General features: G+C 38.2%; 7 protein-coding genes across 22 annotated transcripts; 3 read left to right on the top strand and 4 right to left on the bottom strand.

Annotated features, from left to right (window-relative positions):
* Positions 1-14,245: 14,245 nt before the first annotated feature.
* Positions 14,246-40,274, top strand: ATP1B3 (ATPase Na+/K+ transporting subunit beta 3). 2 transcript variants are annotated; one of them, XM_068406613.1, is made up of 8 exons: positions 14,246-14,550; positions 22,761-22,889; positions 27,551-27,658; positions 29,228-29,415; positions 30,157-30,207; positions 30,791-30,817; positions 35,937-36,023; positions 39,350-40,274. In XM_068406613.1, the coding sequence occupies exons 1-8, from the start codon at positions 14,442-14,444 to the stop codon at positions 39,518-39,520; spliced, it is 870 nt and encodes a 289-aa protein (XP_068262714.1). In that variant the 5' UTR covers positions 14,246-14,441; the 3' UTR covers positions 39,521-40,274. The 2 variants fall into 2 exon arrangements, with proteins under 2 accessions (XP_068262714.1, XP_068262715.1); XM_068406614.1 differs by lacking the exon at positions 30,791-30,817.
* Positions 40,275-57,767: 17,493 nt separating this feature from the next.
* Positions 57,768-116,195, bottom strand: TFDP2 (transcription factor Dp-2). Of its 8 annotated transcripts, none has more exons than XM_068407016.1 (13): positions 116,145-116,195; positions 105,347-105,440; positions 99,583-99,649; positions 86,276-86,379; positions 82,265-82,386; positions 79,690-79,737; positions 78,188-78,350; positions 77,494-77,640; positions 74,976-75,044; positions 73,168-73,319; positions 68,124-68,290; positions 62,767-62,872; positions 57,768-61,832 (listed from the first exon to the last, which is right to left on the bottom strand). In XM_068407016.1, exons 2-13 carry the CDS (start codon positions 105,359-105,361, stop codon positions 61,649-61,651), a joined length of 1,344 nt encoding a protein of 447 aa, XP_068263117.1. In that variant the 5' UTR covers positions 105,362-105,440; positions 116,145-116,195; the 3' UTR covers positions 57,768-61,648. The 8 variants fall into 8 exon arrangements, with proteins under 8 accessions (XP_068263117.1, XP_068263115.1, XP_068263118.1 ...); XM_068407014.1 differs by lacking the exon at positions 116,145-116,195 and adding an exon at positions 115,823-115,995; XM_068407017.1 differs by lacking the exon at positions 116,145-116,195 and adding an exon at positions 115,823-115,995 and having other exon boundaries at positions 77,494-77,637.
* LOC137666506 (sterile alpha motif domain-containing protein 1-like) lies at positions 115,773-116,938 on the top strand. Its single transcript, XM_068406574.1, has 2 exons — positions 115,773-116,452; positions 116,590-116,938. Exons 1-2 carry the CDS (start codon positions 115,773-115,775, stop codon positions 116,936-116,938), a joined length of 1,029 nt encoding a protein of 342 aa, XP_068262675.1.
* Positions 116,939-121,438: 4,500 nt separating this feature from the next.
* Positions 121,439-152,137, bottom strand: GK5 (glycerol kinase 5). Of its 7 annotated transcripts, none has more exons than XM_068405756.1 (16): positions 152,011-152,137; positions 149,226-149,377; positions 145,452-145,545; positions 142,295-142,370; positions 140,682-140,813; positions 139,980-140,055; positions 139,251-139,312; positions 139,089-139,162; positions 138,701-138,761; positions 137,498-137,624; positions 134,093-134,197; positions 131,218-131,303; positions 127,139-127,242; positions 125,738-125,797; positions 123,771-123,904; positions 121,439-122,435 (listed from the first exon to the last, which is right to left on the bottom strand). In XM_068405756.1, the coding sequence occupies exons 3-16, from the start codon at positions 145,490-145,492 to the stop codon at positions 122,299-122,301; spliced, it is 1,275 nt and encodes a 424-aa protein (XP_068261857.1). In that variant the 5' UTR covers positions 145,493-145,545; positions 149,226-149,377; positions 152,011-152,137; the 3' UTR covers positions 121,439-122,298. The 7 variants fall into 7 exon arrangements, with proteins under 7 accessions (XP_068261857.1, XP_068261851.1, XP_068261858.1 ...); XM_068405750.1 differs by lacking the exons at positions 149,226-149,377; positions 152,011-152,137 and adding exons at positions 141,766-141,859; positions 146,702-146,852; XM_068405753.1 differs by lacking the exons at positions 121,439-122,435; positions 149,226-149,377; positions 152,011-152,137 and adding exons at positions 124,001-124,079; positions 141,766-141,859; positions 146,702-146,852 and having other exon boundaries at positions 123,853-123,904.
* A 1,520-nt stretch (positions 152,138-153,657) lies between these two features.
* On the bottom strand, positions 153,658-190,291 carry XRN1 (5'-3' exoribonuclease 1). Its single transcript, XM_068405758.1, has 43 exons — positions 190,167-190,291; positions 186,917-187,149; positions 185,469-185,566; positions 185,000-185,109; positions 184,800-184,914; positions 184,486-184,566; positions 182,220-182,305; positions 181,924-182,092; positions 181,641-181,708; positions 180,504-180,638; positions 179,058-179,121; positions 178,159-178,264; positions 177,700-177,789; positions 177,388-177,544; positions 176,920-177,039; positions 175,743-175,912; positions 174,877-174,997; positions 174,681-174,779; positions 172,869-172,972; positions 172,219-172,350; positions 171,330-171,492; positions 170,748-170,861; positions 170,196-170,294; positions 169,916-170,031; positions 168,898-169,044; positions 168,439-168,528; positions 167,299-167,434; positions 166,512-166,568; positions 165,701-165,833; positions 164,494-164,563; positions 163,120-163,345; positions 162,357-162,458; positions 161,555-161,650; positions 161,219-161,333; positions 160,631-160,695; positions 160,121-160,231; positions 159,623-159,748; positions 159,129-159,280; positions 158,627-158,810; positions 158,302-158,415; positions 158,097-158,220; positions 156,941-157,092; positions 153,658-156,736 (listed from the first exon to the last, which is right to left on the bottom strand). The coding sequence occupies exons 1-43, from the start codon at positions 190,239-190,241 to the stop codon at positions 156,446-156,448; spliced, it is 5,316 nt and encodes a 1,771-aa protein (XP_068261859.1). The 5' UTR covers positions 190,242-190,291; the 3' UTR covers positions 153,658-156,445.
* A 1,301-nt stretch (positions 190,292-191,592) lies between these two features.
* Positions 191,593-233,681, bottom strand: ATR (ATR serine/threonine kinase). Of its 2 annotated transcripts, none has more exons than XM_068406067.1 (47): positions 233,599-233,681; positions 232,632-232,723; positions 231,098-231,241; positions 229,641-230,530; positions 228,437-228,624; positions 226,973-227,167; positions 226,533-226,759; positions 225,560-225,712; positions 225,213-225,411; positions 224,339-224,598; positions 223,736-223,926; positions 223,525-223,625; positions 223,030-223,201; positions 222,192-222,359; positions 221,118-221,312; positions 220,583-220,768; positions 220,046-220,138; positions 218,433-218,563; positions 218,094-218,237; positions 216,760-216,853; positions 215,895-216,020; positions 214,197-214,403; positions 213,870-213,983; positions 212,992-213,107; positions 211,995-212,115; positions 210,932-211,069; positions 209,571-209,778; positions 208,925-209,103; positions 207,876-208,040; positions 206,570-206,661; positions 205,888-205,979; positions 205,307-205,484; positions 203,914-204,090; positions 203,358-203,517; positions 202,643-202,822; positions 201,176-201,318; positions 200,655-200,752; positions 199,307-199,539; positions 198,392-198,526; positions 197,604-197,804; positions 197,157-197,300; positions 196,263-196,413; positions 195,235-195,391; positions 194,950-195,103; positions 193,935-194,086; positions 193,578-193,683; positions 191,593-192,179 (listed from the first exon to the last, which is right to left on the bottom strand). In XM_068406067.1, exons 1-47 carry the CDS (start codon positions 233,655-233,657, stop codon positions 192,006-192,008), a joined length of 7,983 nt encoding a protein of 2,660 aa, XP_068262168.1. In that variant the 5' UTR covers positions 233,658-233,681; the 3' UTR covers positions 191,593-192,005. The 2 variants fall into 2 exon arrangements, with proteins under 2 accessions (XP_068262168.1, XP_068262169.1); XM_068406068.1 differs by having other exon boundaries at positions 226,973-227,161.
* Positions 233,682-256,981: 23,300 nt separating this feature from the next.
* On the top strand, positions 256,982-288,106 carry PLS1 (plastin 1). The gene is made up of 16 exons (XM_068406390.1): positions 256,982-257,068; positions 267,640-267,803; positions 269,062-269,191; positions 270,869-271,001; positions 271,907-271,988; positions 273,282-273,447; positions 273,543-273,685; positions 275,147-275,242; positions 276,771-276,966; positions 278,670-278,690; positions 281,940-282,018; positions 283,166-283,280; positions 284,028-284,161; positions 285,084-285,207; positions 287,368-287,492; positions 287,971-288,106. The coding sequence occupies exons 1-16, from the start codon at positions 256,999-257,001 to the stop codon at positions 288,104-288,106; spliced, it is 1,914 nt and encodes a 637-aa protein (XP_068262491.1). The 5' UTR covers positions 256,982-256,998.
* The last annotated feature ends 252 nt before the right edge of the window (positions 288,107-288,358 follow it).

Below are 288,358 nucleotides of genomic sequence, written 5' to 3'. Positions count from 1 at the left end.
AATGTGCTCCGTACTAAATGGTAAGGCTACTTTGTATGCTGCTTAAAATAATCTGATAATGAAACATTGTCTGATACAACCTAAGAATCAGTAGTTTCTCATGCTTTCATCTTAGTATAAGACGTCCCATAAGGAGAATTCTTCTCTGTTAAATCAAGCAATGGAGAAATACTCAAATACTGGTTTTCCTGAATTCCCCCCAAGGTGATTTTTCTCATTTCTGCAGCTCTGTGGTGAACACATTTTTGCTTCTCTCCCCATCTTTCTGTGCCAATACTGAATCAAAATGCTATATTCTTTTTGATGTGACTGAAAATGTGGTGACAGATGCTGGATGAAAAATCCTCTAATTCATTAAATCAGCATCCTAATCCAGGATCTACTACCCATGAGAACTAAAACTGAATATGTACTCTTACATTCAGTCCTTCTAAAGACTCTTACGTTACACTGGTTCCAGGCAGGGAAAGGAATAAAGAAATGGATAATCTCTTCAGAATTTTTTGTGTGCCTTGTACAGAGAATAGTGGATTTAGTGTTTTAAACAAAGGAAGGAAGGAAACTTTGATTTCTTGCCAAGAGATTGAAACCTCCTGATCTCTTACCAAGCTAGTTTATTTTGCTGCCAACAAACAGTTTCCTCACCTTAAACAGCTCCTTTTCATCTGTGAAACTAACAGCAGTGGGGGAAACAGAATGCAACGCTGTAAGAATCTGCTCTAGTTAACGAAGGGACTGATTCACATTCAACTTTAGGTATGGACCAGAAAACGCACACAGTTCCAGGTGTGGGGTGTCCTCCCATGGTTCATAAGCAAATTTTACTTTTCTTTCTCTTAAGTTCATGAAAGTTGCTGTTTTTGCGAATGTTGATCTCCCACTGCACAAAAATTATTTAGCTGCTTTTGCTATTGAATAAAATATGACCCTGATTTTCAGGATTCTATAAATTCTGTTCTTTTAAAAAATGTTGAGATTTACAGAATTTAAGAAACTGAACTCCTTTGAAGTGAACTGTATGCATCAGTTCTGAAACTTCGCCTCCCTCAAAACTGGTGAGTTAGTTATGATGCAGTTTACACCGTATCCTTAGTGTTTATAGTAATGATTTCAGAGCAGTCTCTAAGCAGATGTGGAGCACAAGTTCTTAGATATTTTGCATACCTTTTCCAGTGAGAAGGAGAAGATGAACGTTTGGTAAAGTCTGAAGTCCAAGGCTGGCCGTGGGTACCATACAACAAGGTTTTTAGTTTTATTATGCTAATAAACCCAAGAGCAGACATGTGTGATGAAATTCTCTTCTCTGTAGCAATAGAGCATAAGTCCTGTGTGTGCCTTTTGTCCTAATTATATTTATGCAAGGCTAATTAATTGAGGGTTTAATCATCTACAGGTATCTGTTTAGTCATTAGTTTAGAACTAAAATAGAGGGAAAGTTTTAAATTTGAGGATTATAAATTAAAACAATAATGGAAATCATTACTTTTGCAGGGAGGAAGTTGTAATTAGTGAGCTGTATTAGCAAACATCTTGCAGTTTTTGTCTGGATGGACACAGGAATAATTTATTATTCTGAGATCCGTGGAACAGCCACTGCTCCAGACTATAAACTGTTGTTCTGAAATGACCACGATCTTGACATTACCTGAAAAATAAACATTTAAAAATCAGTTTAAGACAGGATATACAAGACTTTAACTCTTCATTTTAATCAGGAATGGCAGCAAATGCATTAATTGTGTTTTGTTCCTGCAGTCTTCCGGTAAGGAAAAAAATAGATTCATTCTGTAAAAGCTATTATTTTAAATGAACAATGATTTTTTTTTTTGCAGTAGTAAGAGAGGAAATGTTGTTTGAATCTTTTTTTTCCTTGCAAATACATTCTGATTTGTAGTAAACCAAGTGAACAATCCTCTAATAATTTGTTTTTTCCTTTATATAGCTAGCAGACTGCAATTAATGCTTCTACCAGCAGACCTGATAAATAAGAGAATGAAGAAATAATGTTTCAGACTTGGATGTATATCTTTGGGTCACACAGATGATATGAAAATATTTGGACTGTTTAGAATAAATTAATTTCTTTCCAACAGTAAGTGAAAAACACTTATGTAGCCTACAACCGTAAAGGTAGAACTATGCCATCGAACTGAACCGTGCACACTACGCTAACTGCAATGAAGTTTTGCGTATTTGTCTCTAGAGGGATGGTTTACCTACCGATTTCCCAGTTGTTCTATGTACAATTTAAAGATTATTACATAGCCCTTTGTATAGTTTTCTGTTTCTAGTGAAAACACAAATGTTTTTGTCAACTTAAAGGGCTCTTATTTCAAAGCAATGGGGAGGGAGACACACAAGGAGACACTTGAATGGCTTGAGAGCACAGTATAGGTGCTCAGTAGAACTCAATTAAAAAATCATTTTATTACAAGAGTCTCTGTGGTCACAGATGCTGGTCTGTGTAATTCTAAGTGATACCCGAAGGATTTTTTTAAGACTGTTCTACTGCTTCAAATTCAGACAGCAGCATTTTTATTTACTTTGTGCTTAATGTTAACCCTTTTTACAGCAGGCGAAAGTCTTATGAAAGTTAGAAAAAATATTTTTAACTGTACAGTAGGAAATGTCTTTAGGGTTGCATTTACCCTTATGAAGAAACATAGTCCCTATACTTCATATTTCCAGATGCCAAAAAGATTTATTCTGAAATAAGTTGTTTAAAAACAACACAAGAAGTGTATTGAACCCAGCACTACTTGACTCAAACTGCACACAAACTTGAAAAGTGAGTAATATGAAAAAAGGAATTTTTTAATTAATAGGAATCTTAATCAGCTAGTTGTCTCTAGAAGTGGATTTATTATGTGTGATTTGACCCAAAAGAAGTGAAAGTCGTATGTCTAGGACACAGCAGAGTATGTATGTCACAATGGGATTTTATCTTTGTTGGTGTTATAGATACCAAGTTAGAAAATAAGATATTCTAATTTTTTTCAGAGTTTACAATTCTAGCATTAAAAACAGGGAAGGTTTCTGTATGATTAACAATGGAGATTGTATTTGACTATTCAAGACATCTGTTGTCGGGAATTTGTGTCCTGGGTTTAGATTTTAAATGAGCCTTGCTGCATTGTTCCTGCCACTAAACTATGCTGTTGAAGAACAACTCAAATAACAGAGGACATACTAAAATAGAAACAGAAAAACTGCAGCTGAAGAATTACAGTTAAATTAATTTTGGGAATTAAATTTTCTCTTGTTAGGAATATATATCATCATACACCTCATCTATCATTTTTAGCTGATTGTTATATTTACATATTCATATATATAATTTTCATATAATGTATCTCATATATGTTTATAGCTTTTAGCTGACAGACCCCTGAGTCACCAGAGGCTTTAAAGTGGACCTACTCAGTTTTCTTTTGAAGTGAACCTGCTGAAAGGAACCAAAAGCTTCCTCTGTCTAAAGTGAGATGGTATTAGCACACAAAATAGCAATCAAGAGCAAGAGACTTCTTCACAGAGAAAGCTGAGGCTTATCAATGGAGTCTGATTTAAAAGTCTGCAAATAACCTCCTGCCCAGTGTGCCTTGCAGGATGAATCCTGCTACTCAGTTTTGCCTTCCATTTGGGCAACTTTCAGCAGCTCCCTTATCTGTACGTAATTTACACAGCTCCCCATTAGGTTCCTGTAGAAACACGCTTGTTTCTAGGTCTGTGTCTGAGCCTTTTCTCTGCTGTAAGCAAACACTTTTGTTTGTTTCAGCTTTCCTGCCTGCTATTCCCTGCTTGCTGTGCCTCTGCCTGCCCTCCCCACCCTCTGCTCCAGAGCTGCTTCTCCAGAAAGGTCAGTGCTTCTCCAGGCAGCTCCCCTCTCCTCAGAAGGCTGCAACCAGAATAAGGGAAAAGGTAGTCCACCACCCTACTCTCTATATCATTTAGATAATATATACATGTAGTATCTATGCATAAGCCCGAAGCAAATTACTGAAAGAAATACAATCTGTGTCTCATCATTAACTCTTCAGTGTCATTTTTCCACCTGCGTGTTAATCACAGGATAAGAAATCCGCCCCAAATGTAATTAAAATGGAAAGGTGATGATGATAAAAATAGAATACTCACAGCTTTGTAAATAAATGCAATGCAGGAAATTCAAATTAAATTATGATTTTTGCACAAAGATACAAACTTTTTCAAAGTTAACGGCTGAGGATCGCAAATGAGGTTTTGTGTCTTTCCAGGATAGAAATGGCACTGATGGCAAAACCTGAGTCCCCACTGGCTTCCCCTAAATCCAGAATTTCTTAGGTCTGTGTTCAAGAACACTGTTTAACAATAATTATTGACAGTTCCTTATGCCACATAAACAATTCCTTCTCCCATCTAAATACAGAGTTTCCAATTTGTGGCTTATTTGTCTCCCAGTTTACTTAAGGGTATGTGTATGTCGATCAGCATATGTAGATAAGATGAACTGGGTTTGTATCTTGGTAATTTGAATTCGTAATGATTAAGTGAAGAGGCCTAATTTAATATAAAAATTTGAAATTAAGCCTCCTCCTAAGAATATTTTAAAATACAGAATGCATATTTACAAGACATATATTATAGCTGCCCTATCTAGACTTCACTGTGGGTATTGATGTAATGACTTAGGATGCTAACAAAAAAATCTGCTCTCCTTGAGATCATCTCAACCACTTGACAATTACCAAAGGGAAAGGAACAGATATAATTGTATTTCATGATCAAACTTAAGGCAGATGTTTAGTATTTCCTGATGTAGTATTTATTTGAACACTGTTTTGGGCAATATAGAATGGATTTGAGAAATCTGCTGTATAGCATACATTGTGGTAAGAATATGAATTCATTGCCTGCTGTCCTCCAAAATAGCCTATGCAAATAACCCATTTCCTCTTCAGTGACTTCAGTGTTTTAAATGTGATTAACTCTGTATTTTTCTGCTGTAGTTACACAGGGCAACAGCAGTCATTCCTCTCAAGTATTGGTTAATAACCTTTAACAACCTTGTTAATAATGTTTTTCTGTGTGCCAAATTTCAGTAGTCCAACTTGACATGAAGTGCAAGGCTAGTAGCTTTACAGCAGCCTTCACTGCTGTAGGTGTGTTCAATGCAGTGACCGACTATGCTTACTATGTGTTTAAATTCTGTGATTCTGTGAAATGCTACGAACACAGCACTAGTCTTTGTAGCACATATGAAGTGCAGTTCCTTCATTAGCTTCATAAATCATCTTCCATACAGGGAAACCGCACTGTGATTTCTACCAGAAATCACAACCAGATTTGCTCCTTAGGTGACTGTAAGTACTTTGTTTTATTCGTATTATGAAATTATTAAAAAAAAACAATTTCCATCGTCCCAAATTTGTTAACTAACAGATCTCTTCGATATAATCAATATGTCTTCAGACTGAATGTTAGAATGTGCAATTATGTTTGCACAAATCTACTCAGACCGGCTTTTTTTATAAATGATCTTCTCTTTCTTCTGTTAGCAAACAGTTTAGCAAATAAATAAAAAATGAGGATTGATGGTATTATAACAACAAAGTACCCATTACAATTACAGCAGCAGAGAACTGCAATAAAAAGGATGTAGAACATGCATTTTTTAATACTCAGGGTTGTTTTGTAGTTTAAGATTTTATTTTCTCATAGGCTCTGTCATTATAACAGACCACATTTTGACAGGGTTTTCTTTCACTTTTTCAGTGGACTAAATCCTGCTCCTCCTGCTCAAATACTTCCATTCCTGTATGGGAAGTATCCCATTCCTGTATGAGTAGTATTTCTCCCTGCACAGGGGAACAGCGTGGGGAGAAGACACAGCAGTTTTACTTACTATGTGAGCACTTGAGTGTGGATTTTTATTGGTTTTCTCTGCAGTATGAATCTGAAAAAAACTTCCCCTGAGCCACTATGTATTAAAAAAATTATATTTTACCATCATCTGGTAGTAACCACTGTTGCCTTTAAAGTATATAGAGATCAGTTAAATATACTGGTTTAAGTATAGTTTTCTTTCAAAGAATTGCATCTGGCAGTAGGAGGTGGAGTGAACATTTTTAGATTGTATTATGATTAGGGAGGAATGGAAAGGGAGTCCTGTTGTATGTGCTTGTTCAAATGTGAGAGAAATTGGAAAATACAATTTAAAAAGAATGGAAAACCTTTATTGGTGGCACTTTTGGGAAAATCCAGTAGCATTTACTGGGAATTAAACCTGCAGGAGCCTGCAGAATCAAAAGAAATGGGCATATGGATCCTGTTAGCTCTGATCCTCTTTTATATTACTCCTATAGTATTTGTTTATAAAACTATATTTTAGACCACAAAGTCTATCTACTGCTCTTTCAAAACTACAGATAGTTAAAAATCAACAAAAATCAGTTTGAAAGAGGTTATAATTTTGTTTAAAATTAATAACAAATTTGCTGTAAGGGTAGTATAATCTTACAAAAAATGCTGTAAAAAAGTCAGACCAAAAATAGAGTAATGATGGAATTCCCACACATTCAGACTAGAAAAAAAAAAGCTGACTGTCATTTTCCATTTTGAAAAGTTCTCTGTTTTCCAGCTTCCTCTTTCGAAGTCATATAAGTAAAGAGATTGTCTGCATAACATAAAAAGTTGACATTATCTCGATTTGTAAGCCTCGTGACTTTGTGGGGGCATTCCACAATGGTACTTACTATAGGGATACTCCCTACGAATGGATCTATCAAGAACAGATGGATGTAGGACTTTAGCATCTTCAGTCTCATTTGTGGCTAATGAGAGATGGAGGTGGTTAGCCTTTTAACAAACCTAGCTCTCATGGAGTGGCAGAAATATTCACAAAAAGTGAATGACCTCAGATGAATATATGAGTCAAGTGCAGTTCCTGTATACCAGCTGGTTAAATATTTTTGTAACTTCAGTTTGATGCCACCATCACTAAGGTGTATGTATACAATACACACTTTGGATCAGGAAGTAAAATGAAACATACCCAAAACAAGTAGGTTACAATATATTTTTTAACAATTAAAGGAGAACTACATGGCAATGGTTTATATAATACAGTGAACTTTCTGTTAAATGGTACATAAAAGCTAGCTTGCTGTAATTTTTTTTTAGCTAATGTATGCTCAGAAGGACTAATAATAGGCCTTATGAGTCACAAGCATTCATTAAGTAAGCCACCAGAGTTTTGAAAACATAACAATTGAGATCTAGTCTGTTTGAAGTGAACAAGTAAATTAATATGTTTTAAAAAACAGTGACTCTTTCAAAAACACTATGATAATATGCTTCTCAATATTTAAGATCCTTTATTCCATGCAAATCCAGCATGTTAATTACTGGATTGGCAAAAATGTCTTTCAAGACCAAATTTGAACCCATCTTCTGGGTTTTGAAATGCATTTGGAATGCTTGACTGCCTCACAATGGTCCCAAGAGAAAAGGGGTTAGTCTCACCCGTGTTTGTTTGCTCAAGAAGGCACAGTTTAGGTTGGTTTTCAATGAAGAACTGCTTTTTACTTAGTTATCCAGCTGTCTTGATACGGGTACAATTAAATGATTTGTTCAAAATCACTGAGGGAAATCAGTGACTTGACTGGGAGAAGAAAGTTGGACTGGGAAAACTGAAAATACTAGTTCCCATCACACAGCAATTTCTCAGTAGCATTTAAGTAAATTAGAGGGGCAACCTATTGTATTTCACAGTCATCTGCGCAAACTACCAGCATTGTACAGACTAAGTTTACATCAGTAAGGGAAATGTAGACGCAGAAGGAAAACTGAATGAAAAAAAAGTTAACACTTTCATGTGATAGATATCTAAACAGACATACCAAATAAAGAACAGGACAAGTTACATGAAAAATTCTCTTCCAAAGCTATTTGGTTTTGTAGGTATCACTTTTAGGGGATAAGTTTGGCTGTATAATGAGTCTTTCCTGCTTGCCTTTAGTCATTTATTAACCAACCTATATGAACTGTAATTGTAGGATTTTTCTAACTTACAAGTGTTCACAGTTCCTCTGTAATTTTTTTTTTGCTTAATTATCTTTTCCTCTTCCCATTTTTAACAACCTAGAGACATGTCAGTGCTATCATGAGACCATTGTGTTGGTATGAAACCACCACTTCTATCAATAAGATTAAATTACTGCAGAAGACTGTTGCCTGTTGCATGCATTGATTACCGATAAGAGTAATAAGTTGTCACCTTCTGTGATAACAGGAGGCAATGAAACATGCCTATTTGGCTCATTGTTGGCATCACAAAATTTGGTGGTAAAGGAATAGTGAAACAGCATTTTCTAATGTAGTTTCGGCGGCAGGACATGGTGCTCCAGCAAGGACAAACACTCCTGCAATTGCTTTCTACACTCTCCTTCCTTCCAAATCGTACCTCACTTCTCCAGACCTTCCCTTCCCTCCAACATCAATTTTTCAATAGTTTTCTGTCTTTATAGGCTCTTCGTTTCAGCCTCAGTCTCCTGGCTTAGCCAGTGCTGGCTTTCTCCTTGGCTTGCTGCCTGAGTTCCCTGCTGAACTCAGGATGTGGTTCTGCCAATCTAATTGTGGGCTGCTACTGAAAGGGGTAGTCCCATTCCTCCTGCTGTCTGCCCTGGTCTCCCTTGTGAGCCGAGTCAGGGAACTAAACTTGCATGATTTCTTTTCTTTCAGTTCAGCTCTCTGAGTCAGGTCATCATGGGGTAAGATCATAGAATCATACAATCATTTAGGTTGGAAAAGACCTTTAAGATCATTGAGTCCAACCATAATGAACATCAATGCTAAAAATCACAACCAGGGTGGAAGGGACAGTGGAGTAGGGAGAGGAGGGACCATCTCTTTCAGCAGCACTTCACAATTAACGTGAGTTTCATCACTAAACTTCATTTTCGGCCCCAAACTCCTCACCCTGCCTTTCCTGTTCTTCATCTTCCCTCTTTAGCCCCTCTTCCTACTGGCTTCCCATTTGCCTCTGCTCTCTCTGCTGCTGTCCCAGAGTTACCCATCAGCTAATGCCAGCCATCTTGCCCAGCTCCTTTTTCTGCCTCAGTCCTTGTACTTCACTGGTCTCCCATAGACAGACCTTGTCAGTAACAGTGGCTGTGGTCTCTCATTCAAGTGCTGTTTACAAAGTATTAGCTCAAAATGGGAGAAAACTGCTTCAGCAATTAAGACAGATACCTTATTTTTATAAACTCTTCTCAAAATAGCTTTAATTAAGAAGCTCTTTTACTTGTCCATCAAAAAATTCTGAAACTTAACTCTGACTGCATGTGTTATAAAACGGATAAACCCCCTAATAGTTATAAAGTAAAATTCCTACAAATTGAGCTTTCCTCACTTCGAGCCCTTTGTATTAAAAATAAGCAGTGAAATAGTTTTCAACAATAGTTAGAGGCTCGTTTTCCTACTGTAAACAAATGCTGAATATCTGGGCAAAAGTCCCCTCTTGTGTAATGCAAGTCAACTCCCATTGACTTAACAGGAGTTGCTGTGCTATATGTGAGAGCAGAATCTTGTCTCTGTGAATAAAGGAGTTTTTTCAAGAGTGAGGGGGCTCTGCACAATGAATGCATTTTACCAGCCCTTTCTGATTTGTTGGCAAGCTACCAAACACAAGAACTGTTTCTGTAGTCTTTCTACTCTCACAATGACAGACATTTTCTTTTTCATTTTTAGTGGGAAGTCTTCTGTATTTTTTTTTCTCATGAAAATGTGTGTCTTACGTTTCTTGGTATTTTGTACAATGAAGTAGAAAGTGTTTCTCAGTCGTAATATTTTTGAAGTTGATCCTTCCTGAGTTTATCATGTATCTTTTAGTTCCAGTTTAAAATTTAGCTGAGGATAAAGAAGCAGATTTGGGTCTAACTTAGGCATACGTCTCTTGCAATTCAAAAGCTGCTTTGAAACTAGAGTGGGCAGACCCTGTGGAAGTTACAGCAGCCCCAGGGAGCTATCCAAGTGGTGCCAAAATTGTGTCTTGCTGTGGTCCACCCTAGACCCAAACTAGAAACGAAGGGGGTGGCCTTCTAGTCATCAGGAATCCTCCAATGGGCCAAAGTGAAGTTCCCTTTAGCAACACAAAGGAAATGTAGCTTGTGCTAAAGAACTGCCCTCTGTAGAGTGTCTGTACTGTTAACTACAGCAATCTTTCTTCCCATCGTATTTTATTTTCTTCACAGAGTTGTGTCTGACTTTTTAAGAAGAACTTAGCAGGTATCTTTATACAATTAATATTTTAATAGTTTGGAATTTTTTATATGGTTTACATTTTTATCATCGTCATCGTACATTATTTTCTTGATAGTGAGTCAAGGTGGTTTTCTTCCTGTTGGGCTTTGGAAAACACATATTACCAATTACACCATTACAAAGATCAGCCGTGCAGATAAAACTGCCTTCCAGAGAAACGGGAAATTGTAAACTGAGGATCATTCCTAGTGCTGAGTGGTCTGTGAGGTGATGAGCCCAAACCTGACAATCATCAGACATCAGTATTCACAACCACCAGTGTCACTCGATCATTTCTTTTTGTGAAACCCAACCAAATTATTTTGGTAATGACCAAACATGGGCAAAATCCCTGTGGACAGCAGAGACAATTGGTCTTGCTTTCTGGACGGTGTCTGCAGAGGATACCACTTCTGACCTAGAACATCACATTGCAATGTTATTTGATGGTAAGCAAAGTTGTGCTGCCTATCTGCACACAACTGGATTTCTTCCAAAGCTGAATTAAAACCTGTCTGTAAAAAGTATATCTAATCTCATGTTTAAAACCCAAGCAAAGGTGTACCCGCTATCTCCCCTGATATAAACTATGTAAATATTGAATTGCCCTCGCAGTCAGGAAATGTCAACATTAGGGTTGTCTAGCTACAATTTCCAGCAAATGGATACCATTGCCTGTGTTGGCGAGGTTGAAAAGGTCATACTGTCAAGATATCTTTTCTATATTTAAGTACCTATTCAAAGTAATCCAGTCTCTTGTCAGGTTTTTTCTTTCATAAGCGTGAATAAGCTGAAATGCGGAAGCTTTGTATTTTAAGTTAGCTTTTTTTCTGCTCCCTGGATCATTTTTCAGTACTCTTTGAACTATCACTAATATTTCCATTTTCCTGCTAGTGTAAATATCAGAAGTGGGTGCAAGTTTTTTTGTAGCGTTTCTTCACCAACGTGCGTGCAGAGATCTTCTTTCTAGAAGACAAGTTTTTGTGCACACTAGATTGCATTAGTTCTTTTTGCCACAAGACTGCCTGTGCTTTGCTGAACAAATGAACACACCGATCTTTCTATCCTTTCTAAACATTATCACCAAAGACTTTATACAACCACCTAGACTGCTAACGCAAAATACCTTCATCTTAGGAATCAGCATCCTGAAGGATGCTGCTGGAAACACATCAACTCGTTGATATCTTGCCATTGACAATTACATTTTTAAATGTCAGTGAGCCAGCTTTTAGTCCAGTTATTTCTATATAAATCAGGTGTTCTGAATCAAAATGTCTTGTGGCACTAAATCAATAGCTTGGAGAAATCCAAGTTTAAAATGGAAGTGCAATTAGTTTTATCAGCTGAACGTTTAATTATTTTAAAAAATAAGATTATTTTTAAAAATACTCATCAGGGCCCTGAGTGCACTAATAGGCCTTAATTGCCCTGACCAGTCTGACTTGACCCTCGCCCCCATGGCCCTGGAGCCCCATTTCACTTGACCCGGCGCCGCCAGAGGTGGCTGGTCTGATGCCCCGGCTGTGCCGTCGCCTGGCCATGGGCCGTGCCCATCTGGACCCCGACTCCAGGGCCAATGTCAGGCCTGGGCTCTTGTCTGCCTCTCCGCTGCCCCCCATACCTGCCCCATTGCCTGGCGGGGGGCAGTGGGACGGGCCCTGGCTGCAAGGCCGTGTCCTGCTGCACCCACCCCGTGGGGTCCCCTGTGGCTCCCGGCCCTGGGGAGCTGCTGGCCTGCACTGCGCCCTGACACTGTCTGGCATGAAAGATAATGTAGGTCTGGCAGGGATGTGGGCTGTCAAACACTGCACTGCGATTGCAGCTAATTGTATAGCAGGCAGATCATGCTGTCGCCATTCATTGCTTTTTATTAACAAAGACTGGAGTATGGGTGGACCTTTCCATTATTCCTGGGATCAGTGTCTCACTAATGGGTTTGTATGTCCATGAGTCAAAATATTTACCCTCTTGCATCTCAGAAACAGTTTGATTTTCAGTGGGGATGAGGATCCACCCCTCCATCCAAGTCAGGCTGGGCTGCATGAGACTGCCGATTTTGAAAATGAGTATAATAGTTATTATAGTCAAACTGAGCCTCTGGATTCACTGGAGCAGAGCACAAAAAGATTCCTATGTTTTATGATGAGCAGTCTGAAGTTTCAGTGGTTGCTGGATAATACTAGTTCCTCTAATACATTTTCTTTAATGTTTTTAAAATATGAATATATTCCAATATTGTGATTTCATTGCATGATTGAAGGCATGGTCGTTCCTTAGAGGCAATCTGATTTTTTAATCTGTATTAACTCCCCCAGTCTTTGTATCTAGTAAATTTTAATGTTACTGAATCAATACGGTGCCCTATCCAAAAAGGTGGCTATAGGCACATTTTGCTGACATATTATTCCTTAAGAGTGCAGGATACCTATTTGAATAAACTGGGAAAAATAATTCAGCCAAGCAGTTGTTAGAATGGAATGGCATTTAGTCTTTTGCTGGGTGACATTTAGAAGAAAAAAGAAAAATGGAAATGGCTTATTTTTGGCCTGGAATGGAATATATTAGCTGATCAGTGTGACACAGAGTGATATGTTATTTTCTGTTGTTGTTTTAGAGCAAATAGAATGATTTAGATGATGTACTGTAACAGAAGAAAAGAGACTATTGGAATCAGACATTCAGGAGGCAAATGGGTTTATTGTACTTTATGCTTCGCATTTATTGCTTTCTGGCATGGATAATACTGCAACCGTCATAAAGATTTAAACTAACCATGCTGATAAACACTGAATTCCCCGTTTAAGAGATCTCTTATATTGTTGCTCTTACATTTTTAAGATGTAGTCTGTCTTGGCTTTTTCATTCAGGTTTGGTCTCTGGCATATTGACTGACTATTTTAAGAACTGCTTTGATGTGGTAGCTCTCCTGTTAACACCTGAGTTTTGCGAAGTCCCTAATTCATGGTCCATTATTTACTTGGCTGAGCAATATATGAGGGAGAATACATTAGAGCTGACCCGCAAGGCTGAGCGATGGGGCTGGTGGTGTGCAGTGGCACTGCTCTGTTTAGTAACGGGGAAAGAGGGAATTTAAGGGGGTGAGCTCTTGATCCATGACAGAGAGTAAATGGAGTCTCTTCCTCTGCTGTCAACTGAGAGATGGAGAATGATTTTTTGTGCTATTCTTACTTTGACCTTTAGGAGTGTGACAGCAAATGAGTTTTTGAGGTCTTACGCTCAAAGAAGTCATATTATCAATACCCCTTCTATAGCATTGTTACACATATGTGTTCTTTTACAAGGGTTTCAAGATGGTGGCACAATTAAAGGAAGTTCCAAGACAGGAACTACACTTGTGAACCTTTCTGTCTTCTGATATTTTTCTAATATAGTTGTGCTTCAGTAACAGCTCCTGCAGAGCAGCATCTCATCCCGCGCCGACCCTCCCGTACCGCCACGTATCCTCCAACGCTGTAGAAACACCACGGTGTCACAGAGCAATTGATGACGGGGAGCGGGCGGGATCGCTTCAGCGTTTGAAGGCTGCCCGGCGGCAGCACGGGGCTCGGCAGGCAGCTGCGCCGCAGGGCGCTGTCCCCACGCGTGGCCGGCAGTCGGCTGAGGCCAGGGGGCCGGGCCGCGGGCAGGCAGCGGGGCGGGGGCGCCGCAGGTGCCATTTAGGGCGCGATCGGCGCCGCGGCACATCTCCCTCTCCAGAGATGGCGGCGTCTCGCTGCCGCCGGCCCGCAGCACCTCAGGGCCGCCGCCGAGGCGCCAGAGCCGCCCCCCCCCACCCCCAGCCCCCCGGCGGGTGCCCGCAGCCGCCGCGCGCGGAGCCGCAGCGGGCGCGAGGCAGGTCCGCGTGACAAGGGAGCACCCGGGTCCCGGCGCCCCAGGCGCGCGGCCGCTGGCCGCCAGGGGGCAGGCGCGCGGCGGGCGGGGATTGGCTGGCGCGGGCGGAACGCTGTGGCGGCGGGTCCCGCCTCGCCGCGGAGGTGGGGAGGGAAGGTCCGTGCGTGACGGGGCCCCCGCCCGCTCTCCCGCCGGGCGCCGCGGCCGCAGTTACTTAGCGGTTGGGAGCGGGCGCTCGCTGCGGCTTTCTCTGCTGGGGAGGCTCTGCCGCCGGGGTGCGCGACGCAGCCGCCGCTTCTCGCCTCGCCATGTCCAAGGAAGCGAAGAAGCCCTTCCGCGAGAGCATGGCCGAGTGGCGGCAGTTCGTCTACAACCCCAACAGCGGCGAGTTCCTGGGGCGTACGGCTAAGAGCTGGGGTAAGGGCTGCCGCGGTGTTGGGGGCGCGGGCGAGACGCCCCGGGCCGCCGGGGAGGGCGAGGGGCGGCGGGGGACGAGGCCGAGCGCGGCGGGGGGCGGCAGCGGGAGGGCCCCTGCGGTGATGCGGCGGCGCAGAGCGGGATGCGGGGGCCGCGGCGGCCAGGTGAGGCGGCCCGCGAGGCCGCGGCGCACGCGCCCCGGTAACCGTTACAACCGCCGCCGCCCGCTGGTCTAAAAATAGCTCCGGCCGTGACAGCGGGGGGCGGGCGGGGGCTGGCGGAGCAGGTGGGGGTCGGGGAGGAAGAGGAGTTTCTGGGAGCCCGTCCCGAGCTGACTCACCCGCCCGCCTCAGTACGCAAATGCAGCAAACGGGGCCCGCAGGCTCCTCCTCCGCCTGATCCGCGGAGGGACGGGGGGAGAGCGGGGGGACTCCGGGGGCCGCCGCGGTGCGGCTGTGACGGGCTTCCGCCGCGGAGGTGCGGGGCCGGCTCCCGCCCCGCGCCTGGCTCTCCCGGTTGGCGGCAGCCGGCGTGCAGGTCCGTGCAGCCGCTCCTCTCCATCCCTTCCCCACCGCCCCCCCGTTCTCCAGCACCGCAGGAAAGGGGGAATGAATGAGCGCGAATTGCCTTTGTACTTCTAGACGTTAGCTGCGGGTCAGAGAGGGGAAAAAACCCCCAAAACGTTTATGAACCCCGATTCCAGCTAGCCTACAGAAGAATGATCGTGGTGTGTCTTTGTGCGTCAGTGTGCTAAACTTGTTCCAACATAGGGCTTCTGGGCCTTTGATATTTCTTAAACGAAGCTTTAAATGAAGGTTCTCCAGTAAAGCTTGTGAAGGCAGTGTTTGTTTTCCTACTTTCAGGTAGTCTTCCCATTGCTTTCCTCTGAGCTGGAAAGCATGTTATCATAATCTTGTTGCTTCCAATAAAAATATTTGGATTTTCTGAGGATGTTTTCTCATATTAAACACTTGTATAAATGCTTAATATTAGGATGTTTCTTCAGTCCTCATGGGACATATTTACTGACTTCAGAAAATGCTGCGTCTCCTTCCAAAACTTGGATGTAGTTGGTATACTTAATAGTTGTGCTTACAAAACCAACAAGAATCTCAGCGTGGCGTAAAGGAATAGGCCAATACATCCTTGGCCTTGACACAATCTCAATGAATACTAATGTTGAAATAGCGAGGAGGAGCCTTCAGACTATGCATGGGGTGTGCTTTCTTTGCGGTGCCAATGTCTCCTGTCTTGTCAAGAGAGGGCCCTATCTCTGACATGAGTTCTCCTCCATTCAGATGGAAATAAGAGCTTGCGAGCAACTCTGCCAGTGGAATAGCAAAGGAGAGGAAATTTCCACTATGCTGTTGTCTGGTGATCTTTCTGTACAGGCAGGTTTCCTGAACTGCGTGGGCTGGATGAATGGGTGTATGGATTGCAGAAGTCTGTGTCATGAATCTGACAAGTGCAAAGACTGTAGGCACGTTAGAAATAGCTTGTAACTTCTCAAAGAAAGTGAAATTGAAACAACCTTCTCTGTTTAAACCTATCTAGTAGGATAAGTCACTTACGATGTTACTGTTCTGTGCTAGTCCAAGGCCAATAGATAACAGTTGAAATTGGTACGACTTAGTTGGTTAATTGAGTTTCTACAGTCAGCTCCCTTGATAAAACATGTTTTTCCAAGTTGAGAAAGTATTTATAGGCTTAGATAGCACTTGGAATGATTTTGCTTCATTAATACGTTTTCTTAAGTGGTTTAAGTCATTGGTATGTGGTTAGTACTATATACGTTTTCCTTAGCCTAGACATTAAGAGGTGACTATTCAGCAACACTATACATTGTCAGTGTATTTTTTGATCAGTATTTTTTTTTGTCCTGGCATTTTGTGATTAATGTATTGTGCTTATTTAATTTAGTTATATATATTAAGTAAATTATAGTCTTTGACTGTTCTGGGGGGTGGTGTGTTGCTTCTTGGTTTGTTGGTTGTTTTTTTTTTTAAATTGCAGAATACTAATGGCGTGGCGCTGTTGGCACAGAAGAATATGCAGCATTTGGTCTCACTTCTGCCCTTGCATTACTGATGTGAGCTTAGAGCAGTCTTACTGACTATTGTTTCTTTTCTGTTGCCGCTCTCGCCTCTGTAAGGCGGGGAGGTAGGAGAAGAGAGCTCTGGTTGCCAGTCCACTGAGCTGTGGTGTCTCCAGGGGCAGCATGATAAGAATTCAGTTGGCTCTGATTCTTCTGTGCATATTTCTCTTGTCTCAAGACAGCTTCCTCATAGAAATAAGACAGAAGCAGTAGAGAAACTGTTAAATAATTATTCACAGTATGTGCATGTTTTGCCCTAGTCTGAGAGAGTCCTGGAGGCTTGTGTAATTTGTAACTGCAAGGCAGTGATTTTCTGTGAATCTCAGTGCTATGGCATTGGAGTACTCATCTTTATCTGCCATTTCTACACCAGGATTTGTAAAAAGATCAAACACAGGCAGCTCCTGACACTTATTTGTCATATAACAGAGGTATGTTGCCTTTCAGAGTTTGGTAAAGAGTGGCCTTTTACAGTTTGGTAAAAACCCTGTACTAAGTGTCCTCTTGCTGTAAAAAATTAAGAGATTTTTACTTTGCTTTTTGCAGACTTGAGGGATAATTCAGTTTGAATCTTTCGCAAATCAGTATCCAAATCTAACACCCCCCCCCCCCCCCAAAAAAAAACCCTTACACTTTTAATTATCTGGCATAATATTTTGTCATATTAAAGAGACAGAAAATACTGAAAAAAAATGTTGATGAGTTGTTGGTGTTCTCAGCAACAAGGCATGAGGGGCACTGATAGTCCTTGTAGAGATGATGGGAAGGAAGGTCAGTCGTGGGGTTCCTCACAGGGTGTAATCAGGTAGGGCAAAGAGAGGAGAACTTGGAAGACTTCCATGTGAGGCCTTCCTGTAAATAAAGGGAAGATTAGCATCTGGCTCTGCCTGTGATGGCAAGGTGCTGTGCCTGCCTGGAATTATAGCAAGAACAGAGTGAGATCATCATGAAAGTATTGTAATGGGATGCTCACTGTGCCCTCAGATCTGTGCATAATCTTACACTATAGAGAGTAAATGCTTTTTACACAAGGTTACAGAAGAATAACTTGTGCCAAAAAAAAAAGGCAATATAGACTCTAGCAATGCTTCATTTATGGTCGTACTAGATGTCATGTCAAGCCTATTTAAGCCTTTCTGTAAAGCTAGTTGTGTCAAGGTGTTCAAGGTAGAGGTGGCATTGTCTTGAGGTACATAGAAATTTGGACCTACTGAATACACTTTTGAATGCTTAGCTGTATCCTTCAGTGCACAAATATGTGCTTGAAATTAAAAAACAAACAAAAAAACACAAAAAACCCCACCAACAAACCCCAACACCTTATTTTTAGGAAAGCTTTCCACCATGTCAATGGATATACAGTTTTGTCAGTCACCCTAACAAAAGATCCAGTTCTGCTTCTGTTTAGTCTTCCCTGAGTTCTTGCTGGGACATGCAGTGCTGTCAAAGTTTTAACTTTTCTGACTTTTCTGACTTGATTCTTTGGTGTTCTTTATCAGTGTTTTGAGCAGGGTTTTGTTGTGATTTAGCTTTCTTCACAGGTAGTGTAATATGAAACATTCTGGCATCACTGTCTGCCATTGCAGTAGAAGCACTTACACGTCCAAGCTGTGGAGAGAGACGCAGTGCCCTTTTTTTGTATTGCAGCAGATGGACAGTTCATGTAAAAATTCCTGCACAGCCAGGAATACGACTGCAGTCAAAATCTTACTAAACTTTTCCATGATACAGCCTATCGTAAGAAACTAATAGTTGAGAAATCAGAATATTTTATTTTCCATGACACAGGTTGCTCTGAAGAAAAAAGGCTTGCCTTCTCTTGTTGCAGGTATCAGTAAGCTCTGTTGGTACAGTGAGGGTATTTTGGGGGTTTGGAGGGTTTTTTTGTGTTATAAATGCTTAATCATGACATTAAGCACTGGCTTTTGTGATTCTTTTAATTGTTGCACTTGACAATTTTTATTGTCTCCTGAAGTGTTTAGCCATGTTATATGGGGATGCTTGGCTTATTGTGAAATAAACTGTAGCACAGGACCGAGGTTTTGTTTTTCCCTGAAGTCTTCCTTCCCTCTTTCTCCCTCTCCTTCCTTCTACCATCCCCAAAATTTGGAAAACAATAATTCTCAAGTGTCTAGGGAATAAAATTGAAACATAACGAGTGCTTATCTAATATGTGTAGTTATGTTAGTTTACGGCAAGGAAATGCATCTGCAGGTGGACCAGAAGTCCTTCTTGCTGTTGCTGGCAGTGGTGGTAGTCACTAGTAACATTACTGAGGTATTTAAACCCCACTAGTTAAAGATACTGAAGAATGATCATTCAGGTGATGGGATCAATGCAGCATGGGATCCAAGAAACCATAAAGACAGCGTTTCATCTTCATTGTTGCAGATAATGTTGAATAGTTGCTTCTATGTCTGTTGTGAGAGTGTTTATATTGATACCTGTATATATCTACCTATGTATTACATACAGCTTGATCTGCCAGTCTGGTTTATGACAAATTGACATGATTTTTATCACTTTTGCCATGTAAAGTTTGGAAAGCTTGCATTCATCATGGAAATGATGGCCAGGTACGTGATACCTTGCATTCCCCAGAGTCAGAAATTCTAATTTTCATAGTGGAGAAGTGTTTTGATCCCTGCAAATGAACTCCAACTAGTGATGGCACCAACATGTTGGTTCAGAAATAGCAGCTTTCCAGATTTGACTGTTGCTTATCCATGTGATTAGGATATGAAGGGGTTTTTGTACTGTGATGCCCTGCAAAAAGAAAAGAAAAGAAAACAAAAAACCCAGCTAGGTAAACTGTAATGCAGAATTTTGGTTTTGACAGTTTTCCTTGTGTGATAGTTCTAGTGTCAAAGACTGACACACTCGAAGGGTTTGGTGTAGCAAGATTTTTTGCAACAACTGAATTGAGTTGCATGTTAGATGTGGTAGCTGTACTTTCCTGGGAGTAAACGTGGAGGATAGCTTTCCACTGTGACCTGGGTACATCTTGTTTCCTGACAAGAAATCCAGTCTTATGTGAAGTTATTTTGGCAGAGCTTCTTGACAGGTTATGGCTTGTTCACTGTGATTAGCTTAGCATAATTAATACTAATAGGCTCACAAAGAGCAGCTTACTCAGTTTGGGGCTGTTGGAAGCTGCGGAGGGGTTTTTTGTTGTTTGTTTTCTCCCTTTTTTTTTAATGTGGCAGAGTAGCATAAATGGGGCAGTTCAATCTGGTGGTCAGTGTTCTGCAGTGCATGTACAAGCTATATTAAAGATTAAAAATAATCTGTGTGTGTGCGTGTGCACGCACGCTTCCCCCGACTGTGGGAGGTTAGGGGAGTTTCAGGGCTGTGAATAGAAACAATCTTTTTAGCCTTGTTACTGCTGCATCCCCGGTGGATAAGATGTTGCTGGGAGGGACAAGGACTCTGTAAGGGACTGTTCACACTGCAGTCTCCACCACAGAGTCGATCACTGTGTTTTAGACATTGGGGTCCCTTTCGTTTTCCCCAGTACTGATGCTCCCTCTTTGGGCGTGAGGGCTCCCCAGGGACTGCCTACCCGTAGGAGGTCTGCCCCGCTGCAGCTCGTGGCAGGGCAGGGGGACCCCAGCAGCTGCCTTCCCCGCTGCAGCAGTGAGGCTGTGTAGGCACCATTGCCTCGGCTGAGGGAGCAAAGGAAGAGAGCTGCAGCAGGCTTGGATCAGCTCTTCAGGGTGCTTCAAGATGGGGTCCAAGGCCAGTGTTGCAGATGTTATGGTAGTGTTGGCCCAAAGCAGTACTGTACTTAGGGCCGTGTTTGCTTACAAGTGCACCACCGTGGGGCTGTTATGCCCATCAGTAATAAACAAACAGGCAGGGATTTTTTTTTTAATTTGTTTCTTACTCAGTGAATTTAGGCATCATCTTTTGGAAATTAAAATACAGATGTATTCTGAAATAGCACAATGAAAAAGATTTCCCTGACTTTCTTGCTTTTATGCTAATTACCACAGAAGGTGCTTGTCTTAAATGTCAAACTTTTTTCTGTTCTATTGGAACTGATCGATGAATGACTTGGTCACTTGATGGAAAGTGTACTTTTTAGGCAGCTTGATGAAAGTGTATTCAAGAATTGACTAACTTGTAGGGATCAAAATGAGAGGTGGCCAAAGGTTTTGTAAGGGCATTTGTTGGACACTGGATTCTTCCAGAAGTAACACAGGTACTTGTGTCTTTAGCAGTCATAAATTACGGGGGGTAGTGTAGTACAGTACACTAGAAAATACTTCACTGCAAAATGCCAGCATGGTTTCTGGGATAGGAGCCAGGCGTTAGGCTTCCTTCTGTCATCTTCCGGTGGACAGTACTCATCACTGGGGTACAGTCATTTTTGCTTTTGATTTTTCCTTTTCTATGGAAGGGTGAAAAATACTGCACTTGATTCTCTCATATAATCAAGTGTTAGTGGTAGGATGTTGCATAATGGTTTTGATGTGCTTTTCTTGACCTGAGTTATACCTCTGTGGCTTCCTGATAGCAGCCTTATAGCTAGAATATTTCATAAAAATCGAATTTGCATCATTGTTTGGTTATGTTTTTGAATTAGAAAGGTTTTGAAGATGGCTCTCTGTGCAAGCATCTGAATTTCTCAATACTTGTACAGCTCCCAGTCTTTTTGACAATGTCTGTGCCCGTGTCCTGAAGTCTCAAGTGTTCAAGCTTAAAGCAGAATCACACACACTTTTTAGGTTAGTTTTGTATACTTGATTAGTAAAACACTTTCTGTTGGATTTTAAATATATTTTAGTAAGTCTTCCATCTCTATAGTATACGTGCTTCATCTTTAGTTGGGAACTATCTCCAGGTAAATGTAAATTTTGAAAGGTAACCTAATAGTAATCATCAATAGGTATTCTCAGAACTTCGGAAAGCAAAACCAAGGAAATGTAGCAAACAGTATGCTGTTATTTTGTTGCTTTAATGCGACACGCTAACATGTCTCCGCCAGGGTCAAAAAACAAACAAGGCAAGAATACAAAACCTTGTTTGAAAACTTAGTTACTAAAATAATTGAGCTGTCCCAAATTTTAAAAGGCTTTTAAATGAGGGTTATGCATCATACCTCTGAGGAAAAGGGCAGAAAGTTCTTTGAAAATCTCTGCAGCTGATCTGAGTCCCTGCCATCTCTACGGTAAGATTGTACCTTTGGCCTGTCTGTTACATTGTCTTGCCAGCAAACAGCTGATCTGTGTGCCCCGAGTGTGTGTCTGTGCGTGCATCATGAAAAACCGGGGGGGGAAGAACAGGCAACACTTAGCGATTTGTGGCAGTGAAGTGGTGGAGAGGTACTGCGTCGAAGTAGGCTGTTTCCTCAAGGCTGTTTCCTCAGGTTTTGAGGAGCTGTTCCCTAAGCAACTGTCGAGTTGAAGCTTGTAACATCCATGTAATTGGTGAATTCCAGGAACATTCCCGGGTCCCCGGCGTAGATTGGTAAAGCAGGTGGATTTGTTAGGCAAAGATTTTTTGTAAGTCTGAGTAGAAGGCTTGGTTTGTTTTCAAAAATACGCAGCAGAAAGCACGTTCACCTTGAGAAGCCTCTTGTAACAGGGCATACGTGTGAATGAAAGCTCTGTGTGGAGTTCTCTCAAATATCAAGTATGTTATTAAAGCACCAATTGCTTCCTACCTGTTCCAGACCCAGTGTAATAGTTTTATCTTTTCACTCGGTTCTTTCATCTTCCCTACTACCCCTTCCTTTCCAGATACAAAACTATAATTCCCTTGAACAAGTGAAACTATTTTTTTTTCTAGTGGACTGCTTTACCAGCTTTCCTATGTAGCCCAAAGAGTGGTTTGTAATGATTCGCTCTTAGAAATAGAAATACCAAAATGCCCTGTAAATTTTAAGAGCCAGAAAGTAAGAAGAAAACTCTTTTGCATGCATTATTCTGCACTGTGCAATACGTACATATGCTAAAAGCATACTGATTTATAACTACAGTTAGCTGTGGCAAGGGATTGTGGGGGAGCAACCAAAGCCAAATGTTGTATTGATTATTTCCCATTTTGATTTTCAAAATAGGTAATGGAATTAGCTGAAACGAAAATAGTAATTTTAGCTTTTTCTTTACAGGTTTGATCTTACTATTCTATCTGGTATTTTATGGCTTCCTAGCAGCACTCTTCACATTCACAATGTGGGTTATGCTTCAGACACTGAGCAGTGATATACCAAAATATCGCGACCGGATTTCCAGTCCAGGTAACAGTGTATTTATTTTTTCATAAACCTCTGTGTGGTTTAACAGCTAAGTTTCATTTGAGAGTTTGTTTGAAGTATGAACTGCCAATGGGAAAGTGTGATTATTATTCAATTACTTACAGGTTTCAAAGGTAAAACGTGGTGTGACGCAAGTTATATAAGTTTATAGCATAAATTCAGTCAGTAGCTTTTTGTACGTATGGGCTAACTTTTGCTGTTTTTTCTCTAAGTTCTTTTCAGTTGAATTTGTCATTTACGTAGACTGCAATTTTACCTGCATATCCATACAACATGCTGTTGTAGAAGTGGGATTATCATTTAATCAAACTGCTTTAAAGATGCTATAAACCAGTTCTCTTGGATCAGGTGGAAGGCCACCAGTGATTAGTATTTGATACTTTGAAGAAAGTACAGGAAGGCTGTGCTATGGGGGTGATCTGCTCAAGAGTGTGTAAGGACTATGATGCAAAGGCATTTCCAGAGTTTTCATTGTAGTATTAGATAGCCTTCATCGACATGGAGTGTCCGTGGATTCCGGGGGTTGTTGACCTATTATGTAGGGATTCACTGAAGAGAGAGGGTCCTGTTTTATGATGAAGATAAGTCCACATAACATGTAGCTGCCACTAAAAGTGGTGTCTTGCTTCCTGGAACTACTTCCTTTGTGTACATGCCCATCCAGTCCCACTGTTGGCTGCTTCAAGGAGCTGTATGTGATAGAAAAATAAAACCTGCACAAATAAAAAAGAATAATAAGGTGGTTGTCTTTTTTCTTTTTTCTTTTTATTTTTTATTTTCCTTATTTTTTTACTTTTATTTTTTTTTTTAAGATTGTTTTAAATATATCACAAAAATCTGTCATTATAGGCTCTATTTTGGTGTATCTCCATATTGGAAAAAAATTAAGGATTTTCACTCTGAAAGATTTAAAAGATGCTTCTGCATACTTTAACTACACCAAAGAGATTAGTGTTTTCTAGTTACTGTTTCTGGAGAATGTAAGTATTTGACTTGTATATGCAACTTAAATGATTGGGCCACCTGAAAATTTGATAAGATATCTCAAATTTTATAACAGCTTGGCTTAGGGACCAAATTTATGTTTAAAACACAACAAAACTAAATGGCTATGCAATATTAATATGTTGTCGTAAGTTAGACAACATTATTTTTTAAAACACTTTTTCCTTTTTTTGAACTCCAAACCCTTAAAATTAACCAGCATCTTGCAGCTGCATCAACACTTATGTTGATACAGTGATCTTTGTGTGAGCCAGTTGCAATTGGGCCAACGTGATAAATGTCTCTGGATTCTGAACAGAATTTATTTTGATGTAGTGTTCAGGCCTTCTCTAATGAGTATCCTCTTCTTATAAGAGATCCTTGAGGATTTGTGCTGTTTTTTTCAAGCTAAGAATGGGCTAAATGCTGGAAAGAATAATAGTAATAGTAATAAAAATAATAAAAAAGACCTGCTTAGTTTTTTTTAAAAAAAAAAGAAAAAAAAAAAGAAAAAAAAAAATAAAAAAAAAAGAAAAAAGGTGACTTAGTTGACCATTTCTCCCCATTTCGTTTGTGGTAGTCAGAACCTTGGTAGTGGATGGAGCTGTGGGTAGCTGTGACTTAATACTGGACTTGAGTGACTTTTTTTTTTTCTGTTGTGCCTCTCGTAGTTCAGGGTATTAATTTTCCTTTGTTTTGAAATAAGTGATAAGGGATGTTTGTAAGTATGTATGCCACAATTAGTTTTTAACTTAAGAATTCCTATAACATTTCTGAATTAAATTTTATTAACAATGTCTTTAATTACTCATACATAGAAGTTAATAAAATTGCTTATTTCTGTTTTAATGTTTCTCTTTAACTGTCATTTTTCACTTGCAGTGAAACATGTCATGGTCCTGGCTGTAAAACTTTAAATTATAAAAAATTCTTCACACAAAACCTGGATGACGTAGGTCAAAGGTTTTACTCTTGTGTTAAACAGACTTGGAAATCTCACAGTTGATTTATTTTATAATTGATATCTGACTTGCATTGTACAACTGGGATATAATAGTATCAATCAAATCCATATGATTTAAAAACCTTTCTTTAAATCCCTCTTGGAATTGTAGAATAATGTAATATCTCTTTCAATCCTAGATGTGATCCTATGCTGAGACTGCTAATTCTGTTCCTCTAAAAGAGCCCAAATCCTGCATCTCTCACAGTCAATGCATCAGTCCTTCAGATAGCTTTTTCTGTGGAATTTACACCATAGTCTCTAGGCAGACTGTGATCCACTGGAAGTGGAGCAGTCCCTTCCTCTTAGGATGTTTTTGAAGTTCCCCTGAAGCAATAAATCTCTTCAAATTATTGTTTCATTCATTGATGACTAGTTTAGTTACTTTGTCATATTCACTTTGAAAAACACCATCTAAGTCCTTCGTTTACAGTGTAATTCTATAGATAATAACAATCTCTTCTCCCCCAAAACCCCCTAGCATGTAAAACCCCTTCAACAATTTTTCAGCCTTGTTAATAATTATCTTGTATTTTATTGAATCCCAGTTCAGGAGGCCAGAAGATGACTGTAGTGGTGCAAAGTAATTTGCAGTCAAAAATGGTATTTGTAGTTTTGTATGGACTGTCAGTCATTAAGGCATTTAGTTGTGGCTTGCCTGAAAATAAGCTAACCGCTGCTAATGCAGAAAGGAGAATTTATGCTTTACTGGAAATCGTACAAAAAAGAGTAAAAAAGCATTAAATTATATCTGGGGGTTTTTTTTATAATCTAAAAGATGTTTGTCTATGATAAATTTCTAGTATATACCTTTATTATTTCCCAATTTAAAGTATTTGTAATAATTCCTGCCTTCAGATAAGAAGCTTGGTCATTTCTATAGGTAAATCCTTAATAGACCTGGGCTGCTTAATTGCACTTTCCTATATGCTTTCCAAAGCTTACTGTGATTGATTAACTACAGTAATGTATTAAGAATCCAACATGAAGACAACTTATCTGACTTTACCTTCCCACTGTAGTCTTATCTTCTTAAATGTTTATTTTGTATAAAGAAGGCCTGATTTTATTTTTACTTTTTACTTTTGGGAGATGAATTTTGTTTCTGCCTTAAATTTTATTCATCTGGGAATCTAGTTTTATTTGGTTTTGCCAGAGGATAGGAAACTACGTGGCATCCTAAGCTGATACAATTAGTTGCTGCTGTAATTGCACTTCTTCCCTTATGCCAAATTTGGTGTTGATCAAACAAATTTAATATTCTAACTTAGAAGAAAACTAATCTTATAAAAAATATGTTGGTTTTTTTTTTCTTTTGTGGAACTGCAATGTCAGTTCTCAGCCATACTTGAAGAGACAGATGCATGGACACTCATCTATTAATCACAACTGTAGGGTTTTTGTCCATTCTAATTATTTATGTCAAATAAGAGTTACCTTAAGGTAGTGTGAATAAAGCAATCAAACATACACCTTTTTTGAACAGATTTAATCTCTTCTCAATATCTGGTGGTGTAGTGCTATTTCTTGTGCTACTGAAGCTGTGTTGAATAATAGTAGCATTAGGTATCCGTGTTAGTGACAGCTCCTGGTGGTACGGGGCTGTATGTATTGGCAGAGAGTGTGCCTTTTGCTTTCATCTGCTACAAAAAATCCCTAAGATTTAACTCCGTACGTTTCTTTACCTACATCCTGGGAAGAAGGACAGTTCGCCTCTATGAAGGGCCCACACTCCATGTCAGTGTCTGCCTTTTTCATCCTTCAGCACAAAGCTGGACTTAAGCATTTGGTAATCTGTGTCCTTGTTTTTCCTGCCGGTCCTGGCTCCCTGGCCGCAGATCGCCCCTGTTGCAGTACCCTCAGCCAGCAGCTGCATGAAGCCAGCCGTTGGCCCCCACTGCAGCAGACGGGGGGACCCTGGCTGCTGCAGTGTCCGGTGCTAGCAGCCTGGGAGGCAGCTCAAGGGTGTTCGTAGTTACCACAGCCTAAGTCGTGCCCCTTCAAGTGACACACATGCAGTGGTTTGATAAAGTTTCTTGAATTCTCCATGAAACAGGTGACATCTAAACTTTCTGTTTTAGGAGAGGAGGAAAGGACTAACAACTAACTTGGCTTGTCTGTTTTGATGTGAAATCTTTCAAGCCATCTTTATGCTTTATAAAGTTTTTAAAAATACTTTGTTTCTTGTGGGTTTCTATTAGATCAGTACAATCATAGCTTCACTCTATGTTGCCTAAAGCTTTGAAGCATAGCTTTAAATGGAGGTTTTTCTGGGTGTGGTTTTGGGTATTTTTTCAATTATTTTTTTAAGTTTAATTTGCTGAATATGGAAAGTGGAAAGTGAATCAGTAAAATTCTTTGATTGAAAGTGATTAAGTTGGCTGATTTTGCTATTCCTAATCAGTTGGGTTTGGTTTGTGAATTGCACATTGGATTGAATTATACATTGGATTGAATTTAAGTATGAATTCATGTAATGTTGATTTTGATAACTAACTTCAAACACGAACTACTTTCCAGTACTGCGGAATATAGGGGTAACGTTGATGTTTCTTTACAGATAGATAGGTATTTTTGGATATGATTTTTGAGTAGGTTAGAGTGGTGTAGAGAAGAGATGTTGTTTAGTCCTTTACTTGCATTTTTTCTTTTTAAGGACTTATGATTTCACCAAAGCCAGATACTGCACTGGAATTTTACTTTAACAAGAGTGACGCCCAGTCATATGCAGAATATGTTTCTACGCTTAGAAAATTTCTTGAATGTAAGTAAGTTACTTAAAACTGCCCAAGTAATTCAGGGGTCTTAATTTTGAGTACATTAGTTTCCTTTTTTGCTTGTAGTTACCTTGCTAATGAAAACTGATGCAAGTTCAGGCTTACTCTAGACGTGTGTTATTGAGTATATACTTTACAGGAAAAGGTGAGTATCAATACCTATATTGGACAGGGAGCCTGAGCATGAGGAGTAGTGGAGTACGTAATGGAGAGTTTTGGGTCCTAGTCCAGTGTTTTGGTGGCATAGTTGTTTAAATATTACAAGATGTAGAAATTACATATGCCCAAAGAATTCAGTGTAAAATTACATAGGTCATGTATTTGCAGGCAAAGTTTATCAAGCCTTAACTGATCAGTCTTCATCTAAATGGTTTGGTAACTGAGTGAGAATCCTTTAGTATTAGGAACTTGAGTGTTTGTCTGTTTAAAAAATGAGGGACACAAAGATTAAATTAATTGCAATTTATTCATTTTCACCCTGATACACAGTATTTACAGGCAGAAATATTAAAACATTGAATTTAGAACATAGAAAAAAGGTAACACAGGACAAGACTGAAGGATGGCAAAATCACTAGTTCAAGTCAAACATGATTTTATATAAGTGCCTGTATTTACACTTAATCTAGAAACATAGACATCAATTTAAAATATTGGAAAGTTTAACCCCTCAAAAGTGGTAAGTCAGAGTTGAGGAGGTGCTGTAAAATCTCACCTGTGTGCATGAGTTGCTTTGTTAGCTACCCAAATTATAACTTGAATCTATCTGGATTTGCAGTTTTGGTGCCTGCTAAAAGCTTCTATGAGTAGGCTTTTCTTTTGGAGCTCTGCCAAGGGTCCCTGGGAGGAATGCTACTTTTCATGATTACCTGCCTCTCCTGCAGTTCAGGGAGTTTTGGACTTGCACATTGAGGATGAACTTACATTACTCTTTTCCCATTTTACTTGTTTATGCTTAGCTGGGGGTGGGGTGCAAGGGAGGGGGGAACAAAACCACAAAACATGTTAAATGTGAATAGATGAGCATTTGTGACAACGTGATCTGGGTACTTGTGAAACACAAGAAAGTGAGAAACAACTTGGGATGTTAGTATAACATCAGTTATACGACCTGATGTAAATGTAGAGGCAATTTAATATTAGTCACTGAAATACTTGAAGTTTTCCAGTGTGTTTACAAAAGAAACATGTGCAAAGGGAAAACTGGTTTAGTTGCGAGGTAAAAACTTGATAGTTTTTTTTTTTTAATACATTATTAACTTAGAATACATAATTAGTTTATGTACAGAAATTAATGAAGTTGTGATTATTGATACGATTAGAAAAGCAAGACAGTGTTATTCTTTCATTCAAGTACAGTGCTACTTCTTGACAGGCTTTGAAAAAGTAAGTGGTTGTTAAGATGGGTATAAGAGACATAGCGCTCTGAAAATAATCCTTTGAGACAACTCCTAGACAACTAACAACTACAAATTAGAAGTTTATATAGGCTTCTGCAGTTTTTGGCTACTTGTATGCTTTATACCATTGATTTACAAACTATTTGTGTTTCATAGCATATGATGATTCAAAGCAATCCCAAAACATAAACTGTACACCAGGAAGGATTTTTGATCAGAATGATGTTGCTGTTAAAAAGGCATGTCGATTTAACCTCTCTGAGCTTGGACAATGCTCTGGAAAGGAAGATAAGACCTTTGGCTATTCTAAAGGAACTCCCTGCGTGCTTGTGAAAATGAACAGAGTAAGTGCCTACTTGTTTTTTAATTCTTGGCATAAGTGCTCCCAACTACCACTTTATGAAAAACAGCTGTAGAAAAGGACTGAAATACGTGTTCAGTTTGCTTCTCAAAACATTTGCACTTCTGGAATAAGTGTAATTTACCGAAACGTCTAGCAATTCGTGTGTTTCAGAGAGTAAAATGAAATGAGCTTTTTGAGCATTCTGATACTTACATGTACTGGCTTTGATTACTTGCATCGAAATATCTGAAAACCCTGTTTTAAGGAGTGCAGTGCTCTTTGGTTTTGCTTACTGTTCTATGTAACAGATTCTAAAACACTGTGCAGGTAAAGTGTGTTTTACTTCATGTCTGCATTCTAGAAACGTAATTAGAATGTCACACATTCTGTAACTCCTAAACTGTGTAAGGTGATGAAAACTTTACTGAGTGAGTAAGTATTTGACTTTTCAGTGATGTTATACATTACTTGAACTGCTAACTGGTTTGAGGGATTAACGCTACATGTTGAACGTAAAATAAGAAAATAGTCTTTTCTGTGGCCACTGTAACTGCTTGAGCTTTAACTTAACAATGCTTTAAATCTTAGTCGTAGTCTAAAATTGTGCTTCGTATAAAAATGACACTAGATAGATTTGCTGCTGTTATGAACTCTGTTGTATTAAGTGGGGGAAAAGTTCAAATTCAGTCTGTAAAACTGGAAAGGGAAGAAACTATAAATATTTTAACTTTCTCTCCTTTAGATAATTGGATTAAAGCCTGAAGGAGAACCACATATACACTGTGCATCTAAGGTCAGTTCTGAATGTAAGAAATAAGTGTGTAGTTAGTTTTCATTGTGATTAGCATGAAAAGTGAAGTAATATACTGTGTCAAAACATATATTTCACTCTTCCTTTCTTGTTAGACTTTGTACTTTTTTTTTCCTTGTTTTCATCTACTGCACATCTAGTTTAGTTTTAGTGTATTTAATTTCTTCAGTGTACTTATACTTTTTTGTTGTTTTTTGTTCTTTCATCTTTAGATGTATTTGAGCTACCTGACTTGCTTTCGAGTCGAGGAAAATGCATACATGTAATTTGTGGTCATGTTTATTTATTTATTTATTGTGAGTTGTGTTTTGTTTTCTCATTTCATAACCTATATTTTTTATTTTTTCTCCATGCTGCAAGTGCACCTTAGACAATTTTATAAATTATGGGTAAGACACAGTGTGGAAACTGATGTTAATGTGCAAGTAAAAGTTGCCTTCAAATCGAGTATAAACTACTTATAATAACAGCTAATCTATGCATATTTGTTATGTACCAATGGATTTACACAGAATGTTTTATGGCAACTATAGTGATTACTTTGACTTCTGCATATTTTTCCTAGACTGCTGGGGGAGCAGTGAAAGCCTTGGTAAGTTAAGTAGCTTAAGCAAGGGATGGAGTCATGGCTTTTAGCTTGAGGTGACTGATAAAAGTGTAGGCTGGGAAATTTCAGTAATTAATGAGACAAATACTGTAAGAGTTCATGCCTTCATCCTAGGTACCTGTGGTAGGTATAAATTTTAGTACTTGATTTTTGTGGAGTCTTTGAAAGTTTTGATCTCCCCATGACAGTCTGTTGCAAGTAAAGGTGATTCCTTCTCTTATTTGAGACTCATTTCTTTGTGTCCATGCTTAAAAAATTTTGTTCTGTTGGAGGAATTATTTGTTTCTTTATAATAAAGAAATTAAATTCCTTCTCCTTTTACTAGTATTCTTTCTTCTTTGACTTCTCTAGTTTATAATTTTTCGTAATGTGGTATCCCAAACTGTGCAGAAGTTTGCCTCTAGCTGAGGTATCGTTAACTTTTCCCTCTGTCATCACATTGGACGTAATAAAGTGTCTCGAAGTGAATTTGCCGTTTGTAATACATTGAGTCTTTATTTTAATCGTTTTACTACTTAGATCTTTCTTTTGGTTGTTCACCAGTCTGTATTTGTGTATGTGATTTCTTGAAGTTCAGAGCTTTGAATTTCATGTTGCTGTTTTTGGCCCCCCCTCTGTAATTTTTTGTCATCATTTTAAGGGGAACGAGTTCTCTGAAGTGTTTTGAACTACTTACGGCTTGGTGCCATCAATGAATGAACTTTCTTTTATATCTCATGAGTCCTTACTGAAAACACTGAATAGGATCCAGTCATCTTCAGTTCCACCTGAAATGCCTTGTGAGGTGTTGAGAACTAATGTTCAAGTGATTTATGAAATATTGTTGGTAATCCTATTTTATGATGATTGTATTTCTTTGAGACAGTGGTAAAAGCTATACTAAGCAAATCACAGATGATGCTTTTTCTTATCCTCTTAGCTGATTTCACTAGCAAAAGAATAAGTTTGAATAAGTTTGATAACAACTTAGTTATTGGTGGGGTATTTTTGCTATTTTTTTACCCTTTGCGATACTTAAATTGTATTGTATGTTATGGTATGTATTTTCTTGCATCCTCTTTCTTTAAGTACAAAGTACTGCTTTTTGCCATATGCATTTAGAATTTCTCTGATCTACACAAGTGTGGTGTTCTTAAATTTTAAGATTATGAATCTTGTTAGTTCTTCAGTGACTTCTTCAGACTTTCACTTCAGTGACTTGAATGCATCTATTTTATCTTAAATTAACCTATTCTTGCCCTAGCTCATCATGATTTACCTGCTTAGGAAAGCTTAAGTATAGGTTACAATTCATTCTTCTCTGTAGACAACAAAGCAGCATCAACAACTTTCATTTTCTGCTTTTGCCTATGCTTCAGTTTTACAGAACTTCTCATTTCTGTTATGCCCTTTGCTTATTGAAACTCTTCAAATGTAAAGGATTACGCTGTTCTTTGCATCAGCTTGTGAGGCCTTGTTTCCAATTCCATTTTTATTTCTTTGGCACTTCAGGATATGAGTGCTGTGTAATGGTCTCTTCCTCTTCTGTAGTGGATAAGGCGAACGCTAACCTGGAATTAATATCTTGTGGCTCTTACGGATCCTGTTGATATGAGGATGTGAACTGTGACCCTCTGGTGTGCACACTGGAAGGGTGCAGAAGGATAGCCAATAGGCTTTTGTGCATTTTGCAGATGACTTTAAAGTTGCATTACACCTGCCACTGTGTTTGAACGTTCCCTAAATACTGGCTCATAACAGAAGGTGAAGTGTAGTGGTCATTTGTACTTCTCTATTGCTTCTCCTATTCAGGGTGTTTGCTTAGTCTTTAAGTAACTGATGTGTTCTGTTGTGGTGTTTTGTTTTTTTTTTTTCCTTTTGTGTTGCTGTCGGCAAATGTGAATTAAAAGAATTCAGGATGTATTGCAAAGTTTAATCCAGGTGACACGCATTACTGAACATAAACCCCACACTAGGTATTAGCTTCATAGAATATGTGAGCATGTTTGTGCAGTTCATAGCACAAATGTAACTTACTAGGAATTTTTCTGAGTGACAAAGATGAATTTTGTTTAAAAGGTGATTTAATTGAGCAAAGCGGAAATCCTACTATCATGTTCCCTTCATTGTAGAGCAGACTTTTTTTTTTTTTAAAACCTGTAGATTTGCTGTTTACCAATTTTCGTTTCCCCTTTGTCTGTGTTTTTAAATGTTTCTTGTTCTTTACAGTTAGAGTTTTACATATATTGAGAGCAATTTGGAGAAGCATCTGCCTGGACTTAACACAATCTGACTTTCAAATAGAAAATTTTTTTTTTTTTAATTAAGAGGACAAGTCTCTCAAATACAAAATAAGGTTCATTACTTCTGTCTGCACATCCTGCCAGTCTTTGCCACCTGAAACGTCATCTAAGTTTTGAGTTTGAAGTTTATGTTCTTCAAGCATTCTCCTGTGAGGCAATTCTTTTCTTCTCCCTACATTTTTCCTGTGGGATTTTTTAAAAATAGAAACATTTTAGATAGATCTGTGATTTGAGTCAGCACACTTGATAGCAGGGGATGCTTCCCCTTTTGCCCCACATAGTGGTAGCTGTCATCACTGTAATTTCTGTAGATGAGGGAAGTGAGTGTTTGCAGTGTCAGACAGTAATTACAGCTGATTCTTCCTCCTGCACCCTGGAGAAACTGACCTGCTGTAGTATAGAGGATCTCCAAAAAGACAAACAAGCCAAAAAAGGATTGTGTTTCCAAGAAGTTTGAAGATCAGCATTTTAGGTCTTTAGTTTGGGGCTGGAGGTGCGCACTTTCACGTGCACTGGAACATCTTGCAGCAGTACTCCTTCCAGTTAAAACTACCTTTACTGGAAACTGGTAGATTTGATGCATGATTTTTTTTTTAACTACAGAAAAGAAAAATAGCCTTAATTCCAAAATATATATATTTCTGCTATTTAGTGACCGTCTTGAGTTTGTATTAGGTATCACTTTCTAGTTTACAAGAGTGAAGAATGGCTGTATGAATGACACAACATGCCTCGCTATTGTCAACATATTCATCTGAGTTACCTTGCTTTTTGTGACAGAAATCTCAGATGTTTTACAGTTTCTACTAATGGACACTGCTCTTTATCTTGTGCAGTGATACCATTTCTTCTACTCAAATGATTACGGACCAGTCTTGCCCAAGTTCTTTCCTTGGGTCTTTGTACGTTATTTTAACATCTGCAAAATTATTCTTTCTAAGACACAGTCTTAATAAAGACCCAGTAAGTGAGGGGGAAGTCTGTCTGTCCAGATAAGTGGTCTGATTTTTAGATTTGCTGCCTGCCTGCAACTCTTTGTGGAAATTGTAACTGGTAAGCAGAAAAAGTGACACTCACTAATGGGATGATTCTTGAAGCTCTTCAACAAATGCAGGTTGTTTAGGTGTAGGGTTTTTTTTTTAAATTGTGTAGGGATATTTATTAGGATTAATTAATTATTAAAGAAAACCCCAAACCCCACAGCAGTTGCATGAGACAGGCAGTTGCACGTCCCAGAACCTCTCTGCTATTGCATTGATAGCCTAATGCATATATATTTATGACTGCATGCATGCCTTCTGTTTAGCTGCTCCCGAAAGCTCTACTCCTTTCTTATGTTATTCTGTATTCTGATTTTTTAACCATTATTTCATAAATATATTTGAAAAATGAGTATTTTCAGCTGCATGAGCTTTAAATAAAATAAAAAATAATGGTGAAAAGCAACACATTTCTACTTAGTAATTAAATTTTCTAGTTCAAGATCCAAAATACTTAATAAACATACATTGAAGAATTGCAATAATTTAGACTGGAAAGGAACAAGAATGTGGCCATATCCTAAACAACATATTGTTTGTTCTTTTGAGGGGGCGAGGAGAAGGTATTCTTGAGCTGTGGTTTATTCTTTACTATTTTTTGATCGTTGTGTTCCTCTTTTGCTTAGTTCTATTGCTGCATTTGTCTTCTGAGCTTTGTAGTGTATCTTTTAAAAATTGCAGCTGTTGTGTATGGTAGTATAGAAAAAACAATGAAAGTTACTAATGCACTTGGAACTTGTGAATGACACTGAACAAGCAGTGATGTTCTGAAGATACATTTAGCATTTGGGGGTGTTGTTTTAGTGGCATTTCCCTATATTGTGGTAATATGCTTATTACCTTATTATAGAAGGTCACATTAGATGTGGGCATTTCCTAGTGGTTTAAACTTGCAGTAGTTTGACATCCTGCCAGGATACATGGTCCTGAGGAATATTGTATGTAGGGAGATGTGTCTGTGTATCGCTATACTGATAGCCTGTGTCTGGGACAGCTTGATCATATATACATATTTTGTATATCTTACAGATTGGGTGACTCCTTAGTCAGAAATTAGGCAGCAACTTTGTAGGCAGATGCTTCTTATTACAAGATTTGGGATTGCAGGGGAAAGTCTAGTGATAAGGCATACGTATGCATATTGTTTCTCTAAGGTGGTGATGACACCCAGAAACTCTAGTAACATCCCCATTTTAAACTTGGGTTTCCTTTTAGGTAGCCCGTATTCCAAAGCTAGCTGAACAAATGTTAGGGATAGGACACCATTGCAGGGAGGGGGCTATAGTTCTTTGTGAAGGGTTATATTGGTCCAGATCTGAGAGGCTTAAAAACCCAGCTTTAAACAGAAATTAATCTTTAACTTTAATTTAAATACAGATGTGCTGTTGCTTCACCAAAATATACAGGCTTGCTTGTGGATACTTGGGATTTTCACTTACATGTGGGCTTTTTTTTGGTGATTGTTAAATTATTCATTGCAATGAATATCCTCTTCCCCTCTCCCCTTTTCTTTGACTCATGAGGGAAACATGAAGGCAAGCTGTTTTGGCTTGATTACTAATTTAAATACTACTGTTAATAATCCTTACTGTAGCAGATGTGTGCAGCATGTAACTGTTTGCCAAAAAGAATAACTTCCAAAATAGATTTATAAGACTTTGGAGCTCAGTTGCCTTTTTTTAGGAATCTTGCACTTTATCATTGGGTTATAATTCTAATTGTGTATTCATTTTTATGCAAGCAGATGTTAACTTTTAATTTTGTTGCTATCTCCAATCACAGGAAGAAGGCATGGTTGAGATAAATTATTTTCCTCCTGAAGGCTTGATTGACTTAATGTACTTCCCATACTATGGGAAAAGCTTGCATGTAAGTATGCCTTAATGATGGTCTTCATTTTGTAAATGTTTTGTTTCTGTTTACATTTATAATTACTAATATCAGATTGTTTCTGAAGTTTGAACTTTGTCATGAGGTACTCATAAGGAATATTACATATGCAGAAATTTCACAGTGCTTGGTGAGATTAGAGATATGCTTTGGCAGACATAAGGAAATAAACTGGGCATTGTCCTAATGAAGAAGAGGCTGTATATTAGCAGTAGTAAGGGCACCTGCTGCTTTTTGGTCACTGATGTCTTTTGGAATCTTTTTGAATGCAGGGAAAAGCAGGAAAAGAGAACTGGTTCTTCAGATTACAATACAGTTTCTAATAGCTAATCCTTTGAGTTTATGTATAGGATATTAAGTTTATAATTCATTATGGTATTGTTGATTATATTCCTTTGTGGCTCTGGGATCACGTTTTCTATTTGCTCTGTTTTATGAAGAAGCACTTCAAGGCAGCAGATTTTTTTTTTAATTATTACTTTCTTATCTTTGTTTTTCTTTGCGTCCTCCATCTACCCTCATTGTATTCTGACATCAATTTTATTTATCTAATTAAAGAACACTTAAGTTTTAAAAAACCCCAAAGCTTACTACTTTATAGTGACTGAATACGTAGCGTTAAAACTCCAATTTCTTTTCAAACTTGAATTTAGTTTTTTTTTATTTTTCTTTCATCAACTTTAATAACTACATACAGAAAATCTGTACCTTCTATCAAATATAAAATTATATTGCCTGTTATTGACCAAGTTATTTAGTCTAATAAACATCTTCACTGTTCACTGTTGAAGACAAAAGTACTTTTTAAACATAAATCTATTAGATCCATAGTATACTATAGTGGTTGATTGTAATTTCCCCAAATTGATTTTTGTACTAAATTATTCCTTTATCAGTTATTTTTCCAGTGTACTCTGTACTTACTTAGAGCAGTTAACATAAGCTTTTTTAATCCTCCCATGGCTTTTACTAATGAGGAAGGAGTTTGTTTTTCAACATTTGCTTTCATGTTACTATGGGCAGTTCTGTGTTTTCCATGTTGTTGCCAGACTTTTTGAATTTGTAAACCATCCGTTTTCTTAGACATACAAGATTAGAGAAAGACTGTCAACCTGTGCTTCCAACTGACAGAGTTAGTACATACTCTGTCCCCTTCTTGGAATGAAAGACTAGGGAAAGAGAGCACTACTTCTCTAAGAAACACAAAAATACAGCATCAGTAGACCTTGAGATGTCAGGAGGTAGTTTGTACCAAAGATAGGATGAAGAACTTTCCTGACAGAATTCCTGTCTTGCTGCTATACTGATGGAAAAGGGAAGATTATGAAAGGGCAGTAATGAAGTCAGGCAAAACTCAATGCTATTCCTTGCTTGACTTAGGTGATTAAGAAAAAGCTTTAATTTTTTTAAAATCAATTTAAAGTTTGTTTTGTTCTGGTTTTGTTTTTTTTTTAGTTTTTGGTTCAATGTCCTTTCATGTTCACTTTGTCATGTGGGATAGGGGCTATGGTTTGAGGGATTCTTGCTTAAGTGAGGCTCAGTTCTTGTAACAGTAGTATATTGTGAAAAAGAAGAGGCAGTAAGAAGAGCTGTGAGAGGCTGAGGTATTTGACTAGGTTTCAAGAGACTGGATTGATTTCTTGGCTCTACAACAGAATTTTTATATTAGTGAGGAATTGTTGAATTACTGTATTTTGTAAAGGAGTTAAGAGGACTCAACTAATATTGCTGCTCTTGTGCTAAGGTAGGAGCCATAAAAGTACTAATATCTACAGTTTCATGGTCCAGAATGGTTAATTGCCTTTTGCTGCCCAGCACAATGATCCCAACCCCGTGACGTTAGGGAAAGTTACCTTTTTTAGATGATATGTAGTGCTTAATGAGGATGCTGATTCTCTTCCCCCCTCCCCTCCAAATTTTATGTTGAGTAAAAGTCCATTCTAGTATCATCTGTCTTCAAAACATCATAAAAATTTGTGTATCTATTTGAAAAATCTTGGGAATGAGAAGACTTCTCTGAGGAAATACAGGAATTTTATTTCTGATTTTTAGAAAACTCATCACCCTTACAACCGGAGAATTTTGAGCTGCATTTCCCCCTCCCAGTCTGAAGTTTGTAGGAGCACAGGAAAACTTCTGAGCTAGTAAAATCACTATCCAAGGAAAGTAGTTATTTCAGTCTACTTCTTCCTAGGACTTCACATTAAAGATTTTAGGACATCAGCTTCCATGCCATCATTCTTTGTAAATGAGGCTTCAAGTATTCTGTAGTGCTTTCTTTGGTAGACAAGTAGAGAAGATAGCCTAAAAATAACAGAAATGTATTAAGGAGTCTCTTAGGTTAATGAAGAAAAAAAAAAACTAACCCAAAATTTTGTTCAATTAAAATTTAAGGCTTATGCTTGTATAATACTGTAGTGTCATATTTAGTCCACTGGCTTTTATGAATTTTTACCAAGAAAATAATTTTGCTTAATCAGCAGTCAGCAGTATTGACCTAAAAACTATAAATAAATTACAGAAATACTTTATGAATATTGGATGAAATGCTGCTTTAACAGGGTATAATAAATAAGCTCTTATTTAATTCATAGGCACTTTACAAGAGAATTCACATTGTCCTAATTGAATGGGACTTGAGAAATAATATTGCATTGACAAAAGAAAAATTAATTCTGCATTCATTCTTAAATTTTAATTTTTATTATAGGGAATGGAGTCAACAATTGTAATTGTTCCGCCAGATATGATTGACCAGGATACTGTCAGAATGTTCAAGGAAAGGTTTCTGTGTAAAGCTATCAAACAGATAACACATTGTAGAATGCATTGTTGCTGAACAAGTAAATGGGATAGGGTGGAAGGAAAGCTAGTTTACTAGTATTTGTTGAATCATGCTTTTGGCAAAAACCACTTAAATTAGCAGATTTAAAAAAAAAAAAACCAAAACAAACAGAAGAGACAATGGAATGGATAGGAAGGAAGAATATAATTTCAGAGGCTGTTTCAAGTAGAGGTTTCTAGAAAAATTGGACCCAATGTAATAGAAAGGAGTAAAGTGATATGCCTCTTAAAGATACTGTCTGTGACTTAAATTATGTTGAATGTATTAGGTAAGAAATAGTAAAAAGAATATATACCTGACTATCTAACTTGGAAAAAAGTCTCACCTGAGTCGGACTGGGCTTTGAAAGGTTGGGTTCTTAATTAGCTTTTTTCTTAACTGTTCTGATGGATTAAATGTTAATTTAAATGCTAACTTACTCTGTTATCTCAAATATTTTCCCCGTCTTTCTGTTTACTAGGCTCACTATTTACAGCCTCTAGTGGCTGTTCAACTAGCAATTAACTCCAACAGTACCAAAGAAGAAATAACAATTGAGTGTAAGATCCTGGGCTCACCTAATTTAAAAAATGAAGATGATCGTGACAAGTTTCTGGGACGAATTGCCTTCAAAGTTCAGATGACTGAATAGCAGGAGTAAAAAATTCTCCACAAAGTAAACATTGTGTTGTCTGTTTTGTATCAGCTGGACATGCCATTCTAGGATACGAGACCACCTTGGAGAATGTTAAGGTGGTTTATGGCGTTCAGGGTAGCATAATAATATGCTTCCAAATTGTATGTTTAAAATCCCTCAAAATAAATGCCTATCCTGCTTCTGCCTGCCCCGTGGAACAGTGTACAGATTATAGTTATGTCATAGGGACCTGTAAATAGCTGTTTTCAAACACATAATAATGGTGACCTTTGTCCTGTTCTAAAATGTGGTTTTATCCCCCAAGTGAGTGTCTCAAGCTTAATGTGCTGTGCTATGTAAATATTGTATTGATTTAACACTGGTTTAACTGTCATATCTCAATGCTGACACAGTTATAGGGATAAATAATAAATGGTACCTGACTGACATAGTGATTTTTTTGTAAAAGTAAACACCTCCAACGTGAATTGTGTGTATGGGAGTGGGTGGGTGGATGGATGGCTGTGTGGAGATGCCTTAAATTGTAGACTGGGTGGCATGAGAGAATTGAAATGGATTTTAAGAGTTGGTATGGATTTCTGAAAGTAAGTGCTCAACTAGTACTTTCTTGTGCTTGTCACTGTGCAAGTATTGTGTACATGTAATACTTGGTATAGAGTTTGGTATTCTAGCTGAGGAACTGAATCTTTGTGTTGTTAATTGCTTGCGATATGTGGAGCACAAATAAAATCTATATAATATTTTAAAACTTTTTAGTTCAGAAATATCAATATACAACAATTTAAATTGTTTAGGGTCCTGGTAACAGTTGTGCAACAGAGCTGCTTGAAAGAAACGGCCTCTCTATTGTGGGAATAGGCTTTTGTTTTCCAGTTAAAAAAATTCCTGAAGAACCTCTGTTTAAAAAAAAAAAAAAAAAAGGATTGTCTTGATTAAACATTCCTGTTTAATTTATATACTCTGTTTCGTTGCATCATTTTAACATGCTTCATGTCTTCGTCTGCTCTTTCATCTTGGATTTTCTGTGTATTTCCTCACCATCCATTTAGAAAATTGGTGTCATCAGCTGCTTTATAGAAATATCCTATTGACTTGGAGTGGTTTACTTGCAGTTTAATTTAAATATTTTTATTAATCCAGTTGCTAAAATTACTACAGACTGGTTTATTTGTGACTACTCCTCACATTAAACCAAGTTGACCCATTATATGGGATTATAACTTCTGCAGTTGTGCTGACACGGGATTTATATTGCTCTTCCCCAGGGTTTTCATTTGTTTGTTTTGGTCTTGGTTTTTTTGAGCACATGGTCCACATTCTGATGTCTTCTCAATAGTAAAGACCATAGTAAATCCGCATTTGTGTAAATACCTCTATGTTCTGCTAGTTAGGCCTGCGTTTGTTACTGAACATGCTTTTATGCCTAATTCTTATAGTGGTTTTTAATATTTTATTTAAACAAATTAAATGAATGATTACTAAAATTTAAGATCCAGTCTTAATGCCCTGCTTTGAAAATGCCTGAGGCCAGTCTAAGCCACGTTAGTGCACAACTTTAACATCTGTGCAAGCTTACACTGGTGCACAGTTGGAGGAAGCTGCTCTTAATGGGACTTGAACAGTGTCCTGAACCTCATTAAAAGTAGATTTATACCGATCTGATACCATTCAGCATGCTTTTTTGTTGTCTACAAAAGAAAAATTGTTGTTCCTACTATATGCAATGGGTACTTTTGTAATAATAGCATGCATTAATACTGAATAAGAATGTTCTTTCAAAATATTCCATTACTAATGTTTTAAATCATGCACTTTTAGAGCTGGGATACCTGGGTTCTTGAAGATATGACTAATTGCTTCTTTGTACATTAATACTGCCTGAAAGTATTTTAATAGTTTTGAGGGAACTTAAAGTGTAGATGTTGCATCTGAAAATGAAAAGGACTAGCTTCATGTAAACAAATTTTCACATTTGTGTTCACTTAGGAACGGTAAGAAGTTCTGGAGAATCAGTTTTCAAATGAGCTGATTTTTGCAACAGTTTCTCTTTCGACTTACCTCTACAGACAAAGCATGAAATAGCAACTCTTCACCAGCACTTTTCAGACAGGTAGAACTCAATAAACTGTTCTCCCTAGATTTTGTAGAAGTGTGTTTTGTTGTTTTTTTTTTTTTTAATTTAATCACATAAGGATTATCAGTTGGGGGTGGGGGGAGGAGAAGAAACTTTTGAAAGGGTTCAGCTATCAAAATTGACGTGAAATATATGTAGGTAATAAGTCTAGTGTTAAACTATTTAATTAAACTGAACTATTTCCTCATTTTTATTTCTGTCTTAAGAATTTGAGTAAGTAAATGATCTAGCAGTTATTTATAAACAGATGTATTGACTATTAGGACATAATAAAGTTACTGATTTTCTTCGTGTGAAATTTACAGTAAAGGTTTCTTGGACTTAATTTTAAATTATGATTGAAGATTTAAATTTATTACCTTTTACCACAAACCTAAAATGTTTAACTTTTATACTGGTAAATACTTATTTGTCTTATTGGGTAACTTGTATTGCCTTCGAGTCTGGAACAAGGACTTTTAAACATTGTGAAATTGCCAGTTCTTGCAGGTGCTGTTTCATACTGCCATGAAAACCTACTCCTGTCCAATTCAGTTGAGGTACCTTCTTCTCTTTGCCATGCCCCACTCCCACTCTTCCTGCCACCCCACACATGAGCACACATGCAGGGTTAAAGGGGAAGCTGAAGAGAAGATTGTTAAGAGACAAAATTAGCTGAAGGTTTTACTTACGCTGATCGAGCAGTAGATAAGATGATCCCTTGAGGACAGATGACATTTAGCACTGACCGGCAATTACTTCCTGCTAGGGATGATGCTGCTTCTAAGACACTGGTAATAAAAAGAAAGACACCCTTTCCTTTTGTAGAAAAATGTCGTCTTTAGTAGTTCCCAAGCAGTAGAGGGAAAAAGAAAAAATCTGGATGCAAATGTAGGGTAGAAGGAAGAGTTGTAGACTAAAGGAGTTGTGAATCTGTGCATCTGACGAGTTGGGGGATGATGTTTTTTTTTGTTTTTTAATCCCCTGCACCCTGCCTCTCTCTCAGTAGGAGGTGTGGAAAGGAAAAACACATTTCACTGCACCAAGCCCTGCTGACTGATTTCCTACAATGTTTTAAATGCAATGGTCTCAGGAACCTGGCACTGAACCTGAATTTTCATAATTCATGATTTTTTCTACCTCTCTGTGAAGCTCATTCATTGTAACTTCTGATGATATGAGGCAAATAGAGCTTGAAGCTGAACGAGAAGTTTTGCATACTTAAACATTCAGAGAGTACACTTTGGTCATCTTAGAAAATGAGATGGGTCTCTTGTGATGGAGAAAAATGTCTTAATTGTATAATTTAAGGATCAACTGAAAAATACCGGATTTAGATACTAAGAGTATGTCGGCAGCTCTGAGCATGGATTTCCAAACCTCAGAATGCTTCAATCTTCAATCTTAGGTTTTATCTTTTTGCAATTACTTAGAGCTTTAGCTTCCCTGCTAGTGAAACATTCCTTTTCTTGCTAGTTAGGCACATTGTTAACATACGTCAGCATTCATGCTAAATCTACTGTCAAATTACTGAAGCCTTTTAATGAATTTATGTTAATATGTTTGTACTCAGGATACCTGAAAACGAGTACTTTTTCTCTTATAGAATAAATCATTATGTTAATACCATCTACCATGAAAAAATCTTTTAGATGATTTTTTTGGCATTGTGTTAATAGAATATTCAAGGCATAAGTGTGTTCAGAAACAACTGTTCAGTTTTGCCCATGGATCAGATCTAGCTCTGTACCTGTTGAGAGTAGAAGAAACTTAACCTACAACAGGCAGAACTGGTCTCCCTTTGCTACAAGCTGTTGCAAACTTGGAAATGGTCTGAGGCCACCGTGCTGTCTACCTGTGCTGTACACTGGGGGAATATAACGATTTTATTTAGTTCAGCCCACCCTCTACAGCAGTACTGAATTGTTTTTCTGTTTTTTGTTTGGTTGTTTTTTTTTTTTTTCTTTGAGGTAAGAATAAAGAATACATGTGGGGTTTCCTTCCAGTTTACTTTTGAAGTATATCCCTTCTGTATTGGAAGCTTTACTTGTATTAGCTATGTTGGGGGGATAAATAGTTGAAGTAACTTTTAACCTCAGCTGTTTCACATCATGAATCTTTGTCCTGATGCTTGTTTGGTTACAGGTGTTGGGCTACACACCAAAAATGTGACTCCTCTTTTACCTGAGAAGTTACCTGACTATGAAGTCAGTGTTGCTGTAGACAAAGATTCCATCACAGAGGCTTAATTTTACAGTAGACTTAGTTGCCCTTCAGTTAAAATACATAGAGTAACTGTCATTGTCTGGTTAGAAGAAGCATTTTAATACAAAAGATCAGAGTGAGTTTGTCTATAGGATACTTCCCACAGTTTTTCTTCCTGTCTGAATGAGAGGGAAGAAAATCAGAGAAAAGCTAAACCAAAAATTCAGGTTATTGCAGTTTGAAGTCTGTTAATTAGTGACTGTGATTTTTAATGTAAAATCAGTGCAACACGAGGGTTATCAGAAGCTTGCATGTCACTGTGTAGTTTGTTTGGATCAAATAGCTCTAATAATTCATGACTAAAAGTAAGACTTTTTATCTCTTTAAATCTCAGGCAAGCACCTAAAGAAGCCAATAAAGGAAGTTTCAAAGTTATGTTCACTAGCATGTACTTAAATCTTTTTATGTGATGCAACTCTGAACAGTGAGTATTGCATGTAGCTGTGTTTGTGCATTAACTGAACAGAATTGCAAAGAGTTTAATCTGGATTTGGCAACAATTCCTTAAAAGGCCCGATAGGTATCAATGTATTTGAAACAAAAAATGTAATGCCATATTTTATTTTAGAAAGCATACTTAGCTGTGTATATTTTGTGTTAGAGGGGATTATAATCTTTTGACTTTGCTTTACAGTCATATGGAATAAAAATGTGTCCTTCCAGTACCCAAATATTTTGTGACTTGTGAGCATATTAATGCTATTTCTATTTTTCTGTCACAAGAGAGCCCCTACAGTGGTAACTCCTCCAGGGTTTGTTGTTCTTAACAAGGTCTCTTAAACCTGCTGTGGCTGTAGATCCTAACTTCAGGAACTGCCACTTCACTCCTAATTACAAATGGGACATATGCACTTGCTTAACACTTTAAATATTTTAATGGCTATTACTTAGTACCAAGTTGTCTGAATGTTTTAAGTGTTCTTGTGAACGAGAAAAAGCATAATGCATCAGAGCTTGAGTGAGTTTTGGTGTAAGGAATGGTATTTGGTTAACTCCTGACTTCTTTTTGTTCCTTTTGTCTTTTAAGTTTAGGGAGAGGTTAGCATAGAATTTGCACAGCATCTGTAATTCTGAAAGTTTTTCTCAAAATTTGTTTGGGTTTCAAAATTTAAACACAACTTACAAGTGGTGGTAAATTTCCGCCCAATTGGTTTAAATTTTAGTTTAAAACAAATCCATAGGTAAGGTAAAACTGGTTACAAATCTTAATCTATTCTTAAGAAAAGTTGCACGAGTGGATCTGCCGCCTTTTGAGGTGGCAGGTATAGTAGCAGCTCATTATTTTGTCCTGTTGTTCCCCTACTAAATCATAATTCATTGAGCTATTCACTTGAGGCCAACTATAGCCCCAAGTGTAAAGTTAGGACCTTTCTGAGACTTTTCCCCTGGTCCCCCACCCTCTGTGTTTCCAGTGACTAAAGCCGAGCATAGTGAGCCAATAAAGTACAGAGAAGTTTAGCTGCTAAAGAAAGTGAAATGGGATTCTTGATCTGAATCTGATTCTTGACTTTGTAAGAAAACAAGAGAAAATAAATCCACCTCTGAAAAAGTAAAGCTGAATTCAGATAAATTTCTCCAGGTGGTTGGGAGAATCTTCGTTAGTTCACTTGATATTTTATATATATGTCCTGTCAGTGGATGGTGCATGGATGTACACTTATATGCTGAGAGCAAGTACTGTCGCCTGAGGCCAGCCATACAGTTTGAACTGGAGGAGTTTGCAGTTACATTGACGAGACTTGCAGGTTCATCATAGTGCAGTCTCATCTTCAGGCTTACAACCCTTGTGCTGCAGAAGAGGAAGTTGTGTGGCAGGAGGATGTAAGTTTTGAAAGAGGGGAAATGTTCCTATAGGTAGTTCCCTTAGTCTAGATTGACAGCTCTGTACTCTTGTGGATTGAGGAAACTTTTTTTCCCAAAGGTAGCACAATAGCTGTTAGGAAAAGGAGGATGTCATGTGGACTGGTTGGGAACTGGGGAGCTGTCAGGCATGGGACAGGGAAGGTTTGTAGTGCTTCTGTGGATTGTAACTATACTTCCTTGTTGGGTGTAAGGAAGCTTCTTGAAGCTGTTAAGAGATTGTTGGGAAGGTCTGAAGTGAATTATATGCAAACCAACAGCATTATGGATAGGAGAAAAGTTAAGGAGATAAAATGTAATCTGTGGGATTTTTTTTTTTTGAGAGCTATATGATCAAATATTAGCTCTTTTAGTAGCCTTCTTGTGAAATGTATCACATAGTTTAGAAAATGATAGGAAAAAAAGAGGTTAAATTTAGGAAAACTGGGGACAACTTACAGGACAAAAGGAATATATTTTTCCAGTGTAAATTCCAGCTAGAACAGAACAGGTCTAGACTTCTATCACTTAAACAATTTTCGAATGAGAGATGAGAGTGAAGTTGATAGGCATAGAAAGGTTTGCACTGAGGTTCAAGGTGATGCATTAACCTACAGGTGAAGTCTGCAACACCTCTTAATTGCATTACCTTAAAGGACACAAAAGCAGAACACAGTGAAGAACCTCCTTCATTACATAAAACCCCTTTAATACGACACAGAAGTAATCGACCTCAAATCTAGTGTATACTTCCCCTCCTGTTCAAAGATTAGTTCTGATGAATAGTGAGAATACTTCCATTTGCCATCTTTCCTTTAGTAGTGATGTTTACCTCCCCAGCTGTTCACATTTGTGAGTGGAATGGATAATAGAAGAGTATCAAAGATGCTCTTTGCTAAGACCTTTGTTTCCTCAAAGACCTTCAGTTTATTGCTAGAGTTTGGGAGGATGTCTAGAAGATGACAGCTTTCTTCTCCAACATAGCTGTTGTGTGGGGCAAAAGAAAAGATCTATGTATCGCTAACCCTGTAGTGTTTTATCATAACACGTAGAAGCCCTGATTTGAGGTGTTAGTGGTGGTCTTCATGAAACTGCAGCCTAGAGAGGTTGAGAAGGAGCACACAGGTCAGTGTGTATGTCACAGCTTACTGATTTTTGACTGTTTGATATTGTTGAAATAATGTGTACAGTCTCTACCTGAAAATAATAGGTATGATTGATCTGGATGCTCCTAATGGTTTGACAGAGACCTTGAAAATTAGAGTCTGTTTTTCTTTGTCACCTGTATTTTATTGGAGCAATGTATTTGTCTAAAGACTTGCTTCCTGCTGCAGTGTAACACAGTCAAGCAAAACGCTACTGCAGTGGATGTCGTGTTTCCAAGTGCCCCAATGCGTTAAAGTAGGTCAAGAATTGCATAAGATGCCATTACTGGAAACTGCTGTAGGCTGACTTGCATATAAAAACTCAGCAGTGCAACTAGCAAATGCACTCTGACAAACAGAAATGCAGCCATGACTTAAAACATGACAAGAGAGCTCTCTGAAATCTCGCTAGGACATGAATGGCTGTGGGAATTGTGAGATGTCTTTGCCCCTTGAGTTCACGTTCCTGCTGTCTGCTGAGCCGGAGTCTCCTGCCTGGCTTGTCAGAGGTTTCACATTGTTCTTGTCTGCAGGGAGCTCAGGCACAAGGCTCCTTAACTCGTTCTGGATCGCAAAAGATGTATTCTGTATTTTCCTGCTTACCAAGCTCCTGTTAAGAACAAACATACATAGCACGGTGAAAATCATGTAAAGTTAAGAATCTATAATAGCTCTACCACTGACTGAACGGTTGCTGGTGATTAGTAATGCCCGACGGGTGTTTGTGGGGATAAGTGCAAAAGTCTCTGCAGTTTCTGCACGCAGGAGCAGCGACTGCTTTTCAGTTTAACACTGATGTGCCCTGTGGAGCACTGAGCAGAGCACAGTGCTTGCGTTTTCCCTCTTTTGAAGCACTGTTTCATAGCTTCAGCACGGAGGGAGAATACATGCCTAGGTATCCAATTTATGTAGTATTTTACCTTCTTTATAGAGTTACAAAAACCTGTAAATGGAGAAGGAGAAAAATAATTCTGGAAACACGTAGTATCACCTCCAAAAGCTCGTCAGTGTGCATTCTTTCTCTGGTGCATGTGCATCCTGTACCCATGAAACCAGATTCGTGTGGTTAGCAATGTCTGTTGGCCCACTCTGATTCTGTGCCCTTGTACCTCTTCACTACGTTGGTTAGCACTGAGCACAGCGCATGGGCCGCTTACCTTCAGGTTTTTTATGTTTTCGGAGTCTGACCACTGGTGAGGGCAGTCTTCTGTGTTTGTTTTTCTTCTTGCTACTGATATTTTCATATCGTCTTTTTCTAACACAAGTTTAACCAGTTGAATAGAAACAACAAAAAACCTCTCAGTTTGAGGGATTATACCCATTGGCAATCAGTGGGGTACATTTGGCTGTAATTATCTTTTAATGCAGTATATTTGTTTTAATTGTGAATGGTTTATTAGTCATAAAATATACCATTTGATGGATGCATTTTTCCAAAGGTTTGAAATAGGGGTACTCCTCTATGAAATGAATTAATGAGACCTAGGTCTGAGTCTCGCAAGAGTTCTTTGGACTCTGCAGTTATTTATGAAAAATCTTCGGCAACCAGTACTGCTTTATTTCCCGGAATTGCTGCGTCCCTGGTGATATACCCATTTGTTATCGTGCCAGTCACACATTTCCTGTATTTAGATGGCTCAATACCAGTCATCTCGGGAACACATGCAATCATACAGTCACAGAGGCTGGAAGGGTCCTCAGTTAATGTACAAACGTGATCAGGTCTCTGCCAGTGCAAAAGCTTCTGCCCCTCATTTGCTGCTCAAGGGCCAATAAATACTGATCTGATAAATGCTCTGATATAGTTGATGCAGTCATTTGGCAATGGACCCTAGACAGAATAGACCTATCACATTCAATCTTAATAGTCTTAATGTATTGCCTGATGTCAGACAACTGTAGGTAGAAGCTTGGCAGAACATGAATAAAGTTTGTTAGCCTGGAATGTTTCTAACTTGGCTTTAGTCATGCTAATGAGATGATGAGAAAATATCAAAGGTCAGAATGGCTTGCCTCACTGCAAGCAGCCAAAAGCTGTATTCATTTACATCTCATACAAAGTTCTTATTAGTAATAGGTATAGCAGCTTCTTCTACAATTTGGTTAATTTACTATTAATAATACTTTGTTATGGTAATGTGAAAATGTTATCTTAGTGTTAAGATGATTAAAAAAAAAGAGGCCTTCCTCAAAGGGTGTTTTGCAAGCACTGGATCTTTTTCCATCTTGAAGTTTTTGTTGGCAGATGCTCCAGAGCTGTTTGTATTTTTTAATTCTCCAATGTATTTAAAATAGTTAAGGTTTTTCACCTTCAGAAGTTTGCCACCCCTTAGATCTGTTTAGTTGAATTGCTTATTTTTTCCCCAATTAATACCATAGGGATTTCACACACTTCATAGGAATGTATTCTCCCTGTCATGATTATTCTATATTACTGTTGATTGCATGTTCAGAATTTTGAAGCAACAGTCTTTCTTCCTCATGGTGAGAGGCCACTCTCTATGGGAGAGGCTCCCTGAATTTCATAAATCCATTCAGGGAGTCCCTACAAGGACTAATAGTTGGAGAAGTCCCAGGCACTGCTGTGGAAGGCTTTAAAAGGAGAACAGGTTAAAGCATCTATGAGAAACTGTTGGGTTTTGGCCACTTTTTCCTAATTATTTTTTAATAAAAATAGACTATCCAATTCTAGCAGCTGAACACTGCAGACCTACAGCATGCTTCAAACTCTGGAATTTCCTATAAGAGTCCTAAAATAATTCTAATGGAGCCTTGTGCCGGGGCTCCCCGGACAGCCGCGCCGGGGCTCAAGGGGACAGGAGGCCGCACTGCAGCCTCCTCCACTACTCATTTGTGTTGACTTTTAATAGAAATTAAACTGGACTTCAAAAGATGTAAAAAATGTGTATCAAAAACGCCGTTCCCTGCGCAGGCCGCTGGCCGGGCGGCCCCGGCGCTCCCCCCGCGCCGCACCTGCGCGCCCCCGGCCGGGCGGCGGGAGGGCGGCGCCGGCGCGCGCAGCGGCCGTTACCCCCTGAGGGAGGGGGCGACGGGCTGTGGCGAGGGGCCGCCGGCCCGCCGCCGCCTCTCCGCGGGACGGGCGGAGGTAGCGCAGGTAACGGGGCGGCGGGCGAAGGGGAAAGGGACGGCTGCCCTCGCCGGGCCGGCGCCTCACAGAGGGTGGGGGGCAGCGGCGGAGCGGCCGCAGAGCTGCAGCCCCGCGGGCAGCGCGGAGTGCCGGGCGGTAACGGAGCTGAGCGCCGCCTCGGCCTGGCCGGGCCCGGGGAACGAGAGGCCTCGGAGACCCCCGAGGGGCCGAGCCGGTGAAAGCCTGTGTGTGTCCGGTAGGGCTGCAAGGGGAGGCGGTGGTCAGTCGGTGGTTCCAGGCGGTGCGGTGCGTTTCGACCTTCCTCTCCGCAGGTGCGGGGCAGCTGCGCACAAGCAGTACCGGGCGGTACCGCGGGCGCGGGAACTCGAAATGCGACTTTGCTTTCTGGGAAATGAGCACAAGGCCGACGGTGGGAGCGTTCAGAGAGCGGCAGGCGGCATTACATTGCACCGTGTGTTTGGAGCGCGATGTGGCTGCCCTGCCTGCCTTAGGTCAATGCCTGTTACGCCTTTGTGTTTCTTTATTGTCACAGCAAGGCTGCGCGGAGCTCTGCTGCGGAGCGCTGTGCTGGGCCTCGCTCGGTGAGGAGGGTGGAGGTGCGCAGGAGCGCGGTCATCCCCTTGCTGTTTCAGAGCAGACTGAGCCGGTGAGCGTGTATTCCTGTATCACTGAAAGAGGAACAAAACAGACAGAGGCAAATGTGGGAACTTGGCAGATACAGGATATGTCCTAAAGAGAGGGATATAGTTTTTTGGAAAGGAGAATAATACAGCTGTTCTGGTCATAGCTTGCCATTCTGCAACAGTAGATTTAAAGCACAAGAACTGTCTCTTTACAAAATACATAAACATGCAAACACTGCTGCTTCTGATGCTTAACTAAGATGTGGCCTTAAAACATGCCAGCAACTGTGGAAACTCCACTTTCCCCCCCCCCCGCCTTAAAAAAAAAAAAAAATCTTACCTTTACCCCAGAGAAGCTTTCTGTGGGGTGCAACATGGGCAATTACAGTGTGGGAGCTTTCTGTGGGGAGTTCACACCCTTCCTTACCTTGCAGTAACTTGTTCTTGTCCATGCCCTCAACCTAGTCCTGTTACTGAGAGCTCTGAATGCTGTTTAATTTCATTCTGAAAAGCCGGAGGCTTAAATTGTACACGGGTAAATGCTAGGACATTTTCCCATCACCCATGTGGTTTACTCATTTGAAATGTTTTTTAACTTCTAAATGTGCCAAGAAATTCATGTCTTTGTGGTGCTTATTTATTAAAAATAAGTATCTTGTTTATGCCAGCAGCTGCTGTAAAAATGTAGTCTATGGTATTAAGCAGGATTTTTGTTATTTAATGTTCAACTAATGGTGATAGATTAAATGTAATATTTGTGTATTGTCATTGCTGCATAACCTGGACTTTAATGTTAAGATGATGAAGACTTGGGTTAGCACAGATCATTTGAACCAAAGGAGTATTGGTTTCATGTATTCTGAAACAAAGGTGCTTAGATAACTGCCATTTTGTAACTGTTTGGCGCATTATGCTAGAAGAACACGAACCCTTCTATTTGCCAGTGCTTCTTCCTTTTGATGTCATCTCATTGTTGCAGGCTTTTTCATCACTTCCTGCTCAGCCACGTCTGGGACAATGGTTTTCAGTTACGGTTTGTGGCTCTGTGAGTTCTCTGAATGACTGGTGAGGGATTCTCGAAAGGTAACAAAATGGAGCCTGCCATTGGTTGTCTAGGTGGCAGCTGTAAGAACCAATAGGCAGGAACGCAAATCCTTCAGCAGCTGGTGTTTTTTCAGTATGACAGGCTTGTTTTAGCCATTGTGACAGGTGAGAAGTACTGTTTATCCTGTGAAATACACAGGAACAGTTTCTTGTGTTTTGTTACCCTTGGACAGTGGTTTCAGGAGGGGGATGATCCTGCTGACGTTAGGTTTTTGAGCCTTTTAAATGATCTCCAGTAGGAGCATCAGAGTAGGAATTCACTATTAAGTGGGACCCCAAGAGCAAAGATGCATTGTTCTTCAGGCAGACGAAGGACAGGCGCACTGCAGTAAAGCTGAACTGGGTTCAGGAGCAACCTACATGAATCACACGCAGTCAGGGGCGTTACTCGTGACAGCGGGCTTCCACAATGAAGTATTGTTCAAATTGGTCTCCTGTCCTACACTTGGGGTTGAGACAAAGTTTAATGAATAATAAACCTACACAAATGTGGTGGTTTTCTTTTTTTGGTTTCCCTGAATGTTTTGAGATCTTTTTGCTTTCTAACAGAATGTGTGTAATTCAGCAAAATACAATTTTAAAGACTATTTTTTTTTAAACCAAGGAAAAGATTTGTTGTTGTCTTAATGTTTCAGTTGTTATTGTTAGCACAGAGCACCTTAATGCTGCAGCAGTTACCATTGCTTGATTCCTTTTTTTTTTTTAGAAAACATACAGATTTATGTGAAGTAAAATAGAAACAGTTTGTATGATGCTATCTTAGACAGTCAAAGAAATTCTAACCAAAAGCATTTGTAATTTCAGAGAGAGCTATTTGCAGACTTCTCCATTCTCAGAGAACCATGCTGAGTACTTCTTAGAAGAATAAAAGGGCTTTTATGCTTTAACATTTTCTCAGTCTCTATTTTGGGTTCTTGTGGGGGAGATCCCCAGGTGAAAACGCAGTAGAAAGAAATAAAGCAGCTTACAACAAAAACCTGTCCTTTTAGATTCTTTAGGGGAGAGTATTTCTTCCAACTAGCTTCACTGTTTTTCAGTGTTCCAGAATCCTTCTGGTAGTAGCCCATTGACACAACAGGAGGTACAGTTTTTTAGACCTTTTTTTTTTTTTTTAAATAAAATAAGCAGTATCTTTGTTACTGAGATAAAGACTGTACCCTCTCGTTTCTTCAATTGTGTTTCTTGCCCATAAAAAACATGTAACCAGTGTTTTTAGCTGGTTATTTGGGGCTAACTGGAGTCTGCCAAATCTGTTCATGAAAATGCCTTCCCAAATATGCCACCGCATTTTAAATGAAAGGGGTCTGTGCTAGAGTTTCTATTTAGTACACGAGAATGAATTTACAGTTTTGCAAGTCTTTTCCTATTGTCTTTTAACCTTTACTTTCAGCTGGTTTGAGCTTAAAAATATTGAGTCATGGGTCTTCTGTGCATGTGGGGAAAAACAAGTACTGTGAAGGTACTCGGTGTTTTTGTATTTGGAGTTGGCAAACCAACACAGATGGTGAAGAGGGACTGTGTTTAATGCTCCTAAATTCTTATCGTTTGGATTCTTGCTAACAAAATATGGGGAAGGGGGCTGGAAGGATGTATGTTCAGCGCCTGTAGACGTTTGAAGGGTGTCCACAGGATAAAGAGAGGATTTAGCGTGAGACACAAGGGTAGCACAGAGAGTACTGGACTACAGCGTGCTGAGGCGAACGCTGCGAATTCCTTCCTCACAGACTTGACTGTTAAGTAGAAAGACCTAACACTTTTAAGAAAACAGAATGAAAAAGCCTGTGTGAAATGTGCATTCCATTTGACGTGGAAATTGGGTAGCTGTTTCTGAGGCCTTCTCTTAGGCATAGATTTGGTGCATGTCTTAAAGTAGGGAGAATAATATTCCTGAACATATGGTGAGTTACTTTGTCAAAATGTAACAATTTCAGAAGTCTGCCATCTTTCCCTGGATAATGACATACTAAGTTTCTCTAAATGGTAAACTAACCAATGAGGCTGCAATTGCTAGATTTTTGTATTTATTTTCAAAACACCAAAGGATGCAATATTTCCTGGACATTAAATTGTAAAGTAGGGCGGTTCCTTTTTTTTGTTTTTGAAATAAGGTACACATGCTGTCACCGTTAACCTTGAGCAACTTTTTTTCTACAGTTTTTCTCAAAAACAAGTCCAATCCTGTTGCCTTGCAATTCTTTTATTCGGTTCTTCTACAGTTAAGCCTTGCGTTCCTGTTCTCAGACAACGGGATTTTTTTCTCCAAAGCTTACATAGTTTTCACTCCAGTCAGACTTGTCTGCTCCCCACCCCCACTTTGCAATGTACAATTCCCACTTGCAGCATTTTCAGTAAACAAGGGATCAATTGAGTATACAGAAATAGCTTCTTCTATAAAAGTTCCATTAAAAAAATAACAAGTTTTTATTTACAAGTGTTTGCTGCTACAAAGTAATATTTCCTATTGGTTCAAATATACTATTTGCTAATGCCAGTGTTCCTATTAGGAAAGTAAAACTTTGTATATGCATTTTTCTTTATATCTTTGTCAGTGTTTAAAGCACTTATAATACTACCACATTCCTTCTTACACTACTCCTAGCCATGTACAATGTGGTAGTAGAAATTAACAGTATTTGATCAGGACAAAAAATCAGTATAGCTTAAATGCAGTCTTTCTTTCTGCAAAAATAAAACTTTCATTTATAATTTAAAGGTATTTGGAAAGAAAGAAATCTATGGAGAATTCAAAGATACACAGCAAATTGTTTAAAAGATGAATGGGCAACTTGTACTTTCCTGAAAACACAGGAGTTTAGCACAAGAAAAGGGAAAAAAAATTTCTGCCAAAGTGTTTGTGTGACACTTTATGCCAATACATCTGTTGGGGGAGGGGGAGAGCAAGAGGAATGGATTAAAAAATTAATTAAAACTTCAAATCCCATATAGTTAGCATTCTCCTAAACTGGATTTGTCAGTGCTGCTTTCCTTCCCACCCACCATGTTTACAAACCTGCCTTTGAGTTCGGCATTGAAAGAGGTCATAAAATAGCTTTGCCCATGACTGGCGTTGTTCTTTAAAAAAAAAAAAAAAAAAAAAAAAAAGGCAAGAAGGAAAAAAAAAAGGTCTTATTTCATTTAAAAGTTAATGGACTTTAAAGCGGTTTCTGCATTTTGAACATTAAAAGGAGATGTCTCTACAACTTACTTACTTCCATGTAGCATATAAAAGTGCTACTGTAATGGGACAGATGGACCTGCCTTTTTTTAATCACATCCTGCATGTTGCAGCAGCTCTGTAACATTGGTTGATGTGTACATCAGCATTCACTCATTGCCAAGGGACTGATCTATTGCCAGATCATCTAAGCAGTGCCTACAGCCATGTACGGCTGTAAAACCTGTGCCTGTACTTGCTGGCTAGTTACTCCTGATGCCGTGTCGGATATGCAAATCCAAAGGTTGGTGCCTTGGTCCCAGGGCATTATTTGCAGTCAAGACCTGGGGAACAAGGAGGAACTCATATCCTTGTTCTTCCAGGTTTGTTCAAAGTAGGATTAATTTTTTTCACAGTAGGTGCTTGTGAGATACAGTGTCATAGCATTTGCATCTACTTCTCTGAAGTATTTTTCATACATACAGCCTGGCTTCGGAGACAAGGGACTGTGCCAGCAACTTGTGTGATGGGTTGTGGCTCCGCTGGTGCTTTCCTAGGGAAATTCTGGGAGATCCGCTGAATCCCTGCATTAGAGCAACCAAATCTACTAATCGTTAAAGTTACATTAGAGATTTAACAAATCACCAAAAAAAGCGGAGACCGATTTTGTGGACTTCACCTTTTCTGGTCAATGTTAACTTTTGTGGCCATTTAGAATAATTATATGTGACCTAAAAATGTCAATGGGCAGGGCTATGGATATGTGGTGGTTTTCTCCTCTTTTGACTGTCTTGGTCTTACGGGTGTGCCTCTGCTGCTTCACGGAAGGCACAAGAACCAGGTAGTGCCAGGGAATGATTTCTCTGTTTCACTCAACCTGGATAATGAGAATAGGCTAAAACCAAGTCACTGTTAAAGACTCCTTCTGTCTTGGAAAAAGCTTCCTATATGCTGCATAGATGAGTTTGATTTACATCTACAACTGGATTTAAATTTTACATAGCTGTATCCTGCTATCCCATGGTGTTCACGTAGCTAAAGTGCCTATGCCTGGAGAGCGTTAAGTATTTAAGAATGGCATTTAGAGAAATCAGAAGATTAAGTGGTTGCCACTTATTCCAGCCAATACAGAATACTAAGAAGAGATGCTACTGGGAGGTTTCTGTATCTGCCTGGAATTATCGTGGCCCTCCTACAGATACAGCTCAGCCTCCTTTTCTTATTGGAGGAAGGAAAAATTAAGTTATTAATTTGCTCCATATTGTTCCTAAGTGGGAGACTTTCTCCTGGGATTTGCATGATTAGATCTCAGATGTTTCTTCTGCCCAACTCTGAGCAAGGATTTTTGGTGTCCTGCAGCTTAGGATATCCTAAATGTTGGATTCTTGGGTACTGCCATAAAGATGTAAGCAGAAAGAAAACATTCTGGGTTTGGCTGATCTTTGGGGTAGGCGAGACAAGGCCGGAGTATTAAAGATGTAGAATGAATCTGCACTCTCTAAGCAGCTGCGACAAACAGCCCCTTCAGTTACTGTCGGACTGCTTGTGCGAGCATTCCCTCACCCGGCTGTCAGCACCAGCTGGGTTTGGTGCCCATGGATGCCAACGCAGGCAATTAGACTGAACGAGCTAGGAAGTACTTGTGTGCGCAGCTCTACAGTGACTTGAAAGGCTGGTAATCCTTAGTAGAGGGAATGAACAACTGGGAGCAACGCTGGTTATGGAGATTTTTTTTTTTTTGGCAATATACCTGGGTCCAGGAAAAAACAGTTGTTCACAGCCTCTTAAACTAACAGCTAAATAGGACAGGGATAATCTGATTTGGGAACTTGGTTAAGTCTAAGGAATGAGAGTTTCAGGCAGTTTCATGGTATCAGGATTTGGTCATGTGAACACCTGCCAGCAGAAAATTAAGTATTTAGAGCTGTTAGCATGCTTGCAAGGGTGCGGTTATCAGAAATTACGACTGATTTATTGGCATATTACTTCTAGACATAGGTCAGAATTCAAGAAGTGGCAGATTTCAAAGAACAAAAAGTCAATAACCTGACCAAGGGCCCTTAGCCTCTTCCTTGTTCATCAGTAAAGCTGCAACAGGCACTGTTTCCCAGTGCCGAAGGTTGAGATTCCTTCAGCTGTAAAATATTCCAGGCCTTGAAGTTGCAGCATTTCTTTCTTTAAAGTTAATTAAACTTGCAGCAAGCAGAAGGAGGTCACCTCAAAGTGTGACTATTACTAGATTTTTTTAAATCATAAATTTAAAAAGCTCATATAGTCTTTTCCCAGCTTCATTATATCTGGTTATTTAAAATACTTACGTTCCTGAGGGACTCTTGTAATGAAAAGAGATAAATTAAGTGGGTCAGTCAGAACATAACTTGTTTTGGTTTGTTTACTATATAGTATACCCCGCGGTTACCAGCTTTGTTTTTAAATGAATCCAAAACCCAAACGTCTTTAACTCATGAAAAGGAAAGTCTTCCTGATAAACTGCCGGGATTATTTTCAGCTGAAAAGAGCCAGTCAATTATAAAAATGAGTATTGCCCAGTGTTCAAATGTGATTAAGTTTCAGCCATGCTCTTGAATTAAAATGGTGGATGTGGTCAGAAGAAAGAGCACTTGTCACTTAAAACCTTAACTGTGGAATTTAAATTGAAGTATCATTTTATGTATGAACTTGAGGGTTTTGTGTTTTTTTTTTAAAAAAAAAGGATTACAATTTGGTTATTAGGCCTTTTTACATCATGTTACTTAGTTGATCAGCACAAGCTCTTCTGTGGGTATTTTGTATACTTGGCAATTTCCAGCTGCTCAAAAGGATTAGGAGTATTTGCAAGCTACAGTTCAAAAAAAACTAAACAAAAACCTGAACGAAAATGGAAGTATCTACAGTGTGGCTCATAGTAGGTTTAATGAAGTTAGTTACAATCATACCTTCAGTTAAACTGGTATCATGTGCTTTAGTCTTTACTTAAATATACACACGTTCTTAGGTTAGGAGGATTGCTGCTATTAATTCCAGTGTTGAAATGGCACACTTTAATAGAATTCTAAAAACCAAAATCCACAAACATTATGTCAGATTTCCGCATAACAGAAAAATGCTGTCTCCCACTCATTATTTTCCACCTAGTTTGTGGTGCTGACAAGTTTTTCTAAGTCAAATTTAGATTTTTTTCAAGCACCATAAAGTAAGTCCAGAAATAAAGCTGTTTTCTGCAATATACGTAACATCATTTACACAAAGCATTATACTGCTTGCAGCCGAGTGCCTTTTGAAGGTATAATCAAGAAATAATGTTCCAAGACACAGAAACATGTCTCTTAAATTTAGCTTAAATAGAATTTGCATGAAAATGTAGATGTTAACTTTGTCTTATAAGAAATACCTGCTAGTACCAGTTGCTACTTGTTTCATATCAATGAATGTCAAGGGTATTGCAGAAGGCAGGAGAGGATGAGGGGAATGGAATAGAAAATGGGAAAACCTGGCTTGCTAATGACCATTTTATTCTGGAAAGTATCGGCTGTTGGCTTTCAGAGGGAGGGAGGGAGGGCAGGCCAGGCCAGGCCAGGCCAGGCCTGCATGTTGAAGCAACTGAGCACAACTACGGCCATTAGCTTAGTGGGAACTGTGTGGTTGCTTAATACTCTCAACCCCCTTCTTACTCATAATTGCTCAGAGATAATTCAGATGCAACAGATGCATTTTGTGAGGTCCTGCATTTACCTGTTTTGTTTTGTTTTGTTTTTGTGTGTGGTGTTTGTTTTTTTTTTTTTTAAATTTGTCAGCTAAGATCAACATGAATGATTGAAAGGCTTGCCTGAGATCATACCCGAGTGACTGTGGCTGGATAAGGCCCAAAATTCTCCTAGTTCCCAGACTTTAGTGCAACCACAAGACCGCAGTGCTTTAGTTGAACTTCATCCTCAACTGGAACTTGGCACAAAGAAAGAATTTCCTTTTGAAGTCTCTTCTAAATGTTCTAACTTGTTTTGTCCTTTGTATTCAACTAGTTCAGGAAAAGTAACTTTTAAAGTCTGGGTTCAACTGCCTAAATAAATGTTATGTGCTCCTACATTTTTTAATTTAAATTTTTTAAAAAGTTGATAGCTTGAAGTTTGCCAGAAAGCAAGTAGTTGTGCAGTCTGCTGCTTTGATGGACGTGAACATCAATGGAAGGAAGATATCACTGAAGATCTTCCTCCTGTAAAGCAAGACAGCACACTGACTGCTAACAAAATACATTCCATTTCTGGGCAGGAAGCCTTTTTTTGCCAGGTTCTTCTAGTTCAAAGTACTCCTCTTTACTAATTGTTTAGTGTTTTGCTGGTTTTTCTTTTTACATAGATCTTGAGTGGGAAATGTGAAGAAAGTGTAAAGTTAACTGTGCCCCACATGTATTGGAGAGGGGGGGAATAATAACTTTGGAAAATATTCTCTGTAAGAGTTCCTTAGGATCCTGCATATATCAGGGATCTTTGATCCACCCTCGCCCATGAAAGCTGACTGACAGGAGAGTTTTTTAAAAAAATAATGGGTTTTTAAGAATAAACAAAATTATCTGTTTAAATTAAATGTCATTCACGAAGCTGACAATTCCGCAGTAATATGCCTGGAGTATCTGTTACCTTCTCCTCCTCTTATTTCAAAAGTGAGCCACTTCAGTCAAGTGCATTGACTGTCTCAGCGAGAGTATTATTTTGTATTTGTAAAGCTTTTCTTCTTATAGAGGTAGTGTGACCGATTTGGTTGAAGTGAGGTGGTATAAATCCCTCAGTCTGCTGTTGCGTGTGAGCCATGAGCACAGGACAGTCTTTAACAGTCTTGCCCAGAAGGTGAATAACATGGTAGGCATGTAAGAATTCTTTTCATTTGTGCATTTGCAAATCACTTGTATAAGCTAGATAGCTCTACTTGCTCAGTCAGGAGCTATACCTAAATAGTGGTGCCACCCTAACTGTACCTCAAATGCAGGAGTTCAGACTGTGAAAAGTTTCTATCTGGATGCTTTGATTTTTAATGCAAACATGCAGGTGTGCTTGTGTGCTCCTCAGTTTTACCTGTCCTGTATGTAGCTAGTCGTGTGCTAACTCCTGTGCAACAGCCGGGTAGCTCCGTTTATCTATCTCAGTAGCTCAGGGTTGGTGCTTTTGGATCTTGTTGGCTTGAGTGCAGGTTTGTCTGTGAAAGATGATGTGGGCACACCCCAGGCTGTGCAGAGCCATGGGCACAGCACTCAGGATACAGTTTGCTGCCACTGCTCGAGCACACACCACGATTACAGGCTGCCTCATCTCGTCACTAAGGAACAGAGCCACGGTCAGTGAGCTCTGACAGCTAATACACTGGTACATAGAAACAGGTCAACTATTTACATACAGTATAAAAACTAAAAAGAGTAACACTATTTTAAACTAGATTTACCTAATTAAAAATAGTTAACTTTGAGACTAGTTAAAATACTGGATGTTAGAACACCATGGGAAGGGTACATCTACAGTGGCTTCTGCTCTGCTATTCAAGTGTTTTTTCAAAAGGTCTTTATGATGGGATGTGATGTTAGCTATGGAACATAGAGCCTCCTGTTGCAAGTCTAATTTAACAGTTCAAATGGGATTTTTGTTGTGTGACTTTAGCCACAAATTATTTTAAAAGTGGTTCGCTACTACTATTTTTCAAAGGCGCATCAAGGTGAGTGCAACAGAAGTTATCATAATCCAAGCTGACTAGAATGCAAACATGAAATGATGTATTGTTGAAATTTAATTTTTTTCCTAAGAACGACACCTATGACTTTACAAGTTATGTGACCTGCTCACCCTGAACTTGAAAATACTGGCTTGAAAACATGCTGCCTGAGATCCTTAACATAGAGGCCCTTTTTTTTAAAAAAAAAGACATGCTATAAAATCAAAGGGATTATATAAAATCAAAGGGATTATAAAGTTAAAACAGTAAAGGAGAAGCCATACTGGATACACTATAATCTAGAAATACAATTTTTAAACTTCTTTTTCTTGAAAAAAGCTGGTGCAGAGAATACTGCTGTTTTTATCCTGACTGTTTAATAACTGCTAAGAATAATCACTTACTTATAATAAATTAGGTCTGCAGTATAAATGAACATTTGAACCTTTCAAGAGAGACACACTAATGTTACTTCTAGAGTATCTAAAATGGATTTAAACTATTTCAAGATTCATTTAATCACTTGCAATTTATATTACTTTAAGAATCTTCTATACAGCAAGTTGAACAGAAAAAAGCAAACATTCTAAGAGCCCCTTTTGCCTAGAACAATTTTCGGATAAGACAGTTTTAAATAGCTCTTTAGCACATTCACCTGTGCTCTCTCCCCCACTTTTTCTAAAGGTAGCACAGCCCAAAGACAATGCAGGAATTGGCATTTGTTGACTCTGTTTTCTTCTCCATCTCGTAAAGATAAGGGGAAGACAGAGTCTTGGGACAGAATGTCCCAAAATGGAAACTGTGAACTTGACGTTTACTTTGCCAAATCTCCAGGGACTTTGTTCTTTTCCTTGGTTATAGTTGATAAAACCCCCTTCGCTCTGTGTCTGCATGTCACTCTGTGTTCAGTCACAGACAGTTTTCAGTTTCAGCTGTGGATGAATTTGTTTTGAAGCTTCCGTTTTGCTTCACTGAACGCTGTGCAAACCAAGGCAAGAAACTTAAGTAAAATCCAAACAGGAGCTCCCGTTAAGAATATCTGAGCAGCATTTTGTATATTCTGTTTTCCACTGTCCTTATTCTGGGGAGGAAGAATCCTCATCTTCATCCTCTTCATCTTCATCATTGAATGAGCATGGAGTTTCTCCCCGTGACTCAGAGTAGCGTGATGTTGCACTGCTGGACTGTTGACTGCTAGGGGCAAGAAGCTGCCCAGTCGCTAAGGCCACTTCAGCATCCAAACACAACCCTGGATTCTCACTATCAAAACAACAGAAATGTCGAAGTTTAGAGGATTTCTCATGAAGTTTTAAGCTTTCTTTTTGGCCTCAGCTTTTCCTTTAGTTAAAGAAATCCTACCAACAAGGAAAAATCCAAAAGCTTTATATTAAACACAGCTAATAGTTATGAAAACTGCTAAAATATTGGAAAGTTGCATAAAAAAATTACTGGGTGGCTTTTTTTTTTCCATAACCAACCAGTAGCATTGCTGAAGCTGAAAAAAGCTTAAAGAAGAATAAATCCATCACAGTTTTGTCAATACACAGAAATGTTTGCAATATGAAATTAAGCTGTTAAATACCATGAGGAAGAACCTGTTCCAGAATAATCTTTCCTTCCATTTTTTTTTAAGGTACAGGTCACCTCCAAGCAAAGTATGGTTGTTGAAGTGTTCTTTTGGATTGGGTTTTTGTTGCTGCTGTTGGTGGTTGTTTTTTGGTTGGTTGGTTTTTAATGTAAAATTATGATTGGACTGTGTGGACTAAACTTCTTTCATGAGAGCTGAAGCAGTGGTGCATTTAGACACCAAACATTCTTTTAGATTCTTCAGAAGTATTATCAGGCTTTTTTCCACATGTAATTACCTATTTGTAGTCCATGCCCAGGCAGGAATTTAAGGTTAATCAGGAAAACTCTGTCCTTATTTAATAAGGGCTTGGAAGTAATTCTATTCTTTTGAAACGGATACAAAATAGCTAGTGTGTTCAAAATTTAAAGTATGTTGATTTGACCTTTCAAATATAATTATCAAGGAAGACAGAATAAGAGACTTTTTCACAATCAAAAATCAATCATACTAGAAAACATCTCATTTCCTGCATGTAAATGGTATGAAATAGTGAGGTTACTGGAAGTGCCACAAGCATATATCCTTGAATAAAACTATCCTTGAATAAAAAATGATTTTATGTACCTTGATTTAGCATCAGAAGTGCCTCCTGCTACCTCTAAATGTGAAACTGCTCGTGCTGAACTTGAAAGTAACCCTTGGTTTATCCATGAAAATCCTGCAGACATATCTAGAAGAAAGCATAATTGTATTTACGATAGTTACTTAAATTTTTTCTTCCTTTTACAATCTTAAACTTTGCATTCCCTTTGCAGTTAAGATTCCTTAGTTTAGTTTAGAAGAGAAGGTACCAATAGCTTGAGTTCATTTTATACTGTAGTTGTGTCCTGCTTAATCAATATGAAATTATGATGTATCTCTATATATATCCCCCGGTGTTTGTGGGTGCACTCAAGCCTTGCACTCCTCCACACTCAGAATTGTGGTTACTTCTATGAAACTTTTCGCTCTGTCTGAAGAGAATTTACACTGCAGATGACCCTGGTGAGTAGCTGTATGCAATCACAGGCACCTGAAACAGTTTTGGAGTCCTTCATGGAAACTTACTGCTACAGATCGATCCTATCAAATGCCCTGACAGCTCTAAGCGCCTTTGCTGTTGCGTTTGGTGAAGCAACGATCAGCTGTGGATGTGAACAGACCACGTCAAAGGTCTTGTGCCAAGAGTATGGAAGAGAGAGCCTGTTGTACACGGCACGCGTGATGTGTAAGTCAGTCTCCTCCCTAGGGATAAGAAACTTTAGGGTTAAAATGGTCTTGCAATAATGCTGAGTTCCTTGAGGTAATTTGTTAACAGCCCTCTGAGGGACCTGAACAGGTTACTTGCAACCCCCGTAGTACTTGTTTTCAAATTCCGTAACAAATAATGCCTGTCAGTTATTTCCAGTTACGCACATTTCTGCCAAGAGAGTCAGCAAAAGAAGTCCATTAACCCAATTACACTTATGGGATTTTTTTTTTTTTGGGGGGGGGGGGAAAGTTGTTTTTTATTTGTTTCTTAGATAAGGTGTTTCTATTGACCTACCCAAATTCCATCTCATCACAAAGTTAAAATCAAGTTATCAGGACTGTCTACTTCTTTTTCATGGTGCTTGCATGTGGTTCCAGCTGGATCCATTAAACCAGGAGTTAAAAGTCCTTACTATTATTTTCTATGCCTAAGCAAAGCTCTGTTCTGTAGAGCCTGATGGCATAAAATGGGATTGTACTATTCGTATTTTATCTAGAACTGTTCTGTAATAGCAGATAAGAGGACTAATGAAATGTGTTTGTTGCATATGCTTTCTCATTTGTCCTTCTCTGTTCTTGTTAAGCTTTGACTCCTTGAGATTTGACAGCGTACTGCCTAGCACAGGGACTGTTTTAAGCAGGTTGTCACAGCCACGTAAATTGGCTCACCATCCACTGGGATCCACAGGCTACCTTGTTTTGTGCTGCAGAGACTTGTTAGCAGCAAGGTACTTAAATGACACGTTCCAAAGCAATTGGAACATGACAGAAAACATTAGTAAGTGGCAGCTTTACGGTGATCCCTACGGTGTGAGGAGGGAATAGATGAGAATAGTTGAATATAGACATAGCTGGATGGCTTTCATTAAGATTGCCCTAAACACAGGTTTGCTTTTACAGAGAACATGTTCTGACGGTCTTGTCCTGTCTTTGCGAGAGGTGGCTGAACCATTTGGAATGACTGTGTGGTATTTAGATTAATAGTGCGTTAGAGCTCTATCACAGTGGTGTTTCCTGGATTTTTGAAGGGAAGGGGTGTGCCTGTGTGTACATGCTTAATATTGCAGAAGAATAACAAGTCATTGCTAGTAATCTTGTGTTTTATTAACATTTTGGGCTAATAGCTAGCTGCCTTTTCTTTTTGAAGCACAAGGTGAAGGAAAGTATGGATTTTACACATAAGGCAGAAAGAAGGTTCATAGATGCATATCCCTGCCTTGTACTTTCATTGCCTTATATTTCTAAATTTTATGCTCCAGTTGGCTCTGAGGAGCCAGGGAAAAGAGGAAGTTTGTGAAAGATGGAGAGTTTAAGAAGCCATTTCCTGTCTGGAAAGGACTGTCACAATAAATGTCTGCCTACAATGAAAAGACTTACTGCTTCCAGCAGAGCAGATAAATTACTAATAGCTACACTTATGAACCAGGGAAAGCAGCTTGGAAAAACCTTCCCAACATGATACAGTCCAATCTAAGAGTGGCATCCTTATTATGAACAAGGCATATCTTGCAGGAGATACACTTGGTAGGAATTTGTACTTCACGCAAGGCTCTAAAGGAATACCCTCATTGGCCTTTTGTAGTTAATGTGAAAGTAAAAGTGCTGCATAGGATTATTGTTGATAGCTCATTCATTCAGGGGGTACTCTTATCAGTTCCAGCTCCAGTCTGTTTTCCAGTCAAGGCTTGTAATGCAGATAGACAGCAGAGCACTTCTTCATGGAGGGAAGAATGAAGTAGTGTTGTGATCTAGAGGTCTTAAACTGCACCACTTTGCTCACTGCCTTAGTGGGATACATACAAGTGGGATGTTGTTACCACAACTATTAGTGCCTCGGAATTTTTATTTCTTGCTTTTTTTATCTGTAGTCTCATTTCTAGGAGGACTCAACTGACAAAGGCAGGACTTGGTGTTGCATTAACTGCCTGTAGTATATGCATGGCTTAAAAGGCACGAGATGGTACTCTGGATATAGTTCTACAAGAGTTTGTGATTGTCTCAATCAGTGGCATATTTCCGTTCATCCAGCAATCTCACTCCCTCCTTTACACTTGAACTGTTCTGGTGTGAGTCCTTGAACTGTTCTGATGTGAGCCCTTAGCTAGATAGTTCTACATGCTGAATTGTCAGAAACTCCTCTGCCAGATAAAAAGCCCACAGTTTAGTACCCTGAACCAGCTTAGGAAGAGGGCAGAGTAAAGTAACTGTGTCAACATGAAGAAATAATAGGCAGGAGTGTGTAATTAGGCTTGTGACCCTGGGATGCCATCTTAAGCTGGTGCAAATGTCATGTTAGAAACAACATTGCTCCTTCCATAGTAGGAAGCTGGCAAGTATTGTGGTTGTAGTGCAGTCTGTTGTATGTCCATCACTTTTTCTGGATTGCCTCCTTAGCTAAAGCAACACTTTAACGTTAACTTGTACTGTAAGTTATGGTTAAGCTGCTGTATCCTCTACTCTTGCTCCCTTTTGGGAAACAAGTAAAAGGAAGGTCAAATCATGCCAGTTTTAGAAGTCTGCATCCATTATGACCATGGAGCAACAGAAAAATGTGTTACAAACATCATTTAAGATATATAGAATATTTTTTATATGGTGTTAATATGCTTTAGCTTCTGCTGATTTCAGTGGCAGTCAGACACCTGAGGATCATATCAACATAGTACTTAAAATACTTATTAAAAAAACCCCAACACTTTCTTGCTAAAACATCATGAAACCTGTAGAAGACCTAGAAGACACGACTTTTATCAAATGAGGGCACTTGGAAGAATGGCTAAAACACATAATCCTCCACAAAAGAAAATACACTAATAAGGTTTTGATGCACATATCAGTTCAGCAGTTCCATGCAAACTATTTGGCATGTTTAATGCAAATAGAGGTTACTTTTTTTTTTTAAAGCTGAGATGGTCCAAATTTTTTTTGTCACTTTTAGATTTTTTTCATTGAACTGGCTTAGGCTTGGATTCTTCCAACTGCTTCTCCAGTCCTATTAGCAAGCACTACAATACAAACTGTTGTGTTTGGAAGTCACTAATTACCTGAAAAAAAGATGACCAGGCTAAGGTCAAACAAACATTGTACAGGAAACAACTTTCCTACTTAGACATACTAGAACAGGACTGGTTTCTACAGCAGTTGAGTTCATGGAATCAGCTCGTGTGGGAGAACTTTAATCTTGATTGTAATAAATTTACTCAGCGAAGAAATAAGAGACCTTGATTTGCTTTTCTTGTATAGTAGTAATTGAAGCCAGTGTGCTTAAAAGTGCCAATGCAGGACAGCTATGGAAATGACTTGTGAATTCCAGAAACCAGTGGTGAGCCTTCCATTTCACTAGTCTTCCAGTGTAAGAAACAATGTCTAAAGACTGCCAAGGTCAAAATGGGAAGCTAACTGAAAATACGTAATCAGGCAAATGCTGGCTTTTCAAGTATTGTGCAAAGCGTTTAAATCTCTTTCCCTTATTTGTCATTCAGTTACTGCCATTAAAAAACTCTACTATGCAATTCATACTCTTAACTGTAGACTTGTGTAATTAAGTAGCAAGCAATAGATAGAAGAAACCTTTAAAATGAATACACATACTCTAGTAACAACACTTCTGGACTAATTTTTTCCAAGGCTGAAAAACCGTTGAATGTTTCCAACCTCCCTGTGTGAAAGACACAGTTTTATACTGCTGTAATTTAAACAAGACCAAAGCCTGGTTAGTAGAGAAGTCACGGCAATAGCTTTGTTCCCACTTTCCTCAAAAATGAAGGTCTGTATACAGTAGCTCATTGGGTAACGCTTCCTTTACAGATGAAGTCCCTCCAGAAACTTGAGAAAATGCTGGGCTAAGTTTAAGCTCTGGGTAGAGCGAGAATAATGCAGTCTGACAATAGCTACGGGAAGTGATTACAAACTTCAGCAGCTCTAGTCCGATGATGCAACACTGAAGGAGATCTAGGTTTGAGTCTATTTAAATGTGACCTGTTCAAACACTATGAGTAGGGGAGGTAAAAGCCTCTGCGCGGGACACCTGTCCTGGAGCCCTCTGGAGCCTCTTGCTTTAGAGAAGCTCAGTTCTCAGATGGCACCTGCTGGCCATGTGTTTTATCTGAGTACCGCTGTTTTATGTGTTAAGTGTGGAAATGACTGGATGCAGGAGAGCCTACCATCCATGCACTGAGAGTACACTGAGCACGTGCACACGGACGAACAGAGATACAGAGAATTCTTAGCAGCGCTCACCTACCTCAGGCAAAGTGCGAATGCAGCTGGGTCACATGGATTACACTCAACCAGTTCAAGGTGGTCTTTTTCTTTCTTTTTCCTCCTCAACTTGGGAAGAGCTGCCTGCTTCCAGTTTACTCCTCCACCACACATCCACAGTTATTCAAAACGAATACTAACCCATGAAAATCTGTTCTTGGTGTCAGTTCAGTTATTTAAGAAATAATTTCTTCATATTGCAGCTCACTCAAAAGTTTGTTGTTATAAATTGGTGTGAATGTTTATAGGACAACTATGATAAACCTTCCAAAATTAACTGTAAAACAACTCATTTATGTACCAACCCTACTAGCTGCCATATAACTTCAAATGTTACATACCTATGTAGGTTAATATCATTAAATTTGCTTCAGTTAACTAATGTTATGAATTTGATCAGGAACGGTATTTAAAAGTCTTGTCTAACTTACCTGTGATGTAGCCTTCTAAAGCTTTTGGCACCAATGATTTTGCAGTTCTCAGGTCCTCAGCTGAGCATTTGCCTGCCTCAAGCCCAAAGGACATTCCCATTCTCTTCAGCACCTCGCTGTCATCATGAATCTCAAAAGTGTTATCGAAATTAAAGAGGTATTCAAATCTGCATGTAAAAAGTCAAGGCGAGATGGTTTTGAAAAGAGTACAGCTATGCTTTTTTTGCCTATTTTTCCTTTTTTTTTTTTTTTGGTATGCAGTGAGGGTAAGTGTCTAGATTCTTCATTATCTGTAAAGGGTCCTTAAGGAAAAAAAAAAAGTGCAGCAAATGCTTTTTCTTTTCTGCTTCTGTGACTGGCATGCCTACAGGGTTTAAAGTGGCACTTTCTCAATTAGTGTGTAGCTTCACCCCTCCAGGAAGAAAGTCTAAAATTTTCTACCTCATTAAACAGATTCAAAGGGTAAGAGGGAGGCCTTACTAAACATGAACCTTCACTTGTACTAAATCAAATACTTTTAAAGGTCACCTGCAGCCCCATCACGAAAATAACTATTTTGTTTTTGCTTCTTTTACATTTCACTTTCTGTTCTAATGTGCAACACTCCTCCTGTGAACTGACCTATTTCCCTTGGTATAACTTTGCTTTGTTGGATGCATTTGGATGCAGCTAGCAACGCAGTCTGTTCAGAGTCCTGTATGTTCACAACTTACTGTTTCTGACACAGGACTCTCAAAATGTTCTTCATTGCATGTAAAAAGTGGAAATAGTGATACAAACTTAATGTAGCATTAAGAAAAGCAGGGACATCTTGACTGGCCTTATGCTACAATCACACGCTACTGAAAGCCTGGACGGCACTGGTCGAGGGATTACAGTACAAGGCTAGTTCCCAGTACCTTATTTGCTGCTGAAAAAATCTTCATCCCTGGAAAAGCAACCCACCCATGAGATATGATCTTTAAAAAATAAGTCACTGGTGGGTCTTCCATTAGCTCTCCAAGCTGCTGTCCCATGTGGATTGTCTTGATAGTTTTTTTTTATACTCCTTTTCTTATACCTCATCCAGTAAGTTTGGAAAAGTTACGTCTTTTGTGCCTATACACAAAATTTTCATCTAGAAATCTACATGCTTTGTGCTAGGTTTAATTGTCAGTTACAGGCATCATTTCTTTTGTGACTTATCCAGTATTATTACACAACTATATTTATTTAAGCTTAACCACATTAGAAGGGAAAATAAGATGTGTCACTATACCTTTAATTGGTACACTTATATTCCTGCTACCTAGACTGGTGCAGCTAAAGTCACATAACTATGTTTACACAAACAGGGGATGGGAGACGAGTGTCACACCAAGTTACTACCAGCAAGCTGTGCACTAAGTAAGTAGTAACTGCATTTAGCTTTTATGGCACAGGATTACTGTCTGTGTTTATGGATAGCTCTGCATTTCTCCTCCCATGTGTTATGGTCAAATACTGGATGTTAGAAAGAAGCGTAACTCCTTTTCCCCCTCCACAAACTTCCAAACAAAGTTAAAGAAATGTATCTCCAGTATAGTTTCTAGCAACCTGCAGCCTCTGACGCAGGAAGTCCTTACCTTTGCTGTTAATAGCTGTGTCCTGGTTTCATTGGGATTTGGTTTCAGTCTGTGGCCAGCCATGGTGATCAAGGCCCTTAGCAGTTAAATCCAGGGCAGCTGACCCAGGCTGGCCCACAGGTGTATTCTGTATCATTGACATCAAGCTCACTATAAAAGGGAGGGCTGGCTGGGGAGAGGGGGGCTCTTCCTGCTCTCCTCCCTTCTCCTTCTTTGTCATTGTGATTCCTGGAGCAACTTGCTAGTGATCTGTGGATAAGTATACTTTTGTCTATTTTGTGTTGTCGTTTATATTGATTTCTTCATTTCATTATATCTGGTTAACTTCAGTGTACAGGTCTCCCTCCTTTTCCCAGTTCCCTTCCTCATTTGGGGAAGGGATACCGGGTGAGAGAAAAACTGCTATTGTTTAGCCCCGGGTGTGGGCTAAATGGAGACAAGCTGTTTGAGGGTTTTCTTTCAGGGACATGACGTGACCCCTTCTTGACAAGCACAACAAGTGCTATGATATGCATAGACTAATCGTTACAAAACCACTTATATTCTTTTTGTCTACAACCTGTCACCTGGTATCTTCTCGTAATGTCTCTTAATTTTAACTTTAATAAGCAACTGTGTACAGCTTTTCTCTATGGACATTCTCCATGTCATCTGTGATTTTACAGACACCTGTGAATCCACTGTCCTCCCTTTTCTAGGCCAAAGACTCCATCTGTTCCTTCTGTGAAAGCCTGTTCAGAGTTTCAGTCATTCTTGCTGCCCTCCTGTGTCTCTCTTCTGCTTACGCTATACTTTTTCCAAGAACAAGACAGCATAGAGTATTCCAGATATCAAAGCACTAAACGCATCTAGTTTTACACTGTATTCCTTACTGGTTTTCGTAATAATTCCCAGCATTATTTTGGCTGCCATTGAGAAATTGGCTTTTGTTCTCATAGAATGATCTATGGGGCCGCCATCTTATTATTCAGTGCTAACAGCCAGGTCCAGAGGCCAGTACTGGATGTGCAAAGTTTGGGTACAGTTCCTGTCCCTTTCCCATGGTAAGTGCAAATTTGAGCAACAATGAATTTAATCTGCATTTTCTGCTCTTGTAGGCAATTCTTTCTCTAAGGGTACAAAAGCCTACTTCATAGAGCCTGCCTGCCTTCCTTCCTCTAATGTATAGCATTGTATCTTCAATGGCAAAATCTGCTGCATTTCCTATTAGAACAGAGATGTTCTACTTTGCCAAGTTTCTGATACAATAGCTGTATCATTGTAATTGTATTGTATTATTAACAAATACCTTGTTTAAAACTAGGTATTCTGGTTCCTTTTTCTTTTTCCTAAGACCTACATTATTTATATAGAAGCACCCTATACACTAAATACATTTTTCCCGTTTAAATGGGATTTACTTGTTCAGGTGCCTCATCTTTCCAACATAATTTTTAAATTCTTTTTATCTGAAGACACCGCTTTGCTTTTCTTTACTCCAACTTCAGAAATGTCATTCCCTGTATGCTCCCTGGCACCTGTCTGCCTTCTCAAACTCTAAACAAAACTTGCCCAATAACCTCTTTGTTTTATGTGTGAGAAATTTCATTCTCTTTTGGCTAGATAAAGCCTGTTCTTGCATAGGAAAAAACTTAAAAGACACAAACCTATGTTCCTCATGATGCTAAATCCCCCTTATATCTACCATTTTTCAATTATTTTCTTCTGGAAGATCCTCTGTAAATACAATTTTGAATAGCTAATGCTGTGACCTTATCTGTTCATTAGACTTCCTAACATCACCTGCTGGTGCATCATAAATATGGACCAACCAATGCTTTATATAAATGTTATTTGGGAGAAGAAAGGGAAATGGAAGCCCTTTAAACAGTGGGTTATTAACTGAGGCTGAAACCAAGTGAAGGGCAAGCACTCAAGGAGATCAGTAATGGGGTTAGGCAGCACAAATACTCTCCAATAAACTACAGAATTTGAATTCTCCAAACAGAGCGACCACTTTTGCCAACCGCCTTATTTAGCAGCTCTGTGTAACAGTGGTTTAAACACTAGCGGTTTCTGGCACTGTTTATCTACATACTCCTGCTGCCACTAATCAGTTGCACAAATAATAACCACAGGGGAAAGCTTGTTTAATTTGCGTTGTACACTTAATGATCTCCAGATGACAGTAATATTGAAGCCGGGTTATATAAACTGAAATATCAACAACTTAAATAATTCTGGCGTGCTCATTTTTAGTAGTAGTGTTTTCTTACAGTTTGAGATTGCAGAAGCATGTTACACTTCTCTAGATCCCAAAGGCCAGTTTAATCTCTGACACCTTGAAAGCAGCAGTTCTGAAGTTTCAGTATGAAATCGCTCACCTTTTGAATGACTTCAAACCTAAATATAGAGCACTGTTTAAAACTGCACTAAGAACTGTATGGCATGCCTATAAAAGAAGGGTATAGTTAAGCTAAATCAATACTGATCCTAAAATTGCCAGCTTGCTGAACTGCAGTGCTGATGGGAGTATTCCAGAAGTTTTGTCACAGAATGGATTGGACTTCAGTCCAAGTTTCTACAAAAATCCAACTTTTAATAGTATTGGGTTTTTGCATGTTGGTGCTTAGGTTACTAGAGACTGTCTAATTTTGCTGTATGTTAATTGACTTGAAGTTCAATAGGGGATTTGTATACCACAGAGTGAAACCTGTAATCTACAGTATTAAAGCCAAGCCAGCTATTTTCAGCTAATAAACTAGTTGTGATCTGATTAACAGTTAACATAACAGTACCTCATACTTTCAGCCATATTTTCACAGGATGAAGAGCATAAGCACCCAGAAGCACATAAGTGGAAGATTTTCAGATTAATATAAGAGTGCAACTATAGCATTTTGCTTACAAAGACAGTATTTCAAATTTCTATATAACTTCCTTCCTTTTTTTCCTTCAGAGAGCTAGGTGCAACCTTTTTGCTATAAAAGACACTGTCAAAGTTGGTTTTATCACCTTTAGGGTGTTCCTTTTGTGTTACATGGATCACCTTGTGTTTCTGACTAAATACATTTATGGCATATTAGGAATAAGAATTCAGAAGCACTGCCACATGGCTTCATTAAAAGCTAGTGCTGTCCTAGTACATAATTTCATTCAGTTATTTCTCCTGTGCAGTGAATGCTCGTTGAAATGTCATGTCTGAAGTGCCATTCACAACAGTGAAAGTCAGCTGGTTTTAACTAGTGCTTGTAAAGCAATGTTGATAAATTTATTCCTATTACTACTGCGGTTGCATTAAATATTAAAAAAAACCAAAACAAACCACCCCCCTGAAGTGACAGTAGCAAATTTAAATACATAATTGCTTTTAGTAACCTAGAAAAATTTCTCATTTGTTCAAAGAAAAATTCCAGTCTGCAAAAATAAAATTCTAAAAAATTGATTTTACAAACACTCACTTGTCACTTGATATGCTGCAGTCAATAACTGTTCTTTTGCTAGTGTTGACTATTAAGAAAGGCAGCTGTATGGTTGAGTTCAAAGCTGGAGGGCCTTGATTTTGTTGTTCATTTTGCTGATTTCTTTGTACCAAGTTTTTGAAGGCTATTTGCTGTAGAAAGAAAAAAAGAAAAAATGATCACTGACAATAAGAGCAGACATCAGTGCTTCCACAGCTCTTAAGTTACCAACGTTCAATACTGCCAGTAATTTTGTGTCAAAAAGTAAGTGTGGCCTGACTTCCTCTTTGCACTAGTGAAGCTCACCAGGAACAGAAGTTAAGTTAAACACAATTTTTTTCCCCACGTACCCTAATGGCTATGCCCCCTCACAATCCCTGGGGAAGAAACAAGAAAGGAGCAATAAAACTTGGTGAAGAATGGTTCACCATTCCTTTTGAAAAGGCACTGGCATCAGAGGTCCTCTCTGTTATTTTATAGGCATAATTACCTCAGACTAGGAGCTAGTTACACTGAAACAAAAGTTAACAGAAATTACAGCATTCCCCCACTTCCCATGATCTATATCATCCATCACCCTCTTTTCTGTCTCAAAAGAGTTAGTTTTGAAATTGTCCTCTGAAAGTTTTTCAACAGGTGCTGTTTGTGACACCCCTCGCTCTATACTGAATTCTTTTACCTGACTGCACATGCATGAAAATGTGTGTTTTTAGGAAATGTTATTTGAGGGATGGGAAGTCAGTGTACTTACTTACCCACTCTGAGGCACCACTTATTCTACTTAAGGAGAAGATGGATAGACAGAATCCCAAAGGACTGGTAAACCATTTGACAATGATAAACTTAATGAAGGCAATAATGACAGTTGTAGATAGCAAGGGAGTGCAACTTTGTAATTTTCAGACTAATAGTTAAGAGGGCCTGAGTTGCCTTATTTTCACCAGGATAATGTAATGTTGCTCTTAGAGAAGCTGCTAATTTATTAGGTGAGACAGATAGAATCAGAATTGTGCCCTGAATAAAGAAACAGTTTTTGGTGATAAAAAAAAGGAGAAGCACCAGATATGTAAAAGTTTTAGTGCATCTCTAATTACATGAAAATTGTATCAATGTAGTTGCACCAGGAAAAAAATAGAGCCTTATTGCCTGTAACCTCATAAAGTTTGATTGCATTTCTGCAATCTGCAGACTGAAAGTCTGCACAGACCAAAACACTTAAGAATGCTCATAACTGTATTTATAAAATGTGACTTTATAAGCAAAGATGCATTTGAAATATATTTCTGCAATCGAAGCCCAAATTAAAGTCATCTCAAAGGTGCATGTGAGAATGTAAAAGAGCTGGATTTGCCGGCCTTCCACTCTTAGGATCCAGAAATGTCTCTCCGCCTAAACAACTCCGTACACATTTACACAAGTTCAGTTGTAAATTTCATAGCTTAGAATCAGACAGAAATTTTCCAGTAAGAACTGCTCAGAGAAGGTAACTCAGGGGGTCCTTGGAGTCAACAAAGGGGACTCGTGAGTTGTTCCCCTTCCCACTAATGCTGACAAAGCTTCAGCAGAATGCTTACAAAAGCCTGTAGCACACAGGTGCAGCACCCTGCTTTACAATAGGTAAAAATGAACCAGAAAGTGAGGGTAAGAGGTCCCCCAGCTGGAATCCAGAAAGGTCACAAGCGTGAAACTTTTCTCCCTAGTATATCATAGCAGCTAAATAAATCTAGATGGAACGTCAGAAGTTCTAACGTGTCGGATTTGCACTTGATAATTTCATTTACAGAAAAAATATTTTAAATCAAATATACCTGCAGCAGCAGTTCTTGTAGTTGGGCTCGCTTCTGTTTTATCCTTTCAATCCGCTTCTGTTTTTCTATCTTAAAATATAAATGGAAATGCGTCAAGATATTTACTTAGTTACCTTGTCTGTTCCATTGTGCCAAACTGAACAGGCTTTAGAGCTACATCCGTGTGTTAGCACCACTACAAAAATCCATACTTTCTTTGTCAATGGTGGAGAATTCCATGGCACGGTAAGTAAACTGAACAAGGCGTTTCAGCCCTACCCATTTGCCTTATTTTTTTTTTTTTTTTTCAAACAGACTAACAGCATAATCATGTGAATTTCTCCAGACAACAGGTATAACTGTAATTTCTTTCTTTGTCAACAATTTTAACTCCAGTAAAGAATCAATTATTACAAGAGACTGTATTATTTCCCCACCCATTCATCCTCTTTTGTACTGTGCACTCAATGCCAATTAGCACCAAATTAAACACTTGCTTGAGCGGGTACTTTGGGTTTTGGTGGTTTTTTGTGGTTTGGTTTTGTTTTGTTTTGTTTTCTCCCCTCCTGCCCTCCACTCTTGGAATTGTGCACATCCCTTCTGCTGTTTTCCTAGCTGCAAGCTGCTAGACTAAATGTGCGGAAACTGGGCTCTCAGGATCATCACCTGCCTTTCCAGTGACTTCCACTTGTGTGGACTACTCATTTGGGACTTGATTACCGGCAAGATTTCAGCAACAAAAAGGGAGCAGAGGTAACATTTTCTGCGTGAGCACAGAATCCATTTCTTGCAACAGTTTTGTTAATGACAGTTTATGCGGCAAAGCTATCTTCAACCTAAAGATGCAGCGTTTGGGACAGCAGTAACACTGGATGCCTGTTGACACTGCAGACAACCAACGGTATTTTACATAGTGCTCTGAGGCAACACTAAAGAATTGGACAGTAGTCATCATGTTTAAAAGGTGTTTTTCCTCATCATCCTGCTGTTGCCAGCACTGTATCACTGCTCCCAAAAATATTGAACTCTCAAATTACCTTTTCATTCAACCAGTGACACTAAATTATGCAGTCTTTTAAAACTTAGCTGCTCTAAATCCCCCTATTTTATTTACAACATTGCTTTGTGGTGGTTGCCCACACACACACACACTTAATGTTTAAAATGCTTCCTTCAGAGCACAATATATGACTTTCTTTGCTGGGACAAATATATAACTCTTAAAACCAATAAACAGCACAGATGATATAATTTAGACATGGTTTCTATATAACAAGCTTTTTTGTACTGATTTCTCACTTTTGAACTGGTAATCTTATTACGGAATTACGCTGTAAGAAGAGCTGGCACTTTATACAGCTTTAAAAGCAAAATTAATTCTGATTTTCACACCATGAAAATGCACCTTTGTTTTCTGTTCTTTTCCATTATGTCATAGGAAGCAACATTTTAAGAAAATATGCCTGGCTTCCATGTTGGGCATATGTAATTAGAGCCTGAAACAGGGAATAGCATGTGATCATTGTAGATGACACAATGAAATTCAAGTTCCGTATTTGTAACAATAACCTCTACTGAAAAGAATGCATTCACCTGAATGCATGTAAAATGTAGATTTATCCATCTTTTTTTAAAAAAAAAAAAAGAATCCTGGAGTATAGTGATTGAGCATATGCATACTCCTTGGGTGGGTGGTATTTTCCAAGTTGCTGTAATGGACAAGGATAGAAAGCACTTTTTTCTTACCACATCTAGAAAAACAATTGATGTAAATGAACCTGCACAAAAAAATGGTTCTGTACAGGAGAGGCACCCCACCCACCTTTGAAGATGTTTAATGTCACAGCTATCACAAATGTAATACATATTAAGATGTATTTACAGACAGTCATTACAGTGCTCTGCACTAAATACAGTAACTTGCGCATTTTATTTATAGAGCATTTGGCCTGAAGCACAAGCAACATTTGTGCATATAAATTCTGGCATCCCTGCAAAAGCATGGTAACTCTTAGCCTGCTGGAAAAATAATGGAAATAACCAATAAGTAAAACCTAATTTTTTTCCTCTGCCAGTTCATAACTAGTATTTGACATCCTAGCAGGAATTATTTTTCTGCTTAATTTCTTTTGAATGGAATTTCCAAGTACAGACATTAATAGAAAATTGGTCTCATTTTAAATGTATACCATTTTGTAAGCATAACTGCATCATAAAATCTTTTGACTTTTTTCTGGTTACTTCAGGCTACTGGAGACTTTAATCTTAAAAGTAATCCCTGATTTAATCAATGTCCATTTTTGTAAGATAAACATTTTTTTTTTTAAACTTCATGTAACGCCCGCTAAATAAAACTGAACTAAGCGCAGATAAACGCATCCTTTCAGTTTGTTCAAATATCAAAAGCTGTATTTTCATGGTGTGCAAGAATCAAAACCAAACAGGTTCAAACTGAGAAAAAACCCCTTCTTCTAAAGTAAAGCACCTCCCTTATCACAACCTGTGAACTATACAGAATTTCCCATCTACCTCACTTTACCTCCAGATTCTGACATTCCTGAGCCGAGTTTGTAGGAAGGCCGATCCACCTGATTTCCTTCTTCTCCTTTGAAATTATGTTCATTGCCATCAGGACATTAAGGGCGTCATAAACTCTCCGTCTAATATTTTTCTGGTCATAAGCCTGCTAAGAAAACAATGCAGCATTAATTGCAACAAAAGAACTGAAAAAGGAAAAAAAAGATTGAACACATCCCTTGTAGATATGTAGAAGATAAAAAGCCAAAATGGCAGCTCAAGTCAGAGTGGCATTAAAGCCTGATGCCTTCATCTGTGCTACTATCTGGACACCACATCAGCGTGTTTGGTTGCAAATGGAAGCTTCGGGCCTGCTTGAAGCCTTTGTGCAGCAACTTCCCATCATGGCAAGTCTGTTACAGTTGAAAAGCCTGACAACAGCCCATATGGTGGGTACAAGAGAAGCCTTTTTTAAAAGATAATCCTTTTGGCATTCTTCTCTATTTTGTTTATAATTTAGAAAGAGTTCAATTCTTCATTTTAACTGTATATTTTGAAATTTCAAGCAAGTAAGTCTTTGTATTTGGGAAGTCGTTAAGTAAGTGAAGGAACGTATGGAGTGTGGCAGGACAGCGCAGAAACACAAGGGACAGAATTCCATGACAAACCAGACACTTCTGTAATGGTATCACAAACGTCAGTACGTATTTGCTTACCGACTCTGCAGCTAGGTGGCTGTTAGAATTTGTGAATTCTGAAACCAGCTCATCAGCGACCTCATTGTATGAAGTTGTTCCTTTACGTTGAACTTTTTCACATACTTTCATTGAAAAATGCCTTAGACCCTTCCCGTTTTTATCTCCTTTTTTGCTTCTCTTACTGGAAGGAGAAAAGTAATTATTTTAATTCATTGAATGTTAATAAGCTGCTTTGTTACACAGCAAAAGGTCTACCTTTTGCAACAGGAATCAGGACTCATGACATTATGTACTACCTAAATGAAAATCACACTGTTCTGCTTTGTTTTGAATCAGTTTCTTACAAGTTGGCAAAAAAGTACACTGGAGCCCTTTCCCCTTTCTTGGCAATTTCTACATTGATGGTAGATGAACACATGCTGCTGGGCGGATGCTTAAAAAACTGGATTTGTAATTCATCTCCAGGTAGTTTCACAAAAGAACAACCAAAAAAAAGGGCGAAAACCTCACAGAGTGTCTAATGTGTCTGGGAGCCAGATTTGCAGAGAACTCTCATGTTTGTGCTAAAAATAGAAAGGCTCAGACATCCCTATTTACAATACAGCAGAAGATACCTCAGCTCTCCTAACGACCAAGTTTATTATCTGTGCCATCATAGTTAAGACTGAGATACAAGAGTCTCTTTCGTGGAGAGAACATATTCATTGGTCTTTATGGTGCCAAATCAATAACTGGCAACTGTCAGGTTTATTTTCCATACACTTTCTTTCTCCACAAAAGCAAGAGCTTAGATAACGGTAATGGAAAAAAAACAGGAGCAATTGGTTATATCACACAAGCTAGATTTGGATGCCTGTTTCAACAGAAGCCTTTAAAAAGCTTAGCTGTGTTGGTTTTTCTTTTAATTACAGCTTTACAAGTAGGTTTGATGATATGTTTCAGAGAGATCTATTATTTTACAGAAAAAGCCCTAGTTCTGTCAACAGTAACAAGCTAAAGAAAACATCAAAATACAAGAATGCTTTTCAAAGTTTTGAATGTATTTAAGAAAACAGAACACTGGAAAGAAGGACAGAAGAAAAGGAAGAGTGGAAAGGAACACCAGAAGATTTAAAAAACCCCAACGCTCCTAATCCCTATGCAGATACTCAATTTGAGTAACCCCTGATGGGTAAACAAATGAAACCACCTTGAATGCATTCAAAGTTTGGGAAGCAAAGGAAAAGATCATCTGTTTGCAAGTGTCACATTGAAAACTAGAACAATCCTGTTTCTGAAGATGTGGTGTTTTTCACAACTCCCAGTATCATCTGTAACAGCAAATGTATTCATCAGAAAGTGATAAAGCAAAGAAAGAGTAATGAATTATAACTACAAGGAGTAACATACAACATAAACATAGCTTTTATGTGGAGGAGTGAAAACTGCTGAAAGTGGGAACTGGACACCCATCTCTCTGAAGGGCAGATCTGAAGAAGTAAAACAGGTATGACCATACACGTATGTTCAATAATACTCACCTTTCTGAAAAATCTGATTCTATAAATTCTCGAGTCCGCTTTCTGTCCCTGAGAAAAGACAGTTCAAAAAGATGAAAACAACATTATATATTTAGACCAGTAAAATCAATGTATTTGCGACCTAGCTGAGTACTAATGTTTGCTGTTATATGTTTATTGAAAGGGGAAAATAGCACACGGAGCTTGACAAAATTTGAGAGAAGGTGATTAGGACTTTGGAGGTTGTCTGAGCTCACCGCTAGACACGTTCTGCTCCCAATCTTACCATGCTTTGCCCATATGATTTTAGGGAAGTCACTTCATCTGAAACTATAGGAAGTGCTAATGTGAGCTAGGTAGCCCAATCCCTTCAAAAAGGAGAAGCTGGACTCCTTTAAGAATTCCTATTTAACATTCCTCCACGTGGAAGAAAAATGCCTTTAAACAGTGCATAAGAGATATCCTGTATTTTCAGAACATTGAATGTTTTGGTATCTTTAAACAAAAAACAAGGTAAAACACGAAACACTTCCATACTAGAGCTGATGCATACAGAGCTGAAGAGAGGAACTCTGAACTAGTTGACATATTTTGCACAGGAGTAGCAATCACCAACAATAGCTGGTTTCCTTATTGTTCTCTTTGTTAGCTACAGCAAGCAGACTTCAGAAGTTGCATTCCAAACTTGTCTTTTATTCTTGCAGCTGACACAATGCACACGGCTTGAGAACTATCAGTAAATTATTTCACATTGTTACCCTGCAGTTTCCAGACCTGGGCTCACAGCAGATACTTACGCAGCTAAAAACCTGACAATGTTGTGAACTGAACAAAAATGATGGATGTGAAGATCTGTGCCCCGAAAGCCTGCATATATTTGGTTGTGCGATCCAGAACCCATCAGCAGGCGTCCTCCACAGCAGCAACAGCAGGATTTTGGTCTTGGGCAGTCCCTGTCCGTGGTGCTTAACCGCGCATGCAGCACGACTCGGGGTCTGGACGCAGCAGAGTTGGGGGAGGGCGCTGCAGTGTTTCCTTGGACAACAGGGACCTGGAACGGCAGGGAATGGCAAGCTGTCCCCTGGTCTGTACGCCAGGCTGCTGGAGGTTGCACGGAGCCCCGAGAATGAATATGCTCTTGTCTCATTGGCTTTTCGAAACAACTTGGAATCTGTGAAGACGAGTAAACAACGGGTAAAGCAAGGTGTCTGGACTTGCAGTCCCTCTGGAACTCTTCAGCAAGGGCTCACCACTTAGGTTCGGCAGTACCACAGGCCCTTCCTCACTTCTGTTCTTCAGATGAAAGTATGATCTATTGTATGGACTTCTGCAGGGATCAATATTGATTGGCCAGTCTGGAGAATATCTTGCTCCTTTTTATGGATGAAACAATAGTTAGGCTCATTGGAAATACCGTGTCTAGATTTTTGACAGTGTACAAACAGAAGGATGGTGCTGCTTCTTGGTGGTGGTAGTTGATGCACTGCAACTAGGCTTCTCTCTTGGAATCTCCATCACTGGGTTTGGAAGAAGCTTAAGCAAGCTAGTGGGTGTTGAGTCTCCAGTTTAGCAAGCTGTGAACGGACACTATAGCTTTTCTCTCCTCTGGGTACTGAAAGAACTTCTGCCTGGCCTCCACATTTCACACCATTTGCAGAAACAAGGTAATCTTTGACAGCTCCTTTTTCAAATAAAATCAGAACTAAGTGGATTCAAAAGGTATTTCAGGAAATAAACACATACTCAGCAAAAAAATCAAGCTTAAAAACTGCTCAGCCGGGCACGCAGTTTATTGACTTTGTGGTGGGACTATAGCAATTGAGAAGTACAAGCCTATGACAGTCCTTGCTTGTAGCAGAGAATGAAGAAAGTCAAGGTACAAACATTATATTCTTATTTCTGCCATTTCCCAGATGCTCCATTTTCCCACCTCTAAAGCTGGAGAAGTACTACTGACATTCATCACTGATTAGAAAAATTAACCTAGATGTGGAAATAAACTACTTTTTCAGAGGCAAAGCACTACATCTGTCTTGAGACAGAGAAGCTCAGCAGTACTGGTATTAAAAAAAAAAAATTACCATGAAATACTGTAAAGACCTGATTTCTTTAGAAGAGTGAAAGTTAGTCGTGTTACTCTGGAGTACCTCAGAACCCCATGAAAACTTGTTGCTAATGTAAAATAGTAATAAGAAATACAACACTGATTACATTCAAAATTTTCCACTAGAGTTTATTCCTAAATGCCTCTTGAAGGGTTTTTTGACAGTCTCTCCCCCTGTTGGCACCCACTGATATGCTCAACAGCAAAGCTACTTGGCTATATCATGAATTTATGAAAAGAAATAAAAGCTTGTTTTAATAGAACTCATGAATTTCTGACTCTCCATTTTCACAAAGAAAAAAACAGACAGTGAAGTGACCGGTGCTCGTACTGCCGTGTTCACATGCTCCAGACATCAGAAGTGCATAGCAGGCTGAAGAGCATACTCCTTTTAGTTGTGCAAGAACTACCAATGTACAGATACAACAGTACAAATAAAGACAAAGATCAGAACAGATCCTCAAACATCTTTAAATAAAACAAAAATCTTACCCTGGGACCCAGCCGGAAGCTTCCGTTATGTGTGTCTGTGTGACCATTGTTGGAGCTGGATTATATGGACTCCCAATCAGAACACTCCCTGAATTGGTCAGTCTTTGTGATGTGCTTATGATCTATGAAATTTAGAAATAAAAAACACAGCTCTCTTAAGAAAACAGAGGTTACCACAGTCTAAAATTCATACTGAGCGTGGTACTAAGAAAAAAAAAATAATGATACTGTACCAGATGCAAGCTGCAGTCACAATATACAGAAGAGATGTCATCAGAAGATCTTCATACATGAAAGTAATTACAATGCTGTTGTTTCCTACTAATTGTACCATATTACTGTATTATTCATATGGACAAGAACTAGACAAACAGAAGTAATTACTAGGTATGGCAGGTAGGATCTGTACATATATACATCTAATTGTTTCTTTGAGAGTACATCTAGGCAACTTCTTGGTCCCTGTAATCAATACAGCCTCCTTTCCAATGGATTTATCTCTTATAATTGTCTTTGGTACCAAAGACAATCCCAAAGACAATCTGAGCTGCAAGCAGAGTATTCCCTGCAGTTGCTAGCATTCGCAAGATCTCAAGCCTTCCGGCAAGCTAATAATACAACATTGTACCTACGGAATTAAATGTAAAGTCTGTACAGTATAGATAGATTTATATTTATTCAAACCTGAAATTGTATGTACAAGGGTTGTTAACACTAAGACACTTGGTCTCAACTTTTAAATCACATCTGAGTTCATTCTTTAAAGTAGGTCACCAGAAGAATTTAGATAGTATTTAAAAATGAAACAGTATTAATTAGTTAATCTTTAAAATAAAACACGTTAAATTATTTTGATTCCAGTATGTAAGATTCATACCAAAGCTTCACAGACAATTCCTTTTTCTTATATACCTTATTTCACTTTTTTAAACTTTTATTTTACTTTACTCCATTTGTTAGTGACATTCTGACTACCAACTGTATTAAACTGTTTCTTTTACTACTTAACTTACCCAACACCCATGTAAGTATAAGGCAGATACTTTGTTTGGTATTCATCAATATTGTTTAAACAAGTAGAAAAAATGGCATCTGAAGAATTTCCCATTTCCTTAGGTCATTGAGCATTTCTTCACGTCCCTCCTGACACCACATCGTGATTACATATATATATATATATTTCATCTTAAAGACATAAATTTATCTTATGTATCTTTGCAAGCGTATAGCTTGCTAGAAACAAGTGAAAACAGAAATTTAGGAAAACGAAAACACAGGTACAAGTTAGATATTTACTGCTTGATACTGGAGAACAAAAGATCCCCGGCTGGCTGCTTCACACACTGCATGCAGGCACAGGAAAGGTATCAGCTGTTACCAACTTACTGCTACACTGGCTTGAAGACAAACATTTTGTGATAGAATGGTTAATTTTTAAAAGCTTGCTTAAGTTCAGCACTGGTGTAACACCAGAACGTAAGTGAGAATCAGTAATGCAATATTTCAATTAAACATCGATCAAATCCAGTAACTTTTTGTATCAATTTCTTGCAACACTATAAATAATGTTTATTTGCAGTAAGCATATGGTTCTGCTAGCATACGGCAGACATATGCCGGAGAGAAAAGATTTTAAATATACTGCATACTGAATTGCATTTCACCACATTCCACCCTCTCTGAGGTTTCACATTGCTCTACTGATGTCTTGTAAATCACTGATAAAATATGTCATAAAATAATATTTTATGTCCAATTTCCTCATAATTTCCTTGTGACAACCACTACAATAAACCGAGGTGGCAAAATCATGTTCGGATGTTTCCAAGACCGACCTGTCCCGTATCTGTCTGTCCCTTGGTGCCATCTCGTGGAGACGGACACCAGCAGCACGCTCTTCCTGGAGACCCTTCCCATGCAGCCACGCCGCTCGGGTAGCGCCCTGTTCCATGGGCACTTACAGGTGGTAGTTGCACAAGCACAAAAATCCACCTGTCTACAGCTTATTGTTAAAGCTGCAAGTTCTTGGATGCAGGGACACAGATGTCACAGATATACCAATCGGTGTTATTTCAGTGTCACTTTTAATTTTACTATTACAGAATGGTTGGGGTTGGAAGGGACCTCTGGAGATCATCTAGTCCAACCCCCTGCCAAAGCAGGTTCACCTACAGCATTCACCTATTGAATGTTTGCTTTCACAAAAAATGCTACACTGTGTATTTTCAGAGGACTAATTCCATCTTAACAGCAAACATTTTTCCAGTGTGCCTGAAGTAATCACTTAAATTCACTGCGTAGCATAAACCAGAAAAAAAAAAAACCCTCACCCTAATTTAGCAAATAGAGCATCTGTAGGATGTGTTAAATCCCTGTAATTAAGCACTAACATTTTATCAGTAATATTTATACTGTTAAATTTACACCTACAGACTGAATTTAAAGAAACTGTAACAAACACTCCTAGATGAGAACCCAGCCCGCAAACTGTGATTGCGCTGTTTGCACAGCCCTACCCCAGCGGGTTCAGACCAGCGGTCACCGTCCAGCCAACAGCCCACGCCACTGATCCTGGGGGCCGTGTGCTGGTGTGAAGGACCTGGAGCAGGCACAAGGGCTGTAACCTACAGCAGTTAAATACAGGCAAAAACGCCTCGCGTCAGCAGGATGTTGCTAACACAGGTGAGATGCCAAAGGGGCGCCAACATTCTCAAGAACTTGCGAACATTCTCTTTTAAATGGTCTGGCACATAACACAGCCGTACACTGGATGTCTTAGGAGGCCTGTGTAATGGCTATTTAATAAGAAAATGTTTCTTGAATATAGATCTATCCTTGCAAAGCAGCAGAATAAAGTAATAAAAAAATTAAATAATTAAAAATAAAATAAAATAAAATGTGTGTATCACACCATGCAGTAGCTTTTGCAACTTCTACCTGCTACAGAACCTAAACTGTAACTAGGGTTCATTTAAACCAAAAGCAGGGCCTTGAGAAGTCACTCATAAGAGTAGGAACTGCATTAACTGACTGCTCTCTCCTGTTCTTGGCTATTATTTATTGCACTCACAAAATACATCTTTTGTAGTACAACTATTCCAGTGAAATGCTACAGGGCACGTGCTCTAGCAATACTTGCATCAGTACAGATGCACTGAGGAACACTATTCTCTTGTAGACAGCCTGTGGCTAGTACTCCAGATGGAGAGCTCTGCACAGTGGAGAATGCAGCTCGGGGGTCCTGGCTGTAATGCTTGTGCCCATCTGTCCAACTGGGATAAAAGCCATGGAAGAACAGTAATAACTGCTGATGTGAAAAAGACCCACCACAATTATTTATAAAGCACATCAAATGGTTCTTGTACTCAAGCTAAGCGCTTGGCAAGTAGGCATCAGGTTACTAGAAACAGTTCACTGTATTGCCCATTTAGTTCTCTGGCCACCAGAAACCCGAGAATTTTTCTCAAAACCAGGGATTTTCCCAAATCCCTGAAACAGCAATATATGCTCATATAGTTATCCTTGACAGGAAAAGACAGTTTTAAGAAGAGTAGTTTCAACAAGTTAAATCTCTACTGACACATCTGAGACATTTACTCTTTGGCAATGCTGGAGATTTACTGGTGAGAACATGACTCATAATATTCAGAGAGTATCAATAACATTCTTAATGAGATGGGTTTTTATTCTTAATACACTCTTGAGTTATAGGTAAAATGTCAACTGGTAAAGTTGGTTCAATTTCCATTCAAAGCCAGGAAGACAGGTGTCCCCCAAGGCCACGCACAAGATCATTGTTGGAGTGGCAATTCTGGCATGCCAAGCTTGCTGTACCCGCACGTCATCACCTTTCCATCCAGGCAGGGCATGTCAGCAGCCGCTGCAGCTGAGGCAGGAAGCAGCAGGTTCCTAGCGCTGTTCAGGTCTTTGTTTTTCACGTTTCCATGTTACATCAACAGAAGTCACCCAGCCAGTTACACAAGTCAGCACTACCAGAGTTGCAAAACTTACCATTTGGGGTCCAACATTCACATTGATTGGTCCTAAGGTTTTTGGCAAAATCTTAGTTGGGGAGTTGGTGCCGGAAACTGGTAATGTGATTATTGAAATATTACCTAAAAAGAGCAATAAAAAGAGAGTCTTAAATTACTTCCTTAGTAACCTTGGCAAATTCTCACATCATTTTAACGTTCCGGAATCAGATCAGCTTTTTTGTCTTGTACACTGCAAATACACCCTCACATAACAGCCTCCAGACCTTTTAGCAGATGTCACAAGGACACCTCACAAGACTACACCTTCAATATTTCACCTTTAAAATTAAGTGTTAGTATTTTATTTCTAGAAACAATTTCTTCTTGCCTGAGACAAAGCCTGTCATATCTCAGCATTAAAAGTTACAATTAGTGAGTATACTTCTAGAAGTCGGCATACTATTTATAATCACAAGCACACGTACGAAATATGTATCCATGTATCTTCACAGCCTTAACCATTCCTCATCTGACTATACTACCTGTATTCTATAAACATCAGTGAAGTAAGCCTATCTCACAGCCTATCACTGTACAGATGGAGTAAACGATGCCTTTACGACTTACCTAAAGTAACAGAGCAGGCAGCTGGATGTCAAGATAAAGCCAGCCATGCCATCCCTAACACAGTGTGTTCTCATCCGAGATGTTTATCATCTTTGCGATCCCAAACTGCTTATGGATCTAACTCACCCTCCTTCACACAGAGGAGCGCAGCTCTATGCTGAGAGCCTCACCAATGCTGCTGCTCCTCCTCTATTCCAAATTGTATCTTGTAATCTTGATTATTCAGAGTTAATGTCTTAATCAAAACTGTCATGCAGCACTACCATTAGCCCGTGAGTGTTCAAACTGCTGTACACAAGCCACTCAAAGCGGTGAACTCATTTATCTATGGACGTTGTGGCAGCAGCAGCTCCTGCCTCTATGACAGTTTCAAAGCAAGACAGCTGGGAATCTATCAATCAAATGCTCCCCCCCATTTTTATGCACAGCCTTATTCAGCATGGGGAATGACAGTGGTGGGTCTGGAGGCAGAATCAAATGTAAGGAAGAGCTGCCACTGCCTCGTAATCCAGAGTCAGCTTGGGTCTAGCTGGGGCCATGAGCCGTAAGGACAAGGGTTGGCTCCTGAAGAGCTACTTACACGCTCTGGCATTAGCAGACAGAAAGTGAAGGCACGTGAGGCGACAGGTTCCTTCAGAACAGTGCAGACACCAGCCCTCACCCCTGCCCTGCCCTCCTTCCACAGGAGCTGGCCAACGTTCAGCTTAGCCCAGGTGGTCCCAAGCTGGCTCAGTGGTGTCAGCCATCTCTCTTCCCCGGTCTTTCCTCATATAACTTGTTCTCCTCCACTGCTTGCTTTTCTCTTCCCACTTGTGCCTGAACTATGGCCCTTTTTTTTTTTTAGCGCACCTATGTTCTATGATGAGGTAACTGGAAAATGATAAATTCAACAGTGTAACTTCTCTGTAATATGAAGCAGAAGCAACACAACCAAGGGAAAAAGAATACTTAAAAAAAGAATCTTCTGTAGCTACAGCACAGAAGTAGAAAAGATGTAGGCATACGCAAAGTCTCACCTTTATAAAAAATGAGAAATATTAGAAATATTTACAACTTGAGACAAGGATGTTCTAATGTTCTGTGTAAATTCCTTTGGTATCTGGAGTAACACTACTACTTAATATTAATTTTCCAAAAGGCAGTTCTGTATCCGAGAACATCTTCAGAAGCAGCTTGCTTCTTCTCTATTCAATAAATGGAATAATTCATTCAGTCACCTAACTCACCTAGGAAAAAAAAAACCTTGTAAAACCCATACACGTGCAAACCCACCCCCACACTAAATCCTTGCTCTATTATGAAACACCTTTTGTGAGGTAGTGCCAGAGTGCACAAGACAACAGTCATTCATGATTTACATACATTTTGAGCTCAAAATAGTTTCTCTAAACTGGCCAGTTACTTGTCAATTTTACTTTTGCTGCAGGATTTTGCCCAGGATTTGCTAAGCTGTGCTAGCATATTCTCATCAAAACCTAGTCTGCCCTCTCATTGCAGGCTGTCATCATCAGTGACGTGCCTGTCACTTCCCAGTACTGCTGTAAAAATTCCCCTCTTTGCTGCAGCTGAAACTTTTGACCCTTTTTTTCTCCAAGATCAGCTCTCATCTTACTTCTCCTCGTCCCTTTCCCTACCAGGGAGAATAAATAAATTACTTTCTCTGGTGCCAACAACACAAGGTCCCATGGCAAAGTGCAGTGAAATTCTGAAATGTCAGTGTTTGGCTTGCAGCTCTCTGAGCACAGGGCTACGTGACGGAGTCATCTCCAGTGTCACCTCCCGGCCTGCCTGAGGCACTGTAACGTCACGTTTCGCAGTGCAAGGCCCAGACGTGTCACACTGACTGTACCATACAATTAGCACCGCTGGTGTACAGTCAAACGTACGCGTTTACCCACTGTCCCGCATCAATCGCTGCGCACGCCGTTTGTTTCTTTCTCAACACGTGGCACGTAGATTGTGATCTATTTGCACTGGCAATAGTTTTTAAGATACGTGTATGTACCTCCCCTTGCGTGCACACACACGCAGACTCTCTGAAAACTGTAGCTTAAAAATACAATACCCATGGCCAAAGCCACACACAACCACCAGATTTACTGTAGCAGCCCTGGAAAAAACACTAATTAAGAGCTACTGCTGCACTGTGCCTTCCTTTAGAAGGGTACCCAGATAAATGTATACAGTCACCATTAGGGCAACTTTAGTAAATACAAGGGTCATTCAAATTACTTGACCTTGATTTTAAAAAGACAGTCGCTTACATATGATGTATGTTTAAAAGTCTTTTTGGCTAGAGTTACTGTCAGTAGGAAAGACCTCATTCTTCTAATCCCTACACAAATCCCCCATTTGGCAGCAGCAGTGTCAAAATGATCTTAAGAGTTGATCAAGTTTTCAAAGAAACATTTCCCTGCCCTTGTCCTTCCTTTTAAACTTCTTTATGGGTAAATATAAATACATGAATGTGTAGACCTTTAAACACAGCTAGGACAGAAAGTGACCAGTTTTTTTTTTATGAGTGAGGTTTTTCATCCACCATGGACAGAAGGAAATAGCAACCAAATCTTTCACAGTAAGAGGTCTGTGTGTTTGTCAGCAGGTGAAAAAATGCTAAACAAAATTTTTTATCACTTACGAACAAAATATTCCCTCCCTCCTGTTTTATTTTTTTCAAAAATAGTGTCATAGTCCAGATACTCATGTGACCTCAACTGCTCCAAGTATTTAAAGGTGGAAACACCACCTTCCCATCTCTCTTCACAGCAAACATGACAGTCGGTTCAGTTAGTTGCTGCAAAAAGTTAATGCATTTCCAAATAGATCACATCAGCACCCCAACCTGAAGAGACAGATTTTGCAGTCCATACCACCAGCGTCACTACTCTTCTCTAAACAAAGAGAAATCCAGCTTCCAAGAGCATCCTGTCCTGGCCACGGCCCTCGTGCAGCCGCAGCCCAGGTCTGTGGGACACAGCTGTCACCGAAAGACCTGGAGCTGTCCAGGACTGGTCCCAGAGCAATAAAAACATCACTACAAGCTGGAAACTGCCAACACCAGTATAACCAGCTCAGAGAGCAGGCACTTGCTTGCTAAGATAACTAGCTGTATTTTACACCAAATTTTCGAGGTTAATGCACCTCTGCTTGCTGAAGAGCTGGCGATTTCTGAAGTTTTTGAAGACAAGGTAATATTACAAAACAGCAAGCATCAACAGGAACAATCTCTTCAAGTCTTATTTATAAAACAGCTTAGAAAAAGTAGAAGGGGGAAGCAGGTGTCACACTGTTTGTAAATCTTCTAAAAAATATTCAACGGATTTCTGTATTCAACTTAAAGCAGAAATATCACTAAACTAATTATATATACTTTATCAATAGCAACTGTAAAGGCTCTAAACATGATCAAATTCCAAATAAATGCCAAGTGTTAATAACGCCCATCACTTGGGGACAAAAAAGATTACACTGATTTATGTTCCACTGAAAAACAGCAGTGCGTACAGTGATAAGCTGAACACAATGAGACCCATCAGCCTCCTAGTCACGGTAGTCTTACTGCATGGATGAAAAAGGTCAGCAGAGATGGATCAAACTAGAATGATTTGTATAATAATACTCAATTCTTACATAATGTTTCTCGGCAGTACTTTCAAAGCACAAAGGAGGTCAGTGTCATTATTCCCATTTTACCTATGGAAACCCGAGCACATGGGAAAGAAACCCACTTACAGCTCTCATAGAGAGGCTCTAACTGCAGTATATACAAAACCACCACAAACTGAGCCTCCTCGTCACTGACGCAAGTTCAAAATAAAAATCTGTCAGTGGACATATGCATGTTCCTCTTAGAACAAAAGCACTTTGCTTCCACATTAATTATTTTTCCATCCCTCAGTCACCACTATTGTTGTTCCTCATGGAGAAAAACCAGTGTTGCTATTCTTTCATATTTAGAAAAACATGATCACTACATAAATATTATTATTCCTGGCATTTGCAAAATATTTTTACTTGCATGCACAAGAAAAATTCCATTTAAATGATCTTCAGCTTCAAAGAGTCACAGAACAAAGTTATTCATGTTTATGTACATGTATGCTCACATGCACACACTAACTTACCATCCCACAAGACTAACTTCAAATAGTTATGTAGCATCCTAAATAGCTTAATTTCACATAAACAGCATGGATGCCTATACAAATATGAAGCTAAAGAGGTTTTAGTGATTTTTTTCCTGTATGACTAAATCTGTTAGGTCTGCAGCTTAGTTGCAAAGATAATCAGAAACAATGTCAACCGGAGAATCTATAGAATCTGTCACAGCCAGTTTGAAGGAAACCATAGCTGATGGGAAGCACAGACCAACCAGCTGGGGTCACACACAATGAGTACATCAACAAAAAAAGTCTTTGAATTTTTAAACAAAACACCAGGGAAGTGTTGGTAATTTGGATTTCATATTCAGAGCTCTGAAACAAACATCCATATTTTTTCAAGTGTATCAATGAACAGACATTTTAAATAATAACAGCCTATGGCTTGATGGTGATGGCAAAAAAAACCTGTTCAGAGTTGTGAAATATCGGAAGTCCATTAGGATATTTTGCAATAACATGTGACGTGTCCTCGGCTCCTCTATTACACTAAAACATAAATTGATCTCCAAGATCGGGATACAGTATTATAAAATCATATAGAAAAACTGAATTATTAACATGCTATTAGTATGCATGTATTTTCTTGGAACAATTCTTCATTTATTTACTGCACAAACTTGCTAGGCTATAAACCTAACTTTGAAAATTCCGTAGTCTGTAGAAGCACATACATGTCTAGAAATATATGAAATCAAAGAGAGCTGTAGAAAAGAAAAAACAAAATGGGGCAGACGATATTTCAGTGTACTTCGGGCTTACACTGACCAGTCTTTTACTGTTCAATTTAAGACAAATTTATAGGAGTTAACAGTTGTGTGAATCTCAAAGTACCACGTGTAGGCCTATTGATAACCGATTCTGTTGTCTTGGTCATTTTAGCAGATCTCTTCAAACACACAATGAGCTCCCAGCACTCTTCTGGCCTCAAGCTGGAACCCCCTAAGGCCCTGGTCAGATACTCAGCACACTGCCACTAAAATCCATTTATGCAGACCTCATCACCAATCTTCATTCCTGCCTGCAAGCCAGCACAGCCACGGTATAGCTATGGAGTGACCTTGCCTTTTCCTTTGCCAAGGGGGAACAATGGGTATTTTTTGGTTGAATCTGTGCAGGGAACTGCTCAGCCACCTACACAGCTATGCTGGCACTAAGCAAAGGAAAATGTTTAAAAGCAGCTGTGAGGTGACCAGAGCCAACTTAACTGGCACTGTTGCCAAAGAAGATGTCTAACAAAGCAAGAAAAAGATTACATCACAAGGAAAGGCAGAAAATGGTAAATATGTTAATTTAAAAAAAGAAAAGAGACACAGGCCTTAGTGCTTCTGTGACAGTAGCATAGGCATATGGCAGTCCTGTGCATTGAGAAGTTTCTAAAATGCCAGCCCTATCAGGACTTAGTAAAAATTAGGTACTGCATAAAAAAAGACTTATTGAAACAAAGTTCATTGTGAAGTCGTATTAAAAGTTAAGATTCCCACCCAAAGCAATCTGGATTGCAATTTGATCTGATTAAGGGATCCTTCCTCATGGAGCCTGTTGCAAGACTGGTGGTCTAGAGCTGGACTCCGTTTTCCCTCCACAGCAATAAATAGAGAACACCAAGTAAATTCATAGAATTTAACAATATTGTAACAAGAAGTATTAACCAAGGACAGTATGACTTAGCAAAACTATTGTGTTAGTCTACATTATACATTTTAAGATGAGAATATGTCACTCATAGTCAACCAGTTGAAAACTTGCTTCTTTCTTCCACACCCTATTAACTGTCAACTCACTGTTCATAGACAAAAGTGGATCAGTACCCAGTGTCTCCACTAAGATGCAGACACACTGGGTCAGCCAACGGAACGGTTAATCTGTGAAATAAACTGATTTTTTTTACGTGCAAGAGTATTCCCCATGAAAGATAACAAAATATGGTTTCAGTAACTTCTGCAATTTCTTTTACAAGCACTTAAAAATTTAGAGTTCTTCAAATTTTCAGGTCATTATCTATTGAAAATTTAGCTTGTGCTCCGGGTGACTTCTCTGTGTATTTAATTGATCTGATTTACTTTTGGGAATATCCCTTACTTGCAGGTCATGTATGTCAAGCACTTTTAAAATAAGCTAAAAGCATGCCAAAACAAGACCTTGTAAACAGCATAATTAAAAATGCAACCTATCAAGTACAAGTTAATCCTTACTAGACTTTTTTCCATTTATATCAGATGTATTACCTCTTCACTCCTAACAGCAGCTATGAGTTTTGAATGGAACAACCTTGTTACAGGAGACATGCTGTTTTTTTTCAGAAACAAATTCTCATTGGGAGTTTTCCAGCTCAAAGTCTGGTAAGCATTTTTTTCCCCAACACCAAGCCTTCCTGACAATTTCTACTGATTTTGCTGTTGTTTTTCTTGTAACTGTAATAATTCTGATCAAACCCCAACTTCTCAAGTTTATGAAAAACATTAACTCATATCTAACCCCTCCCCCAAACCTGAACTAACTATTATTGGTAAAATATGCACTTAACCAGCAAAGTTACAAGAAACTGCAGACAGAATCACAGAATGGTTGGGAGGGACCTCTGGAGGTCAACTTGTCCAACCCCCCTGCTCAAGCAGGGTCTGGCTGCCCAAGACTATGTCCAGATGGCTTCTGAATATCTCCAAGGACAGAGACTCCAGAACCTCTGTGGGCAACCTGTGCCAGCGGTTGGTCACCCTCACAGTAGAAAGTGTTTCCTGATGATCAGAGAAAACCTCCTGTGTTTCAGCCTGTGCCCACGCCTCTGGTCCTGCCACTGAGCATCACTGAAAAGACCCTGGCTCCATCCTCTGTGCACCCTCCCTTCAGGTATTTACACACCTTGGTAAGTTCCCCCTGAGCCTTCTCTTCTCCAGACTGCTGTCCCAGCTCTCTCAGCCTTTCCTCATATGAGAGATGTTCCAGTCTCATCATGATCTTAATGGCCCTTGGCTGGACTCTCTCCACTATGCCTGTGTCTCACTGGGGAGCCCCACAGCTGGACCCAGCACTCCAGGAGTGGCCCCACCAGGGCTGACTGGAGGGGAAGGGTCACCTCCCTCGCCCTGCTGTCAACACACCTCCCCAGGCAGCCCAGGATACCCTTCGCCCTCCTCGTGGCAAGGGCCCATTGCTGGCTCGTGGTCAACTAGCCCTCAGCCAGCACCCCCGGGTCCCTTTCTGCCGCCCAGCCAGTCGGGCCCAGCCTGTGCTGGTGCAGGGGCCCTTCCCCCCTGCCATGACCTTCTCCGGCCTGTCAGGGTTCCCCGGGCTGGCAGCGCACCCCTCTGCCGTACCACGCACGGCCCGGGAATTTCAGGCGCACGCTCCCCAGAGCGCTGTGAACACCCCGCTCCTGCCGCCCGCCTTCAGGCAGGAGCTTCTGCGCTTCCCTCCCCGCCTCAGGCGGCGACGCCGGGCGGCCCCGGCACTGCCGCTCCCCTTCAAAGCGCAAACACCGCTGTGCCCCGCGACGTGCCACCGTGTTAAGCTTAAACCAGGCTCGCCAGAGAGCGGGGCCCACGGCAGCGCGGCGGGCCCGGCCTTAGGCGATGGCGGCCCCCGCCCGCGCGCGCCTTTTGTTACCCGGAGGCATCGCGCGGCGGGGCCAGGCGGGAGCAATCGCGCGCCGAGCACGGCCCGGCGGAGCCCGCGGCGGGGGCAGCCGGTGCGGGACCCGCATGAGCGGAGCGGGCGGCACAGTCTCAGAGCTGCCCCAACAAAGCCTCTCCTTCTCCCCACGTGCAGTTGTAAATATTGCCGTTCACGCTGATATTCCTAAATTTAACCAGACACTTGTAACGCGGCCGGTCCCGGGCTGCGGCACGGCCAAGCCAGCAGCGCCTGGAGATGGAAAGAGTTGAAAAAGATTTTGCTCAGGCAAGACACGCCAGGACCTCGTGGGAGCACAGCAGAGACATAAAACCCCACAGCAGTCAGCCCCGCGCTGTGCTGCGGCCAGGGTGCTGCGCAGCGCCGGGGCAGCGGGAGGGCCCGCTCTGCCCCCCCGGCGGCGGCCGGCACGGCGGGCAGCAACGCCTCGGCCCCAGCCCACGCACCACCGCTTGCTCTGCACAGCTGCACGGACCAAGCAGAAATCTTTTAAATCTGCAGCTGCTTTCAATTTTGGAGTTCTCTGCATATCTAGTTTTGTTCAAAGGACTCTTCAGGACACGCTGTCCCTTCACCTGTCGCTGCAGCAGGTAACACATTAACTCATCTCAGGTGTGTTGAATTAGAGTGCTCACCTGATGGCACCACATCTCACTGAATTTACAGCTGAGAAGCAGCAACTTCTTTGACTACTGAAATGATTTTGCAAGTAATATCTGATTGCAAACCTTGATTGTATACCTAGGCAACTCCAACACTCAGCAGATGGGGTAGCCTTGGGACTACTTACACCAGAATGGAGCCCTCAAAGCCACAGACATCCATGTGGATGCACAGAGGGCAGGCGAGGAGGCTTTACAGGACAAACGACCAAGTGGTAATACAGACGTGCCCTCTGCTTGGAATCAATGGGAAAAGACTTGTTTTTCTATTTTTGTAATGGAAACAGGATTACAAAACTGGAAGTGTTTACCTTATTGACTGGGAATGTGTCCCAAACAGATTAAATTTTAAACTCTCCTGGTTACACCTGCAACTCTTTAACATGAACTCTACAGTATGTCTGATTTAATTCATTCACAGCTTGAAACAATCACCCCAAAACCACAACTGAAATGTCACTATCCAACTCATTCACAAACCTAATTATACCCGTTTAAGAACTAACTTGAACTATTACACTTAAAAATTTTAACAGAATGGGCCAACTCCACAAAGACATCTTGCCACTTAAACCAGGATTTTGCCTAAATGATGGAGTACCTTAGTTGTTGTCAATTAACTTTATTACACACCAAAGTCCTGTCTACACTCAGGAGTGTGTCAGATTTATTAGCATGGAGCATACCAGGAGCTTCTCCCAATGGGCACAATCCATGGTAGAACACTGGAAGGATACCTAACACGTATGTACAGATCTATCCCCAAGGCTAAGAACAGCAACCATCATCTCTGTTCTCCAAAACATGACAGGAAGCACCCCTTTTGCATTCAGTAACCCAAGAGTATTCATCCACTAAAGAATGAGAACCAGGGCCAATTTTTTTCTGTCTGGGAGAATTAAAATGCAGGTCTCCGACGGGAATAATTTTAATCACTAGTCTGCCAGGTACTTTCAGATAAGGAAAGGAAGCACAGTCAGCCCAGCTTGCCAAAGCTGAACAATTTTGACTGTAAAAATAAGAATCTACTACGTCAAAGAATGAGGGAAAATGTGAGTAAAAACGACTTTCAGAAAGGAGATAGCCAGACTGTGCTGTGTGGACTACTTAAAATATTACCCAATGGCCGTTCTAGCTCCAAGCGGTCCCTGGCATTAGGCGAGTACCCTGGCCATTAGTCAAGAGCCATCTGCATGTGGCATTCCCTCTCAGATCCACTGAGTATTCATTTCAAGCAAAGGAAACAAGCTCCAAATGGAGATCCTTCAGCCAAAAGAGGCTGTTGCCTACGAGTTAAAGGCAACACATGTAGGAAAGTAAATTGTCTGTTGAAGGGGAATTGTTCATTAAACAAAGTGAAAAACATTCGGAGTTAATGCTCTGCTGAGCACTGTGGTATTTCTTCTAGGCACACCTAGAAAGAAAAATCTAGTTCCCTTCAGAATTAGGCAGTAAGTCTTTTTATGAGGATTACAAATTTGGATGTTTGTGCTTTGATTCTGCAATCACCACATTTAAAACGTCAAATTCCTTAGTAAATCTGTATTGCATTAAGATACACTGGGTACTAGAAATGCTTCTTTTTCCCAGGCATCATCTATACAAGCAATAAAAAAATACTGAAAGTATTATAAAAAGCCTGAACCAAAAAAAAAAGCTGTAGCAAGAAGACCACAGTATTCACTAACAAGCACAGGAAACAAGCAAGTAATAAGAAAACTGAACCCCCAAATAAACCAAACAACCTGTCAACCTATTTAGGAACAGTAATTCACATTTAAAAATCAGCAGAAGTGACACAGCAGTACTTTAAGACTTACAGATTAGATTGCAATACCGAAGCAGTCCGTTAGCATTAACTTCTGTAGCAAAATAAACCTGGAAAATATCCAGAGGTTGTGCATGGACACTACGGGTCATGGTGGGAAAGATAAACGAAGCCTGATCAAACACGCACTGGAAGTGCAGCAACAGGGTAACTGCTTCAGATGGTTCAGGGGAAAAAACTCAGGGAGAAGAGAGATTTTCAAAGTTAAGCCTGTGAATGGGAAAAAAGCTGAGAAAGTAATTTTAGAGTGCAAGGGTCAAGTGATTAGCTATTTTGATTACGCATTTTTAGTGTGAAAAAGCCAGAAAATTTCCCCTAGATAACTACATCCAGTGGTGCTAATGCTACAGAACAAGACTGCAGCTGTATGAGTACAGAAAGAGCAACAGCTGATTTGGTAAGGGTTTCAAGACATTCTCCTGCAGTTTGAAACAGCATCCTCAAAGATCCAGCCTGCAGTCTACTGTTATTAGGCAAGTGGCAGAGCAGCACGCTTACCTAGAACAGTCCAGCATTTTTCAAAATTAAACCCAGTGAAAACAGGATTACACAATAGATTTCATAGTATAATAAAAGATCAGAGTTCATTAAAAAAAAGGAAGACAAATAAAATTTGCAAGGAATTTTCTATGTGCACATGGCTCGTCACTGGAATCTGAAGTGTCCTTTAATTCCATATTGGTACTAAATTAGCTTGTTTGTGCTAGAGGCAAATAAAAAATAAATACACACTGCAAATAATTATCTTTTTGAAAAGAAAAAAATTAAATGCAACTTTTTTAAACAAAAACTTCTAGCACTTGAAGGCTGCTGCTTTCAAGGATATCCTTATTTGAGCAAATGGCCTCTCTCTTTTGCTCTTGAACACATCATAAATCCACCATGCTTCAGTCTAAGAACACTGTGAAGGCACATTATGAACAGGCCCACATATGTAGCATAAATTGCCTTTATTTTTACTACAGAAAATAAGTTAACTTAAATAATGGATAAAACAATAAAATCTGTATTAATTACGAAGTTCACAAAGCCCTGTTAAGAGATAATGGGTCTGAACGCCTGTTCGGAGTTTCTTCCCCCCTCCTTAATTTCTAGAGTTCAACAGTGGACATGACAGAAGTAAGTAAAGGATACTTCAGATTGAAAGTAAGAGACAGCTTAGATACTGGCATGCAAGTTTTTCCAGCTTTTATGGAATATTTGATTCCCCAAGAAGAATTATCCAGCGTGAAGAAGATGTTATATCTCAGTAGAGATGTCACTGATTTTTAATTATACTTTAACGTTAAAAAAAAAATCATTAGAGCGTAACATTTTAGAAAATATAGAAGAAAGGAGGCAAATAATGCATCCATCATCCCAGAAGCAAAATATAATATAGACCGGGATAAGGATCACTGAGATATTACTACTAACAGTAATGTCCTAATAAAGTTATGCAATTCAGTTATTCTCTGAAAAAATCAATTGCTTGTCTCACAGAAATTATTTGAAAATGTTGCACTTTAGTCTTCTTCCCTAGTGTCATGACACAATAATCACAAAATAATGAAACACAAAGGGCAATTATCTCATCAGTGTGCAATAAATTAATTCTCTAAGGCCTAAAACGAGTCTGTGATGTTCTGCGTAGCTTAGAAAACTAGGAAGATACTGTAGCTCTAGTCATTTTCTGTTTAGACTCTCATTTTTTTCAGACTCTGAAGTCTGCTGCACCTAAACTGTTGTGACAAGCCAAAAATCATTCTTCCAGCTAGTACATGCATTTGCTTATTGCAGTGGATAACAACAAACCAGTATTTACTTAGAAAGGTTGATCAAAGCATTTCCTGAATTGTAAATCCTCAAGCTTTCTAATATTGATAAGTTTTATTTTACTGGAATCCTATAGCTGATCTGATTGCCAACACACTGTTTTAGGGTCAAAAGTGATTAATCTGAAAGTGCTAAGATGAAACACGATAGGACAAAATATAATTATTATTGTAAATTGTCCAGCGTACTTACAGAAGTACCACAAGGTATCACTGACCATGAAGTCATGCTTAACCTTCTGTCTCATCTGGACTACAACAGAGTCTGGGAACTTTAAGGGTGGGGTGGAAATCAGGAAACTCAGTGTATTATTCACCATCAAGGAAAGGAAAAAAAGGGCCTACTTTATCCTCTAATTATTTTTACTACACTCTTTTTTCCCCCTCTGAAAACCTTAAGATATTCTAATCTTTGTTTGACACTTGCATGTCAGTAATAAAACATCTACCAGTGTGGATGTATGAAATACACTTTGAGCATTTAAATTCAGAGTCTCCCGAAACTGAACCAAACCATCATATGCAGTGAAATCAGCAATAATACTAATTTAGTAAACATAAGAGAGAAGTAAGTCTTAAAGTATGCTTTTTTCCTATGTATACAAATAGAATTCTCTTACCTTTTGTTGGACTCTGGTTCTGATCTATAAATCCTTTCAAGTCTCCATTTGTGGAAGTCACACCAACCTGAACAAAACATTTTTGAAGTCTTAAAATATGATAAACCTTTCTATGTTTTCTAGTATGCAACTAACACTATTATGAAAGTAATCTGTTCTGCATTTCTGAAACTTTAACCCTATGGATAGTAGAGTCTAACAAGAGCAGGAGATTCAAAGCCAAGGATCCAAGACATTTACGGTGTATATATGGAGACAAACTCTAATTTTAACTAAGTTCTTACCTAAAAAAAAAAACCCTAAATGCTCTTGATACTGTACTACACATGACCCAAGCAGCACATTCTGGCTATTATGGTGTAAGTCACTGTCCCCTCCAAGTCAAACAGAGCAGCTGCCACCAATAACACAGCAGAAATCTGCCTGGTGTCCAGTATTCTCAGTACCAAGCTGCATGGTCTACAGGTCTGAGGAGATGTGACTATTGATGCATTTTAAATACATTCCCTAGTCTTCAGAGATAAACTGATTTACCCTGAGGGTAAATTACCAGAGACATGGAGAACTTAAATCATATACAGAATGGTGCATCTCAGATTTTGGCATGTACACAAAGCACAGAAAGGTGGAGTTGGTATAGAAAAATGCAAGATCACTGTTCCTGGATGAGGGAGGGAAGAGATGGAAAGTCCCTCAGATCCCAGCTAACAAGGGATGGGCCCAGCGACAGCAAATAATGGTACGGCATTCTGCAGTTTCAGAGCATTATACTTGCACCACCTTAGCAACCTCTGTTCAACAAAGCATTTCATTTTGCTTCCAAGACGGAAGCTGTGATAAGCACTGAGGGACTGAGCTCCGTTGGAGCAGTAGGCAATTAAACTAAATACTACAAAATCTCTTTTTAAAATATTATAAAATTTGGCTACTTCTGTAAATAATTGGGACAAAGGGTTCAGGCATCCAAGTTAAGAAAAACCAATCATACAATCAAGGATCAAATATTTGCTTTATTTTGCAGATGTATGTAGTAATAATGGAACATATGCTAGGGCCGCTCATAGAATTTTAATCATATCAAATTAGAGAATCATTTAATTGCAGAGAAATTAAACAGTAGTAACATAACACTAGAAAAAACTACACAAGAATAAAAAATACTACTACTAGCATTCAATCGCTCAGTTCCGCTAGAGAACTTGCATTTGGCAAGTAATTTTTGAAGGGGAAAATCTGCACACACCATTGTGACAGACTCTTTTGAAACTAATTCTATTAGATTTTTCACCATCAGGAGCAACATACGAATATTAACTGTTGCTGCACTACCCTGATAGTAACATACTGCCTAAATGAGCCGAGTTCCGTGCTTCCGTGAACAAGCCCTTGGAGATGCTCAATATAGTTCATCAATTTATCTCAAACGTTGTATCAGACTTCGTCTTTCCTGTCACACCCAACTAGACGGTCATACACTATTTCCAGCGGGAAACCAAGTGCTTTGGTTGTTGCAGACTATGGTATCACCAGAAGTTGTTTTTGGAACAGCAAGCCTGTCTCATTTGTTCCTCTCCGTTTTCCCTTTTGTGTCCTGCCCGCTGGCAGAGGTGCAGAGGCACTGCAGCAGGGCTGGGGAGGACCTGAACAGGAACGCCTGGATTTGAGCAGGGGAAAGAGGAGGGAAGACATGAAAACAAACGCAAAACATCTCCTATCACGTTTTGGTAGCACACCCATACGGAAAACAGCAGCATTCTAGTATTCTTCCCCCCGGGTGCTTGGGCAGCAAGGAAAGCTCATGTGGTAAGAGGTCACTGTGATTCCTTACACTGAAACTGTATTCTTGAGGAGATCTTCAAAATAGCGGTTGGAAAGGTTAGTAAATTGCATAGCATATAGCACTGAAAGGGCATTACGACTGCAAAGCCAACATGAAAAGCCAACACTCTTGGATCACACTACTGCTGCCTTTGCACAATAACAGTATCACCTTCTCCCTAGGACCCCTGCCTCTGCAAGAAATAGAAGAATACAAATAGAAGAAAATTTCAATTCAGAGAAGGAACAGGGGAACCACAGGGATAAATACGAAGTGTTAGATATAAGGGCCTTAACCCGTTCCAAGACAAAGGATAAGAATTACGATTCCCATAAACATCTTCAAAGACAGCACTGCAATTTGTTCACAACTGAACCTTCATCTCTACATTTGCTGTCTACATTGCTGTCTACAAGTACCTGAAAGGAGGCTGTAGCGAGGTGAGTGTTGGTCTCTTCTCCCAGGTAACAAGCGGCAAGAGGAAATGGCCTCTAGTTGTGCCAGGGGAGGTTTAGATTGGATATCAGGAAAAATTTCTTCACAGAAAGGGTTATCAAGCATTGGAACAGGCTGCCCAGGGAAGTGGTGGAGTCACCATCCCTGGAGGCATTTAAAAGATGTGTAGATGTGGTGCTTAGGGACATGGTTTAGTGGTGGACTTGGCAGTGTTAGGTTAATGGTTGGACTCGATGATCGTGAAGGTCCTTTCCATCCAAAACGATTCTATGATTCTATAATTTACAACTGTACATTTCCCTATTGATTCATATCGGTGCTTCAATTAAACACTGAAGATGATATACTGTCAGCCCAAGATGACTCTCCAGCCGTTAAGAAAATTCAAATATGTACATTTAATTCTCTGAAATATTTAATTATTTAACTGATTCAATATGTAAGGAAATGTGACAAAGTACTCGAGTTCTTCTTTTTGTGTATCTTGTACTTCAGTGATCCAAATGATACAAAATTACAGCAGAATTTTAGTTTGCATAGAAATACATATTTTCATGATGATGGTCCTAGTAACACCTTTACAAAGAGCATCCAATGAACAGGAGCACCTTATCTCAATTTTATAATCTTTGTATCTAAGTTTACAAGAGCTTGCAAACAAACTTGAATTTCATGAGAAGTTAAATGAGAAGTGGGGCAGATCTAAAGGGATTTTTCTTACAGAAGAATTATCGTAACTAAGCCCTCAGAAGAAGCAAAGTGTGATGTAATATTACAATACTGCAGCAGAACGAGAACTTTATAGTATTCTATTTTGATGGCGGACAAGTCCCAGGCCATGTTGTTATCCGCAGACTGTGCCACCCGCTGCTTTTGGGAATCTTGTCATTTAACCACTCCTAAGCTGAAACCAGCAAACAATCCAACGCTTACACAGGTATCATTTATTACTTTTTGTATGGCTCGTGCGATATTTCTGCTTTATAACACTGCCCCAGAGTGCCTGGATTACTGGGTATGGCAGGTGCTAGACTCGTGCTTCTGTCCACCTGCAGCAAGATGAATCCAGCCATGAAATAAGACGAAGCAAGCTCTTGGCAGGCCTTTGCGTCCTATTAAATATTTTCATCAAGTTTTTTCCCCTTTCCTAGTAGGTGACTAGGAAGTTTCCAAACGGGGCGAGGGGAAAGAAAAAAAAAATCACAACTAGAGTCTTGGATGGGGCAAACCGTCATGAGCTGCTCTTGTAGCTTATCAGCCTTCTCCACTGCTTGACATACTGTTCAGGTAGCAAGTCTCTGCCCTGCAATCCTTCCCATTCCTTACAGAAATTAACTTTCCCATTAACCTGAAAAGCTTTTGCTCTCTCTGCCCTAGCATTAATTCAGATTATAACACATAGCAGTTGTAAATGGGTAGGGAATCCATTAACTGTCTGTTTTCTTATACCTGTAAGCCCTAACAGACTCATCTGTAGACATACTGTAGTAGTATCACGTACAGAAACAACTCAGGTAGGACCTAAAAAGGGTGCTCTCATCATAAACTAAAAGAAACCTGCATGGACTACCAGTGCAGAATAGCTATTGTCCTGTATATTGTTTTTGAAGAGTTTCCTGTGTAAAACAGGTGTGAAGGCTTGTTTAAGGCCCTCTTGACCAACTTCAGCAGCTAAACTAACTTGTTTTCTTCCATACTGACACGTGAAAGGAGAACTATTATAGCCGTTCAACTGACCTCGTTTATGACAAGACAACCACCCTCTGAGAAGCAGTGACAACTTTACAAGCACATGTAATCTCCAGGTGACCACCCTTGTTTTTACACTGTTATATTTATTTTGAAAATCCTTTGAACACATATACTTAACAAACATGAAAACATGAGTTCTACTTTCATCTGCACCACAGTAACTGATTTTTTAAAAATAAACCCATAAACATTAGCTAAATAACTAAGTTTGCATGGTTTAATATGCACAATTTCAAAGCACACATACCAATACAATTTATTCTATAAAATAACTATAGCCTTGCGTTAAACAACAAAAACGTATTTCTATATTCAGCAGAAGAGCAGGTTGCTCAGACTGAATGTCATATGTCTGTCCTCAGAGGTTTTCAAGACCCAAAACCCTGAGCAGCCCTGAATAAAGAAAGCACCAAGCAACTGGGTTCTGAATTCAGGTGTCAAAGAGCTTTACGCAAAGCAGCAGAGTAGATGGCCTCCTGAGATCCCTTCCAACTTATATCACTCTGACTCCATCGCAGAACACTCCATGTGTTTTATTTGCATTGGTATTTATCCCTTGACTGCACTGAACAAAAGGTCAAACCCACAAATGCTTTGGATTTGTGCAGCTGTTCCACATACATCAGTGGAATTACCTATCTATACTACAGTTGAATACGAAGTAAGCCAACGGGCTTTGCATATACACATCAATTTGTTTTCTGGCTTGGTCAGCTTGAATCAAACAGTCAGACAACATAAGACACGTGAAAGCCTTACCTGGAAGTACATACTAAATGAAACCATTAATAAAGACAACAGAAAAGAAATTTCTGAGACTTGAGAATTAATTTAACCAAAGTATGTTCTTGGCATCAATCTAACCAAACATGACAAAAGCTTTTGCAGTTACTGAACAGAGACCCATCCTAGGGTTACCTGCACTTTTATTGCGGGGTACTTCATTAGTCATATTGGTTCCTAAACCTGTTCAGATTTAGACTGCAGGCCCAGGGCCCAAAGTCATACTCAACTCACTGACCACCAAGCTTAATCAGAACTGTTCTCTATACAAATTGTGTACCTCAGGAAGCACAGCTGATTAGGCAGAAAAGTAAGGTCAGGATGTTAGACATTTCATAAGCTTCCTCAGAACTCAGGATAGGGGAGTCAAATATAGAGCCTCTAGACACCACACTACAGGCTTGTTAATGCAGCAAATGAAGAAACAGGAAGGCCCTCAGTCTTCTAGAAACCAAGAGTGTACCAACATTAGTAAAGAAATATGCCATCTTTCTGTTCTTTCTTGAGTTTTGAGACTCAGTAGAAGGATTTTACTCTGGTGCAAAGCTGAGATGCTTCAACAAAATGAGCAGCGCTCTGATAAGTCTGGAGCAATGTTAGAGGAATCACAGAATCACAGAATATCTCAAGTTGGAAGGGACCCATAAGGATCAATGAGGAAACAGCATAAAGCATTGCCCCAGTTATCAATCTGACCTATAGCTGAGTAACTCCACATCCTTAAAGAGCTTCTAGCCAGTTTAAATGTATCAAAATACTGCAGAACAGGATGGGGCACACATTTGTGGTATACAAAAATCAGACAAGATTTTTGAATTTGAAGGTCTTTGTGTTTGATTTCTTGTATAGACAAATACAAGAAATCAAACACAAAGACCTTCATATTCTGAAAGCCAGAAGTGATTGGCAGCATGTCAATATAAAAAGTGATACATGTTGTAGAATTATACTTACATTTTTTGCCGTCATGTCAGACAATATTGCTTTATATTCTGTAAAACCATAAGATATCCCTTTTCATCTTCACAGAATCTTTAAAATGAACATCCTGTAAGAAAGTTAATAAAATATCTTAGTTAAAATATATTTTCAGTTACCTCTCTAGCTGAAACCCTGCATCTCCGAGGACAGATTTTTTTTTAAAAACTTTTTGATAAAATCAATCACCACAATAGTCAGGTTCTGCACGGATACTAGAAGCGTGCACTGCTTGGAATAGGCGGAGATGTAATCTTATACATAAAGGCCCAACTTACACAGAGGCCTAACTATATTAATGTGCTAGCCAAGCACGTCATACCATTACTAAAGTCTTGTAATTAAAACCATGCAATCATTTGCATCTAATGCAGATTGATTCTAAAAACTGGAAGTGAATTAATTCTCTCCATCGTGTCTTTAGCCTCCAATAACAGAGAAAGCTTCTAATTCCATCACTGCAGACATCCAAAGATCTTGATAAAAGTAGGAAATACCACAAAATGCATATACACAGCAAACATTAAGCATTTTTAGGAAACATCCAAGAAAAAAACATTCCAGTTCAAACTCATCTTTTTAATATTTTCAGGCTTTTTAAATTAACCCTATGTAATTAGAATTATAATATTAGAATTCCAGGAAAAGACAAACATTTTAGTATACCAAAAAATACTTAAAGTGACTTCTTTTTTAAATCAAAGCTTCTAGAAGTCTTACAGAAAACAGAAGAAAACAAGTTACAAATCAATGCTGGCAGCACAAACCATTTTAAAGATAGAATTAACTTGACAAAGCGTTTAAGTACTTCAAAAGTACTTCATAAGCACTACTTGGTGTTAAAAAATGGACTACAAAAGACATCCAAATTGCACTTGGATGTATAAGAGAGGGCGATCTGTTCATGCTTTCAAATGTGGAATCAATTCAGCAAAATCTTTTGGAAGACACCTAAACCAGTTACCAAATATGAGTCAAGACCATTTACAGCAGAACTCACCAGCTACAAAAGCAGGGTGCAAATCATGCTATTTCCTCTGTATTTTAACCTACACAAAGTTTGGGAACAGCTAGTGTCTTCACCTCCCTTCTAGAAAAGTGCTAAAAATTGTTTCAGTTGTGTGTGTAGCTAATGGGGAACTCTACCATCACTGCATTAGTCGTTTTGGACAATCCAGAAGAATTTTAAATTCTGGGATGTTTCTATAGATTTCTTGGTTTATTCAGACATCATATCAATTGAACTGTTATTGGAGTTAGTGGAAAAGCATTTTATTCAACTTAGAGGTGTTCTCCATTTCCTGTTGAATGAGTTGTATTTATCTTCCTTAGTCCCTCAATTTATTGCAGCCATAATTAAGCAGTTACTCCAGCATGTGAACACCACACAATTCTGTCTACTAAGACATTCTCCCATGAAAATTTGTAAGATTTAGTTTCACAACAAAACATCCAAGAAAATAAGAAGCATTTTTCTCTGCCTTCAGAGAGGACACTACAGAGAGATATCGGTTCACACGCTGGGGAAAGGGGCTACTGGATCCATGTAGCAATCCTGAAACCTGAAGGAGAGCCACAGAAAAGCCATAAAGCTACAGTTGTCATGGCAAAGAGCAAATACTGAATGCTTGCCTTGCGTCTGAAAATTACGATCTATGAGCCTTTCCTTTTTCCACCTTCCTCCTCCTTCCACACAAACTCTCCAAATACATCATCTGGAGCTCTGGCCAAAATTCATGATGCAGTTTGACCTCCCTCTCTTGCTTTAAGAGGCTTTACAACTAATTTACTCAAATAAAACATAGTTAGGAACACAACTGCTAAGCAGTTTTTACCCATTTACAGATAAGCAAACTAGTTTAATCTTTGACAAATTATTTGCTGTCAAGCTTAGTGATCCAGAAGGTATTGTCCATAAACTATTACAGTCCTTTGCCACAATGCTCTTCAGCCAGTACAAACAGTTGGTATTCTTCCAGCTTTATGAACACATTTTCTCAAGCTCGAGAAGCCAGACTTTGTGACCCCACCATCTGCCATGACCTCTTGTCAGGTTCAGACAAAAGAACCTACACAGATGGCCTCAAAATGGAGATTCTCTTCATTCCCAATTGCTGTTTGACAGCTTGCACCACACAGATAGAGAAACATGAAACTCAACCTTTTTGTTCTTTAGCTGGTTTCTACTGAAATGAAGCTGCATAAAGACAGGTTTAGAGTGCAAAGCACATGAGACACAAAGATTGCTTTATTTGAACTAAGGTTGTCCCTTCATAATCTAAACCTTGGTTTATAATCCACTCCCATAATTTCGCCTTTTGGTCAAATATTGTACAGTGAGCCAACCAAGCTGTCTGACTTTGTAAACTTTGAGCTGTAGTTTCTTCTAGAACATATGTTGCCTAATCACTTATGCCAAAGACATTAAAAAGCCAGTTTGGGCATTAAATTTACAAAAAGCCCAGATAATCAAGCTCTAGTTACAATAAAACAGTACAAGAGTGTTTATCTGTACCTATTCTCATTACAAGTTAATAGCCAGATCTATTCTGCCTACAGGAAAGCTGGAGAGGGACTTTTTACAAGTGCAGGTAGTGATAGGACGAGGCGGAATGGTTTTAAACTGAAAGTGGGTAGATTTAGATTAGCTATTAGGAAGAAATTCTTGACTGTGAGGGTGGTGAGACACTGGCACAGGCTGCCCAGAGAAGCTGTGGGTGCCCCTTCCCTGGAAGTGTTCAAGGCCAGGCTGGATGGGGCTTGGAGCAACCTGGTCTAATGGAAAGTGTCCCTGCCTGCGGCAGGGAGTTGGAACTAGATGATCTTTTAAGGTCCCTTCCAACCGAAACCATTCTGTGATTCTATGATTCTATTCTGAAGTTTCAGTGATACTGAAGCTGAATCCAAGTACAAGAAGCAATGCAAAACAGAAAAGTTATCTGCAGAAAAAGATTATATTCCTTCATAGGTTTATTTTCTATGGTCCAAAGTCTTATTTTTAATTTATCCCTTTAAAATACACATACTGGCTAAAACGTAATAGTAGAAAAGAATCAATCCCCGTAGCATAACAGCCTATTTTCTGCCCCTGAAAATTAAGCTTTACCAAACTTATCCTGGTTTTCTTTAGCTTTCTCAAATTCTTATCAGTACTTCACATATCACACCTTCACATAGACAAGCACCACACAAAGACGCTCCCCAGTCCCAGAGGCCACTTCCACTTCACAACAAAAAGTGTCATTTATGTAAGTATTACATCAGTATTAAACATCTACAAATTAAGACAACTATTGGACAGTTACCAAAATTCTTATGATGAAAAGTCTTCATGGAACACAGAAAAAATTGTAGAGATATTTCAGTATACTAGAATGATTTTTATCATCACCAAGGTTTTTTTCATTTACTTGATCAAGAGTATTGCGAAGTGAAAATTATTCCAGGTAAGTGGGTCAGCTAAGAGGAAGGGAAGTGTCACCACTTTCAAGAAAAAGAAACCTCTGTAACACCAGCCTTTCCACTAGAAATTAGTTTATATTCTTCACACTCCTCTCCATAGTACTAACTTTCAAGCTATGGTACTACAAGGCTGATTTCAGAAGACAGCAGTAACAAAAAAAATTCCTTATTAATCAGCACAAACTCAGTTTTAAACCCCTAATTTATGCACAGCATCTACATGGATTAGACCACCTGTTACACATATGTTGCTTCGTTGTGTCTCAGTTTGCAGACCAGTAAAATTTCAAAATTATGAAGTACTTATCAGAAATCTATCTGCTCCCAGGAAGCGTTTCCCCATCTTGTTCCTAAAAAACATTTCAATATCCAACTCTTTTTTTAAGCAATTGAGATAAAAAAGGATCAATTTTAGTTAAAATGTCTGTATGCACTAGTTAGATGAATTTCTTGGTACCCCAAGAAACAGAAATACAACTTTGTTATCAAATTTCCAAAATTTAAATTACAGATTTTGCACTTCTATAAGAAGATTCCTTATTTGTCAACTTTTTTCCCCTCGAGTCCTCTTCAGATTACTTAGTTCCAATTTTATCCTTTATTTATGTATGCAAGAAATAAACTTGGCCTACAAACTGCAGAAGACAGGAATACCCATGTCCATACAGCATCCAGCTTGTCACTTAATGAAGAACTTCAGAAAGCCAACCAAGGCGTGTATTTAACAAGTCGCCCACACAGAGTGGGAAATAAGTCACCATCTTCAGTTATCACACTGTAATTTTTATTTTGAAAATAATATTAGAAAGTAGCTCTTAGGAAACATTTAAAAGGAACTCCCACCATGATGTGCATGATGAAGGTCTTGCAGGTACTACAACGTATTTTTCCAGCTTTTGCTGTGAGGAACTGTATGCCTTCAAAAAAGCCTTAGCAGATAACAGACAAGGTGATTAGAGAGACTCAGCAAAGGAAATCTAAGTGACTTGACTGCTAAATGATATTAGGAGTTTTAACAAAATAATGTAACTTGAGAAGAGTAGTGAGTTTAAAAGCTTCATGGTTTAATCACTTTTACGTGACTTAAAAGACTGCAACCTATGAATCCAAAGTACAGAAGTTTTTCACTGCTACATGACACAAAAACGAAATGAGCATGACTGCTTTAAACCAAGATATAACTACCTGAACCTAATTTGAAAGCGAAGATCTGGTCTTGTAGTTTGGGGGAACCAGCTGACACACAAGAAATCGGAAGGAACAAACCCAAGTAAGTACCTACAACTGACCAGCTTCTCCTAAGTTGCTGTGATTGAGCAAAATGCCAATGTATCACCAGAACAAGTTAACCGACACCTCCTGACAACAGCAGTAATTATGACACAAGTTTACACAGTACAAAGAACTCGGAAAAACAGACAAGGCCTATGTGCAAGTTCAATTAGTATAAACTGTAGCGCTTAAGCTAAACAACCAACATCTAGTGTGGTTTGCTAAAAGCATCTCAGGGGAAATGTCCCTTTAAGAACCTCAGGCAACATATATTGAGGCAACAAATGAATCAGATCCCTTCCAATACTCTTGGACTTGATCCCAAACACTACATTCCCATTACTCCCACTGCTCGCTATATTTACTCTCACTGTTGTACATATTATAACATGACTAGCAAAAGCACTGTTGATGAAGGCTACTGAATACCTGAATCCCGGGATGAAACAGGCCTGAGTGGATGTACAAGTGACAAGAACACACAAGACAGGAATAAAATCCAAAGCTGTAATCAAACTCTCCCCTAGATGAAAGTGCCCAAAGTCTCCACGCGCTTAACCGCACTGCTGAGCCTCGAGTTCTGCTGCTTGTCCAGTCCTGACAGTGCTGAGACCCAAATCCCATCAACCTGGAACCAGATATTCCTTCCCTCAATGGACTCAGCTTCTTAGGCATGCTCTTAGACATGCCCAATGTCGTGCAAGTACTAGCAGTAAACTATGTGTCTAAGAATAGGAGCAGCACTCATGGCTTATTTCAAAATCAATGAGGTGAAGCATGTCCCTTACTGCTCAAATAAGGAGGACGTTGCATTAAACATGTGGAATAATTCCCAACTACTTGAACCTTTAAAGGCTCTTTTAATTCCCCAAACCAGCATACTGTCATTCAAAATAAAGTACGTAGGGCTTGACATCAGAACAGTGGATAACATTCATGCAGCACTTAGAAAAGTAAAACGATCTAAAATTTCTTTTTGAGTTTTATAGACAACTTACTTTTATCAGCACAGATACATTTGGAATTAACATAAATCTAGCTGCAGTTCTTTTAAGTAGACAATCTATTCTATAAGCTCATCTCTTCCTCTTTAACTGGGTTTCTCTCCCAGGGTTTTTTCCATAGCTGACGACTATACAGGGCACAACACTTGGGAGTCTACTGCATCAGTGGAAAGAGGCAGGTACAACTTCCTTTCAGAGTAAAGAGCACACTGTATTTTCACAAACATATTTTTGCCTTAAGAAATTTCATTTTAGCAATGGATTGACATCTGAAAAAAAATTAGTGATCTATATGAATGACTGTAAAATATCTTGGTAAGACATCCTTTGTGCATTGCCAGTAATACATTACTCCTCTTTCAATTAAGCTCAGCTGAAAAGAACATCTTTTTGACTACTGAGACTTCAAATAAGCTTCTTGCTACCACCAGTTCATATACTGTATGACACATCAGAGAATGCTCTAAATATTAATCTGGTCTTGTAATGAGTTTTAATTTTGAGATTTTAAAATTTCCAGAGTTATCAGTACATTGACAAATACATGGAACAGTTTAACCATCCTGTTGAGATACATTTTTGTCTACACCCCGCAGCTGGAAGGATCTTAGCATCCAACGAGCTGAAGATAATTTTACATTTACATTTAATTAAAGATCACCAAGTTACATAGGGATAAAGAACTTGATGATGAAGAGAGACTTAGTAACTCTATCCTGCATTTTCCTCATAATTTGCTAGAAGCTTTGTTCTAGTTTAAAGCCATTATGAACTACACTTGCATGGACTGAAGATTATGGCAGTGTTCACTGAAGGGTAAAGGTTACAAAAAATTTCATACTTCTTCAGTTATAATTCAGTACAAAGGCAAAAAGGGATTTTTCTAGTGATGCACAAGCTCTCAAATACTGATCACAGCACACAAAATTACCTAAAGGGTACAATTCCATGAAACAAGTTGCACTGATGTAAGATCCTACCCCTGTTATCATTGCTAAAAGGGATCTTCCACATTTCCCTACTTCTTCCACTTCCCATTCCTTCCCCACGCTACATGCTCTCAACAAGGCCCATTTCTGCCTGACCCCCTCAGTGAGCCAATTTAGTTCTAATACTGTCAGAATAGCAACGATGGGGCTAAAAGGGGGAAGAAGTAAGTTTTCCATATGCAGCAACCCACGGACAGCTCAGATGACCACCTGGGCCCATGCCCAGGACAGGACTAACCCTTCAGTTAGTTGTTAGTTAGCTGTTTGATCAGTTCAGTCTGGTGTGCAGAACCACATCATGACTCCATTTCTGGAAAAAAGCATTTATGATCCCTGAAAATTTACTTATGGGTTGAAATGTGACAAAAGGTTGGATATGGTTTGTTTGTATGAAGACTACTCCATGCTTTTGAAGAGTTCATTGGAGTGTGTGCATGCTTCAAAAATCCATTAGGAAGAAATGGGATGTTTTGTCTTCCGATCATAGCTTTCCCGATTTCTTATACAGCAAGAAGCAGGATGAATAATTTGCTTTTGACAGACAGCAGAAGCCTGCTGTTATACAGAATCAATACATAGCTCGAAATTTTATCAGTTGTATGTATCAAGTTATTGATTTAAAAAAATTGTTTAAATGTATTTGCAATCGTAAGTTGAATTTTAAATAAACTGAAGCTTACGACAATTGGATTGCACATTTAAGAGAACGTAAATATACTTCTCAAGTTTTAAGGTCAAGTTTATAATGAAGGGAAAAGTTACCTAACTCTTTCCTTACAATAAATGGAGAGCCCATGCACGCAAAGGTTTTTTATTTCACTCTGGGGACATAAGCTCACTTTCACTTGCAGTTCCTAGTCTCATTCACAATTATTGATCATGTTACCACCATAATTTCTATTACAGGTCAATTGCAGTTATTCTGGTAATTACAACTACTGCTCATATGGGAAACGTTTACTACTTGGATGACCATTATGGTTTACAAGTGACTTTTAATATGTTAATGCATTGGCATTCACAAGCAAATACTGATACATTTACTTTAAGACTTTAATTCCCACAAATATCATTACAACAGCTGCTACCAAGTTGAAGAATTCATCTACACTTCATTAAAAGTTCATAGCCTTAAAGACATTGTGTACCTGTAGGAATCCACCTATTTCATTCTGAACATATGATGATAGTCACCCAACTGAGGTTAGTACAGGACTCTGTTAAACAAAAGAACTAAAGAAGTTGTAAGACAGAACTGAATCATTTGCTATTTCCACCCAAACTGAGACAAACCTGGCAGCAACAGGAACCTGACGAAACAGGAGAAACCTGACTTGCCAAACAGAGGAGCATGCCCCAACTTCCACAGGAAAAAAATAAACTAACTCCCCTAACTGTATCAGGTTGCCATTCTTCTATTGCTTTTAGATTTGCACTAGAAGTTTCCTGCAGGCACAGTGAAGAGGTCCGCACACTGAAACCAAATAACATTATAAATTCTTCAAGGGGATGGAAAGCTGGAATTTTGGTTCCTATTTTTTCACTAAACCTGTAACAACACTTTTAGCCAAACCCACTGAAAGATCTTCACTGTGAGGGTGTTCACAACTGTCCAGGAAGTACGTCCAGATGCATACGAGGCCCCTACAGTAGTGTCCAATATGTACAAGAGCAGACGAAGATAAAGAACGCTCCTGTAGTATTGACATCCCTTTGAAAACAGCACTGTGCTTTTTGCCCAACTGAATTGTTTGGCCTACCCCCTTTGCACTCGATAGCTGCTGTCAGGATGCTGTATTGAAAGCTGTACCTTATCAACTTGTAAAGTGAGGTTGCCAGTCAGAACCCTCTGCAGCAATAAGGAGCATTCCTGTCGGTGGTGTATGTTTTCTGTAAAGTTAATTACATCAACATAGTACAAGTCAAATAGTTGTTTTGTTGTTTTACAACAGTGACTTCTGTACAAACAGGAAGTGGTTAAAAGAAAGCTCAATAATTTGACAGTAAAATAAGATCACTCTTAAATTCACCCATGAGACAATCTTACTAATATTTAATCATTTTCATTTTTTTCCTTAGTATAGAACTAAATCATTTGACCTATTACTCTTTCTTCTTCTAGAGGCACTAGACTTATTTCACAACAAGCAAGTTTTCAGAGGAGAAGAATTTGTCCTTTTTTTCCTCTTACGACCACCTCTCCTGCCAAGTCTTGTCTTTTCTATAATGCAAACTTCTCCTTACTCTTTCACATTTCTTCAAAGTGCTGTAGTTGGCACCCTATATGCTATTTTGAACAGAAGTTCCTGAAATTCAGTACTTCACTACGTACAAAACATCTTTGAGTACACGTAGCCTTGGCACAACTATGGGCCACGAAATACAGTTCTGCATTTGTTCTGTGCACTGGTCGTCTGTCATGAGTCTTTGCTCCATGTATACAAATCATACATTTTTTGTATAAGACAGGGTATAATATAATGAAATGAAGTTAATTTGGGAAGGGTAAAGAAAAGGAAAAAAATCTATTAATTTCTCTTTTAACAGCATCAATTTATACTAGCATAAAATTATGTTTTTAATCAAAGATTATATCAAGTTGCAATTAGTTACAACTTCACACAACCTCCAATGTTTTGATCTGTTTTCTGTCAGCATAATTAAGCTACATCAGTGATAGAGTTGAAAAAAATCTATCAGCTGTTAAAAGTATTAAGGAATAGTCATGAAAATAATTGATCTCCAAATTATGAAAACTGACCAAGTAACAATTTTAATTTTTACACAGTGTATTAAATTATATCAATTTAAACTACTCACTTTCTCTGTCAATTCAAAAATGGATGGAGAAAATGAAAACCAAAGTCCTTTCTACAGAGGAAAACAGCACAAGGTCTGATATATAGCCCAGCATCATCCCTTTCCTCCATGAGGGACCGCGCTCTCAGATGCGGTTTTTTTCTACATTTCAAGGAAGTTTGCTTATTCCGTATTTTCCTCTTATTGTTTATACTCTCAATTCCGAAAGACGATATTTACATTTTGATTCGCCTCTGCCATTAAACCCCTTACGGCTGAAAGTCGGGGAAGGCCTGTAACTCACAGGGCGCAGGAAGAGGCATTCAATTAAGTTTTGTTGTTGTCGCTGTGGGACTAACCCTCCCCCGATAAAATCCGTGAGTCAAAACAACCACGCTACGAAGTCCAAGCTACACTTTGCACGGCCACGAGCTTCCCCGGTGCCTTTTTGAGCTGTAACCCGCCGGGAGGTCCGCTCACGGCCCCAGCCCCCCGCCCCACCACGGCCGCCAGCCGGGGCCGCCCCGCTCGCCCCGCGGCCGCGCACACACGCCGCGGCGCCGGCCCAGGCCCGCCGCCCTCAGCGCGCTCCCCACAATGGAGGAGAGGGTGACCCGGCAGCGCGCAGGGCGGCTGTCACCCGCCAGCCGGGCACGCCGCCGCCCCGCGGCCGCCCTCAGGTGTCAGGCACCGGCTCACCTCCCTCCCGGGGCGCGTGAGGTGCCCGCCCCGCGTGCGGCACGGCGAGGGCGGGGGGCGGCGACGGGACCGAGCCGCCAGACGGCGCGGGGTGGGGGTGGCGGCGGCCGTTAAGCGCCGCGGGGCGGGGAAAGCGGCGCCCCGGCCCGCCGGGAAGAAAGGCGCTGCTCCTCCCTCATGGCCCCGCGGCCCTCGTCCCCCCCCTCCCACCCCGTCTCCCCGCTCACCCGCAGGCCCGGCAGCAGCGAGGGAAGAGGGGAAAGGCCGGCGGCAGCGCGGGCCGGGCCTAGACAGCAGCGCTGGGGCGACGAGACGGCGACGGTCCCTCAGCAGCCGCCGCGGCAGGGAGTCAGTCGCTCCGCCCGGCCCCGCGCGCCGACGACGCCTCTCGGCCGGGCAGGCGCCGCGCACCCGCCGCCCGCGAGGAGGCCCCGGAGACGGGAGCCCACCAGGGCCAGTCCGCGAGCCCCGGCGCGTGGCGGCGCGAGCGCTCGCAGGGCCTCCAGCCCGGCCGCCGCCGCCGCCCCCCCCCCCCGCGCCCGGCCTCACTCGCCGCCTCGCTCCGCCGCCGCGCCGTGCTCTGCCCGGGTCCTTCTCCCCCGCACAAGCTTGGCGGCGTCTGGCAACCGGGCGCGCCCATTGGCCGCCGCACCGCGTGAGGTCAGGCGCCCTCCCCGCGCTATTGGCTTGATCCCGTGTGTGTACACACGCCACCCACCAATCGACGAGGCGACGGCGAGGAGGGCGGGGCGGAAGGGCGTGGCCGGCCGAGACCGGGGTCGCTGCCGTCGGCTCTCGGGCAGTGGGCGGCGCGGCGCGCTCCGGCTGCCGTCAGTGGGGCGGGCGGCGGCTGCCCGGTGCGGGCTGGGAGCGCGGCCGCGCTCGCTGACAGCTCCAGCCGGCCGTACCTGCCCTCCCGGCGCGCAGGTGCAGGCGCTGCCCCGCTAAGGCGGGGCGCTGCGGGGCTGCATAAAGCACGTGTCTGTATTTATAGACACCGAACGGCGCCGCAGCGTCTGCGGACACGGGCCGGGCCGGGCCCCGTCCCGCTTATCGGAGAGGAGCTGGCGTGGCTGCGTCCTGCAGATGCAAAGTTCAGCCCCGGCGCGGGCTCGGCCGCTTCAAGTGAACGAACATCCCCCGCCCTGGCGCGGGGAGCGCGGCTGCGGGAACGCGCCGAGGGGCAGCGGCGTGGCGGCGGTCACCGGGACAGTCTTCGGCGAATGGTTGCCTTTTCTATCGAGCCCCGCCACAGCTCCGTAACTTCCTTCCTGGGAGACAAAGGAGCTCTTGGCAAACAAAGAGATGATGTTCCTGGTGCGCGGTTACCGCGCCCGCGGTAACTGCTGAGCAGCCGCGCCCCGGGGAGTGGGGGGTGCTGGGCACAGCCCCGAGAAACGGCTCCTGGCTGGATGTGTGGGGCCCCTTGTTAAAAAGCTTTAAAAAGTATTTGGTTTCAACATTTCCTTATATTTTTCAAAAACTGATTTCAATAAAGCAAAATTAAGTATTCTGATAGAGACATTGTGAATAGAAAACACACCTGGGAGTAAAAAAAATAAAATCGGCACTAGTTCCATTCAAAGCAACGATGCAACATTTGTTAAAAGTCTCCTGTACAGCAGTAACCCATTTTTCAAAACACAAATTCACCTTAATGCCACTGAGCAAAACAAGGTTTATGTGGATGCAGAAACACTACCTGTTTCAGAAACCTCTAGACCATACACAGAGTAGACCAAACATGTTAAACTTGTGTTTTTCTTGCTTTACAAACATTAAATGCTCTAGAAAGACATATTTGATCCTATCCCCTTTACTAAAAAAGGAAGAAACATCAAAAAACAGGTGTTCAGCCTGTAAAATAAGAGTTCTTAAAGGAAAGACATGAGCAAACAAGAACAGTATGTTTACTTCAGTGGGATAGTTCACAACTGAAAATTTAGAATGTGCCCAGGAATTTGCTGGCTTTGTGGTTTTAGTTCTTTTCATCCTCTATAAAATACTTTCATCACATGCCACAAGACCTTTATCAATATTTGCACCGTTATGCAAGATACCTTCATGAAAGCATTAAAAAAAAGATGCAGACTATTGTGTGTTCTCTTGGAGACCCCTCTAACAGGTACAATCGCAACAGCTAACATGCAGGCACCTGAAGCATGCCCTGACAGAAGCGCAGGAGGCATGCGCTGCCTCGGAAAAGGAAGCAAACCAGAAGCAAACCAGCTTGTCTGGTTTACTGCACTATTCAGTAAGTTACCTGAGCTAAACAAGTACTTGAACTCAAACGCAGCCTCAATAAAGACACTTATGCTTCAAATATCTCTTTTTAGTTCATTGGTTTATTTATTTTTCTGCAAGAAACACCGATGAACTGGTCAGATACTATAACTGATTATGAACATGAAAAATAGGCATTTTAACCATTCAGGAAAGGAGAGAAACAGAATGGTCACTGCTGTAGTTTGCATTTGCTTTCAGCAGCAAACTGCAGCGTGAGATGACTATATATACACACTATTGAGTCTGAAGCTGCTGAAACAATGCTCAGTTTGCACGAGGGCAAGTATGCTACTGCTGTAACATTCTAAACCAATACATAGTCTTTCAGAACTTACACAAATCCCAAACTTTATACTGGAATGAGGGCTGCATTGAAAATCATCTTGGCATTGTCTTTTCAGACATGCTAAGGAATGGGTTTAGCGGCTACTTACAGTAAAACCTGCACTGCGGGAAGTTCTCACGTCTCCCTCCAGAAATGTCAGTGGTCTCCCAGCCTTAGGAACAACACCTTGCTCCCTCTGGCTGGTCAGACCCTTTCAGATCCTCTGCCTTCTGCTTTCATAACACATCACTTTTCAACATTTGCTAGTTTCATTGCTTTCTCACCAGCCCACAACCCTTGCTGGAATAACCTATACAAACACTAACCCAAAAGAGCACCCCCACCTATTTTCTCCCACTGAACTTGCCCCCACTCCCTGTAAAACCTTAAACGAAAATGCTGCCCACTTCTGAGTCAGAGCACTACCATATTCCCCGGCTCAGCCTGCAGTACTGACATACCTGTTTGGTTGAAGAGGGGATCACAACTTTGTATTTTTTGGCTTGGACCAGTAAGAGCACAAAACTCCCTGTATTCTATGGCCCACTGACTGGCAAGGAACGGTCCTTGCCTTTTTCCACAAGGCTGCTGTTCAACTGGTGCATTTCTGTGCTGTGCCCTGATCCTGGCAATAGCGGGACTCACTGAAGGACCTTGCTACAGAGATTATACCAAAAAGAAGTTAGCAAGCTGAAACAGCAACTCTGTATTTTCCTTTTTTACTTTAGTCTGGCAGGAAAGCAAGTATAAATGCTCTTGTCAAAAACAGATATGAGCAACTGAATTAATTTTACATAAAATTAGCTGTTAGAGAAGAAAACACTGCTTAAAAGAAAACTACTCAACAATCTTGGCAAAGTTCATTACATTGAGATTTTAAACATATCTGACTTGATTCTTAGCTATGTAAGAAAACTCATATGACGTCTGCCCAGTATTTTCAACTATCTGAAGACTATTTTATCTGCCCTTTCTTTTGCCATGCAATAATTAATCCAATAGTAGTGAGATCCCTCCGACATTAGAGGGATTTTTCATGCCAATATAATAGGACTATATGTCATTATGAATGATAGAACTGCCAAACTGGGATGAAGTTACCTACCATCAGCACCATGTGTATCTGTGAAGGCAGGATGCCCAGAGATTATTAACACATCTCTCAACTGAATTTCCAACATTCACATGCCTGATGAGATACATTACTACCCAATCCTAAGTAAAACATTCAGTCTCAACATGGTTTATCTCTTAAAATGATAAAACTATGAACTAGTTAATATTTATAATTTTTGTATTGTTACCCTTACTATCAAGCTCAGCTGACAGCAAATGTAAAATTGCATGTACTTTCCAGACTCATGAAAACCACCCCTGAGGTAGAATCTAAATAGAAGTAAAAAGGCAGCAGTAAAAGCTGTCATATTTTAAATAATAGTATGAGTGAGGTTCTATAATAGTCTTAATGCCCTTCTGTGTAGCAAAAATTGAGACAGCAAACCACCTGTAAAAGTATATCTAATTGCTTAAAGCTCATTTCAAATTCATTATCAATTAACAGGTAGAACTTTAAGAAATCAGCACATTAAAAATGTCCTGGGAAGCTAAAATCAATTTTTCTTGTAACAGATAAGCAAAAGAGGCTTAGTGCTCAGTAACCAAATTTCTTCAAGATGTCTGTTAGTCTGTTCAGTCTTTGGGCAACTACGCATCACAAGCTGTGGCAGATGCTCCGACCTCCAAAGGCCGCTCCATTTTGGTAGACTTAAAAGACACCCCCCATTTGTTTCAGAGACTTACTCAGTACTTTGAACCTCTGCACAACAGAACACACAACTTTGCAGATCATTTGAAAGGCTCGGGTGGTGAATACAGTAAGGCCTTTTTGCATCCTTAATTTGCAGTGAAGTTTCTCTCCTGCAGATTTGAGGCTAGTGAGAGAAAAACAGGTTAAATTTCCTGCTTCGAATTGACCAGTGACAGTGGTGAACAGTTATCCAGAACAGGTTCTCTAGGACACTATCCAGAGCAAGAGGACTATGTAATGCCTTGGGTGTCCTCTTTCTTCCTAGCTGTGCTACAGCCAGGATGAAAACCACCACCGTGTAAAGGTGCAGTATGAGGCACATGGCTAGCTGAGTTACCTTCAGCAAAGTGATTTGAACAGAATCAGATGCAGCTCCCATTAGAGCTCCATCTGGGAACACCACGGGAACCCTAATCAAGCCCAGCAAAATCACAAAACTAAGTGAACGTAAGTCAAGGAGCCTTCATCAAGAGGGTAATAGGTGCACATTATCCCTAGGCAGACTTTGATGAAACTGAACTCCTTCAGTTAGAATGAAGTGTAGAATAGCAGCAACTGAGGCACAAACTTCTGCTCAAAATGCCTGCCTGAAAGCCTTTCTGTTTGGCCTAGTAGAACCTTCTTGCCAATAAGCATTTTCCTTAGCAGTGAGGTTGAGATGACAGAGAAAACCACAAGCTGAACACAGGGTGTTGAAGCAAAGCAAGTGTTCCACATATCCTGTAACTACAGGTTCTTACCTTACAGCAGCAGCAGGAGTGGAGGGAACCTCATACATTGGAGTCCTGGCACCTGGACAGCCACATTTTATGGTCCAGAAAGAAAAAAAAATTAAGTATCTATAGAGCTATCAACCATATAGATCATATAGTCTGCTGCATTACTAGAAATCAGCAAACAGACCTGTTTCTGGACTTCAGTTCAGGATTCCCATTGAAGTAGGTTCAGCAGAGAATGGTCTCTTGCAACTGAAGGATACCAGGAAAAAAAAAAACAAGCCAAGATGTAGCACAGGCTGAAGGACAGAAAGTTAACAGAAGAATAAGAAAAAGGGTACATTAAGATAAGGGTGACAGGCAAATGAGATCTAGTTTGAAGAAGAACACAGCTAGAGTAGATGCTCAAACTCATGTCAGATGACAGTGAAAAAAACTGAGGGAATGGTGTATGATTTGACCTTCCATGTTTCAGTATGACAAAAAGTGAATGATAGTTCTTCATCCCTCTTCAATAATGTTAAATCTATAAACATGTCTTGTCTCCAGTGTCTGTGGAACACAATCATCCACAGTTTGAACTTGATATTATTCTGAAATGAAAATGTTTAATAATTTTACATTTTTGAAATTGATTTACACACACTCCTGAGAAAATTATCATTTAAGATTAGTGATCAACCAATACATAAGAATAATTAACTACACATTTCTTTAATTATAATTTATTTTAAAACTATAAAAGTAATTCATAGCTTCAAAAATAAGACTTTTGACCCCCTTTTAGTTAATAATAATAGGATGTAACAATGGGATTGAAAATAGTGATGTTACAGATTTTGAGAATTTAGATAGCATACCTGTAACTACTTCTAATGTATTTGTATTAGCCATGCCAGATAACATAGCTTTTAGTCTTTATAAAATTTTAAAAAATTGAACTACAAACTAGATAGGAACTATCAACTACAAAAATCCTGGATTCTTTTTTTTTTTAATGGAGTACTGAAAGCCTTTTGTATTTCATCTTAATTTAGTGCACAAAATGTCATCACAGAGCTGGGTCAAATGCTTCCTTAGAAAGTCAGCCAAAAGGTGGTAACAGGCTACTAATAAAATATTTTTGTACATGATCAAGTTCATCACAACCCCCTACCCAATAATCATTTTACTTTTCTTAGAAATGCCTAGGGAAATATATTTACCCTTCCTTAATGATAAACATACCAAAAATTTTAAAGATCAGAAGGGAGGTGAGTTCCTCGGTAGAAAACCCATCACAGGAAAAAACTCCCCATCTCTAGTACATGGTAGGATTCAAGCTGCTGGGCCACCCAAAGGAGGTCACTGAAGGGACACAACTGCTGCAGCTGGACTACAGCTGTCATAGAGATGATACGAAGGTTCATTATGGGGTGGTAAGTAATCTAGCAGAAGGGGGGTAACTGAAGTACTGTATAACTTTATACCATCACAAATTTCAGTTATGGTTTTTACTGTCCTGTTAATGTCAAGATTATAAATATGAAGTAAACCATTTTAATTCTTCTATAATTAAAATGCTAATTTCTACCAGTGCAGGGAGCGTTTCGTTGCTTGTAGCCAGGTATCCATAGCAGGTTTGTATTCTTCCGAGTCCTTCTGGGGCTCAAAAACTGCTTCTATTCGCCTTAGCTTCTTTAGTTGTTCTTTGTCAGTCCAAAATCCTATAAACAGAAAGTTCATTCTTAAGCTCAACTGCAAATATGTTAGTTTTGAGTTGTTTTAATTTATTTCCAAGAGATCCAAAGCAGAAACACAGTAAGAAATCATGACAGCTTTTCTTTACTCAACCAACAACTTTCTCAGAGGGAAGCATATTTTTAACATGTGAAACTCCTTTCCAATAGCATCCACTTGTTTGGAATCCTGACAACAGCACATCTGCTTAACTGGGATGGTTTCCAAGGAAAAGCTCTGGTATACTGAAATTCCCTTAGGTTTCATCCATGCTGTGCTTTCAGCTGCAGGTCCCTCTCAACAAAGAACGGCCAAGGAAACCAAGACTTAGCACTAGTTGCTTTCTACTGTCTTAAAATTGCATAAATGGCAGAAAACAGCTGGTGTTATGTATTCAGATTAATTTACGCTATTGAATCATCCTTGTCTACCAAGGGCTGCAGCTTTCTTACAGTTTTAATTGCTGAATAAGTCTTACCTGAGCATACAGTTTTTATCTTACAGTTGTGTTATTTACGTACCAAATCAACTGAATGAAGTTAATATCCACCTACAAAATATACTTCCATTAAGCAAAACCCTTGACAGTTTGTAGTTTTAAGTCTGGTTCATTATCAACAACAATTGTGTGAGTAGAGCTGGATTTTTTTCCCTGTTAATAATTTATTTTTCACTTCTGTTGTGTTTATTTCTATGAAAACCTTAAAGAGTAAAGACTCGGTTCAGAGATGACAAGACACAGCTTCAGCAGGAATTACATGGCTGCAAGTAAGTGTGGCACCTTCCTCGTCACATGATCCATCCCCACCAAGCACTGCTCCGGGCAGTGAGAATGTGGGAAGGGATGAAGTGTCTGGGTCAAGAAAGAGGGAGAAAGCAACGCAGGTTCACCTCTTTCTTCTCCAGTAGTATATCCTTCTAAGTGTAAATTAATCTTACAACATATATGCAGGTACTTTTCACATTAAACTCACTGTTGCTATTCATTTATGTAAAACTAAACAAGCATACAACTGCTCAGCAAACTGGGACATTGTGTTAGAAATACAAATAAGGTCCTTGGATTTGGTTTATGTATGACGTTATCATCTGTTTCTTTGGTCCATCAAATACAAGTACACGGGTACAAAGCACTATACAGAGAAACATAAACACTACTCACCTTGGATTTCCTCAAAAATGGCTAAAGTTTGTGGAGGTTTTACAATTATTTACTATTACACTGTTTTTTTCTGGTTTGTTTGGGTTTTTTTTACTTATTTACAAACATGCATTATGAAGGGAAAAACAAAACCCTTTTCAATTTTTCAATGTATACATACCTGAAGCAAGGCCTGCTAGAAAAGCTGCACCAAGACTAGACATGTCTGCATTTGCAGGTTTTTCTATTTTCTTATTAATTAAATCTGAAGTCATCTGCATGACAAAACTATTATTACTGACACCTCCATCAGCTCTATTGGTAGAGGGGAAGAAAAAGTTTAAAAAAAAAAGTGTTTAGTTCAAATGCTTATTGCCAACATTTCAGAAAACAACTTCTGGGGTTTCACACCTATGCAAAAATCTTCCTCTCACTCATGCACAAATGCATGTCCATTTTATGGGCAAATTTAGAGGCCAGCACAAGGTGCCTAGAAAAAAAAAAGAATGCCTATGAACTGGGGGAGGAATGGTAGACAAACAGGGACACAGGACAGACACATTATCAAAAGCTTTGAAAGCTCTGTCTTCAACTACACATCATCCTGGTTGAAACGTTAGAGTTTGTAACAGAACCTTTACATAGCTATCACCACAACATGACAACAGTCAAACCCATTACATTAAACAAACCCTTTCAAGTGTTCTCAGGTCTGGGAAAGTACTTTTTTCATTACTACCAAATCTTTGTACTAGTTAGCTAAAATGCCTTTACGGTTGCTGCTTTTTATGAGGAAGATGAGAATGAGGCTTCCATCTATTTGCCTAATTGCATCATGTCAGAGACCCTTTTAATGGAGAAACCTAGAACTTACCAGTGCTGATCGTTAATCATCTGAGAGCGATTACTAGTGGTGCAAAGTAATCCCTCTTGCAAACAAAAAATAACTGTAACAAAAAGCAATCTTTGAATTGTCATAGATTGGTTTGTTATGCTGTTGGACTCCAATACCAGCAGGTACGGAGCTGTTGTTCTGTCAAATGTGGTGTAGTAAAGGCATCTACTGCTTATTACTATAGGAAGTGTTGAGTAATAAAAATTAACAGTTGCTTAGAAATCTTCAATTCAAATATGCCAGTTGAAATCTTCTGTACTATGTGATGCCTCAGAAAACTTCTGCATAAACATTTTGGCTGTTTCTGAAAGTAAATCAGGAGACACTGCCCGATTGGTGACGTTACAGGGTTTTGCTTGTTTGTACATACAGTTAAGCAGAGTTGCCTCCCTCCACCTTGTAGTTTCACCTTTCTTCCACTACTCAAAATTCTGTCTTCTCAACTGTCTACATGCCTGCCAGTCTGTTTCTTCTGTTGCATGGCTATCAGAGAAAAGTCCACAAGAGGGACAGGAATGCTCTCCTCTCTGTTCTTGACCGTGGTATCACGATGACCCCTGGCTGCCAGAAGGAGAAATTCTGGAGAGCTTTCTCAGCATGAGAGGGCTTGAGGCTCTTTAGACAACTGGTGTGCCCAAACTACCTACCTGCAGAAATGTGCAATGTAGTTTTCCAGCAACGCATACTTCAGCTGAATTTTTCCAAGATGTTGTGAAAAGCATATTCTAGGTCGGTATCACGGTTACCTCACTAAATTTGATTTGCTTCTTCAAAGAATGAAGCAAAACCAATGTTTTAACAATTGAATTGTAAAAATATTCTCTCTCTTTCCCTCACAAATACATCCAGTTTTAACTGACATCTTCAAAAAATATTCCGTCTGTGAGAGACCCAGCACAAAAAACTTCAGTATGAAAGAATGATAATAAAGGGTAGAATGACCTTTGTTGTAGGCTTTGCTATATGTACTCTAGCACTACCTGAAAACATGAATTTGCTTTTTTTTTTTTCCCCAATAATTAGAGCAATTCATTGCTCACCTACTGATAATTACCAGTGCCACAGCTTAATTAAGAACCAGCCCCTTCTGTGGGTAGGCTCTACCACCACTTAAGTTATATTAACATTTGACTTGGTATTCACCTATTTCTCAGCAGCAGAATTTTTACAGTAAGATAAAATGCATAATAAATTTCACATCTATTTAAAATCAAACTCCCATATATCAAATTTAAAAGTTACACAAAACTTACCGAATAGTTTGAAGAGGAATGCGTACCTTCTTCACAATGATATCATAAAGCTGTTTGTTTCTTTAAAAAAATATTTAGTTGAATTAAGCATTACACATTACATAAAGTGTTTCCAGTATCTACACAGTCAGAAAATAAAATATAAGGCAAAAAATGCCTCAGTTGTGTCAGAACTGCTGCAATAGCTAACAAGTTTCCAGAATGCATACATTTAAAAATAAAAAGGAAAACTTTTAAACACTGAAACTGGTCTTTGTTATACATCATTATAAAGGCACAGGTATGGCTAAATCACATCCTGTTCTATAGCAAGTCAGTGCAGAAGGTACATTTTTCCCACCTGAAATTGCTGATAGGTTTCTACAGACAAGATGCAATTGTTGATGTAACAAGTGGTTTGGAGTGAGGAAAGCAGGCTGACAGTGTAAATCGGAGTTTATCCATCTGAAGGCTCTAAGTTTGACTTGTTCTGAAATCATTTCATTTAATGGGAGAAAATGTAAACACAAAGGATCTCTACCCTTTCCTAGCTAGGTATTTGAATGAGGTGAGATTCTTAAACACCCCTGTTTTCAAGAGACCCATGTTTCAAATTCAGGAATTACTGCATCTCACGTTCCTCTTACAGTGCAGAAAAAAATGCACTAGAAACAGCTGCAGCAATTCCAAAATGCTGCCTTCCTCCAAACATCCTTTTTGCCTCTTTGCAGGAGGTTATTATGCCCAAAGCAGAGCTGGTGACTTGATGGAAGGAATCATATGAGTGTTCCCTAACTGGCCACAGCGGAGCATGAGCCAGGCTCAAACCACATTCAACTCCAGTTCGAGAAATGCTGCGTGGGTTTGCAAGGCAGAACCAATCTGTTCCACAGTGAGCTCCTGATGTGACATCATCAGTGACTAGCAGCAATATCTTTAACCTTGACAGTTAGATCTGGAAGTTGTTGTCCATTCACATCTTTAAAGATGTTTAAGATGCCTATTACTGTGTTTTATAAAACACCAAAAATTCAAACTTTAGCCAAAGAGCTAATATAAAACTTCTACCTTCAGGGATACTTTAAACACAGCTGGAGTGGGCTACAGCTTCTGACAAAACACTGTCAGGGGAGTAAGGACAAACTTTAAACAGAAAACATTTTTAGAACATGCAGAAAAGAATATAATTTAAGAATCCCTTTGGGGTTACTTAATAACAAAAACTCTGAACTAATAAATATACATGAGTGTATTTGTAGTGTTAAAGACAAAAAAGGAAAGCAGCTGAAACTCCTTTTTCAATGTAACAGTAATGGATTACCACAATTTATATTTTACAAACTGCAGAAGTTCATGTATCCATTTAACACTGCTGATCAAAATAAAAGCAAACATAAGAAAATAGAAGCAACTAAGCAGTACCTGAAAGCTACAGACTCCAATATAGCTCGTACAAGATGGTTTCTGGTAGTGGAAGGTTTCAGCCCCATGAAAGAGGCACATAAATATGGGTCATTCACAGAAACCTGCAGAAAAGATTTCACCATGAGTTCAGTGAATTGTATTTGTAGGCTTTTGAGAAAGGAGTCAAATAGTAAGAAAAAAATAACTTACGACAATTACAGGCAGCATAGTAAAAGAAAAAATTGAAAACAATATGTAAGAGGTATATAGTATTATTGTAGCTAACTTGGTGAACAGTTTAAATAGCGTCTTTCAACAGGAAAAATGTTTAAGTGACTTCTTCCAAATATGACATGCTAAATAACACTAATCTGTATGACTTCTCTTTAAAATACACACGGTGTACACTTTAAGTGTCTAGGACAGGGCACACTGATATTGCTGTTTTCTAGCAAGATTTCACACACACACTTTTTTTTTTTTCAAACACTCCTGAATTGCTGAAGGAAAGATGAACTGACTTTTAAAAGTAACACTGAAAAGGATGGTAATACTTTTTATTAGTTTATACTACAGCCTGTTTTCAGTGACACTGATAAACAAGTCCAACTAAAATTCTAATCACCACTAAGTTGCCTTTTTTTTGCAGGAGAACTGGAGGATTGATGAATCTCCTCTCCACTCCTCCACTCCTCTGATGAAATTTATCACAAAATACTAGTTTGTTGGTCCATACCTGGTTTGTGACAATGTTAAATCTTATTTTCACTGTAGACAGTCAATTTTTAAATTGAAATAATCCTTTCCAGTTGTATTGTGCTAAATATCGATTATGACAACACTTACCAGAAGTTTGAATTTCGTGCTTATAAAATATATACAAACATATTTATAAAGTACTTTAAGAAACTGCTAACATATGTTAAAAAAATATAATACGTATGGATAGGTATATACAGCCAAAAGGAAAACTGGCATTTTACAAAAGTTCCTAAACAGAAGAAACTTCCGTGTTACAGTAAAATAAAATATTCTTTTATTTTTCCCATATACAAGTATCCTTCCTGTTCTAAGAACGGAACCACTTGTCCAGCCCAGTAGCATAATAAAGATCCATGGCTTCCAAGTCTACAGATTTTCATATACAAGATAATAAACTAAAAAGCACAGACTCATACTCTACGTAAGGGTGAGTATCTTGAAAGAACCAATCATTAAAAAAAGAGAATCAAGTAACAGTGCATATATATGCACTTCATCCCAGTGAAGAGTCCTAAGTTTTTGCTGTTACTACTAACCACAGCAAATTAACCCTGGAAACCCGTTTCAAGCAGGATGAGTAAGAGGAAAAATGATGCACATATTCACTCAATTTCAAATACACTTTCACAATGATGCTCCTCTCAGTGCGCTGCATTACAGCAGTAGAATCCAGTAAGAAAGAAACTTGGTTCTGATTGCCTTAATATGGATGAGTAGAGAAACATTTTACTCTGTATAGGAAATGAACACATGGGCTTCATAAGAACCCTCCCCAACCACTATCACTTTGAGGTCTAAGAAACATTACCATACAATCAATTTGTGTTAGCATCCAGACAGTGAAGCTAAGCAGACATGTTACAGTCCCAGAAATGTTCAACTCTGTTCATGTCCCCTTTCATACCATTTAATCCACTCAGTTTCTAAATTGATACAGATTCTGTTACTGTGAGTCTGCTAGCTAAGCATGTTTCACTGAAATAAGCAGGGCTTTTAAAAGGCAAAGAAATTCACATTGGTGGATATTATTAGTGGTAACTAGATGTCACAGTTAAGAGAGAAATCCATTCAGTTTTCTAAGTATAGCTTCTGAATTTGGACTGTGAATATTAGCATTAGGGAAAGAGAGACTGAATCAATGTTTATGAAGAAACTAGCTGGGGTTCCTTCTGGAGACGTTGTCAAGAAAGCAAGGGTGCGACAAACCTGCAAAGCAAAACAAAAACCAACCAAACAAAAAAGAGGTTTTACTAACATCTCTGTAACTTGAATATTAATAGAATTAAAGGTTCAAAAAAGATTCAGACTAACATTTGTCTACCTCAGGATTCCTGTCTGCAAATATTGACATTTGGCATGGCTCAACATTTGCTTATTCACAGCACAATTCCTCACAGTAAATGCTAAATGGAAGCATCTCAGCATAATCAAGCTTTACACCCCTAAAAATAATTATTAGGTCAGCTGTTTGAGAAAAGGTAGCTGGGCTACCTGCAAAAGAAATGAAATTTTTCTTTGCCTTGTTCCATTAACATACAGGACTTACACAAAGGTAAGGTTAAAGATGTTAAGTTTCTTTAGAAAAAACACTAGTCCTGGGAATGATCAAACTGAGTATGGCAGACCAATGAAGATAAAAAAAATGAACATTTGGACACACATAGAGATGAGCTGTCAAAATGTATGTATTCAAACTAACAAATTACTATCTAAGACTTCTAAGAAAAAAGAAAAGGTGGTGATTTTTGAGCAAAAAAAAAGAATACTGTTTTCATCTTAATGGCTTTTCTTTGTTTGAGTAACACAGTAACCTTTGAACCCCTGACAGGTTCAAACATCAGTTGTTTATACATCAAAGAACCAGCTGATGGCAGACATTACTCAACTCCCACAGCACAGCAACAGCTTTCCCTTCATCTTGCCTGGTCCATCGGTCCAATCCAGTTTATAATGCTAATATTCCAAACGACAACTTGGAGACCAGGGCTACACCACAGAGTTTCTCCTGGACAGCAACACTGACTAGAAAAACAAAGTTTTGTGGAGACATGGATATTTTCAAGTTGACAAACCCACAATGCAGAAACAGCTATGCTGCTAGAAGCGTGCTTTTAGTCAGATTATCTCACATTGCTTAGGAAAGTGGCATAACTAGATGAAAAAGTTTTGGGGCTCTGCACAGTCCCTAAGCTAGCAACGGCTCCATTAGCAAAACCTGTTTATTTTCATTCTGTATGAAATTTGTCCAAGAGCTCTGACTTGCAGCTCTGTCATATTTTGCGTTGACAAATTACAAACTATTATTACCAACTGTCAAACCCATACTGGAAGCAGCTGCTCTATAGCTGAAGAGGCAGTATGTCAGCTCCCCAGCTATTACAATTTGTCATTTAATGTAACATATTAACTGGAATTCCCATCAATTCCAATCTAGACTAATAACCTAGACTGAACTGTAGCATCAATGTCACCCTTGTTGCTGTGTCTGCACAGGGACAGTAACTCACATCTGTAATGAAATTCAAGAGGGATCATGAATCAGAGGTGGAAAGGACAGACATGAGGATACATAAGTCTCTAGCATAAATGGAAAGGAAGTAGAAAAAACCTAGAGCTTGTGACCCAGAGGGGATCACATAATTGCAGGAAGTTCCTCAAATAGAGTTGAAGGTAAAAGCAAGCTACTGGGAAATGGCGGGGACTAAAGTGGAGAACAAATGCCAGGAACTCCTTACTATACACACTGTGCTCAGCAACAAGACACAGACCCTATTTTAAAGGGAAAAATCTAATTCAGATTAAAATCTGCATATCAAAGAAGTGTCTAAATATAACTGTCTTTGCTTTTCATAACACCAGGACTTGCAATCTTGCACATATTTAAGTATGTTTAAGTATTCTGATGAATTGCAACCTACATCTTGAAAAGAGGCAGAATAAAATGAATTCTTTTAGAACAGTGCTTACAAGTATTATCTCAATGAAGGCTCTGCATGAGGCAGAAAAGCTATGGGACCAGTTTCTGTCTCTGCAGGCACTGCCTGAGTTACTGTGGGCAAGTCATTTAGTTTATCTGTCCCCCAGGTGTCCATATGCAAAATGAAAGTAATTTTCCTATTTCGTAGGGTTTTTCTCATGGGGGGACGGTGTTTAAGCATTCTGATATGACAATGATCTTCATATGTTGTAGCGAGGGACAGAGAGTAAGAACCCAAGTAGTACAGAATAAATACTATGATAAGATGTAAATGACTCCATTTAAACATGTAAAAGTTAATTTTTTAACTGAGTTATTAAAACTATATTCTCCATTATATTAATAATAATAATTTTACCTGAAAACCTGGAACAAAACAAACGCCTTGAGACTCAACAATACTCCGTGCCATTTTTGCTGTTTCATCTACATTGGTGAAAAGATCTGTAAAGATGCATAAGTCATAGCTTTTATTATTTACTTCAATTTCTTCATATATTACTAAGAGACAAAAATCTAGAGTTAGACTATTTCCTTTTGTAATATTCTCGAACTACAGGTTCTAAGGGAATCACTTCTGTACTTCATGTCCATCAGTCACATTAAAAAAAAAAACCTTATTCAGATGAAGACTAAATTCAAAAGGATCCTCTCATATCTGTTATGCTATAGCCTTTTAATCATCACATCCTGTAAGACACAAATGGGAACTGGAATGCTAACAATGGCACCCTAAGTATGCTAAAAACCTAGGTTTGCAAAACATAAACCATGTTTTTCCCCCTCAAAGATGTTGTTATTGTCAGCCCAAGCACCAAATGACTACAGAGAAAGTCCTTAATACCTATTATATTTTATCAGCACTCTTACTATTTTTACAAGTGACTTACATATAACTAAGGTAGGTTCTAATATCATAGAATTATAGAATGGTTTGGGTGGGAAGGGACCTTAAAGATCATCTAGTTCCAACCCCCTGCCACGGGCAGGGACACTTTCCATTAGACCAGGTTGCTCCAAGCCCCATCCAACCTGGCCTTGAACACTGCCAGGGCAGGGGCACCCACAGCTTCTCTGGGCAACCTGTGCCAGTGTCTCACCACCCTCACAGTCAAGAATTTCTTCCTAATAGCTAATCTAAATCTACCCTCTTTCAGTTTAAAACTATTACCCCTCGCCCTATCACTACATGCCCTTGTAAAAAGTCCCTCTCCAGCTTTCCTGTAGGCCCCTTCAGGTACTGGAAAGCTGCTATAAGGTATCCCCAGAGCCTTCTCTTCTCCAGGCTGAACAACCCCAACTCTCTCAGCCTCTCTTCATAGGACAGGTGCTCCAGCCCTCTGATCATATTTGCGGCCCTCCTCTGTACTTGCTCCAACCGATCTGTGTCCTTCTTATGCTGGGGGCCCCAGAGCTGGACACAGTACTGCAGGTGGGGTCTCACTTCTTTAACAGACACTACTTTTATTCTCTGTCTAGCCAGATGTCTCCTTTCACAACTCCACAGACATCCTTCTTTAGCTTGTCCTTCACTCACATGCAATTCTTGTACTAACACCCATCTTCTGTAGTTTTCACTAATAATATCCTTATGTGGCCACATGTTTTACAGAAGACTAGAGGTCTCCTGTAAATGAGAGCTATTGCTTTTTCTTGTCTAAAAAGTAAATTCTCCTATCAAAGATAAATTAGGTTAATCTAGCTCAATTTATCTTCGAAAAACCCATTTTGGTAACTTACTAGGAGTTTCAATTTACCTTTGTAACCTTCATAAATTTGCTTGAAAACTTTAGATTCTACAGGGCTCAGATGAATAAACCTAAATCACATTTTCCTTCTTGTTGTATTTGCTATTACTGAACTATATATAGTACCTCTATGTCAGGACAGAAATTAAGTAAGATTGACTTCACCTTGAAATTCCATATACTACTATTTCAAAATTCTTAGAAGTGATCTGATCCCAGTAAAAGAAGCCCATTAAACTAAGTTTGTCTTGCTGCAGAAATTCCTATTTCCAAACCTTTACCACTATTATATGTCTCATCTTCATCCATGTTGAGCCTCACCATCCTTACTAAGGCCAGTAGCTTACCTTGTGTTTTGGCCCAATTCCTTCTGTAAAGCAAGTTTTACCCTTCTCTTTATTTATAAAGCTTATAAAAGTTTCTGAATTCTGCTTCTCTGCAATCATACTTCCAGAAAATAAAGGTCTTGCTTATTAGAGAGTTTACAGCAGCATGCCTATTTTTTTATCTCCCTCTAAAACTTCCCCAGTTTTTGCCTGTGGTAACAATTGTAGGTGACATCCATTTCACTACTGGCTAGCTAGAAATCCTTTGTATTACTGCTCTGCATATACCAATAATATCCATTTTAAGTATGGGTAAGTTCCATATGCATAAGTATCTACTTTAAGTATGGAATTTGAAGTAGCAAGCTTATATATGTACCACTGATACTTGTATCTGCAGCACTGAACTGTGTATTGAATGAGTAATTTCCTCAGAAGACTAGTGGCTGTTATTCTCTGGGCTCAGTCAAATGTTGAACGATGAAGACCTGAGGACCAATCTGAGGGATACTTAATCCTTAGGGGCATATTCTGTGATATACATGAGCATGTATATGCACACATGCACCAGAAGTTGACAGCTTCAAGAAATGTGGAATTTTGTGGTGAGCTACACTTCAGGAAAACCTCTCCCAGACAGCCCAAAGCTTGAGACATTAATTCCTTTTTTGCACCCTAGTAAAGGTGTACTAAATTACTAAGTAAATTTAGAAAAGTTGTCCTATAAACAATCAGTGGTTTTAAACATCAGCTACTATAAAGCTAGTATTTCTCTTATTCTTTTATTAAACTTGAATGCAAATCTTTTCAATGGTCACAGCCAAAGGGGACATTACTTCTATGTAAAGAAGTTTGTCATGCTCAAGAGAAAGCAAGTGAGGAGTAAAATGTTTCAGGAAAATAAAAGCCTACGCATGTAGGAGGGTCTGAGAGGCAGTCTGATGAGGAGATGATTGTGCAAACTGAACTACCTGCAGTAAACACATTCAGCAGAGAACCTGCTAAAGAGACTGTGCATTTTCCACTGTCCAAAATATGTAGGCTAGTTTCTTCAATTATGGATAATAAAACCAAGCCCAGTAACATAACTATAACCCCATAAACGAGTTTCTTAAGTAGTAATATACTTTACCCTCTATAAAATTAAAGAACTACTTACTTATATCCTGAGCCCATTTTATGGCAGTGCCAATGTCTGACATACAGCCTTCAGTTAAGTAAACAACTTCTTCCCCAATCTTCCAACCAATCAGTGGATACAGACCTTAATTATTTTCCATGAAAAAAAACAAAACACCTAGATAAATTAAATGTTTCCAGGAAACATATACAAGCACCCCCCACAATAAACCCAACTAAAAAAAAAAATGTAGTTTTTGTTCAATTTCTTTGCAGAATTCAAGCTTAAAAAAGTCACTGATAGAGGTTAAATGTATTGTTTAAAAATTCAGTGATGGAATTACAAAAGACTCAAACAATAGTTTGTTAAACCAAAGTTAGCCTGAAAAAAAAACCACTACAAATTACAAAACAACCCTCTTTAAGCTAAAGAGAAGAGCTATCTCCACTTGCTTTTTTTTTAAATGATAAAAGATTTTGCATATACTTAAAAAATTATCAATATTTTCCTATTTGTTTTCAATCCATCTAATTTTCCCCAAAGGTCTCTAAAAAGTCAGAATTTACTTCCCTAAAACATAGAACATGAAGGCTGAGCTTTCAGATGGGAAGCACAAATACTAAAACAGACATATACACAAAAAAAAAGCAACACAAACTTAAAACATAGATCCTATTCATAGAAGATGACGAAAGTGAAATACTTTATTATTTTTTCAATATGCAATGCTTCCTCACATAGAAAGTAAAAAAATAAAATAAGTCACAGTTTGCCCATCCTTGTCCTCAACAAAGACTACTGTCAGTTAACTACAGCATTTTACCTGTATGTTTGCCTAACATAAACAACAAAACAAACACACAAACTGATTAAAAATATTTGGTGACATACTTTGTCTGTAACTACCAAACTACAAAACATTAGCACTTCCATAGTTTGCATGATGGGATTTGCAGGAAGTTATGACTTCCACCAAGTAGTGCTGGCTTTGCAGTGACTCAAAAAAAAAAAAAATTCAATTACTTTGATTTTTTTTTTTCCTTTTCTCTCAGAAGAAAGGCAGAAATAAATAGGGCAAGCACTATTAGTTTATTTGAAAACACAGAACAGCATCTTACAAAGAGCTGTCTGCTTGAAGGTACTACATTAGAAATAAACAACCAAGAATGAGGATAAACCTGATAATTTGTTCTCCCCTTTGCCCCCTGCCCCTGAAACCTTAACAAAGAAACGAGAGACATACTACTTAAAACAGTCAGTGTGAACTCAAAGACCTTCTTGTTTGACATCCATATTAGTAAGAACATAGAACAAAAGTCCCGCAGAGTAGTACTGCTTTTAATGCTAAAGCAAAAAGACTTTGTTATCTAGCTGAACAGTAGATGTTCTCCAGCACTGCAGCAGGACAAATGGTTTTTCAGGTCACTTGATAAGAACTGAAGCATTGAGTAGCCACTGCAATAAAAACCTCACACAACCCCAGTACTGCAACTGTTGGGAGTGAAGAGAGCAGCCAGACCTTACAGGACCCTGCTCAGGACTCAGAGATCATGGGTAATGCAGCAAAGGTAAATGAGTCCCAGTAACTATAAGACCAGAAAAGCATCAGAAGGATCCAGGGATTCTCTCTGCTTTCTCAAGGTGACTTTGCTGATATACAAGTGTCTCTCACAGAATCATCTCCAGTTTGCTTGCCTACGTCTGAAATAGGGGCATGGTAGTACCAGTGCAATTGCAGAAATTTGGTTAGTGCTGGAGGCACTCTGGTGCTTACAACAGAAAACAATCAGCAGCACCCATTTATATTAAAGTTCGTATTTGTCTCTTGAAAGGAAAAAGTGATATACAGATCTCCAGATCATTGGTGCAGGTCTCCCTTACAACCTTTATTTTCTACTGAAGGTGAAGCTGCAAAGCAGCAAGACTAAACAATCCGTTGAGCCAAAAGTCCTAGAGAGGACAGCTCATTAGGGACAGACAAGTCCATCACGTGGCCTTCCTAAAGATGCTCGCACCAGAGTCTCTAGTAGCATAAGATAATCTACCTCTAGGGAATGGATCAACATGAACTTGGTGTGACCACAGTTGCTAAGAACTATCAGACTGCCAGAGAGGTAGATTTTAAATCCGTACAACATACTTCCATCACTGAACTGTGAGAAGTGCTGTTCTTCAAGGAACTATTTTATTTTTTTTTAAACTGTCATATACAGCAACTAAATGTAGATCAGAAACTAGAACAGCACCTAATGAATAGCTTGGACAAGGATGCTGTAGGGATTCACCTTGCAGTCTTAAATACATATGTTGATTTTAAAGATTGAATGCATTACATTTCATGCGCAGGGCACTCAGAAAGCTAGGTACCTAATGTGCCCTACTAACCATACCACACGACAGCCAAAGAACATAGTGAAAATAATTTTAACATAAATTAACAGCCTAAAGCAGTAAAAGTTTCATAGCACTGCCTTAAAGATTTCAACTCCTATCAGATCACAATAGCCATTTTTTTCTGAAAAGAAAACAAAATGGAAAAACCTTACAGCATGTTTTTGTAGTCTGTTTTCCACAGACGACATACATCTGACTTCCTAAGTAAAAGTATCATCATAATGACACCATTAATTAGCCTAAAAAGCATTTGCATTCGTAGGGAATTCAGCGTCTGTGTTACTCAGCTCTGACACATCTCTTCTATTTGCCAAGGTCCTTCCCGACTTCAGCTGGTAAAAGCCTCCTTGGCACACTGCTGTCCTCTTCCCCAGCCGCACCCTCCCATTTTAAATTGTAGGCTTCCCAAAATTAGTAACTGTTTAAAAACGACGGACAGAGAGAGACACTGCTGGCAAATTTACTTCAGTGTTCTCTGTTGCTCTCTTGACAAATAGCCATCTATGACAAATTAACAAGATTGACAGATCACGAATGTTCAGAACGACAACATTTTAAACACTAGAAACACACTGGGGAGCCTATTTCTAGTATTTTAAAAGAAAACTAGATAATCTTGCATTATCTCACCGCAGGTACTTCAAAGCATAAGGGCTCAAGAGGAGGAACTGACAGCAATCCACTGGAACATTTTGATGTGAGAAGCCAGAGGACCAATCCCCTTTTTCTCCATTCCTGTACTATATAATCAGGAAGAACAGGTGAAGAAGGAAAAAAAAAAGAAAAAAAAGAGGGCTGCATGTAGCAGACAATTATTAGTGATGTTACTTAAATTCTCTTCTTGAGAAGCATATTTCGGGATAACCAAGACCTACATTTCTAGTTAAAAATTTCCACAGTCTTCTGTTCTGAAAATACTTTCAAGCTGTTTTTCTACAGCTTAGAGACAGAAGGAAAAGCATAGCCCTGTTTCGTCCCTTTTTGTACCCTCATCATTAACAGCTGTCAGGTAACAGGAAATACTCTAAAACTAAGATTTCACTAGCTTACTTCTTCGTGATGCAAAGAGACGCTCTCCAGTATTCACATTCCAGAAGCCACCTGTTCCCATCGTCAATTTAACATCTCCTGGGTGAAAGCAGCATTCTCCAAACATTGCTGACTGCTGGTCAGCTACCTGCCATACCAACAAAAACAATATGACAAGTTAGCTACCAACTACCAACCTACAATGCTGACGGATTTTAAAACATCAGTGCAAACACTTCAGAGTTCAGAACAGAAATACCATTCAGAAAGGAACTGAGCATTAAGAGAGGACTCATACACAATTTCTTAAGTATTTGCAGGCCATTCCTGTCAGATTTATCACTAGAATCAAATTACACCAGGTTTGGACACATTGTGAATGTCTGTAATATTGCCTTCAACACTGGCATTTGCCATCCCAGGGAGCAGCACAGAGTAGCTTGGCTTAAATTCCTCTTCCCCCGAATAGAAAGTTGAAGTTCTGAGGTTCCTTTTTGCCTGCTACCCCTCCTGTACCAAATTATTCCATGCTCAATTTTTCAACAATGGTGATGGTTATTAAATGTATTTACTTATGTTTGTGCCTTGGTGAAACAGTAAATTGAGTCTACAATTCTTTAAAAATAGCAGGAGAAATTCATGTTAGCTAGACGACATTTCTTCCATTTAGCTCAATTCAAGCAGATTTTTCTGTAAGTTATTACTTTACAAAAATAATGGGTTTTTCTTATCCAAATCCTAACTACTGAGGCAAGAACATGTTATTCTCCATTTATTTTTAGTGAAAAAAAGAAATAAAAGGTACCACAGGTGGATCTATTAACAAATACTCTTACATTTGTGTAGAGTCTTACTGCAGTCAAGCCAGGATGGACCCCACTGCACAACTTTATCTAGAACAACTGATTTTAAGCCAGAGACACAAATGTTACCAGCGTTTAGAGCAGAACCCAGCTCTGTTAAGTCCTACATTCAGTGCTTAATCATTAATCACCTTCATGGACCTCAACCCCTAGAAATGCCTTCCAGTTCCTCTCTCCTCTTTTCCCCCTAAGGTTGTAAACCTGAGGTTTTTGAGAAAATTCAACAACAAATTCTACTGTAGTTAAGTCATAGAGAAGGAATAGAGAATACTTACTAAACAAGCAAGTATTAAAACAAAGCTAGATAAAAATAATACAGGTACAAATGTAGAGATTTAAGTAAGAAAACACTTTCACTCACCACTGCCATTATTGGAATAGGTACCCCAAATATTTCAGAGTCAGATGATCCGAAGTTGAAGCTTAAAACAAACGTTATGGAGAAACATCACAACACTAAATTGACCTTTTTGTTAAAATGAAATCTAGATATATAAGGCCTGGGTCTGCATGACATATGAAAGGTAATAATGCTTTCTTTAAAATAAATTGTTAGTAAAACTATCACTTTAAGAAATATAGTAAAAGTTTTGGATGTAGTGTTAAAAAAGTACATCTGCATATAAAAATACTTTAATAGTTTTGGGTGTATCTACCTATTACTTTGCCCATGCAGATTATGTAGTATTTTTCTAAAGGCAATTAATTTAACAGTTATCATATTTTTTTGAATGTGCCTTCATAGTTACCTTGTGTCTTTCACTGGTGGATAAATAGACATTGGAATGGAAAGTAAATTACACAAAGTGGGGTTCCAACGTTTCTGAAATAATACGGAAAAAGTAAAAACGTCAGCAACTCTCTCCAAAACACAATAAATACCAACAACATTTTTTCGGAACAGCACATACCGTAAAGGGTTCAAAAACGCCTGTAGCACTAGCATTCGAATAATCTGTAGCGTACACAGAACCTACCATAAAAAAAAGAACAAAGTTAAGATTTTAGATATCCAAATATTTAAGAGTAATTTTAAACATACTTCTTTAAACATCTCAGTGGCTCCCATGAAATACAAACTGAGTGTCTATAGGCAAAGTCATAATGATACAATGAGCACACAAACTTCAAACCTACCTGCCGCTCACTATAGTGTGTATATATTAATTACCTTCATGACACTGGCTAGAAGAGAGCCGATACTTTTGACAACATGTGCCACACCGACTGCATCACTGTCTATCATAATCTATCCAATTGGTCAGGCATTAGCCCTCAGGACAGAAACTTGTAATTCTTCCACATTTGTAACAATTGTTCATTCTTTTGCTTTCACAGGTACTTTTCTTCAATCAAGGCCAATTAGTTCTGGCAGTCCTCTTTAAATCTTAAATGCTTAAAAGGTTGATTACACTGAATAATTATTTTGACCACCCTTCCAGGCAGGCCCAAAGAAGAATTAATTCAGAAGTTGTTTTTTTTAAAAACAGAAAATATATTACAATATTCATCAATTACAAAAAAAGCACAAATTGTCAAAGAAGTATTTGAATTCTAGGATATATCAATGGCAGTCATGAACATCATTACTTAGATTCCAGTATGTTTTATTAACATTTAAGAGGAACTGTAACATTCACCTTTAGTCAATCTATACAGTAACCACGTGTCAACTGTTCCAAAGCAGCAGTTATTTTTTCTGGCAGCTTCTTCAGCCTGGGAACAAATACACATACAAAAAAAGTATTTACAACTGGGTACAATAAAAAGGAACATATTTCCTGATTCCTTTTCTCATTTTCTTTGTGGCTAATGATAATGTCCCCAGAAAATAAGTCTCTGATTGCCATTTTTTCTTCTAAAAAGGACAAGTCGCTATATAAGTAATATTATGCTACAGTTCATGCTCCTAACAGAGAATAAGCACAGTTTCTTACAGTTGCTGCTAAGGAAAGAAAAGCAATTAATCTTCTACTGTGGTGGCCAGTTGAAAACAAATACAATGTCATGCAAAACTAGAGTGCAAATAGCTTTAAAATAAAGTACAATTACTGATTTTATAACTATATCAAGTGAAATAAGGTGATTCAATTACGTTTCCTACCCACAAAGAAAACTTTTTACTATTACACATTTCCAGAATCAGAGAAAAAAAGATGTATAAACATAAATACATATTTAGGTAGAGAGGCTTTGAACATTAACACAGATAAAAGTCTCTCGTTCTAGCTGTTTTGAGGAAAAGAACATGCAAGACAAAAGTGAAGAGGTTACAACCAGCCTAAGTCACTAGCCATTATTAAGACTTAAGAAAACTACTTTTTTTTCCCGTTCCAGCTTACCTCATGTATGTTTTTAAAAACCCATGACAACTTCATAGAAGTTTGTTGTGTTGAAAAAGTAAGAAAACTTGGTGCTAAATATCGATCATTCCTAGTCAAGAAATGAAGCACTGTAAAAATAACATGGATTACCTGTTTCAAAAGAAAACAGTTAATTTTTTAATCTCTCCTTTTAAAGGTTTCTGATCAATTATCTTTAAAGGATGACAACACAGACGAAAGCTGCTGACATGAGATTAGGTTCAGAAAGCTAAAATTCTGTTAGAGAACCCTTCCATAGGATTTCAACAGATAGCCTTCCCACAACAAATACCACAGGACAGAGCAGCTGCACTAAGTTTTACTGACTTCCGCTGGCACACTGACAGACACTGCTCTGCATTGCGAAGACAGGTCACCTATGCACAATGCATGATGTGGTTGACAGCGTTACATACTGTTATTCCAGTGAAATTTCTCCTACAGTAGACAGGGTCTATCATGTTTTAATAGATTAACCAAAATTTAATCATTGATCAAGTTTTCATTCACAAAAGAAATCACTGGCAAACCCAAGAATTTAACTTATTGTGGGTGTGCTAGTCAGTTGCCGCTTAACAGGAAAAGCAATTTCAGTTTTTCCACTTAGAGCAAATCTTTCTCTTCCAAAGGTATGAAGCACAAGCCATGAGCAGCATTAAATGTAGCTTCTATAGATAATCTGAGCAAAGAGTACGTTTAAAAAAAACACAAACAAAAAACCCAAAACATTGCCAATGAAGAACTACCTACATCCAAAAATTATGCTGTAGCAGTGTTAACATGCAACATTTCAATACAACGAAGAGACTAAAAATAACAAAATGCGTGCTAGACCTACAGATATCTTTTCCCATAATTAATTACCTTCAGGCTATCAGTACTGCATTTTTTCTTGGTACTATTTTCCATGCTAGTCTTGCTCAGTTAAATGCTTTTAGGCCACAGCATGTTATACTAACATATTAACAGGACATTTGCAGTATTTCATATATTGCTCTTACTCTTCATAAAAATGAAACAGTTATAATATGTCCATGGAGTATCTAGCTTAGCACAGTTTTACCTTCAGCAGAAGGGACTTATTCCAGGAATTCACAAGTTGAGCACTTCTTAAGTCTTGCCAACTTATGAAATTATGAAAATGTTTCCCTGTCCTCCTGAAAAACAGTATTTGAATATTCTCATTTAAAACTATCAAACATACACTGCCCAAAAAAATCAACATCATTCACCATTTCCAATCAGTACACTTAACACTAGGTCAATTCTTAAAATAAATGCATATCCTCCTGGTGCATTTGAGGAATTAGTAATAGGCACACGGACATATCGAGTGTGAGGCTTCTCACCAGAATGAAAATATACGTATGTATTTATGTCTTCCAAAGGACTAAAAACAAAACAAAAAAGGACATACATTTACAAACCATTCTGAACTGCTGTAAGGTGTGCAAACACAAGAGAACGTGAGTGACTGACATTTGTTGTTTTCAGGTTGTGACCTGAGTTTAATATTTCCACAGTCTGCTTCCATCGAGTTTATGAATACAAATTAATACAAATTCATCTTAAACAACACACAATATACATACTTGTGCCATGTAATGAAAGTTGATCTCTGTGTCGAGATGCCAAGACCAGCAACTTGCCTCATGTGAAGTCCTGCATCTAAAAACCAAAAACAAACCACACAAAATCCAGCATTTATTTGAAGAAACAAACAAAAATACAGTTTTTCAAATATAACTATAAAACCTATGGAATACCTAGGAAATTAATAATTTAAGAGAATACAAATCTCTAGAGACTGGCCAAGTAAGTGGCTAGAACAGTGAAATATTAGGGAACTCTAAGTCGACAACTGATTCCAAAGCAGGTAAATAAGCATATGTATTTCACAAAAGCAGTTGTGCCACACTGACCCTTTCCACCTTCTGAAAGGCCTGTTGACGTTTTACTTAACAATCCCACAGTCAGTCAGGCAGGTTACATATGCATATATAATCAATTAAAATGTGCATTTCACATGGATGAATGTGAACAAAAGCACAAACAGAAGTCGTACCTTTACAAACTTGTGGAAAGAAATTCCATAAAGAAATAAAACTAGATTGATTCTGTATGCAGTAAAGAATGTCAGTATGCCATGATTTTCTACATCACTTTGATAACGACATGTCTCCCCTTAAATATTATATTCCTTAAGCAATCTTTCAAAATTCCTAAGAACAGATTTGCTTAAATCACGTATCACTGAATGCAACAAAGTATCCTTCAAATTCAGATGTATAAAAACGTACATTTGGGTATACACCAATTTTGCTGTTAAAGCCTTACCTTCAAATAACTGTTACAGAACACTTTTTCTAATATATATAACTGTAAATAATTAAATATGCCCACAGCTATTTTCAAAGCAGCTTTGTTCAGCTTCCCAAGTACCTCTCTGCATGCTTCCAGAAGCAAAATTATGTGAAAAAAAAAAATACATTAGGAAATTCCACTTAAATGATAGACTACCCCTTTTGTCCACAGGACCGTTACTCTGAAGGGCTCTCAATCCTGCTACTTAAACAAATCACAGGTTAAGTAGGTCCAGCTCATACACGTTCCTACGTTAACTTTCACGTGCAAAGTTACTCATTTGCCTAAGTATATACTGCAGACTCTACAACCAACCACCTCTGAGTGACAGTTACCAAAGGGGTTTCATAAAGAAAGTGCCAACCTCCACATGTGCTTCTGCACCTTCCCTTACACTGGTCCTTGCATTCACAAAGGCAGTGGTGTCAAGGCCCTCAATCACCTGAAAACTAAACCAGGGCTTTCACAAGGCTACCTGCTCCAACGGCCTGCCAAGTGCTGCTGGTCGTGGGAGCGTATGGGAGGAGGACGTGGGAGTGGGGCCTTGAGCACAGTAGTATTTATTTTTCAGTAGTAGATGGGTCTAAGCTGAAGGCAAAGCCATACCAGTACTACCGCAGCTCACCGCAGATTAGTGTGGCACATCTTACTCCTCCCCATCTCCACAACCTGCATACTCCCACCACTTTCCCTGTGTCAACTATCATGCTCTCTAAACCCCTACATGAGCAGAGCTAACTTTCATTAAAGAGAAAAAACAGAAGACAAACATGGATATTTTTCAGCTAAAGCTGTATCCTGGAAGGATTTCCTGGAAGGACTGAACCAGCACCAGAGCGAGAGAGAGGCACGGTACCATGCAGCCACAAGCAGTTTCCACCTTTAGATAGTACTGAACTACATCAGCTCACCCACCCACGCATGGAATCACACGTTTTGGCTCCACAAGCCCTGCAAACTGAAGTGCTCCTATGCCTTCTTTCTGCTTTCAGACAGCCATTCCTGCCCCTCATACCACACCTTCTCTTGTGCTGGCACAAATATTTGTGAAGCTCTGCTGACATAAACAACCGCATAGTGATTTGAGTCAGGAAACTGCTCCGCACTTCAAACCACCCTGTAAAAAGGAGGGTGGGACCGCTTCTTTTGACAGCACTATGGGCTTATGCTCACTTACATTACACAACCACTTAAAAATGACCTGCTGACAGTGCGCACAGCTTGGCCACAAGAAAAGCTTCCCCTTTTAAAACCAGCTGAAAAATTTTGCTTCCTGATTTGCCCCACAGAATGGGAGTGGAGGAAGCTAGTAAGGTCTTCAGGGCTTGAGGTGGCATTGCTGTTCTTGTGACAGAACAGTTGTGGCTGTGAGAAAACATAACAAGAGCCCAAAATAATCAGCTGCAGCTTACACTTAGTAATGGTTACTTCCTCTGTCCCCTAGGCTGCCTTGCAAAGAGAGACAAGAGCAGCTTTGGCTTGAGCCAGGCTTGGAGGCAGAGCAACACTTAGAGACCAAACTGCAAGAGGGGCTGAACAGGAGGAACTTTAGGCACTGAAAGAAAGAGTATGACGCACACACACATGACAAGGAGGCTGGGGCACCATAAGAGAGCTGTGGTGCAGTTGACAGGTCCATAGCATCAGTGTCGCACAAAAGGTGATCCATGCTGGATTGCAGAATGCTGGAACTGGTGTAATAGGAAAGCTGTGTGAGTTGTGGAGAATAAGTGCACAGTTAGACCAGAATCCAGAAAAGGGGTGGGGGAGGAACATGAGAAGTTTGGCAGAAAAGGGAGCTGTGTGTGTTTCAGTGTGTAGAGTACTAGGAAAAGTTAGGCTAAAGTACAAATAAAAAAGAACAACACAGAAACTGAATGCTAAGAACTGTTTGTGGTTTAGGTGGGGAAAATGGGAATATCGGGTTGTAATCAAGCAAGCACAACTATGCAGCATCCTGCCTTCATTCTCTCATACGCTCACATCCGCTCACACAAAGCGGCAGTACAATAGTGGGGAATCAGAGGAGGAAACAAGCCTACTCTGTTAGTACACAGAGGCATCTGGAGGAAGGCAAACAGACACTAGGGAAGGGAACATATACAAAACGCTGGAGCAACAAGGCGCTGTCACTGACATGTAAATCGAGTACGCTGCTGGTTCTACTGCAATCCTAATCTGGCCCCGCTGAAAGAAAAAAAGTAATTGAAGGGGCCTATTTTACATAATGGTTGAATAGGCCTTAAAGTATGCTGTAGACCTGTGCTCAGTGATGAATTTTCAGTACTTTTTAAAATAAATAAAATAACCTTATTAGCTAATTAACTAACTTTACTGATTTTTTATGAATAATTAATTACTTTCTCAAACTTTATAAGCCATTACCTTGTACAGCCTCTTTTATTACACCAACAAACTGACTCCATAGCACTTCAGGATCTAATTCAACCCAGCCAGGACGAGGATAAAGTGATTCCACCTGTTCACGAAAGATACACAGCGTTGTTATGACCCCTAGTTCACAGAAACCAGCATTCTTGTGAAAGTTTGTGCCAACACATTTGAGTTTGCTTTTTTGGTTCTTAATTTTCTGAATCTACCGCAAAAGAACAACCAACAGTGTCTATCACTTTTAAAACAGGGTTGAATGTGAGTCCATGATCTCTAGAAGATTTCCTCTGTTCAGGGGGAATAAAGAAGCCCAAACCCTCAGGAACTGGGGAGCCTGTAAACCCCTTTCGGCGCTCCAAACTGGAATCCAGGTTTTTCAGAGAACCTTTTGGCTCTGCTGAACTTGGACTTGGATGTTGATGCCTCTGAGCAGCTCACTAGCAGCGTGGCACAGCAGGCCAGGGAGCACCTGCCAGCTGGGCTTCCAGGGAGAGGTGGGTCAGTGCCACTGAGAACATCCCCTTCCATCACCAAAAATCAATCAGATTTCTCATGCTTCCCCTCGCTGCAATCTTTTCATTGCAACAGCTAACAATAAAAAAGTTAATTCTGGAGAGCGACTTTGATCCCAAAACCACGAGCTGTGTAAACAAAGAACAGCCTGAAATTCGTGTTCCAAAGTTAACACTTTTTTACACAGCGCTGTTACACAATCGGACGTGTGCACATGCAAGTCCTACACAAGTCTCAGCTGTGTCTACTGACGAAAGTTGTTTTGTTTGGAGACGGATTAGTCGACAAGCGACTAAAGCGAAGGCACCACAGGGAATGGTGGGCGCGACCAAACGCCGAGAGGGACGAGGCGAGCGCAGCGGTGCCATCCCCGTGGGGCTCCCAGCCGCGTCGGGGGTTTCGTTTCACCCAGCTGCTCTGAGGGCCCTCAGGAAGCCGTTCCCCACCCGACCCGGCTCAGGGGATGCCCACGCACTGGGTGAGCGCCTCCGAACGCTCCCTGCGCCCCGCCTGGGCACCCCGCACGGTGAGGGACCCGGAGACCCGCAGGTCGAAACCGCCCGGCAGCCGGGGGAGAGCGGGCACATTCGGCCCCGCCCGCAGGCGCCCGCCTCCGGCGACGGCTGCTGAGGCAAATGCTGCCTCAGGCTGCCCTCGCCCGCCGAGTCCCGCCCGGCCCGGCGGCGAGGTGAGGGCGCCGCCCCGCTGCCCCCCCCCCGCCGCGGATTCACCTTCCTGCAGCTGGAGCCTCTGACCGCGGCCGCCCGGTCATAGACGTGGCACTTCACCACCGTGCTGCCCACGTCCACCCCCAGCACGTACCGCGCGGGGCCGGCGCCGCTCTCCTGCTGCCCGCACGGCATCGCCCGCCGCGGCCCGGCGCGCAGGGGATCGCGGAGTGCGGCCGGACGGCAGCCGCCCGCCAGAAAACCGCCGGTCCGCCGCGGGGCGGGCGCCCGGCCGGCCTATGGGCGCGGGGAGCGCGGCAGCGCGAGGCGGGCCGCGCCGCGGCGATACCGCCGGGCTGGCAGGTGGCGCCCGCCGCCGGGGGCGGGCGCCGGGGCGGCCTCCGCAGGCCGCGGCCTGGCAGCCACCGCCCCCTCCCTGGCCCTGCGGCAGAGACCAGCGCTAGGCCGCGGCGGGTACGGCGACCGGGCGGCGCAGCTCCCTGCCGCCGGCTCTGGCGGGGACGGCGGCACCAGCGCGCCCGCTGCCTCAGGGGGAGCGCGGGTCTCCCGGCAGCGGTGGCGCGTTCTCAGCGTGGCCGGGCCCCGGGCACCGGGTTCCCACATCAGAGCAAAACCACCAAACCCCACGTTTAGTCTGTGCAGTTTCTATATAAATTTACCAAATGCACGTAAAAGGCTTTTAAGTAAACACCACATGTTAAAGGGTTTCTAAAAGACAGAATTCAGCCAGTGCCACTGCAATATTCCCTCACGGTGCCAGGACTGCCTCCGAGCGCACTGCCTGAACCCAGCTCCTTACAGCCGCACCACATGGAAACAGGGTTTTGGTAAACAACCAGGCATGGTCACTCAGGATTTGTCACTGAAGGCACTGAGTGTCAGTGAACAAGTGATATGTAATTATATCAAGTCTTCATCTGCAGTGCTTCCTTTGTGCCATCACCTTCCTTCAGAGCGGGAACCACGTTTAAAATTACTGTTTTGAACAGAGTTAGTGACAGAAACATTCCTGTACTGCCCTTAGCTGGGGCGGTGGATTTTAAACAGGAACAACCAGAAATACTCTCAGTTACGCAATAAAATTCAGGACATTTAACCCCAAACTAGTATCAGTTGAATCTAGTTTTAACCTTAATTAGAAGATTAGTCAATTAGTTTTAACTCCTCATTTAATCAGAGCAGGAAAAGCAAAAGCAAAAAATACACAGAAAGTATTTTCCCCTTGCACTTCTGTTTGGCCCCTCTTACAAAAAGTTGCGCTATGAACAACAGAAGGGTATTACGTGGGATAACAGTCAGATGTTACGGGATCTTTAAAACAGGAATACTAACGACAGTGAAAGCCGGATAAGGAGAGGCTCCCCCTTCACCCGGGCAGTCGCAGAGGTCACTGGGATAAAGGCTGGGATCATGGGGAACTGAAGGCATGTGAAAAAGAAGGCCAAGGAATGGCTGCTTTATCTCTCCTCCCTAAGGAACGACTCGTTAAAAAGTCATAATCTCTTTGAGTTTTATATTCTCTTTCACTATAACTTGACAAGTTATAATCTCTCTATGCACATCTAATAGATGTATGTCAGAGAAAGGTATCAAGTACTTCATATCTGAATAAGACTATTTTTCTTCAAACTAATTTAATTATTCTGTTAGTTGCAGTAAATAATAATTATTTAGAACTCCTGAAGAAAGCTCCCTAAATAAGATTCAACATGTGTAACTGGTACAAAAGGCTAAAACCTCTCCAAACATTCAAAAACTATGAAGCCTTAAGTAAAATTGGGAAAATGCATCTAGACATCCTTCATGTTTTTACAGCATCAATACAATGGGGGCCCATCTCACTGCAAGATGAAGCAAAATTTCAAAAAGAAATGGAGGTGCAGGTTACTTTTTTCTTTTACAAGCTCTTAATATAAGAAATACATACCCCTCTGATTCACTGTATTGCATGGAAGTGACCCATAAGCCAATTTCTTCACATAAATCTTAAACTCCGTTTAATATGTTAATAAGAACTTAGATGCATCTTGAAAAGGAACACCATGTATACGTTGGAAAAAGATAACATGAACCAACTTGCATAATTGCAGTCCATACATAATCCCAATTATATAGTATGTATTAGAATTGCTCAATTTATGAGGCTTATGAAATACAAATTTTATGTTATTGTTCTGTTTGCAATGTCATAAAATCAATGCAATAAAGGAGGCAACAGGTTTTCAGACATGCATAGCTTGTCCACCCAAGTTATCTGGCATTAGCTTATGCTATTTTGTCATAAATAGTATCATTCCCACACAGGCACTCTTTGTCTGTCCAAAGCCTCTGTCACTCTCAGAGAAAAATCTTATCGCTAACATGGGTAAAAACCCCAAGTCCATCTTAGCACAGACAAGAAACTGACTGGGCGTACGGACACCTCCTCTTACACTGCACTGCAACGCTGATAACAAGCCTGTATAACCCTCTCCTACCACCCTAGTCTGCCTATTTGAGTGCGAGCATGCAGGTGCCATTTCCACTGTTGCGAATACAGAGAATTCACACACCTGGGGTCACGTACCAATTACTGCAGCAGCTATGTCCCATCCTTCTGCATCTTCCCTGCTGAAATCCTCCATTTCTTTGGTCTCTGGAAAGCATGACTGGTCTTGTCTTTTACTGGAATATCAAACCAAATGAAGGAGTGGAGGCACTCCAGGGACCTGTCCAATGCTGTAGTGAAGGAAAGAGTTATTAAATAAAAACAACCAAACAGCAGAACATCAGGGACAAGAAGATCCTCCATCACTGGCAGTGATGGCAAAACACCCACCATGAGTAATTTATATTGGATATTTGTAAGCAATGTCATCGTGCTCAGCATGGCTCCGTCAGCAACAAGTACACTTTAGAGGATGCCAAGCAAGAGGGGTTTGCCCCAGTTATCCAGGTTAAAATAGGCCTTGAGAGATGGGAGCGCTACAGATCCAGCAGACCTAATTACTAGAAAGAAAACATGATTCTGACATTTTCTAGGACCAGATTATTAATTAAAATTTCCAAATTATTGATTAAACTGTCTTTGAAATAGGTAACTTATTTTTTCTTTTAAATAAAGGTATTCTCAGCTGCATTTCTGTTGTACACCTGATACATAGGAGCCTCTTCGCTCATGCCGCGCTTCCAGTATGAAGCAAACTTGCCACTGGCAGTGCTAACAGGATTCCAGCTACTGGAATCTAGGAGATCAAGACCTAAAACTTCTAATGCATGTTTTTTTCTTTAACTTCCCTTCCTTAGCTGTATTTTGTCAAGATGCATCTACCCTTCTACTGCCTCATCAAACTATTTAACATTTTACCCACTCCGTAGCTCTACCACTTTAAGGAGTTTTAACATTATGAAAGCATTGGCCTCAGGGTCCTTAGACTGTATTTAAATAAGAAAGAGCCCACTAATATCTATTGCTCCATTGGTTGGTGCAGCCCACATACATCATTCATTAAGCTTTGCCTGGAGACTTAACAGACAACCCAACATGAAAGCAATGACCTTGTGGCAAATTTTGCTGCAATAATTTACCACACGACCATTCTCAGCAGTTCCTCCTGTACTCCTGACAGAATTTACCACTCTCCTTGAAGTCAACAGACAGAATCATATACGACATCAGTTAATCTAGCATTTTAGCTTCGCGGGTGATTGGAGTTTTAGGCAGCGATGGGATGTTTCTTAAGCAGTTCCACTCTTGCTAAATCATCCCACCCTCACACTGTGAACTGTTGTACCAGCACAGCTGTTCATGTGGCTCCACGGTGAACTATCAGGCTGAAAAATAACATGGGGGAAAGAGTTTCAATCAGATTAATTCCTTGATATGGTTCGTAATGTGGTGATACAAACAGTTTGGCACGATCCAGTGGGAACAAGAGACTGGTTAAGGCAGCATTTTCACTAGAGAATTGCACATCAAAACTGTGCCCAAATATGTGAGGTTTTGCATCGTACCTGAGGCACAAGCAGTCCCTTCCTTTCTGCCAGCTCTGCGACAGGAGTAACCTTTGCCAGAGAATGAGGCGGACTTTAGGACAATCAGGTTTTAAGCCAAGAATTTATTTACCAAAGCAAGTGAAGTGAAAACTGGTATACTTATTCTGTTAATGTTTCATTACTTGCCCATGCTTTTAACCCATCCTAAGTAATATCCACATGTGGAGATGTGCAATGTGTATATATGAGATAATGTCCATCATCCTCTGGATTTCTCTTAAGGAATTATGATGTGGACTATAAGTGACAGAACTGTGAATAGCTTTGAGAAAATGAGAGACTGAGTCACATATCTGCATATATATGTGTGTGCGTGTGTATATACGTGTGAGAAATGGTAATTTGTACCTAGAAAATCTAGGGCTAAACAGCTCTTTAAAAGAACATTGATTTCAAAGTCTGGAAATTCACAGGAAAAAAATCTAAAAATGAAGAGAGGAAAATGGCCATCAATGAAATTTAAGAACAAGAGAACGGATACACTACAGGCTAAAGGGATGAAAAAGCACTTAAGAACTACTGTTTCAGTAAGACCTAGCCACTTAAAAAAAAAAAAAAAAAAGGAATTACAAAAGAAAGCAAGGGGAAGGAAAAGGAAAAAATTTAAACACAGAAAAATCTAGAAGCAGAATGAACCATCTCTATACATGCTCAGTAAACTCGGAGGTTCCAGCAGCCTACACTGCTCTCCATTTACCCTGCTGTGTTAAGTTTCAATGACTGACAAAGCATTTCAGCTGTTTCAAATAAATATGTACTGGAAGAAACATCAGGAGCTAATAGTAATGTCATGTTCTATCCCAAATTAGTGATAAATCTAAAGCATAGGTTACTCTGAAATAGATCACTTGCTTGAACTGAAATCCCAGTTCTTGCTTTACCCTGTACCCTCAACACCAACTTTGAATTTTATTGCTATTGTTACTGGCACAGAAATTACATTTTGGCTTTTGATTGCCAGCCTTTGTCTTTCTTGCCATTACACAAAATACCGGACTACGGGCAATTATCAACTTTCATAAAGCCATGCTGATGCAGTAACACTTACTGATCAAGTCTTACAAGAAAAAAATAGGTTTTAATGAAAAATGCTTTCTCTGTCCTTTCAAGTAACAGGAATCAGGTTTACTATTTGCACTTGATGGCACTGTGAAATCCTTCCGTTCTCTTAGATTTGTATGGTCTTTCAAAGCAGAAATGAAACACGAAATTTGTAAATTACAGAAAAATAAGACTAAACACCCTGTCAAAAATTGGCAGCAATAAGGAACTGTTGTTGGAACAACGGATTCTTTTAATAAACACCAGCTACTTACCTCATGATATCTGATTCTTCGAAAATTGTATCTGTTACAGTCTCAATATTCATGGGTCCTCATGCACCTGAATTGGGATTCTTTTGGCCAAGAGTGTGTATTCAGACTGCCCTTATGCCCTTGGTGTCACTGTGTCCCCTTTCCAGAGACAGAAAGAGAAGAACATAACTGTCTCTCAGTAGTAAGGAAGGCTGATTATGGAATACATATGGAGATCACATCTCAAATAAAAAGAATAAATCCCTTACTGTAAGTAACCATTCCTTCTTTGAGATTCCTCACTCTCAGGGGTCACCTATATAGTAGTTCAGATGAACTAAACTAAATTGAATCAAAGTCACTTAATTTTTGAATGGGAGTGTCCATGCAAAACTTATGCACAAACTGATATATTTTAAAGTTATCCCTTTGCTTAATTTGTTTTAGTTTTCTTTAGCGCTATATATTGAGATGGGAAGAGTAACGAGGCAGACCTTGCCATGCAGGATAACTGCAGTACCTAAGGCTATCGACTAATAATTTGAAGAGAGCGTAAGAAATGCAAGATTGTACCTTGGTGTCTTCATGTTGAGTAATACGACCTGAATGTATATACCAACCAGACTGTTGTTCTATACAGAATATTGTTACACAAAGCTGCAGCAGCTGGTCATGTTAACAGTGTACTCCATTCTTTATGCTAGTTGCTTTAAACACACTAATTCACACAATAATCTACAAGAAGGAAAATAACATCTCTCTACATGAAAAGCTGGTGCTGCAGTTAGCAAAAGACACATCCTAAAAAAGTTCATAACTCACAACCAAAGATACTAAGAATTAACTGGCATGACTACAGTGTTAATTATGCTTTAAAAGGGAACAACAAGTAGAGTTTGAACATAATCTTAGAGAGAACTGGTCAAACAGAACAAAACTCAGCACATGGTATATATATACAATACAAAGGTGAAGAAGTTTACCCTCTCTAAAATAAGGGTAAAATCTAGTAACATTAATTTAGCAATTTGGAATTTTATAAAACTGCCCTTATTGGGGATGAGGAAATTCAGTTAGGAAATGTAACTTGCCATTTGTCTCTTAAAGAAATTAAAACACATTACACTGGTTTTAGTGCAAATGAGGTTACTATTCTCACTTGTTACAATTGAGGTCACTATTCTTACTCTACTCTAGCAAAAATCTCAGCACAATGTTTTGCTCCAGGTACAGAAAAAGGGTGTCAAGTATTTCCTGGTACCCATGGCTTCTCCTGTTTTTCAGCCATCAGCTGGTTTTGCACCTTGTTAAGAACCACTAGGACTGAACTGGCTGCAAAGTAATCTTACTGCCTTTTGTATAGCTTTTTGCTTTTTTTTTTTTTTTTTTTTTTAATTTAATGGGTGACAGAGGCCAAAAAATTTTAGAAGATCAGTATCTAGCTAAATGCTTTTAATTGCAAAGCGACCAACAGCCTTTTTAACAACTTCCTATCTTTACCTGAGTAGTAGTTGAAAGCGATCAAGAAACAGCTCAGAGGTGGGCAGCTGCTGCTTCTGAGAATCACAGAAATGGGGCTTCATGAGATTTAATTTATGTCTTAAAATCTTAGTTTGGAGCATTCAGAAGTTCCCATATAGTATTTGGAAATAAAACAGTGAAAGTAAATAATGTTTCTTGTTTCAATATTTAATCCAAGCAGACACAGACACAATTTATAAAATTATTCTATTGCATTAAAGTTTTATATAGCATTTTACTTTTATGAATGTTTTTCCTTCAGTGTATCATATATTCATATTTTAAAATATCTTTGCACAATCCTTTGTGCAACTACATGCTAAAAATCTGCAAATGCACACTTAACACTAAACAGCACAAAAAATACATCCTGTATCCATTCATATGCAAATTTAAAACATTTCACTTGGCAGATAAACAATGAAAAGTTATTTAAAAAAAATCAGAAACTACAAAAATGCGCACATAAAAGTCTTCCCTTTTGGATTTTTAGTAAAATACTGCTCTGTATAAGATCTAATGAAAAACTCCAGTGCTTACAAAATACTTTATATCTATGAGAAAAACAAATGCTTAAATTTATATCTGTATGAATTAAACATAATCACCTTGTTAAAATATAAAACTGAAATCATAGGGGACATGGCATAGGTCAATGCAGATTTCACATCTACCAGGACATGTAAAACTGTAATTAACTGGGCACCAGGCAGTCATTATCATAGAATATATAAACTGAAACCCAGGGACTAATACAATATGCAGCAGCTACAGAATAAAGTGTTTAACCAGCTATATATACTGAATATAGCAATTCTACTTGAAGAGAGAGAGGAAGTCTTCGTCTGAAATAATTAATACTAAAAATTGTTATGTTTACCGGTGTTAAGAGTATAGTGTCCTTCATAACTTTGTTTCTAAAAAATCTGCATAAACTGGCTATTCAGATATGTCAAAATTCTGTGATGCAAGAATCTAACGTAGTCTCACCTCCATCACAGGAATTTCTAAACAGATCTTTTCTCTGATGATCAGATAATTCATATAGGATATAGGGGCCTAACATCTGTGTTTCCTAACTAAATTTCACATAAACACTTGTAAAACATTGGCATGTCAGCAATGTGTCAGTCTCATGTTGCTAATGACAATAAATCACCAAAACGTACAACTTTCCCTTCATGGAATATGGCTTCAAACCCTCTTGAGACTAGATGGCTATGAAGAGAACAACAAAATCAATGTATTTTTAGACTGTATATAGACTATTCTACAAGGTTTGTGATATTAAGTAAAATGAAATAAAATTTCCTACCCTTGTTTTTACCTCTGTGATCCTTTTTGTAGGGCTTGCTGCTATTCTACAAATACTGCTGAGGCAACAACTGTTTTGGAGAAATTAATATTAAAAAAATCCTATAACATAGTAACAATGTGAAACTTGGTACTACACCAAGAAATGGAGGCAAAGAACAAGGTAGGGGAACTGAATGAAAGTCTACAGACTTGCAGATTCAACATGAAACCTGTTTGGAGACAACAAAATGAATCACTAAAGTATGCTTCATTTCTAAGCTTCCTGGGCCTTAGAGGAAAAATATTTTTTCTGGAACAGATTAGAATAAAGAAGAAAAATGAAATTTCATCAATGTCAGCAAACAGCACCAACTGAAGCTTCAAATTTTCTCTTAGACTGAAGACATTAATGTCAATAAGAATGGTACATGTGTGTTAAAAATAGTACAGGAACCTGTGAGCCTTCTTTTTTTCCTATATGAACTAAGAACAATGGGAGTTACCTCTTTTAAAACATAGCTCCCTCCAAAAATACAAGGCGGCTTTTTGTCTGAACATTCTTATGGAACCAATAGTAACAGTTTCTCATAATTTAATTTTACTACACAGAACTTTATTACAAAACTAAGAAATAAATATTAAAAGTCACTAGTAACAAAAAATAACCTACCATAGAAAAGGTTTCAGAGTGCAGACTATTAGAGGGAGAAACAGACTCTAAGTAAACATAACTGATAGCAATACTACACAAATGGACATCTTTAAACTCCGGCCATTTTTATAATTTAGAAAAAAATCAGGATATCACTACCATTTTAGGAGGCTATGCAGATATGTAGTAGATATCTATGTTATTTTATCATCAGAAAACAATGAAATTGATAATGCCACTAGATTAAAAAAATTACATGTACTTTACCAAAGAGGTCTCTACTTTGCAAATTTTTTTTTTTTTTTTATTCAATACACCCTATAAATTAATCTCCTGGAACAGATTCTGCATCAGCAACCACTTTTTGCCACTCTAATACTAGAGATACAATAATACCCACGTTTTGGAAGTTGTAAAGTTGTTGCCCTCTGCTATAAAACCTAGCAGTTCATAGTTAAAATGAATTCGGCAGTTCCACTGTAGTTAGGTTTTAGTCACATTGATTCAACTCAGAAGGACCCGGAAAGCCAGTGTAGAAGCTGCATTTAAATAATTTTTCCTTTCTATCTTACTACGCTATTTAAAAATAATTTAGAATACAAAACGTCATACTAAGCAACGTTAGATGCCCAACTTATTACCGCTCCATATCCCTCCCAAAAAGCACAGCAATTCTGAATTAAGGTTGCCACTGTTATTGCTGCTTACCGGGTATAGTCTGTAAGCCACTGTTTAGAAACCTAGGCACAATGGATGGCGTGGTAACCTAAACTCAGCATTTCCTGGCTTTTGCTATTTTAAGTCAAAATAATTAAGTTTTAACATAATTTTTATAGTTTTCATAACAACCTGAAAATCATAGCAAATAAAATGTATTTCATTCTATCCTATACTTAAAGTGGCTGGTCTTTTTAATAGAGCTTTCTGATTTTTTTAAATGATAAAACATACAGTGGGGGAAGAGAAAGATATACCTAGCTACCATCTTTATTCTGAAGATTTTGGTGCGCCAAAATTGACAGCCAGCTTTCTCTGCTTTCGCTTGCTGGAAGTTTTTGGTGTTGATTTTTTATGAGGAACACTTGGAGTAGCCACATTGTCTTGAAATGAAACAGTGGATTGAGCGGCTTGAGAAGATTTTAAAGGAGCTGAAGAACTATCTTGCTGAATGTGGTCAGAAGACACTGGCTGTTCATTCTTTAGTGGTGCAGCTTGAGGGGAACTCTGAAACTCCTTGAGCTCAAAGTTTTTCTTGCTAGCAGCCCTTTTTTTAGTTACCTTTAAATTAAATAAATATTATTTAACAGAATGCATTCTCAAAAAACTGCAAATATTCCACTTTCAGAAAACATGCATACAATTTTTTAACAATAATTTTCTAATACTAAATAGTGCTTCACAGTAGGGGTGTTGTTGCATTCATCATCTAGGCACTTTTTTTTTTACAAAACCAGAACATTAAGACAAACCTGCCAATCTTACCTGCAGAGGTATAAACTGGTTGTGAGAACCAACTGGTATAGTTCCTGCCAGAGACACATTTCCTGGAAAGGAGCCAGGATAATAATGTTTAGGCACTGGAGCTCCCCACGACACTGGACCAAACATGTGAGATGATGGAGGCATTATATTAGCTGTGAAAATAAGTAACTTTTAGCTCTTTCTTCAAAAAGAGGATACCAACTCCCCAAGACCCCAAAAGTACCCCAGCTACATTTGTCTGCACATTGTTCCTCTTTCCAATAAAGCCTCATATTCTTCGTATTTACATGAAAATAGAGAAGTATTTATTTATTATAAAAAAAATCCCAAACAGTTCTGCTTTTACAGTACTACACCTAGATGACAGCACAGTTAAGAGCACTAAGTCATGGCATCTGCATTTCAGAGCGCACTAATTTAGGATCTTTGCATCCTTAGCTGAGTGAACTATATTAGTAGAAGGCTGCAAGTTTAGGCCATCCTTTTGAAACAAGTCAACAATATAGAAACCCCAGGGAAAAGAGATGTAGCAGCTGTGATATGGGTTACTAAGTTGCTACAATGGTGCTGACTCATTAATTACTACCTGTGAACCTGAGCTTTAGTAGAACACAAAACAGACGAGAACCAGAAATGCCACTTGCATTTGTAGAAATTTTGGGGGGGTTTGCTTACCATGCTCGTGTTTGGCAGTGTACAAGATTGTGATGCAGCACTTCAGTGAAAGTTGGATATAAACAAATAAAAACACTAATGCATGGATAACCATTAACTATACAGGGGAGAAAAAAAATCCATATATAAAACCAAGGAAGAGATTTCTTATGAATTCTGGACTGGGACTATATCAGCTTTGAACTAATTACTATTGTTTTGAAGGGAAAAAAAACAAACAAAAAACTCCTAAGACTGAATGGACAAATATATTCTTGAGGAAAAGAAATAATTGGGAGAGATGTGATTCTTTGTATTGAATTAATGTGCATATTGATGAGAAAAGATTCACGAACTGTTTTCAAAGCAGTTCAGACATACAACTATATACACAAAGACCAAAAATGGGGCTTTCTGGAAGGCACTCATTTTCATATAAAGAACTATTAGAATTACAGGATATCATTACAATATTTGAAATGTGTACTAGTCAAATACTTACCAGGGGGTTGTGCAAATACTGGAGGAATAGGTCCAGATGGTACAGGAACTCCCAGCGGTTGATAATTTGGAAACATTGGTGGAGGCGGAGGTGGAGGCAAAGGGAAGTTTATACCTATAGAACTCTATGAAGAGGGAAATGGAGGATTACAAACAGATGCAATGCAATAGAGACAAAGATTTTAGAAGATTCTTTGCATCCTCACCAAATGCTGTAAAGCAAAAAGCGCAGCTTTCTCCTTTGCTTCAGCTTCAGAATGACACTGCGGTCCACGAACCAACAAACCATTTGATAATTTTATGTGACAAACTGTCATGGTCTAGAAAAACAAGATAAGATTTCTGAGGGAATTTGTATTGTTGACAAACACACTGGGAGACGGAAACAAGGGATTTGTTTGTTTTGAAAAAAGGCAACAAAAGGAGCTAAGGTTTATTTTTAGATGGATTTCAGTTCTGAGTCCAAATGTTTAATATAGGACAGTTGAAACAAAGTTGAGAACTTCAACTTTGGCAGAAAAAGCTTTTTACCTGTGGTGTTTTCAGGAAAGAGAAATCGGGTTGCGACATTCCAACAAGAGAACAAATACGAGAAAGTTCAGAAACAGTAGACAGTGCAGGCTGTGGACAAGCAAAAGGGTGACCTCCAGTTTCCAGTGCTGGTGTGTTCTGAGGGCCTCCACTGCTATGAGGCTTGTTCATATAAGCAGCTGACAAAAGGGAGGGGGGAGGAAAAAAAAAGCAAGCTGTATCACAAACATTTCCTGCACTGAAAGGTTAGCAACTTTGTTATTAGCAAAAAAAAAAAGCATATTTGATTTTTTTTTTCCTGGTATTTTCATATCTGATTAACAAAACCCAGGAGACTATATAGAAAGAGATTGTTAGATCTGAATAAAGAAGTAGAACTGAAAAAAGATGGACATGTTATTACTATATTTTGAAGATCAGTACTATACTATTAGCTATGTTCTAAAATGTCACTACAAGGTGAAGCTCTGAACTATGAGCTGATGTCTAAACATACCCATTTTTTTTTGTTTGTCTATATTGGAAGGCAGCTCCATGGCAATCCTGTCTACTAGGGGGAACAGGAACATCATTAACTTGGGATTTCACATCATTCCTTGTTTCCAGGTAAGAGCCATCTATCTTCAAAATCTCCTTGAGCATCTGTGTTCCTTTCTTTAAAAATAAAATAAACCATTCAGGGACATGATGGCATTCAGATAACCCCACCTTCTTACTTAACTCCGAATATCATAATCGGTAACAAAATCTGAATTTTTGTTTTCCTATCAGTTACATTTTATCAAAGCACAGATAACAGCATCTTGGCATAAACAAATGTGTTTGTTAATTTTCTTTAAGAATAGCTAATTAAAAGCTCATCAATGTTTAAAAGATTCTTTGCATCAATGTTTAAAAAGGCAGTATGAGGTTTCATAGAGTTTCTTTAAATAGAAGCACTGATGCTAAGATAGCAGATGCTAAATTGCAATGGAATGATTCCTGCAGTATACAGACCATAGCAAATGATTGTGGTGACAGATGTTCTTCATTTGTAGCTCCTGCTTCCTTGGAATAAGTCTGCACTTCATTTGCTTTGGAAATTTTCAAAGAAGCTAGAAGGCTTTCAAGTTCATTGTCCTTCTTAAAACAAATGAAAAAAAAGGTACATCAAGTTAGCATATTACAAGCAGATGCAAGAGGGAGGGTATATTAGTTTGAGATGAATTTTATGCTCATTCAGGATTTTTTTCTCTTAGCTTGGACAGATCATAGTCATGTCTGCTCAGAGTGTGAACAGATATCCAGAGACTACATCATGTTTTGCGTACTAAAAAGATCCAAGTATTGACCAATAGAGAACTGATTTAAAGAATGATCAAAGCTATATAGGTTTGTCTTGTATCTGTCATAAAAATGAATTTGCACACAAGTGACCAGGAATAACTGGAACAAAATGGACTGGAAACTGAAGTTACTCAAAGAGCACTAGAAAATCATCTGTCTAGATCCTACCTTTCCACCTGTACAGGGACCATCAACTGCAGCCTTCTGAATTACAGGCATGTTGGGACTTTCATTCCTCTTCAAAAGTTTGACATTGTACTTATTCACACCTGCAAAATTCTGAAATAAAATGCAGCATTTATTATTGAATACTAATACTCCATTACTCCTTACAACACAATCATATTAGAAATGCATCTGCAAATAGCTTTCACAAGCTAATATTCTTAAAGGGTTTCAGCTTACTGGAAACCTAGTATTTGTGTTTTCTCATTACAGCATAGCTCTCAAGAGTCTGTAAGTAACAGGAAAATCACTTGGTATCATCATTATACATCTTATGCACCTTCTCTCATTTTCTGTCTATAAAATCTCTAGAGAAAATAAAAAAATCTCCAAAATAAAATTTGCCTAGTAAAAGAATCAACTAAGATGCCCGTTAAAGAGAAATCTGTAAAATGATGAATCAGATCAGAGTAAAATGAAAAGAATACATGTATTCAGTACAGAAGAAATTACCTGTTTGTTTGATATTTTATTATGTGGCTGACTTTCACCTCTTGTAACTTTGGAATCTTCTTTAACTACAAAAGAATGCATTTTTTTGAAATACTCTTAAAAACCGCAACAATAATCGACTCAAAAAAATTGATAACTCCATACAAGTACACAGAGTTGCATTAATATGAATGGTTGCATCAAATGTTTAATTCATACTTCATAGGTCATTTGGTGTATGCTTTTCTTGTAGAATAAAATAAAACTAAGCATATGTAATAATATATCTAATTTTATATTCTACAAATATGATCACAAGCAAATTTTCAAAGTCAAGTTGCGGTTTTTTTTTGTTTTGTTTTTATATCAGATGGGTGGAAAGTCAACATAATGCAGAACAGCTTGATTAAAAGGTTCAGGATTAAGTATGGAATAACCTAATATGCACACCAGGGGCATTATTTGACAATAAACACAATGTTGCACTTGTTATATAACTATAATAACCTATTTTCTGTCGATAACTACAAAAAACGCAATAGGCATTTCAATGAAGATCAGATAAAGCAAGTAGTTCTCCTAAACAAAGTTTCTAATTATAGAACTTACATTTTTTATACGGCTCCTGTTTTCTTTGCTGGCCTTTAAAGCTGCTGTCATTGAATCCTGGCTTATAGAACTGATTGCCAGTTCCCAGCTTGATTTCCTGAGGTAGAACTGCACCCTAGGATTTCAAACATCAAATCTATGTATCTATCATTTACATAGTAGTCCCGTATGATTACCTCTTTCCAAAGCTATGCATACCCCGTGTAACAATACTTTCATCCAGAGGATTTATTTGTAACATTAACTAGAAAGTTTTCTGATGTAATGAACTGACATATAAAATTAAGTACCTTCATATTTTAAACCCAGGGATCAGTTTAAAGTTTATATACTAACCTTCTCATGCATGTTTTGCTGAATGTGGTGAGACTTCCCAGAACTCTGCAATGATTGCCATATGCTGCAGAACTCATCATCTTGCTTACTCTGTGTCTGACAAAATAAGAAACAACACCCCCAACAAACTCAGCAGCTATAAACTCAACTTTTGAACAGCTAATCATATACAAAGACATTCTGAAAATCGTAAGGTCCAAGTTTAACAGTGCTCAGACAACAGAAATTTTCATACTGACACTAGTAGAACTCGCAGGTATTTAACTTACGAAACTGTGGTGGGTTATATTTATATAACAACTTTTCCTAAGAATCACTATTAAACTGAAATGAGCTTAGTTTGTTTTGAGACTGTTTTTGTTTTGTTATTAACTGAAGTTATGAACATAGGAAAGATCACCGAGTATAATTAGACTCCAATAATAATTCAAGATGGTTTCAAAAGCATGCTCTCATACTGGTAGTATTCTTATGTTTATTATTAATGCCTTATTTTGTAAGGCCTTATCAATCAGGCTCAATTGCTTCATAACATTACAGGCATGTCACCCCAGAACCGAAACCCAGCTATGTAAAAAACACTTTTGAAAATCCTAGGATCTAAACAAGGATAACACAGGATATTATACTAATTCACGAAACAGGACAAGTTTCTGCTCCAGTCTGTATCTGGACTAAAAAATCTGATGTACTAAAACAAAGCTATCTGTTGATCATGAGAAAAGGACACCCACTCTAAATAGGGGGCCAAAATAAATATTGAGACATTTGAGTCCAATACTAAATGAATAACAACACTCACTTTATTTTTCTGATTGCCACTCAGAAATGATCCTTTCTGGGGTGAGTTAGAGTTGCCCTGATTTTCAGCCCTGAGATTGTAATGCTGTCTTCCATTCAGTTGCTAAATCATTAAGAAAAAAAACCATTAAGTGTTTCATTGCCTTAAAATTTTCTTTTGGAAAGTAGTTTTTCTTGTATAGACTATGAAAACGTGAGACAATTCTTCTCAAACACAGCTATAGCAACACGAAATTACCCATTAAGCTAACTTTCTTTAAAGAAGTCACTTATTAAAAAATACAGTTTGTTTAAACCAATGAGAACCCCAATTCACCTGTAATTTTTCCTCCTTTACTGTATTTTCAAACAAAGTAAATCATAACCAATAAAAAAAATTGACAAGGAAATCACATCTTCTCTTTCTGAGCGTGGACAAACTTGGCCTACAGGAAGCATTACTTGGAACAGAGCTTTAAGGAAATAATTGCATCTCTGCCCAAACAAACTATTTGTTGACACCAAATGTGGTGTCACTGCTCTGAACTAAATATTTGTCTCTTAGAAATGCAACTGGAGCTACTCAAAGCAAAACAAGTATCAATAAGGAACGTTTGGTCCCTTTCATTATTGGATTAACTCATTTCTCCAAAATAAGGATTATCCTACTTTTAATATGCTGACATAAAAATTAAATTTTGTTTGTACTAATGAAGATAACAACCATGGTCGTAATTCAGCTTCTAGGGAAAAACATTTTGCTACACATGAAAGAAAAGTCTTACTTGAGTAGGAACAAAAAGGGAGCGAGGAGAATGGTTGAGGCCTCCCAGATGCACTTTTTGTGAGCATGCAGATGACGGATCAGATGCATATGAATTGTAGTTATTCACAGCTGGCTGAGGTTTAACTATGGCCATCAGTTTTTGATTTCCCATTTCTGACCGACTACCATGAGACAGGTTAATTAAGGCACTTGATGGCAGACGATAGCCTCTGGCAGGTGAGCACCTTAAGAAAAGCAAATTGCGTAGTTGTTTCAAATAGTTTAACTGTTGACATTCCAATATATCTGATTTAACAACACTGTTGCCTCTATGCCAAAAGATAATGACTCAAGTTTGAACAGCAGAGGCTGAAAACTGTATCCAATATTGAATCTAGTACCATTACACACAATGTTAATCCCATTGTGCTCCCCTTGGGCCTCTGGCTCTCAAAACCAGAAAACAACAGCAACTGCTACTACTCTGAGTTTATATTGTACCTTTCAGTGCTGAGCTCAAAGAAATTTTAAAGATGAGTGAATTGTTATAGCATAGTTCTGTAGTAAATACTTCTGTAAAAAATTATGATCCAGGAAACAATATTCTTTTCTCTTTCTGAGATGAAAACTGAAGCCAGTAGCAGAATTATAAATTGAAGTTAAGCAGCATTGAGTCAGTTTTACATCTTCCTTTATGATTCTGAATACTGAAAATTATCAGTGTTACAGGACATGCTCTTGCAAGGGATAGGATTGTGTTATGCTTGCTGAATGCAGGGAATATGTAAGATTCTACTCTAAAAACTTAATTTATCTAAGAGCAACAGTTAAAATGAAGCCTGCTGGGTAAATTAGTGCACTTAGAAGTTTACCTGCTTACTTAAACACAGAAGAGTTATCACACTTCTTAAAACAAAAGCATTAACCATGCCTCCGCTTCCTGAAGAATAGTTTAGGTTTTTAATGGTGGTTAGAATTTAGTGCCTAAGTATCAATTATTGATAGTTCAGAGTCCCTCCTTCAGAGGAACAGATGATTACTGGCTATTTTTTAATTTATATGTTAAAGACATACTGATAATAACCTGTTTTCTACATATTTGTTTTAGAAAGACATTTGGATCTAGTGCTTTATTCTGCCGGTTCATATTTGCTTTCTACAAATCAGAAGCTTCTAAATATACAAAAAGAGCATTTCCAAAATACAATATGCTTCACAAAAATTATCCCTACTCAAAGAGAAAAAAGAAACACAAAAGAAATAAAAACTGACCAACACCGTTGAGAAACAGTTTTAAAAAGAGGCATTAAAAATACTCAACCAAACCAAAGGCAACAATTTCACGCCATCTATACCAATAGCATGAAATGACTATGAAACCCCCTGCACAAACCTTATAGTTAGGCCTCCAAGGAATTCTTCATCAAAGAGAACTTCGAAGAGCACATCTGTTTCTCTACTGGCTATAGAAAACAATGTAAAATGTCATCCTATATATGGAACAGTAGCTGTTTTCATCTAAATTATGTAAATATCTATTTTAGTTACGCAATTAATAATTAAAAGACCAAAAACTAACTAATAAGTAACCAAAAAATCCTTGTTCCTTAAACGAGTAATTTCATTAACAGAAATTCAGAAATGCTTCTCAAATTCATATATGGCTGTCCTTTTAGATATACTTTCAACAGAAATGTACCATGCATAATAACTTATCAATCTGCATTAACAGAACTACAATTTATAGCAGTATGTCACAGTTGTCAGAAACTGACAGAGACGAGATACAAGCCATCTTTACACTCAGGCAGTCAGAAACAGACAGCTTTAACATTACCTTCTTGTATAATGATGGACTAATACTCCTTTAAAATTATACTAGCATATAATAATTATGGAGAAAAGGAAACTTCTCTAAAAAAAGCTGCACTCAAGCCTAGTCTATTGAAGATTCTGTTGGATGCAAACTGAATGAGAAAGCAACTACTTAAATGCCAGGTAAGAAAATGATTTCTATTACTAGATCTCAAACTACTACACCCAATGTGATACCGTAAATCCTTCTGTTTATCTGAAATAGATTTATGGATAACCTTCTTGTCAGAGAAGGTATAAATACATGCCATTTAACAGAAACGGAGTATCGCAGACTAAAAAGCAAATTCCAAATACAACAATTTGAGACAAATCATATTTGATAAAATTTTACATTCAACATAAGTATTAAGGCTAATATTTGTTTTTATCTCTACTTCTCTTAACTTTGCCCATATCTTCCCATAACTTCATTTTGGTTTTTTTTTTGCAGCCTGTGTTCTCTCATTGATCTCTCTGCCTTCTTCATATTAAGAAGGAACAAAGGGTAAGTAATTTCTTATTCAAAGTACAGCTGTGTAACACAGGAAATTAAAATAGAATACCTGCAGGTTTAACTCAAAACAGTAAACGTCATTAGTGGCTTCAAGCTGCGTATGCTTCATAGGTGAGAAACTTATGTGCATTCACAATCATTATACAAAACGCTTTTCTGAAGCCTGCTTTCACATCACTAGCTGAGCTGTTATATAGCTATAATGCTACCATTATGAAGAAAATATTACCTCCTTTAATTCCTATAATGGTACCTCGAAGACCAACTGGAACAGAAAAGTTCTCTCTCACATTGACAACACGGTCAAACAGCCTATGCTCTGCATCTCGATCTGGAACAACTCCATTCTGTTGTTCTAATGGCTGACAATAACCAAAAGACTATGTTAATGTTTGCAAAAAAATAGGGATTACAATCAAAACGCATTTATAACAATATCTCAAACACACTATAAAGCACATTTTCTGGAAAAAAAAATTGTTTAAGAACATCGAATTGTCCCTCCCCAGACACAAAGCAAACTTCCATTTTTTTTCCTTGCAGCTCTCACTCACTGCTTCTGCCTGAGAAACAGCAGTGCGGAACATGATCCAAGGCAGACCAAGTGGATCAATTTAGACAAAATAAAACCATCAACTGTAACCTGCCAGTATCAGTAACACTGGTATCTGAAATACCAGGCAAGACGAGCAGTTGGTCATATGTCAAGAACTGAACAAAAAGCAAAACAGGGAAGAAGAGACAAATGGGCAGCACATTTTATTTTGCCTTTATTATATAGCCAATAAGAACTGTAGAAGCATGAAGGTAGAAGAGAAGTGAAAGTCAGTATAATACATGAAGGAGTTTGTAGTTAGTAGAAATTCTCTCCTTTTAGAGACAGCCTACTGTTCTCAAATTGATTTTCTAGAAGGCATCATAAAACTTTTTCTTCCATCAATACTGTCATAAAATTCCACTCTGAAAGTTGGTAAGCTTAGGTAAAATAAATATGATCTGGACAACTTATCTTTTAAAAAACCCCTTTTCACATCACTTACTCTGTACAGCAAATGGGGTTTCACAGTTACTCGCACCTTCTTGTTGCTCTTTCTCTGCTAAAAGAAAGGAACAGAAAGTCATTACAAACTAGTGTAGGAACCAACACTGGGTTTGAGGTACAAGAAGACACCTGAAAAGATAATGTAGAATTCTTTTGTTTCTTTTAGATAAAGGTATACAGCTTTCATGAAGACTTCAGGATGACTAAGTCCAGTTTTAAAAACATGACTGATTTCTTACCAAAGCTTTTGCATTGTTTGGCTAATTCCAAAATTCACACCAATTTTATTAACATGTCCTTGCAAATAATTTCAAGGAAATCAGCCCGTTATTTCATGTGGCTTTGCCTTTAGCTTTAGTAATTTCCTTGGCCCCTTTTTTGATCTGTGGCCTTCAGAAAACAACCTTCTAATTTTCCTCAGACCAAAGAGAAACTGCAAGGGAAGAACAGCTGGGATTGCACTTAGAAACAGCACTTCAGTAGTTCAGAATATATACTGACACATGTTTCTTTCTGAAATCACCAAAAGGCAGAGTTCAGAGTAGGGCCTAATGCTGCTGAATTGCCTCAAAACGAGTGAGTCTATTAAAAAGATTAATAATGAGCTCTTCTGAACTTCTGGGACAATTCACCTTACAAACTCAGATCTTACATTACATTCTGCATTCTTTTTCCTTGCAATGACAAGTAATCTTCAATCGTCTTATTCTAGTTCAAGAACTTGGAAAATAATGAGCAACTGCTTTTTGGTTCACCCCTGCTTACAATGATGTCAAGCTGCATACCTTGCATTTCTCTATTTCTTCTTCAATTTTCTCAACAATGGCTGCATCCAAAATTTGCAAGTCACAAGATGAGCGAGACAAAGCAGACACAGGATGTGCCTTTAACCAGGCAACAATTTCTTGAACTTTCTCAGCTCTAAATAAAAAATAACATGAACTAAAATTTTTAACTGCATAAACTAAGCATTTTACCACATTCTCTGATTTAATCAGTCAAGTATGATGATATAGGCACAATGCTTGTATACATTCATAAAGTAACAGAATTTAAGAGTTCTGTATGAGTTTACAATATGGGGCAAAAAAAAAAATTAACTGAATCATGCAATACTGTTTCAAAACTATAACCTGAAGTTTTGTCTCAGAAAAACGATTAAATTATTTAAAAGTATTCAGTAAATTATGTTTGCATCCAACCAACTAACCATGTCCAGCTGTGATTAGAGATTCTGTGACCAGCTGTTTCTCACAACACAGTAAGAAAGAACTTCAGGGCATGCCTCGCTGGTAAAATGGAGCACAAACCTGAGATTCTTGTAATACAAAGAGTCCCACAATGGTTTACCTGCCTGGTAAGAGTCCTGCAGAGTGCAGCATCATGCAGACTTACCAAGTCAAGCCTGTGAATAGGGCTTACTAGCTAATAATAAAAGCTTTTTTAATGTTACTATACTGTATCTGGAAGAAAGGTTGCTCCTTGCCTCCCACAAAACTGACTGAATGTATACTAAAAATGTTCAAAGTACTTTAAATTCTATACATGTTATTTTTCAAATTCAAAGTGATCTTGAACAATTAAAACAATTATTGCTTATTTTCCAAAAATGATCTTTTGGTGACTTTGTGACTATTCATAACTATGCTCACTGAACGTTACTTTAAAAGCAGGAATTATGAAGTAGCTATCGAAAATTGGATTTCTCATTTATTGGACTTGAGCTAGGAGTCTGACAGAGACTTGGATTCCACAACTGCAATGTACAACATTTTGATAATTTTTTCGGTCATCACTGAACAATCATGCTGCCCAAGGAACAGCAAGGTTTCAGTTACATAGCAGCCACTATACAATCACCACCAATTTCACAATGTTGCTAGCCTTTATTCTACGGGGAAGGCGGGGGGAGAAAGACTGCTTACCCATTCTCATCCTCTCCAGGCCAAATGTCATCTTCATAGAAGATATCTTCCTGGCTATTCTTGGCTATATAATTAAATAGTTCAGGGACCCTACAAAATGAATAAATGGAAGACGACTTTAGTTTCACATCAGTACAGACCACAAAAAAGCTTCATCAAAACTAACTTTGATGGGCTTCAAAATTTCTGGAGCCCAGACAGATTATTTTTTACTTAATTTAGTGTCATACTGTTCATTTGTCAAGGGTAAGCTGCTGATAAAAATTACTCTATCCCAAAATATGCTTCTCCTTAGAAGGAGAGTCTGTTGGAAGGAGAATATTGGAATAAAACAAATTCCATCAAGCAATCTCCAAAAGCAAACTCATCAGTTCTAAGAAGATCTGTGTCCAGAGGACAAAAATCCAAAGACTGATACAAAGGTGGATAATTTGGATGAAGTTCATATCCAATATTTACCTTTCTAAATACTCAGCAAGTAGTTGTTCTACTGCAGAAGAATACATCCATTCATTTCCAACTTTCTTAGTATAGCCAGGAACTTCCTCGTTTTTCTTATTGAACTTTAGGTTTAGCCCCACATTTGCTTTGTGATCTCCATGAGGACTGGAAATTAGAAAAAGTTTATTAACTTGCAATAATATATATGTGTATGCATACATACATTAAAAACCACATAAACATACATCGTCAGCCTTAAACCACAGAAAAATTAAATTCATTGTATTGTTTACTTGTTAGCATCACAACAGCTGTAAATGTTACAGGACATAAGCTGTCCGCATGCATGCCCATACCTTATTGCAAAGGAGGGTAGGGAATATTTTACCCTTCTTCCTTAACTGAGATCTAATCAACCACAATCTACCTGGCATTTACCAAGATGTAGAAGGATGTCCCTGAACAATCAGTGGGGAACAAATGTACACGTTAAATCACAAGATGCTCAGGCATCAACCACTTCTTTAGTGACCTGTACTAGGAAACCACATTTCTAACATTCAGAGAACTACAGGGATTGCCTCCCTTATATATTTTAAGCAGTTTTAGTCTTAACTAGTTCTTAAAAAAAAAAAATTAGAGGTACAATTATTATTCCTTTATACTAGCAGTAATGATAAATACAATGAAACTAGATCCCAATTCCACTTTTTATTCTCAGTGTGGCAAAGTCCGTTCAAACTCCTGCTTCAATTATGCAAATAGCTAACAAGGAAAGTCAATTTATGTATTTCTACAATACTAAAGCCAACAGAACAACTCTCTAGTAAACAAAAATTAAAAAGAAGTCTATGATAGGAGAGAAAAACACTGCATATGAGTTTAGTTTACAGCAAGCTTTACTTTAAAGAAAGCTTCACATCACAAAACAGTTATACACTTGATAAGACCACCACTTAAACATTGCAGAAATTCTGTAGAGTTGTATCAGAATTTAGAAACTTCTCTACAGTCAAAGTTCACAAAGAGAACTTACTTTTTCTTTGATCCTCTTCCAATAAAGATACTCCCTGTAAATCTGGAGACAAGATATCCACTTACTCCAAGACGGCTGGCCAAAATATACGCAGGATTGTATTTCACAGCATATTTCTTTAAAACAAACAAACAAAAAAATATTGGCAATTTCCGAAGGACAAGGATTTTTATACAAAGGGCAAATGAATAATATGGAAGCATCCCTTAAAGACATTTACCACTGCAAAATACATTTGACACTTTGTTTAAGCTTTTACTAGAAAACCAGAAGCACTTACATGCTGGTTCTGTATTAAAGGATCAAGCTGAGGTTCACACGGAATACTGAAAACTACACGAATTCTACCTTCTGTGATCACATCATGTGAATCTTGAACCTTGGAGGAAACACATTAGAAGTGTTACTAGACCTTGTAGTCTACTTCATCAAAAATTTTGCTGCAGTAGCCACACAGATGCTTTGGGATTCATCATCTTGCCTTGACCTGTACACCGCTTCCTCATAGAGGCAATCAAACAGCATTAAATCAAACGTATCCATGACTGAAAATGGTCCAAAATGGGAACTCTATGTATTGCAAATTATCCCAAACAATTAATAAAAATAATCCTGCATTCAAGCTATGCTACATTTTCCTGTTACGCCAGCAACAGCAATAGGGAAAGCAGAAGAACCCCCTCCTCCTCCTCTGACTAAACTATCACAGAATCTTTGATTTAAAATTTTAGCTAGCAAATGACCACTACTTCCACAGAACACCTTATATTATTTTAGGCTTGCAAATAAAGAAATCTAGGGGGAAAAGAATTATGAAATTGTTGGAACTAACTTCTCCCATACAGCCGTAGTAAGGAGATCCCAGCATAAAGGCTGTACTTCCAGGAGGAAACAAGTCATCCAAAGTCTTGATGTTTGAAAAACGAGAGTCAAAGGCTTTGATATCCTACATGAAAAAGACAAGATTGATAATGTTAAATATCATTCAGTTCCAGTAGAATAATTAAATAGTTCATATAAATAGACATTTATTCTAAAACATTATCTGAGTCTGAAATAATTCATCGAAGGCAAAGAAGTTAATGCTTTATTACAAATGTTGGTACACAAGCAATTCTGCTGCCTCGTAGAGCACCACTACGGTATTCCATTCAAAATATCATCAGTAAAAAGATGACAAAAGCCATTTTTTCAGTAAGATCTCTGAACTGTGCAACAGGGTCCCAAATTTTGTGACAAAATACTTGCCTAAGCACATTACTTTTTTTTTTAATACAATAAATTACATTAATTTAAGATGCTTATTTTTGTTCGTTCTTTTGTTTTAAAGGCGCATACACCCCTCTCCGTGCACTCCCCCACCCCAATGGAGTAAGAAGCTATGTGCAAGTAGATACTGAACTTGTATATTTACCTTGACAACAGTTTGGTAAACAAAAGGAAGAACTTGTTTTGACCACTGCTTCTCCAAATAAACTTCTCCATTTTGGTTTAGTTTATATCTATTACCAGTGAGTAACTGAGCATATACAACCATTGACGTTTCATGAATAATTATTCCTTTTCTTTTCTGGTAGCTGAATACAAAGCAGAACATTTAGTTTGATTACAATAAACAGAACTGAACCAAGAGGGTGGAATTAATTTCTTGAGATAAAAAAACAACCCATTCCTTACAAAAGGGTTCTAATAGTTTGCTTCCTGGTTCATAAAAAATACCCACAATAAATGGGTTATTTATTCTTACAACCACCAATTGCTTATCCATTGTTGCACAGCCATCACTACATAGCTAAGTGTGTTAATTTAAACACATTACCTTTACAGTGGGAAGGGCTATGGGTAATTAAGGCAGTTAACTGAAATGACAGATAATAAAATGGCAAGCTACTGTAACTCAGTTGTGTTCCACTGGACACCCACACTCTAGAAGAGCAAGAGCTGTATTCAAATTTAACAATGCTAAGCTATTGAAGTTGTAACTTGATACTGTATGACTCCATTCTATATACTTCCTACAACTGAAGATTACTAAGACCAGAACAGAAAATTGAGTGAAACTCATTCATTTGAGAATTCTTTTGTAATAGCATCTAACTTTAAATACCTAGGGACTAACTCCATATATTCTGAAATGTCAACATAAGCTCTTTTATGTTGTTTTTTTAAATTCCAGCAGACTCATTCACCTTTACCATCAAGTATGCAGTAGCTCTTCTCTGCTACTTAGGTCTGTAATACAGCAATAAACATAGCTTAGCTATAAAATGCAAAGATACACTTTAATTTTCCAAGTTACTTACTGCTCTGAAATGCCTTGAACTTCTTTTAACCACATGCTTTGCTCCTTATCTCCAACATATGCCACTTTAGTTGGGGGCACTGCATTTCCCATGTAAAGCTTCTGTGTGCCATGTGGTTCTTCCAAATAAAACCTTGAGAATATTAGGACAGGTATGAATTTAACCAAATAAGATTAATCTAGACATAACCAATTGTGAGCAAAACTTCAAATAGTTAGAAATTACTTGTTAAGGACATGGAAAACAGGCAGCATTGTTTTCTCTACCCCTTCCACAACAGGCCACACAGCATATTTTTTATAAAAAATACCAGTGCACGTGCTGAAAGGAAGATTGTATAGAAATGTTCACTTTTACATTATTCTGTGTGGATTTTTGTGCATGCATTCTTCCCATCAAAGTTAAGAACAAGCTCTCCCAAACTTCTATGCCTATAGCAAAATACTGAAGGACTAGACTTCTACAGAGATAACCAAATCTCAGAACAATGTTAAAACAAAGGTTCTTCCACCAAGCAGCCTATGATACACTTTAACTAATTTGCTGTTAGCAAGTATTACAATAAAAACAGAACATTTTTACAGCCTAAGGAACTTATTTTTAATAAAACAATAAAGACAACAAACAACTTTCTCTGAAATGTCTCTTACTTAGTTTCTCCATCTGATACAGCAACAACTCTGGCTTCTTCAAGGTGTGGCCAGTTAACAAAAACACGCTTTCCAAGTACCAAACTGGCAACGTTTTCCACCATCTGAAAAAAAACAGAAGTTGCTAATTGTTTACCATATTAAAAGAATTTTGTTAAAGTATTTTCAAACTGTTTTTGCAATAAAAATTACTCTAGTTAAAGAATAGGTTTTCTTGCAGAATAAAGAGCTCTTTTTAGCTTATTAAATTACATTGATACATATTACATAATCTCTGATTAGAAATGGAGAATTGTATTTCATTTTTTAGGACAAAGTATCATATTCCAAGTGTGGCTCTTTACATGTAGCATATGTTAGTTCTAAGACCTGGGTTGATTTACATTTCTGGTATAGGCTTACTATGTACTTTTTTTTGTTAAATCACTTAGAACTATTTGTGTCTCTGGGACACAATAATCAAACTAATAATTTGAGATTAGTGAAACATTTTGTGCCATAGATTTTACTTTTGTATCTCACTGAAATAAAGAAACAGCATGTATGTCCAGGACGTTGCTAGCATCTGTAATTTTAGTCTCACATTATGTTCTGGTTTTCCACTGAGTTTCTGCTATTTTTTAATATATTATTTTGGCTTATTTAATTCTCTTTGCCACATATCTTGAATATTCGCTCTCCCTATCTCTCTGCTGTAAAATCCTGTCTTGTTGTTTTCTTCCTCTCTCCTTTCCTGGTTTTATTTATTTATCTCTGAAACCTTTTCTTTTCCTGGATTTGTCTTTTGCTATCTGGTATTTTTGATTATGAAACAGAGTTGGCTTTTAAAGGATTTAGAAAAAATATTTTGCTTCTTAATGTCTCTGCATCAACTCTTTCCTCTATTTCCTCTATCAAACAGTCTCATTTAAGTGGAAGGTGTTAAGTCTGCTTTGCTGATGAAAAGGGACTGATTAAAAAAAAAAAGTGTGTCTATATACTCAGCTACACAAAACACAAGGGGCACTGGTCTGGAGACTGCTTCCTTGCATTTATACCATTTCCAACTATTAATTAGTCAGTAGTGAGTCTCACCAACTCCTTACCTGAGAACATCTGATGGCTACTACAGAGAAATGCCAGAAACTCTACTAAGGAGACTGACATTTAGTATTCTGAAGTCAGGACAAATTTAAATCTTTCAGCAGATTCCCAAAATTCTAGACTGTTCCCCACACAAATTTAGCATTTTAATCCTAATGAACTTTATTTTTCACTAGTGACTCCAATAGTCAACAAAAGCTTTCAGTGTGAACTAATACCATTGATGTTTTCACTGAACTGATTCAGCTGATGTTTTCAAAATATATACTGAGAATACTACCACTTAATGGTCTCAGCTTTGGGCTGGGAGCTAAGAACTCCGGAGTTCTTATTCCGGCAACTAATTCCATCGCCTTCAGCATACAGCCATATTTCACATTCCTTTCTATTAATCAAATTTTAACAACTTATACATAAAGCTCGTTTTGAAATCAAGCATTACTAGTTAAATAAAGTTTTAAAAAAATAAATATATTCTTTTAAATTAACTATTCAAGATATTTAACTATTCTGTTTTAAGAAATGCTTGGGTTTTAAAAGGTTTTTTAAACTTTTTCAGTACTATTCTATAAACATTTTTCTCCTATAATACACTACTGAGAAGATATAGATAACCAGCCTTTCAAATCTGACTATTTAACAAATTCAGTCTTTTTATGGCAAGTTTTTTTGTCTGGGTGTTTTTTTTTGTTTTGTTTTGTTTCTTTTTGTTAGGAGCTGAATGCTTACCTGTTCTTTTGAGTTCTCATCAGCTATTATTTCTAACATCATGTTCTCTCCATGGCTGCTTTGCTGAAACACCTGTACGCCACTTTTTCTAAGATAGAACTGTGTAAAAACAAAACAGCACATAAAACTTACTTGAACTCTTACATAGTTAGCTATTAAATACAATTGAAAATGTCAGAAGACAGAAATCTTTTACCTTATGTTTAATGTGCTTTAAAGTAGGAAATCCACAAAAATATAATGCGCTCTTGTTGATTTTAGTTATCTTATTGTGGGTTATTTCTACGTGCCAAGCATCCAAAGGTATTGTTTTATACCTAAAAAACAAGTTGCACAATGTTTGCTCATACAGGTTGACCTTTAGCTCTAGAAACTCTCATTACTCATTCAAACACTCATTAATTGACAGACCTTTTGACTTTCCTGTAAGGTGGCAATACATTTAAGCCACTTGGAATCTATACAAAGGACTATAAAAAACCGCATGCTATTGCTGCAATGGGACTACTCATTAAGAAAAAGCCACAGTATGTCCCAATCTCACTATTTTAATACATTGTTATTGTCAAATTCTAAACTAGCAATGGTTGCATGTGGTATCATTTATCTCCACAACTATTAATTCTTCACTGAGTGTAATCCTGCAACAGGCATTCCTCCTCTATTTTGTTTGACTACTATTAAGGTTATGTTTCCATTTAATCTTGAAACCTCAGCCTGTGTTAAATAAAACTGGCTACTTCCAGTGAGAGGAAAGCGAACAATAGACTTGTGTTATCAGATACCTGTACGAGTCTTTCATCCTCTGTGTCAGTCAAAGTTTTGTAATTCTCTAGAGTGTTCTTGCCAACTTAGCATTGGTTCATCTTTTTTGCAAAGTAACATTTGAAGAAAAGGGACAAATACTTCTACCATGCCAGCCTCAACAAGTAACATCTAATCCAATATTTTACATTTTTCAGTGTATATATTATATATTAGCATACACAAGCTTTGGTTAAAATGCAATAAAAGTATTCTAACTACTTTTAGTCTACTCTAAAATAGTTATGCCAGTGTTACCTCGTATGACATCTTTCTATTGCAGGGAATTTCTCTGGCCATGGTGACAAATACTGGAACTCCGCATCTTTGTCATACCAGTACATTAAGCAAGCACTGTGAGTATTTCTTTGTTTCTCCTCTTCTTTTAGGCACTTATTACAGGATTCCATGGCCTGCAGCAGTCGTTTCTAAATGTTAGAGAAATTAGTGTATGTGAAACTGGCAACAAAAATTAGCACGGAAACATCTACACAATTAACACGTTGATTTTCTAACTGCAGCCTCACCCTTCCTCATATCCCAGCTCTCTGATAAAAACAGGACAATTACAATGGAATTACTTTGGAGAATAAAGATTACCTTTTTGCAAAAACATTTCCAAAGTCTAGCCATATTTTGCCTTTTACATTTAACATAAAAAAAATATTAAAAAGATTGTAGATGTTATCATAAAATTCTGCAAAATAACCACTGAAAAAGCTTCAAAACCTTATGGGTCATTCAAGTAGCAACTGTTGTCTTTTGTGAGAAGACTAAGTCCTGTCAACCTTTGACTGCAAACTACGGAAACAATTGACAGGCACATGCCACCATCTGTATATATGTTAACATCTAATCTGCACTTTTATTTTCATCCACTCTTTGATGTGCTCAAATTTAATTCGATAAAAGATATTACAGCAATGTATATAATATTGTTATCCTATATGCAAAAGGTAAATCTTACTATTTTATTCCTCTCCATTAATGTTTTACCATTTGATTTGTACTTAAAAGTCTTCTACAGATTACTGGTGTTCATGTGAAGAGACAGTCTGTAAAAAGACTGGGGGTTTTTTTTCAAGTGTTTATTTCATTTTACCTACAGATATTTTGTATTTTTATATGTATATAGGAATAGATTTTTTTTCTCAAAAAATCTGAAACTAAATATTCAAATATCTGATTAAAACCCTGAATAAACAACAAAAAGTCCACATCACTCATTAAGACTTCTGCCACTTTAAGCTCACTTTGCTTGTGGTAACCTCATCTAGCCTTACTCTCCACACAGCAAACATTTATATTTTTCTGTGGTCTTATCAAGTGTTAGTTTAATCTTCCATTTAATTGCATGTCTAACTGTTGATTAATTAAGAAGTTTAGCAGATTTGTTATGAAGCTTTTATAGACAGCAGATGTAGAAAGAACTTACCTCATCAATAAACGGGATTAATACTACAGCTTCCCATTCTTGCTGTTTTCCATTTAGGTCAGTTTTAAAATCCGGTGGATAATATTCTACAATAGGAGAGTCTTGACTAATCATCAAATGCTAGAAAAATACAATAGAGGAATTAAGCAACATCAGGGACAATTTAGCACTAATTCTAGGACAAGTTAGAGGAAGGCTGGTATTAAAACCAGTTCAAGGCTGAACAGGAATTCAACATTCATCATTTAACTGTCCTAGTCTGAAATTGCCTAGCAAACGCAAAATTTCATGTTTATTACTACCTTTACAATGCACTAAGAATAGTAAGAAGTATTTAACCATACACCTAGAATTTAGAGGTAGAATATAACTAAGAGGACACACAAAAATATCAAGAAAAGAGTTGCTTCAAAATATAGTGGACAACCAGTTAGAAACAGATAAATGCAATTCAGTTCTAAATTCTACCTGGTAGCATTTAGGTAGCAGATCTTTGCTAGCTGCTGGAAGTACAGCAAGAAGCTGTTCAAATGGCATGAAAGGTTTTCCCAGTTCAAATTTGATTTTCAGTTCGCTGATGTCGCGCATATCTGACAGATAAGGTGCATAATGATAAGGATAATACCTGCAGAGGAAAAACCTCTTAAGTTACTTGACTTAATTATAGCACAGCAGTGTTCACACATCAGAAACAAACAGAACTACATTAAATGTTCCCAGTATACAACGTGAAACATCACTCGATATTTAACCAGTTTCTCTTTTGACAATTTTTCTTACCAGCTCCATGACTGAACTCCATGGTAATAATAATGCAAAATCCACTGTATTGCCTGGACATAACATTCAGCTTGATCAGCCAAGAAGTCACTTAAAAGAAAAAGGAAAGATACTTCTTAGTTTTTTTCATTTTCACTGGTATAAAAAAATTACTTAGCACCTTGTACATAGGAATGAAGACAGAGGATTTTGGGAACCTAAAAAGACCACGGTTTTCTAGATTCATTTAATACTAATGGATTTTTTTCCTCTCTTGTCCTCAAATACTTGTTACAGAAAACTTGACTTGCAGCTCTACTTGTGTTAGCCAAAAGCATCACCACTGCAGTACACTGCCATGTGTGCTCTACCTTCGACATGGATGAATATCCTGTCTTGTATTAGACATATGGAAAGACTTGTCTTTGGTGTTTAAAAAAAAAAAAAAAAAAAGCAAAAAAAAAAAAAGCATACACTTACTCAGAAACTACTTCTACACCCATTTTAGTCATGTAGTAAGTCCTTTTGTATTGCCTAAACTCAGTTTCAAACAGGTCATCATCTTCTGGTTCATCTTCCAACACAGCTGAAAAAGCAGTCATGAAAAAAAAAAAAGGATTAACATTCACCTCTCTACTACAATAAGGTTTGAAGACATTCAGTTTTGACTTCATGCCTTAACTTTATTCCTCAATTCACGGTTATAGGTGCTCATATCTTCCTTGCACTGAAAGTAACATGAAACAATCAAACAAAATTTTACCCAGAGAAAGTCTGAAACACTTTTTTTTTTTTCCTTTAAAGACCGGCAACCCATTTTGTAGCCCAATTACAAGAACAGAGAAGAGAATATAAACCATCAGAAAATAATTTAAGAAAACGTTAAAATAAATTTTAAAATTTAATCTTTTTTCAGCAACATCTTATATCATGGAGTAATATTTATACATTTTTGACATTAAATTTCAAAACATGAGCAAGAGACATTTCCTACAAGTTGAACGAGTTTAAAAACGTAATCAACACAACCAAAAACCCCAAAGCCATATAAAAATCTGTTCTTTTGTCCCTTCCTGTACAACAAAATACCTAGGCATACAGTTATAAAAAACATTATGTTGTTGAAGATTTGCTCATTCATTCCTTTAACTCATCATGGAAATACTGATCAGGTAAGAAGCACTTCAAAAGCTTCACCCCCACTCCCTCTCACCATAAGCCAGTGGTGTGCAGTTCCATTTCCCAATAGCTGACTACATAACTCTTTTGTTTAGATTAAGGTCATCCCTGACATGAAATTCTTACAGATCTTCCAAATCTATACACAAATTAACAAGTTTTTTTTGTTACAGATATATGGAAAAATTATTTGCACTTACTTTTAGGGGTCACTTCACCTCCGTTTTTTTCTAAAGCAGCCAAACATATAGAATTTTCCTGAGCCTATTAAATTAATATTTGAGATAAGATAAAAATACAGAATAATATGCACATACCTCATTCACAACCATATAATCTGCAACTCAAAATGCTATAATCAAGATGTATAAATATTATTATTTAGTATGAAACCCACTACCTTTCCTTTCCTTCTCTTGTAATTGCCTAGGTGAAATTATTTTGTCCATACAGATCAGACAAAGGAGCAATCTCAAATAAAGTCTCAGCTACCTTTAAAAAATATCTGAATATTTGTTTTCCAAAATACAACTGTTTCGAGAACTGTGCAGTACACATTTAAGCATTTTTACTTACATCATCATTGTGCTACAGCACCAGTATGCAGTCAAATTTTTCATCAGTAAATGTTTAAGAATTCAAATTACTTTTGTGGGAAGTAGGATACAAAAAATTGTGTTTTAGAGAGTCAAACAAGCCAAACATTCACTTCATTCTCCACTACATGCTGCCTTTTCTGTACAGCACTGAGTAGCTTTCAACAAGCAGAATCATTAAGTTGGCCCTCTTCCCCTGTACCTGAGATCCACAAGCTCCTGACTGTCACTGTCATTCAAAGGATCAGTCAAGATGGCTAGCTAATACTATACAGCTGCTCCAAACTTCCGTGGCAAATAAGAAAACAACCACAACTAAAGCACACCTTATTAAAGGAAGAGCTAACGTCTTGCTCTTACAAACCACAAACTGCACTAAAGAACAGGATAACGATACTTGGTGCCACATTAAACTTGAAGGAATTTCCTGCTGCTACTCTGCACTCCGCTGAAGGCATATATTGAAGGATAGCCAGTGGAAGTGGTGGTGGGGAACGTGACAGTGGGGCAGAGTCAAGATACAGCGAAGGGTGCTGTTCCTTATTAGTTAGTTATATCTACAATTGCAAGTTTAATAACCAATCTGAGATAGCTCACACCAATGAAATTGCTATTTATCTATTCATTATCAAATAGTCGGCCAATACCAAGACATGCATGAATGATCTATCAGAGTATCTGAAATACATAAGACTTCCAGCAGGCTATGTATTGAAAAGTAAAATTATAAACCATAGCAAGTTTGACCGTAACTCACACTGAATTAAGTTTTGCTGCTGCTGAGGAACAGCTAAATTGAGATAAAGCATTAAGTTACGGGTTTACAAGATTTCAAAAATCATGAGAACCTGACCTTGACTTAACCATTTCATCCCTCACAACCAGCAATGCATACAGGCAGTCCCGCAAATGTTACATTTTACTATCTTATCTGATCTCAAAAAATCTCAGAACAGAGGTTTAATGCCATTTAATTTGTCTAAGATAAAAATTAATGATTTGCAAAAAGTAACATTCTTATTTCCAAAATTGCACATGTAGAACACTAACCTTTTGTTTCTTTTGTTTATTTTTTCTGGCTTCCTCTGCTGCAATACCAGCTGCCTCGTTGAGGTATTTATTGCCTACTTTACTTTCAAACCATTTTAGGTCAACAAAGACTTCACTGAAGTGTTCACGATCAAACTGTGCAGAAAGATTAAAATAAGTTTAGAAATATTTGAGGGACATCAAATTTAGAGTGCTAAATTCACAGTCTTTTTAGTACGTGCATTAAATTACATCTAGAGTCATTTGTACACAAAAATTTTGCCCTACAGCTAATAGGGCAAACTAAACTAAGAGATTAATATTAAAAATATTTTTTCTTAGCAATATATAACATATATCCAAGCCATATTTTTCTTTCTTCCAGTAAGGCAGCAATGGGTAACAAAAAGAGTTAGGTAACTTCCACACTTCACTATCAACTCTATAAGCAGTAGAAGTTTACAGGGTCTGGGTAATATAGTCTTGTGCCACACACACAACACTTAGTTCTACCAAAGAATCAGGAGGCAGGGCTGAAGCAGGGACAGCAGACGAACTTCCTCCTTTTAAGTTCCGCAGAGGGCTGAGACCTTTCCATTTTTCTATGGCCTATACCTTTTCTCATCTCCTGAACGGATTACTGCAGTGGCACTTAACAGGATTGCCTCCTGTATGCCAGTTAGTTCATGAAGAATGCTGACACTTCATTGCTCTTTATCAGTGATCTTCATAAAAAACTTGCAAAAAATATTGCTCTCCAAGATCTTCAGACGTAGCTTACCCCACAAGAAACTGACCAGCATGGGAAGCAAAGACTATTGCTGCCTGCAGCATGCTTTGCCCAGTACTGCTGCTCATTACTCAATGAGCAGAATGAGGACCATGATTCTACTGGTGAATCCTCATTTGACTTGCAGTACTAAAAGACACTGGCTAAGGCACAGATCAAATGATTTAATCTTTTTCCACTTATGATGAGATCAGACAACTGATGGATCCCATCGGTTAAATGATAAAACAGCTGACCGAACCACTTGTAAGACACAGTCATTTAACAGTTCATTAGAACTACAGCATAGCGTATTTTAGGGCACTAAATATTAAGGTTATATTCAACGACTATACTGTTCTATACAGTGCAATTTTGAAGTCACTTACATCTGACAATCTTGTGAGATATTTCTCAAAGCGTTTTAAATTCAGATGCCCATTTTCATTTATGTAACCTGTTGGGAAAATAAAGTATGTTTTTTAAATTAATAATTTAACAATTTTAAAATTTCAACTTAAATGCCCCATAGATAATAGAATGCAATCTTGCTGGCTGTCTAAAGAAAGTGTAACAAATGCTAAATATTTTAACATGGCTAAAAAGGGCAATAAGTATTAACACAGGAATGTTACTGTTTCTATTTTCCACAACTGAACTTAGTGTTCTTACCTCCCAGTTCTGGCAAGATAGCCATGTATGTTCTATAAAGTAGCGGCAGTGCATCATGATTAATGTGTAAATGAGGTAGATGAGGAATAAAATCATTTCCTACAAGGAAACCCATTAAGATCCAATCATCTATTATCCTTTCAATATCATATTCAAAGGAAATCTTGTCCTGGAAAAAAAAAAAAAAAAAAAAAAGGAAAAAAAAAGAAGAAAACCACAGGAGTATAATTTTTATTATCATGTTTGCATAAAAAGACCTCACACATTTTTTCAATTGCAGCTCCATTAGAACTTACTTTTACTGGTGAAAATTCATAATCAATATATTCTCTCATCAGTGATAAGTGCAGTAAATGAAACGTGGTTTCCTCTGGTGCACATGCTCTGTAAATTATTCAAAACTTTAAGTTAATTATTTATAAACACACTTTCAACATGAATATTTAGTAAGTCCAAGGTTACCTAAAACCAAATAACCTTACTAGGATTATATCTTTGCAGAAGAAATAATGTATAAACACTTCTTTGAACCTATTTTAGGATTCACCTGGTTTGAGTCTATAAAATTTTGCAGTAGAATCTTCTAAACCGGAGATGTGACTCCACTGTATGCAAAACAGCTAGCTTACAGAAAAGGAGGGCAGCTTTGTGGAGTTCCATGTTGCATTAACTATTTCCTAAGTAATCCCATTGTCAAAAAAAGGGACAACCTAACCCAACTTTACACCAAACCCAATAAATTTTAAAGCATTTTAGAACTAGTCTGAGTACATACAGAGTACACAGATTCACGTCTAACTGGCTGGGTTACATTTGCAGTCATTCAAAATGCTTCTTGTAAGAAAAGAATACGCTCAACTTGAAAATATGCTCCGTAGGTATTATCCAGTGGCTTCGACACAGCACCAAATCAATGACAAACCTACTGCTTGTTTATGGCATAAATTACTGAACATATATTCTGCCTTCTTTTCCTCTCTTCACTAAAATTACTTAATGCCTAAGCCAAAGTTAGGCCAAAACCAGTTAATACCTATGCCAAAAGATTTATGAGCTTAAGACTGATGTATTTTAAATTCGGGAAGGACTATTTCACCTCGTAAATACTATAACTAGCTGGGACCACCTCCAGTGATAAACCAGCATGAACAGCCGTGTATTCACACATACACAGTAGATTTTGGCCAAAATCCACTGTGGAAGATGGTTTATCTTATAGCTTATATGAAGACTACTGAGATGAACTCTGAGCTGCACAGAACTTCAGACCCAATTCTGTCACTTTTTAAATGTAATTTTCGTATTGGCAAATCCCAGTTGATGCTCTAAGACTCTAGATGTGCTCCTCATTCTTCATTGCGCTGGACATGAAAATCCTGATAGAACAAATAATTCCTCTCAATCAAGAAATTGCTGACAGATATTAATTTGTATGTATTTTTAGTATTTTAAAATTTCCAACTGTAAGTACTCATAAAAGTGACAATATTGACAGAAGGCAATTTCTGTAACTTTCAGAAGTAAATTCCTGTAATGAGCAGTATTATCCAGAAATTACAACAGGAGCCAAATATGGAACAACGTTTGAGGGACCAAAAGAAAAAAAAAGACACATTGCCTTTTGATCTCATAGTTTATTTAATTAATCCCTCAATATTACTTTATTTTAAAAAAATGGATTTTTCTTTGATTAGACTTAAGGTCTTTTAAAAACATTGCAATGTTACATGCCAACGCTATCAACAGAATGACTATTAGTGAAAAGTTGACTGCGGAAGACTCTGAAAAAAATACTTATTTCTGATGTTTATCATATTGTCCTTGCCAATAAAAACATTTATTAGCAAAAGTTATGCATTTATCTAAACATTTATATGATTTATCACTGTATTACCCAAAATCCTTTTTGTATCAAAGAAGTGTTTCTCTCTGTCTCTCCTACCTTCTCCCTATATCCACCAAATACATGCTTAAGGTCCTTCAAAGAAGGAACCTAGCCACAGTAACAGTTACAAAATTAATTTTTCTATTACTTCAGAGTAGCTCCATGTACATGCACAGTTCTGGAACAAATCACCTTTTCCTGACTGATTATTGCCCAAAAGTTAGCTCAAATGGGCAAATCCAGAATAAGAGTATTCAGTCAGCCACTTTAAGAGAGTTTATATTAATAATTATTCTAGTAATTTACTTACATGCACAAAACCTCAGAGTTATAATACATTTTAAAAAGTCAATATCTGCATAAGACAATTATAGAAACAATATAAGTACAGCCTGGGCTGCTTCATTCATAATATGAAGAAAGTAGCACAACACACCGAAGCTCTAAGGATTTTTTTATCAGCTGTCCCAACAGCATACATTTTCTCGTGTAAGCTAATTCAAATGCACAATTTAACAAGTCGATTTCTCTAATTTCGTGTACTTTCTAACACAAAAATAAATTAAGATTTTATTAATTTAGTATGCAATCAGTAAAAAAAACCTGTTTTAGTGACCTAGTATATTTTTGATTTAATGTCATCATATATAAAAAGAGTAAAAGTTAAATCAGTTCACCTTTGAGATTTTTACCACCAAATCTGACTTCTTCTCTTAAGAGCGCAAAGTGTGCCTCATGACTTGTTAATCCCGCATAATCTATACAAAGAGATATTAGAAAGGTCTTACTTCATTATTTTTCTTTTTAAACTGTTAAGATTTGAGCAGTATAAAGAAATTTTGCTGTTCTGTTGCATTACAAATTCAAAAGTTTGCAGGAATACAAAATTACTTGCTCGTTTAGTAACATTTTAGAACCCTATGTGCTTAGGAAGACATCAAAGACATACAAACTTTATAAACTTCTGTTGTTTGTATCATTTTAATTGCACATACCAAGTCAGCATCTAAGCCATAGAGACAGTGTCTTGTGTTTGGATCATGATGGGGCTTTGCTTTTTCTGATCTGATGAACTCCATAATTTTATGCTCGCCTTCCCCCGGAGTCTGCATAAAAAAACCCCCAAATTCATCAGTAAGTATTTTTCTATAAAATAAAAATTTATTTAAAATATTAACAAAATACAATGACCTCGTGGCCTGATAAGTAGACTGTTACTCCTTGCCAGGATTTGTCTGTGGAAATCTTCATATTTACGAAATATTTAAGATGCTCATGCAATCTGGCCATGAATTCAGTTCCTGAAACAGAAATCCAAGTTAAACACAAAGCTTTTCACTAGTCATTCAAAATTGCATTTCCATATCAAAAGTATTAACAAAAAAAACAACAAATAAAAATTCTGCAAGAGATGAAGGGGACAGCTGTTTTTTTTTTCCCCAAGAGGTTTCACTTTTTCCATAGCAATCTAAAAAATTTTTAGAATGAGACAGTATTCCAACTCTACTAAAAGTTATTAAAACTTCTTTTCTCAACTTAAGCCTTTATCAATTCCTCTAATTAAAAAAAAATGACTTAGAATAGGAAAATAGTGCCAAAATATAGATGCAAAACCATAAATCTAAACACTTAAATATAAATAACTAACAAATTGTCTTACCTGGTGTAATACAGTTGGAGTCAAATCTGGCTTCTGTAGGGAGAGTTTCTCCCTTTTCTAATGCCTTTTTTATTTTGTCCTCTGCCTCTTTTGCTGATCTAAAAGAAAACAGGGTTGGAGAGACAGAGTAGAGAAAGAACCATCTTATTCAAGTATTAATATCCTAAGTACACCTTTACTGACAAAATACATAAAGTTGTTTTTTTAAAGAGTGGTTAAAAAAGAAATTTAAGTCTTGAATAGAGTTTGAACTTGTTTCTGGTACAACTGGAAGGCTTAAAAATAGCTTTTTTTCCCCTAGTAATAATGATAATCTGTCATTGCTCAGATACAGTAAATATTTAGATTATCAAGATGATCATTCAATGGCTGATCACGATGTAAGCAAATTAATATTGAAACAGTAGGAATACTTGGGATCTAAACATCTGAAAATGCTATCCCAGAGCAATAATGGTAATGTAGTTAAACAAAGCAGCAAGTCTGGAATAGCACAGGGGTAGGACAGGTGAACTAACAATTTATCATCGCTAGTAATGGAGAAACAAATACCACCCTAGGCTTTCTTAGCCAAGGATTTCATAAACACTTTTGAACCAGAAAAAGAGAAGCCACCAATATCTTAGATTTTTGTCCTTCTCTCAATTCTGCTCCAACTTTCTATTCAGAACTTTCTTAATCTCTTCTTCCTCTCAACCTCCTTTTTCCTTAAAAAAAAAACAACCCAAAAAACAAAACCACAAAAAACCCCACCAGCTTGAAAGTATCTATCTTCTCTTGCCCCTTTTTCCCAGTCTGTTTCTGTCACATTTCACTCACCATCCCTGTATTGTCTGACCACTGGCTTTCTTTCCTTACATTCTTCAAGAAAGCTTCCACATCTCCCAAAACACTGATTAGTTCTTAACACTGTGAAATCGACTTGCAGCTCTGTATGTGAGCTAGCTTGCTAACTGGTATCAACAGGAAAAGAGAGTTTCATTAGAAACTTCATTTCTTCTATAACTGTCAAAGAACGTTCCATTATAGTTACCAAGAAGGCACATCTAGAATTAGCATTCACAAATACCAAAGACTCTCACAGGTTATGAGGCCATTGAACACATCTGTAAGATCTCCACTGCACATTTATTTCACAGAAAACTTCATAGGAAAAAAAGCTCCCCCTGCCTCCAAGTCCCACATACACAGGGGGAAAAAAAAAAAATAAAAAAAAAAAATAAAAAAAATAAAAATCTAAGTAACACGTAAACTTTCCCTTTTGGAATCCTGATTTTAAATATTAACATTTTACAGGTAGTTACCCTCATTTAACTAAAAATTAAAGCTACTGTCAAAGGCATGACCACTCTTAATATATTCTACTTTTTATGGCATACATTTAAGTAAATGGTTTTTTTTTAAAGTGTTTACTATCCTACAGACAGAGCAAGAACAAATATTCTCACCTAAAACGTCTCCCACGCTGCTGATTCATTTTTGCTCTTGGGGCTACTCCATCAACTGCCATGAAGAAAACCTTCCTTGGTTTAATAATGCGAAATAGGACTTCCAAATAGTGAAAAATATCAGCAAAAATTTTATCTTCTGAGATCCTGAAGTGAACATCATCATCATTTGGATGTGAACACTGATGTATAATGCCATTCATGTCCAGGTATAGGTTGTCAAATTCTGGAATCTACAAAAGCTGCAATTAGTACCCATTTGGTGACAGCTGGAGCAATGCAATCACTGCCCAAGGTGTGCCTGAGACTAACGAACTCTGGAAACGAGCTAAGGTGGGAAGACCTCCTTGAAACCTACTACATACCAATGGGCTAAGAATACCTTGACTAGTCATGGGTTTGTTTGCACTTGCAATCCGTTATTATGATTTTCCCAGTAAAGAAAGTCAGCTGAACAGATTCCTGTCCTATCCTGATTGTTTCTGGTACCTCAGGGCTTCCGTCCCCTGTGCTTGGCCCATCTTCTACATTGTATAAGGGAAAGGCAAGTAAAAATCCCACACTTTTCAGGAAGAGATAATTTTATTTTTTTTATAATCCCACACTTTTTGCCCATTCAATCTTGCATAGCTGTACTATAAACAATAAAAAGTACAAAACTCAGTATGCAGTTTCCGACAGTATTTCAAAAGCAAAGCCAGCTTAAGAAGCTTTAAGGCTCTCCCCCTGTTAACCAGTTCCTACCATGACCACTGCATGCTCTCTCTTTAGATATGCTAACAGCCACTTGTGAGTCTAGAGAGTGGCAGTTACCACCAAAAGCAGTAGTTATCAATGATAACATCAGTTTCAACCCACGCATTCCAAATGTGGGTTTTTTGTTGTCTAGTTCTATGTTCTTCTAACAGCCTTATCTGTAGCAGTCCACCTTTCTTTTAAAGTCCCTCCTCCAACTGTACACAAGCAACAAACAGAGCACACTGTTCAACCTATGAAGCAAAGGGGCTGTTATCTATCTTTTTGTTACCAAAAAACACCAAACATGCACAAGAGCAATTTGCAATAAACAAATACACCAATATGACTGTTCATAAAAATCCTCCTGTCGTTACAATTGGAAAAAGGCACTACTAACTTTTCATGATTTTCTGTAGTATTGCTGCTGACATACCTTTACATAATTTTGAAAGGCATGTTGTTGGACTTGTATTTATCATCCAGATGTAAGAGAAACGTTAACTCTGTTTCAGAAGGAGGAATGACAAAGAGAAGAAACAACAGGCAGGATCAGGAAGGATCTCCAGTCACCTGCAATACTCAGTTCTTCTGTTGTGCATAATGATGTTCAGCACAGTGAAATTCAGTAACCCAACTGCTCTCAACATGCTCAACCACCACACCATCCACACAGGCACCACTTTCAGATAAGAAGAGAGCATGGCATTGCACAGGCACCATTCTAAACAGATGAAAACTAAACCTTTTACATGGAAGCAACATATATATGGAAAACAGATGACCTTTTAAGAAGCACGGCTATAATATGATTTAAAAATAATTATGTGTTTTACACAGGAATTGCCTTTTATTCTGGGTAGTTTTTTCTGTAATAGCGAACAAAAATCCTAATCTAGATGCTAATTTGTGTCAGTCTGTATATTCAAGTGGTCTGGCAGAGAAAAGGAAGAATGGTGATACATGCTACTGTTGAAGCTTAATAACACAGATAACAATCTAGACATTTTCTTTTCTCTTTTATACAGAGTAAGTATTCCACATAAGCTAACAACATCATCTAGTCTTCAGAAAGACTAACTAGAGAATGACATTAGCACTGGCATACAAGGTTGAGTTGTGCTTTCTGTTTATCTTAAGAGCTCTAACAGCCTCTTTTAGAAAGCATCACAGGTACTACCCACTGCTGCTATCCCCCTGGTTAGAGCAGACACATGATTACTCCCCTCAGCTGCCACAGTTCCTCAGTATAAGTTTAAAGCTGCCACCAGTTTCAGTGAGCCACCCAGGCTTTTAACAAAACAGCTGAAAAGCCAGCACACACTGCTGCTGCCTTGCTACACGGACAACGTAAGACACTGTAGTGAAATCCAACAAATCAAAAGACCTAAGCTTTGTAAACTGCTTTGAAACTACAAGGAAGGGTCAAACATCCAGGTCTGGAATCGCTTGAGCAGGGCACGTGAGATATGTTGATACAAAGCTATTTAAAATGCTGTCTGTTTAGGAAACGTGTATTAACACTCAAACACGCCTTCAGTCATCACGCAACTCATCTCAGAACATCCTTATTCAGACCATAAAACCACATCCATAACGCCAGTTGAAAACGATAATGAAAAATTAAGAGCTTGTGTCTAACAAGTAACAAAAATGCCTTCTCTGAAAACAACACTTTTTTGCCTGACTGTTAAAAGCATTATTTATAGCTTTCCTTTTTCAGGCTTTAACATACTTCTCTCGTTTTTGCGACTAGTACAAACTATGCGACGCATGTGACAAGAAGGAGAGGCAGCAGAGCTGTAAAACCTGTCCCTCGTCATTACTGTGCCATTCGTCGTCAGCAGCAGTAACTTTTCTGAGCCCGGTAACGAGGAAACTCCGACCTTCTGCTGCCCGAGGGGGTGAAGGGCCGCCAGGAGCCGGGGAAGCACCGCGGCGTTTCAGCCGGGCTGGGGAGGAGCGCGGCCGCCGGGAAAACAAAAGCAAAAGGAGCGAGAGCCGGGCCGGAGGGAGCCGGACACCGTCACGCCGGGGGAAACGCTCCGGGCTGGGCACCTCCTCGGGGAGCAGCGTGGGCTCGGCTCGGGCGATTCCGAACACGCTACTTGCACATAACAAGAAGTGCCAACACCTGCGCCACGGAACCCCCGCAGCGGGCTGCCGGCACTGCTGTACGCCACCCCCCACCTCGGGGCGGACATTCAGGCTCTCGGGGGGCTCCGAAAGCCTCGCCCGCTTCCCAGCGACCGCACGCCGCCATCCCCCGACTTTCCACCGCTTCGAGCTGCGGGTCTCGCCGAAGCGCAGCCGGAGGCGCAACCGCCCGCCCTGCGCCGACCCGTCCCTCGGCAAGCCGGCCTCGGTTCCGGCTCAGCCCCGCAAGCCCGGCCCGGCCGGGGACCAGGCCCGCTCCCTTGCCCCGCCGAGGGGCCAGTCAGGACCCCCCTCCACCGACCCGGCGCGGATCGGAGACGGGCCCTTGGCAGGCAGCGGTGCTCCGCTCCCAGCTCACCTGATGCTCTTTCAGGACCTGGCTGAGGCAGGGGTACCGCTCCGAGATCCACCGGTAGAACTTGGGGACCCCCATGGCCGCCGCTGCCAGCCGCCCTCACAGCCCCGCCGGACCCAAACATCCGCGGGCCGCGCTCCGCCCTCCTTCCGGCGCGCCGTGCTGACAGCCGGGCCGCCCGCCCACAGAGCGCCGCGCAGAGCGCCCCGCGCCGACCATAGAGAGCAGCGGACAGAGCGGCGCTTGGGCTCCCTCCCTGCAGCGCCGCCCCCCGCGCACCGCGGCCGTCGTCCCGCCCGGTTCCTGCCCGCTCGGGGTCCGGGGCCAGCCCCGGCTGCCCTTAGTACTGAACGCGCGGGGGCATCGCCCCTCGCCCCTTCCCTTCCCGGCCCACGCAGGAGCTCCCACGATGCGCCTCAGTGCCCTCAGGCCCGGCCTGCTGTGGGCAGCAGATCCAGTCCCTGTGCGATGGGACCTCAGCGGGACCTGGTGCAGCAGTTCCCTGTAAGGTTCTGTTCCCTCTGTGGTGTAACAACAGAGGCTGCGAAAGGGAACATAACCCCCGCACTCACACACCACAACAGAAAAGGTGGGTTCCAAAGATCTCACGTGGAAAAAATCTTCACGTTTATGAGACAGTGACAACACTTTTGGAAGATTACCCACTAGTTCCCCAGAGAAACAAAACCGCTAAAACCAGTTGTAAGCCCAGTATTTAAATTTACTCTCCAAAGCACCCGGATTTCAGCTGAACTAAAAAAACTTGAGCCTCACAACACAGCATCACTGTGATCAAAAACTAACAGCATCGTTAGTCTCTCAGAACAGCAGAAACAAAAAATACGGTATAAAAATTCTCATGATACCCTATCGCAGGGTAAGAGTGTAATTTTTCCCTATTTCCCCCCTCGTTTCCCTACACCTTGAAGCAAGCATTACTGTAAGTTAGTATATGCCTTCTGAACATATTTAATCTACTCTCATCCATGTCAAAACACTTCTGAAATGGAATCTGAAAAACACTCCCTATAGCCACACTTTTCACAAGGGAGGGAAGAAGGGGCCTGTTCGGAGCTCTCAGGAGCCTGAACATATGTTAAAGTAACAGATATATACCCTGCCTGCTGCACTGGTGTTACAGCCATACTGCCAGGGTCCTCTAACTCGCAGCTTTGTGTTCCTTCCTTCAGGAGGTTTTCTTAGCACAGCAGGCAAGGGCTAGGGAAACAGTTTCAGAACATTGTAACACTTCACCAGTTTCTTTGCCTAAGATTTAAGATCCCAAATGCTTTTCTAGACATAGCCAGGCCATTTGGAAGAAAGTAAAAGGAAATCAAAATTCAAGGTCCACTGCTGAAAAGAAATACCCATTGTTTTTAGAAAGCCCTTCTGAACTATGAGTAGAAAAAGTTGAAAGGACCACTTTACATCATATCAGTATAGAACTTTAATGTCAGATTTTCTAATCAAGTAAGCTGAATAAGAAAAATCTTTACCAAAATATACAGAACTTACAGAATGCATTCTTTCAACATTGCAAAAACTTTTCATATAGTCAGAGTAGGTATGTACATAAGAAACTTGCACAGTCTAATTTTTAAGCAGTTTCTATGTACTGCCTTCTATATGTATACAGAACAGAAGTCACAACACCTTACACATCTGCAAGTGTATTCATAACATACTTGCAAGTGTATTGTGTATTTTATGTAGATTGATCATAAGACTGTTCTGCTGCAATCAGAAATCAACAAAAATAACCAGTTATCAGTGATTAATACCTGCTCAAGAATATTATAGCTACATCACTTGTGAATGGTCTCGTTCCAAAGTGAACAAATTTCACATATATGGAGCCCAGCCCATATACATCTGGCAGAGCAGGTTGTCGTCACTTGCTTCTTGAATAAGGTAATGAACATGCCCTTCAATAGATAAGGGTAATCCTTTTATTCTGTTTCTAGTCTTAATGACACCTTGCAGCCGTTGTTCTATATCAAGGACGTGTGTTTTGGCCTGGAAACAAAAAAAAAAAAAAGGAAAAAAAAAATGAGTTTTGCTACTACCATGAACTTGCACTTCTTAAAATAAGAAAGTATTTATTAGGATGTGTTTGAACTCTGTATGCTGATTTAATACAAAACCCAGATGTCTACACTAGTTACTTTGAAGACAAAGGATACTCACTTTTTAAAATCATTCTTTAAAAAAGATAGATTATTGGTCAAGTTATAACTTTTGCCTTACTTTTTTACAGATAAGATTTACCAGAGAAGACTGAAAAAGCTATGCAAATGTATTTGAAAATGTTAGAATGCTTTATTTCATACAATTACTTTCAAATAAATGCAAAATTTTGCCAGCGTTTTTCTTGGAATTCTGGATAAAATTAAAGAAGATACCTAGTCTGGAAAATTTAGGCCAAAATTATGAGCAACTGAAAATGAAGAAGTCTGATAACAGGTTACGCTGAGCGACTCAAAATGAGCTGTTCTGAGGCCCACTAGAGTAGCTAGTTCATACCAATTATACCCACACATTTTCTTTTAAAGCTCAAGCGTAACATTGGCACCTATCCAGAAAAAAACATATACAACTATGTGGGTGGTCCTGTAACTAAAAGAAAGGTTATGTAGACACAGCCCAGTTAGTAATTGTTTGAAGACCAGGAGATTTTCTGTGCCCAAATAGCTCAGTTAAGTTCTTTGTTGTAATACAGCTTCAGTACTGTATTTTGTCCTTATCTTAGCTGCTGTGTTTATCAGTGCTCCCTAAGTTTTATCTGCTATAACACATAATTATTTTCACTAAATATTCATTTTAAAGCAAAGAGAGACAAATCAGAATTTTTGCAAAGAGGAACGAGAATAAATACTACAGGTTGTACAAGCTATATTTTGGGTGAACAATATAATATTTATCAGCAGCTACGACAGACACAGTACATACAAAATCCTAATTTTAACCAAGTATTCCTTGACATGTAACAAGGCACATATTTATTCAATAATAAACATCCACTCATGAAAAGCAGAAAAATATGCATGGAAAGGACTCTAGATGTTACCATCACTGTCAGTCTGGAGGACTGTGCAACTGTCAGGAGTGGGGGGAAACAGGAACCTTGCCTATCCTATTGCGTCTGTCGATGTTGTCCTTGATTTAGTAACACTAATAAGAGAATTGTAGGCTCTATTTTGTTTGGTTCTTTAGTAGATAAATTACATTTTCTACCAATAACAATAGTCTCTTTATGGATAAAAATTATGAACACAGAGATAATCAAGAAAAACAACCAGAGGAATTTTTAAATGAAAGAAAAAACAAGAAAGTTAAGGTTTCAATTAGAAAATATATAACTTGCAATCATAATGGACATTTTAATACCTTATGCTAAGCTTGCTTTCAACTAACCTTTTCGTTGACAACTTCTCCAGTTTCGTTCACCTGTGCTTTTGTATTCCCTTTAACAGGTTTACTCCATTCCACAAGAGGATCATGGAGAAAAGTCTTTAAGACACTAAATAAATTAAAAATAAAAAAAGGATAAGATACTCAAAATACACTTAATTTTCAAAACAAGAACACTGACATGAGTCTAAAGGTAGCACTGAATATTTATATTGTTTTATATTTAACTGCATGTCATAGTAAGACTGAGCTGCATGAGAGGCATATGCTGGAACTGGCATATTCACCAGCAGTTACTGTTTCAGTTGTTCAGATTACAGACAGCTTTTTCAGAGTTTGTAGCAAAACCAGTTGCATTACCTCATTAGAGGCTCCCTTTGATCACGCATAAGCCTCATTGTGACTTCACAAGCTCTTCGGAAGAGACCTTCTGTTCCCATTGGACCCATTCCATTAACCATGTTGTGAGTGAGACGAAAAGGAACAATTTCTGGAACTTCAAAAGTTTCTCCCTTTATATTGATTAAAAAAAAAATTAAGCATTATTAAAGTAAAGGGTAACATTTGCATTGTTTTTAGTTTTTTCCCCCATTTTTGTCAGTGGCAGTTTCCTAGCTGACAAGAGATGTTTACTCAGATCACAGTCCTTCTCAGCTGTTAAAGGGAAATTACAGTGAATAAAGGATACCAACATCCAAATAACCTCTTTTTCCCTGTTTTAATACACTAATAGAGGGTATAAAATTTTGTTCTAAATATATACTGCTGCTCTGTAGTCTCATGCAAAACGCTCACTTTCATTTTATAATATTTAGGCTTACTAAAAAGAAAGTAAGAGAAATAAACTAACAATATCTCTACCTCATTTATCTGAATTAAAAAGGGCACATATTCCACACCAAAAGCATCTTTCAACAGAAACACTAAAACTCCAAATCCCATGTTGGCCACAATTTCTGCCGTTTATTTTTTACAGAACCATTGAAATTTTTGTGCTGAATTTGTGTGAGAAAAAACAAAGAAACTCTTCACAGCAGCAGAATGCTGAATGTAGTAATTACAGCTTTGTTTCGAGGGGGGTAGTGGAGTCACAAAATACAAACACACTAAAATTTGGGCTATTTCAGTGTATCCACAGCAGCTCATCTGATACTGGCCAAATGAAAAAGCTGGCTTTCATTAATGCAGTATACAGAACAACAACATACTCTTTACATATCCCAGACTGTTTGTTAGGTATAAGTAAGAAACAGAGAGAGATATAACACAACAGATATGTTAAAGTGAAAAAAGTTGAAAAAACCCAAGACAGTAGAAATTTATAACTTATATGGATGTAAAATAAAGAATAGGTTCAGCAAATGGCATTTCTCACCTTATTGAAAAGGCAGTTGAAATCCACATGCACACATTCACCAGTCAAAGAATCAAACAGGATGTTTTCACCATGACGGTCTCCTAGACCAAGTATGTAACCTACCATTGACATGACTGCAACAGAACGACAATAGGCTGACCTACTATTGTACCTGTGGAAATAAGAATCAGACGTGTCTAAGTCACTTCCTTGGGTTATCTGTCTTTATTCAGCAGTATCATTAATGCTTAGTGAAATACACAAAGTAGATATTCTTGAGCTAGCCCAATCCCAGTCACTCACCATGAAGTAGGATCAGGAAACGTTCTAAGAAACCATTCATGAAAGAGAGGAGGATGACGAGGCAGCAGGACTTCTTTGAACATTTTCAGCTTCTCAGACAAAGGTGCTGACTTTGGAAGCATATGCTGACGCAATTCTTTTCCAGTCATATAGATACCTGTAATAGATCTCAATTAGGCAAAAGAAATCCCCAAATATAAAGTCTTATATGTACTGTTACAATATGGTATTTTAGAGAAGATACACATCGCCATAAAGTTGAAACAAATGAACAAATGGAAAGTGGTGGTGGTGGAGTACTGGAAAGTAAATAACAAATGATAATGTTAACTGAAAGAGAAGACCTGGCAAACAAGCCACCAGTTTTACCAATCACCATGGGGTGGAGTGGAACACACATACACAAAAAAAACCCACCCTCACAAAGCTATTCATTATATTCAGCTGAGGTGTTTGGAGTTCCAGCTCCCAGATGTATGCATACATCCAGATAACATGTGAAATTTTCCCCAAAAATTTTATTGCACTGACCAGGAAGTTTCTTTTTAAAAAGAAATTGAAAAGAAACCTGATCTTTTCCCTGGAAAGTTGCTGTACCCTCAACCTTGATTCGATTATAAATTATCTTAATTATCTATCTCACACAAATGTAACAGAAATGAAAAACAACATATCAAATCTAAAGAGAAAGTCCACAGTCTTTTCTGTTATTCAGTGCTGCACATACATTCCCATGCTGCTGGCACTTCTGCTGAAATGACTTAAATTGTTGTATAAAAGAATGTATTAAGATGATTGTGTTATCAGTTCTCGTGAGGAACTTGTTTATTGCAAGCACCAATTCTCTCCCATTTAAAAGTCTACCACATGTATGAATAATAATATCTTGCACATAGTTAAAAATACACGTGACTGCATCTTCCTAGAATTTAGTCTGATCCTTGCTGTTTCTCTCATTTACTAATAAAGATACAAGCCCTTTAAAAAAATAAAATAAAGTATCACTATAGTCTAATATATTTCTTTACCTTTCTCCTTATAAAGTTTTATCAGGATATTTCTTAAGCCAGCAGTATTGTTCACCCATTCAATTATGCCACATTCATCATTTAATGGAATAACTGCATAGGTTCGAATATGGAGTTCGCGCCTACGTGACTCTGCATCTTTTCTTAAGCACTATTCACGAAAGAAAAATGAGATTAACGGATAACATAGGATCGAAACGCATCAATAACATTAACCATTCTATCTATATCTATTTTCCAATCACACGATCTAGAATTTAAAATTCTAAGCTTCACTGTCTGCAGTAGGTCAAATGTAAGCAAAATGCTTATCTGCTCTTGAAAGTAAAATAAAAAAAAAAGAGAATTTTGCAACAAAATAGTCAAAATGCATAACTTGTACATGGCTTAAATCCCTTAAATGCAGTATTTGAAATAAGTGTTCTAGTGTTTCAGAGATGCTATCGTTTGCTTTAACCTAATGGAAAACATGCTACCTTAACCTTAAGCATATTGCCAAGAAGCAAAATATAACTAAAATAAGACAACTGGTAACACTTTTAGTATGAAAAGATGAATTTACCTATTTTTCATAAAAAATATTAGAAAATACTGAATAAGACATATGAAGCATGAGAGCAGAAACTTTGCAGTTATTTATTTACTGTAAGTAACCTTTACTGTATATTTTTGCTGGAATAAGCAATGTTATATTTTGGCATTGTTTTCACAAGTCTGTAAGAAGTTATACATTATCAATTGCTATTGATTTCTGCTGAAATATGGTGTGTTGCAACAGTTTACTTTCCTTCCAATAAGCTTTATCTCAAGGTAAGTTGTTTTTTTTTGTTAGATAGTTCAGCATTTTGTTCTGGTCAATAAGCATAATGCTTCTGATCGTCTAACTTGTCAAACCTTATTAATTAGGGAGTTGAATTCCATGAGCCGACAGTCTTTTCTTAGATCATCTTTTGGCTTACACATCATAATGTAAGATTTCCCATCTGAACCTTTTAAGGTGATCTTTTTTGGCTTTTGAAGGGAGGCAAGAATTTCCACCTAAGGAAAAAATTAAATTCTGTATTAGCACCTGTATCAGATCATACAAAATAAAGTGTCTAACTGTAATAAACCACTGCAACCAATCACGTTAGCACTTCTATGGTGCTACAGTGTATTAACCTCATCTAAGTACCAAGAGGCCATATCTGTCTCACGTTGTTATGACAGAAGCGACTCAGTTTCCATGAAAGGAATTATGAAGTTTCTTACTCACTCATCCATTTCTAGGGAACTAAGCTATATTTGCAGCTACATTTGTTTAACATGAAGTTTAAAAGAAGGTGCCAACTCGAGGCTTACCGTATCATCAAAGCCTGCAATGTAGGCCCAGCATCCAGGAAAAGGGTCATGGTTAGCATGTGTACCAGGAACTGAAGGAAGAGTTGGTATCATTACAGATTGTAAGGGAATGAGAATTTCACTAAATGTGTGCTCTTCTACTAGTCTCTTAAGTGTTTTGAAATGAACATTCATGCTTAATGTTGAGCTGTTTCCATCGACCTTGAAAAAAAATTTGTACAACGGTTAGCAATAGACACTTAAAATATCACTGCTATTTCACATTAACTAATGAATAGAATAATAAATGCTTATGGTAATAAGTAAAATGGCAAATTATATTTCAAATTAAATGGGAGTGGTCAAAGGTAAATATACCTGGCCTTTATGGCACAAGTATTTTCCACTCTGAATGTAAATACAGAACAATGAAAGAAATTATTTAGTTTTACGTTCATTATCACGTGAATTTGTTCATGAAACTCAACCAGCCTATTTTTATAGTAAAACTCTGTGAAACTTATTGGGCAAGAATCATACATGAAAGCACAAAACAATGTAAAGCCCATGCACTGTGAAATGTACCATTATGCACTGAAATATTTTGCAGTGTGCTCAATTTAGAGCTATTTTCTACTTTTTTGAATATTTTATTAAGAAAAAAAAAAACCCTTTTACAAGTTCGTGTCGTTTCTGTTAACTCACAGTAACGTAATGAATTGGCTAACAAAAGCTATCAGAAGAAGCTTTTGCATAGCTTTTTTGAATAATCCTATTACATGCATTAACTTGTTTATTTTTGTAAGTACCGGTTTGTTGCACAGTTCTAATAGCTTATCTGTAAGGCGTGTTGCATCTCCAATAAATTTTCCTAAAGATTCCTTCATGTGAGTAGCTTTGTTTAGAATTTCCTTACATCTATTGACACGTGTAGGGTAAGAGGACTGAAAAAAGAGGAAAGTTAAACTTCATTAAACAGTCAAATAAATTTAAAAAATCCTAAAAAATCCCCACAGTAATTAATACATTCTTTTCTCTACTTATTTCCTCTACTTATTGCTTGTCATATTTAATATCTGGAGAAGAATGTTCTCCAACTGAAATTTGGTACCTGAACAAGCACTAAAGTGGTACAGTTGGTGGGGGTGTGTGTGGGGGTTATTACTTTCTGAAACCATTCTTGATAGTCCTACAACATAAAGGCCAATATTCAAGAATATGCCAGTGTATCCTGAATGTTATTTCACCAGCCTTAAAGAAATAGTATGCGCCGTGCTTTCCAATTTGCTTTGGAATGACCATGCTACCAGGTAAGTATTAGGACTAAGTGGTATATCTACCTCATTTTAATCAAGGCACAGAGATGATTATTTCATTATAAAACTGGAAGTACTATTACAGTTGCTAAAACCAACAAAATCTGTTGTCTATAACTATCCAATTCATCAGCTATTTGTTACTCAAATTTCCTTTCCTAGTACAAGTCAGGATGCATGTTAGCATTCTGATTTGGAACATTTAAACTGTAATATCTGAACTTTAGACTGCAATAAAATCTTTTGCAGTGATAGCATTGATACACTGCTCCACAACACTGTATCACAGCAACTGAAACTCTCAATTCCTTCTTATCATCTTAAGGTAAAATAGGTATATTCACATTTCTCTCTGATGAAAACAGTTTTACAAACTTAATAAAGGTGTAGCTCTACTTATCAAGGTACCTTGGACACAGCAGTCATCATCCACATTGCTTGCTGTGGGTAGGCTAAAAACACTTTCGCAACAATCACCATCAGAACTGCAAAGACTTCATCATGAGAATGGCAGATTCGGGAGATTAGCTGAGAAAAAGCTGTCAGAAACTGGTAAGGTGCCAGGTGATTTGCGTGCTCTGTAATCACCTTATTTATTTTAGCTAAATCATTTTTCATTTGAACACGTTCTGAACGACTAGCTGAAAAACACAAGAGGACAAGATTATGTTCCTTTTACCACTGGAAATGTAAAGTCATTTAAATCAAGCCTACAGAAACATATTTTGTTGGCAATTTTCATAAGCCAAAAAAATTCAAGGAAAAGCTCCTACTGTAAAGTTTTTTAACATAGCACACAATGACTTAATACATATGCTATTTAACTAACCAGAAAAACGGGAAATAAACAAGCACAGACAACAGGAACACGGAACAGACAGTAACCTTAGACTCTTAAAATAAAACATCTATTACTCCTCTAAAGCGATGCGATGGCATAGAACAAAACCAAAAACACTCCATGTATTTTCCCTGTAAAAGGATTCCAATGTTCTTTAGTGGAAAGGAAATGAAGAAAGTCTTTACAAGGGATGAAATTAGCACATCTGCTCCTATCTCCACCCCTGCACCCGAGGACCCAGCATGAGTAGCACATCAACAACAGAGAAAGAAGCATCTGATGTGCCTGAATTCATCTGAAGCCAAATTCAGTTGACCTAAGTGTATAGAACCAGGTCAACATCAAGGAGCCACAACTGTCTGGTTCACTCCAGACCTGCAGGCAACGTTTGCAACTTTCATTTGTACAAAAATCTCGCACCCAAAATGCATCTATGGTAGTAGTTTCACATGCCTCAATGCTGCCCACAGGATTTTCTTTTTCTCCCATTTAAATTTCAGTAAAATTCCTTCAACAATTGGAACCAAGATGAACTGGAAAAAGCCCCAAAGCCTAACACTTTACTGTAGCAAATGCATACAAAACCACTACTCATTACTCATGAGGCAACTTTGAAGGGGTGACAGATGACATACAAGGATTTTCCCTAAATCTGTTTATCGACTTAAGTTTCCTGAGGAACAATGCTATTTCATTATATTTTTTTTTAAAGTTCTGGAGGCTTTAATTAAAAGAATTAATACTCTCCTGCATATTAATATCCTGTAACTGAAAAAAATAATAGTACTTTCTTGTTTCCATATAATCTCAGGCAATAAGACTAAACAAAGAACTGTAAATATACTTCATTGCTCTTTCAATTATATATTCAAAAGTATGACACAGGAAGTATGTACTGGGAAAAAAATGTTCTACCTTTATCACATTCATATGCTTTTGCTCCAAAGTCCAGCCATAAAGACAGCATTCTTGGCATTGACTGATAGATGAATTGGTTTCCATACTGTAGAGACCTGTGATTACACGTTTAAATCACAGCATGTTAATGATATATATTAGAAGCATTACAAACTTCACATCCTTAATTGTTTCACTTTCCATTCTGGACTTCAGAAATTTATGTTCACCATTTTAATGCATCTGCAACAACTAAAAACTTACTAATATACAAAAGTTTTGTTTTTATTGATCAAAATGGCAGATGAAATAATTAACTGTCTTACACAAGACAGACAACAATTGCTTAGTCAGAAGGCAGAAGTAAAATTAATTAGGTATGAAAACAAAAGGAAGCATGCAGTATTTTGTTTTACAATACTGCATAAAAATTTGAGTCAGTCTGAATTGTTGAAACTCAATATATTCCTGTAAAATGTTTTTTCAGTGTAATAGTCATCCTTCTACAGAAACTAAGCAAAGTTCCCCTAGGGCCTAACCTCCCAAAATGATGAACTATGTATCTAATCAGATCTCCTTGTTTTTCCATCTTGTTGTCAGTTACCATCGGCATTAATTTATCGTAATATTTAGCAAGATAAAAATGTCCATCTTCCCATTCTGGCAAGAAAATCGTAACATCCTGCAACAAAATCAAAAAGAGATAATTACTTTTGAGAGGATGCTAAATTTAAAATAAATAAAATAATAATAAAAAAATATTCTCAAGAATCTTGTACTAGTTACCTCTGTGCAAAGTATGTGCAAAAAACTATTAATTGTAACTTTGTACTCCAAAATTGTAATTTTGCCCCAAGATAAATGCCTGAAAAAACTAGAAGTCTGTTCTTAAAGTACCTTTTGGATTTGGAGAGAGCAAGATAATTTAAGACAGGATGATACAGGATTTCTCAACTAGGAAACATTATAGTTTCATTAAAAATATTATCATCAAGTTCCTGATCCTGATACACTCAATACTGGGTTTCTTTTAGTTTTTTGAAAAGTAAAACAGCAGGATGTTTTTCACATTTCTGTTTTCCTTCTAAAAGCATGATGTTTAAAAGAAAAACAAAAAATTGTGTAACATATATTAGAAAAGAAATAACTTAGCAAGCAGCAGATCCATTCTCTAATAACACTGGCTTGTTTCCAGTGCCAATATTTAGAGAGAATATTAGAGAGCAGAGAATTGTAAGCATTAGTATTTTAACACAATCCATTGAAATTTCATTAGTTTCCATTACTTCAACCTTCATTTGATTTGATACATCTGTCAGATTTTTCTCCAAGTTACTGTTACAGAAGGATTTGAATTACTAAGACAGAAGTAAGTATTAACAGTATCAAATGCCAAAACTTGGATAGGAGACATACTACTTTTAAGGAAGCATAAAGATCTGCATCTACTACTGGTTTAGTAGGCAATATTAATCAATGCCAAAACAGTATTTCACTGGCATAGCAAGCAGCGTAGTGCTGTGTTGTTGAAGAAAAACATACCAGTTGATTCTTTTTCTACCTCTTCAGAGATTGTAAGCGTATTTAAAGCACAGTTATAAGTCACTACCAGAGAGAGAAGGAACACTGAAGACCAGTGCAATGTGTCATCAAGTTCTCACTGTCTATTTAGAGTAGCCCACATTTTAGTGAGGAATTCTAATTTGTGCATGCATAAGAAAAAGCCACACTGTTGTAATTTGTTTTTTACTTTAAGAGAGTTACATTAGGCATTCTTAGCCTCACTGTTGGGAACTGTAGACTTCCCTGTATTGACATGTTATATTAAAGCTAATACAGATAGTTAAACCTTTACAAGAGGAACTACTTCTCTCCTACACATTGATACACCATTTAATTCCACTGATGTTATCCTTGGTTGACATCATCAGGAGCATAACGATAGCTTACTTAAGGGATATATTATTAAAAACTATTGTCTTGTTAACACTAGTATATCAAATTACCTTATACTTTTTCATAACTGCATTGCTTTCAAAGTTAGCAGTTTCTTCCATAAATCTGCCCACTAGCAGCATTGCCCGACCATGGACGAGCTGATTTTTGGTACTGCACAGTGCTTTATTTTCAGGGAAACATAACTCAACCCCTTTCTGGAGAACAATGAGCGCTTGATGAACCTCACCCTAAGGGAAACACAAAAACATTTTACATACTGTAAACAAGACAGATGTAAAACTTCCATCTCACAGTTGATATTAAGGCAAAGCTATGTCCGTGTGTTCTAGACCATTCTGGTTGTGGTAATTGGATATTACTGACTTCAAACACTTCGTATATTCCCTTGTTATCTCCGCATTGTTGTCCCTTTAGGTTTACCACAATAATTGCTCCTATGTTTGCTGCCTACCTCTATTAGTTAAAAGGATACAAATTAAGGAAACATCTACTATTAAGAAAATTTAAATTTGCCTGGCATGCTTTGACAGAGGCAGGTAATCCACCAGTTTCATACATAGCTGCCAGAAAAGCCAATGGATACAGAAAAGGGCTGACTAGCAGTTGGAGACAAAAACTTCCCATGGCTCAACAGTATCAAAATGTGTCCCATCTGACGTATCTTGTTTTACGTATGCTGACTGTATGGCTTGTTTTCTTGAAGAAAGCTAAAGATTATTTTCTTGCATGTAAGAAAGTAAGTTTCATTTTTATTTTCTTTACCTTGGACCAGAGCCACTTTGCTCTTTCTATATAAAGTTCTGATAGCGTAGATTCCCCAGCATTCAGAAGAGCATTATACGCGGTCTGGTGATGACCAGCTTTTCTTGCAACTCTAGCACTCTGGAGCCAACACTGACCAACAAGCTCACTGTAATCCTGGCTGCAGAGATATTTTCGCAGAAAATGAAAAATTTCAGTCATGAATGCTATTTTGCAATCTGAAGTAGATATTACAATGCATTGAAACAAATAAAATTTCTCAATAAGCTATATACTACACGGCTATCATTTGAAATTATTTGTAATACATCTTTTTCACCTTTTTTCCATTTAGGCTTGGAAACAAATACTTTTCCCCCCCTGTTTCTCCCTTATCTTTCCTATAGACACCACTTTTCCCTTTTATTTTGAATATATGTAATATTGGAGGGGACTGCTTTTGTCTACAATATAAATTTCCACAGAGTTTTATTTTCTCTCTTCTAACATGCATATGGAAAGCCAGATTATTACTAAGAATACTACATGGACAGACAAGAAATAGTCATGTTCTCACCTTTTATTGAGACTAAGCAAAGCCCTTCTCAGTGCTAAAATGGGTTCTTTTGCTCTGTAAGAGTTTTGGGTCATTTCAATACGAGCACACCAATTCAGAGAATCTCTGCTGTGGTTACCATTTGGTTGCTGAAACATTGGTCCAATACTATGTTCCAACTCACACAGCATATGCAACCTGTGTTAGCAAAATAAAGACAAAAAAAAAGTTGAAAATCGGTTGCTGTTTGAGATATATGCAAGTTTCACACAGCTTTTGCCATTTTCTTTCTAAAAGCTGGCCATGTAAGTAATTTCAAGAACTTTTAAAAGCAAAAATGCAGCAAAACTAAACACACAAAGTCAAGGATTTGTAAATGGATTAGTCATTTTCTCACTATTCCTTTACCAAGCTGCTGAACACAGAGACAATGAAGATCACTTGGAGAGGAAGTCAATCTTCTATACATTACTTTTAGCAATAATTCTTCAAAAAGTCTGATATTTTCAACAAATAACATTTTAGAGACAATATACTGTTACTTAAACATCTCCTTTACAATAAAGTTATTAAATTTATTTAAAAATACCATTATTATTAGCTGTCACTGTAAAGCTGCAAAGCTGAAAGCTTGTAAATGCCTATGTTCTCTTTGGCAGTCTAAGTGTAGTGAGTATATCTGACAGAGAAACAGTGCCTGAATGCTTCCGAGTAGTCCAGATCAATAGCTAAATCGAACTATTTTGAAACACTTCTTTCTCAATACTCTAACTCCATTTCCTAAATAAAATAACACTGAAAAAATTACCAAGACAAAATAGAATTAAGAAGTAATTAAGAAATACTTCAACTGGCTAGTTTCATGAAATATGTTGTCATAAGGATGCATTTACAGTACGGGGGAAGTATTAGCCTTTTCATTAAAAAACGGCTACTCACTTGTTAGTCTACTACAGCCAACTTCAAAATTTATTAAAAAAGAAAAATTAAAACTACTGAAAGGGATGGGGTTTCAATTTTTACTGCTTTTTGTTAATAAAAGATGGTATTGCTTTTAGGCCACCATACAGATTAAAAGCGACACTCTTAAGTTAATGGAATTACTGGCCTATATGTACTACTTTAAGCACGGAATTGAATTGTTGATTTTTATTACCTGATGTTTACCTAAACTTGCTTGCTGATTTTGAAAGACTATACCCAACAGTTTTATTGTGAATATTTTTCATGAGGGATAAATATAAATTCCCAATTAATCCAAGGTTTCCAGTTGGCAGAGTATGAAAAAAATACAAAAAGAGGTGACAGAAAATGCACATCAGTACCGTTTATTGTGGAAATGAAAAATTCTTGCTGCTGCATACTTGATTATGTGATTTCTGGATTTGAAAATAGTGACATGAAAATCAGAAACCTGATAATATGTTCGTATCCTCGTTGATAAGATCCTCTTTCAAAGCTTGCTGCTGAAAGGGGTACAATCTGTTCTGCTCGAACAACCTTGAGTGTTTCATAAAAAGCTGCTTCATTTTTCTTCTTGGCTGATAATAATAAGTGTCCTAGTCTGACACTCCAAGTAGTGGACTTCACATCTTTGGGGAGAAAAAAAAGCCTCTCAAGCTCCATTTCTTTAAGCACCTTAATCTGAACATGCTAATTTTTCTTAACAAACTACTGGAAAATAAGGTTTTTCTCCAAACTAATTAATTGAATTTTAGAAATACTGTATAATTCCATCCCACAATCCACCCCCTCAAACAAACCGAGAATAAATTTGGCCTTTCACTCACTTAAAACTTCTACTCAAAGACTATACAGTTTACAATCAAATACATTTAAAAAATCTAGAAGACTGTCAGAACCAACCCTCCCCCCAGTAAAACCCAAAAATAAAAAATGTCAATAGCTGCCCCTTGATTCAGGATGATTAGACTAAAACATACACTTGTCAGAAATGCAAGGAAGTATTCATATTTTGACATCATGATAACTTACCTGAAGCTAAATAATTTTCTAGTAAATCCCATCGTGACAGTTTCCAGGCTGCTTCCACTCTGTAAGTATTCAATTCAGAAATCCATTCAGACCTATTAAAAGAAAACAAAGGTAATAAAAGCTTGTGCTGAACTAATTTTTTTTTTTCATTCCCCCCTCAGTATGTTAGTTCTACATTATATTAGCAAATATTCTTTATATTAAACTTCTCATACTTGAAAAGAAGCAAGGTAATCTTGCTTCCAATAAAACCAAGGATATGCACTGACAAAAAATAATAGCTGTACAACACGATCCCACAAATCCAAATTCCAAGTAGTGTATTTAACTTCTATGGCACATTTTAAAATTACCATCTTCCAATCCCTTTATCCTATTAGGCTACAGAATAGCTATGGAACAAGTAACATGCAAGACAATGAATGAAAGATTCCATTTGATAAATTAAAGCACATATCAACACTGCACACAATGCAGACAAGAAGTACTAACATTTCTGGAAGTCTTGAAATAAATAATTTATAGACAAAGCACTTAAAATTTTCTAGCTTCACACTGCTAATTGGATATGCTTAACAAGCCTCAAATGCTTGATAATGCACAAAAATGGCTACTGATACATAGGTGTAACACAAGAGCCTCATATTACTCAAATAAACATTGTATTAGATGCTTACAGTACCTGTTTGCAAGCACTCCATTGACCTGAGTAATTACAGTTGATAACTGACCAAGGCCTAACATGGACTTCACTACACCATGATAATGAATAATCTAGAAATAGGGGGGAAAAAAACCACCATCACACCACAAATGAAAAAAAAAAAAACCACACACATATATTAATGAAATTCATGGCAGTCTGAAGGAGGAAATATGCCCATTTGGATGATTTTTATAATATGAAAAGGCATAACCAATGGCACCGTAAGCTAAATTAACATTCAAAATTTAAAGTCTATAATTACCAAAGAACTTAAATCACCATAGGCAATTTTTGAAATGCGCCTCATCACAACTATCGTTTGATGTTAATTTATTAATACCCATATCAGAGCTATGTATGAAAAATTTGATTTAAACAAGTGATCAACAACAAGAAGAAAAGTCACAGGAAGGAAATAACCCCAAAACCCAAAGCAATTTCACTCTTCATAAAAATGTTTTCCATACTCTGGGAATGAAGTAGGGCCATCAAAACACTCTATTTACTATACCTGTTATCACCTGTGCTAGATAACCTCTGCTTCATAGGGAACTGCAAGAAACCATAGGAATACCCTAGCCTAGGAAACTTTTAACCAATCTTCATTAGAAGAATATTTCAAATATAGAAAGGGTAACACATGTCTTCAACTTTCTTTTTCCATTTATCATCACATCTCTAGATATTCACTTTGGCATATGAAAAGCATGATGGTTTTCCAGTACTGCTCAGCTTTACAGTACCTTATATGTTCCAAATAAAGGAAGGGAAAGGAGAATGGAAGACAAATAATTGTAAGTTTTCTTTAATCAATTTCCCATTGCTCTTATATTATGAACATTTTCCCTGGAAGTCAATAATCAAAAATAGTAAGTCCGAATCACTTTCAATAAAACCTGTGGTAACTTTCTTTAACAGTTCTCTTGGCATGTACCAGTACTGACTGATAGTTAAGCAATTCAAATCCAGGCCTTCCCAAGCAAAGGCTGAAATTTAACTGGTAAGCTGTCCTAGTAAAAACCTGGGCATAATCATCCAACTATTAACCCAAGCCTGCAAAGTACAGTATAAACCAAATAAGAGATTTTGTTTTAGTTCATAATGCACTTGCAATAGCAATAATTATTCAGCAACTGCCACAGTAAACTCTTATGTTTCCATTTTACTTAAATATTCTGAAGATGTATTTTTGGCTTAGTCTTGTGTTAGTTAAGAAGATTTAAAAAATAATAATTATATACATTTTTTAAAAATTAATATCAAGAATTCGTCTTTTATTTACCTGATCAGGTTCCAGTTGGATAGCCCTATCATAACAGGCTGTTGCATCTCTTAACAAGCCAATACTTTCATGTTCAAGGATTTGTTCTTTGAGAGATGGTTCTGCTTTCCGAATTGCACTCACTCCAGCTACTCCATCTGGTTCATGCATAGCAGCATACAATTTCTTTATTCAAACAGAATTGGAAATGGACATAAAAAACAACATGAAGATATTTTATATATAACATGCTCAGAATCATGAATCTTCTTGAAAATGGAGAACAAACTACTCTGCAGGACTTCTGGCATTAAGCTTTCATGGAAAATGTCAGTTTTGCTGGGCTGCTACTAATGTTGAGCCCTACTTTTGCTTAGTGTACTGTAATATTCTTTCTATAGTAGGAGATTACGAGTAAGAAACAATAACACATCAAGTTACCTGAAACAATCTGTATAAAGGACAAAATAAATATCCTGTATTACATGATAAAGTTGTATAATATGAAGCTGCAGATTACTTAAGGTGGAAAAGCAACATACTAAGTTTTTCAAATTTGAAATGTCACTGAGGAATATAAACCATAAATAATCACAAGCAGGCTCATCCCACAGCTTAAAATACTTCTTGAAAATAATTTAAATTGTTTTCAACACCCTTAGGATTAGCTCTTTCTCTACTTTAGAATAAGCCACTTAGCTTTCCTTCAAATGTGTTTTGACTTTTTTCTTTTGTTATTGTAGTTGTCTGTTTTCTCTGACAAAAGGCACAGAGTTAACAAAAAGCAATAAATGCTATACTTTCAACAAAAACATATTTAACTATTTTCAGGATTTTACAATCTTTCATTATACACTAGAAAGCTACTACTGCCTTTTCATATAAGAAGCATGCCAAGCAAGGGGAAGTACTAAATATTGCTGACAGACAGACAACTGAACACCTGTATCCAACAGCAAGAGGCTGACTACATCTTTTCTTGCCATCAAAGAAGAATTTGACAAAGCTTTATTCATCTATGTCTATTTTAATTTTAAAATAAAACAAACAAAACCCAAGAACTTCAGAACCTGAAGAAATCCAAGATGCTCCTGAATATTTTGTTTCTTCTCTGTGATGAATGATTCAAAGTGCATCACAGCCCTTGTGTAAGCCTTAGAGCGAAAGGAAGCCACAGCTAGTGTATCCTGAGGTATAAGGTCTAGAAAACGCGTCACATTTTGATATTCTCCACAGTCCTCACTTGATGCTAGAGAAAAAAAAAACGTTTTAAAAAGTCTGTGCATTGAGGTTTCATTTATAAAAACTACCTTATGCACCAAAATTCAGTTAATTCATTTCACAATTTAGTGAGATAATCTGATTAATTTAAGAACACATTTTTCTGTCAACAATAATTTATTTTAAACAATCCTGGTGAACTTCCTACATCTGACAAGACAGCATAGAATATATTAAACTGAACCTTTAGAAAACTACCAAGAAATTAACATTTCAGTTTTTTATTTTGAATCTGTATTTCTTAAAATAGGCATTCAAAACAATGGATATGAAGTGGGAGGGGGTGGAAATCACAATATGATAGTAAGAAATCATAAAGCAGACTAACATATTATAGTCATATCACGTTCTTAAATGGTCATAATGTAAGTGGCAAATATAAATACTTATTTGAAGAATGTAAATGCCACTTTAAATAAAACAAACATCACTCACCTTTTAGATCACCTCTGTCTTTGCTAGACTTGCTAGTATTTTTCTCAGCAATAAGCATTTGAAACTTATGTCTAGCCCACTGAGTTAGATGATCAAGCATGGAGAACACCGTCTGTGTGCTCAGCTGACTTAGATCAGATGCACTGTCTTCAAGTCTCCTAGCAGACTGGTCATCGTGTTTCAGAACAGCCATAATCTCCATGTAAACCTACACAAACATTAATATGATAAAAGACAGAGGTGCCATACAGGCATCAAAATAGTAGGAAACGGCAATTAACACAAAAGTCAAACTAAAATACTAGATATTTTAATTGTATATTTTAATAATTTCAGGCTTATTTGCAAGCTGCGTTTGTCCCACAACCTTAAGAGGAAGAAGTGGAAAACCAAGTAGTTGCTGTCAGGAGATTCCGTACAGGGAGAAAGCCTTTGAAAAGCAAACCCTTGGATTCAGAATAACCATCACGATTACTGGAATTTTAGGTTTCAAGACATGATGAATGCTCCTGCACTTCTGCTGCAAATGCAATACTTCAGGGTTTTATAAAAGTCAAGTTATCTACTGCCTACCAGATCACAGATCTACTTTTTGCTTATATGTAATACCATGCTGAAAGTGAAAGACCTGCTTCCTGTTTGTTTTAGTCAACAGAATATGAGTTAACACACAGAACAGATGCTTATTGTGGATGTACTTGTTCACAAAAGAAAAATCATCACACACTTCTAAACACCCAAGATGTTTAAACATTTCAAATACATAGAAGGTAAGTTATATTTTTCAGTGACATTTCAAATACATAGAATGTAAGTTATATTATTCAGTCTCTTCAACTTCTGCTAAAGCAAAATGAAGGAAGGCAGACCAGATGATTCTTTTCTCTCCTATCCCTGCTTTGCTACAAGACATCTATGAATCCTGCTCTGCATGAATCTGGTAGCTAAATAGTCTTCCACAAAAATTGTAAGTGTATGCAAGGGTGAGAAAAAATTACGAGTCTGAATTCTTGAAAGTATACAGAAGTTCAATTTATTCCTTGTTTGTGTTGCATTCTCTTCTTCTTTGTACTACTCCAGCTTTTGATGTTACTGCAGTCATAATTAACTGCATAATATCTCATCCTAGGCCCTACTGAAGAAATAGATGGAAATCCACAGAAAAGCAGATCAACGTAAACTTGTACGAGTATATTCAAAACCCTGGCAGAAAATTTATATTACTAATACAGCAAAAGGAGTTTAACACCTATACAATTTGTTCATGTAGGTCTACATTAACTCTGCAGAGCTGAACAGCTCTTACGAAGAACAGTTCCTCAACATTCCTATGAAGAACAGTACCTTCTTACACATCTCACCTCTTGTTGATCCTCTTGACTGCATCCCAACAAAACATACACAAGGATGTGTGGAAGCAGATAAATTGTCACTTTATAGTCATTCTTCATCATAATACTGCAGCAATCGAAAACTTTTCTGGCAAGATCATGTCGTACCTATAGAAAAATATTATTTCCAGGAAAAGCATCATTACAAGAGTGCAAAGAGCTGAACAATTAATAGGCTTCTTTTTGTTGACAAATAAAATTATTTGATGGAATAGAATTTGTAAGATACTTGTCTCCTACAGAAGGTTTATTACACTTAAACGTGCAACAGGGATGCCAGATGGCAGCTATTACATGTATCAATTGATGACACCACAAAAAGACAGGCAACCATTGCTTACATGTTACACTTTTCTGTGTTTTCTACATCATTGTGAACTTGCACTGGCCAGAGAAAAAAATCTTAAGGCTGACAGTCTACTGCTGCACTCAGCCTCTCCTCTGCTCTTAAAAGCCTGCAAAGAGTAGTAAATTATGAAGACATTCAATTCTTCTCTGTCTGAAATAGAAACAGGACAGTGTAGCTACTGAGCTATTGTGATTAAATTCACTTCTTAAAGTGGGTGATTTAGAAGTGAAATTTTCAACAGGTCACTTATATGTTGGAAAGGGGAAAGCAAAGGAAGAAAGAGACAAGTATTTTTTATGTGATGGGACTGTGGAGCTATGGGGAAGTGAAAGAAATCATTGAGAAACTGAGAAGGTAAATTTGAGGTTTTCCAGAAGCACTTCAGATACTTTTGAGAAGCATTTATCAGTGCCTTCAGCTATACAAGAGTCTCTGGAGAAGGTCAAACTTCCTAGACTTTTGGCTTTGACATTACCTGTGAAGCCCAACCAAGAAGTAACAAGGCAGGGGAAGGGAAGGTGTATGGTTACCTTGATGATGCACAGGAAGTCTTTAGGTATGTGCTTTAACACGCCCATAGCAAATAGGCATAGTCCCTCATCCATCCCTGACTTTCAGAAACCAAAATGTGGTTCAAGAACTGTGTTGTATATACCAATATAGAGAGCAGATTTATTATCTTACCTTTGTTATAAGATAACCTGCCCAAGTTGCTGACCATTCTGCAAAATTATCACCTAATTTGCTTAAGTAAATTGGCTTCTTCATCTTAGACCAATTTACAGCCTTTTGATAACTCTTGTACCTGTAATTTTAAAATATCCATTTAATAAAACTAACTTTTAAATAATATAATAAAAAACAATAGCACATTGTTAATTATGAAGATCTCTAACTGGAGTCATATTAAGTTTCATCTTCTAATTTTAAAAAAGAATTAAGAAAATACTTCCATTAGTCAACATCTTTTATTCTAGAGCTTCTTAAAATGAAACATGAAAAACAAAAAAACTAACATGTTACCAGAATTTTTAAGTATACTCTAAAGTTCTGTTCAAATCAGTTTTAAGAAATGTAGTTTGATAAATATTTGAGTACTATGTTTTTGACAGGAAAAACCCAGAACATATATGAAAGCCAAGAAATGCCAGAAAGTTTGTTTTCTAAAAAGATAAAACTTATCACAGATGAGCATGACTGTCTTCATGAGGAAACAGAAAGGAAATGTTGATTATTTCAAATTAAGGTGCATACATCACTTGAAGTTTTCTTCACATTATTTTTTATCCTTAATTCAACAAAATGAAAAGTCAAATTAAAACCCAATGAGCTCCTCCTACTTCTATAAAGCGTAGCAGAAAAGGGATATTGATGGATTTCAGTACAAACTCAAATCCTAGTGAGAATTTGTAGAGGAAAGAAAACGGAAACAAAAGCTTCAAAACATCATATCAGACAAACAGGGACAAACAGAATTTTGCTCATTTAATTTATAGAGAAGTACATTCAAGGAAGTGCTAATTCAGCTTTATATAGAAAGACCTTATTTGAATTTTGTATATACACATATCACTCTTTACAGAAGAGTAACAATCACAAAATGAAGTTATTGCTAGCCCGCAGAAAAAAAAAAGTGTTTTTAAAGCTGTTATGAAAAGAAATTGCTTAAGTTGTCATATACCGTGTTTTTAAGTGAGGTTCCAAGATCTCCTGCACATGCTCAGGAAACCTCCTCCAAAGCCTGGAGCCTGGGCAGTCCGTATTTGTCTCTCTACAGTCAAAGACAGCCAATAACTCCTGAAAAGGCATGACCAAGTTAGCACTGAAAATATTTCGTGACCACAGTAGTAACAAAAACTGGTGTATATACAGAAGTAATGAGAAGTTACAGAATGCTTAATTCAGAAATTGTAACTGCAAAACTTTCATCCAACATTGTTAATCCCCTATTACTAGGCAATGCTGGTTTCAACTAACTATTGATTCCCCGGTTTCTCTAGTTCGTGTTTGGACCACACCATCCCGTATTCTTCACTTCTGCCAATAAAGCAGGACTAGAAGTTAGTCTGATTCCTCCTTATGCATGAGCTAATTAAGTTTTCTTATTCCACCGACTACATGGGGCCACTTATTTTCTCCTGGAGCAAAGAACTGTCCTGAAGTTTTCACAAAGATATTAAACAACAACAAAAACAAACTAACAAAAAACCCCATCAAATCAGCTTGGAGTTGGCAAACCAGTACAAAAGACTAGAGTCTGAAAATAAGGGTAGGCTCCCTTTCAGTTGCTTCTTAAAAATGTAAGCAGAAACCATCTTAGAAATACTTATTGCTCTTCATTTCTACCTATGGAACTTTTTTAAAAAAGGTTAAAAGTTTAAAAAATAAAAAATTACTACCCTGAATAACCTTTTACCTTGTAATATAAAGCTGTATAAGATGAAGTGTCAAATACCTAAACATGTACTTCAAAATGTACATTTGTATTGCATAACTCTAAGTTGAATATGATAGGAAATGATTTGTGAAGAAAAAATAGGATCTAACCACATATCTTACCTGAATTGCATATGCTGCAGAATCCTGAGCACGAACATTATCGGCATAAGCCAGGAATGCTCTGGTCAGTTCCATTAACAATCCATAGGCAAAATTTGGATCCTCCACACCAGCCTCAAGCACAAACAGAACGCCAGTTTTATTAAAACAGAGTAATAGCTGTACCTTTAATCTCTAAATAATCAGTTTGAAGCCTGACTCTAAACTGTTTTAGATGAGAAAGCAAGTATAGATTTTCAAAGGGTCTAAAGATAAGAGGTTCCCAACTCCCAAGTACTTTTAAAAAACCCTTAATGCCAAACAAAACTCTACAGCAACACTTCTTACCACAAATGTAAAATGTTTTCCTTGAGTTTCAGTTGTTGAAAAATCGAGCCTGCCAGGATCTATGGCTCCCAGTTCACCTAAACATTCTCCACAAAGTAGCCGAGCTTGAGAATTTGCATCCTGGCAGCCAATTAGAAGTACAGTTACCAACTGGGAGATGATGGGCTCAACAGTTTCACTGTCTGTTACATACTTTATCAATTTTTCCTAGGAAGTTGAAAAATAAAGATGAGTTATGCTACAACCATGTTTATGGCAAATAAACTCAGAAATTTTGCATCTGTAACTCACTCTTACTTTGTATTTCGTTTACCCATGACTTTAGATTAGTGATTAAAATACTGTCATTTTGTAACTACAGTCCAATTGCCCTAAACTGATTGTTACACAAGGAAGGATTAAACAAATTAATAAGAATGAGGGATTTGGGCCTTGATTAATACTGCTACATCATGGCCAGTATTGTATTTCATTATCATACTCTCTACTTTAATTTTCTTTCCTTATCTTACCAAGAACCTCCCTTCTTTTCTACATTATCTTTTTTACTCATCTGTCCTTTTCTTCATGTGTTCTGATACTTCCTCTCAATTTCTTTCATGTAGCTGTTGTCATACGTTCTGGTTTTGCTGCCATTTGTATCCTTATTATTTCCCATTTGTGCCATTCCATCACACTGAGTCCTACAAAGCCCAGAGTTTCAAGTCCTTTAATCAATGCCCATCATTTTAATTGGATGTCCTTTCTTTTTCATTTTAGCCCAGCTTTTATTCCCCTGTTCCACATTTAGTCCAAATACAGAAAAAAAATTTATCTTAATAATGTGAAGATGTTTTCCACTGTTACGTTTAATGAAAACTGAAACCACAGCCAACATAACGGAGCAAATAGTTCCACAAGCTGTGGAACTAATTATGTTTGATTTGCCTCAATTATTCTGCTAGACTTCTAACTAAGCAAGACATGGCAAGATTTTGCTGACCTGAGCTGCAAGAATTGGCCAGGAATACACACAATGATTGTTTGTTCTTTTAGCTAGGATTTTTTTAAAATTTCTGACTGAAAAGCATCCCACAATCTTACAGCTACTAAGGGGAGAGATTTTTTTTTTAATAGGTCACATACACCCCTCTAGGCTAATAACCACACAGACTTGTAAAGCAGTATCTTCAACTTGTACATGGCTATAAAATTTATTTGAATATGATAAATGGATTCAAATTTTTGAGGGCAGAAGGCAAGGAAGGAAGAGAAAAAAAATCAAAGGCGTGAGGTGGTCACATACATCTTAATTATTTCAGATATTACACTCACACACAAACAATGCTAGCTTTAATGTATTAATCTCCTGATGCAAAAGCCATACATGTTCTAACAGAGAACAAGCCCACACAATAGATTGCTGAAATTGACTTCTTAGATACATCTTTCCTCAGGGTTGGAAAAAGGTAAGAAATATACCACCAGCCTTGCTGAATCAGCATCACACAGATTTGGAGGATTTGAAAGTCCTCTTACAAGGAGACATGATGAAAAAGAATCCTTTCTCCCCATTATATCAAGAAATGGCTGGCTTAATAAATTGAGGAGAATAGCACAGTTCATGTGAACACCCAGTAACAGTAAGGAGTTTTAGATTGTTGGTCCAGATGCTACTTTGATTTATTTTTAATTCTACTAAAAGAGGTTTTTTTATACCTGATTTCTATATAGTGTTTCTTTCAGGCTGGTAAGTGCATGAATACGAACATCCACATTCTCATGCTGAATAGCTCTCATAGACAGCTGCAGTGTTGTCTGCAAGTCAGTGCTTTTGGAGGATTCCTGAACAAGACATGACATAAGCAGTTCAAGTTAAGTATAACAGGAACATGGTTAAGCAGCATTTCAAAGAACACCAGTGAGAACACAGACAAACAACTACCTTTCTGCCTATATTCTCACCTGTCTTCCTGTCTATTTTTTAGAATATCTTCTTCAAAAAGGTGCTATATTTACACTTCTGTGTAAATATAATGATGATGTAAATAAAAATTATCAAATCAGATGAAAATGCTTTGCTTTGAGCACCTCATTATCTAAAATGAAAATAATTTTTACTTTTGTTACCTCATTCCCACTAAATAATTGCTACTTCCCATCTATTACTGAACCATTCTGAGGGCAAGCAAAAGAAAAGGACCATAAAGTACTCCTAAAAATAGACAAACTTTATTACCTTTAAAGAGAATACAGAAGAGGGATCAAATTAAAAGTAGCTTCTCTTGTAACACATTCATTGCCATAGCTAATACTGCTGACTTTTAATCTTATAATCTCTTTAGTCTTAAAAAGATGAAAAGTCAGTGTTCAGGAGATGCTACAGAAACAAGCATGTTAAACATGAGCATATTTCACTTCTAAAAAGAAATTAGAACCTGCTTCAAAGTATTCCTGTGATACACAAATTCTGTTTTGTTGTGGAGGCAGATAAATACTATTTCCACTTAACAATAAACTTGACATGTTTTCACGTGTCATGAATTCATTTGATGCATTAAAAATAAACAAATAAAAGATGTACCTTTCTGTATTCCTGAAGGACAACCTGAATTTCTTTTAGTTCTGGAAGGTCAGGCAGAAAATATATTTCATGTAAAAAGTCTCGTACTGCATCCCTAACAGTTAAAAAAATATTGCAAAGAACATAGCAAACATTAGTTGGATCAGAAGAATCTTAAAAACCTATCAAAAGAAAGCAATGAAATGTAATGACTAGAAGAACAGAGGCCTGAAAAGCGGAAAAAAAGTAAATTCCGTGAATTTTTAATCTAATTAAGTATACATATTAAACAATTTGTTTCTCTTGTTACTCAACTAAGCCACAGGTATTTCTCCTTTATACTTTAAATTACTTTCTCTTTTAAAGACAGTTCTTTCCAAAGCTTTCAAAGTTGCCATTCATCTCTACCAGGACTGGCTCTCCTTATTTTGGACACTGGCCAAAGGGTGAGAATAATGCCATTTGATGTGAATCCAGTTCCAGTTTTCCTCATAAGAAAACACACAATCAAAAAAAGAATTCTGTATTCCTAACGTGAAGGAATCTCTTTCAATTTTGCTACTATGGGCTTCTACAAGAGCCTTATTATTCCTATTGTCACTTTTTATTTTGATTGCTATTAGTATGATACAGTGCAAGAAAAATGAAAATCCAAACAAAAGTAATCAAGATATAAAATATCACCATTCCTAAAAAAAAAAAATAAAAATAAAAATAAAATCTTAATTTTAAGCTACAAAACATAAGATGAAAAAGAACTGAGACTCAACATTGTCTTCAAAAAGGTTAAGTCATGAAAATTTAAGTCTTTTATATTAGACTTTGATTTTATTTTTAGTTGGTGTGGCCACTTGTGAAGAAGATGTATGAAATCTTACTCAACATTAAATTCTGTGCACTTCATAATTATAACTCTAATTACTGAAAGAAACAAATAAAGAACTCATTTCCTCCCTGTTTCCAACTCTGTACACTTCTCTCTAGCTTAGAGTAAATGTTAGCAATGATTATTATTCTGTCTGTCTGCCTTGTAGAAGGAAGTCATTTTCCATACCAGCAGATAAAAGGTGGAATCAGAAAACCTGGCAGGGATAAGTGTCTGAATTGGTTATAACTTGGCCACAGCATCATATAGTTTTATAAGGACAATATAAAAACATCTTTTCAGATGAAGCTATCACTTCTCAAATTTCAAAATCTCATTGCAATTTAGAGAAGTGGGAATTTTACAGAACAAGATATTATTTTGCAGAAAAACAAGTTTTCTCCTCTCAGTGCTGACAACTTTAATTTAGGGTTATTCCCATTCCTGTTACAGGATTTAATCCATATAACTGAAAATATTTGTACGGTACCTGTTCTCAACTATGAGAAAGTAAAATACTGCTGTAGTTTCCTTTGGCTGGATATGTATAAGGGGCAATAACGCTACTATCACATGACTAAGCAAGGAGCCAAGGTATGAATGGTCCAGACTTCGAACAAAACAATCCCAGGCTCTAAACAAGAAAAGACAACAAAACAATAGTAATCAATGGTTCTTCTCTGCATAAAAACATTTTAGGTGAGTCATGAGAAGCATTTTAAGTTATCTCAGCTCTGTGGTTTAGATTCTTGTCTAGAACAAAACAAAACAGTGTATTCAAGGACAGAAATGGTAGGTATGTCACTGTTTAGGTACACTATCAGTTCACCTGCAACACAGTTCTGGAAAGTCATCCTTGTATCTTAGAGCTGTTCTCAGTGTAGTCATCATCTTCACTCTTACTGAACTGATGTGTTTGGGACCCATGAGCTTCATTAAAGACATAAGACTGTTTAAAGCCTAGACATAAGAAAAGTCATTTTAGTGTATTAGATACTCAGTAAAACATATACAAGCCATATTTTCTAATAAAACCAGGCTACTCTGGCTTAAGAAGTCATACCCTATAAGACATCAAGTTCAGTTTGATGTTTCAATAAAGAATTTGGGGGTTAGAGGAAAAGAGAATGAAAGGGGACCTGTAATGACAGGATTGTAATAAAAAAGTTGTGATTTAGGCCATTGACAGATTGATGAGTGAAGAACTGTGGACACCAAAGGAGTTCACAGTTATTCAAGTCTGTTATAAGATATGATTGACTATATGTCCAAAGTTTTAGAAGCTGAAAAGAGCAGGTTTTGAAAATACAGAGAAAACAAAGAAACTTGCATTTAAAAAAAAAACAGCCAACCAAAGAAACAAAACCCCAACAACAGAATTGTCATACAACTTCTGGCAGAAGCGACTGTTAAGCTTCAGTGAACAGGTAATAGCTCAGTTGTCAATGGGACTGATGAAAGACAGAAGAGAAATACTGAGATGCAGAAAAAGCAGGAAATATTTCAGTCACAGTAACACCTACCAAACAAGGTAGTACAATGTCCAGCATAGCAGATCAGTAGCTCAGGAAGAAACCTGAGCTTGAGGAAAGGTCATGGAAAGGGAAACTCACCAAGAACAACAAACAGAAAAAGAAAAAACAGAAACAATAGCACGTGCAGCAGAAGAAATGCTATACAAACCAAGAAATCCAGAAAGCATGAAGACATGGGCCTATGAAAATGAGAGCATCTCAGTGTGAATATCTGAGAAGCAAAAGGCTTGAAAGAATACCAGAGAAAATGCAGTCCATCAATGTAAAGGTTATATACATTATAGCACTGAAAAATTCCCTACAGAAATCATCTGCACTAACTCTATGAGGCGGCTAAAAGCCTTGTCTTGTGGTTAAAAGCACTGCCTCAGCAGAGTAGAATTTTCAGACTTTGTCTCAAGATGTGAGCTCTAATTTCTCTAAATGCTCTCTACTGTAAAGCTGAAAGTAGCAGTTCTGTGAAAAGCAAAACAAATAAAGCCCAGTTTCTCTTGGATTTGCATCTTAATTTCTTTAGCTTTGCCCTTTGGTGCCCTTATAATCCTGTTCCCTGCAGTAACTCCAGTTTTCTCCCATAATTCCCTCATCCTCCACTTTGTTTCTTTCACACATATAAAACATACATTTGGATTCCTCCCTATAATTACTGGTTGAGTGACATGTTACATATACCGTGTCTGACTGAAATATGTACATTAGCTGACCATTAAAGAAACAAAACAAAACAAACTTTTGAGCTTACACAGAAGCCCTACCCACAGTGAGACCATCAGTTTTCAAGAACCACCTGGGAACCTTAGTATCTTTGAGACTTCAGTGACAGATGCACAATCACATACGTAAGTCTAGAATATCAAAATAGCCCTTCATTATCTTTGTTTTAATATTCAAAATTAAGTTTACGCACCATTTTTTTATCCTCAATGCCAACACTGGAACTCAGTAACTGCATGTTAAAAAAAGCCAAGATACCAAGCAATTTAGGTTGCAGATAATCAGCCTGTGGAGAGCAGGAGGAAAAAAAAAAAGTAAAAAACAAGTAATCTTACTATTAACACATTCCTAAGCTTAACGAATTAAAAAGCAAGTATGAAATTCTAATTCTGAAAGACAAAATGAGGAGAATCCCAAATACATACACTGCTCTTTGAGAAATATCAGTGTTAATGAAAGACACCCCTATTAGGCTATAGGGTTTTTTGTTTTCGTAGAATTTGGGTGTTTGTGTGTGGGGAGGTTGGTTGGTTTGGGGTATTTTTGTTTTGCCTTTTTTTATGTGTACTTGGTATGTATCTCCCTATTACAGGAACACTTCATATGAAATGCCAGTCTTTCCTCCACTTCTTGCCTCAAATAAGTGATGTTCAGAGAATGTAAAATTGTCTTCAGACTGGAGGAAAGAAGCATTGAATAAACCTGAAAATTAATATTTTGACGTCCTTACCATTTGTTCAGGTGATGTTATTTCTCTAGGTCCCTGATAGGGATCATCATGAGATGCAAATGAAGCCAATATTGACAAACCATTGAAGACTTGTTGATAGTGTTCTCCTATACGCAGCAATAATTCATTATGCAGTCCCTGGTAGTCCTGTCTCAGCAAGCTGCCCAGTTCTATCTCAGTCTCATTCTATATTTAAATAGCAAACAGAAACCAAGTCTTCATTTAATCACAATGAAACCAATACACTGAGAGACAGGAGGCATTGGACTCTGGTTGATTTACCATAGAAATCAAAGAAAAAGCTTCCAATCAGCTCAATGTCAGATAAACCAAGTTTTTAGAATTTTTAAGTTTGCAAAATGTAACAGTTCCTCAGAGCCAACGGAACAGATTATAAATAACAAGAATAAAACTTTGCATATGCAGTTTTCCCACCTATGCTTTGCACAACTGTAACTTAAATAAAGCAGAAAGCTCACTATTCATCAATTGTTGCTCCTAATCTGCATGTATAATAGAATAATTGCCAATTTACCTTGAGGTAATGAAGCGCCCGCTCAAGCTCATCCTTGGAGCAGGAACAGACCAAATGAGAGAAGATGTATTTGAAGTTATTGATTAAGATCTCCCTTCGGTTCACATTCAACTGTTTTGCTATGGTTCGAATAAGTGTGGAGGCTGCAGGACTAGCCTTGGCTGCAAGGTCAGGAAGCAAAACTTGTAGGGTCCGCTGGTAAATTAAGAACAACACTTAATGGAAAAAACAAACAAAACCCTCCAAAAACCCAGGGTTTGGCTTTGTTCCATTTGTGTCAGTACAACAATACACATCTCTGGTTATACGTATGACATTAGGTATGAATAAAGAAGAACTTTAATGAGATGGAAAGACCTACTAAAAATGCAGATAAAATTAAAATTACTTAAGGAGGTGCCTCATATAACCAATACCAAGAAACATGCAAACAAGAAGTGAGCTAGCATTTTTTGTGTCCATTCAGATTCTCCACAAAAGTAAATCTTAAAAGAAGAAAAAGAAACACAACAAAAAACCCAACACCCCAACACACCCCCGCACAACACCTTTCCAACCTACCAGGCAACTAGAACACTGCTTACTTAATGGTTGTGCATTTCCCATCTACCAACAAGCAAAATACGAGTATCAAGCTACTTAGGCTTCAAGTAAAACAGATATATAACCAGATCAAGAGGAGATCTATCCACAGAACAATAGCTTTCTTCATTTGAAACAAGAAAGCAGAAAGCATGTAAAAATCACACCTTACTAAGAATCCCTCCAAATGCACTAAATTATTAACGTAGATATAACTCATTGAGTACTCTAGACCTTAGTACATTCATCATCTGTCATGCTTGAATTAGCACTGTAGCCATCACTGTAACTCCTTGATAAAACTGTTCCTCTGTGTTTGAGCTCCTAGTTACAGCAATCCCAAAGTATTCTATATTATAACAAACAATGGCAACTAGAGAAAAAAAAAAATCAGATCTGTGACATTCACAGAAAAATTGTGGACTGAAATAGAAACCCACAAGCACACACACACACACAAAAATCACAAGTAAAAAGGACTGACCAACTTACTGAGAGAAAGCGATTTAGATCTGGAAAATCAAATACATTGGCGATCTCAGATAACATGTCCAGAGCCATTTCTCTCTGGTGAGCAGCTGTTTGTTTCTGTAGCTCATTACCCTGGCATGGAGCACTCAGTACTGCCATCTGGCTGGAGTGCAGGGATTCCACTAGAAACTAAGCATGAAGAAACATATTTAGTATTATTTTCCCCTTATTCACTTCCTAAAAATAAACACAAGAGTTTCACTCCTCTTTCTATGCACCTGTTTTTCTTTCTCATTTATTGCACATAAGTCTATGATTCGTGATAGAACTGGATTATCATCCAAATAATAATTGCATTTAATTTTGCAACCTTGGATTCAGACATTGCATTATTAAAAAAATATTCAAAAGTAGGAAAGTCTGCTTTTAATAACTTTCTTTTAAACAAAACTTGTGCCTTTAGGTAAATGGGTAAAACTAAAGAACAAATCAATCATGTTAGTATTATGCCTGTAAAACATTAACTTCAATTCTAATTTTAAATCACAGGCTCTTGTGACAATGGTACCACATAATGCAAGAAACTCTATAATTCCTCTATTTCAGCATGACAGCTAGGGAATAAAAAAAGAAAAGCAATGCTGCTGAGTGGAGAAGACCATGACAAAGTCAAAAATTTCCCATTCCTTCATGAATGTTTGTGCAGTTTTTTGCTTTGTTTTTTAAATCATCTCTTTCTTGTCCTATGAGATTCCACCTTGTAAAATAGTGTAATTTTCACCTTTAATACCAGTTTCAAAATAACATAAAAGGAACCTAAACATATGGCTTTCTAAACCACTAACTCTTTTCTTTTTACCTGACAGATAGGCTTCTTGTATTGACTGAAAAAAGCTTGCAGTTTTATAGACTTAGCTGCCGCCAGGGATCGAATTTCTGTGTATGCTGCTCCAGCCACAGAAGCTGACTTGGACAACAAACAGTGCAACAAATGCAAGAGGGCAAATGGTACCAAATCTCCTTTTGATGCCCTTACAAAATAAGCAGAAGAAAAAGAATTAAAAAGGAAAAAAGAATCATTGCATTAATAAAAAGACTTAGGAATATACAATTATCATAATGCAAAATGACTCATCATTGCATTTGCATAGCTTATCTGTACTTCCTATGACAGGGCAGAAGAAAATGAGGAATATTCTATACGAATCAACATCTTAGTACAGTTGCAAATTACTTCGGACAAAGGCTGACCATGAAACAAGTAATTTAATCTTACATGTACACTTGCACAAAAAGTTACTTTGCATCACAAACTGACACTACTTTGCCATTTTCAAGATACTATCAAAAATACCTTCCAATATCGCCAGTTGTGAGAATCAAGGTATCTTTAAGCTCGTTATTTCTTGATATTTTGGCATTTGTATAGGCTTCTTTCATTCTTGAAACAAACAGCTGGCACACATGAAAACAAAACAAAAAAATAATTTTAGCGTATTTGACATTAATGAAACAAAAACCATTAGTAAGTTAGGAAAGACAACCAAAAATAAATATGAATTCACCTCTTTTATGAATCCTTCTTCAGAGTCTAAGGATTCCAGTATGTTCTTTATGCAGTCACTGAAAGCCACTCTTACATCTTTGTCTGGATCTTCCATTAGATTTAATAAAGACCCAACAAGAATCTTCACACTGGACTCATCAGTGTTAAAATCCAGATGTTTGCAAAGATGAGGTATATTTTCTATAAATGCTGGGTGGCATGGGTTGGAGGAGGAACGGGAAATATATTTTAATGCTTTTTAAAAATCTATTGAAGTACACAAAATAGTGATGCAAGTAAGCCATAAAGCACACTGGAGTTTTTTTCCTCAAAAGAGTAAGTATTGTCAAACCAGAAAAGCTATTTAAAATTCAGACTTTTATCAAGTATTGCATTTCTAGAGACAGCCATAGACTAAAATTAAGCCAAGGTAGTTTAAAAAGAATACCAATGATAACATCAAACATTAGCAGTGATACCAACTAAAATACAACATTTCAAGAACCATTACAGCTACAAAAAAAAAGCAATATAGAAAAAAAGGAATGAAGAAAGGTACAGAAGCAGTGACTTAGTACCTCATACAGAAGTGCAAAATGTTAATAAAGGTAAAGTCACATACCTAGCTTTACTGAACTGGATACTTTGTTCTCGAGGAGAATAAGAAATGGCTTGAAAACACAGGCTTGCACAGAACAAGTTTTTTCATGAGCAGAAGTCACAGTAAGGCTGCTACATAAAATATCGTAAGTAACAGGCTTAACAGCAGCATCTGCTAGGGAAGGTTGTACACTGAATGTACCAGAAAGACAGCAAGATAATTTCCCAACTATAGCAGCACAAGCCTCCTTGACTAGCTCAGACTCATCTTTGATTTGATTTCTGAAATGCAAACAAAAATGAAACCATTTTAATAGATGATTTACCTAGAAATTTGTATTTCTACATTGTCCAAATTCTCTCACTATACTGAAAGTACTGTTAGGACAATTGAAGGACCTGTCTCACTAAATTATCTTTTTCCTTTTCAGATTATCCTCAAGTTCTATTAAATGTCTGAAGTAGCACTCAGCACGGTGAGTCTGGCATGTTATGAAGAAACTGAAGACTAGATGCAATAGGACAGCAGACACCAAGACATATATACAAAAGGCAAAGAAATTGGAAAGATTTTGAGACATATGGAGGACAAATATAATGTATATTTAACTGACAAAGATATCTCCTTTCCGCTCCTTAGTTTAAATTTATTAATTAGAAATGGGGTCTTCAACTAGTGAAGTAATTTGTGTACTGACATGGTAAGCAAATACTATTCTATCACACAGACATCGTCAATTGCACCTATCCTCTTGATATCTTATGATTTCTGAAATTGAGATCTAGCAAATGCTGGATGAAATACAAATAAATATTTATTTTGGTGCTTATACTATATTTCTTATTTGTCCACTTTTCTTCTTGCATGAAGACAGAAAAGAAGCTTTAATACATACAAAAGAGCTTTGGGAATCATACTGCAGGACTGCACACTTGGTGGATGAAGCAGGAGAGAGAATCCTTTAACACAAGTAGCCCGAATTATTTCATGGGGACTTTGTAGTGCCCAGTGATAAATGGATTTTCTCCAATCCAGATGAATGTTTCTTGGGAAGAGAGACAGAAGGAACACACAGTGTGACTGAGTCTGGGGTGCTAAAGAGAAAAAACAAAATAAAGCAGATAATTACTTGATTTAAACTTTGAATATCACCAATCATCATCAGAGGGCAAAGAAAATAATCTTACTTTAGAACAATCATTCCATAGAGATATTAGGTTTTATATATTTTAACATACTTACAGAAACTCTGTGCAGTTTTTTGACTCAAAACTAGAGGATCAAACCCAAAAGCAGGTGGCTTTAAAGAATCATCATCAGGATGGCTGTAAATCCAGGGCAGAGACAGCAATCCACATAAGTTATCAAGAATCTGATCGCTCAGAGGAATTTTCACTAGGGGAAAAACAACAACAAAAAAACCTGATACTTCTACAGCACTGTATAGCTTATAAAACAGATACACATTTTATGTTCTTAATTTGCTACAAAATGTTATTTTTTCTAACAACAAAGATTAGTATCACTATTCCCACATGTTGATATCCTACATTTTAGACATATAATAATAAATGACGTAGTGCTATGTCAAAATAATCTAAAAATTTCATTAAACAGTTGACAGCATGTAATACATGAGCAGCAGAATGAATACAGCTTCGGTATCTCTGGATTTGTATGAAGACTCTCAGGTGGACTTTGGGATGACTACTAAGCTGAACTCATAATAATGCTTTAGCCTTAGTGGAGTCTGTCTTCCATCCTACTAGCTACTTCTAAAAAAAAAACATGCAAGTACTTAATATTTTTGGTACACTTCCTGCACGCCACATTTGCCGAAGCTGGTCAGAAGCTTTGAAATCTCTGAGTGAAAGAGAGAGTAAGGCATTCTGCCTCTGTGTGTTTTAAAAAGAAAACTGCTAAATGTTTGTTTCTTTCTTATGCTATTCACTATCCCTATGTAGTTCAGATAAAAATCAACAGAAATACAGACAAAGACTAGTAAATCATGTTCAAAGAGGAATGCAAAGGAAGCTCTAAACAGGAATTGGAGTTCTAACACGATATCTATCATTTCAGTACCTCTACCACAACAGGACAATTTAGTCAGATGCATCCCTGAGGTCTCTTCCAACCTGGTTGATTCTGTGTGATTCTGTGTGATTTCTAATTTACAAATCGAATAAAAGACATGCTAGTTTAAAGGATTTCTCACCTTGTGCATACAGCAAAGCATCAAAGATTTTCACTATTCTGTCAATCACTTCTTCTAGGTTAACAATTTGCATAGCAGCCTCTAACAGGTTTCTGCAGACTTTCACTACTCTTGTGATAAAATCAGAGGTAATCCACATGAACTTTGTATGGACCACTGAATCTGAGGAGCTCGGAGTATTCTTACATGTGTCAGATTTACACAGATGAGTTCCTTTATGATCTATACTGTTAAAATAGAAATCAGATGATCAATGGACAGACTATAAACATTTAATATTGTATTGCTTGTAAGTACATATGAAAATGTACTGCTTCAAAACATACAGGACTTATCAATACTTGTCCTGATACATGGACAAGCATTAAAGTAATCTACACAAATCATAGTAATAGTTACAAGAAACTATTGGTCTCACGGTTTCACCTTGGTACCTTTACCTGGTAGAATTTGTTGGGGGAGAACAATGAACTATGCACAAAGCAGCTAGTCGCAGAATCACAGCAATCCCTTCTACAGTCTGAAGAATATCCGCTGTTAGAATTTCTTTCTCAAGGATAAATATTAAGGATGCAGCTTTTTTTGCGATGGCATTCCATAGAGTGCTCTTCGATTTCATGTTTACAGGACTAGGTCTGTAATTTGACCATATTAATTATTTTCCAACACATATTTTTTACAGAAAAGATAAATCATCAAAGCAAAAACACAGCTAATCCATGTTGGATACAGGATTACAAAAATACCAAATGAAGTTTTAGCTTAAATGTGCTCTTTGGCAGAACAAGATACTAACTCCAAAGTTAAGTATGTTGCACATCAGACTTAATCTGAAAGGCTCTAAAGGCCTAACTCTACAATCCTCGGAAGGTCATGATGGCCAGGGTGGTTCCGGATGACTATAAAAAGGCAAATGTTACACCCATCTTCCAGAAAGGCAAAAAAGAGGATCCAAGGAACTATGGGCCTGCCAGCCTAACCTCAGTCCCTGGGAAGGTTATGGAAAAAGTCTTCCTTGAAATAATTTCTAGCTACAGAAGGGACAAGCAGGTGGCTGGGAACAGCCAGCACATTATTTACCAAGGGCAAATCACGCCAGACTAACTTGATTCCTTTCTACAATGAGACATATAGCTCTGTGGATAAAAGGAGAGCTGCTTATTCAGAGGACCTTAACTGGTTGGGAAGCTAAGCTGACAAGAATCTCATAAAGGTCAACAGAGACATACAAAAAGTCCTGCAACTAGCACAAAAAAACCTGTGCAACAGAACATGCTGAGGGCTGACTGACTACCAAGCAGCTTTGGAGAAAACGACCTGGTGGACTTGTGGAAAACTTGAATATAAGAGCAGCATGATGTTGTTGCAAAGAAGGTCAACTACATATTGGGCTGTATTATCAAGAGCAAAGGCTGATCATGAGCCCACACCTGGAGTACAGCATGCTGGAGCCAGTTTTAAGCACCCAAATACAAGAAACAGATCAACACACTGGAGCAAGTCCAAGATAATCAGGGAGCTGGTGAGCTCTCAGTCTCTGCTTGTGCCATGCTATGCTGTTGCACTGGACGTGCTTAAATGAAATGTTCTCTTTAAATATGTCCAGTGCAACAGCATAGCCACATACATGATTCTGTCATTCTGTATGTATTCTCTCAGCTTTTCTGTTTTCAGTGTGTAAAAATGAAAATAATTTGCATTGAACATATTAAAAATACACTCTCTAACTAAAGTTTGGCTTAAAAATCATCTGTAGATTCTGATTCTTCAAAATATCATTTAGATCTTTTCCCAGAAGATCTTTCAATGTGGCTGCTATGAAGAAACTGCCTCAAAAAAGTTGTCATTTGTTATTATTCACTAGCCAAATTACTATAAAAGTAGTTATTGAGTAAACGTCATACATTACTGGTGTAGGCGATTTCTTTGGATGCTTTGTTGGTAGGCTTAGTCGTCGTCTTTTCTCTGGAACTTCGTCACTGCTGCTGCTCCATTCATCAGTATCAGAAGTATCTAGCTGGTTCTGATGAAGCTCCTGAAAGATTTCTTCCGTTTGTGTTTTTAACGCTGTATAAAGTGGACTCACCAGATACTGCGGTGGACAAACAACAGAGGTACCATGACGTGTGCTATGCCTTACTTAGACATGATACTATTGTTTCTGACTTAAAATATAAAATTTCAAAATATTATGGTAACAAAGTTGTTAAAAACCTTTCTGTTGAAAATCTTAACTACAAGACGAAAACTCTCATAAGCAATGAAGTTTCCTGTGATCCTACCAGAGAAAATGCAGCTTGTACAGCTGTTTCCCAGTTCTTGCCATAATACCTTGCTACCAAAGCCATCAAGACAGACACACTAAGTTTAAGAGACAATAGATACGATACACATGTGGGTGTATGGGGTAGAGGAAACACTCGGCATATCAACATCTCATTAACACCTCATTACGGTTTTAAACTACAAGACTGTAGATTCAGATTGGACATAAGGTAGAAATTTTTTATGATGAGGGTGGTGAAACACTGGAACAGATTGTCCAAAGATGTGGTAGATGCCCCATCCCTGGAAAGACTCAAGGTCAGGTTGGACATGGCTCTGAGCAACCTGATCTAGTTGAAGATGTCCCTGCTCATTGCAGGGGGGGTGGACTGGATAACCTTTAAAATCCCTTTCAAACAAAATTATTCTATGATTCTATTTTAATTCAAACCTTTCAGTCTGTCTGACCCCAACAAAATATGATTAAAAGCATATGGTTAGAAAGTAAGAAAAGCTCAGATGAAGGGAAATTACTTGTAAAACTACCCTTATATGAGCATACTCTGTGCCTTACCCCCACTCTGTACTATGATTACAGCCAGACCCTTGTGCCTGCATAGCTTCTCAATAGTTTAATACATCTAAAAAACATAGGGTCCAGCTACATCCAACTCATTAAAGAACTCTGACCTGTACAAATATGTGAAACAGTTAAGAAACAAGGAGTATCAATTTAATTATGCAACTAAAAATAGTATTTCCTAGATTTTCTTCGTTGCACAGATGTAGGTATTTGTACATGATCTATTCACACGATAAATACAGTTTTAAAAATTAACCTACCGCTTGTTCTTCCTGAGTTCCAAGGACATTCACAAAAATTCCACATATGGTACCAATATGGACTTTTCTTACTTGTAAGGCAGATTCATAGCCAGTTGGAACAAACTCCAGAAAATATTGCAGGATATGGCAAAAAGCAGCTTTCAGCTTTTCAGACTGAAGACACCTAAACACATCACCTTCAAACAATGCACAGAGCTTCTCTAGCAGCATATTCAAGTAGACAGGTTCAATATTTTTGTAAGAATCTGCTTCAAAAGGCAACAATGTCCTCACCAACAGTAAGAGTGGTTCTCCAAAGAGTTCTGATTCTTCAGTATCCATTTCAAGTGCTGACTGTAGAATTCCAAAAAAGACTGTGAAGAAAACACTGGCCGGCTGTTCCGGAGGTCCTCCTAAATGAATTAATTTTACTAAAAACTTCACTGCCAAAGCTTTCACTTTTGGACTGCCATACTCCAACAGGGAACAGCCTATCCCCCAGAGAATAATGTTTTGTCTTACAAAAAACACATCTGCAACAATATCTGTCAGAATAGACATTAATATAACTTCCAAACATTCTACATTGGGCATACTCATCAGCTGTAATGATGCCAATCTTAAATACCCCACATTGTCACTTGTATTGCTTGAAAATCTCTTTACAGTCACTGGCCAGACCAGTCCATCTTCCCAGAGATGCTTTTGTGCATCTCTCTCATGCAGGAAGATTAAGTCTTGGAAAAGCTGTAGCAAGTCTTTTGTTAGTACTTCAAAAATGGAGCCACTCTTCATTTTAAACAGAAAAAGTAAAGAGCAAATGACGTCACAAATGTTCTTGTGCAACGTGTTGCAGTTTGGAGTTGCAGCAATTCGGAGAAGCCTTGTTATGATCCAGTTACTAAATTCTAGGACAATAAAAAAGAAACAGCAAAGAGAAAATTATTAAGATAAAAACGAAAAGCTCCTATTATGAGCACCTCCTCGAGAGCAGGTTCCTCATCAGTAAAACAAAAGAAAACTCCCTGAGATAAATGCATGTAGGCTTAGTAAACAGAGAGTCTTCACTGGGACATTTCTTCAGCAGATCTTATTGAAAAAGAGGAAAAGGGGAGGTGGGGCAGGTGCATGCCAGCAAAAAAAAAAACCCCAGACATTTTACACTGTGTAGTTCCAGACATTTTCTTCCGTCAAAAAAAAACTCAGGCAATGAAAATGTGTACAGGATATTTCACTAAGCAATGGTAATGAATAATGTCAAACTGTCCTGATAAGTTTCCATTAACACAAGCACAAATCAATTCACAATATTAAAAGTCTATCATAACATTCACCTACTTATAAATACGGAAGGTTGAACTTACAAATCTGCCTTTTTCCCATTTTTATTCTTTTGTATGATCCCATTTGTATGATCAGAAAACTTAAATCCTGAAGATATCGAGCTTCAACACAAACATTTTCAACATACGCACCAATGCAACTGCATTCGGTTTCCTCCTGATTTCCGTCCACGTTTACAAACATAAGCGGGGAAGATTTTATGATATGTTGAATGAAATCAAGCAACATTACAGAACTTGGCTGTGAATCTGATTTCTTAATCAGTTCCAAAGCAACTTTAAAAAAAAAAAAAAAGACACATTTCTGAATTAGCATTGCAAATAAATCAACTTCACAAATTTTGTTCACATCTAAAGAAGAAATTTTTTACATGAAATACTACGATATGGTATTAAACATGTATAATAATCGATTAGGAGTGTGCTTTATTAATCCACGAAGATGATTTTGTGCATATTGTAAACCTCCTATGTGACACCAAACAGTATGAAGAAAAATATAAATTACTCAGCTTAAATAGTATTCATTAACACTACATGCATTAACATTTAGTTAGTATTATATGCAACTGTTTGATGAGTGAAGAATAGCAAATAGTTAACATTTTAATTTTTAATCACACAATTTTTGCTAGGTTTATGATCTTGGTAGAAAAAAAACAACTCTAGGAATTGTTCTAAATCTCCAAGAAACAGAAGTTTTTAAATGGTAAATTCAGCTTACTGAATCAGAAAGTTTAGCAAAGTACTAAACATATCTAATGCTGCTGTATAGCTCCATTGAAACAGGTATCTGAATCATAACAGATTTATCCAAATTCCACATGGTTAGTTAGAACAAGAAGGAAATTATTTCAGATTCAGACAGCAATTAACCAAAGTTAATTAATTTAATTTAATTAACCGTAAGAAAAGTTATGTGGTAATGATAAAATACAACACTTCTTTATTCAAAAGCAGTATCTAAAGCAGATTGGCTTTTTATTTTTATATTCTTCCCTTTCAGGATTATAAGAGAATTAAACACATCATCTATAGAGTAACATGGGTATGATATTTAAATTGATCAATTCACTAGACAAAATATCAGTCTTACTGAGACAGCTACATGAAATTATACCTTGGAAACAGTAAGTTACCCTTACTGCGATTCTCCTTAACGCAAATGTACAGATAACTACAAATGATAATTTTGTAGTGTATGTATTTCACAATTACATTAAAGTACTGTAATAATTGGAACTTTAACACGAATCCAGGAGCACTAAAATAAGGCTTTGTTACAATTCTAAATTAAAAATAAAGCTGTTTACTTCAAAGCATTTCAATTCTGAAAGACCCTGTGAGTATTAAGACTTGCAAGCTATATTACTCGATGAACAATCAATCACATGACATGACACTCCCAGTTTTCAATGTTGCAACCATTTATATTCATACAACCCTGCACTGCATTTCCCCTCTCTTTTTTTTTTTTTTTTTTAAGTTACTTCACATCATAACAGCAAATACTTCATCATGGAAGTTATTAAAAATAAGTCATAAATGGTATTGCATTCAACTACTAAATCTTTGTTGAAATGAGTTGTAACTATTTTTTTTTAGCAGGAATTACTTAAAGCATAAAGCAGACAACCATTTTAAAAGACAGGGATGTAACACTTACCAACATCTACATCTGTAAGAATTCTGTCAATGAACTGGCAGAGTATTTGTCTCGGCTTCTGCACAACTGTATTGTATTCTGCTGGACTAGCACTAAAATTAAAAGTACATTATTTTGACATTATCCATTTTAAAATACAAAATAATAATTTGAAGTCTATCTCAACAACACAATGTTAAACACTGAATTTTTTCTTCCAGAAGTCTTCAAAAAGAAATACAAATTTATTTGTTAGTGACCAGCATATTGCTTGTTCCTCTTTGTCCTTATTCTTCAGAAGTACAAAGTTTTGTGAAGTGCTGAAGATAATTTCATTTTGTCATGCAATTATATTTGATGTATATTAAATCCAGGTCTGGCAGACTAAGGGATTTATCCGCATGCTACTACCAAGCAACAGAACAGGTTTGGTGCAGAAAAAAAATAAAATTAAGAACCTGTTTCACTTTTGAATTAACCAAAATACCCTCAGTAAAAGGTGTCAATAGCAACTGCTCAGGTGACTAAGACAGCAGTTAGCTCTTGTCAGGTCAAATCTTCAACATACCATTGTACCTCCATGTCAACGAGCTGCCTACCACAAAGCAAAGCTGCAGACTTGATGCTGCCATTAAAACTTTAAAGCTAAACATTTTCAAGGTTGCTTGTCAGTGAAAACACACTACAAAGACAATGGAAGTCCCCAGAACGCTGCAGGCCAACACATCTCTCCCATCAAGTTCTGCCAGCACTACCCGTGCGGGACGGAGCAACCCAAGCAGGTGGCGGGAAGCGAAGGCGACCAGGACGAGGGGAGGCCGCAGGCCCTGCCCTGGGAGACCTCACACAGCGATGGGGAAGGAACGTATTTTCCACCTCCCCACGCCACACACTGATGCCGAGGCCGGCCGCGCTTCCCGCAGCGCAGCGGCCGCCCCCACCCCCCCCGCCACCATGCCCTACGAGGCGGGGGCTGGGTCCGTCCTACCTGGCCAGCTCCCGCAGCGCCGGGATCATGGAGGCCATCTCCAGGTCCTGCTCGGCCATGGCTCCCGCTTTGAAACAGGCCGCGCGCCGCCGAGGCGGGAACTGCGTGACGGTGTCCGGCAGGACCCAAACCTCCCCCGTTGTCGAACGCGCGGCTGCGCTCTCCCGCCGCGCTGCTGAAGTTTAACCGCTTCGTCACCAGACGAGACCGCGGTCACGGCGGCTCAGTGCCCAGTTTCTAATGGCCTCCCACGGGGACCTCGCTGCCCCAGCAGGGCTCTCCGCTGAGGTGCAGCGCACAGACAGGTAACAACCGAGCAGGGGCCGAGCGCACCCCGCCGAGCCGCGGCCGCTTCCCAGCACAGGCACTGAGGGGCTGCCGGGAGCGCCAGGCGCAGCCGGCCACGACGGACGGCTCGGCTGAGCGCGGACTGTGGCTCCAGGGGACTCACAGCGAACAGCGGAGGAGGAAAGTGCCGCAGTTTTGAGGGTGGCTTAAAGTGAGGACGGGGGCGGCCCCGGCCTGAGGGGCAGCGAAGAAGAAACTTCGATGCTGGCTGAGAAAACCGCACTAGCGCGCTCCCTGCAGCTCACTGCCGGCCCGGGCCAGCCATAGCGGCACTCTCCTCAGGGTGCCCCGGCACCCTGCAGGCAGGGCGCAAACCCGCACTTGGCGGCTTCCAGGTCTGTCAGGTGTGAGACCAGCCCCGCGGGCCCTAAAGGACGGCCCCAAGTGACCCCGGCCTCGACCCGCTCCTGCCGCCCGCCGCCCTGCCATTGGCCGGCGGCGCTGCCCGTCCGCTCGCCCCGCCCCGCCGGCAGCAGGTGGCGGCGGGCGCCGGTGCGTGCCGCGGCACTGCGGGAGGCGGCAGCGGGCGGTGGGCAGGCAGGTAGGCAGGTTGGTTGGTTGGTTGGTTGGTTGGTTGGTTGGTTGGTTGGGAGCGGGCGGGGTGCTGGTGGCCGGTTCTCGATGTTATCCCTGCACCGTGTCTGGTAGGAGCGGGGTGGAAGGGGTGAGGCCGACTTGCTTAGCTCGTGGGAGGGGGTATTCTGGTAGGCGCGGGGGCTCGGCGCCCACCGGGTCAGCGCTCCTCCGTGGAGGTGGCGGTGAGGAGCGTGCTTAAACGATAGGTAAAGTATTACTGGTGGACGGGTGGTTTTGGGGTTTGTTTTGTTTTGTTTTGTTTTTCTTTTAGCGTGTATTGCTTTATGTTCCTTTGAGGGAGTGAGTGCGTTTAAATGCATAAAGTACGAGAGGCTTTGAGGAAAAACCCGAAAGGCTGCTTAAACATCCTCCGGTGTGTGGGGAGTTACGTGCCGCCCTACACCTCAGCGAAGGTGTGTGTTTCAGTAGCGGTCCTGGGATGCGCTGGTGAACTGCGGCTTATGACCTGCGACTGTGGGCCCTACCTGTGTAGCAAGTCTGCAAGACTTCAGAGTATAAAAAAGGATAAAATAAGGGGGTTTATGTATAGATAGTAATAGTAGAGAGTGTATGTGAGGGGAAATTGAAGTCTGAGCTTTGTTTTTCCAATTAGGAGGTATAGCTCGTTCTGCATTTGTTTATGAACTTTGTCTTAGCGTTGTCTCTGGGCTGAAATAAAATCCTCTTGGAGGCTTCTAATTCTGTTTCCTGTTTCCACTGTGCTAGGGCTATGTCTCTTGCATGTAGAACAGTCCACAAAGTGGGTGCTTGTGTGTATTTTGGTTACTGATTTGTTTCAGATGCGTGCTTTCAGGGCATCTATTACTGATTTTTCATTCATAGATGCTTATTTTTGTCCTTCAAAATACATGTATGCCATTTCATTAAAAATTCTGCTGACCTGTCAAAGGTTCCTAACATGGGAAGGACCTGGACTACTTGAAGAAACTTTACAAAACATAAATGGATTTTATCTTAGTTTGTTTTTCAACACATATTGCAACTTTTTCAACACATATTGCAATGTTTTCCACCAGCTGACTTTATATTAGTCTTTCAAGAGTCATTCCTAGAGAGAAAGCAGAAACCATGTAGCTTTATGTGATTTGTTAAGTTAGAACTTCTATGTCCAGGAAGACCAAGTATGTATGGGTTTTGTTATCAGTGTTATTTTGAACATAAAATTTTCTACACAATTTTGATTTAAAAAAATCTATTTATTATGAAAACAGCATTCTGAGTGTAAACTTCCCAGCCTGAGACAGCAGTCACGCTAAGAAAGGTGTAAATTGCACTACTTGATAATTTCATGTAGAGTTAAAATTCCTGTGTCATCCCTGATAAGTTTAAGAAAGACAGAAAGATATCTGTTGGGATCTTAAGACAGTTTGAGCAGGCTATATTCTTTAGCTTTCAATCTTAAGAAATATGATAGATTTATTGAATCATAGGGTGGGTTTTTTTTATTGTTGGTGGTAAAGCATAAGTGGGGAACACAAAGTGCTTAATGAAAAAAAATTGCTTTTGCCTGGAAGTCTCCTGAGTCAGCAACGAGATCATATTAACATAGGTACTGTAGAAGTTCTTCCATTTGTCATAGGTAGAATGCTATAGAAATTTGCGGTGCAGTTTCTTTAAGCATTTACTAAGGATGTAATTCAGGCTTTTTTCTGTAGTAAGTACTTCAGCAATTTACTAAAGAGAGATCTCCTGCTCTGCATTCTTGACTGGGAGTAAAGCTAGGAGACTTTTTTTCCTTCCTGGTTACAAAGCCCCATCTACTGCTTTCTGACCATATCATCAAGTTCCTCCTGCTACCATGGTCTTATAAGACTCTACATAAGACTGCACATAACAACAATTTCATTTTGCTGTGAGGATGTAAGAAGTCTTCTAGATGCTCCCCATAAAAACATTTTTATGGGTACTCACAAAACCTAGCACTTCCCAAACTCTCCACAGAAACACCAACTGAAACACCTGACTTCATTCCTTGCTTTTCTTGAACACACGATAAGCAGCTCAATAAACTCTTAATTCATCTCCTTATTTCTTCCTTATACCATTACTTTATACTTTTATGTTTCTTGACCCTCAGAAGGAGGAGCAGGTGTATTATCATCCAACTGGAGAGAGTGACTCACTACTAATGAAAATAGTGTGCCTTGAGACCATTCTGTATCTTCTCTTCCAGTTTAGCTCTCACATTGGTGAAATGAGTCTTAGGTGTGCAGAGCTCGCAGCTTGCAGAACTTGGTGGGGAAATTCATGCAGATAGGTAGAGCTAAGTATCAAATCCAGCGTATGTGGCACTAACGAGACTTCTGCCGAAGCTGGCATTACTTCCACATGCACACACACACACACGCTTGGGCAGTCCTCTCACTTTATAGTTGCATGATTCTTCCACACCCAGGCCTCTATCTTCTTTGTCTTTTGTTGCTTCTTTACCACATGCCTCTGCAGGTCAATGTACTTATTTTAAGACACTGAGTGACTTTGTCTTGGACCAGCAGGTCCCAGAGCACAAGAGCATGTTAATTGTACTTCTGTTCCATCTGTTGTTTAATTCTGAGGTAGAATTACTGTTCTTCTTGGGGCTCCTCCACTCTGGATGTATGTGAGATGTTTCCCCATGTGGTCAGTGTGACTGCAGTTAAATTGCAACCATCTCTTGCAGGTAGACACAAGTGATTATACTAAGACATTTAAATGCACATATGTATTCCTTGATGCCTTCATGAACTGTGAAATGTGAACATTATACAGGCTGATGTGGTGGTCAGAGGAAATGCAACCAAGATGGTGCATGGAGATCCTCTGAACCATACGAAGTAGTTTCATGTAATATCAATGTGTGCTTATGGCTTATCATTTGCATGGCTGCTGTAATAACACCCCATAGTCTGTATGATTACTTGAGGACTAATTTCCATATATAGTCATGAACATTGTTGTCAGAGTAGTTGCCTGACCTTTGAACGCTTTGCGTTGTTCCTGTACACCATAAAACGTGTATTCCGGCAAGCTCTGTTTTTATCTGTGCCTGCGTTGCTTAGTCAATGTGGCTGGAGTGAAGGGGCACAAATTAAAATTATATCTTGTCCTGAATATTTGTTTCATGATGTAAACAAAAAAAAAAAAGAAGAGAAAAATTGAAACTGGTGGTAAATGGTGGTAAGGACCAAAGGGAAGCCAGCAACCTAAAAGTGTAACATGTACATTCAACTACTAAGCAAAAACTAACAGGTAAAACAAGAAAAAAATGAGGAAAGAAAATATAAAACATTAAAATCTGCTTTTCTCATGTCTTTTATTTCTATATGTAACCTAAACAGGTCCTAGTCCTGCAAGCAGTTATCCACGTTTTTTATATACCTGCTTACATACTTAAGACTACTGATGATGTAAAATTTGAGTAATTTGGAGATATAACATGTTCGATTATACATTCTGTTGGAACCTAGCATTATTATTTATATAGCAGCAATGACTATATTTTGCTTATCTACAAGTACTACTATTTTAAAAAGTTGCCTGTATATATATTTTTGTTACTTGTTTCTTGCCTTCTCATATTTCTAGAAAAGTATTATTCTTGAGGCTAGTAGCTGTGGAGGAAATTCGCAGAAATGTATTTACTACCAAAGTCAGTGTTATAACATTGAGACTTTGAGTTGATAGTTTTTGAATGAGAGCGAGATGCCTGGAATCTAGTTCCCCAAGGCAAAATTTTCAGAATCTTAAATGCTGATTTAAAAAATAAAAAAAAAAAATCCAGAATTAAAGAATGTAACGGTCATAATGATTTTTTGGGCAACATTTTTCCATGGTTTAATTAGCTCTGGAGATTAATTTGTTTTTAAACTTGTAGCAACAGTGATGCTTGAAAATCCCTTAATAAAGTGCAAAACTCTGTACTATTCATGCTAGGAGAAAATTGTGCAGTGTTTTAATTTAAAATGTCATTTAAATTACATTTGAAAGTTCTGGCTGTTGTAATTACATAGGTTCTTTTATTAAAATATTTCTTCAATGAAAATCTGAGTAACTGTACTAGCTACAATTTTCACAGTGAAAATTGTTGCTTTCTAAGAGAGATTTAATGTGGGGAGAAATAATTTTCCATCTGGTTCTGTGTTCCATACTGATTAAGAATGGAAGATTAAGAACTAGAACAGAGTTTTTGCATGGGAATATTGATAAAAGTTCTGCTAAATGTCAAGCTTCCTCATTCCATTGCTTACTGTAGAAACCAACTTAATGGAGGAGAGAGGTGGGGATTCATGGTTTTTGTCCTTTTACCCTCTTTTTAGAAGTCAAATAAATTAAACCTGTGTATGTTGGAACAGTATTCATTATCTTTTGGAGGAGCGTATGTTCCTTGGTGAGTATTTTCCCCGTACTTGGAGCTTTCACTACTCTGTGAGGATTGTGTCAATGCAATGGACATCACCGTAACACCACGAAATATGGGAATACCTAAACTAAAAAAATTGCACCAGTACCGTTACATTTAACGCTTCACGTAAAGTCTGTGTGAAATGTTTAGTTGCTACCCTTCTTATTGCAGTAATTAATTAAATAAAATATTTTCATAACGTTCACCATGATGTGTGAAACTTCACATCCATGACAACTGTTGCCATAAAACCTCCAAAAATCACCAGGTCTACATAAATGGGTTAAATGTAGAACAGGAGTACCAGGGAGTAAAGCAATCTGATCCTAGCAAGCAAGTTTATTCCTGGAGAAGGCTCCACTGTACTGTGCCAGACAATACGGAAACAATAAATTGTAGAAGTAGTGCTGGGAAAAGATACCTAGCTAAGCAACTGCAAATGCTTTTGAATCTCAACCCCAGGTTTCAAGCTCTCTGTGTAAGATGTTGTCTCACTAGCTCATTTCAGCCTTGACATTCACTGAGAAACAGTTGACCAGTGGTCATGTTGTGATATGCAAAGGGATATTGACAATGAAAACAACAACTGGCATTAGTCAGATCAAGTTCAATATGGATGAGGAGTTCCAGGTTACTGATAGAACCAGTTGTCAATGGTTCAACTGCCACTTTATTAAGGGATTTTTAAGCATTGCTGTCGCTACACCTTTAAAAAAGGGCTGCAAAATGAAACAGTAAGGGTGACTTCTCTATTCTCCAGTGTATTATGTTTGTGATAAAATTACTAATTACACGATTTCAGCTTTGATTCAGCTGGCCACATGCAGGAAATACTAAATGTCAGTCGTGACCTTATTATATACTTTATTATTTGTTTTGGTACTTCTAAATGTAAATTACTTGACGAATATCTAGATTTTTATACGGGAGCATCTGCTTAGTTACTGCTATTACATACACGTGTCCAAAGAGAATAAAGGTAGTACATCACAATAGCTCATCAGCGAGACTGGTACTGCTAAACCTCAGAAATAAATTTTGCATAAAGCAGATTGTGTGCTTCTACATGCATGCTTTTGGTGAGAAGAGGATTATCAACCCACTTTCAGGGCTCTCTTGCAGATGTTTCCTTAATAATAATAGGCACTAGCAAAAAAAATTCATGCTGGATCCAGTTATTACCCAGTTTAGTTCACTTAGTGTATTCATCCTTTCATCTTGTTAATAATCATTGGTAGAATAGACTGATTAAAAACATTGACATGTAGTAAAGCTGAAATATTAGGCTGTATGTTATCAGCAAGATTATATTTACTTGAATGCTAATTTAAAGGATTTGTCTCTGTGAGCTTCAGGAGCTAGCTGTTTCTTTTCAATCCAGATGTTCCCTCATAGGATTTTGTTTTCCAAAATATCTATCATTTGGAATGTTTTTGTCTTGCTGATTTATTAAGTTGTTCTAGCTCCACCTCTCCCTTTCTCCCATTTTGTTTCCACATGTCCTGCCATTTCTCTTTGCACTGGTTTATCTCCGTATGACAAAGGGAAACTAGATTCTGTTCTTTCATATCCTAAATGTTGGCCAATATAAAGTAGTATGAAATTCTCCTTTTCCATTGAGCTGAGTATTTTACTTCTGCAATGTGTCTAGTCCTTCCAGCTTGTAGTGTGGTTTTCACCAGTGATGAAGGTGGCATCAGGACTTGACTGATTCTAAATCTGTTTTTTTTCCCCTTAGGTAACATGATGTATTTAGTGACAAAACAATTAATAACTGAATATAAATATATATTTTGCTTTACTTGTCATCACCTATATCAGCCACTTAATTGTATGGGGCAGAATATTTTTCACATCCCAAATTAGCAAAATGTTATAACATATGAATAAATTTAAATCCTATCAATAATTCCATTGATTTAAAAGAGAGTTATCATGTGCTTAGAATTGTATTCACAATTCAAGGCCTATTGGACAAATCCTTCTAAAAGCTGGTATCTTGTTCATCTTAATCATTGATATTTATATATTTGATCTTTCCAAAGGGATTTCATTATTCTGCTATTACTATGTATCTCCAGATACGTATTGCTAAACATATATGTAAAATATATACCCCTTGTAAGCTACAGTGTTGGGAACTCTGTAATGTTTTGAATAAAGTAAAATATAACTTCATCAGCATTAACTGAAAAGTACATATGGGTATGCCACTGCAAAGTGGAAGTTTCCATTGTGTATATGGGAATCACTCCAACTTTTTTTTTTTTTCAGTCATTCTAATAAAATTAAGCCTGGCAAAATTTCGGTTGCCTCTTGCAGTTTGATGATGCTATATGTGTCAGGCTGACCGAGCTTTTGCATAAAGATAGTATTGAAAGGGGATGCAGTCTTTTTTTTTAATAGAGATTTTAAAAAATAATAATTAAAACAAATGTGTACATTCTCCAAGAATTCCAAAATCTTGGAGACCATCCATTCTGCCTGAAACGCAAACCTCCTGGTTGGCTTCTTCAGCATGGGCAAGGTAGTTTAGTCATGTCCTACTACAGCTGCTCCCAAGAGAGTCTTGACAGCAACACAAGACTAGTTGTTTGTCATGCCTGAGCAAATCCCTACTTCTGGCACTCCGTGTTATGTTTGTTTTTGTAAGGTGGCTTGCACCCTAAAATGGCAGCCTTCCTGTTGTGGTGAAAGACAGCTAGTGGGTCAGCCATGCTGGGCTTTTTAATAAAGTTCTGTCTGATGGACTGACTGCCTTGGGGAAAGCAGAAGTTATAAAATTATCTATAGTAGTAGAAGTACATATTTCTTTTGCATTCCCACATTTCTGCATGCTTTCCCTCCTGAAATAATTTTTGTGGTGGTTCATCTATGGGACAAACTCTTCTGCTATATAGTTTATTCTTTAAGTTACCATTCTACTTTTTACTAAGTAAATTAAGATCAAGGCATTTAAACTCAATAGGATTAATCTGTATCAGTCCTTCTCAATCAAATAAGCATATGTTGGATGAGTACTTGGGTGCTGCTATAGTCTCTGTGCTACCTAAGAAGTGCTTCATTAAGATGTCGCTTCAGTTGTATTGCTTTCAGCTGAACTACTCAACCAGAGGGAGATAGACCAGTAATAGTGGGAAAGCTTGTCCCTCATATTTGAATGGAAGTATGGAAGGTAAGCACAGTATTGGCTTGCTAATTGATAGCAATAGCACAATAAATATTTCTGTGCTGAGTTTAGAAATCTAAAAATAGGGATTTAAATATAGGTTACTGTTTAATGATCAAGAGCATTAATTTTGGACAGTTGGAAACATGAGTTTTTTCATGAATTGTCACTGTGTAAAGTCACAGTGAACAACATGACAGGGTTATTCAGTTTTTGTGAAGGTCAGTAGGAGGAGGATGAGCCCCTTGGTGCAGACTTGTAGCTAACTTAAAATCCAAAATGTTTGCTTATTTTGTTAAAATATTATGTGAAATAAAATTTATATCTTTTAAGGTCTCCTCCAGAGACATGTTTTGCCTTTGTAAAAGAGCTGATTTATCAACAAGCTGATTTATCTGGTAGTTGATCACAGTTGATCATTTTATCATCAAAGAGGCAGTTTTTAGCTACATATTTCATTTGCTGAACATGTGGAAATCTGCTCTCAAAGTCTTAACAAGTGTTATGACTTACAAGTGGTGTAAGAAATATTAATATTTTACTTTGAAAGTGTCATGGTTTGAAAAGACTTTGGACTGTTACCTGGCAATTTTGGAAGACTAGCATTTACTGCAGGCTAGGAGAGCAAACGATTGTCACATTATTGTGGGACATTTTAAAATGGCTAACACAAAGCAAATGTAAATACATATTAAATTTGAGAATACTCAGAATTGATGTTTAACTAAACAAAAAGACTCCTTAGAGAGGTAATCTGCGTGACCAGCTTACAGAATTTTCTGTGTAGTAAGTATTGTGCCCTGTAGTTACTAGACCGTAGATAACTCTATAAGCATATCTTTCTCACTTTATGGGACTTTAGGTCATTAATTTTGAAGCAACAAGTAATTTTTTTAAACTATCGTTTTTAGGTTTGTAAGGGTTGTTACTAGCCTAGCACTATTTTGTAAAATGAATGGTTTTATGATACTTGAAAAAAGGAAACAAAATTTCCAGATGTTAAAATCATGCACATTTTTATGCATTGTTTTGCAGCAGATGAATAAAATGTTAGATATTTGTTTTAGAAGAAGTGCCTGGCTATATTTTATATTTAGACTCATTCTTTTTTAAACTCAGGATTTTTTTGCATGGTTGCAAGGTATAATTTAAATGCATAGGGATGTCCACTCATGTTGCCAGCTCAGACTATTTAAAAAAAAAAAAAATCAAAGAGTTTGTCTAAACCCAATATTTTTATGAAGTTTTTTAAAATTTTGATCTCTGATGTTTGTAAGAAAGATGGTAAAGTTTTTGCTTAAGCATCAGAAACAACTTTATATTCTTAAATGGAAGCTATCTCCTAATCACATGAATCCTAAGGCTGATGTTTTGAATAATTTAGTTAAAAAAATTGCTCTTCAAAATATGATTAAAAATGACAGTTAACAACAAGAACTGTAGATGTTTTCTTCTGGCCTAATTATTAGGAACTACAGTACCAGCAAATGAACTTCATGTGTGCCCCAGATAAGTCTTCTACTTTCGAAGCTACAAACAATACTCTACTTTTAGTTACTCAGATTTACTAATGTGCTCCTTTTACTCTCAACACTGTAGCACACAGCTCCTTAAGGCTATGAACTGGCAAATAGGCAGCATTTATGCATATGTGGACTCTGCAGAGTGGATGGTTTTGAAATGCTGCCAGTTGCTTTTGTCAGGTATTGTCGAAGACCCTCCTTTTCCCTCTAGCTTGACCAATGAAAAAAGAAAAACAAAAATAACCTATGAATTTTCCATGACAGAAAATCCTGGCTTGCTTGTAGTATAGTAGGTGATCAGTCTAATCTTCTAATAATCTTTTGAACCATGTAGAGTTGAATGAGGAATTAGCAGGTGACAGGAGGCCATACTGCCATCTAATAATGAAAGCTGAAGAATATTATGGCAGCACACATCTATTTGGTACTATATAGTACTTGCGATGAGCTAGAATATGGAGAATATGTGGATGTAAATTGAATTGCTGAGGGCAGGAGAATGAATGTGCATTTCTGTTGTTGCTCTTAATGATCTTCACATGATTAACTTCTGGGGTGACCTTAAAACTAAGTTCATTAGTAAGAGTTGTCCTGTGGCTCTCTGCTGGAGGTTTAGTATTCGTAGCAAGCTGAGGTTTCCTACTTCAGACTGCCAGTGAGCAGGCACACAGCAAAAGGTAGTTGTTTTCTGGAGCGTTGCAGTTGTGCTGTTTTAAGATCTCCCTCCCCTTTTCTGCCTCTTAGGCTGTTTGTTCACCGATAGCTTTGTTCATAGTTTTGCTTTTTAAATTACGTGCTAACTAAATGTTATTTTCATGCTTGGAGAAGAGAAAAATGGTTCATAATGTTCCAGTTGGCTTAAGAAAAAGATACTTTTCTGAAGTTAGGAATGCCATAGAAGGATAAATTCCTTAGCAAAGAACAGAGTACTCGATGTCCTACCTCTCAAGCAGCACCAAATCCGGAAGAAACAGAGGCTTGGGACAAAAACTGACAGCTTTGCAAAAGATATTGTAAAAATATCAGTGATATTGTAACAGATTAAACAGCTGCAGGTAAGTACATATTGTAGTAGATGGAATGCAAAATCCAGCAAACTCTGAAAAACTGTGAAGCTCATAACATGTGAAATTGTAATTTGCTAACAGCAGCAGCAGAATTTTGCCTGTGAAATTGGTAGTAGCAATTGCTGTGCTAGAAGCTGGTAGATAGTGAAAACCTGTGCTATTTGTTGTATTTTAATGTTTCTGATTACTTTTGTTTCCTTACTGTAAATACTGAGGTGGAGATAACATTGCAACTACTTGAAATAATAGCACTACCACTTTTAGAAACATGCTATTTAAGTTGTAATTTAGAGGCACACCAGAAGATGGTGAGTCAGTGACTTCCACAATATCATTAGTTCTCATAATCTGACTGAGCTACCCATGAAAATTGAAGATGCTCTCAAAAGTCACAGTTTGTGGAGTTGAGGAATTATGTGAGAAAAGTTAATCTGAGAATAACATGAAGTATCTGAAAACAGAAGACAGATGTCATTCCATATGAGTAGTTTTAAAACCCTTTGACATTTCTTTTTTTTTTTTTTTGGTTAGGGTCTGACTTGATTGTTTCTGAAAAGTTGGGGTTATGATTATTGCTTCTGATTAGCTTCTCTGTTTATTAATTAACTAGCAGTGCTATAGTTTAATAAAGAAGTATGAGAATAATTAAGGTATAACCCTCAAGTTGTGAATCTTATTTGTAGAGTACTGGGACACCCAGAAAGTCCCTTTGTCAAATGAGGGTCCTGTCAACACGTGTGAGCTCTGAGCATGAGTTTTGCTATGTGCACAGACAAAATTCTTACTGATGCAAATGTTTCAATAAGAATTTCAGGATTTTTTTTTTCTAAGATACATATCGAAGAATATTTCTATGGGAGTTTCCTATAAAAATAATGCAATTTTTATTTGTCATTGTAGTTGCATACTAACAAAAGCTGTATGTGCGTAAACCTAGACAGAGAAATAGAGATTAAGTATCGTTTGCTGGTGTGTCTTTTAACTTGCTCCCTTTTGCTATTGTAAACTTGATATGTAATGTCAGCCTAGGTACAAAAGACTGACTTGAGGATGGAGTGCCTGAATGAACTTGCTTTTGTTAGTGTAGCCTTTCCATTTATATTTTAGTGTGGTTTGCTTTAATGAAATGTCACAGAGAAACCAAGTTTGGACTTAAAGAAAATAATTCTTCAGAATAGTGACTGATAAACAAATGGGTTTTATGACAAACTGTTTCCTAGTTTCTCATCAGATTTTCTATATGTTAATGATAGACTCTTTCCATCTAACATGCGTTTGCATGGTAAAACTGCTATGATGCTTTGACCTTAGTAGCCATTTGTCTTGCCACAATTTCTGGGTTTGCCATCCTGTGCTATGGTGGCTGTGGTGTTGGTTCAGCCCGTATTGTTTCCTTGCTTTTGGTGGCAGCATCCGAGGCACCAGCTTCCAATGCTGATTGGAAAGCATGATCCTTGCCAACTCTGGCCTTCCAGCGACAGAGCATTTGCCTGGTCACTGGGTGGATGCGTTCAGAAGTGATGCGCAAGCAAAGACGCTCATATGGGTAAAGATGGTGGAGATGGGGACAAGGTCAGTGAGGCAAGGGTAGCCTCATAGAATAGGAAGAGCAGAAGAGGTACTTGATGGGAGCTTGCAGAAGTTCTCCAGGAAGGAGGGTATAGCACATTTCTGTACAGGGAAGCCACATTACTAGTCAGCATGGGACATAGGCTTGGGTATAACAAACTGATTTTTGGAGAGTAGCAAATGATCCATCCAGAGGGCAAATGACAACTGCTGGTGAGAGGAGATAAGAAAGGGTCATATAAAATGAAACAGTGGATTGAGTTGATTGAGCTTGTTGAAAGACAGACAAATCTGGTTTCTGTTCAAGGCTCAGTCAAATGCTTCCTGGACCAGTGTAAACGTTATGGTGTTTACATTTGTAGAGAAGTTTCTTCCACCAAGTCACCTTAATCTGTCCTGAGCCCCATCGTAACTGTTAATACCTTCCTAATTAATTTGAACGTAGCTCTGCAACCATGGATTACTTGAATACAGACATTGCCATGTGTAAAATGGAAAAGCAAGATTTTTGCGTTCAGAACAGTGCCTTTAAATATTTAATTTATATTCAAACACCCAACTCAGATTCTTGGGTAAAAAGATGAGATTATGGGGTTGCTTCATTTCTGTTACCGTTATTATTTTGAGTTGTAGTGGGCAGGGTCAATAGTGTTCTTGAGCTGCCAAAGGAAAACATGTTAATGCTTAATGTGAATAAAATTTTTTATTGCAAATATATGTGACTTTAATTGTGAATAGAAGCAGACCTGATGTTATGTGTCTGAAGCACATATGATGATATATGTCTGAAAATGGGTGTCTCAAGTGTAAGCCACACAGCTCTCAGAAATGGGCTGCAAGTTTCATGGATTTTATACCAGGACTTGTGACTTTCCTTTGTAAGCACTAGCTTTAACTCTGTCAGTAAAAGGTAAAAATTATTCTAGACTCTGGACAGTGTGGTGGAAGCTAAAGCAACACTAAAATGATATACACTGGGAAGGTTAGTACCACACCTAGAAAGATCACAGGTATTACAATCCTAGTGGTTTCTACAAATGTACATTTTCTAATGGGCTAGAGGAGACACTTGTTCTATGGTTTGGTCAACAAAGGGAAGGTCTTCTGCATGATCTTGTGTCTCCCAAGGGAATTCCCTAGTCCCACTTCTCCTGTCACTGTGTTTGCCTGTTCTTTCCTATCCTTGTGTGCCATTGATGGCATGCAGGTTTTATTGATGGATGCAAGACTTCCTTACTGTAAAATCAAAATGTTAGCAAGTACGTCTATGATTTTATGTGTGTGTAATGAACTATGGAACAGAGACCTTGAGGAACCTTTCTGTTTGCACTAACACTTGCATTTCTATAGCAGCACTAAACAAGGGCTGCTTCTGATTCTGAAGTCATCCAGGCATTTAAACTTGTGTACCTTTAGCTCTGTCTGCAAGCTGTTTGCCTGCAAGTAGTAGGCTCAAACTTCTTTAAAGAGCGTAATAGGACCATCCTTTTCTACTGTAGATGGTAGCAACTCTATTGTTTATTCCGTTTCGTTTCCATGAGAACATAAGCTTCTTTTATTTGCAAGGAGTTCTGAAAACACTTCTTAGTGGAACAGTCTGTTATTAGTGGATAGTTAGTATGGTTATGTTAAACATTAAGTCCTTATGCCTTTTGTGTTCTTTCTCCTGATTAATTATTTATGTTGTTGAGGAATGAAACAAATATTTGAAATTGATAGTGAAAGATGTTGAGATAGCATAAAAAGTAATTAAGATTTATGATTTGAGTGTATTCACATTCCTACTCTGCTTTCATTTTCCTTATGTGTCTGCACTTCTCTTGACAGAGCTTGGATACCATGTGCATGCTGTTATTGAACTTTCACCAGGGCAAAGGTTGTGCGTAGTAAAACTGAGAGCAAGTGCCACTTTAGCAGATTCACTGTATCCAACCTTTACTTTGGATCAGAGTTCTTTGAATTTAATCATGTTACAGACTCTGTAGGGAAACTTTATTTTTGTGGCCCTTAATTTGTTGCTTATTATGCCACAACTGTTTAGTATTTTATATTGTATACTTTGATTTTGTACTCCCTAATTTATTGGAAAGCTAATATGTTATATTTAAATTACGTAAAATATGCAGATAGTTCAGAATACTTAATATTGAATTTTTCGTCAAGTAAAACATAAAGCCCATCTCAAAACTGGGATGATTTTGTTTCAGCTTAAGGGGTATATTGTTCTTGCAAACAATCTGATTTTGTGTTCTGAAAAACAAAGGGTTGTCTCTTATCAAGAGATCTATGAGAAAAATCTTGCTTTTCTATCTCCAATACTAATTTGCCTGGTATTCTCAAGTCCTAAGGAAAAGCTACTTGTTGCATGGAAGCAGCTTTGTGTATATATTTTTCATCTGGAAATGGTTTGCTCACAGGTAGGGAGCCCAGGACGCACCATATTGCAGAAATACACAAATTTAACTTCCTTGCTGTTCTGTGTTACTTGCAAAAGTGGTCTAAACACGACTAGTGTGTTATGAATTACTGTATTTATAAACATCAGGAAATACAGTTAGAAAGCAGTAACTCGTGCACACAGCTCTGCAGGGCTAGTGGTATTGACTTGTATCACCTCAGCATCCAGGTTTCACAGAGAATGTCGCTATTTCAGATTTGCTCTCAATGACAAGCTCATTAACACCACAGCTTGGTGTTGTATTAAAGCAAATGAGGTGAGAAGTGGAGCAGTGGCCTGTAATCTATTGTAGGAGTTGGAAGACTGGAGTCTACTTTCCCCTTGGGCTTTGGAACAAGAGAGGAAGGTGCTGTGCCTTCTCTTGGCAGCTGAAAGGAGCAATTGCAGAGGCAAATTCTTGCATCCCACCTGCTATTCTAGACTACAGCATGCTTAGTGCAAATGAAATGGAAGAATACAGCCTCAAAGAATCCTTGACACAGCAGATTCAAGCAGCAATTTTATGAGTTTTATAAATTAGGGAACATCTGGGTTAGTGTTGTATGAGCAGGCATTGCTTTGCCTGTGGATATGGGGTAGACAGATTTCACATCCCTGTTTCAGAACAGGGCATAAAACACTCCCAGCCCTGTGCTGCTGGCAGGTGAAACCTGTAGAACTCAGAAAAATAACTACTTAACCAAACCAGAACAGGTCACAGATGGTGTGAGATAATCAGTTTGGGCAAATTCAGCCCAAAGTGTTGGTGTAGCTAAGCTGTAAACAGGCTAGGTTTGCAGAATGTTTCAGGAAAGGTACTTCTATGAACTCTGCCTGCAATAGCATTTTTTCAAAATTACTTTCCTAGAAATGGTCCTTCTGGCATAGGTAAGGTTTCTGTTGATGTTTTTCAGTGAGAGCGCTGAATGTGACGATACAAAGCACAGGCAGTCTGGGATCCTCTTGAATGTTGCATGTGAGGGAAACTATGTGAAACTGATACTGTTGATGAATTTGCATGGCTATTCTGCGTACTCAGCAGCTGAAGGAAGCTGGAGGCATTTTGTTTGCATGAAAAGGTATCTTTCTAAAGTAAACATGTATCTACTTTATAATTGAATTGCTCTTCATCCTGCCTTAAGCCTCATGAAATTATTCTGTACTTATACAATAGTAAGTGAAGTCAGATCAGACCCATGACCAGTCTAACAGTTAGGTATCTCAGCTTATTGTTTAACGGGCTTATTCTTGAGTTACCCATGTTTATCTTAAAGGCATAGTGGAAAATGTTGATTTTATTATTCACCAGAGTTACTGCTACTGAGTACTATGTTGAATAAATTCTTATAGAGTGAATAATTAACTTAAATGTAAACCTTCGAGTCCTCCTTACATAAGGAGGCACAAAATTTGTCACTCTGGCTGGTTTGATAGTCTTCTGGCAAAGATCAGTGCATATAGTTTTGGAAGAAGTCAAAAAAAAAACCCAAATTGTTCCCTCTTAAATTGCGCCTTGTTCACTGTGTAGTGCTGTACATGGAAGACTGAGGAAAATTACATGGATTATCAGTTTATATGTGAAGCATAACATTTCTTTCATTGTTATCCTCTAACTTCTAGTAATTAAAAACTTTGATGGTCATAGCTCAGGCTAAGAAACATACCCTCTGACTTTTTCAAGTAGTGAAGCTTCACACTGACTATATGCATATTTAAAGAACTTTCCACTTCATACTACTGTTAATAACTGAACTTGGTACCATAATTATAACTCTGCCTCTTCTTTCAAAAATTAGCAATGTGCTTCAGCAGTTGCAAATATCTTTAATTTTTATATATACAGGTGTATGTATTTATATAGCTAATTACTTTGACCTTTCAGTGCTCCCTTGTTTTAAAGGTTTACAAGCATCCTCTTTGCTAGGAGTAGGAGTGGATCTAGTTTTGTATCTTCTTTCTTTATAAGACCCAGTGCTCATCATTCTACAGCTGTATTAGATTCTTACTTTCTATGTTTAGAGGACTGTTTCCACAATTGAGACTACTTTCGCTTTGAATAACATGAAGTATAATTCTCTCCTATTTATGTCTCCTGCAGCTTTTTCACAGATATGGGAAAGATAAGCTATCTTTCCATATCCTATATCAGTAGAAACTATAATAATAAAAAAATTATAAAGTAACTGAACCCTATTGATTAATCATTTTGTCATAAAGATTAAAAGACTTACTGTGATAAGTTAAAAAGTTAATCTTCAGTAAGTTTAAAAAAAAGTTAATCTCCACTGTTTTATTAGAGACCAACAGTGAAACACCTGAAATAATTTGTTCTTTCCCATTACTAAATGATTGATTTAGTTAGCCCCTAATCATCTTTATATTTGGGGGTCAAGAATAATCTCTGCAGAAGTAAAAAGATCTTTCAGTGTAAGCTGGGGGAAAAAAAAAAAAAGAAAACAGAGCAAACAAAAACGTGGGAAGTTTTATCTTCTTGAAAAGGCAAGAGAAACCTATGTGTGTCTATTCATATAAAGCTAATCTTCTGTGTATCAATGGCCATTAGTTCATTGCTTAAATTCTTATAATATGCAGGTCTTTTCACTAATGTTTAATTGGCATTTCCTCAGCTAAAATACAGCAGCATTTTCTCTTCTCCCCTTACTGATTTAAGGGAACATCTGATGCATATCCTTGATTTCAAGTTCCTTTTGTATGTCTTATACCTTATAATGCATTCTTTTCTCTCTGAGACAGGATAGAACTCCTAGTTTAATCTGGCAAGAGTTTAAAAGAGGCTAACGGTGCATGAAAGCTACTCTGTTCCCACCACATTGGCTTAAAGAATCTGAGATAAAGTGACACAGGAATGCTACAGGTTAAACGATGGGTTTTGTGGTTTGTTTTGGTTTTTTTGCATTAAAATCTATAACAGTTTGATTCAAAGCCCAGTGAGAGAAGCAGAATTTTAATATTTTGTCATTGTACATCGTACATGCTAATAAGTAGGTGATTATTGACATAAAAACAGTAATTCTTCTGCACAACTTGTATTTGCAAATTATTCTAGCTTGGCTGTCATTAGAAACAACAGATTTAAGGATGATGCAGCAGTTGCACCAGGGACAGACACACCAGAGGAGGTGTGTCCCTAATGCCAGACAAAAAGAACAGCAACAAAAGAAAATAAGCTCTTGAGTCGGTGTTTGTAATGTCCATTGTCCTTACGGAAGCAGCTGCGTGTGGAAACAAGGCAAACAGAATTTGAAATGAAGAGCTGGAAAAGAAATTGCCAATTGCCTGCAGGGATGGAGAAAACTATTGAGCCTGATTGCCAATTAACTGCCCTGTTTTTTTCTGACAGCTTTGATAACATGTCAAAAAACCATCAGGAACTGCTGTTTGGCCTGCTCACTTTATCCTTTGTTGTTACTCAGCCACAGATACTCCTATCCACACAAAAACATGCCACGATGGTACCAACAGTAGTTTATATCTGTATTAATGTTGGATATGGAATGTTTCCAGGAGGCTCCAGTGAATTGTCTTTAGATACAAAGAGCCTTCCAGGCGTAGGAGGCAGGCTAGGGATAGATGAATATTGTCAGTTCATGTTAAGCATATTGGCAAGGACTTAAATGACTATCAAGGGCACCTTCTCAGCATAAAAGCGGTGTTTGTACCTACCCTGTCTTGGAGCAGCAGGAGATAGATTTTCTGTAGTCTATGCTTACATTAAACCAAGTGTCATATGAACACTACCAGAGTACAGAGAAATGTGTTCTTTGTAAACGAATATATCTTTTAGCAGGTAGTCATAATTCCAATAGACGTGTACCTTTGGAGGGTTAATGTTGAATCTTGTCGGAATTGCCTGTGGACTGAGTCATCTTGGGTGGTGATAAACCTGCGTGTGCAAGGTATGTATTAGCTGAGATAGAAGGTCCCTGTTTCTATATTGAAATTGTCTGAAATATCTGACTAGTTTAGGTGTTGTGTCTGATTGCGCATACTAGATCTCTCCTGAATGCCAGAATCATGATTGCAGCACTTCTGCCATTTAATTGACCAGCTAATTTACCCTGTAATTGTATAATAGGCTATATAAGACTGTCTCTTTAGAGCAGAGATATTAGCTTTATTTATCTGCTTCATTCAAGAACAGATGTTTCTGCTGGGTTACTGAAATAATCAACATCTTTGGAAAACCAAGAATGCTCTTTTCTGAAATAGAATATGATGGAAAATCTACATTATGAATCATAAAAGGGGAGGAGTGAAACTAATTGCATTGCAACTTTGCGGATATTGTTTTTGATAAAATCTGACTCATGGTAATTGTAAATAGTTAAAAACATTCACAGTATGACAGGAAGGGTGTTGTCTTTTGCACCTGTGTGGCTAAATATTTCACTTATGCTTTGATATGCTCTTTCTCTATTTCAGAGGACTGTCTTCTGTCTTTTTGCAGCTTCAGTCCTTTAAATTTCCTTAGTAATTTGGATTTAAATGTTTATTTTTTTTCCCCAATTTTTCCACAGTTCGTTATTTCTTTATTTTTAGTTGCCACATCAGGTTTCCAAACAAGGTACTTGCACTTCCAGAAACATCTGTGTGTGAGGTCATTTTTTTTCCTGAATGTATATTTTAACTGCTTTTTTTGCTTTTGAGCATGAAGACTGGTACATGCTGCTAGTAAGCTTAGCAAAATGGATGAGTAGGATTTTTAATCTGGTGCTTAAATAAGATTGAGTGACATGAAGGAAAAATACTTAACTCGCCACCCACACTCAAGGCCATATCCTGTGTGACCCACACGAACAGTCCCAGCGAAGACAGAGAAAATACTAACCCAAGTAAAGTAGACAGGATCTCATTAAAATAACCCGCTGTTGTTTAAGAACTCTTTTTTTTATACAGCATCATGGAAGAAAACTAGACTACTACAGTAACTTTATATAGCATCGTGGAAGAAAAGTAAACCGCTGACTTAAAAGAAGCAAAAACATTTGCTGACATGAGAATCAGTTACGTAGTACACAACTTGTTTTTTCTCTTTCTTACACAGTAGTGTAAGTGTAGGTAAATAAATGCTTATGCTGCAGATAGTATGCTGCACATATTATTGTGACAGATTTTCTTGAATGATCTGGCAACACGGTTTCTATTTTAGAAGGTTTCACCACATCTCATGATGTTTGTTTTCCTTAAAACCCTGACCCCCAGTGAAAGTTTGTTACATGAGAATCTTAACTTCCAAGTCATTTACTTTTTTAAGGAAATGTCTGACTGATGGTTTCAGATAAGCACAAACTTCAAAACATAAACCCCAAAAATTTAAAAAAAAAAAGAGAACAATAAATAGTGTAAAAAATGTTCTTTAAAACAAAGCCACAGTATTTTATAGTATTTTGTAAAAACCGTTGCCTTGTTCATTTAATAATAGTATTTTGAAAAAAAGTTGGGGGCTACTCATTGCTAGCTCATGACCATTGCTCGTGTTGTTATGCATACAGGTTTAGCTACATGTAGGACACCTCGTTCAGCATTTCTTTTTTAGCTCAAGACCTTTCCGGCATTTCCTGCAGAGTATCTTTTTCATTACAAACAGATCAAGAATTCTTAATGAGTACTTCACAGTATAGTTTATTCTTTCCCATACAGAGTTCTCTTACCATCAGTAAAAACAGTAGCAAAAAAGATTGTCCCATTGCCTCTTGTATTAGAAAATCAAAGGGAAAAGTTATTTTGCATTTACGAAAATGCTGTTGAGGGAATCAAAACCAACCTATTGAAAAGCACCTAGCAATCTAAACGTGTGCATAGTTACAGTTAAGAAAGATCTCCAAAAATCTGCGTTTTTCATTTAGTAACTCTTAGGTATATAGGAGTATTAATTGTGAGATCAAGTTCTAATTCCTGGCTACCTGAATCTCCGTCCAGCAACATGCTTTCCAACATAGCATCCAAATATATTGAATAACTATGTTTCTTAACAATTTAATATTTGCAAGTCAATTTTTAATCCAGATGGGTTTTTTCTTTTTGCCTCTTTTTTTTTTTGTCAAGTTGTATCATGTCTCTTTTTCTCCTGAAAGATACTGTGTAACTATGAGGACCTTAGGACATTGACAGCCTTAGGCACTGGGTACGGTGGGAATCCCCGCTTTCTGTGTAATCTGCGGTAGCCACACAAGAAAGAAAGGCTGACCCCATGCAAACCAGCAGGCTGTGCTGCACTTCTCATTTGGTCTCGTTCCACAGGTAGGCAGGGAGAGCCAATTTGTAATAAACAAGCGTTCTACCCAGTTGCAGAGTATGTCGGGCTTTGTCATCACTAATACAGAAGTGCGATACCTTTCTCAGTTTAATAATCTCCAGCAGTGATGTCACCGCTTGTAATTCTGAAATCAGGAAACACGTGAGTGGTTAATGTAGTGAGGCAATGTTACACCTGTTTGTGGCTGACCACAGCTAATTTATTTGGTATTAAAACTGTTTTCACAGTAGAGTAGGTGTAATCCACATCAGCAGTACTGTGTGCCTTCCTTGGCACTCCTTAGTAAACCTCCAGGAAACCTGTCTGAGACTTCTTGGCACAATCCCCCAGCAAACCGCAGCTGATGTAATGCCCTGCTGACTCCTCTCTCATGTGCTGGTGACTTGTGCGATTGCTTCGTTTGTATTTTTTCTTGTCAGATTGTGAAGGATTGGAAGAAAACTGACACAGCCAGAATGGGGAAGAAATTATTTTCTAACAGAAATTCAGATTGGTAATGTTTAATCTCCTTTATTCTGAACCAAATTCTGATTCTGTTATTACAATCTTACAGCAGACCTTAGAGGAATCTTCTTGTCACAGGCATTGTACAAACATCTAGTTATGGGGCAGTCCCTGCACTGGGAAAGTCTGTAACCTAATTAGTGAGGACATACAAAGGTGCAGACTTGTCTAAGGGCATCCAGCAGGTCTGTGGTAAAACCAGTCATTGAATTCAGGAATTCAGTTTCCCCTTCCAGTGTCTTGTAATAGTACAGTTCTGTTGGTATGTCCAATTTTGGGGGGAGAAGCAGCTGCATATAGCAGATCTGAATATATTTATTATACGCAAATAATAACCTGGCCATTACAGGAATATTTTTGTTGCTCTAAAGAAAAAACACTGAACCAGAAGCAACTAAACCAGAAGGGAAAACATAACGCAAAGTATAGGACAACTTTGATGAAAATAACTAATATAACGTGGATTTTTGTCACTTTTGGCTTATAAAATAAAAGCAAAGACAAAAACTTTAATTTTATGGTAGGCACAGCATCACATGTAGCACATTATGCTCTCTACAGCCAAGTGCTGCTCAGAGCTTCACACGTGCAGATGGGTGCTGCTGTAGGTTTATTTTGTGTGTGCTGATGACATGCACGGTGCAAAATGGCAAATGCAAGTATAAGCTTGCATATTGAGACAGTTGTGTGTGACTGCTTTACAAACTAGCACTTACTATCAAGGGTCTGAATCACCTTGTAGTAAAGCTTCAGTAAGAGGAAATGGGCAAGGATCTGACGTGGGGTTTATCAACCCTTGCGAAGGTGCCCTCTGTTGTGTCTTGCCTTTTTATGGAGTTGGGTACAGAAAGTAGATTCACATCGAGACTGCAGTCTTTGTGCTCAGTAAAAGCCTTTATTTGGGTCTTGGACAGTGTCATGGGACAGCAGGCTTGCCAGAATGGTGGAGTAAAGATCAGGAGGTGGTAACTGCTGCAGCAGCTGTGGAAAGGCTCATCAGCATTCACGCACTGATTGTAAGCAGGTACTTGAAAGTGTCCTCCCGAGGTTTACCACTGTGCAAATGTTGGAGTGTTCAGTGCTTTGCCGGACTAGATCCTGGCACTAAACATTAATTGGCAATGATACTGTATTGCACTTGGAAAGTAATTTTTCTAAAAATTGTTTGTTGAAATGTGAGGCAATGATTTTAATGCTGGAAAACCACTCACGCAATGGAGGTAGATTGTTGGTCAGTACTTATTCTATGCAATGAAAACATCAAGTGTATGAAAACAGGTGCTGCTATTGTGAATTCTCAGTCACTGTTACAGTGAAAAGAATTGCTAGGTGTTTGAGTGTTACTTTGAAGTGTTGTTTGTAATGTTTTAAGTGTGTCAGACCTGGAAATGTCATTGAGGTCTGGTACCTTGTACTGAAAAGATCAGTAACTTGTATTAGTATGTGCTTGGAATTAAAGCCTTATGTATTTCATGTTTATTATTATTAGGTATAAGCAATTGAGGACGACACTTCTTGCTGTCCAGAGATGGAAAACAACATAACTACTATCTCTCGTGAAGAGCTTGAAGAACTAAGAGAAGCATTCAGTAAAATAGGTATGTTTTAAATAAAAAAAAAAAAAAAGGATTCCATTAACATTGTAAAGCCGTGTAGGGTTTGCGGAAGAAATCTTTATGGGTCACTTCGTTTTGATAGGGCCATGTTTTTCTTCATTAGATAGGGCCTAATATCTTAAGAAAATAAGAATGTTTGCATAAAACCCCTTACTTTCAGTGAAGCTTATTCGTTTCTTTCAACTTCAGCAATGAAAACAGAAACATTTTCTTGCTGGGCAGTTGCATTATTTGTGTCATTGTATATGTAGCATGATAGGTCTCAAAATTCAGTTTTTTGAACTCCTTAAATCTGAAAAAAGTTTGATTAAACTTCAATTGTTAGATATATTTTCATGTTAGATTACTGACACTTTGTGCTTTACTTGCATGCTTTTCTGAACTGGTAATTTCTGTTTTCGTTGATTGGATTTTACGTTTTAAGTAAGCTAAACTTGGAGATTTTTTGAACTTGCTTTTGTAGCTAGCAGATGTTAATAAATAACTGTTCAATATTGTATGCTTGACAGGATGTTTGCAGATTAATCAGAGAGTAAACAGAAAGAATGAGAAATTATATAGCAACTAACCCTTATTTCCACATGGTAATACTGTTGTGGATGTTAAAGTTCACATCTGCTTTATTTCTTGTTTGCTGCAGTTCTGAGGGGGTGATGTGTAACTGTGCAGCTCAGCAAATCAAACATATTTGTAATCATTCATAATGGGGGAACAGGGTCGTTTTAGGCAAGAAGTCTTAAATATTAGGAGTCTCCAGCTTGGTAAAGAGATTATTGGGAAGCTGTATGTTAGAGATCTGTAAGACCACAAGTAGTATGGAAAAGGCGAAGAGGGAATTACTCAGTTTCTGTCAATACAGGTATCATGTGATGCCCAGTAGAGAGTCAGAAAGATTAAAATAAAAATAAGTAACCTTTCTTCATGACAAATAATAAAACCATGAACCCATTGACTCAGGATGTTTTTGAAACCAAAAAAAGAGTAGAAATGCTAAAGGAGTAAGATACATCCATGGAAGGTAATTCATGAGTTGCTGTTAAACAATCATCTTGATGTAGTCTGTAGCTCAAGAAGTCTACAGCCTGCAGGAGCTGGAAAGACAGACCAAAGAAAAGAGCACTGTATACATGTATCAGTCTACTGGAAGGTGTTAGGTAGATACTCACTGGTGTTGTCTGACAGCTTTTCTATTTGGTTTTTACCATCTGCATTCCTCCTTTTTCTCCCTTTTCTTCCTGCATGTTTTCATGTTTCTGCTGTAAGAATTGTCTGTACTGCTTCTACTTACTGAAAAGCATTTTCTTCCTTACTGTGTTATGCATCATTTAGCTTTTTTCTTTCTTAATTTTTACGTTTCCAATGTCTTTATGGATAAATTGCTTGCCGCTATATTGGTAAACTGAGAGAAAAGGCATGTATTTAACTCTCTGCTTGTCATCACGGAAACTTACCCTCAGTGAAAGATGAACCTAGAGAAATAAAATAGCTGGTAATCTGAGTGAGCTCGTGAGCATGTCCTCTGCTTTTTAGAACATCCCTGTTATTACATGTGTTGTTACATGTCTGCAAGCCAGACAGTGGATGGATTAATACATGTGCAGACATAAAGATTGTCTGTGTAGTGATTTGTGAATTGTTGGTAGTATCGAACACACAAAAAGAGATTTTTAACAGGCGTTTTTAGCCTTTCATCAGCAGTGAAATGTGGCCTTCTTATGAAGCTGTACAGAGCTACAGAGTGTAGTATGGATTACAGGGAAATTACTGTATCGCAATCAATTATCACTAGAGATGAAAGCATGTTTCTCTACTTGTCCTTCTGTAATGTGATGTGTATTCATTCACTCTGGTATTATTGGCTGAGTTCTGATACTAAAGACAATATGAAGAGAGGTCTTTTAACTAGTAAACAAAAAACAAAAGTGGGAGCACCTTGACAAGTCAGAGAAGTGGCCACATGATCTTGCTTCTGTTTCTGGCTCATTGTGTTACTCGTGATGTTCTCTTAAATTACTTATCTTAGAGGCATCATTTGTAGAACTGGGAGAATACTCTTAATTCATATTTTTCAAGAGCATTAATATGATCATGAAAGAGACTGAAAATTGTTGTCAAACATGGAAAATATTAGCATTAAATATATAAAACGATGGGCATTATATCCAGCACTAGTTATGCTGGATATGATTTCTTGTATTTGGTTGAGCTTCATTTATGCTGTGTATGGACTATAGCTTTTCTGCTTTTAAAAGTACTTATCTCCATTGCATAGACATTGCACTGCAGGTACAGGTAAGGCTATTTTAATGGACATTCTCAAATTCTGCTTGTATAGATATGTGTGTGTCTATGCATATTTCCATATATATATATATATATAAAAAATTAGGAACAGTTAATGTGTTTTATTGATTATGCATTACATTTGATAAAAACATATTATAGGTTTGTAAAATGGTGCTTTATTATACTAAGACAAGAATTTGTGACAGCTTTCTGCACCCAGATTGGCCTAAGGTGGAAGTACAAAGGGTATTTTTATGATTTCTTCTGTGCTGCTGCATTATTTGCCATGAGTAACATGAATTATACTGAATTTTTCATAATTTATTTTTATGTGATACAGCCATTCATTTCTTTCCACAATTGTGGAGCTATACTATATCTCTTGTTGAAAAAAAATCATTCTGATACTTTGTTGTACATGGACGTTCCTGACATGTGGTCGTGGGAGCCAAGTGTAAGTGAAGGTGGCAGTACAAATTGCTCCCAACAGAGCTTGTTAATAGATTAAGGAAGGTCACCTTTAATAACAAGATACAAATCATCCCGGGTTTATTCTTCACAGGTAAGCCTAACCACATCAAAAGTTTTGAAGAACAGAAAATGTCTATCAGGTACTAGGATAAGAAACAAAATGCAGAGTCGGGTAGAGTTCTTGTGTAAGTAGTTGCTCTTGTGTAAGTGTCACGGTTTAAAGCTGGGCTGGCGATTAAACCTGCAGCAGACGCTCTCTGTTAACCCTCCCCCCCCACCCGAAGGGAAAGGGAAAGGGAAAAGGGAGAGAGACTTACGGGTTGGAAAGTTAAAACAGTTTTAATAAACCTATAATAATGAAAAAGAGTATAATAATAATATTGGAATAATCAAATATATACAAATATATATACAAAACCAAGATCGAGCTCCCCCGATGTCGGCAACGTCACCACCGGCACTGCAGGGCAGGCTCCGGGAAGGCCCAGGCTGGGCCTAGCGACGGTCGAGAGCTGGATTCAGGGATGCACGGATCGGGATCGGGGGCAGCAGGAAAACAGTCGGAGTCCTCCTTGGACACCGGCCATAGCAGAAAGAGCAAGAGCGAGCAAGAGCGAGACCCTCGTGATCCCCCCGCTTTATACCGAGAATGACGTGTATGGGATGGAATACCCTCGTTGGTCAATTTTGGGTCACCTGCCCTGTCTGCTCCCCCCTGCAGCTGCGACCCCCCTTCGGCTTTTCACTTGTAAGCAGTGAGGAATTCAGCGGTGACCTTGGTTTCTCTAAGAAAAAGTACAGCAAGAGCCTTACTGCACAACATCCCTACCGGTGCCTCAGCGATAACTACAAACTTCGAGCGTTATCAGTCCTGGAAGCAGACACTGTCTGCAAAACATGTAGTTAGTTTCAGAAAGTGCAGTTACTTAGAGGAGACTTAGCTGAAAGTAAAAATCACTGAAAGGAAAATCGGCCTGGTTTAGGCCAAACCAAGACATTCCACCCCTTATTCCATACCATTCACGTCATACTCAGATCACCACTAACTTTTCATTTTAAAATATATACAGATAACATTAGTTTATGATTCATCTCTATACAGAAAAAAAAAAGTTCATCAAGTTCATTTAGTTCAGGATTGTGGGTTTCCATCTGGCTAGGAGTCTCTCAGGGCAGGAGACATGGTATGAGTTTTGTCACGGTTCATGCCCACGGGTTGCAGGTTAAAGATGTCAGTCTCGAGGAGGTTACTGGACACCACTTGCAGCTAGCTCTATTCCCATCACCACTGCTTCAACCTGAAAGACACTTATGAACACTGTTAGTATTATGCAGCAATTAACATCATACAGTTCAGAATTAAGTATTCTCACCCAAGATCAGATCACCTTCAGGGACACATCGGACTCCACCATCCTGCAGCATCACCCACCAAGTACATCCAGGTCCTTGAGCAAAAGCAATCCCATGAATGGGTTTACCTTTGCCCGTAGCAGGAAGAACCCAGACAGTTTTTCCCAACAGATTCCTTTCATGCACCACAGGGACTTTATCCCCTTCTACTGTATGTAAAAGATCTGACTGAGCAGGGCCAGCTCGGTTGATAGATCCTCTGGTGTTAACTAGCCAGGTAGCTTGTGCCAAATGCTTATCCCAGTTTTTAAAGGTTCCACCCCCCATTGCTTTTAGGGTAGTTTTTAACACCCCATTATACCATTCAGCTTTCCCAGATGCTGGTGCATGATAGGGGATATGATATACCCACTCGATGCCATGCTCTTTGGCCCAGTTATCTATGAGACTGTTTTTGAAATGAGTACCATTGTCCGACTCAATTCTCTCTGGTGTGCCATGTCGCCACAAGATTTGCTTTTCAAGGCCCAGAATAGTGTTCCGGGCAGTGGCATGGGGCACAGAGTATGTTTCCAGCCATCCGGTGGTCGCCTCCACCATGGTAAGCACATAGCGTTTACCCTGGCGGGTTTGAGGGAGTGTGATGTAGTCAATTTGCCAGGCCTCCCCATATTTATATTTCAACCACCTCCCCCCACACCACAAAGGTTTTAACCGTTTGGCTTGCTTAATTGCGGCGCATGTTTCACAATCATGGATAACCTGTGCAATAGAGTCCATGGTTAAATCCACCCCTCGGTCACGAGCCCATCTGTATGTTGCATCTCTCCCTTGATGACCTGAAGTGTCATGAGCCCACCGAGCTAAAAATAGTTCACCTTTATGTTCCCAGTCCAAATCTATTTGGAACACTTTAGCAGCCTGATCCGCTTGTTGGTTGTTTCGATGTTCCTCAGTTGCCCGACTTTTAGGTACGTGAGCATCTACATGACGTACCTTCACGACTAGTTTCTGTAGCCGAGTAGCAATATCTTGCCACAGTTCAGCAGCCCAAATAGGTTTACCTTTACGCTGCCAGTTGCTTCGCTTCCACTGCTTTAACCACCCCCACAAGGCATTTGCCACCATCCATGAGTCGGTATAAAGATACAGCCTTGGCCACTTTTCTCGTTCAGCAATGTCTAGAGCCAGCTGGATGGCTTTTACCTCTGCAAATTGACTTGATTCACCTTGTCCTTCTGTGGCTTCTGTGACTCGTCGTATAGGACTCCATACAGCAGCTTTCCACTTCCGATGCTTTCCTACAAGACGGCAGGATCCATCGGTGAACAGGGCATACTGCTTCTCATCCTCTGGTAGTTCATTATATGGTGGGGCTTCTTCAGCACGTGTCACCTCCTTTTCTGGTGGCATTCCGAAGTCTTTGCCTTCTGGCCAGTCCATGATCACTTCTAAGATTCCTGGGCGATTAGGGTTTCCTATTCGAGCCCTCTGTGTAATTAATGCAATCCATTTACTCCATGTAGCATCAGTTGCATGATGGGTAGTGGGAACCTTACCCTTGAACATCCAGCCTAGTACTGGTAATCGGGGTGCCAGGAGAAGCTGTGCTTCAGTACCAATTACCTCTGAAGCAGCTCTAACTCCTTCATATGCTGCCAGTATCTCTTTTTCAGTTGGGGTGTAATTGGCCTCGGAACCCTTGTATCCTCGACTCCAAAATCCTAGGGGTCGACCTCGAGTCTCCCCTGGTACTTTCTGCCAGAGGCTCCAGGTAGGACCATTGTCCCCAGCTGAGGTGTAGAGCACATTTTTAACATCTTGTCCCGTACGGACTGGTCCAAGGGCTACTGCATGCACAATCTCTTGTTTAATCTGTTCAAAAGCCTGTCGTTGTTCAGGGCCCCACTGAAAATCATTCTTCTTTCTGGTCACTTGATAAAGAGGGTGTACAATCTGGCTGTAATCTGGAATATGCATTCTCCAGAAACCCACAACGCCTAAGAAGGCTTGTGTTTCCTTTTTGTTAGTTGGTGCAGACATAGCTGTTATTTTGTTGATCACCTCTATCGGGATCTGGCGACGCCCATCTTGCCATTTAATCCCTAAAAACTGGATCTCCCGGGCAGGCCCCTTGACCTTGCCTCTTTTTATGGCAAAACCAGCTTTCAGAAGAATTTGGATTATTTTCTCCCCTTTTTCAAAAACTTCTGCTGCTGTATCACCCCACACAATGATGTCATCAATGTATTGCAAATGTTCTGGAGCTCCACCCTTTTCTAGTGCAGTCTGGATCAGTCCATGGCAAATAGTAGGACTGTGTTTCCACCCCTGGGGCAGTCGATTCCAGGTGTACTGGATACCTCTCCAGGTAAAAGCAAACTGTGGCCTGCACTTTGGTGCCAAAGGAATAGAGAAAAATGCATTAGCAATGTCTATGGTGGCATACCACTTGGCTGCCTTTGACTCCAGTTCGTATTGAAGTTCTAGCATGTCTGGCACAGCAGCACTCAGCGGTGGCGTAACTTCATTTAGGCCACGATAGTCCACAGTTAATCTCCATTCTCCATCAGACTTTCGCACTGGCCATATAGGACTATTAAAGGGTGAGCGAGTCTTACTAATCACTCCTTGATTTTCTAATTGTCTAATCAGTTTATGAATGGGGATCAGGGAGTCTCAATTGGTGCGATATTGTCGTCGATGCACCGTGGTAGTAGCAATTGGCACCTGTTGTTCTTCAACCTTCAGCAACCCCACAACAGAAGGATCCTCTGAGAGGCCAGGCAAGGTAGACAGCTGTTTAATGTCCTCAGTCTCTACAGCTGCTATACCAAAGGCCCATCTATACCCTTTTGGGTCCTTAAAATACCCTCTCTTGAGGTAGTCTATGCCAAGGATGCACGGAGCATCTGGGCCAGTCACAATGGGGTGCTTTTTCCATTCATTTTTAGTTAGGCTCACTTCGGCCTCCAATACAGATAACACTTGAGATCCTCCTGTTACTCCTGAAATACTGATAGGTTCTGCCCCTTTATGATCCGATGGCATTAGGGTGCACTGTGCACCAGTGTCTACCAAGGCTCGATACCTTTGTGGTTTTGATGTGCCAGGCCATCGAATCCACACAGTCCAATAAACTCGGTTGTCCCTTTCCTCCACCTGGCTGGAGGCAGGGCCCCCCTAATCAAGAAATGGATTCGTGCTGCTCACAGGGACTGGACCTTCATTTCTCCTATTCGCACTTTGGAAAAAGGAATTTGAGGCCCATCTACCCTGACTGGGGTCCTGCTCAGTGGTAACTGGAGCAGCCATCCTCCTAGAAAAATTCTCTCTGGTATTTCTTTTAGCTTGCAACTCACGTACTCGTGCCTGTAGGGTACTGGTAGGTTGTCCATGCCATCTGTTCATGTCTTCCCCATAACCACGCAGGGCAAACCACAGGATACCTCGTGATGTGTTCCGTTTCCTTCGAGCTGGTCCTGTAGGAGGGTGTTTTCTCCTAACAGCTGCAACGTGGGCCTGTGTAGGTAGAGAGTCAAGTTTATTCTCGATCCTGGACAGTTTGTCTGACAGTTGTTTAAATGAATCCTTGTTTTCCTTAGTCAGTTTTTCCACAGCTGAGATGCGGGTCTGCAGTGGGGAAGAAATACTATCTTCATACTGTCGCATACAGTTAGCCATTTTACCCACAGTAGAACGTGCCATATCATCTTCTCCCCATACTAATATTGACAATGTGTGGGTATATGTCGGTGGAGCATTCTTCACAACCTTCCGGAACATGGATCGGTTGCATTCCACTTCATCAGGATCTACAGGATCTACAATTTCCCGTGGGTGTCTATAAATTATCTCTTGCACAGCTAGTTGTCTAAGGTAGTTAATACCTTTTTCTATAGTGGTCCATTTGCTTAGGTGGCTCAGAACATCATCTTTATAGGGATACCTGCTCTTTACAGCTGACAAGAGTCGCCTCCAGAGACTGATAGTGTTTGACTTTCTTGCAAGCGCCTTATCAATACCACCATCTCTGGACAGGGATCCCAACTGTCTGGCTTCTCTACCGTCTAATTGCATGCTATCTGCCCCATTGTCCCAGCATCGGAGCAGCCAGGTAATAATTGGCTCACCATCATAACGGCTGAAATCTTTCCTTATATTTCTCAGGTCCTTCAGGGATAAGGAGTGGTAGGTTATCTCTACATCCGAGTCCTCCTCCTGTGATAGTTCTGCTTTAGAACGACCTTTCTTCTGTGATGGGTCTGCTTTAAAATGACGATCAAGGGAACCCCCATCTGTGTCAGGCCCTGACTCTGCCTGAGAAGGGCCCTCACCTGGGTCATGTGATGGCTCTGCCTTAGAAGGCTCTGAGTCATCATCCTCCTCTTCACGAGCTGATTTCTTTTGGTATTTCTTCCTGGTTACAGGAGCAATTGGTACAGATTCGTTAGATGCTGGGGTCTGAGTAGATGCAGTGGCTGTCGTGGGAGTGCTGAGACTCGTTAGAGTCTGAGTAGCTGCAGTGGCCATCTTGGGGGGTGTAGCAGCTGTGGTGCAGGCTGCTGAGGTTTCAGTGGATTTAGTGGCTGTAGCTGCAGCACATGCTGTAGGATCTGAGGTGGCTGCACAACACCTACAACTGTCCCTGCACCGATATTTAATCTTATCCCACATCAGAAACACATTCAGGACAACCGAAAATAAAAACATGCCACCTCGACAGCACCATCCGAATTTCACAAAATCTAGAGGAATCAGCTTGGCAGAAAAGGAGAAGGTACTATTTCCCGAAGTAAAATTGGAAGTGTAATCATTAACACAATCAGCTAAAGGACGCCCGGAGTCCGCAGATAAAATCGCTGCTACCGCGGTCAGAATAGTAACAGCCCAGTTTATCACGACATAAATCAGTATGAAACGCCATAACAAAACAATGCACATTGACCAGTGCCCAGCAGTGATAAACTGCACATAAACAGTAACAAACAGCGCATACGGCAAGTAAGGTATCATTACACTTAACTCTGTAAAAGGCTTTATAAAGAGATGAGATAACACAGCGTTCAAAAATGACATCAGCATCTTCGCTATCTGTTTTAATTTCCAACCCCTCGTAAATCTCAAAGGAAGAAATCTGATACTCTCTCAGCTGAGCTCTCCGGGTCTCCTCCCGCCGGAGCCGGGATTCGACTTATCAGAGCAACCTGTTGGAGCTTCTCTCGTGCCCCACGTTGGGCGCCAATAAATCTGTCACGGTTTAAAGCTGGGCTGGTGATGAAACCTGCAGCAGACGCTCTCTGTTAACCCTCCCCCCCCACCCGAAGGGAAAGGGAAAGGGAGAGAGACTTACGGGTTGGAAAGTTAAAACCGTTTTAATAAACCTATAATAATGAAAAAGAGTATAATAATAATATTGGAATAATCAAATATATACAAATATATATACAAAACCAAGATCGAGCTCCCCCGATGTCGGCAACGTCACCACCGGCACTGCAGGGCAGGCTCCGGGAAGGCCCAGGCTGGGCCTAGCGACGGTCGAGAGCTGGATTCAGGGATGCACAGATCGGGATCGGGGGCAGCAGGAAAACAGTCGGAGTCCTCCTTGGACACCGGCCATAGCAGAAAGAGCAAGAGCGAGCAAGAGCGAGACCCTCGTGATCCCCCCGCTTTATACCGAGAATGACGTGTATGGGATGGAATACCCTCGTTGGTCAATTTTGGGTCACCTGCCCTGTCTGCTCCCCCCTGCAGCTGCGACCCCCCTTCGGCTTTTCACTTGTAAGCAGTGAGGAATTCAGCGGTGACCTTGGTTTCTCTAAGAAAAAGTACAGCAAGAGCCTTACTGCACAACATCCCTACCGGTGCCTCAGCGATAACTACAAACTTCGAGCGTTATCAGTCCTGGAAGCAGACACTGTCTGCAAAACATGTAGTTAGTTTCAGAAAGTGCAGTTACTTAGAGGAGACTTAGCTGAAAGTAAAAATCACTGAAAGGAAAATCGGCCTGGTTTAGGCCAAACCAAGACAGTAAGTGTGCTCTTCTAATAACAACTTGCATCAGATTTGAGTTTACTGATTGCAAATGGTATAATATTAACAGTAGGAATATAATAATTGATCTCCCTTTCACCTGCAGGTTTGTACAGAATTTTGTTAGGAGTCTTAAAAAAAGCTTAAACTTCCCTATTTACAAATTTGCCATCTTATTATAGCTGTGCTTTGGGATTATAAGATAGTTCCTGAGAAAATACATAACAAGATGGCACAACTGGCTAGTAATTGTGCCTCTAATCCACAAGTATTCTTTCATGCTTACTTTTCTGTCAGAAGAAATATTCATCTCTTAGAACTGTATTTCTCACACTTTATTTATTCTCAACAGTTACTATACTTGGTTCTTTATAAGTATAAAAACAACTTGTACTTTCATTTTACAGATGTTGACAACAGTGGGTATGTCAGTGATTATGAGCTTCAAGACCTGTTTAAAGAAGCAAGTCTGCCCTTGCCCGGTTACAAAGTCCGAGAGATTGTAGAAAAAATCATTGCAGTGACAGATAGCAACAAGGATGGGAGAATCAACTTTGAAGAATTTGTCTCTGTAAGACGTTCCCTTTGGATGTTTCTCTACTCTCTGATATCTGTTGAGAACTAGGATAGAAAACTGAATTAAGTGGTACAACTAAGTACTACTTTGATACAAATAACTAATATTTTGAGAATAGGAAAGTTTTCTGTGACAATTTACAATATCCTATATAATTATTTTCTAGTCTTTGTATTTCACTCTCCCATTTAATTTAGTAGATCTCATTTGGGCAGCACGTGAGGGCACAGTAGTTTCAATCAGTCTGACTTCTTATTTCCTCAAAGATGAGGAAACAGTTCCTACATATTTTAGGAACTGTTGGGTCAGCCCCTTGCCCTGTAAAAGAGTAGATAATTAGATACCAGCCTGTGAATTCTCTTAGTGATAAACTAATGCTTGTGCTACTATGCTTGATCTCTATAAAGGTTGTTTTTTACTGGGAGTGAGGTACAGTTACTCACTTTTAGTGAACAAATTTGAAAGGTTTAGACTTTCTTTCAATGTGGATCACTGGCTAGTGTGCTTTATTTCAGAGAAACAAAAACTTTTCAGGCTGTTGGTTTGTGTGTGTGTTTGGGAATGATTAGGTTTTGCTTTGAATTTAGAGTACTGCTACTTGCAGCAGGTTGCTTGTTGAACTAGTTATTGATCTTTCTTTCCAAGATTCTAATTTGCCATGGTTCATAGGTGAGATACAATTATTTGCATCCAGGTATTGAATGCATCTGTTACTTACACTTTATTATCAGTTTTGAGACCTTTACAGTATTTGGGCAAATTTAGGACATATTAGTACATCCAATGTGGCTTACACTGCAGGCAGGTGGAAAATAGCATCACCTTGGACATGTGTAGCTGTTGTGTAATAACCTTTTACTCTAAAGCATATGATGAAGTAAGTGGAAGAAATATGCTATAGTCATTGAAAATGTGTTTATCTTCAGTTGTTTTCTTCAGTTTACCAAAATATCTGTGGAAAAATTGTGTAGAATGTTACGTATCTACTTTTTTAGCTAGCATGGCTTAATAAAGGTAGCACTTGATGTACTTGGTGAGAAATAATGCATTAGATATCCAGTATGCAAGTTTCATGAAGGGACTTAAACTAGTTTTACCTATACAGTAAACTTTTTTCAGAACAGAAGTCAATGTAAGTACCAAAGAAAGGCAGTCAGGTTAATTACTGACTCTAGAATACTTACATGAATTATCAGTTAGTTATTTGAAGGTGTGCTCAATCACAAAATGCTCTCTATTTTTCTTATTCCAGATAATTCAGGAATTGAAAAGTGAAGATGTTAGCAAATCTTTCCGAAAATCAATAAACAAAAAGCAAGGTATTACAGCAATTGGAGGAACATCAGCAATATCTAGTGAGGGGACACAGCACTCTTACTCAGGTAAGAAATAAACAAGACCAAAGTTTGCATGGAGGGAAACTCTTTAAATTTGCACTACAGACAAAGGAAAAAAAAAACTGGAAAAAGTTGCTGTTGAAAGCAAATTAATGCAGAGAAAGCATGTGGAGATGGACAAGATAAGTGTGGGTGGTAGTTTATTAAAATGTGGGCTGTTCAGTTCTTAGTTTCGTGCTGCACTCAGAGGTAAGTTAGGCACCTTTACCAGAGCAAAAAATGAAAGCAAACACTGACAGCATGGCGGGGGGATAAATGGCCCCTTTGGCATACTTCTAGTAATGCTAGTCAAGTTTTTGGCTAATTACGTGCTAATCTACTCTCATTCCTATATTCAGATAAAAATGAATCCCCATTTTCATTTCCACAGTGTTAAGTAAAATGAAAAAAACCCCACATGTCATATAATTTCTGGATGGAAGGGCCTCTTCAGCTGTTTTCTGCCATTACAGAGTTGTTCACTCCCATATGATTTTTGCAGAGCCTATGTCATACTTGAGAAGTTGCTTTTAATATTTTATCTCTGTTTCTTTCTACCTCCCCCTGCTGCATGTCATTTAAGTTCGTAATTGTACCTAATTGCATTGCAGCTCCTGGTCAGAATGTTAACTGCCTTCCAGGATCATAATGCAATAAGCAATATTGCAACTTTTTTGATTGATTTGAGTCTGGGATTTGCTGTGGTTCCAGAAGCGTGTTAAGCTTCTATATGTGAGGAAGATTCACTTCAGTTAGCTAAAGGTGGTGATGCCCTTTCTCTAGGTATTATCATTATAGCACTAGCTACACTTGGTATATCTCCAAAGCAGGGGATATATTGAATCTCGAAGGATGCCTGTAGTGGGGACACCATCAGAGCTAATTGTTTAGACTCCCTTTGATTTTTGGTGAAGAGAAACAGACCCCACTAGACTGCAATTCGTCTAACCTGGCCTCATCAGCCATCTAGTTTATGATGAGATGAAGCATGCACTAAAATTTCACATTTCTTCCCACTGACAATGAAAGAAGCATAATGAGTCAGGTGTAGATAGCTGTCTTGTATGCTTCTTGAGGTAAGTGAGGTAAATACCACCTGTACTGTCTGGGAATTTGGATACTGATACTTGATTGACTGTTGTCACAATAAGCCTTCTCGATACATAGTAATAAATTCTGCACTAAATATGAAAGAATTTAAAACTGAGGTACTAAACTTTAAGTTTCTCAAAGCTAAATACAGCACAATAATCCAGGTGATAGTCTCAAAAATCCTGCCAGTCTCTGAAGTCTTAGTAGAAGGCAGAATGAAATGGTGCGTTTTAAACCAAGGGTGTATAGATTGAGATGTTGCGTATTTCACATCACAAATTTCCCTCTTTTCATTGTAATTGCTGAGAAACTGAATTCCAAGTCAGCCATGATGACCCGTTATGTCACTATGATTTTTATGTTGTCCTTCAGAAAATCACTAAATGTTTAGAGGGTGCAGTAGGAGAAAGATCAGTCTGTACTTGCCATTTTTTTGCACGCTTTCCCACTGATCTGATTCTTTTAGTAACCGGCCCCTGTGAATCTAAGGGGTTTTGTTGCAGATGAACCTCTTTGACCCAAGTCTGATGTTTAGTAGTGTGTGTTCATGGAAATGATAATAGATTATTTTAATGCTGTCTTTCTTTTTAGAGGAAGAAAAAGTTGCTTTTGTTAATTGGATAAATAAAGCTCTACAAGATGACCCGGACTGTAAGCACCTCCTACCTATGAACCCATCAGATGCCAGTCTTTTTAAATCCCTTGCAGATGGCATTCTTCTTTGGTGAGTCCAGGGCTGTGAGAAAAAAAAGAAATTAATCTCAAAGGTTAAATGCTGATCACAGTGACAAATTGGAAAACTTCTGATAGGCTTTAATGTCAAGACTCTGTTCTTAAATATTTCAACCAATGGGGAAAATCTGTTTGCCCATGGAAATGTAATTTTTAGCAAGTTTCTTATGTGACTGCATATATTATAGAAGTGGGTTTCCACTTCAGATCTGTAATTATATATGTCACATATGCAGGCTGTTTATAAAGGAGATAATTACACAGTTCATATAGTTGTTCGCTGAAATAATTAGAAATCTTTGCTATTTCAAATATTTTTTAAAGTTACTAAATGTAGTTTCTAAATCATAGGATGGGAGGAACAGAAATCTGAATTAATTCTGTGACAAAAGAGCGAGCATATAGTAGGCCTCAACTTTAGTCTGTTGTAACTTTCTAGTTAAAGTAGACTAATAGTACTTATTCATACACCATGGTAACAAGGGATTAGCTTATTAGTATTGATGTGAATTAGTCTTTGAGATCCTTGTAGATGCAAGATACTGTAGAAATGCAGTGCAGAAATATATTGGTTATATTAGAAATATTTTCACTAGACACTAACTGTCTTTAGTTTACAGTTTTAGTCTTCTGAAGAACTTTTCACAGCACGGACATGCTCTGTTACTTAAGTATAAAACCCAATTGCTCAATTTTCTTATAATTACATATTATCTGGAGGTTTCTGGATGAATGTGCAATTACTTAACAGGAAGGGGAAATTTAGAGGATGAGGTGGTCGTCTTTTTATCTTGCCAGAAATATTTACAGCTACTTTAAAGCGTTAGGAGTTTATAATCAAGTAATACATTTTCTGAGAAATGAAAGTTTGAATAAACTCTGACTTTTCTTTCTTAGCAAAATGATCAACTTTTCACAACCAGATACAATTGATGAAAGGGCTATTAATAAGAAGAAACTGACTCCTTTCACTGTTTCTGTAAGTACTGCACAGATAGGAACTTGCCACAAATGAAAAAGTAAAATATTTTTCTATAGCTTTGTTTTAATGAGAGTTCTCGTGGTGGAGCAAAAAAAAAAAAAAAAGTCCTATGTATTAAAAAATGTCGAAGTATGAAGCTATTTTCTAGTAAACTCTGCTGAATTCTCCTGTTTCTTAGATGAAGTGCAGGAAAACTTGCATTTTTCGTGCTTTCCTTAGCTCTTTCCCTTTTCGCTATTCTCATTTTGCTTTACTAAGACTTCTGAGTGAACGGTCAGATTGTATTTCAGCAATGCAGAAAGTATCTGCATGGCCATATACTGTATAGTAGGATGATGAATTTTCAGTAGTGGAGAGTGGCTTGGACAGAAGATAAACTGTATTTTTAATTGTGTATGAAGTCATGAAAATACTTGAGAGAAACAGTTTTTAAGACCTTAGTTTGGGTATAAGAAAACAGGTCTGGAAGAGAGAAGTAGATCCGTAAGTTACCAGCCTAATGAGAAAAAAAAATCCTGATTAAAAACCTCAGTTAATTGGCAGGCTTTTCATTTCAGGTTGTGACATTAAAATATACCATGTTCTAAATCGTCCAAGTGGGTTTTGTAATCTCTACTTATTTGAAGAAGGTGTGTCAGCAAAGATGATACTACATGTGTTTGTTGTCTCTGTAGATAGTTAAAATATGACACAAAAAATTAGTAATACTTACGAGAGCTGCCAGCTATTTTTTTCTTGGAATGTTTCATCTGTGACAATCATTAGCTTTACTTTCAGTGTCAGGATGTTGAATTGTGATGATTTTCTTATGCTGTCTGTTCAATTACAGTTTAATAGTTGCTTGAATAAATATGTCAGCCTGTATAAAATCCAAGATGGGATGACAGTGATGTCAGTAGCCTCCTGCACAGGACAGAATTCCATATGAGCACATTCTTCCACAGGATCAAGCCCCTGATATTTTGAGCATTATTGTTTAATTTGCGTATGTGATACTTATGAGTTACAAAAAATATTTTGATTAGAGTATTACTCGGCAATCCAAGCTGCTGAAGGTGGTCCGTGATTTTCTGGTGGGTCCATATTAAACACTGTCAATAATGTTTTCCATTAAATTTTGATAAGATATGTGGTGGTTCACCAAAAAATCTCCAGAGTGCCATTTTCCCCTGGGAAGCACTGAACTAATGCATTATTTCTTATAACTTCTGAAACTTACAAAATTTATTATGAGTAATTTACTAAGAATTGCAATCTCATAAATTTGTTAAACAATGATATTCCAAATAGGAAAACCTAAACCTGGCTCTGAACTCAGCATCTGCTATTGGCTGTACAGTTGTCAATATAGGATCACAAGATCTGCAAGAAGGAAAACCGCACTTGGTATTAGGACTCTTGTGGCAGATCATTAAAGTTGGTCTTTTTGCTGATATTGAGATCTCCAGAAACGAAGGTAAGAGTAATGCCAGGTATGGCAATGTCCATAGTCTGGAATTAACTGAGACCACAATAGCAATGATTTCAGCTTTCTTTCAAACTTGTTTTTAGCTCTTATTGCCTTGCTAAATGAAGGGGAAGAACTAGATCAGTTAATGAAGCTTTCCCCAGAAGAGCTCTTGCTGCGCTGGGTGAACTACCATCTGGCCAATGCAGGGTGGCAGAAAATCGGTAACTTCAGCCAAGACATTAAGGTAAGTAGTTATCGCTCTGATAATTGAATATAATGGTATTTAAACACACTATGCATAGAAACAAATGAGCCAGATCAGAAGTATTTAGAAAAATAGTAGTCGCTTGCTTTTTCTAGCTATAGGTTCATCCGTCATTTTTCAACACTGAAAGAGCATTATTTTTCTCTCTCGTATCCTATTCAGTTGCTCATACCATGTATTATCACATCACAGTGTAAAACAAACATTTCCAACAAGCTCATATTCAGGGAAGTTCTAATGTTCTAAGATTGTTATTAGAGTTACTCAGGACAATTCGCACTACCTTATTAGTTAGCTTTTTCCTGTCCATCCTTCCCCGCTCCTGGGTCTGCAGAAACCCATCTTTTCGTACCTTTGTTGTTTTAAGGAAGAAGTGTATGGCTTTAAATCTCCTCCTGGTGCGTATTTGCTAATGGTGATTGCCCTTTGTACCTACCATTCTACAGAGGAATGGGAAACCTCTTGAGGAATGAACAGTTACCGAGAGGGCTGTCTGGAGTAGCTGCTGATTCTTGATCCAAGGAAAGAGCAGCACCCCTCAATCACTGTGCTTTGCTGGTGTGCCAATTTACTGACATAAGGCAACTGAAAAGCATGCTGGTTCCTTGGGGCAGGTGGCAGATCTGCATAATTCTTCTCTATTCTTCAATCCTTCTGCATAAGGTATGCAGAGTACTGTAGTAAGTCCAGTTGAAGAGAGAAAAACCTGACTTTTAAAAACTAAAAGCTAAGGAAGAAGATTCCCTAAGGTGAATAAGACCTCTTTTCATTGAAGAAAAACATGTCATTAATTGCTAGTTATGTATTTTCAAATGCCACCAAGCAGGCTATTATTAAAGCAAACCTTTAACTAGGATTTTATATGAAAACTGCTACTATGGTAAAAATATTACATGCTATTTAAGAGAACTATTAAATACTTCTAAAGCTAGCAGGTTTTTCTTTTATTTTCCTAGTTTCTTAGTGGGGGGAAAAAGCCCAGAAGCATACTGAAAACTGCATCAAATAAATATAATTTCTTTTGTCACTATAGATTCATCCTAAAAGAGCCACTTTGCTCTCCATTTTTAATTGCAATTACCTCATTGATTAATAAAGAAAAATTTTTATAAAACAGTCTATTTGAAAAGGATAGTGAAGGAATAAAATAACATAAAATATCGTAATTACAGCTGTCTAGTTCATCCAGCAGAATAAATTTAACTGACACTGTCCAGAATAATTAGCAGACATTCCTTTTCTCTGTCATCTGACTAAATAAATTCTATGTGAAATACTGTAATAAAATGGCTGCATGACCTCATCCATATTCACTGAAATTAGGGTGCCATATTTTTTACTTCTATGGCTTTTGAATTGGACTATAAGAGCAGTAAATGGCTATGAAAGGCTACATGCTTGCTCATTCTTTTTTTTTTTAAATTGCACTGCTTGTTTTAGGATTCAAGAGCATACTACCATCTGTTAAATCAGATTGCACCCAAAGGAGATGACCTTGATGAACTGCCCATTAAAATCGACTTTTCAGGATTTCATGTAAGTATCCAGAAATAGATAATACAAATAGACTGGAATTATCTGAGACCTCTATGTATGTATCCAACAGCCTGGTTACAGGGAATCCCCTTTTGTTTTGTAACACATACAAAAGCTCAGTCAGATTCCTCAATGTCATAGAAGCTTAAGAATAAAGTTCCAGGGCGCTGCTGAAACAGGATAATGCATCCTGCAGTCTAAAATTTGGAGCTATGTTTTACTTGGGAGTAGTGTCTAACTGGTTTTTATTTTCAGTTGGGTCCTCCAATGTGAATATTACAACATCCTGCTTCAGTTCTTCTCTTCTGGAATTCAGACAAAGAGAAAGAGTAGACTTCACAAACCTTGTGATCTTTTCTCAAACGAAATAGCACTCAGAAATAATATGTGAGCCTTTCCAATAACCAGCAGGAAAGGGAAGTGTGGCAACCACCAAGCTTTAAGTTGTAAAAGGATAGAGGGTCTAAAGCCAGCCTAGGTAGACCTGAAAACACTTTTCTCTAAGCTGCTACATAATGCTCATTGGAAGGATTATTCTGAGAATGCATTTGATACAAAGTTGAACTGCCTGCCTAAGATATAGATATCTATATATCAATCAGAATCTTAAGTAGAATCTTGTTATTCATTATGATAATGAAAACCCACCTGCAAAATTGTTTGCATACAAGCTTCAGTCCTCTCAGACTCCTTCATGAGGACAGCTCTGTCTTGTTTGTTTGCTTTCATTTTGTGTTTTTTTGGGGAGTGAGAAAGGATAGTAGTTATTTTTTTCCCTGTAATTTCCTACAGTTCATATGATGATGTTCTGTAATGGGTTATAAACCAGTATCAACAACATGTAGCAACTTGTTCTAGAGCAAGTTTCTGGTTGAGTGTGCCAATGCTGAATTACTGACTGTTATTCAGTTCTAACAGTAATTAAATTACTAACTCATTTCCCTATAAATAGTAACTTAGTGTTGTGAAGATCAGAAGCAAAAAGTATATGCTACATGGTTTTGAAGACTGATTTATTCTATGTAGATTAATAATAAGGATGAATAAACAAAATAACACATAGGTTATCAACTTAAGATGATTCAGAGGCAAAAACACTAAAAGGAAAGCAAGGTAGTGGATTATCACATTCTGAAGCATACAAACTCTTCTTATTGGGTGTTTGGGGCGTCATCTGTAATTACTGTGCTTGAGAATATCAGTTTACAGCAGTGATGGTGAACCTATCACACATGTAGCAGAATATGCAGTGCGGCAATCGACAGTCTGGAAACAGAAATATAACCACTACACATCTGGCTGCTACTGCTGTTGCTGTGATTCATGAGGAATGCTGTGCAGGCAGCCACAGAAGCAAAGGACTGAAAGAATGTGGAAGGAGGGATGGGAAGAGGGGAATTGTTATGGGCTGTAAGAGCTAGCTCAGGCATTGGGGGAATGAGGGAGAGACTGGCATGGGTCACTTAGAGATTTGCCAAACTGAAGATTCAGTAGTATTCATTACAAATTAATTTTTTTTTTCTTTTAGGATAAAAATGACTTGAGGAGGGCTGAATACATGCTCCAACAGGCAGATAAATTGGGCTGCAGACAGTTTGTAACTCCAGCTGATGTGGTTGCAGGCAACCCTAAACTCAATTTGGCTTTTGTTGCAAATCTCTTTAACACATATCCAGCCCTACACAAGCCTGACAGTTCATCTTACGATCTCAATTTATTAGAAGGTACTCAACTTGGTGCGCATACAGGAGATAAGAATATTAGTGATTTCTATTTAAGTATTCTTTCTAGGTTGTAATATAGGATCCCTGTGTGATGGTGCCTGTGTTAACACCAGCATATAGAGCTTTCTCACTAGCTTTCAATATAATCCTGTAGTAGAAGTCCCTGTTACTGTGAATATTGTTAACTTCTGTTAGCCTGACCAAAGGCTATTCCTGAATAACCTTCTATCATTCATTTGCAGGAGCAAAAACTGTCCTTTTACTCCCTTTCCAGTTTCCTGTGCTTCTATCCATACTGTTTATATTTTAGCTGATGCACAAATTCTAACTTTCCCTAATTTGCAGTGCTATACTATGCAACTGTAATAGTCTTTTAAAGTATTTTTCACATACAGTGTTTATATATATGTGTGTGTATGTGTATTAGTTTGTTGCCTTTTAAACAGGAAACATTAAAAAAAAAAAAAGGCTTATGTCTCAGCAACCTATATTAATCTATTGCATCAGCAACCTATATAGATTCTAGCATATCAGCAAGTTTGGACTTTAACTGTACAGTTCAGATCCCTAATGCTAGAGATAAAGGGATAATTGGTAGCAATTTTTGGCTGTTACCCTTTCTGTGGACCAGCTAATCTAGGATAATGAAATGGCTCCTGCCAGTGTATTTCAGTTGTTCACTGATCTCAAAGGAATGGTGAGAATCAGGGGTGCTGCACTCGGGAGAATCATCAGCAATGTTCACACATTCCTCTGCACTGCCTACTCCTGCCTTCCTCTTACTGTTCCTATCAGGTTTCCTTTCCATCTAGGTGAGTCCATCTTCCTTTGCTCCTCTTTTTTTTTTCATAATTTATCTGCTCTGCTGCATCCCTAGGTCACAAATCTTGTATCCCTCAGACCACTTCTGTTTCAGGCTTCCTGCTCTTCTAGTTTCAGCTGGGTGCCAGCTATTGTAGAGGTATCACAGGAGATAGTCTTCCCTTTTCAGCTGTGATATCCCTAGTCACTGCAGTCCCTGCTGTCTAGGACAAACGATTGAAGGAAAGGCCTGCTCTTCCTCTGCTGCAATTCTGTTAGAAATGTATGCTCTTGGAAATGTATACAGGAGGTGTGTGGAGGTGGAATATGTTCAGTTCAGCTTCTCTGTTCTGAACGTGAAGTTGCAGGTGTGATTCAAAATACTGAAAACTTGGTTAAATTTAGAGTTGTTGTTGGCATGGCAAAAAATAGCTGAACTACTTTCTGAGCTTTCCTAAAATATTTAGATGAGATCAAAGTCTCAGCTAAAACGGTTTGTAAAAAGTTACAATCACCCTAATGCTAGATTATGATTTTGTAATGATAAATACTGGCCAAATTTAACTTACTTTTTATAGTATATATTTTAGAGATGGATAATCATGCCAATGTTATCTGTTCAAAGGCAAGTAGATGACTCTCCTTTGCCCCCAAATAATAACTCCTGTGGTGTCATGTAGATCTAAACCATCAAAATAGTTATTTCAGCCAAGGTGATGTTGTTAATGTGATTATCTGTTGTTTGGTTTCATTCCATAAAATCCTGTGTTTTTACTGATGTTTTCTAGAGGTAGTGATATAAAATATAAGATGTTCATTTCTTTATAGTTTCATCATAGATTGTCTGTTGAAATCTGACTCATCATTTATAATGCTTTCCTGTTTTGCTTCATGAAATCCAGATTTGACCCCTCCTAATGTAGGTACTGTATTTAGTACTTTTCTGTACTCCATGAAAGTGTTTATTCTGCAATTTTTCTTTTTTTTTTTTTTCTCTGTAGTGTTTCAATCATCTCTGTCCTTTTCTGGTTCATTTTTGCATTGTTCTTGAATTTTTCTATTGCTTTAATATGCCGTCATAAGTAAAAGAGGAAAAAAAAAAACAAAAACACAACCTCAAAGCTCTAACATGTTGCATATAAAATGGGGGCAGGACTTGCAGTAAGTCAAATGCCATATGGTTCTTTCTGTGGGTTTAATCAGTAGGGGCTTTCCACGAACCAAGGTGTAAAGCTCTAGGCATGTGTGGGTGAGCAGAGCTTTCTGAAAGTCTTCATTTTCCTGCAGAAATTCCATCTTTTCAGTGACTGTTCTACCCAAAGAGTATGATGTGGCTGTTCTCTTTGTTTTAAGACAACGAACACTGTGTGCATAAATTGGCATCTGCTCTGACAATGCTTAACCAGTCTGGTGATGTGCACTTGTATACAGAGAGCATATCCCTTGGGTATACTGACATAGCAAAATGAACATTTGATATTATGTGGGGATGGAGTGGGGAGTCCAGACCTCAGTCAATGCATGACGTTTAACTGAGTGTTGCTGTTGCTCTGAGGAACCTCTCACTTGTGGGGAAGGCAGCAGTTTGGAATCTAAGTCACACAGAAAGCTGCGTTCTTGGGAGGAAGAAGAGGAGAGACTTCTGTCCACCCATGTTTCCTCCAGCATAGATTTCCTCTGCTGCTGTTGCTTAGTCCACTGGCAACCTCCAAGGCACGAGAGGGTTAACTACTCCTACTCAGGCCAGCTGAACTTAGGGTGCAAATTGCATCTTGAGCTCTGTTGTCTTTCAGAGAGATCGTAGGTATTTGGAGCCCTTTGGATTCTTGACTCCATCCCTATGGCTACTCCCCACTCAGTTCCATAGTATAATGATCTCAAAGAAAGATGACAACACATATGAAGGATACTACCAAGTTTGCTCCTCTCTCTTTTGTGTAGCTCTGCCCCCTTTTTCCAGTTTTCCAATGATTTTGTCTATCTGCTGCACCACTCAGCAGCAGATATGCTCCTGATAGGATCACAAGATATATTTTGAATAAAAGAATACAGAGAAAAAATCGGTCAGTTCTCAGCCTTCTGGAAAACTTACGAACGCTTATGTGTTGCATGATAAAGGGATTTGTTTAGAGTGGCATATTAAATATAGTATGCTGGGCTTAATTCCTGGACTCTCGCTATCCAAAAGGGTGCTGCCCCACTTGCATGTTCTTGCTCCTGCTTGGCTACTTTGGATTCTTTCGACAGTGTTAAGCATGCATTTTAAAATTCTCAGTCTGAGTGCAGTTGCCGAGTATCTGGTTTTGTAGCTACGCCTTGTTTAGTAAGAGTTCATGAAATAGTCTTGTTACTATCTTTGCAAAGGACAAGTGTTCCTAAAAGCACTTTGCAGTCAGGATTTTAGGTATTGCAAACTAACTCAAAGCTCAGTAAGCCTAAAAACTTCAAAAAAGAAGAAAAGGAAAAGGGACTTGCTTCAAAACACTGTAACCTCTTACGTTACTCGTTATAAACTTAAATTATATATCATGCTTGACTTTTGATTGTTATCTCTTTTATGGAAAAACACTGTTTTTAATAACTTTGTCATAAAATGTGATTCTTTGTTGTCTTTTAAATTTTGTTGTGGGAAGAAATATGTGAAACAAAGCTAACTGCCTGACAAACTTGCAGAATAGTACTTTTCTTTGTTTCAGCATGTATTCATCAGTGACTCTGGTAATTTTTACAAGTAAATCCTTGAAACAAATACTAGTTTGAATTGCATATGAAAGACGTAATTTAAAAAGAAAATATATCAGGATGAATATAATCTATTTCGTAATAATTGGAAAGAGCTTTTTGTGTAAAAAGGGGAAGAGACCTAGATTAAAATTGTAACCTCTATCTAAAAATCGATGTTATGACATAGGTCTATTTCATGGAAAAATAATATTAAAGATGTTTTCTTTCTATTCTAATGATAAACATATGTTTATATAGTAGCTTAATTTTGCAAAAACATTAATTGTTCTGTAGTCAACATAGAACTGCAGTACTAAATGAGACAGTTTTCATGCTACATAAACCTCATTAGACAAACTTGGTACCATACCCTCTAAGGAAGAAACAAAGCAAGGAAAAATCTTACTCAGATTTTTGTGTTTCAGGCCTGAGAAATCTGTTCTTCTGTTGTTTGGGGAGGGTTTCTCCCTCCTTAATGTCCTTTCTGTTTTCTTAACTGTGGATTATCAGCCAAGGGGAACAAAGTGATGAGGTTATTCCAAGCTCATGTATTCAGGCTAAATATTTCCTTAAATGTTCTTCTTTGATGTAAGAGAAAACAGCTCATGCAGCACTGATTCGCATGCAATTGGCCACAGATATATTGTTGAAATTTAGGTCATTTTGTATGTAGAAAATTAATGTATTACTGCAAAGTGTAACTTTATAGAGAAAGAGCAGTATTTAGGAACTCATGATTACAATAGATAAAAACAATCTAAGTCAGGGAAGTGAAGGGCTTTTTTTTTTCCTACTGAATTTTCTGCATTTCTCATAAGCAGAGTTGCTAGTTAAATCTGCAAGAATAACTAGCCTCCTTGGCAGTATAAATAGCTTCACAAATTTAACTGATACAATACTGCCTTGCTAAGTCTCCACTGTTAAAAACTAAAAAGGTGAGGTCTATTGCTTTGGGGAGGACGTTCACAAATTAATACTGGGAACTTCTGTGGGGAGAGAAGTGGAGCTGTAGTTTCTGGAGTTTGATGCAATTGCAGTAAATGTGTTAGTACTAACTTTTAATAAATATGCCATTTCAAACATTTAAAAATACTGTTGAATGCAATTTCCACTGACTCTGGTTTTAGGAAATTATTATTAATCATCACTGTTTTCTCCATGATGTATTAATTATCTAAAATATAACCAACAAACTGTCTATTTCTGTACTTTATCAAATTGAATTTACAAAGAAAAATGTAGTCTAATAGTACTCCCTGTAGTGCCTCTAGCCTTGTGCCCAGAACTGAGGGACTCTGAATTTGCCTCTACTTATTGGCTAGTAGAGACTAATGTTAGGAAGAGGATTAACTCATTGGGGGTGGGGGGGTGGTATGAGAATAATTTAAACATTGCTTATGAAAGTGTTTTCTCCAATAATTTATGTAGAATTATATTTGTCACCGTAGGAGAAAGTAAGGAAGAAAGGACTTTCAGAAACTGGATGAATTCACTGGGTGTAAGCCCATATGTTAATCATTTATACAGGTAAGGGTCTTTTTAAAACAATAATTTGATTTCCCTTGGGTGACAGGGGAAGAAAGAAGGGAAGAAGAAAGGGAGGCGTATTTCTACTAGAACAGTGATTTCCAGTTTTCCACAGTGTGACAGGAACTTCAAAATGGATCTGTAGAACCGCATTAAGCGGTATCTGACTCAGATATTCTACTCGTGAACTAGAAATACTAGCAAACATAAAAAGTTTTGATGTGCTCCCCTCACTCACTTGTACTTTGAATTACGTTTTTTAAAAAGTTGAGATAACTGTGGTTTATAACGCATGATTTTTATTTTCTCTCATGACAGATGAAATGACCACAAACCTCTTAAAACAGTAATGTAATTCTAAACTGTAAGGGAGGATAGATGTCTGCTGAATCTATGCAGTGTGGTATTCCCTCAAAATGAAGGGCGTTTTAGCATGCTTTTTAGATGCTTCTGATCACTTTCACATTGTGCCAGCAGTTGATTCAAATCCTATCAATAAAAGACGGGATATAGGGAGCAACAGGGAACATCTGCTTGCATGTATACTTGCTGTGAGGTTTCATTGCTTCTGTTTTCTGACCTCTGTAAAGTGATACCATCTGTAGGTAGCTTAATGTGAAGAATTTCATTTAGCAAGTACCTGAAGGGGATTATCAGGAATACGATTTATAGTGGGAAAATAATACTTTTCCTAATATTCTTTTTTCACAAGATAAGTATATTGGTTTTGATTATTCTTTAGCAAAATACATCTGTTGGTACAAATAAAGCATAAGTATTTAACTTTTTGGAAAGTTCTGAGGAAATTAAAACTAGATCGATAAATGAAAACTCTTTACCTAGATGTTTTATCTATGCCTATCCTATGAAAGCATTTATTTAATTAAAGTTGGTAAAACCAGTGGCTGTGCTTAATTCACTGAGATTTGTGAAAATAATGAAATTAAATATACAATTCAATGTAAATAATCGCAGAAATTGAGCAATAGGATATATACCACTTTCTCCACAGAACGACACAAATTTTTATTTATGTGACTGGAATTTTTCAGCAATTTAATTACTCTTTGAGAAGTCTCGAGTACTTAGCATTTTCATTGTGAATATGAGCTTTTGTACTAAAAACCATTGTTTTACTCTGGTTTAGTGACCTCTCTGATGCTTTAATAATCTTCCAATTATATGATATGACTCGTGTGCCAGTTGACTGGAACCACGTCAACAAACCTCCTTATCCATTACTCGGTGGTAATATGAAAAAGGTGGGTAGATACTCTGTGATACAGTCCAGTTTCAGTGACTCCCGTTGTGCTGTTTGTAGTAATCTGGGTTGTCTAGATTTGCATGCTACTGAGACAGTCCTGGCAAAAAAAAAAAAAAAAAAAAAGGAAATAGATATTATCCCAAGGAATAAATAGCAGTTATAGCATATATCACTTTAGTTTCTAACTGTGGGCACCTTTTGGCAATATTTAACCTAGGGTCTAATTAGGGTATATAAGCAAATGTTTCAGGTCTGACACAGCTATCGTTGCTTGATGCTCTTATATTGTGTTTCCTCACAGAGCAGTTTTATATGCTGCCAGGAGAATTTGTGCAAGACTTGCAGAATCCAAGCTTTCAGTTAGTTTTGTGATCTATGAAGTTTTGTGATTATAAAGGCAGAAATGTAGAGGAAAAAAAATTACTGTTTAAGAACAACATATTTTATTTTTTTTCCAAATTCAGTTTTGATGTAAGTATATATTAATTCATTGACTTTAGTAGAAGTGAACTTGATTTCCTCAAGTGTGAAAAAAGATTATAACTGGAATCTTGCATACTTGCATTTATAGTAAAAACTGTGTTATTTTAATCACAGTGTAGAAAGGCTAAAAATCTTTCTCTAGCTCCAAACCTCACCATAGGTAACAGTAAGCCAAAGTAATTCCAAATACGCATAGATTATAGGTCTGTATTATAGAAATATTAAGGTGTTTTCATTGTTTGCACACAACATTAATTTTTAGATTGAGAATTGCAATTATGCAGTAGAACTCGGGAAGACAAAAGCGAAATTCTCACTGGTTGGTATTGCTGGACATGATCTCAATGAGGGTAATCCAACTCTGACTTTGGCTTTGGTATGGCAGCTGATGAGAAGGTAAGTTAGGCACAGTATATGATAGATCTGTATATATATGTATCTGTGCACATGTGTATATTGTCTCTCTGTATATCAAGGCAAATTAAAGGTAGTGTTTAGGTCATCCTACAGGTACTTGAGAGAGCCATCTCTAAATATCCCTCTTCTCTAAGATCAACTTTCATACATTCTGTGTAGTTTTACACACTGTAGTGATTGAAACCACAGTAGTGTGTATGTGTACGCATCCATTTATAGAGACAATTAAAACTTTATATACTTAAAAACTGTGATTAAAATCCTGCAGCAAGTAAAAAGAGCACAACTTCGTGTTGATTCCATGTATCTTTATGTAAGTAGAGAGTGATTTAAATATTTGTGAAATCAAAAAAGAAAGATAAATAGGAAGAGGTGATGCATGCTATAGAAGTTAAAGTGGGAAGAAAATTTTAGGCCATCACAGCTATAGTAACGTAACTATCATAAAATCACTCTTGCTAGTGCACTGAGCAGGCAAAAAAAAATATAAATTGTTTTCAATGGAGAGTATTTCCCACACGTTAATTTTCTTACACCTACCCCAAAACATTTTTTTGTTTCTCACTGTCGTGATTCAGTTTTCAAGGTGACTTGGATGCTAGGGAGCCATTTAACCTTATAAAGTAAAATTAGTTAGGATGTGCTGAGTAAAACGGATATATGCAGAAGAGAAACAGTGAATATTATGAGTTTTGGGATGTTATTTTATTCTTGCAACAACAGAAAAAGTGATCTAAAGTACTAAATTTATAAGTTTATAAGATAAGGCTACCTTATGAAGATGAGTATTTGGCATTGTTACTGTGCTGAAGTAGTACTTTGCTTTTGCTTGTAGCTTTGTACTGTTAGCAGAGTTAAGTTCTACTCATTTTAACTCAGACTTTTATTTTCTTTATTAAAGGTATACTTTGAATGTACTATCAGACCTTGGAGAGGGGGAAAAAGTAAATGATGACATTATTATTAAGTGGGTGAATCAGACACTTGCAAATGCAAATAAGAAAACTTCAATTACGAGTTTCAAGGTAATCAAATTAATTTACTTTTCTTCTTTCCACATATAATCAGATCTGGTATTTTTAACCTGATCTGTAACAATTTGGCCTTAACAGTGGCTCTCCCATCAGCTAGCCTAATTGTTTAAGGAGATATTTCTGACAGTCTGTGAATCTTCAAAAGTATTTTACAAGTCTATTAATAAGAAATAAAAAGAAATTATAATTGCTGCTGTAACATTCAAAACAAAACCACCTCCCTGTTCCAAAAAAAAAAAAAGTCTAAACTCTCAAAGGGGCTTTTGTCTGAAGTTACCAATGTTTGGGCATGGGATGTCATATGTATCTTCCAGATTTTTGGATATAGGCACTCTCATGCTTGCACAAACATGAAGAACAATTTTGGAACTGTTCCAAATTGTTGGAACAATTTAGGGGGGTGAGGAATCACCATTTTTTAATAACAGCTGGTCAAAAAGATGTACTCGTGTGTGACAGAGCCAGGAAAGGGAGCCCAAGTTAACCAGCAACATCTTTTGTCTCACTGACACTGCTGATGTGCAGCAGACCCGTACAAAGCAGGAGCTTTTCCTACTTAGCAAATATGAACAAACTGATAAAGGAAGCTTTCTTTTCACATTTTTTAAAGTGTTAAACACAAAAGAAGTCATATGTGTGTGACTTGCACATTCACACAGAAGTCATGCTGTGTGAATCTATTCTTTAGAAATGGTAGATTAATAATTGCACTTGCATGCAAATATAACATTCTTATACAGGTTCATTGTATACTCTGAAACAGTTATGTCTGTGGTTCACAACAGGGACATAAGAACATTTCTGTTAATTCCTCAGGTTAAATATTTGAGAGCTCACTGTGTTATTAAATTGACTTAGGTAAACATTAGGCAAAAGATAGTATCAAATAAATTTATAGTACAAAATATTTAATTTTTACGCTAGAAGGTAACTTAGGCCTTCATCTTCTCAAAAGGGATTGCTGCCTCTCTTAATTTTACATAAATTGTACTAATAGTGGTATAAATAAGTTGAAAGTACGAGGAGAATCTGTCCCAACATCTTGCTTTTGGTATGCCTATGGTTTTTGGGGGCATTGGTTGTGTTTTTAAGGTAATTCAACTGACGGTAGACCGATAAAGATAAGGAGCTACTGACGTAAAGTGACACTGTTCAGTATACCTTTTTGCTACTGATTTTTGACAACATTCACGTGTATATATGCTTTAACAATTTGATTTTTTTGTCTGTATTTTGGGGTTACTGCAGCAAGCAGATTGTGTAGCAGAGAAAGCAGAGGTCCCTGATATTTATTGTGGCCTATGAAAGCAAAGTTCTATTGGATTGCTATTAGTTCAAATAATAAAAAAGACAAAGGTGTGGTTTTTGGCTTATGGTCTTGGGGAGATACTCCATGCATTCAATGTCTTCAAGCAGATTTATATTACTATTTTTAAATGTGTAATTAATGTGGTGGCTGTATGGGACATCACTGAATTTGAAATTGTAGATCTTAACTGATGGCAAAGGCAGCCATCTCATGTGCTGAGCCCCTCCAGGAACAGAGCCAGCCTTGCTGGCACTGGATGCTGACTGTTGGTTTAGTATCATCAGCTGCTTATCTGCCCTAGCAGTTGGGAAGAAATAATTGCAGAAATAGCACTTGCTGTTTTAAGAATAGAAGAAAACACACGTGCCTGTATTAAATACAAAACACAGACTGCTCGTAATAGCTCAGAATACCATCTGAGTTGAAAAAATTAGGGAGTGAGCCATAAACTACTGCAGAAAATAGTTCCATTACAAGAAAAGAAGAAAAATAAAAGTAGTTGGGCAATGTAAATACCTCTTTGTTGTTTTGAACGTCTGGTGCTTGGACTTATTTGAAAGTTCCCTTCCTTCTTGGGGAAGGGGGGGAGTTTCTTTCATTAAATAAATTTAAACCATTTATGTTATAATAATACTAACACTGAGTGTGAACCATACCATTTTGGTTGTGGAAAAGAATCTTAGACCTCATAAAGGGCGGGGGAAACCTTCACACAATAAAGTAACAAAACATCCTGCTATCTCTCGATAGGTAAGATGTGCTGTAGGGGTTTTTTTTGCATTGTGAAGACAGAATAATCGAAGCAAATTCTTTATACTAATCTTTTGAGTCTTTTCTTGTAGGACAAATCAATTAGCACTAGTTTACCTGTCCTAGATTTAATAGATGCCATTGCACCAAAAGCAGTTCGTCCAGAAATGGTCAAGAGAGAAGATCTTTCTTACCAAGACAAATTGAATAATGCTAAGTAAGTTCTAAATGAATGCTTTGTATTTTCCTGAAGTGCAGGAAATGCATGAATTAATGGTGTAGTGAATGATTTACTGATTTGTTACCAGAGATTACATTAATATTAGTTGATTTGTTTCAAATAGAATATATTATAAATTCCAATATTCTAGAGCTATTTTTCTAGCATATTTAAAATATGAACTCAAATTCATGGCTGATATGACCTACCACCACTACACTGCAATTGGTTTATTAGTAGCCTGCCATAACCCATATTGGTTTTGACAAAAAATAAATGTTTTGATAACCAGTAGCAAAACATCTACCAGTACAGTTGCTAATACATGCTTTCTGCACAATAATGTCAGTTTTCTTGTAGAGCGTAAATACTGACTGAACAGGCATATCCTGCTATTAAAATCTGTTGTTGTGAATCTTGGCATGCTAGTAGATGCAAGGAAAATAACAGTACTTGTTTTCTGTTGTTTTCCAAGGTATGCCATTTCAGTGGCTCGAAAAATTGGTGCTCGTATATATGCTCTCCCGGATGATCTGGTTGAAGTGAAGCCAAAAATGGTGATGACAGTGTTTGCATGTTTGATGGGAAAAGGACTGAACAAAATAAAATAATGAAGACATGTAATACAACTTTCTGCCATGTTAAGCATGATGAATGCCTCGCAGTTTAGAGTTCTGAAGCTTAGTATAAAACGAGAAAATTTGTATGCTCAAATATACTCATTAATTATGTTTTAATAATGTGTTATATTAGTTAAAATTTAGTCAATTTCATAACACATTGCTTATTTATGGGTAATATTGTTTTCAGAACATGTTCATTACCAAATTAACATCACAGATTTGTACTGCTTTAAAAAAAAA

Source organism: Nyctibius grandis, chromosome 8 (assembly GCF_013368605.1).
Source record: "Nyctibius grandis isolate bNycGra1 chromosome 8, bNycGra1.pri, whole genome shotgun sequence".
NCBI lineage: Eukaryota > Metazoa > Chordata > Aves > Nyctibiiformes > Nyctibiidae > Nyctibius > Nyctibius grandis.
The sequence above is the reverse complement of the archived record's forward strand: the minus strand, read 5'-3'. Positions and strand labels throughout refer to the sequence as shown.

Bases quoted from the DNA above. Each gene is read 5' to 3' on its own strand.
- ATP1B3 (XM_068406613.1), top strand. From the start codon at position 14,442: ATGTCCAAGGAAGCGAAGAAGCCCTTCCGCGAGAGCATGGCCGAGTGG. The intron at 22,890-27,550 runs GTAACAGTGTAT...TTTCTTTTTAAG, and splicing joins CGACCGGATTTCCAGTCCAG to GACTTATGATTTCACCAAAG. The intron at 30,208-30,790 runs GTCAGTTCTGAA...TATTTTTCCTAG, and splicing joins ATATACACTGTGCATCTAAG to ACTGCTGGGGGAGCAGTGAA.
- TFDP2 (XM_068407012.1), bottom strand. From the start codon at position 97,240: ATGACCCGTAGTGTCCATGCACAACCTCTGGATATTTTCCAGGTTTAT. The intron at 86,380-97,140 runs GTAAGTCTTAAA...TGCTCTTTTTAG, and splicing joins TCGGTATTGCAATCTAATCT to GTAATATTTCAATAATCACA. The intron at 82,387-86,275 runs GTAAGTTTTGCA...TAAATTTCATAG, and splicing joins TGAATGTTGGACCCCAAATG to ATCATAAGCACATCACAAAG.
- LOC137666506 (XM_068406574.1), top strand. From the start codon at position 115,773: ATGGCCCCGCGGCCCTCGTCCCCCCCCTCCCACCCCGTCTCCCCGCTC. The intron at 116,453-116,589 runs GTGCGGGCTGGG...CTGTATTTATAG, and splicing joins GGGCGGGCGGCGGCTGCCCG to ACACCGAACGGCGCCGCAGC.
- GK5 (XM_068405750.1), bottom strand. From the start codon at position 146,833: ATGCCGTGCGGGCAGCAGGAGAGCGGCGCCGGCCCCGCGCGGTACGTG. The intron at 140,056-140,681 runs GTAAGCTGGAAC...ATTTGTTCCCAG, and splicing joins TTTTTAAAAACATACATGAG to GCTGAAGAAGCTGCCAGAAA. The intron at 139,313-139,979 runs GTGAATGTTACA...TTTTTATGGTAG, and splicing joins ACTGTATAGATTGACTAAAG to GTTCTGTGTACGCTACAGAT.
- XRN1 (XM_068405758.1), bottom strand. From the start codon at position 190,241: ATGGGGGTCCCCAAGTTCTACCGGTGGATCTCGGAGCGGTACCCCTGC. The intron at 179,122-180,503 runs GTTAGTGTTCTA...TTAATTTAATAG, and splicing joins ATAAACAAAAGAAACAAAAG to GCTCAGGAAAATTCTATATG. The intron at 169,045-169,915 runs GTAAGTTCTCTT...TCTAATTTCCAG, and splicing joins GGAAGAGGATCAAAGAAAAA to TCCTCATGGAGATCACAAAG.
- ATR (XM_068406067.1), bottom strand. From the start codon at position 233,657: ATGGCCGAGCAGGACCTGGAGATGGCCTCCATGATCCCGGCGCTGCGG. The intron at 195,392-196,262 runs GTAAAGAAATAT...GATCTATTACAG, and splicing joins AAAACTTTATAAGGAGAAAG to GTATCTATATGACTGGAAAA. The intron at 194,087-194,949 runs GTGAGAAATGCC...ATCAATATAAAG, and splicing joins TCAACTGCCTTTTCAATAAG to GGAGAAACTTTTGAAGTTCC.
- PLS1 (XM_068406390.1), top strand. From the start codon at position 256,999: ATGGAAAACAACATAACTACTATCTCTCGTGAAGAGCTTGAAGAACTA. The intron at 283,281-284,027 runs GTGGGTAGATAC...ATTAATTTTTAG, and splicing joins TCGGTGGTAATATGAAAAAG to ATTGAGAATTGCAATTATGC. The intron at 285,208-287,367 runs GTAATCAAATTA...CTTTTCTTGTAG, and splicing joins CTTCAATTACGAGTTTCAAG to GACAAATCAATTAGCACTAG.